The sequence below is a fragment of the Monodelphis domestica genome, chromosome 3 (genome assembly GCF_027887165.1).
Source record: "Monodelphis domestica isolate mMonDom1 chromosome 3, mMonDom1.pri, whole genome shotgun sequence".
Taxonomy (NCBI): domain Eukaryota; kingdom Metazoa; phylum Chordata; class Mammalia; order Didelphimorphia; family Didelphidae; genus Monodelphis; species Monodelphis domestica.
This window is the reverse complement of record NC_077229.1, coordinates 66,332,539-66,592,276: the sequence shown is the minus strand read 5'-3', so window position 1 is coordinate 66,592,276 and position 259,738 is coordinate 66,332,539. Positions and strand designations below refer to the sequence as shown.

General features: G+C 39.6%; 5 protein-coding genes, 1 long non-coding RNA gene and 1 pseudogene across 18 annotated transcripts; 6 read left to right on the top strand and 1 right to left on the bottom strand.

Moving 5' to 3' along the window:
• Positions 1–1,345: 1,345 nt before the first annotated feature.
• LOC103095134 (mucin-16-like) lies at positions 1,346–54,978 on the top strand. 5 transcript variants are annotated; one of them, XM_056820645.1, is made up of 16 exons: positions 1,346–2,148; positions 2,268–2,335; positions 3,444–3,613; positions 4,346–4,384; positions 20,317–20,424; positions 22,081–22,208; positions 22,328–22,395; positions 23,506–23,675; positions 24,431–24,469; positions 30,062–30,175; positions 48,202–48,374; positions 48,600–48,632; positions 49,822–49,988; positions 52,591–52,653; positions 54,164–54,275; positions 54,644–54,978. In XM_056820645.1, exons 1-11 carry the CDS (start codon positions 2,074–2,076, stop codon positions 48,207–48,209), a joined length of 987 nt encoding a protein of 328 aa, XP_056676623.1. In that variant the 5' UTR covers positions 1,346–2,073; the 3' UTR covers positions 48,210–48,374; positions 48,600–48,632; positions 49,822–49,988; positions 52,591–52,653; positions 54,164–54,275; positions 54,644–54,978. The 5 variants fall into 5 exon arrangements, with proteins under 5 accessions (XP_056676623.1, XP_056676624.1, XP_056676622.1 ...); XM_056820646.1 differs by lacking the exon at positions 48,600–48,632; XM_056820644.1 differs by having other exon boundaries at positions 48,600–49,988.
• Positions 54,979–60,005: 5,027 nt separating this feature from the next.
• LOC130457932 (uncharacterized) lies at positions 60,006–70,898 on the bottom strand. Its single transcript, XR_008917161.1, has 2 exons — positions 66,898–70,898; positions 60,006–60,644 (listed from the first exon to the last, which is right to left on the bottom strand). It is a non-coding gene; the product is annotated as an uncharacterized LOC130457932 (long non-coding RNA).
• Positions 70,899–89,788: 18,890 nt separating this feature from the next.
• LOC130457913 (mucin-16-like) lies at positions 89,789–111,860 on the top strand. 2 transcript variants are annotated; one of them, XM_056820660.1, is made up of 8 exons: positions 89,789–89,956; positions 101,664–101,791; positions 101,920–101,987; positions 103,090–103,259; positions 103,986–104,024; positions 104,590–104,667; positions 106,762–106,878; positions 111,430–111,860. In XM_056820660.1, the coding sequence occupies exons 1-8, from the start codon at positions 89,932–89,934 to the stop codon at positions 111,660–111,662; spliced, it is 858 nt and encodes a 285-aa protein (XP_056676638.1). In that variant the 5' UTR covers positions 89,789–89,931; the 3' UTR covers positions 111,663–111,860. The 2 variants fall into 2 exon arrangements, with proteins under 2 accessions (XP_056676638.1, XP_056676639.1); XM_056820661.1 differs by lacking the exon at positions 104,590–104,667.
• Positions 111,861–132,527: 20,667 nt separating this feature from the next.
• On the top strand, positions 132,528–185,468 carry LOC130458056 (mucin-16-like). The gene is made up of 13 exons (XM_056820963.1): positions 132,528–132,664; positions 159,303–159,430; positions 159,553–159,620; positions 160,711–160,883; positions 161,584–161,619; positions 168,863–168,976; positions 175,518–175,645; positions 175,760–175,806; positions 177,320–177,492; positions 178,232–178,264; positions 183,073–183,744; positions 184,743–184,781; positions 185,323–185,468. Exons 1-13 carry the CDS (start codon positions 132,622–132,624, stop codon positions 185,466–185,468), a joined length of 1,800 nt encoding a protein of 599 aa, XP_056676941.1. The 5' UTR covers positions 132,528–132,621.
• LOC130457910 (cathepsin B-like) lies at positions 135,320–137,646 on the top strand (annotated as a pseudogene).
• Positions 185,469–186,220: 752 nt separating the features above from the next.
• On the top strand, positions 186,221–207,472 carry LOC130457900 (mucin-16-like). 6 transcript variants are annotated; one of them, XM_056820628.1, is made up of 10 exons: positions 186,221–186,686; positions 187,795–187,964; positions 188,685–188,723; positions 197,106–197,213; positions 198,870–198,997; positions 199,117–199,184; positions 200,293–200,462; positions 201,183–201,221; positions 206,521–206,634; positions 207,334–207,472. In XM_056820628.1, exons 1-10 carry the CDS (start codon positions 186,538–186,540, stop codon positions 207,384–207,386), a joined length of 1,038 nt encoding a protein of 345 aa, XP_056676606.1. In that variant the 5' UTR covers positions 186,221–186,537; the 3' UTR covers positions 207,387–207,472. The 6 variants fall into 6 exon arrangements, with proteins under 6 accessions (XP_056676606.1, XP_056676603.1, XP_056676602.1 ...); XM_056820625.1 differs by lacking the exon at positions 207,334–207,472 and having other exon boundaries at positions 186,221–186,499; positions 186,619–186,686; positions 206,521–207,263; XM_056820624.1 differs by lacking the exon at positions 207,334–207,472 and having other exon boundaries at positions 198,873–198,997; positions 206,521–207,263.
• A 3,259-nt stretch (positions 207,473–210,731) lies between these two features.
• Positions 210,732–244,845, top strand: LOC103104463 (mucin-16-like). Of its 3 annotated transcripts, XM_056820617.1 has the most exons (19): positions 210,732–210,814; positions 224,828–224,955; positions 225,081–225,148; positions 226,621–226,793; positions 227,481–227,516; positions 230,920–231,044; positions 231,164–231,231; positions 234,267–234,439; positions 234,665–234,697; positions 234,993–235,058; positions 235,550–235,677; positions 235,773–235,840; positions 237,549–237,715; positions 238,633–238,671; positions 239,930–240,054; positions 240,154–240,221; positions 240,574–240,746; positions 241,698–244,181; positions 244,511–244,845. In XM_056820617.1, exons 2-18 carry the CDS (start codon positions 224,899–224,901, stop codon positions 241,808–241,810), a joined length of 1,680 nt encoding a protein of 559 aa, XP_056676595.1. In that variant the 5' UTR covers positions 210,732–210,814; positions 224,828–224,898; the 3' UTR covers positions 241,811–244,181; positions 244,511–244,845. The 3 variants fall into 3 exon arrangements, with proteins under 3 accessions (XP_056676595.1, XP_056676596.1, XP_056676597.1); XM_056820618.1 differs by lacking the exon at positions 234,665–234,697; XM_056820619.1 differs by lacking the exon at positions 238,633–238,671.
• Positions 244,846–259,738: the final 14,893 nt, after the last annotated feature.

Genomic DNA, 259,738 nt, shown 5'->3' with positions numbered 1-259,738 from the left:
TTTCTACTGGACTACAGTGAATACTCTTTAAGCAGACATGGTGTGGGAAGAGGAAGTTCTATGCCAGTGGAATGGTGGACTCAATAATGGGCCCAGAGTTGCAAAGTAGTAGATGGCTAGACGACCCAAGCTTTCATGATAAGTCTGCCTAGTGCAAGACTGAGGGGCTGACGATGCAAAAATGAACAGCTCCCCCCAGAGGTCAGGATGGATTTCCCTCCCCCTCTGACCAGATGATTCAGTGGCTGATCTGAAGAGATCATGTGACAACCACATCACCTCTATATCCCATAGACTGTACCCTTCCCTGTAGTATTCCTGTATGCATGTGGTCAAGAGTTTTCATTCATAGTTTGCTGTGGTTTTTCTGTCTGTTCCCCCATTTTTTTAGCACCATCTCTGACTCCATCACCTTCCTCTAGCACTACAGGTAGGAACTCCTCTGTGCCTCTGATGCCTTTCTATGCCCAGCCTTGAGAATAGGAATTGCAGAATGTGGAGTGAGTTTCCCAATGCTATGACCTTTCATATAATTAGTTGGAAGGAACCTTAGAAATGTCTGGGATTACGTATAGCCTCTTGTTTTACAGAGGTGGGAACTGAGGCCCAGAAAACTTAAAATGTTTGTGTCAGCATGATTGGATAGGACTGGAAGGGGCCCTAAAAGGCCACTTAGCTGAACCCCTTCATTTTGCATTTGGGAAAACTGAGGCCCAGAGAAGTTATATAAGATGTCCCAGGCCACAAATGTAGAAAGCATCAGAAGTGATATTTGAACCCAGGACCTCTGATTCCAGAGTCATTGTCTTTTCTAATCTGTTATGCTCTACTTCAGGGGCTAAAAGAGAGTTCAGCCCTAGTGCTTCACATTAAATGGCTAAGGCTCTTTCCACTTCAGAGGGTGCCTTCTGTGACCTCTCCAAGGGCAGCAAATGTTTTTTAAAACTTTTATCCGTATCCTCAGTATTTAGGACTACACTGGGCACATAATGAACACTTAATGATGGAGAAGGCTGCTAGCTTAATGGGACATGCCCTGGTGCATTGTTGTCTACTTCCACCTCGACCCCTGTACACATCATCTGTCCTGCTGATCTTCAAAGTGGGTTTCTGCTAGAAAATGACTTCTTTGTCATTTCTCTGTGTTATACTTCTCCAGAATTCATTTTGAAGGCATTATGTTGGGTTTTGGAGGGGAATTTGGTAGAGATTAGATGAGGAATCTCTATCTTCCTCACCAACTTTGGCTATGTCCTTTACCGTTACACTCATAAATCTGATTCATTGGATATTAGAAATGAGTCTCTCATCAAAAGAATTTGAAGCAGAGATTTTTCCCTCCAATTACCCGAATCCCTTCTCATTTTGCCTACATTGGTTTTGTTTTTGGGGAAAAACTATTTTGTCATAAGTTAACAACAGTGTCCATTTTTATCTTGCTCTCCTATCTTTCCCTCATGTGATCATAAACTGTCCCCTTGTCCATTACCATGAAAGATACAATTTTCCTCATCACTCTCATTTGTTTTATATCACCTTTTGTATCTAACTCATGTACCCATTTGGAGTTTACTTTGTCATGTCATACAAGACATTGGGCCATCCCTAATTTCTGCCAGACTAATTTGCATTATTCCCAGCAATTTTTGTCAAGTAATCAGTTCTTAACTTTGAAACTGGATTCAACCTCCTAATTTTACTTGTGAGAAAACTAAGGCAAAAACATAGGACGTGGCAGGGCCATGATTTCAACCCAGGTATTCTGACTACAAAGGCACAATTTTAATACTTCCAGAAATGGTGTGTATGGCTAGAGATGTGTTCAGGTTTTCATTAGTGGGTTCATTCTGCTGAGTTTCCAACTGAGGAAGGACTAGAACAGTGCCCCCTGGAGTCATGATGATGATAATGGTCATCATAACTGACATTTAGATAGAACTTGAAGGTTTACAAAGCATTTCCTCTCATTTGAATAACATTTGTAAGGCTCAGACAATGTGATATCTTTCCTTCTGTACAGCAGCAGGGAGCTCCTACTCCAAGACATTCACCCTCAACTTTACCATCACCAACATGTTTTATACACCAGACATGGGTGAAAGGGGCTCCAACACATTTAAGGCTGCTGAGAATGTCCTGCAAGTTCTGGTGAGACTCCATTCCCCTTCCCCTACCTTCTCTCCCCCATGCTGCCTTCCTTAGCCCTGATTATCCAGGCTTGGTCTAGTCAGGTTCTCAGAAGTTCCCTTCTCCCCTTTTGTTTTCAGCTGAAGTTCTTATTTGGAATGAGCAACCTTGGCTCTCACTATTCTGCATGCAGTGTGAACTTGCTGAGGTGAGAATCCTGCAAGATGTCCACTCAAATAGCAAAGACCACGCTTTCCCATTTGACTTAGATTTTGTCCAGGCTGCTGCTGCTTCTCCTTCCCAATAGCAATTCCTTCTTTCCCACGATGTAATGGATAAAATTCCCCAACCAGCAAGCCATTAGAAACATTCCAGGCATCCTTCTATCCTTTATGTGGTGAAGAAAAACTTCTTTCCACATAAGTCTTCCAAATTTAAAACTCCATGTGAGAAGGAATAACATGGCAGGCACCAAGTGAGTGGGTAGAAATTGATTGATTCAAACACATATCAGCATCGATTTTCTCTAGAATCGGAGGATTATATTTTAAAAGTTGGAAGGGGCAGTAGAGGTCATCTAGACCATTCCCTTCATTTACAGATGAAAAATGAAGAACCAAGGATAGTTCAATAACTTTTATAATGTCAAAGATAATTGTCCAATTCCAAATTTGAACACAGGCCCTTTGACTTTAAGTCCAAGTTCTTTCTACTACTCTAAGGAAACTACTGAAGATAATCAGACCCCATACATACTTGTAAACATAAATATAAGTAAATATACAGAGCACTGCCAACTCCAGTTTGGTGAATAAAGTGCTAAGCATGGATTCAGGAAGAACACAGTTCAAATTCTCTCTTAGACACATACCACTTTGTGACCTTGTGCAAATCACATAACCTGCCTTAGCCTCAATGCATTCCTCTATAAAAGGAAGGGGCTGAATTTTATGGCTTCTAATGTCCTTTTCAACTCTAAAATTACAATCCTCTGTAAACCTTTGTTCAAAGTTGTTGACTTCTCTCAAGAGTGTCCTCTGAATAACTAAATTTCAGAAACGAAACCAATGGTGTCAACCTCAAAAGGAGGCCATTAAATTATACATCAGGGTCCCTAAGGCCTGCATTTTTACTCTGAAAACCATACATATTTATATATTACCTTTTAAATTAGTAAACTAACACATTAAAATCAGATTGGAATTACACTTTAATCAGGACTGACACTTTAATCTGGTTCCTATGACCCTCAGGAAGGGCTATGTTTGACACCTCTTGTATTTTTGACACCTCTTGTCTGAAACATCAATTTCCAGGTCTCTGAAGAATGGGACAGCAACAGGAGTGGATGTCCTGTGTACTTTTCAGGAAGATTCCTCCAACCCTGTCCTGAACAAAGAGAAGGTTTACTGGGAGCTAACTGAACAGATTCAAAGAAGAAGGCTAAAACATGTGCTTATAGAGAGGGACAGCCTCTTTGTGGATGGTAAATATCTTGATTTGGGAAATGTACTTCTCTTTCTCTGGGTGGTGCCTGTTCCAGAAAACAAGCTAATCTGCCGCAAATTCTCTCCTTTTGAGCCTCCTTTGTTTACTTGGTTTCACTATGTCACTCCTGGGCACTGGCCCACAAAGTGGTGCCAAACTAGGAAGACCTAGGGAGCTCACTTTTAAAGATCAGAAGAGGCTGGTTTGTTCTTATGCTCCTTCAACCAAGAAGTATGCCATAAATCCCTTCTTCTTGAAAGTTGAAGCACCATTTCCCCATCCCTATGGTCCCCCAAACATCTCCTCTCCATTCCACCATTAACCTTTTTCCCACAGAGAGATACCGTACTCAAAGATTTATGTGTTCTCTCTCTGTCTCTGTCTCTCTGTCTCTCTCTCTGTCTCTCTCTCTCTCTCTGTGTGTCTATCTTTTTCTCTCTCTCCCTGTCCTACACTGTTTGTCTCCTCACCTATCACTTTCTATATTTCTTCTTTGTTCTCTCCCTCTATTTTCTCTTTCTTTTTTTGTTTTCTCTATTCTCTATTTTTCCCAAACTCTTATCTTTATAACTTTTCTGACCTATACTCTTTTTTTTCTATCTTCTTCTCCTTTCCTCTTCCCTCCTTTCACCTATTTTTTCTTGTCTTTTTCTTCCCTGCCCTTACCTTCTCTCCAACTCTTGTTCCCTCTGAATTTCTTTGTTCTTCTTTTTTCCCCTTGCCGCCACAGGGTATCATCATAAGCAACCAGGCATCATATCCACAAAGAGTGAGTTTTCAATTTCTTTATTTTCTGTTTTTTTGGGGACAATATCAGGAAAGATATTTTTCACCCTTTTCGATGGGAGCAGTGTAGGGCACAGGAATAAAAAAATAGTTTTAGGATTTCCGAATTTGATATCTTATTAAATATGGCCGATGTTGAGACATTATTTCCTCATTGGCCTATGTTTTTAATTGCAATTAAAACATATCTAAATTCTTCAGTGGAAAAAAAATCAGCCCATGGAATTTAGAAATCAGGCTGTCTATCTCCTTCTTGTCTTTGTAGCCTGGTATATAGAAGGTATCTCCCAGCATTCCAGTGTCTTGGGCTTCTCACCCATATCCTTCATTCATGAATGTTGGCCACTGGTTTTCATTAATAATGTTTTTATTCTCTGCTCCTTCAATAACTACACTCTTTCCAATCATGTCTCTTACTCAGTCATCATTTACCTCTGGCAGTACAGTTAGGAAATGCCTAATGCCTAACTTCTCTTCTGTTTTTTTCACCTAATTTCTCATCCAAGGACATGAAGTAGGAAATGGAGAGGGCAGGAGAGACCCAGTCCCAGGTGTCATATATGACAAAGAATGAAATGATTTCTCCTCACAATGTCCTGGTATTTTATCAATGGTGTCAATAACTACAGAGATGAATACATGTTGAATAAAAACTAAGAAGAAATTAGAATTAACAAGGTAGTTAGGGAGGAAGAGTATAGGGAATCATGAAAGGAGGTGCTAGTGCTGAATGTTGACAAAAGAGGGGGTTGGGGGTGGGGGTTAGGTCCTCTGAGTTGGAGGTGAGGAAGGATGGCATTTCTGGTTGAGAAGACAGCTAGTGCAAAGACATAGCTATGGGAGAGGAAGTTTCCCATACCAGGGAAAGGGAGAGGGCCATATTAGCAGAATTATATACTGTAGGAGGAAGAATAACATCCAATGACCCTGGAGAAGGGGTTTGAGACTGCAGTGTTAAATGTAAATGCTTTACATTAATAAGATAGAGAAAAGGCAGATCTAAATTTATGCATTGAACTAAAAAAAACTAGAAAAAGAACTAATCAGAAATCTCTAACTAAAGTCAAAATAGGAAATCCTAACTAAAAGTCAAAAGAGATAAAATTGAAAGTGAGATTGCTGCTAAACTAATGAACAAAAAGTTGGTTTCATGAAAAAAAAATCCACCTGTTCCATATAGCATAGAGCCTTGATTAATTTGATTGAAAAAGTAAGAAGAAAATCAGATGACCAGTATCAAAAGTATAAAGGATGACTTCTATCCTCAATGAAGATGAAATTAAAGCATCTTTAGCAGATCATTTATCCAATTATATAAGAATAAAAGTAATAATCTAGTGGAAATGGCTAAATATTTACAAAAATATAATTTTCCCAGATTAACAAAGGAGGAAATAGTATATTTATGTGATCCCATTTCAGAAAAAATAAATTGACCATGTTGTCAAAGAATTCCCCAAGAGAACCATTCAAGGTCATATGGGTTCACAAGGGAATTCTTTCAGAACTTTGAAGGGCAATTAGTCCCAATGGTATATAAAGTTTTTGGCAAAATTGTCCAAGAAGGAGTGTTACCAAATGCTTCTTATGACACAAATTTAGTGCCTGATACCTAATCCAGGAAGAGAAAATCAAAGAAAATTATAGATCCATTTCCTTAATGAATATTGATATAAAAATCTTAAATAAAATACTAACAAAGAGACTCCAGTAACATATCACTAAGATCATTCACCATGACCAGGTGGGATTAATACTAGGAATGCAAGCCTGGTTTAATATAAGGAAAACCATCAGCATAATTGACTAGATCAATAATGAAATCAATACAAAATATATGATTATCTCATTAGATGATGAAAAAGAAACCTTGAAAAGATTCAACACATATTCTTGTTAAATAAAAAAGAGAAACAATAAGAATGAATGGATAATTCCTTAAAATGCCAAGTTGTATCTTAAAACATTAGCCAAATGTCAACTGCAATGGGGATAACTTAGAAGCCTTCTACAATAAAATTAGGGGTGAAGGAAGGACGCCCTTTATCACTATTGTTTAATATCATATTAGAAATTACAGCTTTAAAAATAAAGGTAAGAAATAAATTGAAGGAATTAAACTAGGCAAACATTAAACAAAAAAACCTTTACCTCCCACCCCCATTGAGAAGTCAAAAGATATAATAGCCATTATCCATATGAAGTCATGCAAAACATTTCAACATTAACCATGTTTTGGGGAGAAAAAACAACCAAAATAAAGAAAATTAAAATATCTGCTCTAGTCTGTACTCAGAATTCATCAGTTCTCTGTCTCGAGGGAGATAGCATTAGTGGAGAGCTTAAAAGCTAAAGAGACTGGGGCAGCTGGCTGGTTCAGTGGAAGAGATCCAGACCTGGAGAATCGATGATCTTGGAGTGAAATCTGAGCTCAGACATTTGCAAGCTGTGTGACACTGGGAAAATCATTTAATCCCAATTGCCTAGCACTTTCCAGTCTTCTGCTTAAGAACTAATATTTAGTATCCATATTTAGGCTGAAGGTAAGGGATTTGACGTAAAAAATCTATAGAGAGGATTTTATAATGTAAACAGGTGAAGTCTGTGTTCTTTTCCTTTCCTAGGACAAATTTCCTTTTTTTTTTAAACTATATTTTATTTGATCATTTCCAAACATTATTCATTGGAGACAAAGATCATTTTCTTTTCTCCACCCTCCCCACCTCTCCCATATCTGATGGGCGATTCCACTGGGTATCACATGTGTTCTTGATTTGAACCCATTTCCATGTTGTTGGTAATTGCATTAGAGTGTTCATTTAGAGTCTCTCCTCAGACATGTCCCCTCAACCCCTGTGGTCAAGCAGTTGCTTTTCCTCCATGTTTTTACTCCCACAATTTGTCCTCTGCTTGTGGATAGTGTTTTTCTCCTAGAACCCTGCAGATTGTTCAGGGACATTGTATTGCCACTAATGGAGAAGTCCATTACGTTCAATTGTACCACAGTGTATCAGTCTCTGTTTACAATGTTTTCCTGTTGATGCTCCTCTCCATCTGCATCACTTCCTGGAGGTTACCTAGGACAGATTTCTAAGTCAATGAGGACTCAATGCATAAAGTCACCTGGTAGATTGTAAGCTTCTTGATGGCAGGGTATGTTTTATTATTGTCTCCAAGTTTTCAATACCAAGAACCATGACTGGCTTAGCATAGGTGATAATAAGTGTTTGTTGATGGATTTTTTACAAGAGATAAAATTTGTAAGGTACTTCACAAATCTGAAAGTGTTACATTTTATCATCATTATATGAAAAATATGCTTACCTTTCAACTTATGACTTGTTGTGGTATCTATCCTGTGTCCCCTTTTCTGGTTACTGAATTTTGGGATTTGATGCTTACCTTTCAACTTATGACTTGTTGTTGTATCTATCCTGTGTCCCCTTTTCTGGTTACTGAATTTTGGGATTTGAGTAGCGCAATGGTGGTACAAGGGGGAGTAAGAAGGGTGTAAGGATAATTTTTAGTGTTTTGACTTAAAATCCAAAATAAGTGGTCGCCATGGGAAATTCTCAAATATGAAAATACTCAAGTCAGCTGGGATTCATGAAGATTTTAATTAATGAAGAAAGAAGGAATTAAGGGGAGAGAGGGAGAGAGAGAGAATTATTTAATACTGTCCTAGCTCAGGCTGATCCAAGTAGTAGACAAAGGCCTAGGCCTGAGCCTAAGGGAGAGCGAGTCAGTCTTTATCACTCACAACAAGACCACCTCCAAGCTGGGTTCTTCCACTCCAAACTGAAATTACTCTCGAAACTGAATTAAATTGTTTTTTTATCCCTTCCTTTTAAAGAAATTTTCTCTTATGTCACCTCCCCTAAATTTTTAATCACAGTAGACACTTTTTCCCAGGATTGCCCATTCTTAGTTTTCACCTTCTTTGGTTTTCACCTTCTCTGGTTAGATTAAATGTTCTGAGTCCTTCACACCTCTTTGTTTAGCTTGCCTTTTGTAGGTTACTTGATCTTTTTAGGTACAAATTTAACCGTTACAGGTATTTAACACCTTTTTGTATTATTTCTAAAAGTAAACTTAGCTTAAGTTTTAGCTTCTCTGTAAGGAATGAGTTAGGGACTTTCATTGTTCAATCAGGAGTTTACAGCTTTATCTTCCTCTAAGGCACTGTCTGAGTAGGGTGGAGTAATTTTAAAAGTTCCCAATATATTCCTGATTCTTGTTAGACCAAATATCTCCATTGTTACAATAAGGCAACAGTTTCAATAAAATCTTCTAAGGTACAGTATGAGTAGTCTTTAAGATTCACAAGAGTTAGGAGGAGAGGAGAAGAAAGGGTAAATTTAAGCATCTACTAGGTACCAGGCTCTGGAGGGAGGTGCTATTATTATCCTCATTTTATAATGGAGAAAATGGAGGCATAATTTAAGTGATTTGAGAACTCAATGGGAGTACAGACCAGCTCAGGTACCATTGTTTCCAAATTGTTTTCTGAAGTCACTATTTGAGCACCAGGGACAGATGGCCAGGAGTCTGAAAATCAGAACACAGCTACCCTGGCAGCCAGCATTGCTCCAATAGTGAGGATCAGTCCTGTGGTGACCAGGATCATTCTGCTGTCAAACATCACTGCCTCTATAGCATGGATATGGATATTGAATCATGTTCACCTTCCTGGACTGCCAGACTCTCAGAAACAAGCCACTGCTATTGGTGAAAGACTCCTTGGTAAAAGGAACTCGATGTGGCCAAGCCTCATTTCTGCCTTTACCTTTTGTGCAGCCTCCACAAGCACAGGCTCACCTGGGGCTACGTCCTCATTGGAGAACTCCAGGTTAGCCAGTCTGACTGTTGTCTGAGAGGAATTCAGGAAAACATCAAGTCTCACTATCATTCTGTTGGTTCTCTCAGAGGTGAGAGAAGCCACAAGGTGGGAAGATAGAGACAGGATAGAAGTTTTGATACCACGAGGGAAGTGACAGAGTCCTAATAGAGATATGAGGTGGTCAGGATGAGTCTTTATTAATTATCAATGAGCCACAGCTAAGCTCTGATCAAAGGACCAATTCCGTAGGCTTTTCCAGTCCTGAGATCCATACCACGCAGGCCAGAGAGGTGAATAGAGAAAGATTAAAGATGGAGCTTGGCCAGAGGCCAAGCTCCTGCAAGGACAGCCATCAGGTAGCCTGAAAGAGAAGGAGAGCAGAGAGCAGAGAGAGCGAAGGCGGAGCTTGCTGGGCTAGATATAGTTTTTGATATGCAAATATACACAGTACATAGGGATGATTCTCATTGGTTAATGACAAGGCATAGGTGTGGTTTCTCTTAACCAGGTGAGAACAAAGAAACCTGTTTTCCCGCCTAACCTGGGAGAAGCTGGGGTCAAGGGTCAGAGGCCTTCCTAGCCATGAGCACTACTGAGCATGCCCAAGACTGAGCAATCTGCACATACTGTTTTCCCCTTGCCCATAGCCAGGGGGCGGACTGCTACATCTCCCCCTTTTTGTTTTACACACAAATGAATAGTGTAATATCAAAATGTAGCAACATTACAGCATTAACAAATACAAACACTCTGGTGCATAATCATATTCTGATACAGAGATGAAAAACCCATCCTGATTGTATGACTTAGATATCCCAATCAAGAATGAACATCAGCATAAATTGATTCAGTGATCAATCTTAAAAATTCCCAAACTGATCTTTCTATCTGTCTGTCTGCATTTCAAGATCAATGCAACAGTCTTAGTAGATATAAAAATGTTAAGAAAATAATTTCCATGCTACTGATCCTGGTCTAATGAGGTAGAACTCCATGGTTCACATGACAGGTGCAATAACCAAACATGCCACCATTCACAGTCTGGACTATCAGAAGTTGTCAGCCTTTTCAACAGTTAGCAAAATACTATCCCTGGAGATGAAGGATAAGTCCTTCCTTTCTCATCCTGATACTGCATCTTGGGGATCTTTCCGTGCTCACTGCCAGATGCCTGCCACATTAAGAAACTGGTTGGTAGCTCGATGCCAGGACATCCAGCGACTGAGGGTGTCAGTACGCCATGTCTCTGCATTTCCCAACCTCAAACATCCATTTCACATGGAAAGTATATAATCGTGGCTGAGGCTATCTGGTCCATAATGAAAGATTCATTATGATTCCCCTTACATGCAATCAGACATCACTTTCCAGTATGGTCATCTGAAAATTAACAATTGCTGTCATGTTCTCATGTTCACCGACTGTTAGGTGACTGTAATTCTAGAAATCTTTGCACCTTCATAATTCTGGATCAGAGCATTAACAGTACTTTCCTTGTACTTAAAAATTCTGGCCTTAATTGTGCTACAGAAAAATCAAAGTTGAATAATTGAAAATGAATCAAAAGTGTTCTCTCAAATGAACATACTGATCTCTATGAGATTCCTCTCCCTTTTCTTTTTGTTTGTGTGTTGGGAGAGATCCCTTCAAAGAAAAGCATCCTCTCTTAACAATTCTGGAGGATCATGTTATCACATGTCAAATGATCTCAGACAATTGATCCTGGGAACCTGATCCCAAAATTAATAAAAGATTCTCTTGGCTCACTGTCTATGTGGTATCTTTGAAACTGAGCCAATGTAAAATATCAGAACTTACATTCCCAATGATTTCTAATTCCTGATCTAAATAGATCAAAATTCGCCTTGTATATGAACATAATTTTGCACCATTACAGGCTTTGCAAAAACATTAATACATCAATCACAGTGCAATTTTTAACAAATACCAATATTCCCATCCATTTTACATTCTCAATGGTAGCTTAAATAACCATGATGGTGATAATGAAGTAATATTTCAAGTTCTGACTGCATATTCCTTATGTCTTCCTTATTTTAAATCTCTGCTTGTATAAATAAACCCATCAATATGATAACCAAGCCTATACCATTACCAATATTTGCAAAATTCTTTCCACCAAACCAATGTTTGGGTAAATAGAAGCTTAAGTTGTTTCCCATGTAGAAACAATTTCTACAGTTTCTTGCACCTACAGCATTTGACATAGCTTTTTCATTCCTAATTGTCAGTGAATAATATTCAATGTGCTTCTTCTACAAGCTTATCTGTGCCTATTGTGTCATGTTTTTAATCCATACTCCAAAACAGTAAAACTTAGATTATACTTTGCCCTTGCTCCATGTTTTTGTGCAATAATAATTTTTTCCACCTAGGAGAGACAATGACTGCGCGTCCACAGAAATTGTCAAACCTAGAGCCCTCAGTTTTTCATGAGGTCTTACTTCCATATACCAGAACGTCTTCCAGTACATGAAAGGGAAGCCAATAGATCCCGAATCCAGCGGCCATCTGAATTCTGGGATTGTTGGAGGAGAGCAAGACATTTTTCCTATCAAGATATTACCCATCAAGACAGGGTATCAGGAGTAATGGTTAACAATGGTATTAACACTTAACTACATCTCTGGTAGTCAGCCCTTAATGTCCATCCTGGTATTGTCAGGAACATAATCTTTGCCTGGATGTCAATGATCTCTTACAATAACTCAGGTTCCTGATTAAAGATTTCCTAGTGTCTTTTCCCTGATCTCTCATCCTTTCTTGAGAGTAACATTAGCGTCACCTGTCCATTAAACCTGTCTGTGCAGCATTTTCTGCTTAGCACCTCATTTTTGATGTCAGAAATATCAGATCTATCCTATGAATGAACGTTTTCTATCTCCTACTCTTTGGAGAGTCATACCAAGGTCTATACCCTTGTTGATAACAGCATTTCTTACAATACAAGTGGTAGCTTTATAATGCATACAATTCATAATGCATACAAAATTCCCTTTGACAGTATCATATACAAAATACAAGGTATACTTTAGTATCTAGACAATTTGTAGCTATTTCATCTCAATCCCATCGCAAAGTCTTTGGCATGTGGGATGTATCTGGTGTCTTGTACAGACACAAGTGTGATTTAGTCCTTCTGAATTAGCATACTTGATGTTGCTCTGGGTACCCCATCTCAATGGATGTCAGCATGACAAGTGTCCATCAGTGGCCTAATAGCCAATGTCTCTAATAGTGTAATGTCATTGTTCTAGAGTGATATTAGTCACCAGAGAAGTGTCCCTCCAGCGTGCCTGGATTGTGGCTGGCATGCAGGTAGCTGATGCCATCACCTTCCGTCTGCTTCTCTTCCTGGTCTGTATCAGCTGGCATGAAGCATGACGTGGGTGACCAGATGTTTTCATTATCTGTGAACATACAAACGAGACCTCGACCCAACATTATCATCCCCTTGGGTCCCTTACAGTCTCAATATCTTGATATATTTAACCCAATTCAGGTATCTCACACAATGTGATCTTTATCATTACATTCAATATTGATTACTACAAAGCTTTAACTTATCTTCCTTTTGGAGTGTAGAAAAGATAGATGATTAGTGATACCATATCCACCTCTTTCCTTAAGAAAGTGGAACAGTCACAGCTAGGCAAAATTGACTTCTAGATAAGTCTGATTCTAATAGAGACATGTTGTTTGCAAATATAATGTACCCTTTAAGATCATAATCATCATTACATTTTGGATAGTAATACCCATTTGTGCTGCAAGTGGACAGCATTCCTTATACTGTCATAATATTCCCAATTATACCCTTTTGATATTTGATCAAATTTGGCTAACATGGAACAATTCCAATAATATGATTTCAAGTTACACATTGTACCAGTACCATTCAAAATTGTCAGGCATGTAATAAAGTTAGATCTTTTACCAAATACCCATATATTCCTAGAACAGAATATCTGTTAGTGACTCAATGATACTCTTCTGCATGTACATTGTTTCTCATACAATTACATGTGTGTGTGCATAGTGTGTTAAACCTGCCTATAGGGCAGTCTTTACAGTCCATGTGCCGCTTTTCTGGTGTCCTGTGCCAGACACCTCTGCCTTCTGTCCTTCTTCCGGGCAGATTTTCTTGCCATCAGATGCTCTTAATCATCTTCCATGGACTCCATGTATCTGAGAAAGTAAACAGAAAACCTCGACCCCAAATGAAAGCCTCATTGGGTCTTAGAAAGTTAGAAAGTGACAGAACATATATACTTTCAGTTTTTGAACCTTGGGGCTCATGAATTCCTTTGAGCTCTTTTTACCATAGCTTGCATGTAAGCCATGAGCTATGCAATTTAGCCTTTGCATTGCTGTTAAAAGCCCTGCTATTCCAAGCTGTTTGGAATAGACAGTAGTGCACAGATATTTATAAAATCTGCAATCACTTTGCTCACTTCTTCATTTGAGCTTGAACCCATAAACCAGGAGAGTAAGTATCTCCCATCATTTTTCACAGTTCAACCTTTGTTCCAGGAGCAAACTGAAATGCACCTTTTGCTCCAAAATATGCATGGATATCCCTCAGGGGTGAAATTAATCCACAGCAGTTTGCATTGATAAGCGATATCACCTGCTTGTTCAGGATATAGATGTACCATAGATCTTGCAAAGCAGCATGTATAGATGCTTAAATATTTGCTTTTTCAAACCCATAATCATAAAAATATCATTCTATAAATCACTTATGAATTGACCCATGTGTGCTGGGATCTTAAGTCTTTGTCTGCCTGCACACAATTTTTGCTTTTTGAAAAATTTCACTGTGTGCAGTTATTGAAATTATAGCATTGTCTTATGCTGTACAAATATGCATAGAATTATCAAACAATTGCACAGAAGTTGTTATTTCTGAACTACTGCCCTTAGCTTCATACTGAAAAGATCTTAATACTGTGAATAAAATCATTACTTTCATCTGCTAATTCTGCAAATCTTCACTGCAGAAATAAATCAAATTATGCCAGTAACCTTTGAATTTGCATTATTATCATAGGTCTCTTTTCAATATCATGATCAGCTTCAATATCTGCAATTTCAATACATGATAGCAGTGCCTCTTTCAAATCCTTCATAAATTACTGTACTGAGTAACAGAGTTCCTGATAACCTTAATAATTAACCACTGGTAAACAGATTGAATCCTTCTAACCATGCTTTTACTCTGCTGAGCATGTGTCTTAATTTTCCATAGTAAAAGTTATTCTAGTTATAAATCATTTGCTTTCTGGATACAGGTATAGTAATATGTCCAGTAAAAAAGTTTCTGAACTGCATAAAGGCTGTTTGAATAAGCTCTGCTCAAGATTCATCCTGTTGCTTTATGTCCTGTTTAGAAAAGTGTTAATAATTCCTCCATAGTTAAAATTAGAAAGCTTTATAAATTCCTTTAAATCATATTCCAATTCATGCTTATTATATCTTAGTATTAAATTTTTTCTTCTAGCCAATTACAGCCTTAGTGATAAAACTTGCAACCTCAGTTGCTCTGATGCTATCTTCCACGTGGCTCAAGCCATGTGGCTGGTAGAGAGAAAAAAATTCAAGCTGCTTCAGATTTAAACCCAAACCTTAAAAGTTTTCTGTTTGCACTTTAATTACCTCGTGATTTATACCAAAATTTCTCTACAGATAAAACATTTCTAGTCCTGATATTCTGTGGCATATAACAAAAGTCAGAGAAAGATATTTAATTCTCCTTTTTTAACTTCCTTTATCAAAAAATATAAGCAGACATTCCTTTATAATTTTGCCTATATCCAACCCAAATTAAAACAATTCAAATTCCCAGATCTTACTTCACTGTGCTTTTTATCATTTGCAAGCACCCAGGTAAAGCCTGCCTTTACCTGGCCAGACCTCAAACAAAAGAGTTCCTAGGACCTTTTTCAAATGCTAAATGAGTTTGGAGGCTTGCTTTTTTAAAAAAAAATCTTCTGCCTTTGGTTACAGAATGGCAATATCTTTTTACAACTTAGGCTGTTCCGAATTTAACCTAATTCAGGATTATTGCCTTGATTCCTTAATTTTGCTGAGACCTAAGGTTTTATTAGAAAAATTTTTTGTTTTTTATCCGTTTTTTCCAAGTAATTCTGATCTTTTAAATGCCCTGCTTTGAGTTAAAGCAACCACTTCCTGATAGGCCTTTCAAATGCATCTGAGTCCGACCTCTTCTGAAAAGGTACAGGGATTTTCTTGTAAAGATTAGCTTGCTCCCTGCAAAACTTTTGAAATAAGAAATGCTTAAGAAAGAACTCCTTAGCATTCTGCAGCAGTTTCTGCCTTGCTTCTTCACTAGCCTTTCCTGCTTTTGCTAAACTGACTGTTTTGCCTATGAATAGCAGCCTGGCTCTTTCAGCTTTTTGTCTCAGGAGCCGGTAAATTTGACTTTGCTTTCCTGATGAAATTTTAACTCCTGCTTTGTCTTTTCCCAGTTGCTTCGTTTGAAATTCACTATGCTCTAGCAACTGTTTGTTTCAGACTGAGATTTTTCAAGTTTTCAATCGCCCCTAGTGAGGGTTTCCCTGGGTCAAATTTTCTTTTTCCTTCCCCTCCCCCTCAGACCACTCCTCAGGTGTTTCTTAACCTCCGGAGATCCAGGTCCGAGAGAGGAGGCCTCCGCATAGTATTGTACTAGCAGGCCCAGGTGGGGGAGGGAAACTGCACTTCCCCCCACAGAGATAGTTTAAGAATCCCGCTCTGACCGACCATGTGCTTCCCTCATCCTGATTCAGTCTCCGGCAGTTAAGCTCTTGAGACTTCCATTTCTCCCCCATCAAGCTACGACATTAAGAGTCGAGCAGGGTTCAGAGGGGAGACCCACCTCAAGCAGAGGAGGACTTACCGTCCTTGGCCAGAGGATCGGCAACCTTCCTGGACCTCCGGCACCTGCCTACGCTCTTTAGCCTCATGTCCTGGAACGCGTTCTCCCATTAGCTGTGTGAAATAAAAGGTTTGAATGCCACAAGAAAGTGCCAGGGGGCAGGTCCTGACACGCTGGGCGCCATTTGTTGGTTCTCTCAGAGGTGAGAGAAGCCACAAGGTGGGAAGATAGAGACAGGATAGAAGTTTTGATACCACGAGGGAAGTGACGGAGTCCTAATAGAGATATGAGGTGGTCAGGATGAGTCTTTATTAATTATCAATGAGCCACAGCTAAGCTCTGATCAAAGGACCAATTCTGTAGGCTTTTCCAGTCCTGAGATCCATACCACGCAGGTCAGAGAGGTGAATAGAGAAAGATTAAAGATGGAGCTTGGCCAGAGGCCAAGCTCCTGCAAGGACAGCCATCAGGTAGCCTGAAAGAGGAGAGCAGAGAGCAGAGAGAGCGAAGGCGGAGCTTGCTGGGCTAGATATAGTTTTTGATATGCAAATATACACAGTACATAGGGATGATTCGTTAATGCAAGGCATAGGTGTGGTTTCTCTTAACCAGGTGACAACAAAGAAACCTGTTTTCCCGCCTAACCTGGGAGAAGCTGGGGTCAAGGGTCAGAGGCCTTCCTAGCCATTAGCACTACTGAGCATGCCCAAGACTGAGCAATCTGCACATACTGTTTTCCCCTTGCCCATAGCCAGGGGGCGGACTGCTACACATTCTGACTTCAGCTAGCACAAAGGAAAGTTGGACATCAGTTTCTCTGAGCCCAGCTCCCACAGCTACAGAAGGCATCAGTGCTAGGGTGGGGACAACTTCACTTTTTGCTCATGTACCTGTTAGCTCTATCCTGTTACTAAGGAAGAATGTTTGAATCAGAATGGAGGTCAGATGTGTCCACGGAGGAGAACTTAACATCTCAAGGGAAATCACTTTTCCTCCCATTTCCCTATTAGAACTTCTTTTTTTGGTACACTTAAGACCATGTTGGGTCTGTTGGGTGAGTGAATGCCTTTCAGGATCCTTCATCTCTCTATAGTAGCACACTCCGCTGGTCCCTGAGCTACAAGGACCCTTCTGTGGTGATTAGTATTGAGTCTAACATATATGGAGCCTGTAGAATTATAGCAAGATAGGGAACATTTCCTTAGGCAATATCAGTCAGTCAGTGAGTTGATAACCATTCATTGTGTCTGCTCTGATTCCACACACTCCGCAGAGCACAGGGTATAGGAAGGAAGGCACCGTTGTGACAAGGAAATCACTTTAAAAGACTGATATATATTAATTTAAGGTCTCCAAGGAATTCAGCTATGTAATTCCTAAATGAAAACTCAAGTCAGCCATCAGCCTTTTATGGAGTTTTTAATTACAAACAGGAGGAAGAAAAGTATGAGAGAGAGAGAGAGAGAGAGAGAGAGAGAGAGAGAGAGAGAGAGAGAGAGAGAGAGAGAGAGAGAGAGAGAGAGAAAGGGTAGAGAAGGGAAGAGGGCTTAAATACCCCTTCTGTTTAGGCTGGGCCCAAAGGCCCAAGCCCTTAGATAGCTGGGGCAAAGAAAGGAGATCAGTCCCTATTACTCACATGACCAAAATGGAGAAACAGTCTCCGGGGCCTCCACCTGCAGCTTCCTTCAGAGCAAGCTTCTCAGAGCACCTCTCCAACCACTCAGAGCCAAAACTCTCCAACCACCCTCCAGTCCTCAGACCCCTCTATCTTTACGGAAACCATCCAAGTTCCCTCCCCTCAGTTCTCACATCTACCAATCACTGTCCATCAATTTCCCTGTGCCAATGGTGGCTCTAGCTTAACCCAGGACTGCCCAGAGGTCTGTGGCTTTGCACATGTCTGTTGGAGGTCATATTTTCAAATAATTAAATCTTGATCTTTTGCTGCAGCCCTTCCTAAATCCTGTTAGGACTGAGTAGGGTGGAGATTGATTCCAAGTATCTCCATTGTATCAATTCTAAAATCAATCATGACTCAAAGAAATTCCTGTTCTATGCTTAAGCATAGGTCAAAGCCCTTTCCATTGTTCAGCAAAAGGTTTCTGTCCTAAAGTAATCTTAAGAAGGGAGGAGGAGGAACCTCCCATGCCAATGGGGTTCACATTCCAATAGACTATCACTAAGAAATTTTCCAAGTATGAAATTTCCCAATGGTGAAATTTCCAACATTTATAAGTCCAAGAAATTTTAAGGTTTACACCATTAATCTTAAGAAGCTTATAGTCTAATTGGGGAGACAATATGCCAGGAACAACAATTTACACACAATCTAAAAACAAAATAAATCCGAACTAATCAAGAGAAGCTGGCATTAGAATTTAGAAGGATCACCTAAGAAGCAGAGGAGCTCTTATCAGGAACTTTAAGAAAGTTAGGGAAATGAGGAAAGTATTCCAGATTTTTCTTCCAAAGATCAAATATTACAACAAGACATTTGGATGTATTTATAAAAATTGCAGCAGTTGTGTTTATAGAGCAGAGCTTTACTTGAGAGTGGCTGCTCCCCATAGAGAGCTAATGTCTTGAAAAGACATTCTTGAGCCTTCCCCAAATCCCACTCCCACTTGAAGTTGCAGTATCAATATAATGTAACTGGGTGCAACCTAGTACGAATATTTTCTATTTGGTATAGCCAAAGTTGAATTGAGATAGCAAAGTGAGTGCAAGGAAGAGCAAGAAGGCAAATGTCTGAGGGGGAGAAGGAATAATGTATAAGAAGAATAGGAAAAAAGGAGGAGAAGATCATGGAAGGCTTTGATTGCTAAATGGGGTTTTGAATTTTATCCTTAAAGCAATAAGTAGTTACTGAATTTTATTGACTAGGACAATGACATGGTCAGACCTAGGTTTTAGGAAAAGCAATTTTGCAGTTGAATGGAAGATGGACTGGGGTTGGATGGGACTTAGGACAGGGAGACCAAATAGAAAACTACTGCAATAGTTAAGATATGAGGTGAGGAAGGCCTATACCAGAGTAGTTACAGGGTTATATGAGAGACAGAGAATATGGGAGAGATGTGATGAAAGCAAAATTTATAGATCTTGTGAACACATTGTATATGATGGGTGAGCAGTCAAGAATGACCTGGTTCCCTAACCTTTGCCTTTCTGTCTTAGAGTTTCTACTAGAGAATGAAATGAGGCTTTTTTTTTTTTAAAGAATGATGACGTGACTTGTGAGCCTGGGTGACTTGGGAGGACAGTGATACCCTGGTTAGCCAAAGGGAACTTAGAAAGAGTTGAAGGTTTTGAGGGGAAGGCAATGAATTAATTTTTGGACATGTTGAGGCTCAGATATCTACAAGACACCCAGTTCAAAATTTCCAACACGCAGTTGTTCATTGGCAGTTGTAAGACTGGAGGACACGGCAGAGGTTAAGGGATGGATGACCAGATTTGAGAATCATCGATATAGAGATGATGGTTAAATCTTGTGAGGTTGAGAATGCTGAGGGAAATCTTATAGAAAAAGAAGAGAGGGGCCCAGCTCAAAGCCTTGTTGGGCACCTACATTAAGCATTTATGACCTAGATAAGAATCCAGCAAATGAGACCAAAGACAGTGGTCATACAAGTTAGAGAACCAGGAGAGTTTTTTGTTATAAAAGTGAAAGAGAATAAAATAATGGTATCAAAAGCTGCAGAGAGATTACGAAGAATGAGGATGAAGAAAGGGCCATTAACAGATTTTTGCAATTAAGAGATTGTTAACAACATTGGAGAGAGCAATTTCACTTGAGTGATGAGGTTGAAAACTGGACTGTAGTTAAGAATAGAATAGGAAGAAGGGAAGTGGAAGCACTTTTTATATAGAGCTTCCTCATGGATTTCAGTCATAAAAGGGAAGAGAGACAGGAGATTATACCTCTTAGGGACAGGTGGATAAAAGAAAGGTTTTTTCCAGATGGGGAAGTAAAAAAGCTGTCATTAGATTTGGAGTTCGAAAAAAAATGAGAGAATGGGAATACTAGAGAGATTCTCTTTAGATGAAGGATGAAGTAAAGAAGGTACATATTTTGGAGTTTCCTTCAGAATATAAGGGGACAACAATATTGTTTTTTCTACCCCTACTGCTGAGGCTGAGATGAGATATATGTTCTCATTTATTCCTCTAGAGAGTGAGATTGCTGTAGGACCTGTCACCCATATCCCAGACCATGGAGCACCAGGAGACATGACATCAGTGACTAGCAGCCTCTATGAATCCACAGTAGGTGCCATTGGTAAGAAATTATTTTTTCTTTCTATTATACTGGTATTCATCCTTGCTCTGGGCCCTTGTTTTACAGCTTGGAGATATGATATGGACTCATCTTCATATTCTGAGTACAGGACACTCACTGATGGGGGAGTTTGTGATTAGGTTGTAAGACCTGGCAACTTCCTCTATTCCATTACTGTCTGCCCAGATGTATGCCATGATACCAGCCTTTGGATGAAGAGCTCATGGAGGATTTTGTCCATTTCTTGCGTTAGTTTGTGTGTATACATATAATTTACTATGCTAAAAGTCAGCTACTGAAGGACAGGCTTTTCTATGCCCAGAACCTAAAACCCTGAATGGGGTACCTGACCAGAGAAGTTAAATAAGATGTCCCAGGCCACAAATGTAGAAAGCATCAGAAGTTATATTTGAACCCAGGACCTCTGATTCCAGAGTCATTGTCTTTTCTAATCTGTTATGCTGTACTTCAAGGGCAAAAAGAGAGTTCAGCCCCAGTGCTTCACATTAAATGGCTAAGGCTCTTTCCACTTCAGCGGGTGCCTTCTGTGACCTCTCCAAGGGCAGTGAATGTTTTTTAAAATTTTATCCGTATCCTCAGTATTTAGGATTACACTGGGCAGAAAATGAACACTTAATGATGGAGAAGGCTGCTAGCTTAATGGGACATGCCCTGGTGCATTGTTGTCTACTTCCACCTCGACCCCTGTACACATCATCTGTCCTGCTGATCTTCAAAGTGGGTTTCTGCTAGAAAATGACTTCTTTGTCTTTTCTCTGTGTTATACTTCTCCAGAATTCATTTTGAAGGCATTATGTTGGGTTTTGGAGAGGAATTTGGTAGAGATTAGATGAGGAATCTCTATCTTCTCCACCAACTTTGGCTATGTCCTTTACCGTTACTCTCATAAATCTGATTCATTGGATATTGGAAATGAGTCTCTCATCAAAAGAATTTGAAGCAAAGATTTTTCCCTCCAATTACCCGAATCCCTCCTCATTTTGCCTACATTGGTTTTGTTTTTGGGGAAAAACTATTTTGTCATAAGTTAACAACAGTGTCCATTTTTATCTTGCTCTCCTATCTTTCCCTCATGTGATCATAAACTGTCCCCTTGTCCATTACCATGAAAGATACAATTTTCCTCATCACTCTCATTTGTTTTATATCACCTTTTGTATCTAACTCATGTACCCATTTGGAGTTTACTTTGTCATGTCATACAAGACATTGGGCCATCCCTAATTTCTGCCAGACTAATTTGCATTATTCCCAGCAATTTTTGTCATGTAATCAGTTCTTAACTTTGAAACTGGATTCAACCTCCTAATTTTACTTGTGAGAAAACTAAGGCAAAAACATAGGACGTGGCAGGACCATGATTTCAACCCAGGTATTCTGACTACAAAGGCACAATTTTAATACTTCCAGAAATGGTGTGTATGGCTAGAGATGTGTTCAGGTTTTCATCAGTGGGTTCATTCTGCTGAGTTTCCAACTGAGGAAGGACTAGAAGAGTGCCCCCTGGAGTCATGATGATGATAATGGTCATCATAACTGACATTTAGATAGAACTTGAAGGTTTACAAAGCATTTCCTCTCATTTGAATAACATTTGTAAGGCTCAGACAATGTGATATCTTTCCTTCTGTACAGCAGCAGGGAGCTCCTACTCCAAGACATTCACCCTCAACTTTACCATCACCAACATGTTTTATACACCAGACATGGGTGAAAGGGGCTCCAACACATTTAAGGCTGCTGAGAATGTCCTGCAAGTTCTGGTGAGACTCCATTCCCCTTCCCCTACCTTCTCTCCCCCATGCTGCCTTCCTTAGCCCTGATTATCCAGGCTTGGTCTAGTCAGGTTCTCAGAAGTTCCCTTCTCCCCTTTTGTTTTCAGCTGAAGTTCTTATTTGGAATGAGCAACCTTGGCTCTCACTATTCTGCATGCAGTGTGAACTTGCTGAGGTGAGAATCCTGCAAGATGTCCACTCAAATAGCAAAGACCACGCTTTCCCATTTGACTTAGATTTTGTCCAGGCTGCTGCTGCTTCTCCTTCCCAATAGCAATTCCTTCTTTCCCACGATGTAATGGATAAAATTCCCCAACCAGCAAGCCATTAGAAACATTCCAGGCATCCTCCTATCCTTTATGTGGTGAAGAAAAACTTCTTTCCACATAAGTCTTCCAAATTTAAAACTCCATGTGAGAAGGAATAACATGGCAGGCACCAAGTGAGTGGGTAGAAATTGATTGATTCAAACACATATCAGCATTGATTTTCTCTAGAATCGGAGGATTATATTTTAAAAGTTGGAAGGGGCAGTAGAGGTCATCTAGACCATTCCCTTCATTTACAGATGAAAAATGAAGAACCAAGGATAGTTCAATAACTTTTATAATGTCAAAGATAATTGTCCAATTCCAAATTTGAACACAGGCCCTTTGACTTTAAGTCCAAGTTCTTTCTACTACTCTAAGGAAACTACTGAAGATAATCAGACCCCATACATACTTGTAAACATAAAAATAAGTAAATAGACAGAGCACTGCCAACTCCAGTTTGGTGAATAAAGTGCTAAGCATGGATTCAGGAAGAACACAGTTCAAATTCTCTCTTAGACACATACCACTTTGTGACCTTGTGCAAATCACATAACCTGCCTTAGCCTCGATTTCATTCCTCTATAAAAGAAAGGGGCTGAATTTGGGGTTTCTAATGTCCTTTTCAACTCTAAATTTACAATCCTCTTTAAACATTTGTTCAAAGTTGTTGACTTCTCTCAAGAGTGTCCTCTGAATAACTAAATTTCAGAAACGAAACCAATGGTGTCAACCTCAAAAGGAGGCCATTAAATTATACATCAGGGTCCCTAAGGCCTGCATTTTGACTCTGAAAACCATACATATTTATATATTACCTTTTAAATTAGTAAACTAACACATTAAAATCAGATTGGAATTACACTTTAATCAGGACTGACACTTTAATCTGGTTCCTATGACCCTCAGGAAGGGCTATGTTTGACACCTCTTGTATGTTTTTGACACCTCCTGTCTGAAACATCAATTTCCAGGTCTCTGAAGAATGGGACAGCAACAGGAGTGGGTGTCCTGTGTACTTTTCAGGAAGATTCCTCCAACCCTGTCCTGAACAAAGAGAAGGTTTACTGGGAGCTAACTGAACAGATTCAAAGAAGAAGGCTAAAACATGTGCTTATAGAGAGGGACAGCCTCTTTTTGGATGGTAAATATCTTGATTTGGGAAATATACTTCTCTTACTCTGGGTGGTGCCTGTTCCAGAATACAACCCATCTGCCCCAAATTCTTCTCTCCTTTTGAGCCTCCTATTTTACTTGGTTTCACTATGACACTCCTGGGCACTGGCCCACAAAGTGGTGCCAAACTAGGAAGACCTAGGGAGCTCACTTCTAAAGATCAGAAGAGGCTGGTTTGTTCTTATGCTCCTTGAACCAAGAAGTATGCCATAAATCCCTTCTTCTTGAATGTTGAAGCACCATTTCCCCATCCCTATGGTCCCCCAAACATCTCCTCTCCATTCCACCATTAACCTTTTTCCCACAGAGAGATACCGTACTCAAAGGTTTATGTGTTCTCTCTCTGTCTCTGTTTCTGTCTCTGTGTCTCTCTGTGTCTCTCTGTCTCTGTCTCTGTCTCTGTCTCTGTCTCTGTCTCTCTCTCTCTCTCTCTCTCCCCTGTCCCACTCTGTGTCTCTCCTCACCTATCACTTTCTATATTTCTTCTTTGTTCTTTCCCTCTATATTCTCTTTCTTTTTTGTTTTCTCTATTCTCTATCTTTCCCACACTCTTATCTTTATAACTTTTCTGACGTATTATCTTTTTTCTATCCTGTTCTTCTTTCTTCTTCCCTTCTTTCAACTACTGTTCCTTGCATTTTTCTTCCCTGCCCTTACCTTCTCTCCAACACTTGTTCCCTCTGAATTTCTTTGTTCTTTTTTTATTACCATTCCCCACTACAGGGTATCACCATAAGCAACCAGGCATCAGATCCACAAAGAGTGAGTTTTCAATTTCTTTATTTTCTGGGTTTTTTTGGGGGACAATATCAGGAACGATATTTTTCACCCTTTTCGATGGGAGCAGTGCAGGGCACAGGAATAAAAATTAGTTTTAGGATTTCAGAATTTGATATCTTATTAAATATGGCTAATGTTGAGACATTATTTCCTCATTGGCCTATGTTTTTATTTGCAATTAAAACATATCTAAATTCTTCAGTGGAAAAAAAAATTCAGCCCATGGAATTTAAAAATCAGGCTGTCTATCTCCTTTATAGCCTGGTATATAGAGGGTATCTCCCAGCATTCCAGTGTCTTGGGCTTCTCACCCATATCCTTCATTCATGAATGTTGGCCACTGGTTTTCATTAATAATGTTTTTATCCTCTGCTCCTTCATTAACTACACTCTTTCCAATCATGTCTCTTACTCAGTCATCATTTACCTCTGGCAGTACAGTTAGGAAATGCCTAATGCCTAACTTCTCTTCTGTTTTTTTCACCTAATTTCTCATCCAAGGACATGAAGTAGGAAATGGAGAGGGCAGGAGAGACCCAGTCCCAGGTGTCATATATGACAAAGAATGAAATGATTTCTCCTCACAATGTCCTGGTATTTTATCAATGGTGTCAATAACTACAGAGATGAATACATGTTGAATAAAAACTAAGAAGAAATTAGAATTAACAAGGTAGTTAGGGAGGAAGAGTATAGGGAATCATGAAAGGAGGTGCTAGTGCTGAAAGTTGACAAAAGAGGGGGTTGGGGTGGGGGCTAGGTCCTCTGAGTTGGAGGTGAGGAAGGATGGCATTCCTGGTAGAGAAGATAGCTAGTGCAAAGAGTGCAAAGACATAGCCATGGGAGAGGAAGTTTCCCATACCAGGGAAAGGGAGAGGGCCATATTAGCAGAATTATATACTGTAGGAGGAAGAATAACATCCAATGACCCTGGAGAACGGGGTTGAGTGTTAAATGTGAATGCCTTACATTAACAAGATAGAGAAAAGGCAGATCTAAAATTGTGCATTGAACCAAAAAAATAGAAGAACAACTAATCAGAAATCTCTAACTAAAGTCAAAATAGGAAATCCTAACTAAAAGAGACAAAATTGAAAGTGTGAGTGCTACTAAACTAATGAACAAAGAGTTGGTTTCATGAAAAACAAAATCTGTCTGTTCTATATATCATCGAGAATTGGTTAGTTTGATTGAAAAAGTAAGAAGAAAATCAGATTACCAGTATCAAAAGTATAAAGGATGACTTCCATCCTCAATGAAGACGAAATTAAAGCATCATTAGCAGATGATTTACCCAATTATATAAGAAAAAAACTGATAATCTAGTGGAAATGTCTAAATATTTACAAAAATATAAATTTCCCAGATTAACAAAGGAAGAAATAGTATATTTATGTGATCCTATTTCAGAAAAAATAAATTGACCATGTTGTCAAAGAATTCCCCAAGAGAACTGCTCAAGGCCATATGGGTTCACAAGGGAATTCTCTCAGATCTTTGAAGGGCAATTAGTCCCAATGGTATATAAAGTTTTTGGCAAAATTGTCCAAGAAGGAGTGTTACCAAATGCTTCTTATGACACAAATTTAGTGCCTGATACCCAATGCAGGAAGGGAAAATCAAAGAAAATTATAGATCCATTTCCTTAATGAATATTGATATAAAATCTTAAATAAAATACTAACAAAGAGACTCCAGTAACATATCACTAAGATCATTCACCACGACCAGGTGGGATTAATACTAGGAATGCAAGCCTGGTTTAATATAAGGAAAACCATCAGCATAATTGACTAGATCAATAATGAAATCAATACAAAATATATGATTATCTCATTAGATGATGAAAAAGAAACCTTGAAAAGATTCAACACATATTCTTGTTAAATAAAAAAGAGAAACAATAGGAATGAATGATAATTCCTTAAAATGCCAAGTAGTATCTTAAAACATTAGCCAAGTGTCAACTGCAATGGGGATAACTTAGAAGCCTTTCCAATAAAATTCAGGGTGAAGCAAGGACTCCCTTTATCACTATTTTTAAATATTATATTAGAAATTACAGCTTTAAAAATAAAGGTAAGAAAAATAAATTGAAGGAATTAACCTAGGCAAACATTAAAAAAAAAACCTTTACCTCCCTCCCCCATTGAGAAGTCAAAAGATATAATAGCCATTATCCATATGAAGTCATGCAAAACATTTCAACATTAACCATGTTGTGGGGAGAAAAAACAACCAAAATAAAGAAAATTAAAATATCTGCTTTAGTCTGTACTCAGAATTCATCAGTTCTCTGTCTCGAGGGAGTTAGCATTAGTGGAGAGCTTAAAAGCTAAAGAGACTGAGTCAGCTGCCTGGTTCAGTGGAAGAGATCCAGCCCTGGAGAATCGATGATCTTAGATTGAAATCTGAGCTCAGACATTTGCAAGCTGTGTGACACTGGACAAATCATTTAATACCAATTGCCTAGCACTTTCCAGTCTTCTGCTTAAGAACTTATATTTAGTATCCAGGCTTAGGCTGAAGGTAAGGGATTTGATATAATAATCTAAAGAGACTATTTTATAATGTAAACAGGTGAAGTCTGTGTTCTTGTCCTTTCCTAAGACAAATTTCTAAGTCCATGAGGACTCATTGTATAAACTCTCTTGGTAGATTGTAAGCTTCTCGAAGGCAGGGTATGTTTTATTTTTGTCTCCAAGTTTTCAATACCAAGAACAATGCCTAGCTTAGCATAGCTTCTTAATAAGTGTCTGTTGATTGATTTTTTACAAGAGAAAAAAATTTGTAAAGTACTTTGCACATTTGAAAGTGTTCCATTTTATCATCATTATATAAAAAATATATTTACCTTTCAACTTATGACTTAATGTGTTATCTATCCTGGGTCTCCTTTTCTGGTTACTGAATTTTCAGATTTGAGAAGCATTGCTGGTAAGAGTAGGGGGAGAAGGTTATAAGGATAATTTTTAGTGTTTTGACTTAAAATCTAAAATAAGTGGTCGCCATGGGAAAATCCCAAATGTGAAAACCCCCATGTCAGCTGGGATTTATTGAGTTTTTAATTTGTAAAGGGAGAAGGAATTAAGGGGAGAAAGCGAGAGATAGAGATCTCTCTCCCCCCCCCCCCTCTCTCTCTCTCTCTCTCTCTCTCTCTCTCTCTCTCTCTCCCTCTCTCTCTCTCTCTCTCTCTCTCTCTCTCTCTCTCTCTCTCTCAGGAGAGAGAGGGAGGGAGAGAGAGAGAATGAATACTGCATTGGCTTAGGCTGAGCCAAGTAGTAGAAAAAGGCCTAGGGCTGAGCCTAAGGGAGAGCAAGTCAGTTTTATTACTCACCACAAGACCATCTCCAGGCTGGGTTCTTCCACTCCAAAAAGAAATTATTCTCCAAACTGAATTCAATTTTAACTGAATTCAATTGTATTTTTATCCCTTCCTTTTAAAGAAATTTTCTCTTTTGTCACCTCCCCTAAATTTTCATGTCTATGAATCACAGTAGACGTCTTTTCCCAGGATTGCCCATTCTTAGTTTTCCCCTTCTTTGTTTTTCACCTTCTCTGGTTAGATTAAATTTTCTGAGTCCTTCACACATCTTTGTTTAGATTGTCCTTTGTAAGGTACTTGACCTTTTTAGGTACCAATTTAACCGTTACAGGTACTTAAAACCTTTTTGTATTAGATCTAAAAATAATCTTAGCTTAAGTTTTAGCTTCACTATAAGGTATGAGTTAAGGAATTTCATTGTTCAATCAGGAGTTTACATTATCTTCCCCTAAGGCACTGTCTGAGTAGGGTGGAGTAAATTTAAAAGTACCCAATACATTCCTGATTCTTGTTAGACCAAATATCTCCATTGTTACAATAAGGCAACAGTTTCAATAAAATCTTCTAAGGTACAGTATGAGTAGTCTTTAAGATTCACAAGAGTTAGGAGTAGAGAAGAAATGATAAATTAAGCATCAACTATGTACCAGGCTCTGGAGGGAGATGCTATTATTATCCTCATTTTATAATTGAGAAAATGGAGGCATAATTTAAGTGACTTGAGAACTCAATGGGAGTACAGACCAGCTCAGGTACCATTGTTTCCAAAATGTTTTCTGAAGTCACTATTTGAGCACCAGGGACACAAGGCCAGGAGTCTGAAAATCAGAACGCAGGTACCCTGGCAGCCAGCATTGCTCCAATAGTGAGGATCAGTCCTGTGGTGACCAGGATCCTTCTGCTGTCAAACATCATTATCTCTATAGTGTAGATATGGAGACTGAATCAAGCTCACTTTCCTGGACTGCCAGGCCCTCATCACAGGGGGAAAGAAGCCACCTTATTGGTGAAACACTCCTTGGTAAAAGGAACTCAATGTGGCCAAGCCTCATTCCTCCCTTTACCTTTTGTGCAGCCTCCACAAGCACAGGCTCACCTGGGGCTACCTCCTCATTGGAGAACTCCAGGTTAGCCAGTCTGACTGTAGAGTCTCAGAGGAGTTCAGGAGAAACATCAACTCTCGCTATCATCCTGACTCCAGCTAGCACAAAGGAAAGTTGGAAATCAGTTTCTCTGAGCCCAGCTCCCACAGTACAGAAGGCAGCAGCGCTAGGGCAGAGACAACTTCTCTTTTTGCTCATGTACCTGTTAGCTCTATCCTGTTCCTAAGGAAGAATGTTTGAAGCAGGCTTCCTCTTTAGCCCTGGAGGATGGGGGCCAGATGTGTCCATGGAGGATACCTTAATATCTCAGGGGAAATCACTTTCCCTCCCATTTCCCTCTTAGAGCTTCTTTTTTTGGTACACTTAAGATCTTGTTGGGTCTGTTGGGTGAGTGAATGCCTTTCAGGATCCTTCATCTCTCTATAGTAGCACACTCTGCTGGTCCCTGAGCTACAAGGACCCTTCTGTGGTGATTAGTATTGAGTCTAACATATATGGAGCCTGTAGAATTATAGCAAGATAGGGAACATTTCCTTAGGCAATATCAGTCAGTCAGTGAGTTTATAACCATTCATTGTGTCTGCTCTTATTCCCCACACTCTGAAGAGCACAGGGGATAAGAAGAAAGGCACCCTTAACCTTAAGAAGCTTACAGTCTAATTGGGGAGACAATAAGCCAACAACAATGTATACACAATCTAAAATAAGATTAGTTGGAGATAATTAAGAGAATCAGGGCACTAAAATTTAGAAGGATCACGTACGAATCAGAGGAGCTCTTAGCAGGGACTTTATGAAAGTCATGGAAATGAGGAAAGAATACCAGATTTTTCTTCCAAAGATCAAAAATTACAACATGACATTTGGATATATTCATAAAAATTGCAGTAGTTATGTTTATAGAGTAGGGCTTTACTTGAGAGTGGCCCCTTCCCAGATGGGGAAGTAGGAAAACTGTCATTAGATTTGGAGAGTTTGAAAAAAAATGAGAGAAAGGGAATACTAGAGAGATTCTCTGCTAGATGAAGGATGAAATAAAGAAGGTACATATTTTGGAGTTTCCTTCAGAATATAAAGGGACAACATATTGTCTTTTGTACCCCCTACTCCTGCGGCTGAGATATATGCCCTCATTTATTCCTCTAGAGAGTGAGATTGCTGTAGGACCCGTCACCCTTATCCCAGACTATGGAGCACCAGGAGATATGACATCAGTGACTAGTGGCCTCCTGACCTATGAATCCACAGTAGGTGCCATTGGTAAGAAATTATTAATTTTCTTTCTATTATACTGGTATTCATCCTTGCTCTGGGCCCTTGTTTTACAGCTTGGAGATATGATATGGATTCATCTTCATATTCTGAGTACAGGATACTCACTGATGGGGGAGTTTTTGATTAGGTTGTAAGACCTGGCAATTTCCTCTGTCCCATTACTGTCTGCCCAGATGTATACCATGATACCAGCCTTTGGATGAAGAGCTCATGGAGGATTTTGTCCATTTCTTGTGTTAGTTAGTGTGTATACATATAATTTACTATGCTAAAAGTCCACTACTGAAGGACAGGCTTTCCTATGCCCAGCACGTAAAACCCTGAATGGGGTACCTGATTAGTAACAAATGATTACTGCTTCATTTTCCATTTAACCTGAGCAGGTATCTAACAGGCATTTTGTCTGAGCCAGGATCCCTATCTCATCTGAGGGCAAGATGACCAGAGAGATCCATGTAGATGATGATATGTAGATTTCAGTCTCTTCTTATTTAATACTTTCTCATGGTGGCCATGCACCCTAGAGCAGAAGTAGATCATAATCTCTGTCACAGACCTTTTTATTTTGAAAGTGCTTGTTAGGGAGAAGGTGCTCTTCTCAGGAAGGACAAACTCCTCACAGGCTCTGGGGATATCTATCCAAATAACCCCAAACTTCTTCCATCAACCCTTAGGCACACTTTAAGTAACTACTTTGGTCATAGAATTCTCTACTGAGACTTCAGGGACACTGAAGAAAGTGAGTGGATCTGACTAGGGAAGAGAACCAACAGATTCCACCAGTATCCCTGTGACTGGCTCTACTGGGAGAGATTCTATTTCAGACACTGAAACAGACATACATGTCATGGAGACAACTCCAAGAGCCACAGCCACTCAAGACCCACTTCTCACTGCACCCACTGGAACAGGTCACAGGAGAACTGTGTCCTCTCCCATCTCACCCTCAGCTCCAAGTGAGATATCCTCTAGAGTCACCATGGCAATTGCAAAGCCCTCACTCTCCATGACTCCAGTAGAACCCACATGGCTCCAGTGGTCCCTTAAACATCACCCTATCTGGAATAATTTTTTGTACACCCCTTGCAGACACACCTATGGCAGAAATAGCTCCTTGAGAGAGTTCCAGTACCGCCCTTTCTCCATGGCCCACTCCAGTTGATTCTTTCAATACTGCTAACTCAGCCCCAGGAACTGAAATCACCTCCATTGTGCCTCTATCTTCACTTCCAAGAGCCACAGGTGCCACAGAAACCATACCAAATCATGATTCATCAATGAGACATACCACACTAGAGCCAGGCTCAGCTGCCCTAACTTCCACTGCTACCAGCACCATTCCAACATTATCTGGAGAAGATGCAAACACCCCATTGTTGTCTATAGAAGGACCAACAGAAGATAAAACAGTGTCCAGGACCTTCCCAGAGAATTTAGACACTCCTGGTATCACTCACAGGGAGCACTACTTCACAGGTCCTGGAATAACTTTTCAACCTGACATGGCCTCTACTTCTCTGGCCAATTTAAGTGAAGGGATCAGTTACTCCAGAATTGTACCCTCATCCCCTTTAGAGAGGAGGAAAAGCACTGCCATGTTTGGAATCTGGATAAGCCCAGCTGAACCTCTCACTCTGGAGCCCAAGAAGCCCACCCCTCCTGAGGGTTCACCAGTGACTGAATTTAGCAGCAGGGAAAGTGGACATTTACAGAATAGTTTGGCCACAGGCAGCACTACAGAATCAGATATCAGTACACTCATCCCTGGCAATTTTCATCCTTCTGAGGGCACTGCTAACCTCATATCAAGCCCAGTGGAAGGCTCCAGCCCAAAGCCATCTGTCTATACCTCTCTACCCCACACCTCAGGTACTACAGGGACCAGGATTGGAGAAGAGACAGACTCATCCTTGGTGTTGACTACACCAGCACCTGCTGTCTCTATCAGCAGCATCTCTGGGGCTCTCCTTGGTACAAGAACAGTGGTTCCATGGTCTTCGAATTCAGCTGAAGCTACAGATCTTACCATGAATCGCCTTGATCCTATATCCATGTTGCCATCCAAATTCTCCACTTCATCTCCTGTAACATTTTCAGGGGTTACTTACAAGGCTGAAGACAAGAGCTCCAATGTTCCTGGGACTGACAGCATAAGTATCATCTTCAGCAGCAAGGTCACAGACAGGGTCTCTCTCCATCCTGAGATCACTCCTAACCAAAATCTACTGGGCACAATGGAAGAGAGCACAGGTGCTTTGCTGACCCCTTCTTTGCCTGGACCTCCTGGGTCTTCAGCTGCTAATATGGGAAGTGTATCAAACATGTCAGGTACCAATACTGGCTCAACTCCACAGGTGACTTTAGCTTAAGAAATCTTAACTAGAGACTTAGAGAAGACCTCAAACTTCCCACTGGCCATGGAAAATACAACTAAGACTGTCCCAGCCAAGATGATGGGAAATACCTCCATGGCTTCCATGAGCCCAGATGCTCAAGTGGGCTCAGCATTGCTTCTTACCACCACCAGCAGCCCTGTGGCTCTCCCTGGACAAAGCACAGTTCCTATTTTGTCAACCATAGCTGAAGCTGGGGCTCTCACTATCACTGAGACAGATAGCACTCCTACATGGCAAAGCACACACTCTTCTTCAACTACTATAACATCATCTAAGGATACCCCCATGACCAAGAACATGAGATCAGCTTCCCCCAGGACTCACTCCAAGCATCTAATTTCCAGCACAAAAATCACGGACATTGTTCCCTTTTCCCCTGTGGTCACTCTTAGCCATAAGTTTCCAAGTTCAGTGGTAGAGAATAACACAGATGCCCCACTGACCACTCCTAAATCCCCAGTGGTCTCAGACACTCATCCTGGAGGCTCATTGGTCACCTCTGCTGACTCAGCTGTCCTGGGGACAACAGCTCATGGTGAGCCACATGAAATCTTAGAAAAAGGCTCAACACTTTCTGTGAACACGTTTACCACAAAGATCAGAGAACATACTGTTACAGCAAAAGTGATAGAAGGTAGCACTTTAGCTCCTCCAAGGATTAACACAGGAGTTGAAGGAAGATCATCTATTCCTTTTACTACAAATCTAGGAGAGATTCCAAAAAGTTCTGAGGCTGTGACTCCCAGAGACACAAGTCCTTCTTACTTGTGGCTAACAGTGACTACAGTGAGTCCTTTTCATATTGGATTGGGTATAGGTCTGGATGCTGTTTTCCAGGCTGAGCTGTCTGAAATTCAAGGTCCACTAATCATCATTGAAATCCCACAGGAGAGTGATGCAGGATTCCCATTAACTTTTACTGCAACTGAGGCAACTAGAGCAAGGACCATAACATCTTCCACTCTCATCTCAGGATTGGGGGAGAGCCAGTCTTCCATAGGCAGCATTTCAGGAACAGAGGCCATCAGAGACTCTCCCACCTTGTTCTCTCCTTTAGAAAGCACCAGGACACATGCCACCAGACCTGAGTATGCATTGCGCACTGAACAAGCACTGTCCACTCTGCCAACTAAGAAATTACTTGAAATGGTCACCAGCACACTTTTGTTTCCAAAATGCCTTCTGAAGTCACTGCTTTGGCACCAAGGACAAATGCCCAAGGGTTTGAGTGTCACAGCATGTCTACCCTGGAGGCCAATGATGCCCTAGCAGTAGGCACTGGCCCTGCTGTGACCTTTAACTCTCCACTACCAAGCGTCACTGCTTCTAGCAGCATGGATGTCGATGTGGAAACTGTGTCAAGATTAGCACCCTGGACAGCCAGCTCCTCATCACAAGTAGAAGCCAGTTCTCCCAATCTGGTTGTCACCACAGGAGATGGACCCTCCCTGGGAACAGAACCTCACAATCCCATCCATGAATCTCTGAGCCCAGGGCCAGGCTCCTTTCCTGCCTTAAGTACCCCCAAGGCCTGGACAAGCACAGCTTCCCTTGAAACTGCTACCTCATTAGAGGACCCAGGGCCAGCCGGCCTGACTCTAGAGTCAGAGAGAAACCCACAGGCAACACCAACTCCAGCTATCACCCTGCCTCCAGCCAGCACACTAGAAGTTTGCACAACAGCATCTCCCAGTCCTCCTGACACAACCACAGAGGGCAGGAGTGTCAAGGCAGGGACAGCCTCTGTTTCTGATCAAGTGCCTTCCTCTTCCAGCCTCTTCCCAAGTAAGCATATTTTAAATAAGCTTCCCAGGGATGGAATTGGGGTGTGGCCTTGGAAGAAATGGGGAGTGTCTGTCCAGGGAGGGTCAGTTTGTGTCTTTCTTAGGAGAAGGGTCTTCCTCCCAGGTCCTTCCTGTCTATAGCCTTCCAATGGGCCACTGTAGGGACTTTTTCTTGGCTCCATATCTGTTGAATTAGTGTCATCTCTCCAGGCTTCCTCATCTCTATGCAAAGGATAGTTTCACAGTCCCTGTGCTAAAGTGATTCTCCTCTTCTTACTGATGGGATTCTGATTCCACTAAATCAAACATATATGGAGGTTGTCCATCAATGAGTCCATGCTTTGAAGGGGAAAAGTTGGTTATTTATCCTGTGGAGAAAAGTCAGAGAAGCCATGTATTTTTGGTCTCAGCAGATAGTAGCAACAATGTACTTTCCTTTGGGAGTCCTCTAATAATGACTTGACTGAGCTCTGGGTTCTCCCCTCCTGTCTTCCTGTGGGTGGTGATGCTGGTGTGGTGCCAGTCAAACATGCCCAAGGCCATGGAGCCAGGAAGCACAGAAGCACCAATAAGGAGCCCCCTGACCCCTGTGTCTACTATTATGCCCGCAGGTAACTAGGTACCTCCTCTCTGTCTCTGTGTTGGAGGTTTACCCTTTTTAGGGCCTTGTTTCCCCGTCTTACAGAGGAAACATGAAATTATTTTAGAGATCAATCCTCAAGAACTCTTCTGAACCTCTGATTGCTTTCTATGTACAGCCTGGAGATGAGGAGTTTTAGAGGTAGGAGTGAGGTTCCCACTGCTAAGGTCTTTTATACAATCAATAATAGGCACAAAGTTGGAAGGAAACTTTGAAGTGTCAGGTATTATGGATAGCCTCTCTTATTACAGATGTGGATACTGAGGTTTAGAGAAGTAAAGTAGTAATTAGCTCAGGGTAATTGGATATGACTGGAAGGGACCCTCAATGGTCACTTAACTGAACCCCATCATTTTACATATGGGAAAACTGAGGCCCAGAGAAGTTAAGTGGCATATGCCCAATGCACAAAATTAGAAAGCATCAGATGTGGAATTTGAACCCAGAACCTCTGATTCTAGAGTCATTGTTCTTTCCACTCTATTATGCTGTATGTTCAATGGCCAATAGAGAGTTCAGACTTAGCACCTCACATTAAATGGCTACGGCTCTTTCCACTTCGAGAAACTTTCCTTTTGGGAAACTTCTCCAAGGGCAGGAAATATGTTTTTAAATTTTTATTTACATTCTCATTATTTAGGGTAAGGCTGGGCACATAATAAAAACATTTATTTAATGGTGATTGATTGATTGATTGCTTTGATCTAATGGGTACATTGATAGAGTTCAGTTTATTAGGAAAATTTGTCCTCAAATACCTCTTACACCTACCAACTGCTTGCCTATGGAAAAGGGAAGGGGACGGGAATAAGCATGTATATAGCACCCACTATATGCCAGGCACTATAACAAAGCATTTCTTAGAAATATTATCTCATTTGGTCCTCATAATAACCCTAGGAGTTTGGTGCTATATTTAGCCCCATTTTGCAGAAGGGGAAACAGAGGCAAGCAAAGCTAAGTGACTTACCCAGGATCACACAGCTAATAAGGTTTGATTTGAACTCAAGTCTTCCTATCTCCAGGCACATCACTCTGACCACTCTCCCACTTAGTTACTTCTATGGTTAGAGCCACCAAGGTTAGAGGACCAGATGTCAGGGGAGACAAGGGTAAGGAATGGAGATAGACCCAAAGCCTCCACTCTTGAACAAAATACTTTAGGTAAGGTGAATGACATAGATGTGGGCAAGTCACTTTGTCTCTGTGAGACTCAACTTTCTCATCTGTAAAAGGGGATAATAATAGTTGTAGGACTTTCCATTCAAGGTAGGTTTCCATGACCTATGTATTCTCCTTGGCACAATAATTCACTTGGACCTTTGATGATTTATTGCATTTGGCCTACCCTCTGAGTACCAAATCCAGGGGTTTACCTCCAAGTCTGGCCCTTTCTGAGGTACTGTTCTCCTTCCAGGGAGGCCTGTTCATCCCTAGTTTATGCACTGGTTCCTACATTGTAGTTCTGTGACTCCTGCGACCTGGTCCTACAATGCTCTGGCCTCGAGGTTCCAAAAAACTCCCATAGCCAAGAGAACCTGGAACTGGTCAGAGGCCAGAATTAGAAAACTGGCCCTCTCTGATATCATTGTCCATACTTGTCTCCTGGCAGCCAATTGGCCTGGCAGATAAGATCAGATTTGGAGCTCTGGTGTGGTGGTGATGAGGATGAGGGGACAAATGCCTCTCCATGGTCTTAGGGAAGGAATGGAATCAAACCATCAAGCCATTTTCTGGACAAAAAACTTTAGGGAAGGGAAGTGACTCATGTAACATAAAATCTCCCAAAGGTCTGTTTATTCAGCTCTGACTGAATTTCCTCTCTTCATTTACTTATTGAGCCTGGTAGTAAGCCAGTCTGAACAAGGAGAATTCAGGTATCTATTCACAATAGAAAACTTCCTGTGTTATTAGAGAAAATCAGTATGTCATTCAGCACTGCTAAGAGGCCAGGCCACATCAGATGAGCATGCTGCTTAATAGTCTTTTATCTTTAAAAAAAATAAACTCTTAATTAAAAAATAATTTTATTCAAAGATATTTTATTTTCCTGGTTACATATAATTAAAAATTTAAATATCTATTTTCTGAAATTATAAGGTCCAAAATGACAGGAAGCCAGTGGGCTCCCAAGAAATGTAGTTCTTTTTTAGGGAAACAGATTTTTCAAATATACAGTTGGGAGACCCAGGAAATTAGCAGATCGATCCAGGGCTGCTCTGACCTCTGTTTCATCAATCAACTAACATTAATTAAGCACTTACTATATGCCAGACATTGTGCAAAATGCTGAATATTACAATGCCCTCTATTATAAAAATCAAAAAATACTAAAACAAACAAACAAACAAAAAAAAAACCTATCCCTGTATTCCATGACCTTACCAACCAGTGGAGGAGAAAACATGTAAACAAAAACATAGAAAACTAGTTTTGTAAGGGATAAATAAGAAGTTGTTTCCTTTATTTTTGTTGTCCCCTTCTGTGTGTACCTTGTTATTTTGTCTCTGTAAAAGGTCTCTAGAGTTAGGGGCTTTTTTGATTGTTTGCTCATTTTCTCTATCTAATTATAGGTAGGTTCTGTTTTCTGGGAAGTTGAAGTGCCCTCTTAAACTTCAGTCCTTTCTTGGTGCTAGTTTTGACTTATGTTCTGGGTTATTACTAGTTTATCAGATGGTCTGAGGGCTGAGAACTCTGAGGGCCCCCTCCCCCTCCTGATTCCATTGACCCTTGAGATGCTGATAGCTTAAAGACTTTCCTCAGGCTTAGATGTGAGCTTTTGATCTCAGTCTGAACTTGAACAGGTCAGGTGCAGATCAGATTCTAATGCCAGGCTTAGGCTCAGGGTTTTGGTCTCAAGGTGTTCTTGATTTAATCAGGCACACCCTTGATTGTTCTGTCCAGGAGCTCCAATTCCAATGTTAAATAATGGAGGTGACAATGGGCAAACTTGCTACCTTCCTGATCTTATTGGGAAGACTTCTGATTTATCCCCATTGCAGATGATGCTTGCTGATATTTTTAAATACATACTTTTTATTATATTGAGGAAAGTCGCCTGTATTCCTATACTTTCTGTTGTTTCTAATAGGAATGGATGTTGCATTTTGTCAAAGGCTTTTTCTGCATCTATTGAGATAATTGTGTGATTTCTGTTGGTTTGGTTGTTGATATGATCAATTTTATGAATGTTTGTCTGTACCCCCAAAGAGATAATGGACAAAAAGACTTGTACAAAAATATTCATAGCTGCGCTCTTTGTGGTGGCCAAAAATTGGAAAACGAGGGGATGCCCATCAATTGGGGAATGGCTGAACAAATTATGGTATATGTTGGTGATGGAATACTATTGTGCAAAAAGGAATAATAAAGTGGAGGAATTCCATGGAGACTGGAACAACCTCAAGGAAGTGATGCAGAGCGAGAGGAGCAGAACCAGGAGAACATTGTACACAGAGACAAACACACTGTGGTATAATCGAACGTAATGGATTTCTCCATTAGTGGCGGTGTAATGTCCCTGAACAATCTCTGCAGGGATCTAGGAGAAAAAACATTATCCATAAGCAGAGGACAAACTGTGGGAGTAGAAACACCGAGGAAAAGCAACTGCCTGACTACAGCGGTTGAGGGGACATGACAGAGGAGAGACTCTAAACGAACACTCTAATGCAAATATTAACAACATGGCAATGGGTTCGAATCAAGAACACATGTGATACCCATTGGAATCATGTGTCGGCTATGGGGGGTTGGGGGGAGGAAAAGAAAATGATCTTTGTCTTTAATGAATAATGTATGGAAATGATCAAATAAAATACTATGAAATTAAAAAAAAAACCATCCTTGTAGTCCTGGTATAAATCCTAACTGATCATAGTGAATAATCCTTGTGATAACTTGTTTGACTTTTTTTTTGCTAGTATTTTATTGAAGATTTTTGAATCTATATTCATTAAGGAGATTGGTCTGTAGTTTTCTATTTCCAGTTTTAGTCTTCCTGGTTTGGAAAATCAGTACAATATTTGTGTCATTAAAGGACTTTGGTAAAACTCCTTCTTTGCTTATTTTGTCAACTACTTTGTATAGCATTGGGATTACTTGTTCTTTCAATGTTTGATAGAATTCATTTGTGAATCCATCTGGCCCTGGAGATTTTTACTAAGGGAGTTCCCTGCTGACTTGTTCAATTTTGTTTTCTGAGATGGGATTGTTTAAGTATTCTATATCCTCTTGTTCATTTAGGCAATTTATATTTTTGTAGATATTCACCCTTTTCACCTAGATTGTCATGTTTATTGTCATATATTGGGAAAAATTGTTCTTAGTAATTGCCTAAATTTCCTCTTCATTGGAGATGAGGTCTCCCTTTTCACCTTTGATATTATTAATTTGATTTTCTTCTTTCTTTTTTATTAGATTAATCATTACTTTCATTACTTTATCTATTTAATGTGTTTTTTCAAAGTAAAAGCTCCTAGTCTTTTTATTAGTTCAATACTTCTTTTACTTTCAATATTATTAATTTCTTTTTTGATTTTTAGAATTTCCAATTTAGTTTTATCTGGGGATTTTAATTCATTCTATTTCTAGTTTTTTTTTTTTTGAGCTCTACCCTCTCTGATATATTGTTATATGCACTCAGGGATATAAATGTTCCTCTGAGCACTCCTTTGGTTGCATTCCACTGATTTTGATATGTTGTTACTCCATTGTCATTCTCTTCAATGAAGTCTGGACTTGTTTCCTTGATTTGTTCTTTGACCCACCACTTTTGAAGAATTAGATTATTTAGTTTCCAATTAATTTTAAATCTGCCTTTCAATAAGCCCTTATTATTTTTTTATTGAAATAGGGTCTGAAAATTGCATTCCTTCTGCTTTTCTACATTTGTTTGCAATGTTTTAATGCCTTAGTGTACATGGTCAGTGATTGTATATGTGCTATGTGCTATTGAAATGTTGCTATATTCCTTTTTCCCTATTTAATTTTCTCCAGATATCTATAAGCTCTAATTTTCAAACATTTCATTGATTTTCCTTACTTCCTTCTTATTTATTTTTTGGTTTGATTTATCTAGTTCTGAAAAGAGAAGGTCAAATTCCCCCACTTGTATGGTTTTTGCTTCTATTTCCTCCTTTATCTCCTTTAGAAATCTGAATGCTATACCATTTGGTGCATATATATTGAGAACTGATATTTCTTTATTTCTTCTGCATTTCATCAGAATGTAATTACTTTCCTTTCCTCTTTTAATGCAATCTATTTTTGATTTAGCTTTGTCTGAAATCATAATTGTTACTCTTGCCTTATTTGTCTCAGTTGTAGCCAAGTAAATTCTACTGTACCCTCTTACCTTTAACCTGTATATGTCTACCTGCTTCAAGTGTGTTTCTTATAGAGAACATAAGGTAGGATTATGGTTTTTAATCCATCGTGTTTTCTACTTCCATTTTATTGGTGAGTTCATCCCATTCACATTCATGGTTATGATTACTGTCTGTCTATATATTACCCTCCATTTTCATTTCCTCCATCGATTGTGCCTTTTCTCTTATCCTTCTTTCCCTCCCCTCCAACATATCTCTTTTAGTCAGTTTCCCCCCATTGGAACCTCCCTATTATTACTTCCCTTCCCACCCACTTCCCTCTTGTTATTCTCCTCTTTCTATAGTGCCTTTTAAATGACCCCAGAACCTCTCTCTCTCTTGTATTGCTCCCCTCCCCACCAGTGCATTTATTACCCTTCTACTTCTCTATAGGGAAGGAAACCATTCTCTTCCCCAGTGGATCTGATTGTTCTTCCCTCTCTGAGTCAATTCCAATGAGGGTAAATTTAACTATTAGCTGTCACCAAACTCTTCAGCCCTTCCATTATATTGATCTTCTCCCCTCCTCCCCCGTGTGCTTCTTCATGAACTTTGTGTTTACCAATTTTTTTCTCCATTCCCATTACTCTTAGTATTAACCTCTTTTTTACTAGTTTTTTAATATGTTTTGATATATAATCCTATACACTGTACCTTCTAAGTATACTTCTTTTTTCCCATTTATGTATTTATTTATTTAGTCAATTTAGAACATTATTCCTTGGTTACAAAAATCATATTCTTTCTTTCCCTTCCCTCTCCTCACCCTTACCGTAACTGACACACAGTTCCAATGGGTAGTACATTTGTCCTTGATCAAAACTTATTTCCATGTTGTTGATGTTTGCATTAGGATTTTCATTTAGAGTCTATATCCCAAATCATATCCCCTCAACCTATGTAATCAAGCAGTTGTTTTACTTCTGCATTTCTACTCCCACAGTTATTCCTTTGAATGTGGATAGTATTCATTCTTGTAAATCCCTCCAAGATGTTTAGGATCACTGCATTGCCACTAATGGAGAAGTCCATTACATTCGATTGTATTATACCACAGTGTATCAGTCTCTGTGTACAATGTTCTCCTGGTTCTGCTACTTTCACTTTGCATCAATTCCTGGAGATCATTCCAGTTCCCTTGGAATTCCTCCAGTTTATTATACCTTTGAGCACTATGCTACTCCATCACCAACATATACCAGAATTTGTTCAGCCATTCCCCAATTGAAGGGAAACACCTCATTTTCCAATTATTTGCCACCACAAAGAATGTAGCTAGGAATATTCCTGTAGAGGTCTTTTTCCTTACCATCTCTTTGGAGTACCAACCTAGCAGTGCAATGGCTGGCTCAAAGGGCAGACAGTCTTTTAGCACCCTTTGAGCATAGTTCCAAATTGCCCTCCAGAATGGTTGGATCAATTCACAACTCTACCAGCAGTTCATTTATGTTCTGACTTTGTCATATCCTCTCAAGCATTCATTACTTTCCATTGCTGTCATGTTAGCCAATATGCTAGTTTTGAGGTGATACCTCAGAGATGTTTTGATTTGCATCAATATGATTATAAGAGATTTAGAGCACTTTTTCATGTGTTTATTAATAGTTTTGATTCCTTTAACTGGAAATTACCTATTCATGTCCCTTGCCCATTTATCAATTGGAGAATGGATTGATTTTTTGTAAAATTGATTTAGCTAACTCTTTATGAATTTGAGTAATTAGACCTTTGCCAAAGGTTTTTGTTAGGAAGATTGTTTCCCAATTTGTTGCTTCTCTTCTAATTTTGGTTGCATTGGTTTTGTTTGTTCAAAACCTTTTTAATTTGATGTAATAAAATTATTTATTTTACATTTTGTGATTTTTTTCTAACTCTTGCTTGGTTTTAATATCTTTCCTTTCCTTCTTCCAAATGAACTTTGTTATGGTTTTTTCTAAATCAGTGAAGAAGTATTTTGGTAGTTCAATGGGTATGGCACTAAATAGATAAATAAGTTTGGGTAGGATGGTCATTTTTATTATATTGGCTCGTCCTATCCATGAGCAGTTAATGTTTTTCCATTTGTTCAAGTCTAGTTTTAGTTGTGTGGCGAGTGTTTTGTAGTTGTGTTCATATAGTTCCTGTGTTTGTCTTGGGAGGTAGATTCCTAGGTATTTTATTTTGTCTAAGGTGATTTTGAATGGGATTTCTCTTTCTAGTTCTTGCTGCTGAGCTGTGTTGGAGATATATAGAAAAGCTGATGATTTATGTGGGTTTATTTTGTATCCTGCAACTTTGCTAAAGTTGTTGATTATTTCAATTAGCTTTTTGGTTGAATCTCTAGGATTCTTTAAGTAGACCATCATGTCATCCGCAAAGAGTGATAACTTGGTCTCCTCCTTGCCTATTTTGATGCCTTCAATTCCTTTATCTTCTCTAATTGCTACTGCTAGTGTTTCTAGTACAATGTCAAAGAAGGTGTATTCCTTTTTATCCCTATTTATTTTTCTCCATATGTCTATTAATTCTAATTTTTCTAAGATTTCATTCACTTCTTTTACCTCTTTCTTATTTATTTTTTGATTTGATTTATCTAAATTTGATAATGGTTGGTTTAAATCTCCCACTAGTATGGTTTTATTGTCTATTTCTTCCTTCAATTCTCCTAGTTTCTCCATTAGAAATTTGGGTGCTATATTATTTGGTGCATACATGTTGATTAATGATATTTCCTCGTTGTCTAGAGTCCCTTTTAACAAAATATAATTACCTTCCCTATCCCTTTTGATCAGGTCTATTTTTGCATTGGCATTATCAGATATCATGATTACCACTCCTGCCTTCTTTCTATCAGTTGAGGCCCAGAAGGTCTTACTCCATCCTTTAATTCTGACCTTGTGGGTGTCAACCCGCCTCATGTGTGTTTCTTGAAGACAACATATGGTAGGGTTTTGGATTCTAATCCATTCTGCTATTCGTCTATGTTTTATGGGTGAGTTCATCCCATTCACCTTCAAAGTTATGATTGTCATTTGTGGACTCCCTGGCATTTTGATTGCCTTCCCTAATTCTAGCCTTTTCTTCTTCGGCTCTACCTTTTAGTCCAGTGATTTACTTTGAATCAGTGCCCCTTGTCCCCTCCCTTGATGTTTCCCTTTTTAGTCCCTCCCTTTTTCTTCCCTCCCCCTCTCCCCTCTCTTTCCCTCCCTTTTTGTTCTCCCTCTCCCCCTCCCCCCCTTGGTTTTCCCTTCTCTTTACCCTTGTTGGGTAAGATAGAATTCAAGATCCCAATGGATCTGGATGTTTTTCCCTCTCAGAGTTGATTTCCCTGAGATTGAGGTTTAAGTAACCCCCCCCCCTTCCTCTCCTTCTTATAGGAGTTTTCTTCCCCTCCCCTTCCCATGTGAATCTTTGTGTGAGAACCATTATTCTATTTGGTCTTTCTTTACCCCCTATTTATACATTACATTTTCCCCACATGTTAGTATACATAGATTGATATAAATGTAGTCCTTATAGAAGAGAGTTTGAGTAAAAGAAGAAGATAACATTTTTCCCCTTTCCTTAATATTTACCTTTTCAGGTATTCCTTGCTCTTTGATTTTCGGTATCAAACTTTCCACAGAGCTCTGGTCTTTTCTTTGCAAAAAGTTGGAAGTCTTCTATTTTGTTGAATGCCCATACTTTCCCCTGGAAGTATATAGTCAGTTTTGCTGGGTAGCTGATTCTTGGTTGGAGACCCAGCTCTCTTGCCTTTCTGAAGATCATGTTCCATGTCTTATGATCATTCAGAGTAGAACTTGCAAGGTCTTGTGTGACCCTGATTGGCATTCCTTTATATCTAAATTGTCTTTTTCTGGCTTCCTGTAGGATTTTTTCTTTTGTTTGATAGCTTTGGAATTTGGCAATTACATTCCTGGGAGTTGTCTTTTGGGGGTTTAGTGTAGAAGGTGTTCTGTGAGCTCTGTCAGTGGCTGTATTGCCCCCTTGTTCTAGAATCTCTGGGCAATTTTCTTTGATTATATCTTGTATCACCATGTCCAGTTTGGTGTTTATTTCTGGCTTTTCTGGGAGTCCAATTATTCTTAAATTTTCTCTTTTCCCTCTATTTTCCAGATCTATCACCTTGTTGGTGAGATATTTTATGTTCTCTTCTAATTTCTTGGTGTTTTGGCTTTGCTTTATTAGTTCTTGCTTTACAGCCTGGTTTTCTTTTACAGTTTGGTCAAACTGGTTTTGTAGATGCATGAATTTCTTTTGCATTATTTCCCACTTTTCCTCCCAGAGGGCTTCCATCTTTTTGGTCATTTCTGATTCAAATTCTTCATGGGTTTGTGGAGAGTTTCTATTTCCTTTGGAAGATTTTGGAGAATTTTCTTGTATATCTTCTTCTATCTGCTCTGTATTTTGTATTTTGGCTCCATAGAATGTGTCCAAAGTCGCCCCTTTCTTCTTATTTTTCTTGGTATTTTGGGGCTTCTGTGCTTCTGTGGAGTTTGTCATCTCTGAATGTGGAGGATTAGCTTTTCTTATCTCTGTCAGGTGATCAGAGGCTTTAGTCCTGGGCAGATGTTGGTTCTATGAGCTTTCCCTGGGTTAAACTGAATATGCCTCACTGGAACTGGAAAGGAAGGGTCAGACCACGAGGCCACACTCTCCCCCGGCTCGCTTTCAGGAAGTTGCCTTCAGAATCGCTGGCCGTGAGGCTGTTTCCTCGGCCTGCGGGGGGATGGGCTGCAGTTTTCCCAAGCTCTGAGGGCAAGGACTTTCACTGAGATTTGGATAGCAGGATCCAACCCGTGAGGCTGTCTTGCCCGCCCTGAGGGTTGCTGTTGTTTCGACCAGCTCTCTGCAGCGGAAGCCCCAGGCAGTAACTTTCACCGGGACTCGGGTAGAAGGCCCTGAGGGTTGTTGTTCAGGGACCCTGCTCTCTGAGCCGGGCAGGGCTGTGGCTTCCTGGAGCCTTGGACTCTGCGCTCCTACCCCTGAGGTCCTAGTGATCTCGGGTTCTGGCTTTTGAGGGGAGCCGTACCTTTTGAACCGGGTCCAGGTCCAGGAGGAGGGTTCCCAGAGTCTGTGCTGTTGATCGTTTTGAATTTCGGCGCCTTAGGAGCTTATATTTTGAGATCGGTTGGGAAGGGTTTTCCGGAGATCTGAACATTAGCTTTCTCTAAGCCGCCATCTTAACCGGAAGTCTCAAATTTAATTTTAACAGACCAAAAGGAGACACTTTCATGTGTTCATTTCAGTCATAGATCAGTAGGTGGAAGTGATAATAAAAATTATATTATCTAACATTTACATCGAGTTTGCTATTTGCTAAGGGCTATGCTTAGTTTCTTTATAATTAATATCTCATTTGGTTTCTCAGAACAGTCCTTGGATGTTGGTGCTACAAGAGGCATTCTTTTAGTGCTTTAGTAGGTTCTGACTATGTAAAATGAAAAAGAGTCCCTTTCCCTCCCAAGAAGCTTATATTCTATGGTAGGAATTCTACATTTATACTAGGTAAATTGCTGCATTTAGGATCAGTGGATCTGGGTTCAAATTCCAACCCTTGTCATTTGATGCCTGCGTGACTATGGGCAAGTCACTTCAACTCTGCTGGGCTTGGGATTCCTCCTCTGTAAAGGCAATGTATTGGATTAGGTTAGCTTGAAAGTTCCTTCCAGCTCTAGCTCTATGATAAATAAATAAAAACAATCTGATGTGAGAACATAGGTAACAACTGAGTGAGGAAATGAGGAAAGGCAAGCAAGTGTCAATGAGAGACCAAAGCTCTAGAAAGGCACTAGGTTTGGATTTATCTTTATAGGAATTAACTTTATACATCTAGGTTCCAAAAAGTGAATAATGAATGCTATGAAGCAGTTGTATCATTCAAGAATATGCTAGTGTACCAATTATCCTATTCATATATAGCTAGCTATTTATAAAATAGGGTAATTGGTGTCAGCCCAGCAGAAACATGAAATGAAAATTTACATCATACAAATGTTTGTTGTGGGATTCATTGTTTGAACTAACAAAGAGCTACCTGCAGAGAAAATAGGTAAAGTGATTGGAAATGTTGAAGTCACCATAGGGTGTTGAGATGACTAAGGGAAGGGGGAAATCAGAGTTTTTTAAAAAGACATGGATCTTGATGGCACAAAGTTAAGAATTAATGAACAAATTTTTTAAAAAAGCACCCAAGTACTTACTATGTGCCAAACAGAGCATGCTCGAAGCTCTAGAAGTATAGGGGAGGCAAAACATGAAAAAAAATTGGGTTTCATCTGAGAGAGAGACAGAGAGAGAGACAGAGAGATGCGACCGTGAAAAATTTGGGTTTCAAGACTGTGAATTGCCAAATCAGTAAAGATAATTTTGGTGTCTTGATTATAATCAAAAATAAGTGGTCACCATGGGAAAAATTCCCAAATTTGAAAATACCCAAGTTAGCTGGGTTTTATGGAGTTAAGGGAAGGGAGAGAGACAGAGTAAGAGGAAATAGTAGGAAGGGCCTAGGCCTAAGGGCCTAGGTCTGAGCCTCAACAGAGATGGGTCAGTCTTTAATCACTCACCACAAGATTTGTCCCAAGCAAAACTACAGTCCAGAGACCCAGCTCCTCCAACTAACTCCAAACTCCAACTACTGTGAACTCCAACTAAAAAGACTCCACCTTGAGCTCCTTCCTTTTAAAGAACTTTTTCTCTTGTGTCACCTCCCCTAAATTTTCACATCTACCAATCACAGTAGACATTTTCCCCAGGATTGACCATACTTAATTCATATCTTCTTTTATTATCACCTTCTCTGGGTAGACTAAAACTTCATACCTCTTTTGTTAAGCTTGCCTTTCTTGAGTTGCTTGACCTTTTAGTGATTAATTTAACCTTTATAGGTACTTAGCACCCTTTTGTATTAGATCTAAAAATAGACCTAGCTTAAGGTTTTAGCTTCACTCTAAGTATGAGTTGAGGACTTTTCATTGTTCAGTAAGGAATTTTACAACTTTATTTTCCCCTAAAGTATGCCTAAGTATGGGTGGAGTAATGTTAAAATTCCCAATACATTCCTGATCAAGTACCTCCATTTGTTTCAATAAGGGAATAGCCTTAACCAAATGTTCTAAGGTAGACTCTGAGCAGTTTTAAGATTCAGAGAGAAAGACAGACAGACAGAGACAGAGACAGAGACAGAGAGAAGAGGACTAAGAAAATGCCATTGATTTTAGTCTTGGAAACAGCAGTTTTCAGTGTTTCCATGTCAGATCATTTCAGAAGTATGACTACAAGGGACTGATGAATGAATGGGTTAAGGGGAACCAGAAGTTCTGAGTGTAGATAGGCAGATCCACTTAGATGACCTCATTCCAATGAAATAGGGAAGGGTTAACAAAAAGGGTTAGTGAGCCAAAACCAAAATTAGAACATGTCAGCTAGTACAAAATGAGCAGAAACACATATTTGCAAGCTTGAGTTTACAGAGCACCAGTCACCCACTCAATGAGTAACTAAAAATATGAATTGCCTAAAGGAGGGAGGGAATAAGCTTCTACATTCACATACAATGGTATACACTTTCATCAAGAGTTTTTCATTTGATCAAATTTGAACAAATTTCAACCACCCTGTAAGAAAGGTACTAATAGTATCCCCATTTTGCAGATGGGAAAACTGAGTTAATCAAATGTTAAGTGACTCACTAGATCTGCCTGGTTAGTAAGTGCTGTGTGCTGAATTTGAACTCAGGTTTTTGTGATTCTAATCCCAAAGCTTTATGCACTGGGCCATCAGTGGTCTCCTATGGAATCATTCTCCATCATTTTAATGATCCTATCAATGCATCTTTTTCCAGACCTCTGAAGAATCTGACAGTGACTGAAGTAGGTGTCATCTGCCTCTATCAGAGTGATTCCACTGGTCCCTTCCTGGATAGAGAGAGGGTTTACTGGGAATTCAGCAATCAGACTGGGGGCATCACTAGACTGGGGCCCTATACCCTCGACAGCAACAGTCTCTAACTCAATGGTGAGTAAGCCCACTCAGGACATGACTCTTGAATCTTCTCCTTGATTTTGTCCCTGTTTGGAAAATAGACATTCTGCCCAAATTCTTACTCCATTTTCCTCTGCCCACTGTAAGGTAAGCACAGCAGAGAAGCAGGGGACCCAAAGAAACCAGGTGAATCAATTAAATCAGAACCCTCTCTGTCTCTGACTGTCTGTTTGTCTTCTCATTTCTTGCTTTCTCTAGGTTATAACCATCACTTACAATCTTCCACCTCTAGTAAGTATTCATCAACTTCATGTCTCTATCTATCTTCCTGTGACCTGGAAGAAGAAACAATTGATAATCCTACCAATCCTATTTACTCTGTTTTTTTTTTGAAAGGGAAGGGATAGAAGGACCCAAGGGATGGCCTGTGGTCCCTCAGAATTTTAATCCTCACATTCCATGGACTACTTATTTACCAAGCCCAGCAAGAATCCTTTTCCCCATATTCCATATTCAAACATAATTTTTCTGTGACATTCAAATAGCTTTTCCAAGGTTTTCATTCAAAAACCAGTTTGGCAAGGGAAGCCAGCTCGTCATGGATTTTAAAGGTCAGGCTAAGGAATTTTCATTTATTACCAGAGGGGAGAGAAAGCTACTAACAACCAAAAATCCCCTTTCCTTTCTGTCTTGGAATGACTACTAAATATTGGTTGCAAATCAGAAGATTTTGGTAAGGACTCTGCAACTGGAGTTAAGTGACTTGCCCAGGGTCACATAGCTGACACAGAATCCTGGTGTAGGACTCTTTAGAAGAAGTGATTGAAAAGTTGTATTATGTGTTGAAAAGATAATTTAAAGGTAAATAGTTGCAGTGTAGATCTCATTCACTGTTAAGCTTTCAGAGGCAGCATGGTATAGTGGGTTAGAGAACAGGACTCAAGGGTCAAGAGACCATAGGTAGCTTTGGAAAGCCAGGTCCAGAGATGGGAGGTTCAAATCTGGCCCTCAACTTCCCAGCTGTATGACCCTGGGCAAGTCACTTCACCCCAGTTTCTTAGCCCTTGTCTCTATTCTACCTTGGAAGTAGTCCTTAGTAGCAATTCTAAGAGAGAAGAAAAGGGCTTTTGAAAAAAGAGACATGAAGAGCAGGGTTTGATTCCCACCTGGGTGACCTACTGGTTATATGATCCTGGGCAAATCATTTCATAATCCCCAGTAATGGTAGTGTGAGGCTATACGTTTCAAAGAAGATGCTGCTCTGTATTATTCAAGACAAATCTGCCCCCTCCTCTGCTCCAGCTCCTGAAATCAATAAAATGGCAGGTCTGGCCTCCCACTTTTTTGACAATAAGCTAGAACTCTACTAAGAAATGGATGACTTTGCAGAGCATTCATGGTGCCTTCTCACTGCAGCTGTCTTTGGCATGCCTACGTTTGCTAGATCCTTCACAGTTACCTCCAATGTGTCCTTTCCCAGGCCCATACAGAATGGGACAGCAACCAAATTCCTGTGTGGCCACTGGAAAACTCCCACCACCCCTAGCCTGGACAGGAAGAAGATTTATCGGGAGCTGAGCAATCAGACCCAAGGTATCACCAGGCTGGGTGCCTATACCCTGGACAATAAGAGCCTCTATCTCCATGGTGAGTAGCCAGCTCTGACCAGGACATACGCAGCTCCTTGACCTCCCTCGCTTGCTTCCTTCCATTCCTGTTAAGCCTTCACCTATTGAAAAAACTTTTTATGCCTTTGAGGGTGCAGCTTTGCCTCTATGGTTTTACCTGGTCTGATAGAAGGTGTTTTCCTATGAGGTGTTTAGAGTGTGAGGGGGAGCCGGTATCAGACCCCAGAAATAGGACCCTCGGTGGGTGGATAGCCTCCTGACCTAGAAACTCCTGGAATCCCTTTCACATTGCAGTGGTTAGAGGCACAACACGCTGCGATCTGAAAAATCTGTGCAAAATTTTTTGGTCCTCCGTTTGTACCAGAGAAGATGACCGATTTCCCCTTTTTCTTTTATATGGTGTTTACGTGGCCTTATCTGTATTCATGGAAAATTAATTAATGAAAATGAAAAGTAGTGAAAATATATCCCTACATTTTCAGTCTTTGTTTTCATCTACTGCCTTCCTCATACTTTTCACAAATTTTAACTTTTGATGTATTTTAACATTAAAATATAAATTGTGTATATTGAAAGCATTAAAAGATAAAATATTGATATTATACCATATATAATATATTTTATGTGTTTATGAGTTTCTTGACTTTTTCTGTGTCATCTGCTTACCTTCTTGTGCTATCTGCAGCTTCCACAATACTCCCCCAAATCCCCTCTTAATTTCTTATGCCAATCCTATAATATATTAGAACCACAATTGGAAAAATAAGGAGAGCATGCAGTTTCCTAAAGATCAGAGCAGAAAAAGAGTGGATTGTTTCATACACTTAGTGTCTCTTTGTCTCATTCTCTTTTTCCCATGCTGAAAGCTTCCTATTCTCTCATAGCATTTCAGAGAGGTCTCTCCTCCAAGGAACAGATCTGTCTCCCAAGTGACCAGGTCCAACAAATGGGATTCTGTTTCATTGGGTCATTCACCCCAAACTTTATTTTTCTCTTTTGCCATGTTGGGTTCACTCTCCCATGTTGTCCACTTTTTGGATTCCGGGTTATAATGAATGAAGTCCTACGCAGTGTTAATAAGTATGTTCATACTCATTTGAATCCTGGGTTCATTCCCCTATTTGACAACTGGAGTTAGGCCCCAATGTGACTGTGTGAGCTAGTCAAAGACCTTATTATCCAAGCCCCTGATCCTGAATGACATCCTTCAGAAGTGATGAGGAAGGAATCCAAGAAGTGGCCTTCGCAGCTTTGGGGAAGTAGTGAGAAAGACTTCGGACACAGCAGGAAGCCTTTGAATGGATGTTAAATGACCACTTTTCTAGGATGTTCTTCAGCCACATTTGTTTTGAGCAGCCTTACAGCTTTGAAATTGTACAATTTGGTGATTCTGTGAAGAAAAGACTCCAGTTAAGGAAAGGGGACTCCAGATCTTTCTAGACTCTCTTGCCTCAGAGCCATGGCCTTTTGCTCTAATATTTCCTCTTCTTTTACTATAAATTGGATGGAGATGACAAGATAAACTGTCTTCAAAGTCAGTAAATTACTCAACAAACATGTGTTAAGCTCCAACTATGTATCAGCTACTCTGTCAGGTGATGGGGGTGTAGAGTCAAAATGAAAGGAAGCAATCCTTTCTCTAAAAGCATTCACATTTTATTGTGAGGGATGACATCCATATGAGCATTGATGGGTGTGTATGATACACACACTTATGTAGCCCAAATTCAAAAGTCAATTCAAGTTTGATGGAAGAGTGTTAGCAGTTGGTAATAATCAGAAAGGAATCCCTTGCAAGGTGGTCTTGAAGGAATAAAGAGTGATTCTATTGAAGAGGTGAGGAGCAGTGCATTCTAGGCATGAGTTGGGTCAATGAAAAAGAATGGAGATGAGAAATATAGTACCCTATGTGAGGAACAGAGAGAGTCTTGTTTGGCCAGACCATAGGGTGTGGGAAGGAGAATAGGGCATCACAAGGCAAAAGGTGGTCGTTTAGGGCCAAGTTGCTAAGGGTGCAAAAATGATTCTGGAGTCAGCAAATCTGGGATCAAATCCTGCCTCTGACATTTATGACCACTGTGGCCTTAGGCAAGTCATGGGAACTCTCTAGGTCTCCATTTCCTCTTCTATCACATGAGGATGTTGGAGTTGATAGACTTTGAAAGCCCATCTTGCTCCAGAATGTCTTCTATTTGATTCTAGAGGTGATAGAGAACCACTGGAGCTAACTGAATAAGTACATGACATGGCTAGATCTTTACTTAAGGGAGCATGATAGAGAGCAAGGATACTGGCAAGTCACAAGCTCACCTCAGCGCTATGGAACAGAGGAGGAGGAGGAGGATAAGGATGAGGATGCACAGGTTGGAAGTATTTCTGTCAGTCAGACCAGGCACCTCAGCTCCTTTTCTTATGCCAACCTTCCTCACAGGAGCTTGGGCATCCAGCAAAGGCACTGGATCCCATGGATTAAATCATTTGGTGAACTAGTGCATATTGAATTCCTCTCCTATAGGGCCCTGAGGTTTTACAGAGCATCCACAACTGCTCTGAGTTCTCTGCTTTTAGGTACAAGAAATTTCTGCCCATCTTGAAACATTTTCCTTTTTTTCCGGTTTTAGCACCAGACCCAGCAGTAGCACCTGGTTGTCCCCTGTGGGCCACAGAGCCTGGAGGCTCCCAAGGTAAGGAAGAGAGGTTGATTCTGTGTTCTGGCAGTGGGGTCAAACTAGATACAGATTCCTGTGAATTTCATATTGGCTAAAAAACTACAGATTAGCATTACCTATGTTAGGTACTGTAATCCCTTTATCTTGTTAAATATTTCACAATTGTATTTTATTCTTATTCTGCCACACAGAGGACTTTGTGGGCCTCAATGTGGGCTATGAATGTGGCACCTCTGGGGGCCTAGTCCCAAATGGAAAGTGGGCAAAATATATGCTGTTTAAAAGAAGAATGGGCCCCAGGCCTTTCAGAGGTGATGTCTTTCTAAGAAATAGGCACTTTCCAAACAAGGAAAGGGCAGAGCTGAGGTTGCATATCATCTAGAAGCCCTAAGTCATAAAGACCAGAGATTTAAGTTTTGAAAAATTAGTTTCTACCATTGAAGGATGTTCTCTGTGGGAATTTGGAATAAATCCCTCTGTTCCTATTTGAACAATAAGGAAACTATAGCTGATTTAGGTAGGAATTCCCTGCCCTGATGGGTTTTTGCCACAAGGATCCTTCACCCCCAGGTCCCTGTAGTGTCAGGGGCGGGGGAGCACAGGACTGATCCTGCCCCCTTTGACTTAGGATTTCCAAATCATGTTCACCACCAAGGCAAAGGAGTCTGGTGAGGAACCTCATGGTCATATGATGTGAAGGAGCTAGTGTTGTCTAACTTATAGAAAAGACAAAAGGAAGATATGATAACTGCTTCCAAGCTTTTGTAGGAGTGTCACATGGAACAGAGATTAGGCTTCTCATTATGTCCCAGACAAGAAATCTAAATTGTAAATATGTACATTATGGCTTGAGATTAGGAAAAACATCCTAACAGTAAGTGCTGTCCCAAAGTGGAATAGGCTGCCTCGAGGAGTAGTGGCTGCTCCTTCACTGAGGACCATAAAGCATTGGTGAATGTTCATTTGTTGAGATCATTGTGGAGGGGTTTGTTTTCCTCAGATAGAGAACAGACAAGATGGCCTCTGACATTCCTTCCACTTTAATAACATCAAAGCCAAGAGATATCTTGTCTCCCTGTCTCATAGCTAGTTTTCCATCTTATAACATTCAGAGCTGATGCTATTAACTATCTTTCATTACAACTGTTTTTCCAATAGCTTCTGTGCTAACCACGTCCCCTTTAGTCACATCCCCTCCAGCTCCATCCCCAGCACCAACAGCTTTCTCAAGCACAACAGGTTCAAAGACACTGGATCTCTGGGTTATATCCTGGAAATTGTGCCATGCTTTACTCTGGGATTAGAGCTCAAGAGACATAGAGCAAGGGGGAAATTGGAAGACTGGGCAAGGCTGCTTTATGGGATGCATCAGCAGGTCTAGGATGTGAGGTTTTCATTCTAGGGCTGGGGTAGGTGGAGAGGGAATGGAATGCTGAAAGAACAATCAAACACAGGGTGTTAGTGGGTGTGCTGACTGGATATCCAGGATTGAAGTATTGGTATTCCTCTCCCTTTTTGGCCACAGCTGCCAGCTTAAGCTTCCAGTCTTTCACCACCATTCCCGAGGTGCTGTACACAGAAGATATACATCTTTCTGGATCTGACAAGTTCAACTTCACCAAAAGAACCCTGCAGCAGTGAGTCTGCCCAATCCCTTCCTCATACCCCAAAAAGTCTGCTTTATTGTGAATCTCCCCTTACCCTTGTATTCTCAGGAAATTCATTCCTGTTTTGGGGGTATGGTTTAGAACAAATTTTCTAAGATAAATATTCAATCCAGTGGGGATCTTGGTTTAAACTAAGCTCTCATTTATAGACATAATGGAAGCAATTCAGGCATACTTCAGGCAAACCAAAGGCCTTTCCCACAGCCTGAAGGCTATTCAGTTTCTTTGTCTTTGTATGAGGTTTGTCTTGTCTGGGGTTTGTATGTCTTGTCTGGGGTTCCTGTCATTATTCTTGCTATTTTTCTGTGTCACCATCAACATGTTTTTTTTTTTCCCAGACCTTTGAAGAATGGCTCAGCAAGTGGAGTGAGTTGCCTGTGCACACACAAAAGAAACCACAGAAGCTCATTCAGAGACCAAGAGAAGGTTTACTGGGAAGCGAAAAGATCATTTCACTAAGCTGGGCTTTTCCTCCTCCCTTGAAAGAGCCAGTCTACTCAATGATGAGGAGCACAACAGAGTCCCTAGCCTTTTCCTCTATCCCCATGCTACTTTCCCCTCCTCCTGCTAAATTTCCATTCTGATTCTGACCTTAATGTTCTCTCAAAGAATCATTATTTCTCAATACCCTTTTATTACACCAAACACAGAAAATAAACCCTGCCCCTATCTACTTTCCTGTATTTTCTTTCATTTGGGATTTTCTGGGTTATTGTATTTTAGGTGCAAAAACAGAGACATCTCAGTTTCCTATTCTTTTTTTTTAATATTTTATTTGATCATTTCCAAGCATTATTGATTAAAGACATAGATCATTTTCTTTTCCTCCCCCCCCCCCATAGCTGACAGGTAAATCCACTGGGCATTACATGTTTTCTTGATTTGAACCCATTGCTATGTTGATAATATTTGCATTAGAGTGTTCATTTAGAGTCTCTCCTCTGTCATGTACCCTCAACCGCTGTATTCAGGCAGTTCCTTTCCTCGGTGTTTCTACTCCCACAATTTATCCTCCGCTTATGGTGTTTTTTTTTCTCCTAGATCCATGCAAATTGTTCAGGGACATTACACCGCCACTAATGGAGAAGTCCATTACGTTCGATTATACCACAGTGTATTAGTCTCTGTGTACAATGTTCTCCTGGTTTTGCTCCTCTCGCTCTGCATCACTTCCTGGAGGTTGTTCCAGTCTCCATGGAACTCCTCCACTTTATTATTCCTTTAAGCACAATAGTATTTCATCACCAACATATACCACAATTTGCTCAGCCATTCCCCAATTGATGGGCATCTCCTCGTTTTCCCGTTTTTGGCCACCACAAAGAGCGCAGCTATGAATATTTTTGTACAAGTGTTTTTGTCCATTATCTCTTTGGGGTACAGACCCAGCAGTGCTATGGCTGGATCAAAGGGTAGATATTCTTTTGTCGCCCTTTGGGCATAGTTCCAAATTGCCCTCCAGAATGGTTGGATTTGTTCACAACTCCACCAGCAATGGATTAATGTCCCTACTTTGTCACATCCCCTCTAGCATTCATTACTTTCCTTTGCTGTTATGTTAGCCAATCTGCTAGGTGTGAGGTGATACCTCAGGGTTGTTTTGATTTGCATCTCTCTGATTATAAGAGATTTAGAACACTTCTTCATGTGCTTATTAATAGTTTTGATTTCTTTATCTGAGAACTGCCTATCCATGTCCCTTGCCCATTTATCAATTGGAGAATGGCTTGATTTTTTGTACATCAGTTTCCTATTCTATTCAATGCTTTTGCTTTTATTTTTTAAAGTCCCTTATATTTTGTCTTAAACTTGAATCTAAGTATCACCTCCAAGGAAAAAGAGCTGTAAGGGGGGGGGAGGAAGAGGCTAATCATTTGGGATTATATGATTTATGGGGAGTCACAGCAAGGATGTGTCTGAAGCTAGACCTGAGCCCAAGACTTTTACATCTCAAGACCTGGCTCTCTATCCACTGATTCATTTAGCTGCCTCTATTCAATGTTGTTAAAAATAATTTGCAATTTCTGGGTCCAGAGCCAAGATGGCAGAGTAGAAGCAGGAAAGCTCAAAGCTACCATGAGAATCCTCTCCAACCAATGTACATTAGAAGGGGGGATAAGGGTGATGATTTGCAATGCTTAAACTTTCCTCTCATAATAACTGGCTCAGAGAGGGAATAATTACCATACTCGTCAGGGTACAGAATCATATGTTACTGTACAGAAAAGTAGGAAGGGGGGACTCTGATAAGGGAAGAGGGATGGTAATAGGAGAGAGGGGAAAGTAAGGGGGAGATAAAAAGCAAGACTCTGGTGAAGTGAGAGGGAAAGGAAAAAGAACAGAAAGGGGTGTTATAATATTAAATAGGTGGTCACCAGGGATTTAATTCCAAAATCTCAAAATGAATTAGTAAAGTGTAATTTATGGTAGTTTATTTTTACAATAGAGGGAAGATATTAAGGAAGAGAGAAAAGGGGAGAGACAAAGAAAGAAAGAGAGTGAGAGAGAGAGAGAGTGATAGACAGAGACAGAGGGAGAGAGAGAGAGCTAGAGCTCCAGTTTCCTCTGAACCAGTTAGAAATTCTAAGGCAACAGTCAGGGGAAAGGTGTCTCAAGACAATAGGCCTTTCATGGAGGTTCATACCTCCAGAAAGGACAAGGAAGATGTCAGCCTAGACACTCACCACTGTGACTGTCTAAAAGGAAAGTAGTCTGAAATCTCCTGCACAAGCTCCTCCACGGGTCCAGTTCCACAGCCAAGTCTTCACTCCAAGTCTGACTGTCTATCTTCCAGTCTCTCCTCAAGTGTCTGTCTTCCCTCCAGCTCCACGTGACTGTCTTCACTCCAACTTCAAGGGACTGTCTCTGTGTGTCTCTTTTTCCACTATTTTAAAGACATTTTTCTGTTGTGTAGCTTCCCCTAATTTTTATGTCTACCAATCACAGCCAATGCTCCACACCAGAACTGCCCACTCTTTCACATGTGGGTCACAGACCTCCCACTCAATGTATGAAATGGGTGTTCACAGCTTTCGTGGTTAGTTCACACCTGTTTTGGTTAAAATGAAAAATGGGTAGATCTAATTTAAGAACTTAGTTTATACTTTGGGGATTAAAATCTAAAAATAAACAGGGGATTACAATGTAATCTTCACTATCAAGGAACAGCTAAGTACCTCCATTGTTGCAATTTGGGGAGAGCCAAATCCAATCTTCACAAGGGAAATCAAGATGGAAGGGAATATACAGTTAGTAATCATAACTGTGAATGTGAATTGCCTTGATTTTACCCATAAAACAGAAATGGATTTTAGAGTGGATTAAAAACCAGAATCCTACTATATGTTGTTTACAAGAAATGCATTAGAGACAGGATAACCCATATAGATTAAAGGAAGGGCCTGGAGCAGAATTTATTGTATATCTAAAGTAAAAAAAAAAGTAGCAATCATGGTTTTTAGACAAAAACTAAAGTAAAATAGATCTTATAAAAAGAGACAAGGAAGGAGATTACATCTTGTTAAAAGGTACTATAAACAATCAAGTAATATCAATACTAAATATATATGTGTATATATATATATATATACTGATTGGCAAGTTTTGTATGGGCCTTTATGATTGATTTGTGTGTTGGCTTCATGAGAATAAGTTTCTGTGAGTGGGAAAGTTCTTGACTTCGTTTGTAGCTGCAGTTTTGCCTGGAATTATGTACCTAAATAAAAGCTAACCCATGATAGTCTTTTGGCGTTGGATTTGAGGGTGATGATTTGCAATGCTTAAACTTTCCTCTCATCATAACTGGTTCAGAGAGGGAATAATTACCATACTCGTCAGGGTACAGAATCATATGTTACTGTACAGAAAAGTAGGAAGGGGGGACTCTGATAAGGGAAGAGGGATGGTAATAGGAGAGAGGGGAAAGTAAGGGGGAGATAAAAAGCAAGACTCTGGTGAAGTGAGAGGGAAAGGAAAAAGAACAGAAAGGGGTGTTATAATATTAAATAGGTGGTCACCAGGGATTTAATTCCAAAATCTCAAAATGAATTAGTAAAGTAAAGTGTAATTTATGGTAGTTTATTTTTACAATAGAGGGAAGATATTAAGGAAGAGAGAAAAGGGGAGAGACAAAGAAAGAAAGAGAGTGAGAGAGAGAGAGAGTGATAGACAGAGACAGAGGGAGAGAGAGAGAGCTAGAGCTCCAGTTTCCTCTGAACCAGTTAGAAATTCTAAGGCAACAGTCAGGGGAAAGGTGTCTCAAGACAATTGGCCTTTCATGGAGGTTCATACCTCCAGAAAGGACAAGGAAGATGTCAGCCTAGACACTCACCACTGTGACTGTCTAAAAGGAAAGTAGTCTGAAATCTCCTGCACAAGCTCCTCCACGGGTCCAGTTCCACAGCCAAGTCTTCACTCCAAGTCTGACTGTTTATCTTCCAGTCTCTCCTCAAGTGTCTGTCTTCCCTCCAGCTCCACGTGACTGTCTTCACTCCAACTTCAAGGGACTGTCTCTGTGTGTCTCTTTTTCCACTATTTTAAAGACATTTTTCTGTTGTGTAGCTTCCCCTAATTTTTATGTCTACCAATCACAGCCAATGCTCCACACCAGAACTGCCCACTCTTTCACATGTGGGTCACAGACCTCCCACTCAATGTATGAAATGGGTGTTCACAGCTTTCGTGGTTAGTTCACACCTGTTTTGGTTAAAATGAAAAATGGGTAGATCTAATTTAAGAACTTAGTTTACACTTTGGGGATTAAAATCTAAAAATAAACAGGGGATTACAATGTAATCTTCACTATCAAGGAACAGCTAAGTACCTCCATTGTTGCAATTTGGGGAGAGCCAAATCCAATCTTCACAAGGGAAATCAAGATGGAAGGGAATATACAGTTAGTAATCATAACTGTGAATGTGAATTGCCTTGATTTTACCCATAAAACAGAAATGGATTTTAGAGTGGATTAAAAACCAGAATCCTACTATATGTTGTTTACAAGAAATGCATTAGAGACAGGATAACCCATATAGATTAAAGGAAGGGCCTGGAGCAGAATTTATTGTATATCTAAAGTAAAAAAAAAAGTAGCAATCATGGTTTTTAGACAAAAACTAAAGTAAAATAGATCTTATAAAAAGAGACAAGGAAGGAGATTACATCTTGTTAAAAGGTACTATAAACAATCAAGTAATATCAATACTAAATATATATGTGTATATATATATATATACTGATTGGCAAGTTTTGTATGGGCCTTTATGATTGATTTGTGTGTTGGCTTCATGAGAATAAGTTTCTGTGAGTGGGAAAGTTCTTGACTTCGTTTGTAGCTGCAGTTTTGCCTGGAATTATGTACCTAAATAAAAGCTAACCCATGATAGTCTTTTGGCGTTGGATTTGAGGGTGATGATTTGCAATGCTTAAACTTTCCTCTCATCATAACTGGCTCAGAGAGGGAATAATTACCATACTCGTCAGGGTACAGAATCATATGTTACTGTACAGAAAAGTAGGAAGGGGGGACTCTGATAAGGGAAGAGGGATGGTAATAGGAGAGAGGGGAAAGTAAGGGGGAGATAAAAAGCAAGACTCTGGTGAAGTGAGAGGGAAAGGAAAAAGAACAGAAAGGGGTGTTATAATATTAAATAGGTGGTCACCAGGGATTTAATTCCAAAATCTCAAAATGAATTAGTAAAGTAAAGTGTAATTTATGGTAGTTTATTTTTACAATAGAGGGAAGATATTAAGGAAGAGAGAAAAGGGGAGAGACAAAGAAAGAAAGAGAGTGAGAGAGAGAGAGAGTGATAGACAGAGACAGAGGGAGAGAGAGAGAGCTAGAGCTCCAGTTTCCTCTGAACCAGTTAGAAATTCTAAGGCAACAGTCAGGGGAAAGGTGTCTCAAGACAATTGGCCTTTCATGGAGGTTCATACCTCCAGAAAGGACAAGGAAGATGTCAGCCTAGACACTCACCACTGTGACTGTCTAAAAGGAAAGTAGTCTGAAATCTCCTGCACAAGCTCCTCCACGGGTCCAGTTCCACAGCCAAGTCTTCACTCCAAGTCTGACTGTTTATCTTCCAGTCTCTCCTCAAGTGTCTGTCTTCCCTCCAGCTCCACGTGACTGTCTTCACTCCAACTTCAAGGGACTGTCTCTGTGTGTCTCTTTTTCCACTATTTTAAAGACATTTTTCTGTTGTGTAGCTTCCCCTAATTTTTATGTCTACCAATCACAGCCAATGCTCCACACCAGAACTGCCCACTCTTTCACATGTGGGTCACAGACCTCCCACTCAATGTATGAAATGGGTGTTCACAGCTTTCGTGGTTAGTTCACACCTGTTTTGGTTAAAATGAAAAATGGGTAGATCTAATTTAAGAACTTAGTTTACACTTTGGGGATTAAAATCTAAAAATAAACAGGGGATTACAATGTAATCTTCACTATCAAGGAACAGCTAAGTACCTCCATTGTTGCAATTTGGGGAGAGCCAAATCCAATCTTCACAAGGGAAATCAAGATGGAAGGGAATATACAGTTAGTAATCATAACTGTGAATGTGAATTGCCTTGATTTTACCCATAAAACAGAAATGGATTTTAGAGTGGATTAAAAACCAGAATCCTACTATATGTTGTTTACAAGAAATGCATTAGAGACAGGATAACCCATATAGATTAAAGGAAGGGCCTGGAGCAGAATTTATTGTATATCTAAAGTAAAAAAAAAAGTAGCAATCATGGTTTTTAGACAAAAACTAAAGTAAAATAGATCTTATAAAAAGAGACAAGGAAGGAGATTACATCTTGTTAAAAGGTACTATAAACAATCAAGTAATATCAATACTAAATATATATGTGTATATATATATATATATACTGATTGGCAAGTTTTGTATGGGCCTTTATGATTGATTTGTGTGTTGGCTTCATGAGAATAAGTTTCTGTGAGTGGGAAAGTTCTTGACTTCGTTTGTAGCTGCAGTTTTGCCTGGAATTATGTACCTAAATAAAAGCTAACCCATGATAGTCTTTTGGCGTTGGATTTGAGGGTGATGATTTGCAATGCTTAAACTTTCCTCTCATCATAACTGGCTCAGAGAGGGAATAACCACCATACTCGTCAGGGTACAGAATCATATGTTACTCTATAGAAAAGTATGGGGGGGGACTCTGATAAGGGAAGAGGGATGATAATAGGAGAGAGGGGAAAGTAAGGGGGAGATAAAAAGCAAGACTCCGGTGAAGTGAGAGGGAAAGGAAAAAGAACAGAAAGGGGTGTTATATTTAAACTGAATATTAAATTGGTGGTAACCAGGGATTTAATTTCAAAATCCCAAAATGAATTAGTAAAGTAAAATGTAATTTATGGTAGTATATTTTTACAATAGAAGTAACATATTAAGGAGGAGAGAAAAGGGGAGAGAGAAAGAGAGACAGAGGGAGAGAGACAGAGGGAGAGAGACAGAGGGAGAGGGAGAGAGAGACAGAGAGAGAGAGAGAGAGAGAGAGAGAGAGAGAGAGAGAGAGAGAGAGAGAGAGAGAGAGAGGAGAGAGTGAGAGACAGAGACAGAGACCAAAGGAGAGAGAGACAGCTAAAGCTCCAGTTTCCTCTGAACCAGTTAGAAATTCTAAGGCACCAGTCAGGGGCAAGGAGTCTTAAGACAATGGGCCTTTCATGGAGGTTCATACCTCCAGGAAGGACAAGGAAGGATGTCAGCCTAGACATTCACCACAGTGACTGTCTAAAAGGAAAGTAGTCTGAAGCCTCCTGCACAAGCTCCTCCATGGGTCCAGTTCCACAGCCAAGTGCCTTCACTCCAAGTCTGACTGCCTATCTTCCAGTCTCTCCTCAAGTGTCTGCCTTCACTCCAACTCCAAGGGACTGTTTCTGTGTGTCTCTTTTTCCACGATTTTTAAAAATTTTAAACATTATTTTATTTGGTCATTTCCAAACATTATTCACTGAAAACAAAGATCGTTTTCTTTTCCTCCCCGCCCCCGCTCCCACCACCATTCACTCTCCCATAGCCGACAAACGATTCCACTGGTTATCATATGTGTTCTTGCCTCGAACCCATTTCCCTGTTGTTGGTATTTGCATTAGAGTGTTCATTTAGAGTCTCTCCTCAGTCATATCCCCTCAACCCCAGTAGTCAAGCAGTTGCTGTTCATCGGTGTTTTTACTCCCACAGTTTATCCTCTGCTTGTGGGTAGTATTTTTTAGATCCCTTCAGATTGTTCAGGGACATTGCATTGACCCTAATGGAGAAGTCCATCACCTTCGATTGTACCAAAGTGTATCAGTCTCTGTGTACAATGTTTTCCTGATTCTGCTCCTTTTGCTCTGCATCACTTCCTGGAGATTGTTCCTGTCTCCATGGAATTCCTCTACTTTATTATTCCTTTTAGCACAATAGTATTCCATCACCAACATATACCACAATTTCAGCCATTCCCCAATTGATGATGGGCTTCCCCTCATTTTCCAATTTAGCCACCACAAAGAGTGCAGCTATGAATATTCTTGTACAAGTCTTTTTCCTTATTATCTCTTTGGGGTGCTATGGCTGGATCAAAGGGCAGACAGTCTTTTACTGCAATTTGAGTATAGTTCCAAATTGCCCTCCAGAATGGCTGGATCAATTCACAACTCCACCAGCAATGAATTAGTGTCCCCACTTTGCCACATCCCCTCCAGTATTCATTACTTTTCATAGCTGTCATGTTAGGCAATCTGCTAGGTGTGAGGTGATACCTCAGAGTTGTTTTGATTTGCATCTCTCCGATTATAAGAGATGTAGAGCACATTTTCATGTGCTTATTAATAGTTTTGATTTTCTTGGCTGACAACTTCCTGTTCATGTCCCTTGCCCATTTATCAAGTGGAGAATGGCTTGATTTTTTGTACAATTGGTTTAGGTCTTTGTAAATTTGAGTAATTAAACCTTTGTCAGAGGATTTTATGAAGATTGTTTCCCAATTTGTTGTTACCCTTCTGATTTTGGTTACATTGGTTTTGTTTGTACAAAAACTTTTTAACTTGATGTATTCCAGATTATTTATTTTGCATTTTGTAACTCTAAGTCTTGCTTGGTTTTGAAGTCTTTCCCTTCCCAAAGGTCTGACATGTATGCTTTTCTGTTTTCGCCTAATTTTCTTATAGTTTCCTTCTTTATGTTCAAGTCATTCACCCATTTTGAATTTATCTTGGTGTAGGGTGTGAGGTGTTGATCTAAACCTAATCTTTCCCACACTGTCCTCCAATTTCCCCAGCAGTTTTTATGACATAGTGGATTTTTGTCCCAAAAGCTGGGATCTTTGGGTTTGTCATATACTGTCTTGCTGAGGTCGCTTGCCCCCGGTCTATTCCAGTGATCCTCCTTTCTGTCTCTTAGCCAGTAACAGATTGTTTTGGTGACCCCTGCTTTATAATATAGTGTGAGATTTGGGACTGCAAGGCCCCCTTCCTTTGTATTTTTTTCATGATTTCCCTGGATATCCTTGATCTTTTGTTCTTCCAAATGAACTTTGTTATGGCTTTTTCTAAACCATTAAAATTTTTTTTCTAAGTTCTATGGGTATGGCATTAAATAGATAGATGAGTTTGGGTAGGATGGTCATTTTTATTATATTGGCTCATCCTACCCATGAGCAGTTAATGTTCTTCCAATTGTTCAAGTCTAGTTTTAGTTGTGTGGAAAGTGTTTTGTAGTTGTGTTCATATAGTTCCTATGTTTGTCTCCGGAGATACATTCCTAAGTATTTTATTTTATCTAAGGTAATTTTGAATGGGATTTCTTATTCTAGTTTTTGCTGCTGAGCTATGTTGGAATTATATAGAAATGCTGATGAGTTATGTGGGTTTATTTTGTATCCTGCAACTTTGCTAAAGTTGTTGATTATTTCGATTAGCTTTTTGGTTGAATCTCTAGGATTCTTTAACTAGACCATCATGTCATCTGCAAAGAGTGATAATTTGGTCTCCTCCTTGCCTATTTTGATGCCTTCAATTTCTTTTTCTTCTCTAATTGCTACTGCTAGTGTTTCTAATACAATGTCAAATAAGAGAGGTGATAATGGCTATCCTTGTTTCACTCCTGATCTTAATGGGAATGAATCTAGTTTATCCCCATTGCAGATGATATTTGTTGATGGTTTTAGATATATACTGTTTATTATTTTTAGAAATGACCCCTCTATTCCTATGCTTTCTAATGTTTTTAGTAGGAATAGATGTTGTATTTTATCAAAGGCTTTTTCTGCATCTATTGAGATAATCATGTGGTTCTTGTTGGTTTGCTTGTTGATGTGGTCAATTATGTGGATAGTTTTCCTAATATTGAACCAGCCCTGCATCCCTGGTATAAATCCTACTTGATCATGGTGGATGACCCTTCTGATCACTTGCTGGACACTTTTTGCTAGTATCCTTTTTAAGATTTTTGCATCTGTATTTATTAGGGAGATTGGTCTATAATTTTATTTCTCTGTTTTTGGCCTGCCTGGCTTTGGAATTAGTACTATGTTAGTGTCATGAAAGGAGTTTGGTAGAACTCCCTCTTTGCTTATTATGTCAAATAGTTTGTATAGTATTGGAGTTAGCTGTTCTTTGAATGTTTGATAGAATTCACTGGTGAATCCGCCAGGCCCTGGGGATTTTTTCTTAGGAAATTCTTTGATGACCTGTTGGATTTCTTTTTCTGATATGGGATTATTTAAGAAATCTATTTCTTCTTCTGTTAGTCTAGGCAATTTATATTTTTGTAATTATTCATCCATATCACCTAGGTTGGTATATTTATTGCCATATAGTTGGGCAAAGTAGTTTTTAATGATTGCCTTAATTTCCTCTTCATTGGAGGTGAGATCCCCCTTTTCATCCTTGATGCTGTTAATTTGCCTTTCTTTCCTTTTTAAAATTAGATTGACCAGTACTTTGTCTATTTTGTCTGTTTTTTCAAAGTACCAGCTTCTAGTCTTGCTTATTAGCTCAATAGTTTTGCCACTTTCTATTTTATTAATTTCTCCCTTAATTTTTATGATCTCTAGTTTGGTTTTCTGCTGGAGGTTTTTAATTTGTTCATTCTCAAGTTTTTTGATTTGCATTTCCAATTCCTTGATCTCTGTCCTCGATAATTTGTTAATATATGCAGTTAGTGATATGAATTTTCCTCTAAGTACTGTCTTGGCTGTATCCCATAAGGTTTGAAAGGATGTCTCACCGTTGTCATTTTCCCCAATGAAATTATTGTTTCTATGATTTCTTCTCTAACTAACAGATTTTAGAGTATCATATTATTTAATTTACAAATAATTTTTGATTTGGCTCTCCATGTACCCTTACTAATCAATATTTTTATTGCCTTGTGATCTGAAAAGCCTGCATTTATTGTTTTTCCTTTTCTGCATTTGAGTGCCATGTTTCTGTGACCTAGTGTATGATCTATTTTTGTGAATGTGCCATGTGGTGCTGAAAAGGTGTATTCCTTTTTGTCCCTATTTATTTTTCTCCATATGTCTATTAACTCTATTTTTTCTAAGATTTAATTCACATCTTTTACCTCTTTCTTGTTTATTTTTTGGTTTGATTTATCTAAATTTGATTGTGGTTGGTACAAGCCTCCCACTAATATGGTTTTACTGTCTATTTCCTCCTTCAATTCTCCTAGTTTTTCTATTAAAAATTTAGATGCTATACCATTTGGTGCCTACATGTTGATTAGTGATATTTCCTCATTGTCTATGCTCCCTTTTAACAGAATATATTTACCTTACCTATCCCTTTTGATCAGGTCTATTTTTGCTTTGGTTTTTTCAGATATCATGATTGCAACTCCTGCCTTCTTTCTGTCAGTTGAGGCCCAAAAGGTCTTACTCCAACCTTTAATTCTTACCTTGTGAGTGTCAACCCGCCTCATATGTGTTTCTTGAAGACAACAAATGGTAGGGTTTTGGGTTCTAATCCAATCTGCTATTTGTCTACATTTTCTGAGTGAGTTCATCCCATTCACGTTCAAAGTTATGATTGTCATTTGTGGATTCACTGGCATTTTGATATCTTCCCCTAGTTCTGACCTTTCTTCTTTAGCTATATACTTTTGAACCAGTGATTTACTTTAGGTCAGTCCACCTAGTCCCCTCCCTTGAGATGCTTCCCTTTCTAGCCCCTCCCTTTTCATGCTCCCTTCCCCTCCCCCCTCTCCTTCCCTCCCTTTTTATACTCCCTTCCCCCTTCCCCTCCTTAATTTTCCTTTCTTTCTTGCCCTGTTGGATAAGATAGAATTCAGGATCCCACTGGATCTAGATGTTCTTCCCTCTCTGATTTGATTTCATTGAGAGTAAGGTTTAAGTAATTCCACTTCACGCTATCTTCCTCTCCTTCTCATATGAGAATTCTTGCCCTCCCCTTCCCATGTGTATCTTTATATGGGAAAGATTATTCTATTAAGTCCCCCCCCCATTTCTTTAAGTAAATCTTAGTGTTATCGACGGTTCCCCCCTCCCTTTTCCTTTCTTTGACCCCACTTTCCCCAAATCTGTATAAGTCTAATGAAGATTAATTTAGATTTTTAAATAAAATTATTTATACCTTTACTTCCTTCATCTGAAAACTGCTAGTTTACATCCTTTGACCATTTGTCAATTGGGGAATGGCTTGTACTCTTATAAAGTTGACTTAGTTATCTACAAGTTTGAGAAAAAGATCTTTATTAGAGAAATTTTATACCCTCCCGCCTTTTTATTGTTTCCCTTCTAGTCTTGGTTATATGGGATTCATGTACACAAAAATTAATGAAATCAAAATTATTCATTTTCTATTTTGTAATGTTTTCTATCTCTTGTTTGGTCATAAATTATTTACTTTTGCACAGACCCATCAAGAAACCATTCCACCCTCCCTTGTTTATTATAGCATCACTCTTTAGTTCTAAATCATATACCCATTTTGACTTTATCTTGGCATAAGGTATGAGATATTGGTTTCTACCTGATTTGTGCCACACTGTTTTAACAGTTTACACAGTTTACACAGCAGTTTTTATTCAACATTGAGTTCTTATCCCCAAAGCTTGAATCTTGTCACTTTTTAGCCAGGACTATATTGTTTTGATGTTTCAGCTTTATAGGTCAGTTTGAGATTTGGAACTGCTAGGCCATATTCCTTCATTTTGCCATTTATTCCCTTCATTAAATTCTTACTCTATTGTTCTTCCGGGAGAATTTTGATATTTTTTCTACTTCTAGAAAATATATCTTTAATAGTTTGAATTGTGTGTCACTGAATAAGTACATTAATTTAGATACAATTGTCATTTTTATAATATTTATTAAAACAGGAACAAGTTTCAAGGGCTAACATGAGCTAGTTGCACTGTGAACTCTTTTGCACTGGGGCTTGGGGCTTCATTGCACTCTGCATCTATATAAGGCATATTCTTTGTGGACTACCTTACACTGGGGTTTGGTGCCTCACTGCAGTCTTTGCCAAGAGTTCTAGCCTCCTCTTAGAGTTGCACTGGCCAGCAACTCCATGGATTGCTTTGCATTAGGGTATGGGGCCTCATTACAGGCTTGAGCTAGGTCTTGGGATTTCGTGGTTTAGGCAAGGGGTGTACTGTTAATTGGCTTAGGCAGGGACTCAGGGTACCAAAATTGACTATGACTAGACCTAAAGCAGTAGGTGGGCAGTTGGCAAGGGTTGCTATTGCCTTGTGCCTTTACTCTTTGGTACAGCTTTGCTGCCAGCTGCATTCTCCTCTCACCACCGTGAAAGAGATCCCCTGTCTACCTTCCAAGTTATTTTCTGCAGGAAAGTTACTGTACTCTGTGCCCGTGTTGGTTCAATTACTCCAAAATTCATTTTGAAATGTTATTTTAGAGTGGTTGGAGAGGACTTTCAGAGCAATTGGAGCTTTCTCTGCTTGTATTCCATCTTAGCTCTACCTCAAATCATCTCTTTTAGACACAGGATTGTCCAGCAAGTACACAAAGATAGCAGTTCCCAGGGGTCTATCCCTGGATAACTCAGAGGACATGGCCAACCAGTCTTTTTGAGGTTGGATACTCAGATTTGGTACCTCCCAGTTTAAAGACACTAGGAGGGACCTCTTATGGCCTAGGCTCTGATCAGTCCTACCTGTGAATTCTGCTGCAGGGAAACAATGTCCAGAGACAACTCAGACAACTATTTCTTTTCTGGAACAACCCTCCCTCCTACTCCAACCAACGTTTCTTCTAGAGTATCTATGGGCACTAGCTCTCTCCCACATGGATCCACAACAGTTGAGTCCAAGGGCATGCTAGACTCTAATCCTTCCTTAGACACTAGCCCCAAAGGGACCTTTTTCCCTTTTCCCACATGGCAGCCATTAGAGAAGGCACAACAACCGGGTGGGAATCTAACACTACTAGACATTCTGAAACAAGTCCAAGTAAGTCTTTTCATACTAGGGTTATTTCCTTCAGAGGAAGTCATCAGCTCACCATTTGCTGTCTTCATCTGACTCCATCTCTACTAGCAAAGATTCCATTTCCATGACAACAGACACAGTGGATCCTGCCAATACAATGAAAGCCCATATAAAAGGAATGGACCTATCTCAGCTGGGCTATCTTGAAATAAGGTCCCATTTTCCCATAGCCCTCTTTTTCTCCTTTGTTCCCCCAACATGGATGCAAAGTATACCCATCTTCCTAAAAAAGGAAAAAAAAAACAGGTACTGTTTTTAGTTCAGTCCATGGTCCTTCATGAACTCTTTTTCTTCTCTGGAAGATCAGAGTCATGTTTGAGTCAGGGAGGTTGATTCATTTCTGCTTTAATATGGGAAGGAATTATATGTATTTAACATGAAGACATTCCATTCTCTAGCAATTGCCCATCATGGTCTCTGTTTCTATCTTCTGGAGAGTCTGATTTTCATAGTCACTTTAGTTTCCCACAATCTTCTTGAGAGTAGCCTTGTCATCCTTGGGACTGAAATGACCCTTCGTTTCCTTATCGTGGTCAGATGCTTTAGGTATGTAGTAAAATTGGACTGTGGCAAGTGGAAACCTTTGAGGCAGTTGAAAAAGGGAAGGGGATACCAAAGATTAACTTCTGGGAGACCTTACACCTTTACATGTTGCTTTTTATGTGAAAAGACTCTCTGCCTGATGTGCAATAAATGCTCAATAAATGTATGCTAAATAAGAGATCGACTGACTTTCCTTTTTGAGAGGCATCAGCAGGAACCTGAGTCTCAGCACCACCACTGTACACCTATCCTGGCATGATGGAACTATATCTCCAGGAGGGAGCCCCTCCTGCCCTCTACCAGTGTTAGTGCTTCTGGTCTGTAAGAATCTCCCCTCTGCTTCCTCTCCTGGACAAACCTACATGTGCACCCATTCCCTGTTTACTTTTTCTAGGAGTTCTTCATCTCATGAATATTTGTGGTATTATTCTTGGGTTTTGTGTCCTTCTTTCTCCCCAAAGCCACCCTTAGTGTAGCCAACAGAGCAGGTTGGGACCTTGACATAGTCAGGCATAAGTGAGTACTTCAGGTGACTTTTTCCACCCCCCTGGAGTCCTCCAGTTCCCTGTTGCCAGACCAGGACTGTGGGTTATCAGCTGTCAACAAAACTAGAGCCATGTGGTCACAACCTGGGGAAAACCAGAAGTTCAGAAATAGTCACCCTGACCAATAGTATGATGTTATTGCTTCAGCCCAGGCTGGATGACTCTGTCTACGACCTCAGGTGTGACTGTCATGGTTCCATCAAGAAGATGGTCATATTTAGTCGAGAAAAGTACCCATTCCCAGGTGCTAAGCCAGGTAATGGGCAAAGGAAGCTTTCCAAAGTTGTGTCCTATTTGGGGTTCTCCCAGGAGGCTGAAAGTACCTGAGATTAGTTTTCGACAAGTACCTGAGAGACTCCTCCCTGCTCTTTCAGGTGGAGCTCCTGTACTGGGAAGTCCTGCAGGTAGAGCTACCTCTTGAGCACTACTGGCTACCATGTCCCAGAATGGAGGGTGCCAGCCTTGCTGGAACATGATTATCCACAGCTGTGCCAATGAAGAGGCTGTCCAGGAAACCCTCTTCCATCCTGTGGATGAGGACTTCTGGCTTTTTCTTCACCACTTGACAAGATTCTTAATGAAACATTTGCCTAAAGGAGGGGCCAGGTGATGCTAGAGGAGGTGCATCGTGGTGGTACTCTGGACAGCTTGACTCAGACACTCTGGGGAGAAGCTGTATCCCAGGAAAGCAACAAGTAAGACAGTGTCACCATGTCCCGCAGTGTTCGGACAGTCTCAGCAGAAGCCATTTGCCTACCCACCTCTGAAAGATCCTGAAGGCATCTGCTGTATCCCTGCGAGCTGAGTGAGCGCAAATTTCTAAGTCTTAAAGAAAAAAAAGGGGAAGTGAAGGGATTGGAGAGAACAGCGGTCAGCTGCAGCCATGCTGGGGAACCACCTGCACATCTGAGGCGCTGAAGAGTCCCAGCCTTCCGGGCTGTTCATGCTCTGGCCAGAGCTGGACAGCAATGGCGATGATAAGGACGACAATGATGAGGCAGAGGGGACGGCAGGGGACCGGATACCCAGCATGCTTTTGAACAGATTCAACGGCTCAGCCCACTGGAAGCCTTCTTACCGGCAGCGAATTGTAGAGCTCGAGCCCGAATCACCAGCAGCCAAGATGGCTGGAGTGAGCGCGGCAGCAGGTGCTCCTGCTACCTTCCAGCCAGGCTCCTGCAGGACACTGATGCTGGAGGTGCCAAGCTGCTGCGGGAGCTGACAGAGGCCAGTGCTTGAGATGTACGTGCTTTAGGCCAGTAAGAGTCATCTTTGCTTGTTCTGCAGGACCAACCTTCATGCCTCCTCGGGTTCTGTGTGCTGCTTTCCGGAGCTCTCTGTCTCCTAGGTATTTGCAGTGTGATCCTTGCGTCTGGGACACTTCCCACAGGGCTTCCCATGTGGGCAACATTTTCACTTTGCCTTCATTGATTTCTCTTTGCAAGTCTTTCCCTCAGTTTCTAGATGATCAAAAACAAGCTCATTTCTTTTGGATGGGGTAAGGTCCACCAGGACTTGTATACTGGTTGTGTGGGGGTCTGTTATAAGCCCATCCACACTTCTGAGCAGATGACATCTCCAGGTCCACCAGGGGGTCCTCCAGAGGAAGCTGGTCTGTGGGTTTGAAAAGTGACTGAGAGCATATTGAGGAGGGCTCAGTAGGAGTCTCTTGATAGACTCCCAGGCTAACCCCTCTCTGACAGCACTGTCTTTCAGCATCAGAGGTGAACTCTGGCTCATAGTTTGTGACAAGGAACTTTGAGTGACAAAAGTGCTAGCTGCCCAGTTGGAACCTTTGACTACAGTGGGTTCTTCATCATTGCCTTTAGCCATCTGACAAGAATGATCCCAAAGTCCCTCCCTCTCCTTCATTCTGGTACCCACCAAGAATATTCCTGCTTCTGCATCACCTGTAGGAACCCCAAAACCCACAGAGAGTTGATGGCCACCATCAGTACTGGAGGTAAGCAGAAACTCCCTTTCCCCTTTCTCAGCTGAATGGGTATTCATCCTGCCTGAAACTTTTCTTCCTCTTTTCTAGGGCAAAAGCCATTTTTCAAAATTCTGGAAGATTGTCTCTTCAGTTACACATTTCTTACACCATAATTTCTAACACCTAAATTCTCACTTCTTGGACTGTTCTTTTTTACTTCTTGCCCATAGTTTCTATTCACTTGTGTTCTATCCTGCTTAAATGTAGCCTCAGCCTCCTTGATGTTAGGCACTGTCTTTTTGGCTTTATAACTCCAGTGCCTGGTATAGTGACTACTACATGGGAGTAGTCTCTTGGTAACCGAGGATGACGATTGTCTTTGTGCGTTTTCATCTATGGTGTATAGATGAGTGTGCACAAAGACACTTGTGTGTGAAGGAGATTTAAGTGGAAAAGTCGATGCACAGAGACAGTCCCACTCTCTCGGCATTGGAAGCCTAGGTCCATTGGCATGAAAAATCATTACACCTGAAGACTTCCTCAGCTGCATTGGATGGCCGTGTTGTCCTTTGTGCTCCAACAAGCCCTAAACACTCTACAGCGCTTTGCTGCGTTGCCATCTCAGCTGTTGAACCTTCTTATTGGTTTCTTCCGTCTGTTCAGCTGAAGCAGTCTTTACTTGCTGGGTGAGCAAAGCCTTAGTTCACCAGGGGTCAACGACCAGATGGCTACCCTCACAAGTTTTAGCTGGCCTGTGGAAGCCATTGTCCGGGGTGTGGCCTCTGCCACATGCTAGCACCTACTAGGAGCCACAAGTGAGAGCTGGCTGTCAGGTGAGGGTCAGAGGCTGGAGAGCTGCCCTAGGAGGACACAACAAGCCCTCCATACCAGAGATATTACCCCTCCCTGAGCACCCCATACACCCCACTACATAGTACTGCTACATAGTAATTAATAAATGTTAACCAATAGCCTATTTTTTTTCCCTCTGTGAAGATGTGCTTTGTCTATTGATTAGGTATGGGCACTGGACTTTGGGAGCATCCCAGGACCCCTCCTAAGATAGTTGGCAGCCTCTTTTATATCAGTATCTTTGGAAGTAATTCCTTCTGTTTAATCATGAAGGACAAGCAATTTGGACATGTTCTACCCAACTGACACCCAAAGTCCACCCATGAGGAGATATGGGAGAGGGATGAGGTAGAAGCAATCCTTCTGGAGAGTGGTCAGGGTTGTTGACCATTTCTAGCTCTGGCAAGGAGGGAGAACAGATGACTCTGTGGAGGGATAGAGGTTCAGGAGGAAAGAAATATGACAGAAATCCACTGATACTGATTCCCAAGGCAATACCCTGTCACTGTTCTGAATCAAAAGATTGAGTATGGTGTACCTCTGACTTGTTCCCCTCTTTCTGCTTCTGATATGACTGAGACACAGGTCTATCTTTTAACCTTCTTTTTAGGCATTGATGCTAGTGTGGTGACTGTCACCCATAATCTAGACCAGGTGGCATTAGAAGCTTCTGGGTATCCACAAGTAAGCACTATGGAGAAGCAGGAGCCTTCTTTATGATCATTCTCCTAGGTGGTTTGGAGATGTCTAGCTTATATAGGGCACATCGAAAATCTTATTGCACTAGGAAGTTAAATTAGGTTAAGAGACTCACCCAGCACGAACCTGGGAGAGATTTTTTTTTATTTTGTTAACTGTTAAACATTATTTTATTTGGTGATTTTCATACATTATTCATAGGAAACAGAAATAATTGTCTTTTCGTCCCCCAACCCCGCCACCTCTCCCCTAGCCGAAACGCGATTCCACTGGGTATCATGTGTCCTTGCTCTGAACCCATTTCCATGTTGTTGGTATTTGCATTAGGGTGTACATTTAGAGTCTCTCCTCAATCATATTCCCTCCACTCCTGTAGTCAAGTAGTTGCTTTTCCTCTGTGTTTTTACTCCCACAGTTTGTCCTCTGCTTGAGAATAGTGTTTTTTTTCTCATAGATCCGTGCAGATTATTCAGGGACATTGCATTGCCATTAATGGAGAAGTCCATTACGTTCGATTGTATCACAGTGCCTCAGTCTCTGTGTACAATGTTCTCCTGGTCTGCTCCTTTCATTCTGCATCACTTCCTGGAGGTTGTTCTAGTCTCCATGGAATTCCTCCACTTTATTATTCCATTCAGCACAATAGTATTCCATCACCAATATTTACCATAATTTGTTCAGCCATTCCCCAATTGAAGGGAATCCCCTCATTTTCCAATTTTTGACCACCACAAAGAGCGCAGTTATGAATATTCTTGTACAAGTCTTTTTCCTTATTATCTCTTTGGGGTACAAATCCAGCAGTGCTATGGCTGGATCAAAGGGCAGCCAGTCTTTTATTGCCATTTGAGTATAGTTCCAGATTGCCCTCCAGAATGCTTGGATCAATTCACAACTCCACCAGCAATGAATTAGTGTCTCCACTTTGCCACATCCCCTCCAGCATTCATTACTTTCCTTTGCTGTCATGTTGGCCAATCTGCTAGGGTGAGGTCATACCTCAGAGTTGTTTTGATTTGCATCTCTCTGATTATACGAGATTTAGAAGACTTTTTCATGTGCTTATTAATAGTTTTGATTTCTTTATCTGAAAACTGCCTATTCATGTCCCTTGCCTATTTTTCAATTGGGGAATGGCTTGATTTTTTGTACAAATGGTTTAGCTCTTTATAAATTTGAGTAATTAGACCTTTGTTAGAGGTTTCTGTTATGAAGATTGTATCCCAATTTGTTGCTTCCCTTCTAATTTTAGTTACATTGGTTTTGTTTGTAGAAAACCTTTTTAATTTGATATATATAAAGATTAAAATTTTGGGGAATCTGAGGCAGGGCAGAAATTAGTTTCTCTCTGCAAGGAGTATTATTTTTATGAGGTTTATTAAAGGTCAAGTGTTAAAGAAAATACAAGCAAGAGAAGCACATGCTAGGTTTGCCATGAGGCCCATCCAAATTTCACTCACATCATGAGACGTGTCTCTTTGACAGTGGGTGCCAGGAAGAGAAGAGACCCTTTAAATAATGATTTTGCTGTCTGCCCAGGTGAGAATTCAGTGAGATTACAAAGCATTCTGGGGAAGTGGAGGAAGGACTTCTGGGGATTGAAGTCCTGGATTCAAGTCCATTTTTACATACCCTCGTTTGATCCTCTTCGGAAGAAGGACTTCCCCAAAGGATCATAAAAACATAGTCAATTTGAGGATGAGGGGAAAAAACCACCCAAACCAATAATTGACAAAAATCCAGTTAGGGGGCAATCCCCCCCCCAAACTTCTCTCTCGTTTGTACTGCTTCCCTCCCCACAAGTCCATTTTTTACCCTTCTACTCCTCTATAGGGTGCAAATCTATTCTCTGCCCCAATGGATTGGATTGTTCTTTGCTCTTTGGGTCAGTTTCAAAGCACGTAAGAGTTGAGTATTTCCTATCTCCAACCTCTTTACCCTTCCAGTGTATCGATGTTCTCCCCCTCCCACCATGAGCTTCTTTGTGACATATAAATTTTCCTCCAATTATTTCTTTTCCCATTTCTTTTAGTATTAACCTCTTTTTTTTTCAGCTCTGGTTGTATATATATGCATATATATATATATATATATTCACAGACACATGTATATGTATTTATGCATGCATATATCTGTATACCTATTTATGTCTTGTCCTTTCATCCTATACAGTTTGTCACTGTTCCCTCTAAGTGTAATTCTTCTAGCTGCCCAGGTGATAGCAACAGTTTTTAAGAGTTACCAATGACCTTTTTTCTTATAGGGATACATACCATTTTTACTTATTGAGTCTCTTAAACATTTTTTGTTGTTGTTTTGTTTTTTTTCCCCTTTTATTACCTTTTTTAATTACGTAACTCAAGATGATTCTCTTGAGTTCTGTGCTTGGACATCAAATTTTCTGTTCAGGTCTGGTCTTTTCTTTACGAATGCTTGGAATTCTTCTATTGTGTTGAACTTTCCCCCATAAGAATATAGTCAGTTTTGATGGGTATTTGATTCTTGGTTGTAGACCTAGTTCCCTTTCTTTCCAGAATATCCTATTTCTTGCCTTTCGGTCCTTCTGTGTGTATGCAGCCATATCCTGTGTTATCCTCACTGTGTTTCCATGGTATCTGAATGGGATCTTCTTGGCAGCTTGTAATACTTTTTCTTTGGTCTGATAGTTTTTGAATTTGGCTATAATATTCCTGGGTGTTGTCAGTTGGGGATTAAATACAGGAGGTGATCTGTGCATCCTTTCAATCTCCACTTTCCCCTCTTGTTCTAGGATATCGGGGCTGTTTTCCTGAATAATTTCCTGTAGTATTATGTCCAGGCTTTTTCTTTTGTCATGGTCTTCTGATAGACCAATGATTCTTAAATTGTCTCTTCTCGAATGATTTTCTAAATCATCTGTTTTGTGAATGAGATGCTTCATGTTTTCCTCAATTTTTTAATTCTTTTCATTTTGTTTTATAGTGCCCTGCTGCCTTGTGAGGTCACATAATTCCAGTTTTTGTATTCTGGTTCTTAAAGACTGGATGCCATCCCTGTTTTTTTTGTCATCCTTTTCCTTCTGGTTTGATTTTCTTTGAAGGTTGTCTCTCATCCTCTTTACCTCATCTTTCATCTCCTTTGCCTCATTTTCCAGCTTGTTGATTTAGGCTTTCAAGACACTATTTTCTTGTTTTAGTTCAAGTGCCTCTGTTTCCCAATTACACATCTTAATTTTTAAGTTCTTTTCCCAATTGTATTCAGGCTCTCTTAATTGTGTTTTGAGTTCTTCATAGCCTGTATCCAATTTGCTGGGATTTCTGATTTATGGTTTGCTGATTTCTCCTCCTCTGTTCCGTTTGCTGAGTAGAAGCTGTCTATCATAGTTTCTTTCTTCCTTTTCTGTTTTTTGCTAAAATTCATCCCTTCTTTGCCCCCCCTATTTGTTTGTGCACTTGTTCCTTTAATATTTTTGGTTTTGGGGGCTTCTGTCTGTCTCCTCTCTTGGAGTTTTAACAGGAGATCTCTCGGTGTAGTCTCTGGTGGAAATTTGTTGGGATTTGAGCTTCCCTGTCCTCTGGAGGCTTTTGATTAGATTAAAGTACAGAAGTCAGTGAGGATGGGTGTGGATCCTGGGCTTCCCTGAGTTCTGGAGTCTTTTGATGGGATTAAGTTCAGCTTAGTTGGGCTGGGTGTGCTCTGAGTCCAAAATTTCCTGGAACGCTGGAGCAAATATGGAGGATCTCCACAGCTCGGGCCAGGCTGCCAGGTCTGTGCTCCCTCTCTAGCTCCTTCTCCTTTTTCTGTATTGGATGCTCTGAACTTGGTATATCCCTGCTCGCAAGGTAAGCCCTCCAGACCAACACCTTTGCCTGCCCAGAAGTTCCCCCTGAAGCTGGATTCTCAGTGCTCTGGGTGGGAGAGTCGATGGGTCCTGGAACGGTCCTTTTGTCTTCCCCTTAAACCTGAGTATTCTCAGATTCTGGTTTTTTGGGGGGTGTACCCTTTGAATTAAGTCCAGCAGGAGGGTTCCGTGGCTCTGTCTTGTTGTTAGGTTTGTTTTTCAGTCCTCTGGGAGCATTCAGTTTGTGATCGGTTAGGAAGGGTATTCAGAGGTCTGAACTTCTGCTCCTTCTAGGCCGCCATCTTGACCTCTTGTCTTCTTTAAAGACAGAATGCCCATAGGCATAAGCCCTGTATCCCAGAATCCATTCTTGACCACTTTTCAACTCATCAAAAATCTCTAATTTAGTTTGTTCAATTCCCATAACGATGTTCACTGCAGGGGAGGGGCTGTTATCTATATTTTACAGATGAAGAAAGTGAGAAAATTTAAGTATTTATCCCAGGGAAAGAGGATTTGAACACAGGTTTCCCTGACTACCAGTATAGTAGTCTTATCCTCTGCATCAGCTGACTGCAAAGGATCTACTGTTAGGAACTTTAGTGAAAGTTCTCTCTTTTGGAAATTCCTGGCCAAGTGGTAGTCTATAGTTATTTGAATTGGTAGGGACCTTCAGAAGGGACCTATTAAATTTCTCAGAGAACAAATTGAGATTCAAGTAGGGGAAGGACTTACTTTCAAGATCACTCAGCTAGCAAATGTCAGAAATAGATTATGGGGTCTCTAACTCCAAGTCCCAGTTCACAAAGAATAATAAAAATGAAAGGGAACTCAGAAGGCATCTAGTCCAACTTTTAAGTAATGGAGAATACTTCCTAGTTGCTGGAGAGGGGAGGAAGCTTCATTTAACCTACTTATTTGCTCAACAATCATTTGTTAAATACTTGTATTCACAATACTGGATATGAGAGGCTATTTCTACTCTTCACCTTTTTTGTGTTATAGACCCTTTTAGCAGTCTGGTGAAACAGAATAATGTTTTTAAATGCATAAAAGAAAAAATATACCATTACCAAAAGGATTCTCAAAAACCAAGAGGTTACATAGTAATAAAAATGTTTTTTATTTTTTCCCATTCAAGTTGATGATCGCGCCTCCCTGAAATCTATATAAGGGTCGATAGACCCCTTAAACCCAATGGACTGTGTTAAAAACCCTTATTTTAGATATAATTTCAGTTCTGCTGGACCATAGTCTAACAGATGGAATGAGACAGAGAGCCATATTTGTAGAACTAAAGAACTGTATTTAGTTACAAATTTGCACAAAGCAGAAATAGGAGAAAAGTAACCAGTTAGATATTATCTCCAACAAGGTCGCTCTCATAGGAAGCTGGGCATGGTGATAAGCGAACCAAGATGGGCACAGGACTCTTGTTATGGGATGGACTCAAGGATGACCTCATGAAACTGCTTCTGAACACTGTGACAGGAGAGTTGAGAAACTGGAATTACAAGGGGTGTGTAAGGAATGTTGGATTTAGAATCAGAGGAAATGGACTCATATCTTGACTCTGTTACTACCTAAGTGAACTTGGGAATGTTATTTACTCAGATCCTTAGTTTCTTATTCTATCAAATGAGAGAGTTTAACTAGATGAACCACAACACCCTTTCCAGCTCTAAACCCAAAGAGTTCATTTCCCACTACAGCAAAGGAAAGAATGGAACCTCTCACCACCTAACTTGACCTAACCTAACTACCTTCTCTGCTTGTGGATATAGATCTGGGCTCTCATTCTGAGATGGGAACTGAATGGGAAGAATTAGAAGGAGGTCCAATATGCTGCCTAGCCTGACCTTCCTCCAAGAGCAGGAATCCCCTCTGCTGCCTCCCCAAAGCTTTTCTCCCTTTTGAGTTCTGCCCTTGTAGCATAAGAGCTCCCTTAATGGAGCCTTGGGATTGTCTTGGCTCTCTCAGAAGTGACATTACTTTTGGAAAAATGTGACCATCCATCCTCTGAAGGAAGAATATGATCTCCCTGTCTCCTGTCTTCTTAGAACCAGCAGTAAACACGATTAGGACAATAGAGGAGATTTTGTTCAGTTCTTAGTATTGACCCTCTTCTTGGAGGGAATTTGGGTGAGTGAATGGCTGGTTGTCCTTTCCTGCCTTCTAGACAGGGTTTTATCCCAACCAAAGGTCAACAAGTCCTGGCTGAGTCAAACCCTGGAGTAATATTCAGATAGATAGGCTAAATGTCTTCTCTACCTTTCTGTATTTACTTTCACTCAACCTCTTTTGTAAATAAAAGCTATTAAAAGTCATTTCAACTTTGAGCAATACTACTTTAAATTGGTGACCACCAAATTATTTATAATTTTCATATGTTTTAGTCAAAGCATTAAAATTTAATTCCTACACTCAGAATAGGAGATGCCAGGTCAGATTCTACTCTTTCCCCAGGCATGGGGGTCAGCTCTTCTTTCATTTTCCCCATGTTTACATCTGAGAAGCAAAGTGGATCTTCTCACAAGACCACATCTCCATGCCCCATGAATCTCAGGACAGATGTCTCAATCTCTAGCCCCGCCACCAGTTCAGAGTGTTGTGTTCACATTGGCTCAGCTACTGGGGAAGAGGCCCCAAGGCTAGGGGACAACCATCAGGGACTGGCCTGCCCTTCAGCTCTCCCCTGACAAGAGACTCAAGTTTTCTTCCGCACACATACTGACTCATGAACAAGTTTATCTAGATTTATGCTCAGATATCTAATGACATCAGACAACAGCATTCTCATCCTGGTTACCACCTTGACTGAGGCAGCTAGCCTTTTCTTTGTTCACTCCCTAGAGGCAGGTACCTCTGGCAAGCTGCATTTGCTGTCCAACCTCACCTTAGACTCTTCTCCTATGTTCAACTACACCACATCCTAGAGTAGCACCTCTTCTCCTGGGATGACCCCATTCTCTGGGGCCCCAACAACATTTTTTACCCACACTGGCTCAGAGCAGAACAAAGGAAAGAAAGCAGAACAAGGGAGATAGGAGAACAAAGGAAATTAGTTATTTACATCATCCTCAATGGACAAGGAGACCCAGTGGACATCTGCCTCTTCCCCCTCAGGGTCCACATTCAGAAGCAGGCATCCCTCCCTCATCTCTGCTTCGGGCCTTGATGCTTCCATTTCTGTCTTATTCATGAGTATTTGTGACCTCCCCCCTCCTTTCTGGAGTGTCAGATTTGAGGTGGGGGAGGTTGATTCATTTGTGTCTTGAGGTTTGAAAAATCCCTGTGTCTTTAACAGGAAACCATGTCCTTCCTGGATAGTTCCCCCTCAGGCCCCCTATTTCCATCCACTCAAGGTCCCTGACCTCTGTTGAGCACTCTAGTTCCCCACACTGGCCATGAGGGTAGCCTTGTGGTCTTTGGGGTTAAAATGACCCTCGCCTTTGGGCAGAAATTGCAATTTTACATTCTGGTCAAATACTTTGGTGTGATGCAGAATTGGGCTGTGTAATGAGTGTAATTCTGGAGGTTCTTTAAGGAAGGGATGAAATAACCAAAGACACAGAGATTATGCATGAACCTGGGGAGATCATAGGTCTTTTTATGCTGCTTCATATCTGAGAGGACTCCCTGCCTGGCATACAGTAAATACTCAGAAAATATATACTGATGGAAGGAATGAGCAATTCCCTTTTTTGCGAGCATCAATTAGCATTTGGGTGCTGGCACCCCCATTACAGGCTTAACCTTACTTGAAGATACCAAAGTTAACAGCCAATCAGCCCTAGTGCCTACCACTACTGTCAGTGTTTCGAGTTAGGAAAAGTCTCTTCTGTCCCCCTTGTACTGGACAAATCTTCACGAATCCTTGGTTTCTCTTTCCTTCTTTGGAAGGTCTCGATTTCATGGATAATTCTTGGGCCCTAGGAAATATTATTCCTCGCAATATTTAATTCTATCTTCCTCGATTTCTCTATTTGAAACCTTTTCCAATTTCTTTTTTTTTAATTTCTTTTTTTCTTTTTTAATTTTTATTTGGTCATTTCCAAACACTATTCATTGGAAACAAAGATCATTTTCTTTTCTTCCCCACCCTCCCACCACCTCTCCCATAGCCCACATGCGATTCCATTGGGTATCACATGTCTTTTCCAATTTCTATTACTTTGAGATTGTGAATTTGGACTCTTCCTTTGGAAGATGTAGGAGAAGCAATATTTTGACCATTACTTTTCTTTTTAAAATTTTATTTCAATAGTTTAAAAAAGTCAATGAAACAAACATATCTATACACAAAGAACAAGATTGTACGTAAATGAAGTTACAAATCTCTGCTATGTTTAACTTACTTTTCTTCACATCTAAATAATAAGTTCTGAACACAAGTATCCCTGCTCTTCCCTACCCTATCTGTATCACAGAAAGTATTATATGGGAAATCAGTATGTTCATACAAAGAAATTCTTTAATGTTTTCACATTTCACTTTACACACTGGAGGTAACATTCACAATTTATTCCTCTAGTATTAATTCTGTCATTGTGTATAGTGTTCTCTTGGTTCTAATCACTTCACTGATCATTAGCCTGTGTAGTTCTTTCCCAGTTCCTTAGAAATTTGCCAGTTCATCACTACTTGCAGCATAGAAGTGTTCAATCATACTCATTTACCACAATTGGTATAGCCAATTCCCAATTAATGGGCATCGCTTCAGTTGCCAATTCTTTGACACCACAAAGTGAACTACTATAAATCTCTTAGAATATATGAACTCTTTTCCATTTCCTCTGATCTTCTTGGAAAACAGACAGAGATATGGGATTCCTAAGTCTATACAATTTTATAACTCTGTATGTGTCAGTCAGGAATAACTTCACAATGGATGGATTGGCTGGTTTACAGCTCCACCAACAGTGTATTTGTGTTCTTTTTTTCCACATCCTTTCCAATAATTGCCCTTTGGTCAGTTTAGCCAATCTGATAGATGTGAAATAATATCTCAGAAGTTGGCATTTCTCTAATCACTAGTGACTTGGAGCACTTTTTTCATATAACTATATATGGCTTTGATTTCTCCATCCAAAACTTGTCTATTTATCACTTTGGGCCATTTACCAATTTGGGGATGGCTGTGTTTCTTATAAACACACAGCAAAGATGTCTATATGTTTGACATTTGAGTGTATAAAAATGTCTACCCAATTTTCTGCTTTCCTTCTAATCTTGACAGAATTTATTTTATTTCTACAAAATCTTTTCAAATTAATGTACTCAAAATTATCCATCTCATATTTCACAATGGTCTCTGCTCAATCCACCAACTCCCACTATGAATTGTGCTACAGGGAAATAATGTCCAGAGGCTCCACAAACAATCATTTCTTTTCTTTAAGGACCACCCTATCCCCAGAACTACTGAAGCTTCTTCAAGAGAGTCTGTGGACACTAACTTTCTCCCACATCATTCCACATCAGTTGAGTCTAAAGGTATGCTAGACTCTGATCCTTCCTCAGACATCCGCCCAAAAGGGATCTCTTTTTCCTTTCCCCCCATGGGCACCCCTAGTGAAGCCACAACCACAGAGTGGGAACCTAACACTACCAGATATCCTGAAACTAGTCCATTCAACTCCTTCCACAAAAGGATCTCTTCTTCAAGGGAAGGCATCAGCCCAACATTTACTATTTTCATCTGACTCAGTCTCTATCAACAAAGTTCCCATTTCCATGGTAACATGGAATCAATATACAGTTGAAACTGACATCACAATAAAGGCCCCTATAAAAGGAATTAACTGAGCTCAGTTGGGTTACCTTGGACTAAGGTCCCCATCAACCCTTACCTCTATTCATTTTCTCCCCTGAACGATGGGTGCAAATTGTACGCACCATTATAGGAAACAGAGAAAAACAGGTAAAGTCTTTGGTTCAGTCCATGGTCCTTCATGAACTCTTTTTCTTCTTGGGAAGATCAGGATCATGTTTGAGTTGGGGAGGTTGATTACTTTCTGCTTTAAGGTAGGAAGAAACCATATATATTTAACATGAAGACATTCCATTTTCTGATAGAGCTTCCCCTGGGGAATTTTGGATTCTAATTGTCAATTTAGTTTCTCACACTCTTCTTCAGTGAAGTCTTGTCTTCCTTGGGCCTCAAATGACCCTTCCTTTCCTCATTTTGGTGAAAGGCTTTACATAGGAGCTAAAATTGGGCTGTGGTAAGTGCCTTGGGGCAGTTGAGAAAAGGGATAGACTGATCAAAGATACTCAGATTTTTTTGTATGGACTTCATTCATCCTTATCTAAATGGGCTCTGCCTGGTGTGCAGTAATTCTCAATAAGTGTGTGCTGGATGAGGGATTGACTGACTTCCCTTCTTTAAATGTATGAGCAACAGCCTAGGTCTCAACACTGCCACTGGCAGACCTAACCTGACAGGAAGATGCCATATCTCCAGCCAGTGAGTCCATGGTGCCCATTACCAGTGCTAGTACTTCAGATTTGTAAGAGTCAATCTCTGCTTCCTCTGCTGGACAAATGTACATGGGACCCAGTTTTGGTTTCTTCTTTCTGAGAGTTCTCCATCTCATGGATATTTACAGTGCTCTTCTTTGGTCTTGGTGATTTGCACTTGAATTTCCATTTCTGGGAACATTTTTGTTCTTTCTTCCTCAGTTTCTCTCTTTGGCGCTTTCTCCTAAGTATCTATTTTTTCTTGATTGAAAATAGATGGCCTTTTTTATCCTTTGGAAGATGTAGGAGAAGCAACAGTTTGCCCGCTGCTTGTCTAGGAGGCTATTTGAGGAGAGTGAACATTTGTCAGTAGTTGACATGTACTAGTCTGCCAAGGGGAGTCATCCAGAGGAAGAGGATTTGAGGAGGTGGACTGTGGAGCCCAGGAGGGAGTAAGAACATATTGCAGACAGGTCTTGTTCCCACCACCTCCAGTGGATTCACAAGGAAGCCTCAACTCCTGCTGGGGATCTTGTTAGTCCATGGGAATCACTCCTGACTGTCTTCTTTCATAATCTGTATTGGTGGGCCTGACTTCAGGGTTTTTAGAATATTCTGTCATGCTCACTCCAGTTCCCTTTCAGACTGTCTGGAAGGGAGTCATTTGGCACTCAAAATAAGTTCTTCCCCTCCTTACTTTTTTTGTCTTATCTTTTCTCCTTCTCCACTCCTCCCTTCCTATTGACTCAAATTGACTGTCATTATTTTGGGCAATGTATTTAAGTCATCCGACTGACTTTGAGAAAAAAGGGACCTGTGGAGGAAAGATAAGGAAGTAAAGGAGAGAGAGAAGAGACAGGCAGTATATTTTGAATTTTGAATCTTTCTAAACAATTTTTGTACTTTGCCTTCCTCATGAGGGTACTCAAGTCAATAAATGTTAATAAGTGTTATTTGATTGACTTTATGACTGACTTCCTTTTCCCACAGATTTAAACAGAAGACTGGCTTCTGGAAGAAAAAAATTTGACACCTCTTTGCCTGATGGTACCGTTGCCCCATCAGATGACTCCTCGGTGTCCACAATAACTGCCAACAATACTTCAGGTCAGTAAAAGCCTCCTTTTTGCTTTCTCTGTTTGACAGAAATTCTTCCCTCCCAGGTCATCCTTCCTCTTTTAAGGGCTTTCCATTTGACCATTATTTGTACTGCTTTTCCTTCATCTTATATTACTTACATGGTTGATACAGTTGAATATCTGAAGTTAGTAGGAGGAAAAATTTGTGGTCGGAAGTCTCTTTATTTTTCAAAATGTTAGAATGAAATAGATAGAAGAAGAATGTTGTTAAAAGTTTTAACCACAGGGACCAGAGTACACTGGAAAAAGATTACAGTTTGTTTTTCTCAGAAGCCTTCTTCAGTATATGCTCTGTATAGGCTTTGTAGTAAGACTCCTAATATTTGAATTGAACGTCGTAGCTCATCCATCACTAAGGGTTTTTTGATCATCGGAATAGATGATTACTTCTCCAACTGGTCTGTTGGATCTACCTGCTATTCCTTGAATGTCCATTTCTTTTCCATTACATCAAAGTTGAATATCTTTTCTATATTTTCCCCCGGGATAATAACTTGAGTCTTCAACCAGAATACCACCTGTTTATTGGCATCAGTTTGAGCACAAACACATTTACTTATAATAGGCAATGGTGAGCTTGGAGTTAGGAAAACTATTCCATTCAGCCTCAAACTCTTAATAGAGCTGCATGACCCTGATCAAATCAGAGTCCCTTAATTGCTGCCTGCCTCAGTTTCCTCATCTATGATATGGGGATAGCACATACCTCCCAGGGTTAATTTCTGAACAAATATGATGAAATAATCAAATAATAGTAGTCTTTAGCACAGTGGTTGTCATATTGTGTTATTGAAACATCATTATTAGCTCTGTAATGTCCTTCAGGAGATAATACATTGCAGAAGATCAGAGGGTTAGAAAATATATCAGTCTGGAGGGGAACATCAGGATTATTTAGTTCAAAGACCACCTTTTACAGATCAGGTTTGCCCAAAGTCACAGCAGGAGTAAGTATCTCGGTTAGGAATTTAGTCCAGGTATAATATACTACCTTCTATTTCTTGAGCTCCTTCCATTTTACTCTGTTGTCTCCTGGGTGAAATCTTTCCCCTGGCTTTTTCCTCTCTGGGTGCCTATTTTGGGCTTCTTAGGGGCTTGGATTTCCAAGTTATGTCTCTTAAATCAGTCTTGTCTCCCTCAGATCACTCTCCAGGAGGGTAGCCTGCCTAAGTGGTCTGTGTGGTTCCACTGCTTGTTGGTGAAAACTGAATAGTCCTATTGGTCCTGGGATATCCAAATCTGAGATACAGTTTTGTAACTTTCCCTGGAGGCAGAGTAAATATTAATAACAGAATGCATACAATCTTAGGCTGTGAAGTGAGTACCATGCATTTGCTACCTTGCACACTATGAGTTAATCATGACAGATCCCTGGACCCCTCCCTCATTCCTTCCTGCAGACAGAGTAGCTGATGTGATGTGCACCACACAAATGCTAAACCAAAGAGCAGCAGGAGGTCCTGTAGCAACCTAGAAACAGCTTTCTAGCACTCAGAGAACCTCAGTTCTAATCTGGCCTCAGATGTTTCCTGACTGTGTGACCCTGTACAAGGCATTTAATCCTCATTGCCTAGTCCTTACCCCTCTTTTGTATATATAGTATGTATTGTTTCCAAGGCAGAAGAATGTAAGGGTTAAAAACATGCCCTTAACCATACAGGTTAGTAGATGCCTCCTCTTTGCTTCCTCTCCTGGAGAGTGATTCCTTCCTACTCTTTGGAGAAAACCCAGTGAAATCACCTCCAGAGACTGCAGTGAAGATACCTTTGTGAAGGGCATTTGGCTTCAAGCCTTTGTGGCAATAATTGCTCTTTTGATCTCTCTTCCTGAGCATATTATATAGGGCTTCCTCTTTCCCCTGGGAGAAATATTTTGGGTTTGACCAACCAAAGTAGGCCAGGATAGGAGCCCTTAATTAAGCCTGATCATCTATTGCATTCCCTGTTCTCACCTGTGTATTCTTTAGTCTTCATTTGGGATGAAACAAGGATATTGGTAAGAATAAACCATATCCCTTCAGAATCTTTTCTATGATTGGTAAATTTCTAATGAGAATTGGAGGCTGGTAGCCATCTGCCAAAGATAATGGTCTGTTTTTCTATGGGACCTAGCAAGCCACCATCAGGAGTTTTGGGTAGAGTCTGTCCCAGCCTAGACAAATGGACTTCTACCTCCTGAGTCTACTGTCCATGTTGCATTAGAGGACTCCTCTATCCCTCCTCTGCTGGGGGTTTACCATTCTTGAGGTTTCATTTTCTGCTCTGTGGCAGTAATTCACTGGTTCATCTTTAGAATCTCAGAGGAATGGGCTTCTTGAGAATTGGTTTGGCCATAGCTTTCAAGTCCCCAAGGATTATGGAATGAAAAGCAGGTACTTGGAAGAGACTGGAGTGAGTCCCACCCACAACTGCAGAATCCCCACTCCAGACTAGCCAACAAGCATCCCCAGTGCAGCATTTCTAACTTTTTCAGTAAGATTTTACATATAGGAGAACCCACTACTTTCTGGGCAGCCTCTCATTTGGGGGCAGTGCTCAGTGGTAGAAAGTGATTTCCTGACACTCAACCTTAATTTCTCTTTGTTCTTTTGCATCTATTGCTTTTGTTCTTCCCCTGACAAACAAACCAAAAAAGGGTTTCCAAGAAAACACTTCCAAAGGAAAATCATTCAAATACTTAGAAAACAACCATCATGTTCCCTCTGAGCCATTACTTCTCTGAAATCAGTTCCTTCAACAGATACTTAGTGGATATGGTGTTGAGATGTTTCTTCATTCTGGTTACCCTCATGGGATCTGATATCTAGAACTTGAAGGGGCCCCTCGGATTTATCTAGTGCTAATGCCTTATTTCAAAGTAAAGGAAACTGAGTCTGAGGATGGCCCTTGCAAGGTAAACCACTCCAGAGAAGCAGGATGCCCAGACAGTAACAGAGTCAGGCTTATCTCAACATCTGCTGGTGGAGAAACAAGCCCTTTTCTGTCTAGAGAAGGACCAAGTGATGGTAGAAACAGTGTTCAGCATTTTTTTCAGAGAACACAGATGCTCCTGGAATCACTCAGAATGCATGTAGTCCACAGCCCCACAGTCAGAAAGGGGCTCCACTTTTTGCCTAGCCTAAGCAAAGGAACCAACTAGTCCAGGACTGTCCCTTCACCCTTTGTTAGGAGTATGATGAACACTGCCATGATTGGAGCTCAGATAAGCCCAATTGGACCTTTTTCAATGGAACCCCCTGAGTCCACACTTCCTAAGAGGGGTACTCCCTCTGTTGCACCAGTGACTGAATTCAGAACCAGGGACAATGGACAGCTCACTGGTGTTTCCTCCTTCTCCCCCAGTTCCCCAGGATGGGAGGCCATAGAGCTGGTAGTTTAACTGTTTCACAGCTCAGCACACTCACATCTGGACAGTCTCCCTCAGAGGAGCTTGACTGGCTGTCTTCATGGCAAGTCCTGTGAAAGGGTCCAACCCAGAGCCGGATGTTTACCCCACTTTAGTCCAAATCTCAGTTACTACAAGAAATAGGATCATAGCAGAGTCTTTCTCAAACTTGACATCAACCAGTGAAATACCAGCTCTCTACACCAGGAGCAGCTCCCCATCTTTTTCTGAAGGAAGAATGGGTGCTCTCTGGCCCTAAGGCTCCTAAGTCACAAGTCTCTCACAACTTCAGTCCTACTTGGCACATGACACTCTTTTCCCTCCAACTCCTGTAGCCTCTTCCAGTTATTCCCATGGCAAAAGAACATGAGATCTGCTGAAACTGCCACTAGTAACAAACAGACAACTCTGTCTCTTAGCAGCAAAGTCAGACATAATCCTTTCTCCTATGAGCCCTGTCACTCGAGCTCCAAGCACTGAGTCAGAAAGCAGCACAAGTCACCCCTTAACCAATTCTTTTTCTGAAGACCCCAAGGTGTCCTTAACCACTGTTTCTGCAGAAAAATCCCTATTAGTCACCTCTGTTAAATAGCATCCCTTGACAACCACAACTGATGGTGGCCAACATACAGAATCAGAGAAAATCTCTCTTAATTCCCTTACCCACAGAGGCCACAGCCAGAACTTTTACTGTCAAGGTGACAAACAGTACCTATCCTCAGCAATTTCATTGCTCAGCTCAACACCTGAAGTGAATTCAGTCCTGACTCCTAGTACAATTCCAGGGGATATCCCAAAGAGTTTAAGGCCACGACTCTGGAGAGACGGGCCCTTTGTCCATGTGGACTATGCTAAACACAGTGACCCCTGCCTATGCTGAATCAGGTTCAAATCCAGCTGCTGTGAACCAGGGTGGAACTATCTATAACTCAAATTCCATTAGTCACCAAAACTGACAGGGGAGGGACATAGAATCCCTATTCTTTTCTCATCATGTACTTGAGTGCAGGGAAACTAGTTCAAGGTCTGCTTCCACTCTGATGCCAGGACTATGGGACAGCCAATATTCTATGGGTAACATAGGCACAGAGGCCAGCCATTAATTGTGCAATCTCATACCCTCGTTTTTATGCAGCACAAACATATTAGTGTATTGTGCACACTGTCACCCTCCATGGAAAGCAGTCTTTGAGGCCAAGGATAGTGTCATTTTCCTCTTTGCATCTATAGATTAAAGCACTGAATATTTGTGGATTTGTTTGATAAGGAGACACGAGGCTCAGGAAAACAGGCCAAGGAAACAGAGGTTGGACCTCAGATATGTGTCCCATTAAGTGATCTCTCTTAGAACCTGACACCTAGCTTTCTAAGCTCTTAGACTTGGATTTAATCGTCTAGGAGGTCTCTTGCAGCTCTAATAATAATAACTAACGTCTATATAATGCTTACTTTGAATCAGTCTCTCTGCCAAGTGCTTGACAAACATCTCATTCAATCCCCGCAGCAACCTTTGGAGAGGTAGGTGCTCTTATAACTCCCGTTTTTATGATGAAGAACCTGAGGCAGTCAGGGTCAAGTGACTTGCCCAGAGTACCAGAACTAGTAATGTCTGAGGCTAATTTTGAACTCAGGTCTTTCTGACTCTAAGTCCAGTTCTCTGTCCACTGTACTACCTAACTATTGGATCATAGGTAGATTTATTTTCTTCTGTTCTCTCCTAACCATAGTCTCTCCACTCATGGCTGTTTTCTCTCCCTACAGGTTATAAACATCAAATGAGCTTCCCTTGCTTCAGAAACAGTGAGTATTCTTATCCTGGCACTAAACAGAGGATACAATTTGTACATTCTGATCTTGTTCCAATAGCATCTTAGGAAAGAGAAGCTGGGATAGGAGGGCCAAAGAGAGAGAAAGACACCAGAAAATCCTGGTTCCTTTCTCATATTTCAATCCCCACATGTCAGCCTGTGACCATGTGAAACAGAGATAGTTTCCCTTGTATTTTATAGCCTCTCCCTATAATCATACCATGCTTACCTGGTCCATAGTTTTCATTCATGATCTTTCTTCCTCAGTGCCTCAGAGAAAAACCATCACTTTAGCATTCCCTCTGACTTCGTCCTCAGTTCCTCTCACTGCAGGAAGCAGCCATTTGCACTTTTGATGACTGCTGGTAAATTTTGCTACATTTAATTATGAAGTTGAAAGCTAGCTACTGGTCCTAGACTCATAACATCACAGACTTAGATCTCGAAGTGAACTTCCAGGCTATCTAGTTTAATCTACTCCTCATGATAAAATTAAATAATAAATTTCCAATGTAAAAAGCTGTCTTTTCTACCTCCCCTTAAATTATTACTATAAGAAATACCTATAATCTATAAAAAATGTATTTCATTAGCTGTTTCCAAAATATATATCCTAGTCTGCCCCCTGAATCCAACACCAATCTGTTCAAACGTATGCTTCATCAATGATTCTCTGGTATTCTGATTAGTCATGGTAGTGATCAGAATTCTTAAATCTTTTAAAGTTATTTATTTTTACGATGTTGTTATTGTATACATTGTTCTTCTGGTGCTGCTCACAAGTCTCCCCAGGTTTTTCTGAAAATATCTCAAAATTTATTTTCAAGAAAGCCATGCTTTTTTTTGTCTGAAAACTGGTACTAAGTATCCATTCCAAGGCAGAAAGAATGTTACAAGCTAGGCAACTGGGGTCAAGTGACTTATCCAGAGTCACACAGCCAGGAAGAATTTCATGCCAGATTTGAACCCAAGACCTCATAACTCTAGAAGTGGAGCTCTCTGCTACTCTTCAATAATTTATTATAGCAAAATAATATTTCATCACACTCATGAACATGAGAACTTGTCCAGTCATTCCCTTACTGATGAGAGTATCTCCTCAACTTCCATTCTTTAGTATCCCCTCATTTCCATTCTTTGCCACATTAAAAAGGTTTGGTATTTTTTCCTTAGGATATCTGGTTCTTTTTTTTTTGTACTCTTTGGGATGTAAACCTAGTAATGATATTTTTCAGCCAAAGGCTATATGCATAGTTTCATGGCATAGTTCTAGTTTACTTTCTTAAAATTTGAGTCCAATGTGCAGATCTGCTCTACCAACAGTGTATCAGTAGCCCATTTTCTCTATTACCCATATTGGTCCTTTTCCTTTTTTCCAGCTTTTCCAATTGTATGGGCTTATGTGAAACACCAAAATTGTTTTAATTTTTATTTCTATAATTATCAGTGATTTGGGTAATTTGTTCACATAGATATTGTTTACTTGAGATTCATCATTGAGACCTCCCTATTCATAAACTTTGACTATTATTGGAGAATCATTTTGATTTTTTCAACATTAAATTTTTCTATTATATGTAACAACAGTTTCCAAAATTTTTAAGGATCATTGAGTCACAAATTCCCCCACCCACTCACCCATTTTGAAATGGTAAGCAAATATTATGTAGATCTAACATATGTAAACATATAAAAGTTTCCCATATTAGACCTTTTATGAAATGAAACTGAAATAAAAAAATTAGAAGGTGAAAACAATCTTGCTTTCTTCTGGATTTAGAATTCATCAATTCTTTTTCCCTGGAAGCAGATGGCATTTAAAAAAATCACGAGTCCTGAGGCATAGTTTAGGATCATTATATTCCTGAGAAAAAACTGTTATTCATAGGTCTGTTCATTGTACTGCATTCCTGTCCCTGTGTTCAATGTCCTCCTGGTTCTGTTTATTATACTATGCTTTAATTCCTGTAAATCTTTCCAGGTTTTTCTGAGTTCCTCCTTTTCATTTCTTATATCACAATAGTATTCCATAATAATCATATATTACAACTTTGTCATTCCCCAATTGATGGATATCCTTTCACTTGCCAATTATATACCCCCCCACATCCCCCTAAAGAGCTGCTTTAAATATTTTTGCACATATAACCCCTTGCTTCCCCCCCTTTTAATCTCTTTGGTAAACAAACCTAATAATGGTATTACTGGCTCAAAGAGTATGTACTGTTAGGCCTATGCCTTTGGGCATAAGTCCAAATTGCTCTCCAGAATGGATAAATAACTTCACAAATTCCACAAAAGGGCATTAGTGTCTCAACTTTTCCATTTGCCCTCCAAGTTTTACATTTTCCTTTTCTTCCATAATAGCCAATATCTTTTTTTTTTTTTGTAAATTATTTATTTAGTCAATTTAAAACATTATTCCTTGGTTACAAGAATCATATTCTTTCCCTGCTTTCCCTCAACCCAACCTTCCCATAGTCGACATGCAATTCCATTGAGTATTACATGTGTCCTTGATAAAAACCTATTTCCATGTTGTTGGTGTTTCCATTAGGATGTTCATTTAGAATCTTCATGCCCAATCATATCCCTTCAACCCATGTAATCAAGTAGTTGTTTTTCTTCTGTATTTCTATTCCCACAGATTTTACTCTGAATGTGGATAGTGTTCTTTCTCGTAGATCCCTCCAAGTTGTTCAGGATCACTATTTTGCCACTAATGGAGAAGTCCATTACATTCGATTGTAGCACAGTGTATGGGTCTCTGTGTACAATGTTCTCCTGGTTCTGCTCTTTTCACTCTACATCAATTCCTGGAGGTCATTCCAGTTCCCATGGAACTCCTCCAGTTCATTATTCCTTTGAACACAATAGTGTTCCATCAGCAACAGATACCACAATTGGTTCAGTCATTCCCTCAAATGAAGGGTATTTCCTCATTTTCCAATTTTTTTTTGCCACAATAAAAAGCCCAGCTATGAATATTCTTGTACAAGTATTTTTCCCTTTTATCTCTTTGGGGTACACACTCCAGCAGTGATCAAACGGCAGACAGTCTTTTAGTGCCCCTTGGTCATAGTTCCAAATTGCCCTCCAGAATGGTTGGATCAATTCATAACTCCACCAGCAATGCATTAGTGTCCCAACTTTGCCACATCCCCTCTAGCATTCAGAATGGATGAATAAGTTCACAAGTTCCACTACAGGGCATTAGTGTCTCAATTTTTCCATATCCCCTCCAAGTTTTGTCATTTTCCTTTTCTTTCATAATAGCCAATCTCTGATGAGCTGTAGAGTGACAACTTAGAGTTGTTTTAATATGCAATACTCTATATTATAGTGGTTTAGAGCATATTTTGCACATCTAAAGAGAACATTAATTACTTTAAGAATTCCCTCTTCATCTCCTTTGACCATTTATCATTTTGGGAAAGATTTGTATTCTTGTATATTCTACTCATTTCTCTACGTATTTGAGAAATGAGTCTCTTATTAGAGAGCTGTGTAAACTTTTTTTTTTGTTTGTTTCATTATGATTAGTGAATATAACACTCTCCATCTTATTTACTCCTGTTTAGGTTCTGGCCTCCACTTTCCCCAATTTGCCCTCTTTTTCTATCAGTTCTCTTAACCCCTTCTCTTACTCCCTTCACTTCCTTCTTTAATTCTGGGTAAATAGATTTTTAATACACAAGTGATTGTGGGTATTCTTCTCTCATGGAGCCAATGAAATGAGACCTCCCTCCCAATCTCTGCTCACTTCCCCTCCACTGCAAAAAGCTCTTTCTTGTCTCTTTTATGTGAAATAATTGAGCCCTTTTTATTTTACTCTTCTTCTTCCTCCCAATGCATTACCCTTGTCTCATATTTCTATTTTATATTTTATTTTGTAACATCCCATCATATTCAACCCATACCCTTGCCATCTGTCTATGTATGTTCCTTCTAAGTTCCCTAATAATGACCAGATACTTTATAAGAATCATCTTCTCATGCATGGTTGTATGCAGTTTAATCTTATTGAAAGTCTTTTGATTTCTTTTTCCTGTTTAGCCTTTTAGGCTTCTCTTGAATGTTGTGTTTGAGAGTCATTTCCCATTTAGTTCTGATCTTTTCATCAAGAATTTTTGAAAGACCTCTATTTCATGGACTATCGATTTCCCCCCTCTGAAGCATTATGCTAATTTTTACTGGTTAAGTGATCCTTGATTGAAGTCCTAGCTCTTTGCCCTTTGGAATTTCACATTCCATCCATTATGATCCTTTAATGTAGAAGCTGGAAAAATATTGATTATCCTGATCATGGTTCTATGGTATTTGAATTGTTTCTTCTTGCTTGATGGTATTTTCTCTTTGACCTGGGATTTCTGGAATGTGGCTATACTATCCTAGGGTCCTTTTGGACTTGCTTTCAGGAGGTAATTGATGAATTGTTTTGATTTCTCTTTTGCCCTCTGATTCTGCAATATTGGAGCAGTTTTCCTTGATAATTTCTTTAAAGATAATGCCTAACCTCTTTTTTTAACATGAAATTAACATAACTCCATAATCCTTAGATTATCTCTTCTTGATTTATTTCCCATATAAGAGTTTTTCAAATGAAGGAAACATTTCAAATATGCTTTTTTTTCATTTTTTGATTTTCTTTGATTATTTCTTGATATCTCATGGAGACATTATCTTCCACTTTCGTAATTCTCATTTTTAATGTCTGATTTTTTTCCATTTTTATTTTTAATTAATTAATTAAGACTATTTTTTCACTGTTGCATGATTCATGTTCTTCCCCTCTCCTTCTACTTCCCACCTCCCAGAGCTGAAGAGCAATTTCACTGCATTATACATTTTTTGTTGTTCAAAACCTATTCCCCAATTACTAATAAAGTGATTTTTTAAAGTCAAAAGCAGGACTTCTGGGTTAAGATGGCGGCTGTGTCTAAACAGGACTTTTACTCTCCAAACCACCAACCAATATAGAATACCTCAAAAAAACAAGTTCAGATGAAAGAAGGGACACCACAGTAGAACTTAGTATTGAAATGCCAGAGTCACAGCCAGCAAGCCATAATCAGAGACAACTCTAGCTCCTTGGTAGCTAAGTATGACCACCAGGGACTTCTAACCCCAGAGAGCAGCTAGACATTTTAGGACTCTAGAAGACTGAAGTTTGTGAACCTTGGGTGCAGAGATAGAGCAGGGAGATAACACCTCTAATGAAGAGGCAATTAAGGCAATCACTAAAATCTATTTTGCTCAAATGTATGGCAATATAGATATGGAAATCTAGGTGATATGGATGAATATTTACAAAAATATAAATTGCCTTGATTAACAGAAGAAAGCATAGAATGCTTAAATAATCCCATGTCAGAAAAAGAAATTGAATAAGCAAGCAATCAAAGAACTCCCTGAGAAAAAATCCACAGGACCAGATGGATTCACAGATGAATCCTATCAAACATTCATAGAACAACCAATCCCAATACTATTGAAAATATTTAACATAATAAGCAAGTAAAAGGAGTTCTACCAAATTCCTTTCATGACAAAAATATGGGACTGATTTCCAAAGTCAGGTAGATTAAAACCAGAGAAAGAAATCTACAGACCAGTCGCCCTAATGAATATAGATGCAAAAATCTTAAATAGAATATTGGGAAAAAGAATCTAGCAAGGCATGAGGGTTATTCATTATGATCAGGTGGGATTTATACCAGGAATGCAAGGATGTTTCAGTATTAGGAAAACTATTCATATAATTGACCATATCAACAAGCAAAGCAACAAAAGTAACATGATTATCTCAATAGATGCAGAAAAAGCTTTTGACAAAATACAACAGTTTTTCCTATTGAAAACACTAGAAAGTATAGGAATAGAAGGACTTTTCCTAAAAATAATAAACAATATATATATATATATATATGTGTGTGTGTGTGTGTGTGTGTGTGTGTTAAACACACACACACACACACACACACACACACACACACACATATATATATATATATCCAAAACCATTAGTAAGCATCATTTGCAATGAGGACAAATTAGAATCATTCCCAATAATAAAAATAGTGAAACAAGGATGTACCCTTTATAACCTCTATTATTTAACATTTTATTAGAAACACTAGCTATAGAAATTAAAGAAGAAAAAGAAATTTATTAAAATAGGCAGTGGGGAGAACAAGCTATCACTCTTTGCAGATGATATGATTGTCTACTTAAAGCATCCTAGAGAATCCACTAAAAAGCTGATGGAAAAATCAAGAATTTTAGAAAAGTTGCAGGATACAAAAGGAACCCACATAAATCATCAGCATTTCTACATATTTCCAACACACCCAGGCAGCAGATGATAGAAAGAGAAATTCCATTTAAAATCACCCTAGACAATATAAAATACTTAGGAATCTATTTGCAAAGATAAAGAGAGGAATTATACAAACACAACTACAAAATACTTTCCACCAAACTAAAACTAGATCTAAAAAATTGGAAAAATATTAATTGCTTATGGGTAGGATTAGCAAACAATAAAAATTATCATTCTACCCAAATTAATTTACTTATTTAGTGCCATACCTATCACACTACCAAGAAACCTTTTTACTGAATTAGGAAAAAACTATGACAAAGTTCATTTGGAAGAACAAAAGATCAAGAATATCAAGGGAAATAATGAAAAAAAATGTGAAGGAAGGTTGCCTAGCAGTACCAGATCTTCAACTTATACTATAAAGCAATGGTCATCAAAACAATATGGTACTGGCTAACAGACAGAAGGAGAGGATCAGTGGAATAGGCTTGGGGTAAGTGACCTCAGGAAGACAGTCTATGATGAACTCAAAGGTCCCAGCTTTTGGAACAAAAATGCACTATTTGACAAAACCTGCTGGGAAAATGGGAAAACAGTATGGGAGAGATTAGGTTTAGATCAGTGTCTCACACCCCACACCAAGATAACCACAGAATGGGTGAATGACTTGAATATAAAGAAGGAAACTATAAATAAATTAGTTGAACACAGAATAGTATACTTGCCAGTCTTTGGGAAAGGAAATAATTTAAGACCAGTCAAAAATCACAAAATGTAAAATAAATAACTTTGATTACATTAAATTAAAAAGGGTTTGTTCAAACAAACCAATGCAACCAAAATTAGATGGGAAGCAAAAAGTGGGAAAATTTTTTATAAGAAACCACTGACAAAAGTCTAATTACTCAAATATATAAAGAGCTAAATCAATTGTACAAAAAATCAAGCCATTCTGCAATTGATAAATGGGCAAGGGAAGGGACATGAATAGACAATTTTCAGATAAAGAAATCAAAACTGTCAATAAGCACATGAACAAATGTTCTAAATCTCTCATAATAAGAGAAATGCAAATCAAAACAAGTCTGAGGTATCACCTCACACCTAGCAGATTAGCTAACATTAGCAAAGGAAAATAACAAATGTTGGAGGGGATGTGGTAAAATTGGGACATTAATACATTACTGGTAGAGTTGTGAATTGATCCAACCATTTTGGACGGCAATTTGGAACTATGCCCAAAGGGTTTTAAAAGACTGTCTTCCCTTTGATCCAGCCATATCACCCTTGCGTTTATACTACCCCAAAGATATCAAAGGGAAAAAACTTGTACAAAAATAATTATAGCTGTGCTCATTGTGGTGGCAAAAAACTGGAAAATGAAAGGTGTGCCCTTCAAATGGGGAATGGTTTAAGAAATTGTGGTATCTGTTGTTGATGGAATACTATTGTGCTATAAAGAATTATGAACTGGAAGGATTCCATGTGACCTGAACAACCTCCAGGAACTAATGCAGAGTGAAAGGAGCAGAACCAGGAGAACATTATACAGAGAGACTGATACACTGTGGTACAATTGAATGCAATGGACTTCTCTATTTGCAATAATGCAATGATCCAAGACAATTCTGAGGAACTTTTGGGAAAGATAGCTATACACATTCAGAGGAGGAACTGTGGGAATAGAAACACAGAAGAAAAACATCTGCTTGATCACATGGGTCATTGGGGATATGACTGGGGATGTAGACTCCAAACAATCACCATAGTGCAATTAAAATTCGGAAACAGGTCTTCATCAATATATCTTTCCTTGATACGTGTTACTTAGAATCATTTTGCAGTCCTTATCTTTTCTTGATAAATCAATGACACAAGTAAAACCCAATGGTATTGTGTGTTGGCTATGGGGGAGGAGGAGGGGAGGGAAAGAACATGAACCATGTAACCATGGGAAAATCTTCTAAATTAATTAATTAAATGAATTTTTTTTCATTTCAACGAAAAAAAAATAAAGTGCAAAAGTCAAAATCCTCAATCATTTTGTCAATCAGACCATTTGATCAATCATAAGTTTTTCTTAAGCATTTCTGTAATCACTCCTCTTTCTCTGGATGTAGGTAGCATTCTCTTATAAGTTCCTATAGATTGTCCTAGAACATTGCATTGCTACTAGTAGAGAAGTCCATTACATTTGATTATGGCACAATGAATCAGTCTCTGATTACCATGTTCTCCTGCTTCTGCTCATTTCTCTCTGCATCAATTTCTGAAGGTGTCTTTCTGATTCACATGGAATTCCTTCAGTTCAACAATTTGTTTCAACACAATACCATCACCATCAGATGCCACAATTTGTTCAGCAATTTTCCCATTGATGGACAACAGAAGACAATTTTCTTGAGTGAGGTTTTGTAGTTCATATTCCCTTTGGCCCATTTTACTATCTAAAGTTGTTTTCCTCAGCAAATTTTCATACCTCTTTTTTTCCCCTAGTGCTAATTTTGCCTTTCAAGAAATTCTTCTTCAGTGTATTTTTGTGTATCTTGTTCCATATGGCCATTTCTACTTTTTGAAAGAGTTCATCTCTTCATTGAATTTTTATAAAATGTCTTTTACCACTTCATATATTCTGACTTGAAAGATGTTCATTTCTTCAATATTGTTTGTGCCTCCTTTTATAAGGTGTTGACTTTTTACATGAATTTCCTGTATCACTGTCATCACTTCTCCTGAATTTTCTTCTACCTCTCCTAATGGATCATTAAAGCTCTTTTTGAGCTTCTTCCATTAATTTGTTTTTTGGCTTGATCCTTATTTTTATTGAAAATCCTTATTTTTATTGGAAAGTTTGCATGCAGTGGCATTGATTTTTGTAGTCTTCTACTTTTCTGTTTTGGTTTTCTTTGTCACCAAAATAGCTCTCTGTGTTGAATTTCTTTTTCATCTTTTTGCTCATTTCCAGTTCTTTCCTTTCCATTTTTAAAATGACAGTTAAAATTGAATCTGTACCTGTGGTAGAGTTGAGTACTGCTCCAAGTTTAAGGTTCTTTGTACAGCTGCCCTCAGAGTTAACTCTAGGGATCAATCTGCTTTCAACCCTTCACATTTGGTATCATGAAAGCAATGGTTTGTTTAGTACCCTTCTGGTCTATATTCTGCTTTGTGAGTACCCTAAGCACTCTTTCCTCCCTTGGAACTGTGACCAGGGAGAGTCTGCTGCTCTCCTGTGGCTACAAGCACTGGTCTCTGCTAGCCCTTCTCCACCCAGAGAATCTCTCCCACAGACTGGGATCTGAATATGAGCAATGTAACAAGAATTGCCGTAAGAGTGAGTAAAGGGACCCATGTAATCTTCTAAGCAATTTTCTGATCCCCCCCACCCATTTATTATCTGGGACTTAATGCTCCAGAAGTCTTTCCTGTTACTTCAGTTGTGGTCAAGGCCTGCTGGCTTGGTGGGCCTGCCCTGGTGCAAAATGTGTTCCACTTCCACCTCTACCACAGTCCATTCCATCTGTCCTGCTAGCTTTTCTAAGTTGTTTTGTGCTGGAAAATCAGTCATCTTTTTTGTGTGTGTTATAATACTGCTCCAGAATTCATTGTAAGGCATTTTATCAGGATTTTAAAGGGTAATTTGATAGAGATCAGACGAGAGATCTCTATATCTTCAATCAACTTGGATTTGCTTCAAATTCTTCTGATCAGGGTCTCATTTCTAATCCAAATTTATAAAAATAAAAGCCAAGTGCAAAGACTTTTTCTCCTCAAATACCTGATTCCCTTCTAATTTTACTACATTGGTTTTGTTTTGAGGGGAAAGCAACTTAATTTCATGTAAGCAACATTGTCCATTTTATCTTTCTGTCCTATTTATCCCTCATGTGATCATGAACTCTCCCCGTCCATTAATATGTAAGTTGAAATTTTCCCCATTACTCTCATTTGTTTTATATCACCTTTTGTATCTAAGTCATGTACCCATTTGGAAGATATTTTGTTATGTGATGCAAGAATATTGGTTCATCCCTAGTTTCTGCAAAACTGATTTTCAGTATTTTCAGCAATTGTTTTAAGTAATCAGTTCTTAACCTTGAAAATGGATTAACCTCCTCATTTTACTTGTGAGGAAACTAAGGCAAAAACATAGCACATGGCAGGGCCACAATTTGAATCTAGGTCTTATTTTGAGATACGTCCAGCGGTCTTTCAGAGGGTGAGGTGTTACTCCTTCTTTGTGTAATGAATCAGTTGAGTTATAGAGATGAGACACGCTATGTGCTCAGTCGCACATGCCCAGGAGTCACATAGCATTCTGCTATAGCATGGAGGCTTGTTTATTATATAGGTTAGTGATTACATACTTCTTTGGCACACAATCCATTTTATACATATTTTTCCATGGAACTTAACAGCAAATGCCAAGCTTAAGTAAATACTCAATGAAACATTGTTGCTATAGATGAATGACATCAGAACAGGGTGATCCTAGATGTTAGTTCTCCCTGACCTAAGGATAATCACTGTTACTTTTGTTCAGCTTCCACAATCAATCACAATTACTTAGGAGATGGATAACAAAACATTTTGTAGCTAGGTACATGATTAGAAGGTTAATTTGAGACAGACCACTTTTGGGGTTTCCTTCAATTTACATGTTCAATTTTTTGTGTTAGTTTAAAGCACCTGGCAATGTTGCTTGGTTTCTATCTGCAGTGGAGTGTGTCTTGAAGGCTATTGATGTTCTTGGATTGCCTGGCTTGTAATAGAAGTGAATGTAACTCTGTGGAGAGGAAAAGGAAGGGGGGTAATGATCTTTAGGTTTTAATTCTGTGAATGTAAACTTTTAGGGTAATAATCTGGGGGATTATGTATGGGATATATGTGTGTTAATCCTATAGGTATTTGCTCTCATATTATTTCTCCTGTATTAGGGAGGAGACAGTAATCTTAACAAGACCATTGTAGTGAGGGAAGTTGCAGAGAGAGAGAAGTCACTGAGAGGGATCAGTGGGGGCCTCATTTTCAGGGAGCTGCCTTGCCAGCCCCCATCTCCCAAACTGTGACTTTGTCAGACAGTGAGGATTTGTCAGCTTCCCTCAGTCTTCTAACTCCAAGTCCACAATTTTAACACTGCTAGAAAAATTGTGTATGGCTGGAGGGATCCTCAAAATTTTATTAGTGGGTTCATTTTGCTGAGTTTTCCTCTGAGGAAGGACTTGAACAGTGTCACCTGGAATAATGATGATGATCATTGTAATGATCTTCACAATAACTAGCTTTTAGATAGAACTTGAAGATTTACAAAGCATTTTCTCTCATTTGAATAACATTTGCAAGGCTCAGCCAATGGGATACCTTTCCTTTTGTACAGTATCATGGAGCTCTTACTACAAGAACTTCACACTCAGCTTCACTATTACCAACATGTTTTACACAACAAAGATGAATCAAAAGGACTCCAGAACATTCAAGGCTGCTGAGCATATCCTGCAAATCTTGGTGAGATTCTACTGCCATTTCCTTCTACCTCCTCTGTCTTCTGTCCCATGCTACCTTCCTTAGCCCTGTGTATTTAGGCTTGCCCTAGCCAGGCACACAGAAGTTCCCTTCTCTTCTTTTGTTTCCAGCTCAAGGTATTGTTTGGAAGCAGCAGGATTGGCTCTCAGTATTCTGGATGCAGTGACCTTTCACTGAGGTGAGAATCCTTCAAGACATCATCAGCTCAGATATTAGGGACCAGCAATTTCCATTTCACTCAGATGATGCCCAGGCTGGTTTCTTCTTCTGCTTCTTAATAGAAATTCCTTCTTTCCCAAGCTGTAATGGATAAAATCTTCCAACCAAGAAGCCTTTAAAATATTTTACACTCCTTATACTCTTTCTCAGGTAGAAAAATATCCTTTCCCCATTACTCTTTCCATAGATAAGTTTGCAACTGTTTTCACTTTATAACGCCACATGAAAGGAATAACATAGGAGGCACCAATTGAGTGCTTAGAAAATGATTGATTAATACATATCAACATTACCTTTCTCTAGAATTATATAGGCACCAAGCTGGAAGGGACAGTAGAGGTTATCTGGACCATTCTCTTCATTTACAGATGAAAAAATGAAGACCCAAGGAGATCCCAATAACTTTCCCCAGGTCAAAAATAGTCAGAATTTGAACACTTGATCTTTGATTTTAAATTCATTGTTCTTTCCACTACTCTAAAGAAATACTGAAAATAATCGGACCCCACAGACACTTGTAAACATACAAATGAGTGATGTTACAGAGCACTGCCAATTTCCTTGTTGTGGATAAAGTGCTAAGTGTGGAATCAGAAAGAACAAGTTCAAATTTTCTCTCACTTACAAGATGTGTGATGCTATGCAAGTCACATAATCTGCCTTAGCCTCCATTTCTTTCCTCTATAAACTGAGAGGGCTATATTTGATGGCTTCCCATGTCCTTTTCAACTTTAAATCTACAATCATCTCTAAACCTTTATTCCAAGTCAGCCACTTCTCTCAAGAGTGTTCTCTGAATAACTAAATTTCAGAAACTAAACCAGTGGTGTCCAACTCAAAAGGAAATTTCTGAAGCCACTAAATTATACATCATCACGGTCCCTATTGCCTGCATTTTGGCTCAGAAAAACATATACATACATGCATACATACATACATATATAACTTTTTAAATTAATAAGCTAGCACATTAAAATCAATTTGGAACTACCCTTAATATAGCTCATGTGACTCCTAGGAAGTACTGTTTGAAACCACTTGTCTGAACCATTAATTTCCAGGTCTCTGAGGAACAGGATAGCAACCGGAGTGGATATACTCTGCAGTTTCAAGAAGGACTCCTCCAACCATGTCCTGGACAAAAAGGTGGTTTACTGGGAGCTGACTGAACAGCTCTGTACAAGAAAGCTAAAACACCTGGTTATAGACAATGATAGCCTCATTGTGAATGGTAAATAGCTTGACTTTTGGGATATATGCCTCTCTTTCTCTGGGTGGTTCCCTTTCCAGAAAACAACTCACCTGCCCCAAATTCTTCTTTCCTTTTGGGTCTCCTTTGTTTTCATGGTTTCTCTCTCACTCCTGGGAGCCCTGGCCCTCAAAGTGGTGACAAACTATGAAGACATGGGGAGCTCACTTCTCAAGATCAGAAGAGACTTGATTGTTTTTAGACTCCTTCAACAATGAAATATGCCATGAATCCCTTCTTGAATGCTGAATCACCATTTCCCCCCTATGGGCCCCAAACCAACTCCTTTCCATTACTCCTTTAACCCTTTGCCCACAAAGAGATACCCTACTCAAACTCTCTTCCTCCCTCTCCCACCTCTATCTTTCCTTCCCTCTCTCTCCTTCTCTCCCTCTCTCTCTCTCTCTCTCTCTCTCTCTCTCTCTCTCTCTCTCTCTCTTTCTCTCTGTCAACTTTATATATTTCTTCTATCTTTTCTCCCTTTCTTTTCTCTTTCTTTTTTGGCCTTTCTTTTCTGTATCTTTCCCAAAATCTTGTGTTTATGTCTCTTCTGTCCTATTCTCTTTTTTTCCTCTGCTATTCTCTTCTTGTCTTCCCTCCTTTCATCTGCTGTTCCTTGCCTTGTCCTTCCCTGCCCTCACCTTATCTCCAACACTTGTTCCCTCTGAATTTTTCTTTCTTCTTTTCTTTTCCATTCTCAAACTACAGGGTATCAACATAAGCTCCCAGGAATCAGATCCACAAAGAGTAAGTTTTAGATTTCTTTATTGTCTATTTATATCTATATTTATATCTCTCTCTCTTTAATGGGACACTACAATGAAATATTTTTTATCTTTTTGTAAGGGAGTAATATAAGGCAGAGGATTAAAAGTGTTGTAGGGATTCAGAATTAGATACACTATTAGATATGGCTAAAGTTTAGACTCCATTTACTCATTTTTCTATTTTCTTTTTGCTACTCAAAATATATATAAATAGTTCAAAAGGGAAAATTATCCCAGGGGCCTGGGAAAGCAGGCTGTCCCTATCTCTTTCTTGTTCAAAATTAAGAGTCAGACCTTGTGGTTTTTCTAATCTGAATCAATGAGGGGATCTCCCAACATTCCAGAGAGTCTTGTGGCTCTTCCTTATATTCTTCATTCACCAAAGTTGCCCAATAGTTTTCATTAATAATGTTTTTATCCTCTGCTTCTTCAATTATTACACTCTCTCAAACCTTAGTGTCTTGCTCAGTTGTCATGATCCTCTGGCATTACAGGTAGGAATAAACTATTCTTAACTTATCTTCTGGTTTTTCTTCCCTGGAAAGGTTCAATTAAATCTAAAACCCATAAAGACATGAAACAGGAATTGGAGAGGGCAGGAGAAACACATTCTCAGGTGTCAGGTATGACAAAGAATGAAATAATACCTTCTTCCAAGGTCCATGTATTCTAACAAGGCTAACAACTACAGAGATGAATCTATGTTGATTATAAACTGAGAACAAATACAATTAACAAGGCAGGTAGGGAGGAAGAATGTAGGAAATCATGAAAGGTTTCATGTAGAAGGTGGTGCTGGAGCTGAATCTTGACCTTTAAAGGGGGGGGTGTCTCTGAGTTGGAGGGGAGGAAGGGGAGAGCATTACAGGTATAGAAGATAGCTGGTGCAATGTCATAGCTATGGGAGATGAAGTCTCCCATAGCCAACAAATGGAGGACATATTAAAATTATACAATGTAAGAGGAGGAACAACATCCAATTACCTTGAAGAGAGAGATGGGTTGAGGCTGTGATATAAAATGTAAATGCCTTATATTAATAAGATAGAGAAAATCAGATCTTTGTTCATGCAACTAAAACAAGTATAAAAAGAACAAATCAGAAATCTCTTAATAAAGTTCAAATTGGAAATCCTAAAAATCAAAGGAGAAATTGATGAAATTGAAAATAAGAGAGCTACTGAACTAATAAACTAGGATTTGGTTTTATGAAACAAACAAACAAAACACCTGCTCCATATAGCATAGAACTTTGGTTAATTTGATTCAAAAGGTAAAGAAGAAAATCAAACTACCAGTATGAAAAGTTTATGAAACATGACTTCACCATACATGAAGAGGAAATTAAAGTATTCAATAGTAGCCATTTTACACAAGTATATGAAAATAAAAGTATTTTAGTGGACTATCTAGTGGAAATGGATGAATATTTACAGAAATGCAAATGGGATTTTGTATTTTATCCTTGAAGCAATTGGGACTTATTAGAGTTTCTTGAATAGGACAATGACATGATTAGATATGGGTTTTAGGAAAATCACTTTGGCCATTGAATGGAGGAGCAAGTGGAATGGGATGGGACTTGGGACAGGAACCAGAAAACTCCTGCAGTAGTTGAGGCATAAGGTGATGAAGGAAGTATAAGAGACAGGGAATTTAGGAGAAATGTGATGAAAGCAAAATCTATAGATCTTGTCAACAGATTGGATATGGTGGGTTGGAGGGTGAGCAGTCAGGAATGACCTAGCTGTCTAGTCCTTGCCCTTCTGTCTTAGATTTGCTAATAAAGCAGAAAGTAAGGGTTTTATTTGAAAAGAATGATGACCAGGCTTGTGAGCCTGGGTGATTTGGGAGGAGAGTGATACCCTGGATAGCCACTGGGAAGTTTAGAAAGAGTCAGAAAGTTTTGAGGGAGTTTTGGACATGTTGAGTTTAAGATTTCTTCAAGATGCCCCATTCAAAATTTCCAACAGGCATTTGTCCCATAGGAGTTGTAAATCTGGAGGTCACCACAAAGATTAAGGATGGATGACCTGATTTGAGACTTATCAGAAAAGAGATGATAGATAAATTTATGTGAGTTTATGAGCACTGAGTGAAACCCCATAGAAGAAGAGAAGAAGGGCCCAGTTCAAAACTTTATAGGGCACCTACACTAAGGACGTAATTAAGTAAGAATCCAGCAAATGAGACTAAAACAGGATAATCAGAGAAGTCCTAGGACAACCAGGAGAGTTTTGTTATCAAAATTAGATAATTAGATATCAAGGAGTGCAGAGAGCTTAAGAAGAATGAAGATTAAGAAGAAGGCCATTAAGAGATTTTTGCAATTTCATTTGAATGATGAAGTTGAAAACCAGACTGTAGTTAAAAAAAGAGAGTAAGATGAAGGGAAGTAGAAGCACCTTTTATAGGTAGCATTTTCAAAAATTTCAGTCACAAACGGGAAGAGAGATGGGAAATTATAGCTATCAGGGACAGGTGGATAAAATGAAGGCTGTTTTTCATTTGGGGTTGAAGGAAAGCTGCCAGTAGATGAGGAGAGTTTGAAAACAAAATGAAACAATGGGAATACTAGAGAGATTCTCTGCTGGGTGAAGGATGAAGGAAAGAGAGCACATATTTTGGCATTTCCTTCAGAATATATAGGGATAACATATTTTTCTTTCTACGCCCACTCCTGTGGCTGAGATATATGTTGTGATTTATTCTTCTAGGAAGTGAGGCTGGTGTAGGAGCTGTCACCCATATCGCCGACCATGGAGAACCAGGAAAAATCATGACATCACTGACTAGTGGCCTCCTGATCCGGGAATCCACTGTATATGCTATAGGTAAGAAAATGTATTTTCTTTCCATTATACTGGTATTCATCCTTGCTTTGGGTACTTGTTTTCAATTTTGAGATATGGAGTCATCTTCATAGTCTGAGAACAGGACAATCACTGATGGGGGAAGTTTGTCATTAGGTTGTAAGATTTGACAATTTCCTCTGGCCTATTACTTTCTGCCCTAACATAGGCTGTGATAGCAGCCTTTGGATGAAGATCTCATGGGGGATTTTGCCTTTTGTTTGTTTGGGTGTATACATATAATAGCCTATTCATTTTCTTTTATTATTTCTCAACTGGGGAATAGCTCTTCTAAAAATAATTTTGTTAATTTATAAAACATATAAATTCATAATATGTATCACATATTATATATGATACATAAATTTTATACCTGTCCCCTCCAATGTAATAAACAAATAAAAAAATAAGTGACAAATAGTACCTAAAACCATCAGCAAAGGTCATCTGTAATGGGGATAACTTAGAAGCTTTCCCAATAAAATTAGGGGTGAAGCAAGGATGTTCTCTATCATCACTAGGCAAAGGTTTAAAATAAAACAACTTTTACCTCCCTCCCCCATTGAGAAGGTGGGAGATATGATATCCATTATCCATGTGAAGTCATGCAAAACATTTCAACATTAACTATGTTGTGGGGAAAAAACCAACTAAAATAAAGAAATTAAAATATCTACTTTAGTCTGCACTCAGAATTCATCAGTTCTCTGTCTGGAGGGGGGGGATAGCATTAGTGGAGAGCTTAAAAGCTAAAGAGACTGGGGCAGCTGGCTGGTTCAGTGGAAGAGATCCAGACCTGGAGAATCGATGATCTTAGAGTGAAATCTGACCTCAGATATTTGCAAGCTGTGTGACACTGGGAAAATCATTTAATCCCAATTGCCTGAATCGGCTCGAATAAGGAGAAGGCAAGGGAGTTGATGTAAAAATCTAAAGAGAGGATTTTAAAATGTAAACAGGTAAAGTCTGTGTTCTTTTCCTTTCCTAGGACAAATTTCTAAGTCCATGAGGACTCATTGTTTAAACAAACGCTCCTGGTAGACTGTAAGCTTCTCCAGGGCAGGGGATGTTTTATTTTTGACTCCAAGTTTTCAATACTAAGAACCATGCCTGGCTTAGCATAGGTGCTTAATAAGTGTTTGTTGATTGACTTTATACAAATAAGATAAAATTTGTACTTTGATAAAAAATAAATGAAATAAAAATTTTTTATAAATATATATATTTATATATGTTATATATAAAAAATAAAATAAAATAAGTAAAAAGATAAAAAAGTACTTTGCAAATCTGAAAGTGTTACATTTTATTATCATCATTATATTCATGCTTACCTTTAATCTTATGCCTTGATGTGGTGTCTATCCTGGGCCCCCTTTATTGGTTACTGAGTTTTGAGATCTGAGAAGCAATGGTGGTACAGGGGGAGTGGGGAGTAAGAGGAGTTAGGAGTAGAGAAGAAAGGATAAATTAAGCATCAACTAAGTACCAAGTTCTGGAGGGAGGTGCTATTATTATCCTCATTTTATAATTGAGAAAATGAGGCAGAATTTAAGTGACTTGAGAACTCAATGGGAGTACAGACTAGCTTAGGTACCTTTGTTTCCAAAATGTTTTCTGAAGTCACTGTTTGAGCACCAGGGACAGCTGGCCAGGATTCTGAAAATCAGAACACAGCTACCCTGGAGGCCAGCATTGCTTCAGTAGTGAAGAACAGTGCTGTGGTGACCAGGATCTTCTGCTGTCAAACATCACTGCTTCTATAGCATGGATATGGAGACTGAATCAAGTTCACCTTCCTGGACTGCCAGGCACTCATCAAAGGGGGAAACAAGCCACCCTATTGGTGAAAGAGTCCTTGGTGAAAGGAACTCGACATGGCCAAGCCTCATTCTGCCTTTACCTATTGTGCAGCCTCCACAAGCTCAGGCTCACCTGGGGCTACCTCCTCATTGGAGAACTCCAGGTTAGCCAGCCTGACTGTAGAGTCTGAGAGGAGTTCAGGAGAAACATCAACTCTCGCTATCATCCTGACTCCAGCTAGCACAAAGGAAAGCTGGACATCAGCTTCTCTGAGCCAGCTCCCACAGTACAGAAGGCAGCAGCGCTAGGGCAGAGACAACTTCTCTTTTTGCTCATGTGCCTGTTAGCACTATCCTGTTCCTAAGGAAGAATGTTTGAAGCAGGCTTCCTCTTTAGCCCTGCAGGATGGGGGTCAGATGTGTCCAGGGAGGAGAGCTTAACATCTCAGGGGAAATCACTTTCCCTTCCATTTCCCTCTTAGAGCTTCTTCTTCTTCTTCTTCTTTTTTTTTTTGGTACACTTAAGACCTTGTTGTGTCAGTTGGGTGAGTAAATGCATTTCAGGATCCCTCATCTCTCTATAGTTGCACACTCTGCTGGTCCTTGAGCTACAAGGACCCTTCTGTGGTGATTAGTATTGAGTCTAACATATATGGAGCCTGTAGAATAATAGCTACACAGGGAAAATTTCCTTAGGCAATGTCAGTGTCAGTGAGTTGATAACCATTCATTGTTTCTGCTCTGTTTCCCCACACTCTGCAAAGCACAGGGGATAGGAAGAAAGGCACCCTTAGTCTTAAGAAGCTTACAGTCTAATTGGAGAGACAATATGCCAACAACAACAATGTGCACACAATCTAAAAACAAGATCAATTGGAAATAATCAAGAGAAGTAGGGCACTAGAATTTAGAAGGATCACCTAAGAAGCAGAGGAGCTCTTAGCAGGGACTTGAAGAAACTCAGGGAAATGAGGAAAGTATTCCAGATTTTTCTTCCAAAGATCAAATATTACAACATGACATTTGGATATATATATATATATATATTCATAAAAATTGCAGCAGTTGTGTTTACAGAGCAGAGCATTACTTGAGAGTGGCCCCTCTGTATAGTGAGCTAATGTATTGAAAAGACATTCTCTATCCTCCCCCAAACCCCACTCCCAAGTAACTGGGTGCAACCTAGTGGCCATATTTTCAATTTGGTATGGCCAAAGTTGAATTGAGATAGCAAAGTCAGTGCAAGGAAAGGTGAATGTTATAGGAGGAGGAGGAATAAAATCTAAGGAGAATAGTAAAAAAGGGGAAGGTTAAGAAGCACATTGATTGCTAAATGGGGTTTTTATTTTATCTTTAAAGCAATAGGGAGTTTTTGAAGTTTACTGAGTAGGACGATGACATGGTCAGACCTAGGTTTTAGGAAAAGCACTTTCGCAGTTGAATGGAAGATGGACTGGAGTTGGATGGCACTTAGGATAGGGAGACCAAATAGAAAACTACTACAATAGTTAAGGCATGAGGTAAGGGAGGCCTATACCAGTGTACTTACAGGGTTATATGAGAGACAGAGAATATGGGAGAGATGTGATGAAAGCATAACCTCTAGATCTTGTCAACATATTGGATATGGTGGGTGAGAGGTTGAACAGTCATGAATGACCTGGTTGCCTAGCCTTTGCCTTTCTGACTTAGAGTTTCTACTAAAGAAGAAAGTAAGACTTTTTAAAAATAATGATTACTTGGCTTGTGAGCTTGGATGGCTTGGGAGGACCGTGATACCCTAGACAGCCAAAGGGAACTTAGAAAGAGTTGAAGGTTTTGAGGGGAAGGCAATGAGTTAAGATTTGGACATGTTGAGGCTCAGATGTCTACAAGAAACCCAGTTCAAAATTTCCAAAAGGCAGTTTGTTCAATAGGAGTCATAAGACTGGAGGTCATGACAGAGATTAAGGGATGGATGACCAGATTTGAGAATCATCAATATATAGATGATGGTTAAATCTTCTGAGTTTAGTAGAATATTGAGTGAAATCTCATAGAAGAAGAGAGGGGCCCAGCTCAAAGTCTTGTAGGTCACCTACATTAAGCATTTATGAACTAGATAAGAATCCAGCAAATGAGACCAAAGAGAGTAGTCATACAAGTTAAAGGAGAACCACGAGAGTTGTGTTATGAAAATGAAAGAGAATGGGTTGATGATATCAAAGACTGCAGAAAGCTTCAGAAGAATGAGGATGAAGAAAGGGCCATTAAGAGATTTTTGCAATTAAGAGATTGTTAACAACATTGGAGAGAGCAATTTCACTTGAGCGATGAGGTTGAAAACCAGACTGTAGTTAAAACGAGAGTAGAAAGAAGGAAAGTGGAAGCACCTTTTATAGAGAGCTTCCTCAAGGATTTCAGTCACTAAAGGGAAGAGAGGCAGGAGATGATAGCTCTCAGGGACAGGTGGATAAAAGGAAGGTTTTTCCCAGATGGGGAAGTAGGAAATCTGTCATTAGATTAGAAGAGTTTTTAAAAAAAATGAGAGAATGGGAATACTAGAGAGATTCTCTGTTCGATGAACGATGAAGAAAAGAGAGCAGATATTTTGGAGTTTCCTTCAAAATATAAGGGATATAATATATAAAATATAAAATATATATAAATATAATATATATATAAAATATAATCTTGTCATTTCTACCCCCAGTCCTGTGTCTGAGATTTATGTTCTCATTTATTCTTCTAGCGAGTGAGATTGGTGTAGGGCCCTTCACCCATATCCGAGACCACGGATCAGCAAGAGACATGACATCAGTGACCAGTGAATCTACTGCAGGTGCCATGGGTAAGAAAATATTTCTTTTCTTTCTATTATACTGGTATTCATCCTTGCTCTGGGCCCTTGTTTTCCAGCTTTCAAATATGATATGGACTCATCTTCATAGTCCGAGAACAGGAAAGTTTGTGATTAGGTGGTAAGACCCGGCAACTTCCTCTGTCCCATTATTGTCTGCCCAGATGTCAGCCTTTGGATGAAGAGCTCATGGAGGATTTTGTCCATTTCTTGTGTTAGTTTGTGTGTATACATATAATTTACTATGATAAAAGTCAGCTACTGGAGGACAGGCTTTTCTATGCCCAGCACCTAAAACCCTGAATGGAGTAGCTGATTCTTAACAAATGATTACTGCTTCATTTTTCATTTAACCTGAGCAGGTATCCGTCAGGCAGTTTGTCTGAGCCTGGATCCCTATCTCATCTGAGGGCAAGATGACAGGACAGATCCATCTACATATCAGTCTCTTCTTATTTAATACTTTCTCATGGTGGCCATGCACCCTGGAGCAAAAGTAGATCCTAATTTCTGTCAGTCTTTTTGTTTTGCAAGTGCTTGTCAAGGACAAGGTGCTAACGTGAGGGGTTGGGGACTCGGGACGTTCAAAATCCTCACAGGCTCTGGGGAACTCTGTCCAAATGGCTCCAAACTCCCCCCCCCCATAATGTCACCACAGGAGATGGACCCTCCCTGGGAACAGAACCTCACACTCCTATCCACGAATCTCTGAGCCCAGGGCCAGGCTCCTTTCCTGCCTTAAGTACCCCCAAGGCCTGGACAAGCACAGCTTCCCTTGACACTGCTACTTCATTGGAGGACCCAGGGCCAGCCTGCCTGACTCCAGAGACTGAGAGAAACCCACAGGCAACACCAACTCCAGCTATCACCCTGCCTCCAGCCAGCACACAGGAAGTTTGCACAACAGCATCTCCCAGTCCTCCTGACACAACCACAGAGGGCAGCAGTGTCAAGGCAGGCACAGCCTCTGTTTCTGATCAAGTGCCTTCCACTTCCTGCCTCTTCCCAAATAAGCATATTTTAAATAAGCTTCCCAGGGAGGGAATTGGGGTGTGGCCTTGGAGGAAATGGGGAGTGTCTGTCCAGGGAGGGTCAGTTTGTGCCTTTCTAAGGAGAAGGGTCTTCCTCCCAGGTCCTTCCTGCCTATAGCCTTCCAATGGGCCACTGTAGGGACTTTTTCTTGGCTCCATATCTGTTGAATTAGTGTCATCTCTCCAGGCTTCCTCAACTCCATGCAAGGATAGTTTCACAATCCCTGTGCTAAAGTGATTCTCCTCTTCTTATTGATGGATTCTGATTCCACTAAATCAAACATATATGGAGGTTGTCCATCAGTGAGTCCGTGCTTTGAAGGGGGAAACTTGGTTATTCATCCTGTGGAGAAAAGTCAGAGAAGCCATGTATTTTTGGTCTCAGCAGATAGTAGCAACAATGTACTTTCCTTTGGGAGTCCTCTAATAATGACTTGACTGAGCTCTGGTCTCCCCTTCTCTCTTCCTGTAGGAGGTGATGCTGGTGTGGTGCCAGTCACACATGCCCAAGGCCATGAAGGACCAGGAAGCACAGGAGCACTGATGAGGAGCCCCCTGACCCCTGTGTCTACTGTTATTCCCACAGGTAAGTAGGTACCTCCTCTCTGTCTTTGTGTTGGAGGTTTATCCTTTTTAGGGCCTTGTTTCCCAGTCTTACAGAGGAAACATGAAATTATTTTAGAGATCAATCCTCAAGAACTCTTCTGAACCTCTGATTGCTTTCTTTGTACAGCCTGGAGAAGAGGAGTTTTAGAGGTAGGAGTGAGGTTCCCACTGCTAAGGTCTTTTATATAATCAACCATAGGTATAAAGTTGGAAGGAAACTTTGAAGTATCAGGTATTATGGATAGCCTCTCATTTTACTGATGTGGATACTGAGGCCTGGAGAAGTAAAGTAATTATCTCAGGGTGACCGGATATGCCTGGAAGGGACCCTCAATAGCCATCTAGCTGGACCCCATCATTTTACATATGGGAAAAGTGAGGTGCAGAGAAGTTAAGTGACATGCCTCATGACACAAAAGTAGAAAGCATCAGAGGTGAGATTTGAACCCAGGACTCTATTATGCTGTAATTCAAGGTCAACAGGAAAAGTCAGCCCTGACACCTCACATTGAATGGCTTCCACTTTGGGGAAGGTTCCTTCTATGAACTCTCCAAGGGTAGAGATGTGTTTTTAAATTTTTATTTACATCTCCAGTATTTAGGATAGGGCTGAACACATAATAAACACTTAGTTGATGGCAACTAATTGATTGCTTTGATCTAATTTATGAGTAGATTTGTGAGATTCAGTTTATTAAAAAAATTTGTCTTCAAAATGTATCTTATACACCTACCAACTGAACTTGCCTATGGAGAAGTGAAGGGGAATGGAATGAGCAATTATGTAATGCCTACTATGTGCCAGGCACTGTGACTATTTTTATAGAAATAGTATCTCATTTGATTCACATAACAACCCTAAGTGATGGGTTTTATAGTTAGCCCCATTTTTCAGATGAGAAAAACAGAGGCAAGCAATGACTGCTTGATTTTCCCAGGGTCATACAGCTAATGAGTTCTTAGGTCAAATTTGAACTCAGGTCTTCCTGACTCCAGGCTAAGCACTATCTCCACTATGCCACCTAATTACTTTTATGGTCCGAGCCACAGAGTTTCCGGTGTCAAGAGTCAGGAATGGAGACAGATCCAAAGGCTCTGCTCTTTAGCAGTGAACTTGGGGAAGGTGGATGATGCAGATATGGGCAGAACACTTTATTTCTATCAGCCTTGACTTGCCAAGAGGAAAAGAATGGTTCTAGGACCTTCCCTTTGAGGCATGATTTCATGACCACCTCCCTAATCTTAGCTTAATAATTCACTTGGACCTTTGGTGATTGATTGCACTTGGCCCACCCATTAAATGCTGAATCCAGTCATTTACCTCTAACTTTTGTCCTTTCTGAGACATTGTTCTTCAACCAGGGATGCTTCTTGGTCACGAGTTTATGGATTGATTCCTACACATTAGCTCTGTGATTCCTGTGAACTGGTCCTACTCTAGTATGGCCTCTGAGTGTTTCCACGAGCTTCTGTAGCCAGGAGATCCTAGAATTGGTCAGAGGTCAGAACTGAAAAACTGGACCTCTCTGATGTTATTGTCTCCACATGGCTCCTGGCAGCCCATCAGCCTGGTGGACAAGGTCATGTTTGGAGTTCTAGATATGATGGAGATGAAGATGAGGAGACAAGTGTCTCTAGATCAGCAGTTCTCAACTTCTCAATATGTAGCAATGAGAATACATAATGCATACCAGGTATTTGCATTCTGAATCATAACTGTAGCAAAATTATAGTTTTGAAGTAGCCACCAAAATAATTTTTGGATGACTGCAACATGAGGAATTGTATTACGGAGTCATGGCATTAGAAAGGTTGAGAACCACTGCTTTAGATAATCATAGGTGAGGATTGGAGGGAGACCATCAAGCCATTTCCTGGATAAGAAACTTCAAGGAAGGGGAAGTGTGTCCCATGTACCATAAAATCCCTAAAGCATCCTTTTATTAAATTGTGACTGATATTCCCCTCTTAATTTATATTGCTCTTGTTTAATAATCCTTGTTCAGACACCTATTTCCATTAGAAAATCACCTATGTTATTAGAGAAGCTGTATGTCATTCAGCATTGCTGATGAGAAATCAAGCCATATCTGATTGGCATGTTGCTTAATAGTCTATGATGCTTTTCATCTTTTAAAAATTAACTTTAAAATAATTTAATTTAAAGATATGATATTTTCCTAATTAAACCTAGTAACCATTTTCAATATATGTTTTCTGAAATTATTAGGTCCAAATTTTCTCCCCCCTTCCCTTCTGTCCCCCTCTTGGAGAGATGGTAAGTAATTTGAAATGGATTATACATGTATTATCATGTAAAACATAATTCCATATTCGTCATTTTTATAAGAGAACACTCATATAAAACCAGAGCCACATAAACTGTACATAAAATAATGTGAAAGGGAATATGCTTTGATCTGCAACTGACTCCCACATTTCTTTCTCTAGAGGTGTAAAACATTCTTGGTCAAAAGTCCTTCAGAGCTGTCCCAGATTGCTCTCTTTCTGAGAGTAGCTACAACTTTCACAGTTGATCAAAGGCAGATCAAAGCATCTCCCCTTTAAATTCCATTCAAAATTATTCATGTTATATCTTATAATAGTTTCTGTTTCTTGTTTCTTCTTGTTGTAAGGTGCTGTCCAGCAGCCCTTACAAGAAAGGAAAGATAGAAGATTGACCCTTGGGGGAAGGGCTGAAGCCGAGGGGATGGATCAGAATGGAGGCAGACACCAATGCAATATTACCAATGAGCAAGCTGCACAGATCAAGCTCCAGCTACCTAACTTCAAAGGACATGAGGCAGTTAGATAACCTTAAATCAACAACACGGGAGTTAGGAATGAGTATTGAGATCAGCTGAGAGAAAAGCCACTGATCCCTTAGAGCCCATGCTCTAAGTAGGGACCACTCTGGCTAGAGGATAGGAGATTAAGAAGGAAAGGTGTTTCACAGAGATAGAGGAAATTCCATGAGAAAGCTGTTCTTAGCCAGAGGCTAAGCTCCAGGAAGGAGAGGGACAGGTGAAGAAGATAATAAGGGCTGTTTCTCTGTCAGCTGCTTGTATTTATTACCATTGTGATGCAAAGGGACTTAATACATATTAATGAAGACACAGTGGATTGCCATTGGTTCAGTTGTAAATTACCACAAGGCAGAGGCATGGATTGTCTCAGTCAGGTGAGCACAAAGAATCCTGAGTCTGTGCCTAAACCTTAGGAATGCTGGGATCAAAGGTCAATGCCTTTCTTGCCATGGGCAGGTCTGAGCATGCTCTTTCCTAAGACAATCCTTACAGATTAATTATTTCCCTTGTGTATACACAAGTGTGGATTGTTACACTTGTCATGGTTATTGTTTGCCTAGTAATTATTGATCTGAAGAGAGCTGTTAAAGAGAGATGAGTGAGGAAAGGTAGTAGTCAAGGTGGAATGGCTCTTGTTGTACTCTCTCACTCTCTTCTCCTGGTCTATGATAGCTGAGGAAAATCTCTTGGAAATGGTGATCCTGGGTGATGTGCTGGTTGTAAATCTTGAAATCTCTCAGACTTGTCAATGTTAAAAATTTCCCCATCAGGGAATTCTTAATTGGAACAAATTCCCTACTGAGAAACATTCCCCATTTTGACGTGAGAACTCGCCAGGATCAGAAATGGGAGGACTTCTACTCCAACTGTACTTAAGGCTGCTTTAGGGGAGAAAACTCCTTGCTATGGGAGGACCCCTATTCTACCAATACTTAAGACTGCTTTAGGAGAGAAAACTCCTTGCTAAACAATGAAAGTACTTGGACCCATGCTTATAATAATGCAAGGAGTTCTTTGAGCCAGGCCTGTTTTTAGAATTGATACAATGGGATGCTAGGTACCTAAAAGGGTTGGGCAAGTTTTCTCTTGATGAGATTAGTTGACTCAGCTGTGTTTTCTCTGGTTCAGACTTACTGAGGAGATTAGTCGACACAGCAGCATTTTTTTCTGATTCAGACTTACTGAGGAGATTGGTCAACTTAGCAGGAATTTAGATGGGCAGTCCTTTGGAAAGCATCTACAGTGATTGGTAGATGTAGGGACTTAGGGGAGGTGACATGGGAGAAAAACCCCTATATAAGAAAAAGCAGAATCTCTTGAGCATATATCATTTTGGAGAAATCCTTTTGGAGGATCTCTGATGAGGATCGCTTGGGAAGAATCTCTTGAGAGAGGCTCTAGAGAAGGGAAGCTCTTGGAGGACCATCTCTAAGGAGATCTGGCTGGAGCTCCTCTTAGGGGACTCTGTCCCTCTGGAGGCTCTGGAGAGAGGCCCTTTGGAATTCTCTCTGGTGAAGTCAGCTGAGATGGAGCTGGCCTGGTGTCACTAGAATCCTTGCTTAGACAGACCTTGTGGTGAGTGTTAAAGGACTGACTGACTGATCTTTCTCTCTTAAGACTCAGGTCTAGGCCATGTTGGCTTAAGGCCCTTCATACTTATTTCCTTTTTCTACCTTTCTTTGATTACTCATTGTATTATTAATTAAAATCTCTGTAAACCCAGTTGACTCGGGTATTTGAATAATTGGGAATATATTCCCTGGTGACCACCTTATAGTTGATTTAAAACAGGACACTGTAGGAAAACATATTTTGAGCAGTCATAATGTTTTTCCTTGTCTCTCCACATTTTAAATGCCACAGTTTAAGTCTACAACTTATTTTAAATCTCACATGGTATAAGTAAGTTAGGGGAAGGTTTCCCATATTGAGTGATAAGAGGGTTACCCCAGAATTAATAAACACAGTCTTTTAGAATTGTAAGCCTCTCCTCAGTTCATGACTCAGTGGGTAGTCCTGATCAGAATTTTTTTTTTTTTGCAATGGCTGTTCACTAACCTCTGTGAATTAGCTTCCTCAAAGATCCTTGAATAAATCCCTTTCTTCCAATTTGACTGTGGCTTAAATTGGTTTAATAAATACAAGATATCTGGAAGTGGGCAGTTCAGGTGGAGATTAGTGGTGTCCCTATATCTAAAGCCTAAGTGTTCCTTCTTTCTGGATACCTTGGGCAAACCAGAAATTCACCTCCCCTTCCCAGTGTCTCCTTAAGATAAACTTCATCTTGGGATGAAGGCAAGATAAGGCAGGTGCTATTAGACCGTGGGGTACTGTTGAGTCTGAGGCCTCTACAGGTCCAATGGGATCTGAATCTCTCTTCTGCTGTCAGGCAGGTATAAATTTCTTCTTGAGAAGTCCCAAAGCTGATACTCCTGGCTATCTTTTAGCTGGCTGTTGGCTGATCACCAGCAAGGCAAGAAAACCTCTTCTCACCTCAAGATCAAGTCTCAAAACCTACCTTTTTTCACTGGCATTCTTCCCCATCCCTGTTCTACAGCCATGTTACTCTGCTTCCAACAGTCTTTACCCATCAATCATGTCCTCTTCAACATTCCATTTCTCATCCTCTTTGCACATTACTCTTACAGTCTTAAATTCTTCCCTTCTTCATAGATCTGGAAGATAAACTATTCTATGTTCCCCAAATTTAGTTATGGTATCACTCATTATATATAAATCACATACTCATTTTGATCTTATCTTGCTATAGGGTGTAAGATATTGGTCAATACCTAGTTCCTGCCATAAACTTTAATTTATAAAAATCATTTTTAGTTATAAGTAGAAAATTTTTTTCAATTTTTCATATTAATTTTATTTTAAAAATATTTCTCTGTTTACGTATTTCATTTTCTTTCCTTCCCCTCTTCCTTCCCCCATCCCAAATCTAATAAGCACTTCCACTGGGTTATATAAATGTTATCACTGATACCACTTCCATATTATTCATTTTTGGAATAGAATACTCTTTTAAAATACAAACCTCCAATTGTATATCTATATAAACAAATGATTGTCATTTGTTTTTCTTCTGGGTTTCTACTCCCACAGTTCTTTCTCTCGATGTAGAGGGGAATTGGGATTGTCTTGTAATAGCAAAGTCCATCATATTGGATTGTTTCACAATGTTTCATTTTCTGTGTATAATGTTCTTTTGGTTCTGTTCACTTCACTCTGCATCAGTTCCTGGAGTTCTTCTACAGTTCCTGGAGTTCTTCTTTGATATAGAATTCCTTTGGTTCATCATTCCTTACAGTCCAGTGTAGTATTCTATCACCATCATAAACCACAATTTGTTCAGCGATTCCCCAATTGAAGGTCACGTTACCCCCCTATTTTACAATTATTTGCCACCACAAAGAGCACAACTATGAATACTTTTGCACAAATATTTTTCATTATTATCTCTTTAGGGTACGATTCTAGTAGTGGTATTGCTGGATCACAGGGTATGCATTTTTTTGAAGCTCTTTGGGCATAGTTCCAAATTGCCTTCTAGAATGATTTGATCAATTCACAACTCTACCAGTAGTGCATTAATTTCCCAATTTTGCCACATCCCCTCCAACATTTATTATTTTCCTTTACTGTTATATTTGCCAATCTGTTAGGTATGATGTGGTACCTCATTTTTGATTTGCATTTCTCTAATTATGTGGAATTTTAAACACTATTCCGTGTATTTATTGATAGTTTTGACTTTTTTTTATCTTAAATCTATCTGTGTCACTTGACCATTTGTCAATTGGGGAATGACTTGTTTTTTTTTTCTTTTTTTACAATTGACTTAGCTCCTCATAACGTTAAGAAATTAGGCCTTTGTCAGAGAATTTTGTTGTAAAATTTCCCCCAAATTTATAGCTTCCCTTCCAATTTTGGTTGGATTGATTTTATTTGTACAAAATCTTTTAAATTTAAAGTAATCAAGATTATTCATTCTATATTTTGCCATGTTCTCTATCTTTTGCTTGGTCTTAAATTCAATTTCCCACAGATCTAACAGATATACTATTCTGTGTTCACCTAATTTACTTATAATTTCCTTCTTTATGGAAATTATCCTGGTATAGGGTATGAGATATTCATCTCACACTAATCTGTCTCATACTGTTTTCCAATTTCCCCAGCACTTTTAACAAATAGTGTATTATTGTCTCAAAAGCTGGGATCATTGGGTTCATCAAAAACTATCTTCCTGAGGCCATTTACCCCAAGACTATGCCATTGATCCCCCTTCTATCTCTTAAGCAGTATGTAATAATTAAAATAGTGGAAGACTTCAATTGTGGCAGATAAAAAAGTGTTTGGCTTAAATTGTGACCACAGAAATTATGGTTTCAAGAGTGTCTTGTTTTTAAATCAAATATAAGGTGGTCGCCAGGGAAAAATTCCCAATTATTAAATATACCCAAGTCAGCTGGGTTCTATAGAGATTTTAATTCATACAAATGAGGAATTAAAGAAAGGGGGAGAGAGAGAAAAAGGAAATAATGGGAAAAGATAGGTCAGCCCAGGCCAGCCCAGGCCCAAGCCCTAAGAGAGAGATCAGTCAGTCTTTTATCCACTCACCACAAGATTTGTCCATCCAAAGATTCTAGTGTTCAGAGAGACACCAGTTCAGTTTTGGCCAGCTGCCATCTCCAGAGAGAGAATCTCTGAGACTCTGAGACTCACCCAAGACTAAGAGAATTTTCTCTTATGTCACCTCCCCTAAGTTCTCACATCTACCAATCACAGTAGACATTTTCCAAAGGATAGACAATTCTTAATTCACACCTAAGAAGGTTTGAACTTTTGATTAAGTTCACACCTGAAAAACCTCCGAGTAAGTTTCTCACCTCTTTGCTCCTTGTAAATTCACAAGTTGCCTGACCTTTATAGGTACTTAGCACCCTTTTGTATTAGATCTAAAAATAGGCACAGATTAAGAACTTTTGCTTTACTATAAGTATGGGTTTAAGTATTTTTCATTTTTCAGCAAGGAGTTTCTTCCCCTAAAGCAGGCTTAAGTAGGGGTGGAGTAGAGGTTTCACATTCCTGATCTAAGTTCCTTCATTATTTAAAATGAGGAATGGTCTTAACCAAACCTTATGAAGTAGGGTCTGAGAATTTTTAAGGTTCACAAGTACTATACTTGATGATCACCACTTTATAATACAGTTTAAGATCTGATACTGCTAGGACTCCATCCTTCACATTTTTTTCATTCATTCCCTTAATATTGTTGATCTTTTGTTTTTACAAATGAACTTCGTTATCATTTTTTCTAATATTATATATTTTTGATAGATTGATAGCTATGGCACTGAATAAGTAAATTAGTTTTGATGGAATAGTCGTTTTATTATATTATCTTATCCTACCCTTGAACAATTAATATTTTTGCAATTGTTTAGATCTAGTTTTAATTGTATATAAAGTGTTTTTTAGTTGTTTTTGTTTAATTCTTGAGTTTGTCTTGGCATATAGATTCCCAAATATTTTACATTATCTAGAGTGATTTTTAATAGAATTTCTCTTTCTAATTCTTGCTGATGAATTTTTTTGGATATAAAAAGAAATGATGATGATTCATGTGCTTTATTTTGTTTCCTGAAACTTTGCTAAAATTATCATTTCCACCAGGTTTTTAATTGATTTTCTTGGGTTCTCTAAGTATACCATCATATCATTTTTTTTTTAGATTATCCTGAATAATTTCTGAATTTACAAAATCATCAGGATGTCACTACATAGCAATAGTAACTTGTTTTGATAATGCTTTATAAACCTTAGGACCTTCTAACAATACTGTGAGGTAGAAACTAAAAGTATTATATACTCTTTCCATTTTACAGATGAGACTGAAATTCAGAGAGATTAAAAGTGACTTTTTCATGGCCACACAACTATTAAGCATCAGAGCCAGGGTTCAAACTCAAAAGTGTTAATTCCAAATTTAGTATATCTTTCTGTTATGTCATTGTCCCTCATTAATATGATTTTTTCATCAAATTGAGTAACTATACAACTTGTATTAGCCATTTTATGAAGAACTAGCAAGCTTTATTTAGGTTACAAAAAAGGGAATAGGAAAAAAATTTGTAGCATTCATTACAAATATTAAGTAATTCTACAAATACTAGGTAGTGTTGGGTTAAATTATGCAATTTATTTAACTGTTATTTCATAAAACATAAAGAAGCAATGCTCAAGTAGATGAATTTTCTGTCTGGCCTTTGTAAAGGCAGAGAGTGACATAAAATCATCACATTTTGAGGACTGAAAAAGGTGAGGTCAAGATGTAAAGTGGACAGAATTTGAAGAATCTATATGAATATTCACTTAAATGTTAACAAAAGTACTGATTTCAAAATTGGAAGGGACCCCAACTACCATCTAGTCCAACTTGTACCCTAAAATTCTCACTATAGCATATTTGACATTAAAAACTTCACATCTTTTTCAGAGAAACTAACAATGCTTCCCTATATTGTCATTTTAAATTCATTTTTAAGGGTAAGATTTTGGTTTTTTCCCCCCTATTAAAATGTTGACTTTTTTCTCATAAAATCATCCTGGCCATAGGACTTATTCGACAAGACAAGGAATTGGATATATATCCTGCTGCTATATGTATTTTTATTCCCCAAATCAAATTCCCGTTAATTACCCTTTCTACTGTGAATGGTCTGATATCTACTATTCTGTTGTTCCTGTCAGAATACATCTGATTTCAAGTTGTAAGCTACCTTGGTTGGAGTTTCTTTCCCTTGCGACCTCTCTAATATCCATTTTATGTCTACTCTATCCCTCATGTGTCCTTCCTCTACAGTTTTCTACCTTTCCATTTTGCTCTTTAGGACTCCTGGCATATTTTTTTAAATATATTTTATTTGATCATTTCCAAGCATTATTCGTTAAAGACATAGATCATTTTCTTTTCCTCCCCCCCCCCACCCCCCATAGCCGACGCGTAAGTCCACTGGGCATTAGATGTTTTCTTGATTTGAACCCATTGCTTTGCTGATAGTATTTGCATTAGAGTGTTCATTTAGAGTCTATCCTCTGTCATGTCCCCTCAACCTCTGTATTCAGGCAGTTGCTTTTTCTCGGTGTTTCCACTCCCATAGTTTATCCTTTGCTTATGAATGGTGTTTTTTTCTCCTGGATCCCTGTAAGTTGTTCAGGGACATTACACCGCCACTAATGGAGAAGTCCATTACGTTCGATTATACCACAGTGTATTAGTCTCTGTGTACAATGTTCTCCTGGTTCTGCTCCTCTCGCTCTGCATCACTTCCTGGAGGTTGTTCCAGTCTCCATGGAACTCCTCCCCCCACTTTATTATTCCTTTTAGCACAATAGTACTCCATCACCAACATATACCACAGTTTGTTCAGCCATTCCCCAATTGATGGGCATCCCCTCGTTTTCCAGTTTTGGGCCACCACAAAGAGCGCAGCTATGAATATTTTTGTACAAGTCTTTGTGTCCATTATCTCTTTGGGGTACAGACCCAGCAGTGCTATGGCTGGGTCAAAGGGTAGATATTCTTTTGTCGCCCTTTGGGCATAGTTCCAAATTGCCCTCCAGAATGGTTGGATCAGTTCACAGCTCCACCAGCAATGAATTAATGTCCCTATTTTGCCACACCCCCTCCAGCATTCATTACTTTCCTTTGCTGTTATGTTAGCCAATCTGCCAGGTGTGAGGTGATACCTCAGAGTTGTTTTGATTTGCATCTCTCTGATTTAGCTCATTATAAATATGAGTATTTAAACCTTTGTCAGAGGTTTCTATGAAGATTTTTTCCCAATTTGTTGTTTCCCTTCTGATTTTAGTTATATTGGTTTTGTTTGTACAAAAGCTTTTTAGTTTGATGTAGTCAAAATTATTTATTTTACATTTTGTGATTCTTTCTATATCTTGCTTGCTTTTAAGGCCTTTCCCCTCCCAAAGGTCTGACATGTATACTATTCTGTGTTTACCCAATTTACTTATGGTTTCCTTCTTTATTGTTACAAGGGAATCACTTTAAAAGACTGACACATACCAATTTAAGGTCGCCAAGGAATCAGCCATGCAATTCCTAAATGAAAAACTCAAGTCAGCCGTCAGCCTTTTTTGGAGTTTAATTACAATAGGAGCAAGAAAGGAATTAGAGATATATATATAGAGAGAGAAAGGGGAGAGAAGGGAATAGGGCTTAAATACCCCTTCTGTTTAGGCTGGGCCAAAAGGCCCAAGCCCTTAGATAGCTGGGGCAAAGAAAAGAGATCAGTCCCTATTACTCACGTGTCCAAAATGGAGAAACAGTCTCAGAGGCCCCCACCTTCAGCTTCCTTCAGAGCAAGCTTCCTCAGAGCCCAGGAACAACCGACCAAAAACTCCACCCCCTTCAGTCTCCAGACCCTCCTATCTTTAAGGACACCATCCAAGTTGCCTCCCCTCAGTCCTCACATCTACCAATCACTCTTCATCAATTTGCCTGTCAATGGAGGCTCTCGCTTAACCCAGGACCGCCCAGAGGTTTCTGGCTTTTTGCACATGTCTGTTGAAGGTCATATTTTCAAATGATTAAATCTATACTCCTTTGTTACAGCCCTTTCTAAATCCTGTTAACTTGAGTATGGTAGAGATTGGAATAATTAAATTTTGATCTAGGCTGCAGCCCTTACTCAATCCTATTAGGACTGAATAGGGTGGAGTATCTCCATTGTATCAATTCTAAAATCAATCAAGACTCAAAGAAATTCCTGTTCTATGCTTAAGCATAGGTCAAAGTCCTTTCCATTGTTCAGCAAAAGGTTTTCTGTCCTAAAGTAATCTTAAGAAGGGAAGAGAAGGAACCTCCCATGCCAATGGAGTTCCCATTCCAATAGACTATCAGTAAGAAATTTTCCAAGTATGAAATATCCCAATGGTGAAATTTTCAACAATTATAAGTCTAAGGAAATTTGAGGTTTACATTATGTTTAAGTCACTCACCCATTTTGAATTTATCTTGGTGTAGGGTGTGAGGTTTTGATCTATTCCTAGTCTCTCCCACACTGTCTTCCAATTTTCCCAGCAGTTTTTATCGAATAGTGGATTTTTGTCCCAAAAGCTGGGATCTTTGGGTTTATCGTATACTGTCTTGCTGAGGTCGCTTTCCCCCAGTCTATTCCACTGATCTTCCTTTCTGTTTCTTAGCCAGTACCAAATTGTTTTGATGACTGCTGCTCTGTAATATAGTTTTAGGTCAGGGACTGCAAGGCCCCCATCATATGTGTTTTTTTTCATTATTTCCCTGGATATCCTTGATCTTTTGTTCTTCCAAATGAACTTTGTTATGGTTTTTTCTAAATCAGTGAAGAAGTATTTTGGTAGTTCAATGGGTATGGCACTAAATAGATAAATAAGTTTGGGTAGGATGGTCATTTTTATTATATTGGCTCGTCCTATTCATGAGCAGTTAATGTTTTTCCATTTGCTCAAGTCTAGTTTTAGTTGTGTGGTGAGTGTTTTGTAGTTGTGTTCATATAGTTCCTGTGTTTGTCTTGGGAGGTAGATTCCTAGGTATTTTATTTTTTCTAAGGTGATTTTGAATGGGATTTCTCTTTCTAGTTCTTGCTGCTGAGCTGTGTTGGAGATATATAGAAAAGCTGATGATTTGTGTGGGTTTATTTTGTATCCTGCAACTTTGCTAAAGTTGTTGATTATTTCAATTAGCTTTTTGGTTGAATCTCTAGGATTCTTTAAGTAGACCATCATGTCATCCGCAAAGAGTGATAACTTGGTCTCCTCTTTGCCTATTTTGATGCCTTCAATTCCTTTATCTTCTCTAATTGCTACTGCTAGTGTTTCTAGTACAATGTCAAATAGTAGAGGTGATAATGGGCATCCTTGTTTCACTCCTGATCTTATTGGGAATGCATCTAGTTTATCCCCATTGCAGATGATATTAGCTGTTGGTTTTAGATATATACTGTTTGTTATTTTTAGGAATGACCCTTCTATTCCTATGCTTTCTAGTGTTTTTAATAGGAATGGGTGTTGTATTTTATCAAAGGCTTTTTCTGCATCTATTGAGATAATCATGTGGTTCTTGCTAGTTTGCTTGTTGATGTGGTCAATTATGTGGATGGTTTTCCTAATGTTGAACCAGCCCTGCATCCCTGGTATGAATCCTACTTGATCATGGTGAATGATCCTTCTGATCACTTGCTGGACTCTTTTTGCTAGTATCCTATTTAAGATTTTTGCATCTATATTCATTAGGGTGATTGGCCTATAGTTTTCTCTCTCTGTTTTTGACCTGCCTGGTTTTGGATTCAGTACCATGTTTGTGTCGTAAAAGGAGTTTGGTAGAACTCCCTCTGTGCTTATTATGTCAAATAGTTTGTATAGTATTGGGATTAACTGTTCTCTGAATGTTTGATAGAATTCACAGGTGAATCCATCAGGCCCTGGGGATTTTTTCTTAGGAAGTTCTTTGATGGCTTGTTGGATTTCAATTTCTGATATGGGATTATTTAAGAATTCTATTTCCTCTTCTGTTAGTCTAGGCAGTTTGTACTTTTGTATATATTCATCCATTTCTCCTAAATTGGTGTATTTATTGCCATCTAATTGGGCAAAGTAATTTCTAATGATTGCCTTCATTTCATCTTCATCAGAGGTGCTGTCCCCCTTTTCATCTTTAATGCTGTGAATTTGTTTTCTTCCTTCCTTTTTTAATTAGATTGACCAGTACTTTGTCTATTTTGTTTGTTTTTTCAAAGTACCAGCTTCTTGTCTTATTTATTAAATCAATAGTTCTATCACTTTCGATTTTATTAATTTCTCCCTTAATTTTTAGGATTTCTAGTTTGGTTTTCTGCTGGGGGGTTTTAATTTGATTGCTTTCGAGTTTTTTCATTTGCATTTCCAATTGATTGATCTCTGCTCTCCCTTGTTTGTTAATATAAGCATTCAGGGATATGAATTTACCTCTGATTACCGCTTTGGCTGCATCCCAAAAGGTTTGAAAGGATGTTTCGCCATTGTCATTTTCCTCAATGAAATTATTGTTTCTATGATTTCTTCTTTAACTAAACGGTTTTGGAGTATCATATTGTTTAATTTCCAATTGGTTTTAGATTTGGTTTTCCATGTAGCATTACTAATCATTATTTTTATTGCCTTGTGATCTGAGAAGGCTGCATTCATTATTTCTGCTTGTCTGCATTTGTGTGCTATGTTTCTGTGACCTAATGTATGGTCAATCTTTGTGAATGTGCCATGTCATGCTGAGAAGAAGGTGTATTCCTTTTTATCCCTATTTATTTTTCTCCATATGTCTATTAATTCTAATTTTTCTAAGATTTCATTCACTTCTTTTACCTCTTTCTTATTTATTTTTTGATTTGATTTATCTAAATTTGATAATGGTTGGTTTAAGTCTCCCACTAGTATGGTTTTATTGTCTATTTCTTCCTTCAATTCTCCTAGTTTCTCCATTAGAAATTTGGGTGCTATATTATTTGGTGCATACATGTTGATTAATGATATTGCCTCATTGTCTAGAGTCCCTTTTAACAAAATATAATTACCTTCCCTATCCCTTTTGATCAGGTCTATTTTTGCATTGGCATTATCAGATATCATGATTACCACTCCTGCCTTCTTTCTATCAGTTGAGGCCCAGAAGGTCTTACTCCTTCCTTTAATTCTGACCTTGTGGGTGTAAACCCGCCTCATGTGTGTTTCTTGAAGACAACATATGGTAGGGTTTTGGATTCTAATCCATTCTGCTATTCGTCTACGTTTTATGGGTGAGTTCATCCCATTCACATTCAAAATTATGATTGTCATTTGTGGACTCCCTGGCATTTTGATAGCCTTCCCTAATTCTAACCTTTTCTTCTTTGGCTCTACCTTTTAGTCCAGTGATTTACTTTGAATAAGTCCCCCTTGTCCCCTCCCTTGGTGTTTCCCGTTTTAGTCCCTCCCTTTTCCCCCCTCCCCCTTTCTTTCCCTCCCTTTTTGTTCTCCCTCCCTCCCTCCCCCCTTTGGTTTTCCCTTCTCCCTACCCTTGTTGGGTAAGATAGAATTCAAGATCCCAATGGATCTGGATGTTTTTCCCTCTCAGAGTTGATTTCCCTGAGATTGAGGTTTAAGTAACCCCCCCCTCTTCCTCTCCTTCTTATAGGAGTTTTCTTCCCCTCCCCTTCCCATGTGAATCTTTGTGTGAGAATGATTATTCTATTTGGTCTTTCTTTACCCCCTATTTATATATTACATTTTCCCCACATATTAGTATACATAGGTTGATATAAATGTAGTCCTTATAGAAGAGAGTTTGAGTAAAAGAAGATAACATTTTTCCCCTTTCCTTAATATTTACCTTTTCAGGTATTCCTTGCTCTTTGATTTTCGGTATCAAACTTTCCACAGAGCTCTGGTCTTTTCTTTGCAAAAAGTTGGAAATCTTCTATTTTGTTGAATGCCCATACTTTCCCTTGGAAGTATATAGTCAGTTTTGCTGGGTAGTTGATTCTTGGTTGGAGACCCAGCTCTCTTGCCTTTCTGAAGATCATGTTCCATGCCTTACGATCATTCAGAGTAGAACTTGCAAGGTCTTGTGTGACCCTGATTGGCATTCCTTTATATCTAAATTGTCTTTTTCTGGCTTCCTGTAGGATTTTTTCTTTTGTTTGATAGCTTTGGAATTTTGCAATTACATTCCTGGGAGTTGTCTTTTGGGGGTTTAGTGTAGAAGGTGTTCTGTGAGGTCTGTCAGTGGCTGTATTGCCCCCTTGTTCTAGAATCTCTGGGCAATTTTCTTTGATTATATCTTGTATCACCATATCGAGTTTGGTGTTTATTTCTGGCTTTTCTGGGAGTCCAATTATTCTTAAATTATCTCTTCTCCCTCTATTTTCCAGATCTATCACCTTGTCGGTGAGATATTTTATGTTCTCTTCTAATTTCTTGGTGTTTTCGCATTGCTTTATTAGTTCTTGCTTTAAAGCCTGGTTTTCTTTTACAGTTTGGTCAAACTGGTTTTGTAGATGCGTGAATTTCTTTTGCATTATTTCCCACTTTTCCTCCCAGAAGGCTTCCATCTTTTTGGTCATTTCTGATTCAAATTCTTCATGGGTTTGTGGAGAGTTTCCATTTCCTTTGGAAGATTTTGGAGCATTTTCTTGTAGGTCTTCTTCTATCTGCTCTTTATTTTGTATTTTGGCTCCATAGAATGTGTCCAAAGTCGCCCCTTTCTTCTTATTTTTCTTGGTATTTTGGGGCTTCTGTGCTTCTTTGGAGTTTGCCATCTCTGAATTTGGAGGATTAGCTTTTCTTATCTCTGTCTGGTGTTCAGAGGCTTTAGTCCTGGGCAGATTGTCGGTTCTATGAGGTTTCCCTGGGTTAAATTGAGTATGCCTCACTGGAACTGGAGTGGAAGGGTCGGACCAGGAGGCCACACTCTCCCCCGGCTCTCTGGGTCGGGTTGCTTTCCGGAAGTTGCCTTCAGAATAGCTGGCCGTGAGGCTGTTTCGTCGGCCTGGGGGGGATTGGCTTCGGCTTCCCAGAGCTCCGAGGGCAGGGACTTTCGCTGAGACTTGGATAGCAGGATCCAGCCCATGAGGCTGTCTTGCCCACCCTGAGGGTTGCTATTGTTTCAGACAAGCCTGCTCTCTGCAGCGGGAGCTCCAAGGGCAGTGACTTTCACTGAGACTTGGATAGCAGGATCCAGCCCGTGAGGCTGTCTTGCCCACCCTGAGGGTTGCTGTTGTTTCAGACAAGCCTGCTCTCTGCGGTGGGGAGCTCCGAGGGCAGTGACTTTCACTGGGACTCGGATAGAAGGCCCTGAGGGTTGCTATTGTTTCGACCCTGCTCTCTGCCGGGGGAGCTCCGAGGGCAGTGACTTTCACTGGGACTCGGATAGAAAGCCCTGAGGTTTGTTGTTCCGAGGACCCTGCTCTCTGAGCCCAGCAGGGCTGCGGCTTCCGGGAGCCTTGGACTCTTAGAAAGAGTTGAAGGTTTTGAGGGGAAGGCAATGAGTTAAGATTTGGACATGTTGAGACTCAGATGTCTACAAGAAACCCAGTTCAAAATTTCCAAAAGGCAGTTTGTTCAATAGGAGTCATAAGACTGGAGGTCATGACAGAGATTAAGGGATGGATGACCAGATTTGAGAATCATCAATATATAGATGATGGTTAAACCTTCTGAGTTTAGTAGAATATTGAGTGAAATCTCATAGAAGAAGAGAGGGGCCCAGCTCAAAGTCTTGTAGGTCACCTACATTAAGCATTTATGAACTAGATAAGAATCCAGCAAATGAGACCAAAGAGAGTAGTCATACAAGTTAAAGAACCACGAGAGTTGTGTTATGAAAATGAAAGAGAATGGGTTGATGATATCAAAGACTGCAGAAAGCTTCAGAAGAATGAGGATGAAGAAAGGGCCATTAAGAGATTTTTGCAATTAAGAGATTGTTAACAACATTGGAGAGAGCAATTTCACTTGAGCGATGAGGTTGAAAACCAGACTGTAGTTAAAACGAGAGTAGAAAGAAGGAAAGTGGAAGCACCTTTTATAGAGAGCTTCCTCAAGGATTTCAGTCACTAAAGGGAAGAGAGACAGGAGATGATAGCTCTCAGGGACAGGTGGATAAAAGGAAGGTTTTTTCCAGATGGGGAAGTAGGAAATCTGTCATTAGATTAGAAGAGTTTTTAAAAAAAATGAGAGAATGGGAATACTAGAGAGATTCTCTGTTCGATGAACGATGAAGAAAAGAGAGCAGATATTTTGGAGTTTCCTTCAAAATATAAGGGATATAATATATAAAATATAAAATATATATAAATATAATATATATATAAAATATAATCTTGTCCTTTCTACCCCCAATCCTGTGTCTGAGATTTATGTTCTCATTTATTCTTCTAGCGAGTGAGATTGGTGTAGGGCCCTTCACCCATATCCGAGACCACGGATCAGCAAGAGACATGACATCAGTTACCAGTGAATCTACTGCAGGTGCCATGGGTAAGAAAATATTTCTTTTCTTTCTATTATACTGGTATTCATCCTTGCTCTGGGCCCTTGTTTTCCAGCTTTCAAATATGATATGGACTCATCTTCATAGTCCGAGAACAGGAAAGTTTGTGATTAGGTGGTAAGACCCGGCAACTTCCTCTGTCCCATTATTGTCTGCCCAGATGTCAGCCTTTGGATGAAGAGCTCATGGAGGATTTTGTCCATTTCTTGTGTTAGTTTGTGTGTATACATATAATTTACTATGATAAAAGTCAGCTACTGGAGGACAGGCTTTTCTATGCCCAGCACCTAAAACCCTGAATGGAGTAGCTGATTCTTAACAAATGATTACTGCTTCATTTTCCATTTAACCTGAGCAGGTATCCGTCAGGCAGTTTGTCTGAGCCTGGATCCCTATCTCATCTGAGGGCAAGATGACAGGACAGATCCATCTACATATCAGTCTCTTCTTATTTAATACTTTCTCATGGTGGCCATGCACCCTGGAGCAAAAGTAGATCCTAATTTCTGTCAGTCTTTTTGTTTTGCAAGTGCTTGTCAAGGACAAGGTGCTAACGTGAGGGGTTGGGGACTCGGGACGTTCAAAATCCTCACAGGCTCTGGGGAACTCTGTCCAAATGGCTCCAAACTCCCCCCCCCCATAATGTCACCACAGGAGATGGACCCTCCCTGGGAACAGAACCTCACACTCCTATCCACGAATCTCTGAGCCCAGGGCCAGGCTCCTTTCCTGCCTTAAGTACTCCCACGGCCTGCACAAGCACAGCTTCCCTTGAGGCTGCTACTTCATTGGAGGACCCAGGGCCAGCCGGCCTGACTCCAGAGACTGAGAGAAACCCACAGGCAACACCAACTCCAGCTATCACCCTGCCTCCAGCCAGCACACAGGAAGTTTGCACAACAGCATCTCCCAGTCCTCCTGACACAACCACAGAGGGCAGCAGTGTCAAGGCAGGCACAGCCTCTGTTTCTGATCAAGTGCCTTCCACTTCCTGCCTCTTCCCAAATAAGCATATTTTAAATAAGCTTCCCAGGGAGGGAATTGGGGTGTGGCCTTGGAGGAAATGGGGAGTGTCTGTCCAGGGAGGGTCAGTTTGTGCCTTTCTAAGGAGAAGGGTCTTCCTCCCAGGTCCTTCCTGCCTATAGCCTTCCAATGGGCCACTGTAGGGACTTTTTCTTGGCTCCATATCTGTTGAATTAGTGTCATCTCTCCAGGCTTCCTCAACTCCATGCAAGGATAGTTTCACAATCCCTGTGCTAAAGTGATTCTCCTCTTCTTATTGATGGATTCTGATTCCACTAAATCAAACATATATGGAGGTTGTCCATCAGTGAGTCCGTGCTTTGAAGGGGGAAACTTGGTTATTCATCCTGTGGAGAAAAGTCAGAGAAGCCATGTATTTTTGGTCTCAGCAGATAGTAGCAACAATGTACTTTCCTTTGGGAGTCCTCTAATAATGACTTGACTGAGCTCTGGTCTCCCCTTCTCTCTTCCTGTAGGAGGTGATGCTGGTGTGGTGCCAGTCACACATGCCCAAGGCCATGAAGGACCAGGAAGCACAGGAGCACTGATGAGGAGCCCCCTGACCCCTGTGTCTACTGTTATTCCCACAGGTAAGTAGGTACCTCCTCTCTGTCTTTGTGTTGGAGGTTTATCCTTTTTAGGGCCTTGTTTCCCAGTCTTACAGAGGAAACATGAAATTATTTTAGAGATCAATCCTCAAGAACTCTTCTGAACCTCTGATTGCTTTCTTTGTACAGCCTGGAGAAGAGGAGTTTTAGAGGTAGGAGTGAGGTTCCCACTGCTAAGGTCTTTTATATAATCAACCATAGGTATAAAGTTGGAAGGAAACTTTGAAGTATCAGGTATTATGGATAGCCTCTCATTTTACTGATGTGGATACTGAGGCCTGGAGAAGTAAAGTAATTATCTCAGGGTGACCGGATATGCCTGGAAGGGACCCTCAATAGCCATCTAGCTGGACCCCATCATTTTACATATGGGAAAAGTGAGGTGCAGAGAAGTTAAGTGACATGCCTCATGACACAAAAGTAGAAAGCATCAGAGGTGAGATTTGAACCCAGGACTCTATTATGCTGTAATTCAAGGTCAACAGGAAAAGTCAGCCCTGACACCTCACATTGAATGGCTTCCACTTTGGGGAAGGTTCCTTCTATGAACTCTCCAAGGGTAGAGATGTGTTTTTAAATTTTTATTTACATCTCCAGTATTTAGGATAGGGCTGAACACATAATAAACACTTAGTTGATGGCAACTAATTGATTGCTTTGATCTAATTTATGAGTAGATTTGTGAGATTCAGTTTATTAAAAAAATTTGTCTTCAAAATGTATCTTATACACCTACCAACTGAACTTGCCTATGGAGAAGTGAAGGGGAATGGAATGAGCAATTATGTAATGCCTACTATGTGCCAGGCACTGTGACTATTTTTATAGAAATAGTATCTCATTTGATTCACATAACAACCCTAAGTGATGGGTTTTATAGTTAGCCCCATTTTTCAGATGAGAAAAACAGAGGCAAGCAATGACTGCTTGATTTTCCCAGGGTCATACAGCTAATGAATTCTTAGGTCAAATTTGAACTCAGGTCTTCCTGACTCCAGGCTAAGCACTATCTCCACTATGCCACCTAATTACTTTTATGGTCCGAGCCACAGAGTTTCCGGTGTCAAGAGTCAGGAATGGAGACAGATCCAAAGGCTCTGCTCTTTAGCAGTGAACTTGGGGAAGGTGGATGATGCAGATATGGGCAGAACACTTTATTTCTATCAGCCTTGACTTGCCAAGAGGAAAAGAATGGTTCTAGGACCTTCCCTTTGAGGCATGATTTCATGACCACCTCCCTAATCTTAGCTTAATAATTCACTTGGACCTTTGGTGATTGATTGCACTTGGCCCACCCATTAAATGCTGAATCCAGTCATTTACCTCTAACTTTTGTCCTTTCTGAGACATTGTTCTTCAACCAGGGATGCTTCTTGGTCACGAGTTTATGGATTGATTCCTACACATTAGCTCTGTGATTCCTGTGAACTGGTCCTACTCTAGTATGGCCTCTGAGTGTTTCCACGAGCTTCTGTAGCCAGGAGATCCTAGAATTGGTCAGAGGTCAGAACTGAAAAACTGGACCTCTCTGATGTTATTGTCTCCACATGGCTCCTGGCAGCCCATCAGCCTGGTGGACAAGGTCATGTTTGGAGTTCTAGATATGATGGAGATGAAGATGAGGAGACAAGTGTCTCTAGATCAGCAGTTCTCAACTTCTCAATATGTAGCAATGAGAATACATAATGCATATCAGGTATTTGCATTCTGAATCATAACTGTAGCAAAATTATAGTTTTGAAGTAGCCACCAAAATAATTTTTGGATGACTGCAACATGAGGAATTGTATTACGGAGTCATGGCATTAGAAAGGTTGAGAACCACTGCTTTAGATAATCATAGGTGAGGATTGGAGGGAGACCATCAAGCCATTTCCTGGATAAGAAACTTCAAGGAAGGGGAAGTGTGTCCCATGTACCATAAAATCCCTAAAGCATCCTTTTATTAAATTGTGACTGATATTCCCCTCTTAATTTATATTGCTCTTGTTTAATAATCCTTGTTCAGACACCTATTTCCATTAGAAAATCACCTATGTTATTAGAGAAGCTGTATGTCATTCAGCATTGCTGATGAGAAATCAAGCCATATCTGATTGGCATGTTGCTTAATAGTCTATGATGCTTTTCATCTTTTAAAAATTAACTTTAAAATAATTTAATTTAAAGATATGATATTTTCCTAATTAAACCTAGTAACCATTTTCAATATATGTTTTCTGAAATTATTAGGTCCAAATTTTCTCCCCCCTTCCCTTCTGTCCCCCTCTTGGAGAGATGGTAAGTAATTTGAAATGGATTATACATGTATTATCATGTAAAACATAATTCCATATTCGTCATTTTTATAAGAGAACACTCATATAAAACCAGAGCCACATAAACTGTACATAAAATAATGTGAAAGGGAATATGCTTTGATCTGCAACTGACTCCCACATTTCTTTCTCTAGAGGTGTAAAACATTCTTGGTCAAAAGTCCTTCAGAGCTGTCCCAGATTGCTCTCTTTCTGAGAGTAGCTACAACTTTCACAGTTGATCAAAGGCAGATCAAAGCATCTCCCCTTTAAATTCCATTCAAAATTATTCATGTTATATCTTATAATAGTTTCTGTTTCTTGTTTCTTCTTGTTGTAAGGTGCTGTCCAGCAGCCCTTACAAGAAAGGAAAGATAGAAGATTGACCCTTGGGGGAAGGGCTGAAGCCGAGGGGATGGATCAGAATGGAGGCAGACACCAATGCAATATTACCAATGAGCAAGCTGCACAGATCAAGCTCCAGCTACCTAACTTCAAAGGACATGAGGCAGTTAGATAACCTTAAATCAACAACACGGGAGTTAGGAATGAGTATTGAGATCAGCTGAGAGAAAAGCCACTGATCCCTTAGAGCCCATGCTCTAAGTAGGGACCACTCTGGCTAGAGGATAGGAGATTAAGAAGGAAAGGTGTTTCACAGAGATAGAGGAAATTCCATGAGAAAGCTGTTCTTAGCCAGAGGCTAAGCTCCAGGAAGGAGAGGGACAGGTGAAGAAGATAATAAGGGCTGTTTCTCTGTCAGCTGCTTGTATTTATTACCATTGTGATGCAAAGGGACTTAATACATATTAATGAAGACACAGTGGATTGCCATTGGTTCAGTTGTAAATTACCACAAGGCAGAGGCATGGATTGTCTCAGTCAGGTGAGCACAAAGAATCCTGAGTCTGTGCCTAAACCTTAGGAATGCTGGGATCAAAGGTCAATGCCTTTCTTGCCATGGGCAGGTCTGAGCATGCTCTTTCCTAAGACAATCCTTACAGATTAATTATTTCCCTTGTGTATACACAGGTGTGGATTGTTACACTTGTCATGGTTATTGTTTGCCTAGTAATTATTGATCTGAAGAGAGCTGTTAAAGAGAGATGAGTGAGGAAAGGTAGTAGTCAAGGTGGAATGGCTCTTGTTGTACTCTCTCACTCTCTTCTCCTGGTCTATGATAGCTGAGGAATATCTCTTGGAAATGGTGACCCTGGGTGATGTGCTGGTTGTAAATCTTGAAATCTCTCAGACTTGTGAATGTTAAAAATTTCCCCATCAGGGAATTCTTTTTTTTTTTTTTAATATATTTTATTTGATCATTTCCAAGCATTATTCGTTAAAGACATAGATCATTTTCTTTTCCTCCCCCCCAACCCCCATAGCCGACGCGTAAGTCCACTGGGCATTAGATGTTTTCTTGATTTGAACCCATTGCTTTGTTGATAGTATTTGCATTAGAGTATTCATTTAGAGTCTATCCTCTGTCATGTCCCCTCCTTTTTATGAGGAAAGTAGAAACCCTCTTCAAATGGGTTTCAGAGGTCTCTTCCAGTGAGGTGCGGTGGTGTGGTCTAGTTGTTTTCTGAGAGCTTCTGAGCGGCATTGGAAGGAAGGGTAAATTAGGAGTCCGTTCCTCAAAATGTGGCGGTTCTTGGCCACCCTGTGTTGCCTGGTCGTACTGACCAGAGCCAAGAGCAGATTATCCTTTCCTCCTCTATCAGATGAAATGGTCAACCACATCAACAAGCTCAACACTGCATGGCAGGCTGCGCACAACTTCCTTAATGCAGACATGAGCTACATAAAGAAACTCTGTGGTACCTTCATGGGTGGAGCCAAGCTACTACCTTAGAGAATGATAATGGTTGATAATATGAAGCTACCAGAAAACTTTGATGCCTGGGAACAATGGCCAAACTGCCCTACTATCAAGGAAATAAGAGACCAGGGTTCCTGTGGATCTTGCTGGGCATTTGGAGCTGTGGAAGCTATTTCTGTCAGGATCTGTGTACACAGTAATGGAAATGCTAATGTAGAAGTGTCTGCTGAGGATCTGCTTAGCTGCTGTGGATCTGAATGTGGGGATGGCTGTAATGGCGGTTTTCCTGCTGGAGCTTGGAATTTCTGGACTAAGAAAGGCCTTGTATCTGGTGGTCTCTATGATTCCCATGTGGGCTGCTGACCTTATTCCATCCCTCCATGTGAGCACCATGTGAATGGCTCCCATTCTGCCTGTACTGGAGAAGAGGGCGACACCCCCACGTGCAGGAAGAAGTGTGAAGAGGGCTATTCTACTCAGTACAAGGATGACAAAAACTACAGATCAACCTCCTATAGGGTACCTTCAAGTGAGCAGGAGATCATGGCTGAGATCTACAAGAATGGCCCTGTGGAGGGAGCTTTTAGTGTGTATGAAGACTTCCTACACTACAAGTCTGGAGTATACCAGCACGTTGCTGGAGAGATGCTTGGAGGTCACGCCATTCAAATCCTGGCTGGGGTGTGGAAAATGGAATCCGTTACTGGCTGGCTGCCAATTCCTGGAATATTGACTGGGGTGATAATGGCTTCTTTAAATTCCTCCGTGGAAAGAATCACTGTGGGATAGAATCTGAAATTGTGGCTGGAATTCCCAGAACGGATCAATATTGAAAGAAGATGTAACCTGCTGCTATTTGTCTAACTATCAATAGCCCTTTGTGACTTTTAATCTTTCAAGAAAGAAAAAAATCTTGGGAATGGGAAGAAGGTGAATGTGGGCAAATGAATACTTTTAAAAGACAAGTTTGGAGAGATGCTCTTTTATTTATCTTTTGTTTAAAAGGGAAGTTTAAGGAGAGGATTTAGATAAATCATTGGGCTTTGAAAATTTGGTTGAGCCAAATTCTTGTGGGGTCAGCCAGCTCCATTGATAATAACATAGATGAATATTTCTTGATCTGACTCCAACTAATAATGCATGCCATTTCAGTTTAAGTAACTCTGTGAATAGCACATAGCACTGCTGGTAAACAGGCTGTGTAATACACTTGAGACCCAGGATGCTTTCTTTTAAAAAGGCCTTTTTTTCCAGGGGTGTCTCCCAATTCCTGTTATCTTGACTCCTACAATTCCCCTCAACATTCATCTTTTAGGAACCTGAAGTCCAGGAACCAACAATGATTGAAGGAGTGGGGGGAGGAGTGTTTTCTCCCACAGGAATAGGGATGGGTTTTTTGTTTTGTTTTTTTAATATTTTGACTTAGGAAGGAGGCAAAGAAATTCTCAGAAATTGACTTGGCTCCCACTTGTTAGGGGTAGAGGGAGGTAGAGTTGTGGGATGGGCCACAAAATGTTAGAATCCTATTTTGTCCCAGTTCTCACTGGTAAAAATCCTATACTATGCTTACTTCTCCTTAGTGCCACTCCACTTTTAGTGCCAGTTAGCCTGAAGCTATTAAAGCTTTGCAGTATTGCACATGCCCTTGGGTCTTTTCTGTGGTGATAAAAAAAAATAGATTTCTCTATTTTTGTTTAATGTACCTTGATTGATCATACAAAAGAGTAGCCAGGATCCCTTTTACTCAATAGAAACCTGTGCCTGTGGTTTTAAAAGAAAAGCAGTAATCCCTCTTCTGATGTTCTTGGGGGACAGTCGAGAAGGAGCAGGATTATGGTTCTGTCCACAGGAGAAACAAGATTTTGTTGTTCTTGGGAAATCACTGCTTTACCCTATCATGCAATTTAATCTCAGTGTTCATTTTAGTGACTAAATGGAATCCAGGACCCTTGTGCCAATAAAAGATTTCTCGTAAAAAAGCCAAAAAAAAAAAAGAAGTCTCTTCCCTTTCACCAGCCGAGAGTAAAGTCAGAGAGGCCTGTCTCCAACAGCAGTCAAAGAAAGCAAGCTCAGTAACTGAAACCCAGTGAGTGAGTGACCCAGTCAGAGACCCAGTGAGAGGACATCACCAACTGACAGAACTTTTCTTGTGTTCTTTCTTGTAAATTCTGGTCTCACAAACTGCTTGTCCCCTCAGAGATCTCTTTATCAAATATCTTATTTAATCAACATGTTCATCAATATTCTGTTTTCCTTAGTATATTTTTATTAATTAGTTCATCCCATTCACATTCAGCATCCTAATTACTGTATTTCCCACCATCTTATTATTCCCTTTAGATGCTGCTCTATTCCCTTTCACTCTGATCCTCTGCTTTATGTTATATAGTTTTCACATTCTCAATCCCTTCCCTTTCCTCTCAGTGTAATCATCTCTTTCACCCCCTAATTTTTTGTACATTTCCTATCATACATACATATCATTTCATATCACATTTACATATCATGATATCATCATAATCAGTTTGCTTCCTCATCCTCTTTTTGTTTTCTTTCTCTTTTTATTTAGTCAATTTAGAAATTATTCCTTGGTTACAAGAATCATATTCTTTCCCTCGATCTCCTTCCTCCCCACCCTTCCCTTAGCCGACGTGCAATTACACTGGTTATTACATGTGTCCTTGATCAAAACCTATTTCCATGTTGTTGATGTTTGCACTAGAATGTTCACTCAGAGTCTACATCCCCAGTCATATCCCCTTGACCCATGTATCAAGGAGTTGTTTTTCTTCTGTTTCTACTCCCACAGTTTTCCCTCTGAATGTGGATAGTGTTCTTTCTCATAGATCCCTCTAAGTTGTTCAGGATCACTGCCTTGCCACTAATGGAGAAGTCCATTACATTCACACAGTGGATCAGTCTCTGTGTACAATGTTCTCCTGGTTTTGCTCCTCTTACTCTGCTTCAATTCCTGGAAGTTGTTCCAGTTCACATGGAATCCCTCCAGTTTATTATTCCTTTTAGCACAATAGTATTCCATCACCAACATATACCACAATTTGTTCAGCCATTCCCCAATTGAAGGGCATCCCCTCATTTCCCAATTTTTTGCCACCAGAAAGAGCGCAGCTATGAATATTTTTGTACAAGTCTTTTTCCTCATTATCTCTTTGGGGTACAAACCCAGCAGTGCTATGGCTGGATCAAAGGGCAGACAGTCTTTTAGCACCCTTTGGGCATAGTTCCAGATTGCCCTCCAGAATGGTTGGATCAATTCACAACTCCACCAGCAGTGCATTAATATCCCAATTTTGTCTGCAGTTATTTTAAATGGAAGTGCTCTATCTCTACCTGTAGGATTTTGTCAATAAAATATAGAAATGCTGATAACTTAGGGTTTTTAATATCTTGCAACTTTGATAAAGCTTTTATTTTAACTAGTTTTTTAATGGAATCTTTAGGGCTCTCAAAGTATACCATCATATTGTCTGCATGGTATGATAGTTTTCTTTCCTTGTTGCCTATTCTTATTATTTTAATTTTAAAAAATCTTACTGATATAATATTTCTAACACAATATTGAATAATAGTGATGATAATGTACATTCTTGCTTCACCTTTTATATTTTTAGAAGTTTTCTAGCATAAGTTCTCCATAGCATAAGGTCTCTAGCATAAGAACATAAGTTCTCCAAAATTACAAGATCCAAATTGTCTCCCTCCCTCCCTAGCTACCCCATTCCTGAGATGGTAAAGCAATCTGATCTCCACATTAGTCACTCTTGTGAGAAGATACTATATAAAATTAAAACACAAATAAAATACAGTGATGAAGAGTACAATTGATCTGCATTCAGACTCCAGTGGATTCTCTCAAAGTGGCTAGTATTCTTTTTTTTTTTTAAACCCTTACCTTCCATCTTGGAGTCAATACAGTGTATTGGAATCTTTAGGGCTCTCGAAGTATACCATCATGTTGTCTGCATGGTGTGATAGTTTTGTTTCCTCGTTGCCTATTCTTATTCATTTAATTTAAAAAATCACTGATATAATATTTCTAACACAATATTGAATAATAGTGATGATAATGGACATTCTTGCTTCAACTTTTATATTTTTAGGAAGGTCAATACTGTGTATTGGCTGCTCGAAGGCAGAAGAGTGGTAAGGGGGGTAGGCAATGGGGGTCAAGTGACTTGCCCAGGGTTACATAGCTGGCAAGTGTTTTGAGGCCAGATTTGAACCTAGGACCTCCCATCTCTAGGCTTGGCTCTCAATCCACTGAGTTCCCCAGCTGCCCCCAGGGAGGTGGATAGTATTCTTAGAGAAAGTCGGTGCATCTTTCTTTCTCTCACTTTTTTTTATATCATTCCAACAAAAATAATCATACTTGTGGCTCGTCTATGTAGAATCCTTCTAAGTGTCCTAATAAAGATAAAATTCTTAGGAGTAACATGTATCATCTTTCCATATAGGAATATAAACAGTTTAACCATATTTAGTCCCTTATGATTTCTGTCATGCTTACCTTTTCATGCCTTGAAACGTCTCTATTTCATTAAATAGTCTTTTAAGCCTCCTTTTTCCCCCAAAAAGGTCGTACTCAATTTTTCTGTATAAGTCACTCTTGATTGTAATCCTAGCTCCTTTGCCTTCCAGAATGTCATTTCAAGCTCTCTTCTTTTATTATATGGCAGCTGCTAAATCTTGTGTGATCTTGGCTATGGCTCCAGAATATTGAATTAGTTTCTTTCTGGCTGCTTACTAAATTTTTCCTTGATCCCTGGGAATTCTGGAATTTGGTTTAATATCCTCAGGAATTTTCATTTCAGGATCTACTTTAAGACATGATGGGTAGATTTTTTCAATTTCTATTTTACCCTTTTGATTCTAAGATCTCAGGGTAGTTGTCTTTGAAAAAAAATTTGAAATATGATATTTAGGCTCTTTTTATGTCATGGCTTTCATTTCAGTTCATCCAAAAATTCCAAGATTATGTCTCCTCAGATCTTTTTTCAGGATCAGTTGTTTTTTCACTGACATATTCCAAATTTTATTTTTCCCCTTTCAATTTTGTTTTATTTTTTATTGATATCTCATAGAATCATCAGCTTCCATTTGCTCAATTCTAATTTTTAAGAAATTATTTTCTTCAGTGAGGTTTTGCATATCCTATTCCAGTTTGTCAATACTGTGTTTTAAGTAGTTTTTTCTTCAATAAATTCTGATGACTTTTTTTTTTTACTATTTGGCAGATTCTGGTTTTTAATATATTCTTCTCTTCAATATTTTTTGTGCCTCTCTTACCAAATTGTTAATTTTCTTTTCTTACTTTACCTGTGTCACTCTTTTTTTTTTGCCCAAAATTTTCTTCTACATTTATCTTTCTCTTTTTTTGGGGGGGGGGGTTGACTAGTTTACATTTTTCTTTGAGACTTTGCTTGTATCTATTTTCACATTGCTGAATTCTTCAGTTTATAGCTTGATCTTCCCTGTTATCGGAGTAGCTTTTTATGACCAAGTTCTTTTGTTGTTAATTCATTTTTGCAGCCTATTTTTCGACTTTAAATTTTATGGTAAAGTTGGGTTCTTCTCACCTGTAGGTGGGGGAGGCAGCATCCCAAACTTCAGGGTTTTTTGTGCTACTATTTTCAGAAGCAGTCTTGTGGTCCATAAGTTTTGGGAGCTTCCCAGGTGGGGTGGTCTTTCATCAGTCATCTCTCACTTGGTATATGCTATGGTTTTTACCTAGGAATAGCTCTATTCTCCTGTAGCCACAAGCATTAGAATTCTTTTTGCCCTAGAATAGGGCCCCTGCTCCCCTTCAGCTTTAGCTCCTTCTTTAATCCTTCTCTCTTTTTTCTTGTCCCCACCTGTTTCCTGCTTGAGTTTAATTTACTTCTATACAAAGCTCTGGATGTGTGTGTGTGCTTGACACTTCTTTTTCTGGGTCAGACCAGAGGCTTTCCCCACTTTTTTATGCTTTTTGTATCTCTTCTTCTCCTGTATCCTAGCTATGAGAAACAGCAGGTTCTTCCCCATTTCTTCTCTATGGCAATCCTTCATTCTGCTTTTTCTTTCCTCTTAAAACCAATCAAACACAACAGAATCCTCCCCATGTACTGTCTGTCTTGATTGCTCAGTGGAATTCTTACAGGAGAGTTGTTCCATCTTTTTTATTTCTGTTATGATATAAATCCATCCTTGCCATCTATCTAGTATGAGAGACAGAGCAGTAGGGAGCTAGTAGGCTGAACCATTGCTCTGCTTTGGTCACTGCATCTCTCCCACGTGGGCTAGACCTTCCTCCCAAGAACCCTGAGAAGAGGAGCACTCCTCTGCAAGCTCCCCTGCTTCATCCTGATCTGTGTGGACATCCCTGAGGGTAAGCCTCTCCGAGGAGAAGGAACGGGACATCCTGACCACTATGGACACTGATGGCCGACGTAATAACTGACCAATAGCTGGGTCTGGGTAGTCCAAAAGCCCTAGGTATAGCGGCAAAGCTGCCCAGACCACTGGCTCAGGCCCACTCAGTCCTCTTGAGGGAGCAATCCCAATGGAGGCAGAACCTGAACACTGTCTCTGCCAGCCTGTAGACTTTGCCTCCTCAGCAGCCACAGTTCCTTATAGCCCGGCCTCGCAGAGGATGAGTCCAGCTGACACCAAGAGCTGAGCCAAGCGCAGGAAGAACAAGCCGGGCGGTGGGAGCGGCGGTGGCTGCGGAGGCGGCAAGGCTGGCCGGGCCGTGGCCCAGGCAGAGGTGGAGGCGGCCTTGAAGGGTCCCCAACCCCTGGCATGGCTTCCCTCCAGAGCACTGCAGTAGGCCTGCTCTTGGCCCAGGCCACGATGCCCAACGGGCCCCTGGACAATCCCTCACCCTCTTTCTAAATTAGTTTCTTCCATATTCTCTACTACAAAGAATACTTTTTGACAATTACAGATATCCTCTTTCCATTTAGACATATAAACATTTTGACCTTAATGAGTCCATTCAATTTTCTCTTTTTTATTTACCATTTTGGGCTTCTCTTCTGCCTCATGTTTGGGCATAAATTTTTTTATTTTGGTCTGACTTATTCCTCAGGAATGCTTGGAAATCTGCTATATTATTGAATTTCCATTCTCCCCCTGAAAGAATATACTTAGTTTTGCTGTATAGGTGACTCTGGGTTATAAACACAGATCTTTTGCCTTCCTGAATATCCTATTCCATAACACTCTATCCTTCAGTGTAGAAGCTGCTAGATCCTGTGTAATCCCGATTTCAGTTTCATGGTATTTGAATTTTTTTATGGCTGCTTACAGTATTTTCTTTTTAGCTTGGTGGCTCTTGAATTTATTACATTCTTGGAAATTGTCATTTGAGCATTTCTTTCTAGAAGTGATCTGTGAATTTTTTCAATTTCAATTTTATTTTTGTGTCTGAGGATATCTCACGAGTTTTCTTTGGTAATTTCTGGTAGTGTGACACCCTACACCAAAATAAACTCAGAATGGATGAATGAACTGAATATAAAGAAGGAAACTATAAGCAAATTAGGCAAACACAGAATAGTATACTTGTCAGATCTTTGGGAAAGGAAAGATGTTAAAACAAAGCAAAAGCTAGAAAAAAATCACAAAATGTAAAATCAATCATTTTGATTACATCAAATTAAAAAGCTTTTCTACAAACAAAACTAATGCATCCAAAATTAGAAGTGTAAAGATTAAAATTTGGGGAAGCTGAGGCAGGTAGAAATTAGTTTCTCTCTGCAAGGAGTATTATATTTTTAGAGTTTTATTGAAGATTAAGGATTAAAGAAAATACAGGATAAGAAAGTACGTGTCTAGGCCCGGCCTAGACACCCTCACCTACATTATGAAAAGAGCTGTGTCTGCTTGCAAGCAGAAACAGGAAAGGGCCACAAAAGCCTTTCCAATCAGGTTAAATACTCCTTCTCCATCTCTGCCCAGGTGAGAATTCAGTGACATTACAAAGCATCGTGGGGAAGTGGACCAAGGACCAATTCTTTGGATTGAAGTTCTGTATTCAAGTCCATTTTTACATTTCACCATTTGATTCTAATTGGGAAAGGTTTCCCCAAAAAGGATCATGAAAACATAATCAACTTAAAGATTACAATAATTTGAGAATGAGGAGAGGAACAAAACCAATAACTGCTGGACACATTGACAAAGAGCCAGTTAGGGGGCAGTCCCCTTTCTGGCATGAAAGTATACATAAAAATAAATGTTCAATCAACTACACCCAAAGTTCATTTTTGTGCAGCTTGTGATCTGGAGGCTTCTTCTTTTTTTTTTTTTTAAATATATTTTATTTGATCATTTCCAAGCATTATTCGTTAAAGACATAGATCATTTTCTTTTCCTCCCCCCCACCCCCCATAGCCGACGCGTAAATCCACTGGGCATTAGATGTTTTCTTGATTTGAACCCATTGCTTTGTTGATAGTATTTGCATTAGAGTGTTCATTTAGAGTCTCTCCTCTGTCATGTCCCCTCAACCTCTGTATTCAGGCAGTTGCTTTTCCTCGGTGTTTCCACTCCCATAGTTTATATCCTTTCCTTATGAATGGTGTTTTTTTCTCCTGGATCCCTGCAAGTTGTTCAGGGATATTACACCACCATTTATGGAGAAATCCATTACGTTCGATTATACCACAGTGTATTAGTCTCTGTGTACAATGTTCTCCTGGTTCTGCTCCTCTCGCTCTGCATCACTTCCTGGAGGTTGTTCCAGTCTCCATGGAACTCCTCCACTTTATTATTCCTTTTAGCACAATAGTATTCCATCACCAACATATACCACAGTTTGTTCAGCCATTCCCCAATTGATGGGCATCTCCTCGTTTTCCAGTTTTGGGCCACCACAAAGAGCGCAGCTATGAATATTTTTGTACAAGTCTTTGTGTCCATTATCTCTTTGGGGTACAGACCCAGCAGTGCTATGGCTGGGTCAAAGGGTAGATATTCTTTTGTCGCCCTTTGGGCATAGTTCCAAATTACCCTCCAGAATGGTTGGATCAGTTCACAACTCCACCAGCAATGAATTAATGTCCCTACTTTGCCACACCCCCTCCAGCATTCATTACTTTACTTTGCTATCATGTTAGCCAATCTGCTAGGTGTGAGGTGATACCTCAGAGTTGTTTTGATTTGCATCTCTCTGATTATAAGAGATGTAGAACGCTTCTTCATATGCTTGTTAATAGTTTTGATTTCTTTATCTGAGAACTGCCTATCCATTTCCCTTGCCCATTTGTCAATTGGAGAATGGCTTGATTTTTTGTACAATTGATTTAGCTCATTATAAATATGAGTAATTAAACCTTTGTCAGAGGTTTCTATGAAGATTTTTCCCCAATTTGTTGTTTCCCTTCTGATTTTAGTTACATTGGTTTTGTTTGTACAAAAGCTTTTTAGTTTGATGTAGTCAAAATTATATATTTTACATTTTGTGATTCTTTCTATGTCTTGCTTGGTTTTAAAGCCTTTCCCCTCCCAAAGGTCTGACATGTATACTATTCTGTGTTTACCCAGTTTACTTATGGTTTCCTTCTTTATGTTTAAATCACTCACCCATTTTGAATTTATCTTGGTGTAGTGTGTGAGGTGTCGATCTATTCCTAGTCTCTCCCACACTGTCTTCCAATTTTCCCAGCAGTTTTTATCGAATAGTGGATTTTTGTCCCAAAAGCTGGGATCTTTGGGTTTATCGTATACTGTCTTGCTGAGGTCGCTTTCCCCCAGTCTATTCCACTGATCTTCCTTTCTGTTTCTTAGCCAGTACCAAATTGTTTTGATGACTGCTGCTCTGTAATATAGTTTTAGGTCAGGGACTGCAAGGCCCCCATCATATGTGCTTTTTTTCATTATTTCCCTGGATATCCTTGATCTTTTGTTCTTCCAAATGAACTTTGTTATGTTTTTTTCTAAATCAGTGAAGAAGTATTTTGGTAGTTCAATGGGTATGGCACTAAATAGATAAATAAGTTTGGGTAGGATGGTCATTTTTATTATATTGGCTCGTCCTATCCATGAGCAGTTAATGTTTTTCCATTTGCTCAAGTCTAGTTTTAGTTGTGTGGTGAGTGTTTTGTAGTTGTGTTCATATAGTTCCTGTGTTTGTCTTGGGAGGTAGATTCCTAGGGATTTTATTTTTTCTAAGGTGATTTTGAATGGGATTTCTCTTTCTAGTTCTTGCTGCTGAGCTGTGTTGGAGATATATAGAAAAGCTGATGATTTGTGTGGGTTTATTTTGTATCCTGCAACTTTGCTAAAGTTGTTGATTATTTCAATTAGCTTTTTGGTTGAATCTCTAGGATTCTTTAAGTAGACCATCATGTCATCCGCAAAGAGTGATAACTTGGTCTCCTCTTTGCCTATTTTGATGCCTTCAATTCCTTTATCTTCTCTAATTGCTACTGCTAGTGTTTCTAGTACAATGTCAAATAGTAGAGGTGATAATGGGCATCCTTGTTTCACTCCTGATCTTATTGGGAATGCATCTAGTTTATCCCCATTGCAGATGATATTAGCTGTTGGTTTTAGATATATACTGTTTGTTATTTTTAGGAATGACCCTTCTATTCCTATGCTTTCTAGTGTTTTTAATAGGAATGGGTGTTGTATTTTATCAAAGGCTTTTTCTGCATCTATTGAGATAATCATGTGGTTCTTGCTAGTTTGCTTGTTGATGTGGTCAATTATGTGGATGGTTTTCCTAATGTTGAACCAGCCCTGCATCCCTGGTATGAATCCTACTTGATCATGGTGAATGATCCTTCTGATCACTTGCTGGACTCTTTTTGCTAGTATCCTATTTAAGATTTTTGCATCTATATTCATTAGGGAGATTGGCCTATAGTTTTCTTTCTCTGTTTTTGACCTGCCTGGTTTTGGAATCAGTACCATGTTTGTGTCGTAAAAGGAGTTTGGTAGAACTCCCTCTTTGCTTATTATGTCAAATAGTTTGTATAGTATTGGGATTAACTGTTCTCTGAATGTTTGATAGAATTCACAGGTGAATCCATCAGGCCCTGGGGATTTTTTCTTAGGAAAGGCTCTACCTTTCAGTCCAGTGATTTACTTTGAATCAGTCCCCCTTGTCCCCTCCCTTGATGTTTCCCTTTTTAGTCCCTCCCTTTTCCCCCCTACCCCTTTCTTTCCCTCCCTTTTTGTTCTCCCTCTCCCCCTCCCCTCCTTGGTTTTCCCTTCTCCCTACCCTTGTTGGGTAAGATAGAATTCAAGATCCCAATGGATCTGGATGCTTTTCCCTCTCAGAGTTGATTTCCCTGAGATTGAGGTTTAAGTAAACCCCCCCCCTCTTCCTCTCCTTCTTATAGGAGTTTTCTTCCCCTCCCCTTCCCATGTGAATCTTTGTGTGAGAACGATTATTCTATTTGGTCTTTCTTTACCCCCTATTTATACATTACCTTTTCCCCACATGTTGTTCTACATAGATTGATATAAATGTAGTCCTTATAGAAGAGAGTTTGAGTAAAAGAAGAAGATAACATTTTTCCCCTTTCCTTAATATTTACCTTTTCAGGTATTCCTTGCTCTTTGATTTTCGGTATCAAACTTTCCACAGAGCTCTGGTCTTTTCTTTGCAAAAAAGTTGGAAATCTTCTATTTTGTTGAATGCCCATACTTTCCCTTGGAAGTATATAGTCAGTTTTGCTGGGTAGCTGATTCTTGGTTGGAGACCCAGCTCTCTTGCCTTTCTGAAGATCATGTTCCACGCCTTACGATCATTCAGAGTAGAACTTGCAAGGTCTTGTGTGACCCTGATTGGCATTCCTTTATATCTAAATTGTCTTTTTCTGGCTTCCTGTAGGATTTTTTTCTTTAGTTTGATAGCTTTGGAATTTGGCAATTACATTCCTGGGAGTTGTCTTTTGGGGTTTTAGTGTAGAAGGTGTTCTGTGAGCTCTGTCAGTGGCTGTATTGCCCCCTTGTTCTAGAATCTCTGGGCAATTTTATTTGATTATATCTTGTATCACCATGTCCAGTTTGGTGTTTATTTCTGGCTTTTCTGGGAGTCCAATTATTCTTAAATTTTCTCTTCTCCCTCTATTTTCCAGATCTATCACCTTGTCGGTGAGATATTTTATGTTCTCTTCTAATTTCTTGGTGTTTTGGCTTTGCTTTATTAGTTCTTGCTTTAAAGCCTGGTTTTCTTTTACAGTTTGGTCAAACTGGTTTTGTAGATGCGTGAATTTCTTTTGCATTATTTCCCACTTTTCCTCCCAGAAGGCTTCCATCTTTTTGGTCATTTCTGATTCAAATTCTTCATGGGTTTGTGGAGAGTTTCCATTTCCTTTGGAAGATTTTGGAGCATTTTCTTGTATATCTTCTATCTCCTCTGTATTTTGTATTTTGGCTCCATAGAATGTGTCCAAAGTCACCCCTTTCTTCTTATTTTTCTTGGTATTTTGGGGCTTCTGTGCTTCTGTGGAGTTTGCCATCTCTGAATGTGGAGGATTAGCTTTTCTTATCTCTGTCTGGTGTTCAGAGGCTTTATTCCTGGGCAGATTGTCGGTTCTATGAGGTTTCCCTGGGTTAAATTGAGTATGCCTCACTGGAACTGGAGTGGAAGGGTCGGACGAGGAGGCCACACTCTCCCCCGGCTCTCTGGGTCGGGTTGCTTTCCGGAAGTTGCCTTCAGAATAGCTGGCCATGAGGCTGTTTCATTGGCCTGTGGGGGAATGGGCTTCGGCTTCCCAGAGCTCCGAGGGCAGGGACTTTCGCTGAGACTTGGATAGCAGGATCCAGCCCGTGAGGCTGTCTTGCCCGCCCTGAGGGTTGCTGTTGTTTCAGACAAGCCTGCTCTCTGCGGTGGGGAGCTCCGAGGGCAGTGACTTTCACTGGGACTCGGATGGAAGGCCCTGAGGGTTGCTGTTGTTTCGACCCTGCTCTCTGCCGGGGGAGCTCCGAGGGCAGGGACTTTCACTGAGACTTGGATAGCAGGATCCAGCCAGTGAGGCTGTCTTGCCCGCCCTGAGGGTTGCTGTTGTTTCGACCCTGCTCTCTGCCGGGGGGGGCTCCGAGGGCAGTGACTTTCACTGGGACTCGGATAGAAGGCCCTGAGGGTTGTTGTTCCGAGGACCCTGCTCTCTGAGCCCGGCAGGGCTGTGGCTTCCGGGAGCCTTGGACTCTGCGCTCCTACCCCTTAGGTCCATGTGATCTCGGGTTCTGGCTTTTGAGGGGGGCCGTACATTTTGATCTGGGTCCAGGTCCAGGAGGGTTCCCAGGGTCTATGCTGTTAATCGTTTTGAATTTCGGCGCCTTAGGAGCTTATAGTTTGAGATCGGTCGGGAATGGTTTTCCGGAGATCTGAACTTTAGCTTTCTCTAAGCCGCCATCTTAACCGGAAGTTGGAGGCTTCTTCATGGTGTGTTCTCCAATAGTTCAGTTTCTGGATTCAGAGAGGTAGCATCTTCCTTTACCTAAACTTTTTCTCAAGAGGAATTTAAACTTTGTAAATTAAATAATCATATTTTTTACATTCCCCCGTTAAGAGGGTTATTGAAAAATACATGATCACTTAGGGATGCATGGCTGAGGTATGAGGTATATGAATCAATTGGCAAGAGAAATTAAAAAAGATATCAGAAAAATCCAAATAAAAGAAAATACTGTATGAAAATATAGACTATCAAAGTATCTTATATGTGTAAAATTCCAAGTAAAAAGAAAAATAAATCTATAACAGATCCTTGAATAAGGGCGCAATTAAAATGATCTAAGTAATGATACATTTACCCAGTCAGTAGCCAGGACTACAGAAAGTTACCACACTATGAAAGACAGAAAAGGGACCAGATTATAGGAGCCAAGGTTGAGATACTTGGTAGAATGGGGAACAAGGAAGACCAGCCTTTAGCACATGTTAAACAGCCACAACCTCAAACCCCAAACACATTCAAGTCTTCTTTGTCTAGGCTCAAAATTACATCAATCCCACCAGGATTGGTTGGTCTCTTTGACCTTGTGCTTGATTGGCACATGAAGGGAAGCAATAAATTGGGAAACAATCTTCATTACAAAAACCTCTGACAAAGGTTGAATTACCCAAATTTATAAAGAGCTAAACCAATTGTACAGAAAATCAAGCCATTTTCCAATCGATAAACAGGCAAGGGACATGAATAGGCAATTTTCAGTTAAAGAAATCAAAACTATTAATAAGCAAATGAAAAAGTGTTCTAAATCTCTTATAATCAGAGAAATGCAAATCAAAACAACTCTGAGGTATCACCTCACACCTAGCAGATTGGCTAACATGACAGCTATGGAAAGTAATGAATGCTGAAGGGGATGTGGCAAAGTCAGGACATTAATTCATTGCTGATGGAGTTGTGAATTGATCCAACCATTCTGGAGGGCAATTTGGAACTATGCCCAAAGGGTGCTAAAAGACTTTCTGCCCTTTGATCCAGTCAAAGCACTCCTGGGTTTGTACCCCAAAGAGATAAGAGAAAAGACATGTACAAAAATATTTATAGCTGCTCTCTTTGTGGTAGAAAAAATTGGGAAATGAGGGGACTCCCTTCAATTGGGGAATGGCTGAGGAAATTGTGGTATATGTTGGTGATGGGATACTATTGTGCAAAAAGGAATAATAAAGTGGAGGAATTCCATGGAGACTGGAACAACCTCCAGGAAGTGATGCAGAGTGAGAGGAGCAGAACCAGTAGAACATATATCTTTTTCTGATATGGGATTATTTAAGAATTCTATTTCTTCTTCTGTTAGTCTAGGCAATTTATATTTTTGTAAATATTTATCCATACCACCTAGGTTGGTTTATTTATTGCCATATAGTTGGGCAAAGTAGTTTTTAATGATTGCCTTATTTTCCTCTTCATTGGAGGTGAGGTCCCCGTTTTCATCTTTGATGCTGTTAATTTGCCTTTCTTCTATCCTTTTTTAAATTAGATTGACCAGCACTTTGTCAAATTTGTCTATTTTTTTCATAGTACCAGCTTCTAGTCTTGTTTATTAGTTTAATAGTTCTATCACTTTTGATTTTATTAATTTCTCCCTTAATTTTTAGCATCTCTAGTTTGGTTTTCTTCTGGGGGTTTTTAATTAGTTCGCTTTCAAGTTTTTTTATTTGCATTTCCAATTGATTGATCTCTGCTCTCCCTAATTTGTTAATATATGCACTCAAGGATATGAATTTTCCTCTGAGTACTGCTTTGGCTGCATCCCATAAGGTTTGAAAGGATGTCTCACCATTGTCATTTTCCTCAATGAAATTATTGTTTCTATGATTTCTTCTCTAAACCAATTTTGGAGTATCATATTATTTAATTTCCAATTAATTTTTGATTTGGGTCTCCATGTACCCTAACTGATCATTATTTTTATTGCCTTATGATCTGAAAAGGTTGCATTTATTATTTCTGCTTTTCTGCATTTGTATACCATGTTTCTGTGACCTAGTGTATGATCTATCTTTGTGAATGTGCCATGTGGTGCTGAGTGGAAGGTGTATTCCTTTTTGTCCCTATTTATTTTTCTCCATATGTCTATTAACTCTAATTTTTCTAATATTTTATTCACATCTTTTACCTCTTTCTTATTTATTTTTTGGTTTGATTTACTACATTTGATAGTGGTTGTTTCAAGTCTCCCACTAATATGGTTTTACTGTCTATTTCCTCCTTCAATTCTTCTAGTTTTTCCATTAAAAATTTGGGTGCTTTGCTATTTGGTGCATACATGTTGATTAGTGATAATTCCTCATTGTCTAGACTCCCTTTTAACAGAATATATTTACTTTCCCTATGCCTTTTGATCAGGTCTATTTTTGCTTTGGCTTTATCAGATATCATGATTGCAACTCCTGTCTTCTTTCTATCAGTTGAGGCCCAGAAGGTCTTACTCCATCCTTCAATTCTAACCTTGCAAGTATCAACCTGCTTCATATGTGTTTCCTAAAGTCAACATATGATAGGGTTTTGGATTCTAATCCATTCTGCTATTTGTCTATGTTTTATGGGTGAGTTCATCCCATTCACATTCAAAATTATGATTGTCACTTGTGGATTCCCTGGCATTTTGATATCCTCCCTTAATTCTGACCTTTGTTGTTTAGCTATAACCTTTTATACCAGTGATTTACTTTAGATTAGTCCCCCTAGTCCCTTCCCTTGATATGCTTCCCTTTCTAGACCCTCCCTTTTTCTTCCCTTCCCCTCCCATCTCTCCTTCCCTACCTTTTTATTCTCATTCCCCCACCCCTTCTTAATTTCCCCTTCTATCTTACCTTGTTGGATAAGATAAAGTTCAAGATGCCAATGGATCTAAATATTCTAAGCTCTCAGAGATGATTTCACTGAGAGTAAGGTTTAAGTAATACCAGTTAGCACTTTCTTCCTCTCCTCCCTATAGGAAATCCCTTCCCCTCCCCTTTCCATGTGTATCTTTGTGTGAGAAAGATTATTCTATTTAGTTTTTTTCTATTTCTTGAAGTATATCTTAGTACCATCAATGATTCACACCCTCCCTTTTTATTTCTTTCACCCCCTTTTCTCCATATTGTCTTAATGCCCCAATCATTCCCTATGTGTAATTCTTCTAACTACTCTAATGATGCATACAATTTTTGAGTTACACATTACATTTCCCCCACATATTAATATATATAATTTGATATAAATGTAGTTCTTATAGAAGAGAGTTTGAATAAAAGAAAAAGATAACATTTTTCTCCTTTTCCCTTTCCTTCATATTTACCTTCTCAAGTTTTCCTTGCTCTTTGTGTTTGAATGTCGAACTTTCCACAGAGCTCTGGTCTTTTCTTTACAAAAACTTGGAAATCTTCCATTTTGTTGAATGCCCATACTTTCCCCTGGAAGTATATAGTCAGTTTTTATGGATAGCTGATTTTTGGTTGAAGACCCAGCTTTCTTTCCTTTCTGAAATCATGTTCCATGCTTTACGGTCATTCTGAATGGAAATTGCAAGGTCTTGTGTGTCCCTGATTGGCATTCCTTTTTATCTAAGTTGTCTTTTTCTGGCTTCTTGTAAGATTTTTTCTTTTGATTGAAAGCTTTGGAATTTGGCTAACTTTCTAGGAGTTGTCTTTTGGGGATTTAGTGTAGAGGGTGTTCTATGAACTCTTTCAATGCCTGTATTGCCCCCTTATTCTAGAATCTCTGGGCAGTTTTCTTTGATGATATCTTGTATTATGATGTCAAGATTACTATTTATTTATGGCTTTTCTGGTAGGCCAATTATTCTCAGATTGTCTCTCTTTCCTCTATATTCCAGGTCTGTCACCTTGTCAGTGAGATATTTTATGTTCTCTTCTAATTTTTTAGTCTTTTGGTTTTGATTTATTAATTCTTGCTCTTTTGCAAGATCATTGTCTTCCAGTTGCCTGATTCTGATCTTTAAAGCCTGGTTTTCCTTTTCAGTTTGTTCTATCCTGCTATTTGAGGCCTCAAGCCCAAGGACTCCCCTTTCCAGCCTTCTAGTGTTTTGGGAGTTAGTGCTCTCAGGTGAAAGGCTTTGGTGGTTTTAGCTAATTCCCAAGACCTGTAGGTGCCCCTTGCTCACCTCAGGGGATCCCTTCGTGGACTCGGTGACTACAGCACGCTAGTTCTGGGTGCCTGAGATCTGTATTCCCCTTGCCTGCCTGCCGGGGTTTCAGGTGTTAGTACTCTCAGGAGAAGGACCTTATCTTTTTCAGGTCCCCACACCTGGGGCTGCCCATTCATTCCTGGGGTGCCCCTCCCTCTCTTGTTGATTCTGGACACTGCTGACTTTAACTCTGTCTCCAGCTGTTTGGTGGGTGAGGGGAGAGTGTGTGAGCTTTTTGTTCCCTTATATTGTGGAGGTGACAGAATCCCTCCTACCTTCAGAGTTTCGCCTTGTTGTGGGGTCTTTCCATTCTTATGAGGATGGTTGTTTTTTTTTGGGAGGGTTTTTTGCAGTTGTGTTTGTCATTGGGTCTGAGGAGAGGAAGCAAGCTGCATCTACTCTGCAGCCATGCTTACCTGGAAGTCCCTATTGTGATTTAAAGGTATTAATTTCTTCAATATTTTTTTGCCTCCTTTGCCAATGTGTTGACTTTTTTAAAAATAATTTTTATTTGATCATTTCCAAGTATTATTCATTAGAGATAAGATCATTTTCTTTTCCTCCCCCACACCCCATAGCCGAAGCGTGATTCCACTGGGTTTCACATGTGTTCTTGATTCGAACCCATTTCCACGTTGTTGGTATTTGCACTAGGGTGTTCATTTAGAGTCTCTCCTCAGTCATTTCCACTCAGCCCCTGTAGTCAAGCAGTTGCTTTTCATCAGTGTTTTTACTCCCACAATTTATTCTCTGCTTGTGGATAGTGTTTTCTAGATTCCTGCAAGTTGTTCTGGGACATTGCATTGACTCTAATGGAGAAGTCCATTACCTTCGATTGTACCACAGTGTATTAGTCTATGTGTACAATGTTCTCCTGGTATGCTCCTTTTGCTCTGCATCACTTCCTGGAGGTTGTTCCAGTCTCCATGGAATTCCTCCACTTTATTATTCCTTTTAGCACAATAGTATTCCATCACCAACATATACCACAATTTGTTCAGCCATTCCCCAATTGAAGGGCATCCCCTCATTTCCCAATTTTTGGCCACCACAAAGAGTGCAGCTATGAATATTCTTGTACAAGTCTTTTTCCTCATTATCTCTTTGGGGTACAAACCCAGTAGTGCTATGGCTAGATCAGAGGGCAGACAGTCTTCAATCTCCCTTTGGACATAGTTCCACATTGCCCTCCAGAATGGTTGGATCAACTCACAACTCCACCAGCAATGAATTAGTGTCCCTACTTTGCCGCTTCCCCTCCAGCATTCATTACTTTCCATAGCTGTCATGTTAGCCAATCTGCTAGGTGTGAGGTGATACCTCAGAGTTGTTTTGATTTGCATCTCTCTGATTATAAGAGATGTAGAGCACTTTTTCATGTGCTTATTAATAGTTTTGATTTCTTTGGCTGACAACTGCCTGCTCATGTCCCTTGCCCATTTATCAATTGGAGAATGGCTTGATTTTTTGTACAATTGATTTAGCTCTTTGTAAATTTGAGTAATTAAACCTTTGTTAGAGGTTTTTATGAATATTGCTTCCCAATTTGTTGCTTTCCTTCTGATTTTAGTTATATTGGTTTTGTTTGTACAAAAGCTTTTTGGTTTGATGTAGTCAAAATTATTTATTTTACATTTTGTGGCTCTTTCTATGTCTTGCGTGGTTTTAAAGTCTTTTACTTCCCAAAGGTCTGACATGTATACTATTCTGTGTTTGCCTAATTTACTTATAGTTTCCTTTTTAAGTTCAAGTCATTCACCCATTTTGCATTCATCATGGTGTAGGGTGTGAGGTGTTGATCCAAATCTAATCTTTCCCATACTGTCTTCCAATTTTCCCAGCAGTTTTTATCGAATTGTGGATTTTTGACCCCAAAGCCGGGATTTTTGGGTTTATCATATATTGTCTTGCTGAGGTCACTTGCCCCAAGTCTATTCCACTGATCCTCCTGTCTCTTAGCCAGTACCAAATTGTTTTGATGACTGCTGCTTTGTAATATAGTTTGAGATCTGGGACTGCAAGGCCCCCTTCCTTTGTATTTTTTTTTCATTATTTCCTTAGATATCGTTGATCCTCTGTTATTCCAAATGAACTTTGTTATGTTTTTTTCTAAATCAGTAAAGACATTTTTTGGAAGTTCTATGGGTATGGCACTAAATAGATAAAAAGTTTGAGTAAGATGGTCATTTTTACTATATTGGCTCGTCCTACCCATGAGCAGTTAATGCTTTTCCAATTGCTCAAGTCTAGTTTTATTTGTGTGGAGAGTGTTTTGTAGTTGTGTTCATATAGTTCCTGTATTTGTCTCGGGAGATAGATTTCTAGGTATTTTATTTTGTCTAAGGTGATTTTGAATGGGATTTCTCTTTCTAGTTTTTGCTGCTGAGCTGTGTTGAAGATGTATAGAAATGCTGATGACTTATGCGGGTTTATTTTGTATCCTGCAACTTGCTTAGCTTTTTGGTTGATTCTCTAGGATGTGTTGACTTTATTTTTCATGATTTCCTGTATCACTCTCATTACTGCTCCCAAATTTTCTTGGAGCTTCTCTTATTTGATTTCTAAACCTCTTATTGAGCTTCCTCCATTAATTCATTTTTTGGGATTGAGAGCAATCCCTGTTTTTATTGCGAATTTTGGGTTCACCAGCATTGGCTTTGTTTTTTCTGTTACCAAAGTAGCTTTCTCTATTGTGTTTCTTTTTTTTCTGTTATTTGCTCATTTCCACCCCTTTCCTTTTCATTTCAAAAGAGGTAGTTAGCCCTTTGATCCAGCTATAGCACTGCTGGGTTTATACCCCAAAGAGATAAGGAAAAAGACTTGAACAAGAATATTCATAGCTGAGCTCTTTGTGGTGGCAAAAAAAATTGGTAAATGAAGGGATGCCCTCCATTTGGGAATAGTTGAACAAATTGTGGTATATGTTGGAGATGGAATGCTATTGTGCTCAAAGGAATAGTGAACTGGAGGAATTCCCTGTGAACTGGTATGACCTCCAGGATTGATGTAAGAGTGAGGAGAACAGAACCAGGAGAACATTGTACACAGAGACTGATACACTGTGGTACGATCAAATATTATGGACTTCTCTATTACCAGCAATGCAATGATTGAAAACAATTCGGTAGGATTTATGAAAAAAAAACATTATCTATATTCAGAGGAAAAACTGTGGGAGCAGAAGCACAGAAGAAAAACAATTGCTTGACCATATGGGTCAATGGGGATATGATTGGTGATGTAGACTCTAAATTATCACCCTAGTGTAAACATCAATAATATGGAAATAGGTTTTGATCAAGGACACCTGTAAAACCCAGTGGAATTTCACGCTGACTACAGGAGGGAGGGTGTGAGGGATGTGAGGGAAAGAACGTGATTTATGTAACCAGGGAAAAATATTCTAAATTAACTAATTAAATAAAATTTAAAAAAATAAAGAGACTGTTAAACTTGGAATCTGTACCTGTGGTGAATGGAGCGCTGTTCTCAGTTTCAGGTTCTTTGTACAGCTGCCTTCAGAGTATACTCTCTGGGGATCTATCTTCTTTCAGTTCTTCAGATGTGGTATCTTGCAAACAAAGGTGTTTTTGATAGCCTTCTGATCTAAATTCTGGCTTCTGAGTAACCCCAGTCATTTTCCTCCACTTTGAAATGTGACCAGGGAGAGTCTGCTGCTCCCCTGTGGATACAAGCACTCCTGTCTGCTAGCACTCCTCCACCTTGAGATCTCCCCCACAGACTGGGATCTGTTTCTGAATATGAGCAATGCAACAAGAAAATCGCCTGCATTGTAAGCAAAGGGATTCCTGTAATCTCCTTCTGAGCAACTGTCTGATCTCTCACCCCCTTATTGACTGGGGATGAATGCTCCAGAAGCCTTTCCTGTTGCTTCAGTTGTGGGTGAATCCTTTTGGCTTGATGGGGACTGCCCTGGTGCACTGTGCTCTACTTCCACCTCCACCTCTGTACACATCATCTGTCCTGCAGGTCTTTAAAGTCGTTTTGTGCTGGAAAATCATTTGTTTGTCTTTTTTTTGTGACATACTCTTCCAGAATTCATTTTAGGACATTGTATCAGGTTTTTGGGTGCAATTTGATAGAGATCAGATGAGGGATGTGTATCTTCTCCACCATCTTGGCTCTGCCCTTGGCTTCTATTCTTATAAATTTCAATTATTGGAAATAGGAAATAAGACCCTTATCAGAAGAATATGAAGCAAAGATTTTTTCTCTCCAGTTACTCATTTCCCTTCTCATTTTACCTACATTGGTTTTGTTTTGGAGGAAAAACTAAATTTAAGTTGGCAACACGTGGTCCATTTAAACTTGCTGTCCTATCTATCCCTCATGTGAACATGAACTGTCCCTCTAGACGTCCATTAAAATGAAAGAATCAATTTTCCTGATAACTCTCATTTCTTTATATCACCTTTTAGGTAGCTAACTCATATACCCAATTTGGAGTTTACTTTGTTATGTCAAGCAAGATATCAGTCTATCCCTAGTTTCTCCTGGACTAATTTTCAGTATTACAAGCAATTTTTGTCAAGTAATGAGTTCTTGCTCTTGAAACTGGATTAACCTCCTCATTTTACATGTGAAGAAACTAAGGCAAAAACATAGGATATGGCAGGGCCATGATTTGAATACAAGTCTTCTGACTCCCAAGTCCACAATTTTTAATACTGCCAGAAAAAAGGACAGTAGAGGTATCCTCAGTTTTCCTCTGAGGAAGGACTAGAACAGTGACACCTGGAATAATGGTCATGATCATGATAATTTTCACCACAATAACTAGCATTTAGATAGATCTTTAAGGTTTACAAAACATTTTTTCTCATTTGAATAACATTTGTAAGGCTCAGACAATTGGGTATCTTTCCCTTCTGTACAGCAGCAGGGAGCTTCAACTCGAAGACCTTCACCATCAACTTCACCATCACCAACATGTTTTACAAAACCAAGATGGGTCAAAGGGGTTCCAGCACATTCCGTGTTGCTGAATTTGTCCTGCAGCACCTGGTGAGACCCACCCTCCCCTCCCCCTCTTCCTCCTTGCTTCCATGCTGCCTTCCTCATCCCTGGGTATACAGACTTCCTCTAGCCAAGTACTCAGAAGTTCCCTTCTCTCTTTTTGTTTCCAGTTCAAGGTATTGTTTGAAAGAAGCAGCCTTGGCTCTCAGTATTCTGGATGCAGTGTGACCTTGCTGAGGTGAGAATCTTGAAAGCTCAAATAGCAGGGACCATAACATTCCCATTTGACAAAGATCACACACAGGCTGCTTCTTCTTCCCAATAACAATTCCTTCTTTTCCAAGCTGTAAAGGATTAACCCCTCCCCCAACCAACAAGCCATTAGAAATATTGTGGGCACCTTCTACCCTTTCCCTGGTGGAGAAAAACTTCTTTTCCCATAAGTCTTCCAAAGACAAGGTTGTAAATTTAATCGCTTTAACTTTATAACTCCACGTGAAAGAAATAACAAAGGAGGCACAAACAGAGTGCTTAGAAAATAATTGATTAGATCATATCAACATTCACTGTCTCTATAATCATAGGATTATAGAATGGAAGCTTAAAGAGATAGTAAGGCCATAAGGACCACTCTCTTCATTTACAGATGAAATAACGAAGACCCAAGGAGATTCCAGTGACTTTTCCAAGATCATAGATACTGTCAGATCCAGAATTTGAACACACAGTCCCTTTGATTTTAAATCCAGTGGTCTTTCTACTACTCTAAAGAAATTACTGAAAGTAATATGATCCCATACACACTTGTAAACATAGATGTGAGTGAATTTACACAGCACTGCCAATTTCATTGCAGCAGATCAGAGTGCTGAGCTTTCGATCAGGAAGACCTTAGTTCAAATTCTCTCTGAGACTCTTAGCAGCTGTGTGACCCTCAGCAAGTCACATAACTTGTCTTAGTCTCAATTTCTTCATCTTTAAAATGAGAAGGTTGGTTTTGATGTCTTCCAGTGCCCTTTTCAACTCTCAAACTACAATTCTCTCCAAACCATTGTTCAAAGTGGGTCACTTCTTTCAAGTGTGTTTTCTGAATAACTAAATTTCATTAATTAAACCACTGGTGTCAAACTCAAAAGGAAACAGAGGCCACTAAATTGTACATCAACATCCCTGGCTCCTGCATATTGACTCATAAAACTATCCATATTTATATATTTCATCATCAACACTTTAAAATTAGAGAGGAACTACTACACTTTAGTCTTGTTCAGGTGATTTTTCAGGAAGGGCCATGTTTGATATCTCTTGTCTAAATCATCAATTTCTAGGTCTATGAATAATGGGAAAGCAACAGGAGTGGAGGTTATATGTTCTTATCAGGAATTTTTCTCCATCCCTGTCTTGGACAAGAAGAAGATTTACCAAGAGCTGAGTCAACAGACTAATGGAATAACAAGGCTCGGAGGTTATATTCTAGATGAGGAAAGCCTCTATGTGGATGGTGAGTAGCCTAAATTGGGACATATATCTTTATTTCTCTAGGTGGTTCCATTTCCAGAAAACAACCCACCTGCCCCAAAATATTCTTACCTTTTAGACCACCTTCATCTTCATGATTTTTTTCTATCCCTCCTGGTAGGCTGGCCTTCAAAGTGGCGACAAAATATAGAGATATGGGGGTTTACTTCTAAAGATCATAAGTGGCTGGATTTTTCTTAGGCTCCTTAAACAAAGATGTATGCCATCAATCTCCCTCTTGATTGAGGAAGTTCCTTGAATGATAAAGTGCCATTTTACCAACCCTGTGGGCCCCAGAACATCTCTCCAATGCTTCCTTCAATGTTTGCCCAGATACCCTACTGAAAGATTTATGTGTATTCTCTCTCTCTTCCTCCCTCCCTGCTCATCTCTCTCCTCTTCCCTCAACCATTACTTTTCCTTCTCATTTCATTTCTCCTTCATATTTTCTCTCTTTTTTATTCTTCTCTTTTCTCTATTTCCCCTCTCCCCTTGTCTTCACTTCTCTTCTGTCCAATTCTCTTCCATTCTGTTCTCTTCTCCTCTCCTCTCTCCTCCTTTCATATCTGTTTCACTGACTTCTTCCTTCCCTTCTTTTTCTCTTCCCTCCCCTTAATCTCTCCTCTCCTTCCCTCTGAATTTCTTTCTTCCTTCTCTTTTTCTTCTCTCCTCCCCAACTATAGGGTATAACCCCCAGATGCCAACTCCCTCCACAAACAGTGAGTTTTCCATTTCTTAATTTCTCTATTTTCTGGGAGATTACAATGAAAAGTATATTTTGAACTTTTTTTGGAAGGAGGGGAATAGGACAGAGGGGAAAAATGGGTTTGGGAGTTCAGAATGAGGTATACTTTTAGAAATGGCCAACATAAAGAGACCTTCTTTACTCATCTAGGCATGTGGGTTATTTTGCTACTCTAAACATATCTAAATTGTTCAAAAAATTAAAAAATTAACCCAACAGGACTTGGAAAGCAGGTTACCTCTATCCCCTTCTTATTCAATATTTAGAGTCAAACCTTGTGGTCTTTATAACCTTGGTACACAGAAGGCATCTCCAAGCATTTCAGGGATACTTGTGCCCATCCTCCATGATCTTCATTCAGTAATGTTGGCCAATGTTTTTCTTTTTTTTTAAATTCAATTAAAAATTTTTTTTTTGTTACAATACTCACTTTATTTCCCTTCCTCCCCTCCACTCACCCTTTTCCTGCAGGCAACTTGCAATTTCATTCAGTATTACTTGTGTCCTTGATCAGAACCTATTTCCATGTTGTTGTTTGCACTAGGATTTGCAGGTGTTTGCAGAACCTATTTCCATGTTTTTGTTTGCACTAGGATGTTCATTTAGATTCTATATCCCCAACCATATCCCTTTGACCCATGTATTCAAGCAATTGTTTTTCTTTGGTGTTTTTACACCCACAGTGTTTCCTCTGAATGTGGATACTGGTTTTCCTCAAAGGTTCCTCTGAGTTGTTCAGGGTCATTGCATTGCCACTAATGGAGAAGTCCATTACATTTGATTGTACCACAGTGTACATTGTACACGGTGTCTCTATGTATAATGTTTTCCTGGTTCTACTCCTCTCACTTTGCATCAATTCCTGGAGGTTTATCCAGTCCCCATGGACATGCTATTCCTTTCAGCATTTTATGGGTGAGTTCATTCCATTCTTATTCAGAGTTATGAGTACCAGCTGTGTATTTCGCAGCATTTTGATTTCTACTCCTAGTCCTGCCTTTTCTTCTTTCACTATTTCCTTCTACACCAATGATTTTTTTAATCAGTCCCATTAGTTCCCACCCTCATTTTAGTTCCCTTTCTACCCTCTCCCTCTTTATTCCCCCCTTATTTTTTACTGTCTTTTTAAAAATACCCCTCACCATCTCTCTCCCTTATACTGCTTCCCTCACCACCAGTCTGTTTGTTGCCCTTCTACTCCCCTATAGGGCACGAATCTATTCTCTGGCCCAATGCATTGGATAACAATCCCTCTTTAGGTCAATTTCAATGCACGTAAGATTAGAGTATTTCCTATCTCCAACCTTTTTACCCTTCCAGTGTATTGATGTTTTCCCTCCTCCCACCATGAGCTTCTTTGTGACATGTAAGTTTATTATTCCCTTTTGTTTCTTTTCCCATTTTTTAATATTAACCTCTTTTTAGCTGTATTTGTATATATATACACACATGTGTATGTATTTATGCATACATGTATCTATATACCTATTTATGTCTTGCTGTTTCATCCTATACAGTTTGTCACTGTTCCCTCTAAGTGTCGTTCTTCTAGCTTCCAGGGAGATAACAACAGTTTTTTAAGATTTACCAATGACCTCTTTTCTTATAGGGATATATCATTTTAACTTATTGAGTCTCTTAAAAAAAGGTTTGTTGTTGTTGTTCTTTTTCCCTCTTTTTTAATTACATTTTGATGATTCTCTTGAGTTCTGTGCTTGGACACCAAATTTTCTGATGAGGTCTGATCTTTTCTTTACAAATTCTTGGAATTCTTCTACTTTGTTGTATAACCATACTTTCCCCTGTAAGAATATAGTCAATTTTGCTGGGTAGTTGATTCTTGGTTGTAGACCTAGTTCTCTTGCTGTCCAGAATATCATATTCCATGCCTTTCAGTCCTTCAGTGTAGATGCAGCCATATCCTGTGTTATCCTCACTGTGGTTCCATGGTATCTGAATGACTTCTTCTTGGCAACTTGTAATATCTTTTCTTTGGTCTGATAGTTCTTGAATTTGGCTATAACATTCTTGGGTGTTGTCAGTTGGGGATTAAGTAGAGGAGGTGATCTGTGTATTCTTTCAATCTCTACTTTTCCCTCTTGTTCTTCAATAATTTCCTGTAGTATTACGTTCAGTCTTTTTCTTTTGTCATGGTCTTCTGGTAGACCAATGATTCATAAATTTTCTCTCCCTGAAGGATAATGATTCATAAATTTTCTCTCCCTGAAGGATTTTCTCAATCTTCTGTTTTGTGAATGAGATGCTTCACATTTTCCTCAATTTTTTCATACTTTTGGTTTGGTTTTATAGTGTCCTGCTGCCTTGTGAGGTCACTTAATTCTAGTTGTTGTATTTGTTCTTAAAGACTGAAATTCATCCCTGGCTTTTTACTCATCCTTCTCCTTCTGGTCTGATTTTCTTTGGAGGTCATCTTCCATCCTCTGTGCCTCATCTCTCATCTTCTTTGCCTCATCTCTCATCTTCTTTGCCTCATATTTCATCTCTTTTGCCTCATTTTCAAGCTGGTTGATTTTGGCTTTCAGGACACTATTTTCTGTTTCCAGATGACTTATCTTAGTTTTTAAGTTCTTTTCCTAATTGTCTTCAGCCTCTCTTAATTGTGTTTTGAATTTCATTTTGAGTTTTTCCAAAGCCTATATCTAATTCACTTGGATTTCTGATTTATCATTTTCTGATCGCTCCTCCTCTGTTCCCATTTGCTCTTTGTTTGTTGCCTATATAGAAGCTGTCTATTGTAATTTATTTCTTCCTTTTCTGTTTGCTCATATTTACCCCTTCTTTACTCCCAGTATTTGTCTGTGCTCTTGATCCTCTGATTTTTTGGTTTTGGGGTTTTCTGTCAGTCTCCCCTCTTGGAACTTTGATAGATGATCTCTCCATGCAGTCTGTGGGGGAAGGGTGTTGGAGCTTGGGCTTCTCTGAAGACTGAAGAATTTTGATGGGATTAAGTTTAGCTGGGTTGGCCTGGATGTGCTCTGAGGCCAAAACTTCCTGGAAGTTTGGAGCAATATGGAAGGTCTCCACCTCTGTGACCAGGCTGCCAGCTCTGAAATCCCTCTCCAGCTCCTTCTCCACTGCCTGTGTTCCATGCTCTGAACCTGGCATAGCCCTGCCCGCAAAGTCCACTCTCCAGACAAGTGCCTTTGCCCGCCCAGAGGTTCCTGCTGCTGCTGGAGGCTTAGTGCTCTAGGTTGTGGGGAGGTGTCCTGGGACCTTCCTTCTGCCTTCCCCTTAAACCCAAGTGTTCTTGAATTCTGGCTTTTGGGGGGCATACTTTTTGTATTGAATCCAGCTTGAGGATTTCTTGGCTCTGTCTTGTTTTTAGGTTTGATTTTCGGTCCCTTAGGAGCAATCAATTTGTGATCTGTAAAGGAAGGGTTTTCAGAGGTCTGACCTTTTGCTGCTTCTAAGCCACCATCTTGACTCTGCCCCCAGAAATGGCCAATGTTTTCAATAAAAATGTTTTCATTCTTCCCTACTTCAATAATTACACTCTTGAACCCTGTCTCTTGTTCAATCATTATTATCCTCTGGGGCTGAAGATAGGACATAAGTATAAATATAAATGTAAATATAAAAAAAATATAAAGCAGAAAATGGGAGAGGATGGGAGAAATGCACATGTAGGTGTCTGGTATGACAAAGAATGTAATAATCCTTTCTCACAGGGACCCTGTATTCTAACAAGGGTGACAACAACTCCAGAGATAAATCTAGGTAGAATAAAAACAAAGAATGTCTGACCCCTTTAGCAATAGCTGACACTGTCTTTGTGTTACAGACAGATCTGTCCCACTCCCACTGAGTCACATTTTTCTTCTGCTAAATTCTTAAATTTTCTAAGGAAAGAAAGATGCTTCACTTTGACCTTTTGCTGGCTCTGCCACTGCCAAATTTGATCTGAGGTGTTATTTTATATTGTTAGGATGGAAACATTAGGAGGCTTCAGCTGGGTAGCTGTTGCTAATCTACCATCTTGCCTCCAGCTTATTCACATAATTCTACTTTGTAATGTATGGATTCACACTATTTTATAATTCTATAGTTATTTTGAATGGGTTTTGTTTTTCTATATCTTCCTGCTTGATATTTGTTGGTAAAACACAAACAATTGTGGATTATTCTGTTTTTTAAAATATCTCAAGACTTAGTTGAATATTTTAATTGTTTAAATTAATTTTAGTTGATTCTGTAGGGTTCTTTAAGCAGGCCATCATATCATCTGCAAATACTGATCACCCCCCCCCAAATACATATTTCTTCAAAGTATTACTGTAGCTTCCATTTCTAGAATTATTTCTAACATTAATGGTGTTATTAGATTTCCTAATTTTACTCCTCAGAATTTCATTGGACAGACCCTTAAAATTTCTCTGCTATATATATTGCTGACTCTTCATCTTAGCTAAATGCTATTTACCTCCCATCTTTATGCTTGACCTTCAGTTCACTGAGCTACCCAGCTGCCCCTGAGTGGAACATCTTTTAAACATGTGACTGTAATTATTTTGCTAATTCTTTATTTAGCATTTTTTTGTATCAGAAGGGATAGTATGCATAGTCTTGAATTTTCTTTCCTTTCCTTTGTCTTTCCCTTTTGTAGGTATCAAGACTTTGTAATAATAATAGTTTCAATAGAATTGCATATTTCTGATAATAGTTTATGTAATATTGGGATTTATTTTTTCTTTGAAAGTTTGATAGAATTTACTTGCAATTTTATCACTAGAAATTAAAGAAAATTATTGAGAGAATAGCAGGAATGGCTTCACAGAAAGATGACATTAAAACTCCAATTTTAACAAAATTGGATAAATTTAATCATTTCATAGTGGAGTACATGAATGGCTCATTCCACTCGTAGAAAAAAAGTGTGAGGATTCTTTTTGGCACCATAAGAATTTAACAACTTTATAACCATTTAACCCCTTTCAATTTCCTGTTGGGTGAGAAAAGGGAAGGAAAAATATTGGTTATTAAATAAGTAATAAGTAGGTAGAACCCATTTCTCATCATTGGAGTATTCTAGAAGAAGAATATACAAATATGGAAGGAGTTGGGGGAGCAGGCATCACTTGAACTTCACTCTCCTCTGAATAGACAAAGGAGGGTTGAATACTTATTCCCATCTCCTGAAACCCCAACACAGAATTGTGCCTTTGCATTCAACTCAGCAGGGAAAGAGGGAGAGACAGAAAAAAGAGATAGAGTTCTCCTGGTTCTGCTCCCTTCGCTCTGCATCAATTCCTGGAGGTTGTTCCAGTTCCCATGGAATTCTTCCACGTTATTATTATTCCTTTGAGCACAATAGTATTCCATCACCAACATATACCACAATTTGTTCAGCCGTTCCCCAATTGAAGGGCTTCCCCTCATTTTCTAATTGTTGGCTACCACATAAAGCGCAGCTATAAATATTTTTGTACATGTCTTTTTCCTTATTATCTCTTTGGGGTACAACCCCAGCAGTGCTATGGCTAGATCAAAGGATAGACAGTCTTTTAGCACCCTTTGGGCATAGTTCCAAATTGCCCTCTGGAATGTTTGGATCAATTCACAACTCCACCAGCAATGCATTAATGTCCCAATTTTGCAACACCCCCTCCTGCATTCATTACTTTCCTTTGCTTAGCCAATCTGCTAGGTGTGAGGTAGAAGGTGGCACTGTAGCTACTTCAAGGATCAATAAAGGAGCTGAAAAAAGCTCATCCATTCCCTTTCCTACAAATCGAGAAGATATTCCAAATGCTTCTGAGGCTATGACTCCCAGAGGAACAAGCCCTTCCTCTCTGTGGCCAACAGTGATCACAGAGACTTCTTTTCATTACTGGATTGGGTTTAGGTCTGGATGCTGTTAACCAGCCTGAGCTGTCTGAAGTACAAAGTCCACTAATCATCACTGAAGTCTCCCAGAAGAGTGATGCAGGATTCCCATTTTCTTCTACTGCAATTGAGGTGACTAGAGCAAGGACCATAACAGCTTCCACTCTGAGCTCAGGATTGGGTGAGAGCCAGTCTTCCATAGGCACCATTTCAGGAACAGAGGCCATCAGAGACTCTCCCACCTTGTTCTCTCATTTGGAAGGCACTGGAACACATGCCACTAGTCCTGAGATTCCATTGATCAATGGACAAGCACTGTCCACTCTGCCAACAGAGACATTATTTGAAATGGGCACCAGCTCACTTACTTTTGTTTCCAAAATGACTTCTGAAGTCACTGCTTCAGCAGCAAGGATGAGTCTTCAAGTGTTTGGCAGTCAAAGCATGTTTATCCTGGAGGCGAATGATGCCCTAGCAGTAGGCACTGGCCCTGCTGTGACCTTTCATTCTCCAATGTCAAGGGGCACAGCTTTTAACAGTATGGATGTAGATGTGGAAACTGTGTCAAGATTAGCTCCATGGTCAGTCAGCTCCTCATCACAAGTAGAAGCCAGTTTTCCAAATTTGGTTTCGACCACAGGAGATGGACCCTCCTTGGGAAGAGAACCTCACAATTGCATCCATGAATCTCTGAGCCCAGGGCCAGGCTCCTTTCCTGCTTTAAGACCCCCCATGACCTGGACAAGCACAGCTTCCCTTGACACTGCTACTTCATTGGAGGACCCAGGGCCAACCTGCCTGACTCCAGAGACTGAGAGAAACCCACAGGCAACACCAACTCCAGCTATCACCCTGCCTCCAGCCAGCACACTGGAAGTTTGCACAACTAAATAAACTTCCCAGGGAGGGAATTGGGGTGTGGCTAGGAGGAAATGGGGAGTGTCTGTCCAGGGAGAGTCAGTTTGTGCCTTTCTAAGGAGAAGGGTCTTCCTCCTAGGTCCTTCCTCTTTTTAGCCTTCCAATGGGCCACTGTAGGGACTTTTTCTTGGCTCTATATCTGTTGAATTAGTGTCATCTCTCCAGGCTCCTTTATCTCCCTGCAAGGGCAGATTCACAATCCTTGTGCTAAAGTGGTTCTCCTCTTCTTATTGATGGGTATTCTGATTCCACTCAGTCTAACTTATGTAGGGATTGTCCATCACTGAGTCAGTGCTTTGAAGGGGAAATTTTTTTTTATTCATTCTATGACAGAAAGTCAGAGAAGCCATGTATTTTTGGTCTCAGCAGTTAGTAGCAACAATGTACTTTCCTTTGGGAGTCCACTAATAAGGATTTGACTGAGCTCTGTGTTCTCCCCTCCTCTCTTCCTGTAGCTGGTGATGCTGTGGTGGGGCCAGTCACACCAGCCCAAGGTCATGGAGCGCCAAGACTCACAGTAGCACTGATAAGGAGTCCCCTGACTCCTGTGTCTACTATTATTCCCACAGGTAAGGTACCTCCTCTCTGTCTCTGTGTTGGAAGTTTACCCTTTTTAGGGCCTTGTTTCCCAGTCTTACAGAGGAAACATGAAATTATTTTAGAGATCAATCCTCAAGAACTCTTCTGAACCTCTGATTCTTTTCTATGTACAGCCTGGAGAAGAGGAGTTTTAGAGGTAGGAGTGAGGTTCTCACTGCTAAGGTCTTTAAATAATAAATCTTAGGCATGAAGTTGGAAAGAACCTTAAGAAGTATCAGGTATTGTGTATAGCCTCTCATTTTACAGATATGGAGACTGAGGCCTAGAGAAGTAAAGTAATTAGCTCAGGGTAATTGGATATGACTGGAAGGGATGCTCAATGGCCATCTAGCTGTACCCATCCTCTTATATAGGGGAAAACTGAGGCCCAGATAGGTTAAGTGGCATGCTCCAGGACACAAAAGTAGAAAGAATCAGAGGTGAGATTTGAATCTAGGATGTCTTCTTCCAGAGTCATTGTTCTTTCCACTCTATTATGTAGTACTTCAAGGTCAAGAAGAGAGTTCAGGCCTAGCACCTCCCACTGAATGGCTAAGGCTCTTTCCACTTCAGGGAAGGTTCCTTCTATGAACTCTCCAAGGGTAGAGAATCTGTTTTTAAATTTTTATATTTATATCCTCAGTATTTAGGACAGGGCTGAAAACACAATAATCACTTAATCAATGGTGATTGATTGATTGCTTTGATCTAATGGGTACATTGGTGAAATCTAGTTTATTAGAAAAAATTGTCTTCAAAACTTATCTCTTAGACCTACCAAGTGTTTTGTTTTCCTATGGAAAAGAGAAGGGGAAGGGATTAAGCATAATGTAGCACCTACTATATGACAGGCATCATGACTAAGCATTTTTTAGAAATATTTCATTTAAATCATATAACAAACCTAAGAGTTTGGTGTTATAGTTAGCCCCATTTTTCAGATGAGGAAAACAGTGGCAAGCAATGACTGACTGATTGACCTTCCCAGGATCATACGGCTAATAAGGTCTTAGATTAGACTTGAACTGGGGTCTTCCTGACTCCAGACTCAGCACTCTCTCCACTTTGTCATTTAGTTACTTCTATGGTCCAAGCCACAGAGGTCCTAGTGTCAATTGACAGGAATGGAGACAGACCCAAAGGCTCTGCTCTAGAGCAATGAACTTTGGGTATGGTGAATGATGCAGATATGGGCAAGTCACTTCTCACATCTCTGTGAGCCTTGACTTCCTCATCTGCAAAAGAGGATAATAGTTGTAGGAACTTCCCTTTCTCATAAGTTTCCATGACCTTCTTCCTTACCTTTGCATAATAATTCACTTGGACCTTTGATGATGAATCACACTTGGGCCCACTCTTTTAGTGCCAAATCCCAGGGATTTACCTCTAAGTCTTATCCTTTCTGAGGCATTGTTTTCCATCCAGGGATGCTTCATGGTCCCTAGATTATGGATTGGTTCCTACACATTAGCTCTGTGATTCCTTTGACATGGTCCTGCTATGCTATGTCCTCTGAGTTTTTCCAAGAACTCCTGTAGCCAGGAGATCCTGGAATTATTCAGTGGTCAGAACTGGAAAACTGGACCTTTCTGATGTCATTGTCTCCACATAGCTCCTGGAAGCCCATCAACTTGGTGGAGGAGGTCAAGTTTGGAGCTGTAGGTGTGGTTAGAGATGAGGATGAGGAGACAAATACCTCTAGATGATCTTATGTGAGGAATGGGGGCAGACCATCAAGCCATTTTCTGGACAAGAAACTTCAAGGAAGGGAAATGTGTCCCATGTACCATAACATCCCATGAGCATCCTTTTATTCATCTGTGACTGCTTTTCCTCTTTGAATTAACTTATTGGTAGTAAGCCAATCTGAACAAGGCGTGTTCAGGTATCTATTTCCAATAGAAAATCACCTATGCTATTAGAGAAGCTGTATGTCATTCAGCATTGCTAAGAAATCAGGTCATGTAGCTTAATAGCCTCTGATTGTTGCTTTTTGTCTTTTAAAACTTTGACTTTAATAAAATACTAATTTAAGTCAAAGATATTATATTTTCCCAATTACATCTAGTAACAATTTTCAATATACAATTTCTGAAATTATAATTTCAAAATTGTCTCTCCCCTTCCCTTCTGTTGTCCTGCCTCTTGGAGGAGATGTAAGTAATTTGAAATAGATTATACATGTATTATCATATAAAACATATGTCTGTATTGTTCATTATACTAAAAGAACATTCATATAAAACCAGAACCGTAAAATATAACTGTTCATAAACAAATGTGAAAATGAGTATTCTTTGATTTGCAACTGAATCCCATATTGCTTTCTGTAGAGGTGGAAAATAATCCTTATCCAAAGTCCTTCAAACCTGTCCCAGATTGCTGTCTTTCTGAGAGTAGCTTAGTCTTTCACAGTTGATCACCTTAGAATATTTCTGTTACTGTGTACAATATTCTCCTTGTTCTGCTGATTTCACTCTGCATCAGTTCATAAAGATCTTCCATTATTTTTCTGAAATTATGCTATATATCATTTCTTATAGCATAATAATACGCCATTACCACCATATACCCATTTAGCCACTTCACAATTGAAAGATATTTCCTCAATTTCCAATTCTTTAACACCATACAAAGAGCAACTATAAATATCTTTTTTTGTACAAATTTTTTTTTGTACTTTTTATTATCTTGTTTAGATACAGACCCAGTAGTGGTATTATGGGATTAAGGACTATGCACCAATTTTATAGCTCTTAGGGCCTCCTTCCAAATTGCTCTCCAGAATGGTTGACTCACTTCAGAAACCCCAACAACAATGCATTAGTGTCCTAATTTTGCCATATACTCTCCAAAATTTATCACTGTCTTTTAATGTCACCTGGACCAATTTGATAGGTGTGACGTGGTACCTTGGGATTGTTTTAACTTGCATTTCTGAAATCTAAAGTAATTTAGAACATTTTCCCAGATGATTAGTGATCGCTTTGATTTCTACACCTGAAAATTGCTTTTTCACATCCTTTGACCATTTGCCAAATTGGGGAATTACTTGTTTTCTTATAAATTTGAGAAATGAGACCTTTATCACAGAAATGTGTTATAAAAAATTTCCCCCAGTTTGTAGTTCCCCTTTAATCTTGGTTCCATTAGTTTTGTTTGTACAAAAGCTTTTAAAAATTCAATTGAAAATTATTTATTTTATATCCGATTATGCTCTCTGTTTATTGTTTAGTCATAAATTCTACCCTTTTCCTTTGGAGAGCTTGAAGGTAAACTATTTGATTTCCCTAATTTAGTTATGGTATCACTCATATCTAAATTATATACCCATTTTGACTATATCTTGATATAGGGTGTGAGATACTAGTCAATACCTAGTTCTTGCCATAAACTTTAATTTTTAAAAAAATATCTTTTTTACTTATAGGTAGAAAAAAATTTCAATTTTCAAATTTATTTTATTTAAACAATGTTTCCCATGTTTAGATATTTCATTTTCTTTCCTCCCCTCTTCCTTCCCCATCCCAGATCCAATAAGCACTTCCACTAGGTTATATAGATGTTATCATTGATAAACACTTCCATATTATTCATTTTTGCAATAGAGTAATAGAATAAAACCCCAAACCACAATCACATATCCATATAAACAAATAATTAGTCATTTGTTTTTCTTCTGTGTTTCTATTGCCACACTTCTTTCTCTTGATGCAGAGGGCATTGGGATTGTCTTGTATTAGCAAAATCCATTACATTGGATTGTTCCATAATGTTTCACTTTCTGTGTATAATGTTCTCTTGGTTCTGCTCATTTCACTCTTCATAAGTTCCTGGAGGTTCTTCCAGTTGATATAGAAATCCTCCAGTTCATCATTCCTTACAGCATAAGTAGTATTCTATCACAATAATATACCACAGTTTGTTCAGCCATTCCCCAATTGAAGGATGACCCACTACATTTTCCAATTTTTGTCACAAAGAACACAACAATGAATACTTTTGCACAAACATTTTTAATTTTTATCTCTTTAGGGTACCAACCCAGTAGTGGTATTTCTATATCACAGGGTATGCATTTTTTTAAAGCTCTTTGGGCATAGTTTCAAATTACCTTCCAGAATGGTTGGATCAATTCACAACTCCATCAGCAGTGCATTACCATCCCAATCTTGCCACACCCCCTCCAACACTTATTATTTTCCTTTACTGTCATATTGGCCAGCCTGTTCAGTGCAATGTGTTACTTCAGTGTTGTTTTGTGCATTTCTTTAATTGTGAGGGTTTTAGAACACTTTTAATATACTTATTGATAGTTTTGATTTATTTATCTGAAATCTGTCTATTCATATCTCTTGAACATTTGTCAATTGAAGAATGGCTTGACTTTTTGTATAATTGATTTAGCTCCTCATAAATTTTCTAAATCATTTGATTTTTCAATAAGAAGCTTCATGTTTTCCTGTTTCTTTTTTTTTATTCCTTTGATTCTGCTTTATTTTTTCTTGATTTCTCATGAAATCATTCATTTCTAGTTTCTGAATTCTAACTTTATGGCCTGATTTTCCTTCAGCAACTTTTGGGTCTCCTTTTTAAATATTTTCTTGCATTGCTTTCGTTTCTCTTTACCACATTTCCTTTGCTTTTTAAAGTTTTTGGGAAATCTTTTTTGAGCTCTTCCAGAATGTGCTCAATCCATTGTTTTCCTTTGGATGTTAGGTATGTTTGCTTTACTTTCACTGTCCCCTTCTGTGTCTGTACCTTGCTCTTTGTCTCTATAAAAACTCTTTAGAGTTGGGTGCTTTTTTGCTGATTTTCTCATTTTCCCTATCTATAAATAGGCTCTATTTTTTGGGAAGTTGAGGTGCCCTCTTAAACTTCAGTCCTTCCTTCATGATATTCTCAGTTTATTTTCTGGGTTTTGGACAATTTCATTTCTTGGAGGATGGTGTGATAGCTCATGTGCTGAGAGCTCTGAGAGCCCCCTCCACCCTGCTGATCCAATTGACCCTTGAGATGATGATAGGTTGCCTTAGGCTTAGGTGTAAGCTTTTGCAGTCTGATCAAATTCTAGCCCTAGGTTTAGTCTCAAGTGTTTGGTCTCATTTTGTACTTGATCCAATCAGGCACACCCTTGATTGCCCTGTCATGGAGCATTTCCCTGAGTTTTAGGCAAAAAGATCAGCCACCTCAAAACTGTGAACTATGCCCTAAACTGAAGCCTATACTTGTACTCCTGGCTTCATTCTGGGTCAACACAATTTTGAGCCCATTTCAGCCCATATTTCCCTGGGATGAGACTCCAGACTAATTAGGTTTGAAATTTCAAGGGCATGAGTTGGCTAGGACCACTGTTTGCCCCACGCAGGATATCAGGGTCTGAATGTTGGCTTGATCTTAGGTTCTGAACCTGGGACAACAGATGTGAGGTGGAGATGTGTAGCTTGCCTCTGAATTGCTCTTCACTCCTTGCTATAATCTTGCCAAATGAGGTATCCTCTCACCCCAGGGTCCCAGATATTCTCTGCCTACCTTTGAGGTTTTGCTTTTCTTGGAAGTTTTTTGGTCCTGTCTCCTTATTGGTTCTTTGGCTCCTGTATTCATTTTGTGGTGATATTTTGATATCAGTTGGAGATGATTCTCATGGTGGATTGGAGCTTCTCTGTTCTACTCTGCTTTATTGGACCCACCTGTATAGAAACAATTTTTGACAATTGTTTTCTGATATTTTAGCATTCAGACTTTCTTTCTCTTTCCTTTTCCCCACCTCCAGGAGGCACTAAATAGTCTCATAGAGGTTCTACAACTGTTTTCATGTAATACGTATTTCCATATTGCTCATGCTATGACAGAAGAAACTTGTCAGATAAAGAATAAAAAACACTTGAAGGAAATGAAGATGGCATTATTTGCTCTGCAACCAGACTCCAGTAATTTCTTTTTTGTTGTGCATAGCATTTTTCATCAAGGGCTCCAAATGCCTTTTAGAAAATGTGGCCCTAGAATGTTTTCTCCAAACTCTTTATTCACAGTTTGGCAGTCCTTGTTTTTTTTTTTGTTTTCCATTTCAAATGATTAGCTTCTGACTGTATTAGACACTGATCTGGGAAAGAGGATTAGGGTGGGGTACTTAGGTAGCATGGTAGCTAAATAGTTAAGATCAATAAAATGTGGTCCAGCACCAATTTAATCTCAGTAGCTGGGTGGAAGGTGGATGGGAAATGGTGGTGAGTGTGGAAGCTGGTAGATCAGTTAGGTTGTAACAAGAGTCCAAGCAACAGTAGGTATTGGTTGTTGGATTAGAGTGGTAGCCACATAAAGTGGGGAGAAGGGGACAGATGAGAGAGATGATATGAGTATAGAATCACTGAGTCAAGGCAAGCAATTGACAGAGAGGGGTGAGAGAAAGGGAAGAGTCAAGGACAGTAGTTAAAGTTTGGGTCCAGGACATGGACGGGATAGTGGTGTTTACTTTGTTAAGGTGTGTGCCCAGAGATCAGATGTGTGGATTTTTTCATCCTTCCCTTATAGCAAGTGGGAGACCAAGACTGGAAACTTTTACTATGAATTTCACCATAAACAACACTCTGTACACAGAAGATATGGAACAGCCATACTCAGAGAAATTCAGCTCTACAGAGAGAATCCTCCATCACCTAGTGAGTCTCTCCCTCTATCTAGTCAGAGGTTGCCTTTCTCAGCCCTTAGGGATGGGGATCCTGTTCTGTTCTATGCATTTATTTACTCACCCCTTTCCCTCTTCTGTCTTCCAGCTCAGAGGCTTGTTCAAGAACAGTAGCCTGGCTTCTAGCTATACTAGGTGAGTGCTGACCTCACTGAGGTGAGAGCCCCTGGAAAGACTGGACCCCAAAGGTCCAGAGTCCCTGCTTATCTCCACTGGGGCTAGCTTGGTTCTGCCCTTTTTTGCTTCCTCACCTCCTAAGCTGGATTCCCAAGGAATTGATCCATGCATGTTACTACATATCTTGGAAGGGAAGAGGAAAGGAATGAGCATTTACCATGTATCAGGAATTGTGCTAAGCACTTTACAAACATGATCTCATTTGATCCTGACAACCCTGTGGAACAGATCATACCCTTTTATCAACATGCTCATTTGACAGTTGAAGAAAATGAGTCAAACAGAACTTAAGGGGTTGGTCCAGGGTCACAAAGTTGTAAATGTCTAAGACCAGATTTGAACCTGGGTCTTTTTGACTCCAGGCTTGGTGCTCTATCCACTACACTATCAGATCCTTGAGGAGCATTAGATGCCCCTGCTTGACCTTAAGGTGGAGATGATTATTGGAAGAGAACCGAGAGCCCAACAAGGCCAACCCCTCCCCCACTTTCTTTTATAGATGAAAGATACAATAGAGCTGGACAGAAACTCAAGTTCAACTTCTTCATCTTAAGGGAAACAAAACTGAAGGCCCAAAGATATGACAGAAACAAGAATTAAAGCCCTGATTTTAGAAATTCAAATTCATTTCCTCTTCTGGTATTTTTGGTAAACATTCTTATAAAGTGGAGTAAGGTCTTGACTTGGAGTCAGGGGAGTTTGGGTTGAAATCCCACCCTAATAGTAGCTATTAATTCTATTGGGCAGGCCATTTACTTCTCTGAGCTTATTTCCTCATCTATAAAAATAGACACTTTGATTCCTTACTTCATTAGGTGACCGGGTAAGTCCCAAATCAATTAATAAGGCATTCATGCAAGGCATCCCCAAAGTCTTAGTGTGATTTGAAGGTATTAAAGCTTTTGGGAGATCATATAAAATGCTTTAAAGTCTGCAAAGCATGCACATATGATCTCATTTCTTCCTAAATAACCACCCTGTGAGGCAGATTCTAATTTTATCCCTGTTTTAAAGACTAGAGATTAAATATTTGTGGAACCATCACTAATGAATCTAGTGAGATGGATTTAAACACCAACCTCTTGATTCCAAGTCCAACTCTGCCCACTAAACCATACAAGAAGAACCTCAGTATTCCAGATTCCAGCATACCATCTACTGTGCCATTTCCTTTATTATCTTTAAAGTATTATAAAACACTGCCTAATTCTCTCCACTTCCCCAACACCTACTTGGTCTTTTCCCAGACATGAAGAATCTCTTTTCCTCTTACTCTGTTCCAAAACAATGTTGGAACATTACAATACTGACTCTCCCAAGGAAACAGCATTAGTACATAGAACATACAGTTATGGAAAGAAAAGAGTTTACTGGAAGCACTGATAACTCATTCTTGGGGTAACTAACTCGATCTTGTCTAAAAGCATCCTTCCCAGGAGTTTTCAGGCTCCCTATCAATGTCTTCCCCTAGGCCTGTGAAGGATGGGGAAGCCACTGGAGTGGATGTTGTGTGTGCCCATTATAAAGACCCCAGCAGGCCTGTCCTGTACCACGTGAAGGTTTACTTGGAGCTGAGCAACCAGACCTATGGCATCATCAGGCTCGGCCCCTACACCCTGAACAGCGACAGCCTCTTCCTCATTGGTGAGCAGCCTCATTTTAGACATGCATTTCTATTTCCCTGACTCCTTCCCTTCTCAAGAAATGGTCAATTGGCCAAATTTACACTTTCTGTGATGTAGAAATTCACAACCTGGGTTCCAGGGACTCATTTAAACAATTACCTTCTGTCTTGGATTTCATTTTAAAGCAGAAGAGCACTAAGTGCTAGGCAACTGGGGTTATGTGATTTGCCTAAAGTCACACCACTGGGAAGTATCAAACCAGGTTTGAACCTAAGACCTCTCATCTCCAGTCTTGGCTTTCTATCCATTGCACCTCATCCCTGCCAGTCCATGAAGTTATTTAAAAACAATTAGATAATCTTAATATAGAATGGGTTTCCTTTGTATCATTTTTGTTTTATATATTTGGAATGTGATTCTGAGAAAGGATCCATAGTCTTTGCCAGACTTCCCAAGGAGTATGTGACACAAAATAGGGTAAAGACCATCACCCCTCTACAGAGCCAATTTGATTTCTGTAGTTTCTACTCTTCCTGTCAGTTTTAATGACTTGAAATGTAGGATAAGACTAAACTAAAATAGAGAGACCATGAAGTGAGACCTGGTGCTGAGTCTAGGCACCGTCTACTCCTAGTGATGCCCCAGTGCTCCCCCAAACTCCTCATCAATTGCTTCTCCTATTTCTTTCTCTGTCTCTGTCTGTCTGTCTGTCTGTCTGTCTGTCTGTCTGTCTGTCTGTCTGTCTCTTTTCTCCACAGGTTATAATGATAAACATTCTGGGACCATAAGCAGTAAGTATTCATTTTTTTATTTCTCCCTAAATAGAAGGAAAACAATCACCCATTTCACCTTGGACTTTGGGAAGGAGGGAAAAAGCACAAGGGAATGAAATTAGTCAGGGAAGAAACTTTCTCTCTTCCTTCTATATTCATGGCTCAGGACTGAGTACAAAATTCAGGCTAACAAGCAAAAGAGATTTATTTCTACAGTACCTCAGAGAACCTAGCAGTTTTCCCTACCCTTCAATTTCCTTCATGATGGATGACTTTAATTCATGATGATTTTATTCTCAGTTACTTCAGTAACCACATTTTCTCCAATCACCTCTCTTGTTCCATCATCATTCTCCAAACCAACAGTAGGAACCATCTGGGTCTCTACTTCTATTCCTCAAATATTTCATTTCCATTAGATAAGAGCACTGGATAGGTAGAGAGAGGAAAGGGAGGGGTAGTAGTCTACTGACTGGCAGAGCAGGAAGGCCAGGCAGGCTGCTGCTGAGAGTGAATTCTTGGGCTAGAGTATCTAAAAACCACCTCTGGGTATTCCCTTTTCCACCATTGCATGGGGTAATTGCTTTTTCTTGCATATTTCTACAAAGCCAGAATACAGATACATCATCCTCCTTGTTTTCCCTAAATTTGACATTCTATCTTCTAAGTTGGTGTCTTTGCATGGCATTTCCAAAATTCCTGAAAAACATTCCCACTTCCCCTCCTCCTCTGCCTTGTAGAATCCTCAGCTTCCTTCAAGACCCAGTTCATGTGGCACCTCTTACAGTGAGCTTTCCCTGGTCCTTCTTAGATGTTAGAATAACCATGTATATATTTTTCCTCTTAGGTGCTCTGTCTTCTCATAGAATGTAAGATCCTTGAGGGCAAGACCTCATTTTCATTTCTTTTATTTTTTTTGTATGTTGAGGGCCCAGTACACTGTCTAGCACAGAACCAAAAGCTACTAAATATTTGTCAATTGAAATTAGAATTTTTCAAGTTCTTCAAAGTCTGTCAGAAGGACTGTATCCCATGTTAGCCCAGCCTGGACAAATGGCAGATTTAATAATTACCTTAGTGTTCATTTGCTGTTTCTTGATTATAAGTGTCCTGGAAACTCAAGCGTACATTCCCAGTCATGACTCCTGTACCCCAAATGTTCTGTAGGGAGACCCATGAAATTAGCAGATTGATCCAGGGCTGCTCTTGAAGTACCCAGTTATGATTCCAAAGATTAATGTGAGATTTGAAATGGTTGAGGTCTTAAACTATAGTGATTAAAATAGTGGAAGATATAAATTGTGATAGATATAAGAGAGGGTGAGTAAATTTGACCACAGAAATATGTTTCACTACAGTGTCTTGGGTTTAAAACCAAATATAAGGTGGTCGCCACGGAAATATTCCCAATTATTCAAATACCCAAGTCAATTGGGTTTTATAGAGATTTTAATTAACAATAGAATGAGTAATCAAAGAAAGAGAGAGAGAGAGTAAGAAAGGAATAAGTATGAAGAGCCTCAAGCCAATATGGCCTAGACCTGAGTCTTAAAAGAGAAATGAGTCAGTTTTTTATAACTCACCATAAGATCTGTCTAAGTAAGGAATTCTAATGACACCAGGCCAGCGTCCTTCCTCAAAGAGTCTTCCAGCCAGAGATTGTTTCAAAGGGCCTCTCCCAAGAGCCTCCAGAGCTCCTACCGCAGAGGGACAGAGCCCCTCAGAGGAGCTCCTCAAGGAGCTCTCCTTCAGAATGAGAGTCAGAAATCGAGGTCCTCAGAATGAGTCTTCTCAAAATGAGCTCCCTCAGAATCAGATCCAGCTCTTCTCTGAGCTGTTATTTTTACGGGCAAAATCTCCTATGCCACCTCCCCTAAGTCCTTACATCTACCAATCACTGTAGATGTTTCTAAAGGACCGCCCATTTTGAATTCACAGCTGAGTAGTTTTAATCTCTTTAGTAAGTCAGGAAAAAAATGCTGCTGTGTCGACAAATTTCATTAGAAAAAACCTCTGAATAAGTTATCACCCTTTTAGGTTTAAGTAGTTTACAAGTTGCCCCACCTTTATAGGTACTTAGTATCCCATTGTATCAATTCTAAAACAGTCATGACTCAAAGAACTTCCTGTCCCTTCCATAAGCATGGATCAAAGTAGTTTTCATTGTTCTCAAGGAGCTCTCTGTCCTAAAGCAGTCCTAAGTAGGGTGGAGTAGGGATATTCCCAAAGCAAGGAGCCCTCACATTCAAGTAGAATTCTCACTATCTGCTAGGGAATTTTTTAAAGTAGAAGATTCCCCAATGGGGGAAACCCCTAACATTCATAAGTCTGAGAAATTTTGAGGTTTACATTAAATGATAACCAACAACATAACACACAGAAGGCAGTTTTATTAACCAAACTGCAGCTTGGGGCTCAACACTAAAAATGGCTGGCCCCGAGTCTGGGACTTGCAGGCTTATTATACACTTTTGTGGTAGAGAGAGTGCAGAGGAATTCCTGGGCTAGGGGGAGTGAACAGGAACTCCTGGGGCTGGGGTCCTTATCAGTTCCTAGCACATTCCAGGGTATAGTCACTGGTTCTTCAGTAACTTGACTACAGGGGCTCTAGGGGGTCAGGGAAGGGGAATACAGGTTTTGGTGACTTGCCTGAAGGGAGTCTAGGGGCCAGGGTGTCAGGGAAGGGCATAGGAGCTGGTTCTTCCCTCTGACCTTGGTTTCATCAATCAAAAAATAAATCAACAAACATTAATTAAGTACCTACTATATGCCAGACATGGTGTGAACTGTGTCTTACAAGCATTTCTGGAATTATTTCTAACATTAATGGTGGTAATAGATGTCCTTATTTTACCCCTAATTTCATTGGACAGACCTTTAAAGTTTCTCCTCTCTCTATATATTGTTGGTTCTTGGTCTTAGCTAAATACTCTTTACCATATCAAGGAAACATCTATTCCTCCTTAGGATATTACATGTTTGTTAAATATATGCCATTTTCTGTGAAAGTGATTAGTGCATATATTGTTATAAGATTTTTATTTTTGTTGTTAATCTGTGGTATTATTTTTATAGTTTTATAGTTTTCTTGAACCAACCTCCCATTCCTAGACTTAATATATTCCAGTATCAGTGGAAACTTTTTTTTAAATTTTTTATTTTTTTAAAACCCTCACCTTCTGCCTTGGAGTCAATACTGTGTTGACTCCAAGGCAGAAGAGTGGTAAGGGCTAGGCAATGGGGGTCAAGTGACTTGCCTAGGGTCACACAGCTGGGAAGTGTCTGAGGCCAGATTTGAATGTAGGACCTCCTATCTCTAGGTCTGACTCTGAATTCACTGAGCCACCCAGCTGCCCCCTGGAAACTCTTTGAAACATTTGAATATATGTTGTTTTCTTTTGGTAATGTTTCACTCAATAATGTTGCATTTGTATTCATTAGGGATAGGGTAGTCTTAAATTTTCTTTTCATTCCTTTGTCTTTCCCTGGTGTAGGTATGAAGACTATGTAATAGCAATAATTTTAATAGGATTACTTATTTTTGATATTGCTCATGTAATATTGGCATTGTTTTTTCTTTGAGTATCTGATAGAATTTGCATTTAAATTAATCTCTGGAATCAATTCCAAATTGTTGAGAAAACAGCAAGAATGACTTCACAGAGGAGATGGCATTAAAACAGAGATTTTAAAAAATGGGTTGAACATAATCATTTCATAGTGGAGGGTGGAAATGAGTCATTCCATGAATAGAAAATAGTGTGAGCAAAGACACAGAGACAAGAAAAATCTGGATAGTTATGAAGTGTAAATAGGAATCCAGTTATCAGAAAGTATATGGAAGAGAGTTATATGAGATAAGGTAGATTAGATTCAGACTTTCTGAAGTTTAGCACAATGTCTTAATTAATGTGTATTGAACTAAATTGAATTACATTGGGCCTTGAATGCTAAATCCAGTTTCTTTGTATTCCTTTTGCATACAATATGCATTAAACTTCATTGAGCCTTGAAAGAATTAGGGTTTTGAAGGATTCTTTTCTCCCCCATGAAAATTTAACAACTTTATAACAGTTTAAACCCTTCCACTTTCCTGTTGCTTGAGAAAAGGGAGGGGGGAAAAGGAATATGTTGGTGATTAAATAGGGAATAAGTAGGTAGAACTTAGAATTTCTCATAATTGGAGTACTCTTGGGGGCAGCTGGGTGGCTCAGAGAGTCAGGCCTAGAGAAGGGAGGTACTAGTTTCCAATCTGGCCTCAGTCACTTCCCAGCTGTGTGACCCTGGGCAAGTCACTTAACCCCCATTGCCTAGCCCTTACCACTCTTCTGCTTTGGAGGCAATAAGCAGTATTGACTCCTAGATGGAATGTAAGGGTTTAAAAAACTAATAGTTGGAGTACTCTTGAAGAAGAATATACAAATATGGAGGAAGGAGCTGGAGGAGCAGACCTCACATGAAAGTCATTCTTATATGAATGGACAAAGGACAGTTAAATACATAGTCACATATATAACTTCTTTTGCTCCTCCTGCACAGAATTTTGCACTTGCATTCAACACAGCAGGGAAATGGGGGGAGATAGACAAAAGAGATGGAGAGACTTCAAAATGATAGAAGGGAGGGTCTAGTTGGGGAGGAAAGTCACAAGCAAAATAAGACTTCTTCCTTAGAAGAATATATCAATTAAGAGTAAATTGGACTGATTCCGCCCTCATTCCTGAAGTACAGAAGGCAAGGATGAAACCTTTCATTGCGAGGCTAATGGAAAATGGGCCATAGTCCAAAACATGCTGTAACTCACTTATCCACCCTTCTGATCACAGGGCCCAGTAGAGCAAGCGAGGGCAGAATGATGACCACAGCTGGAGAATCACAGACCATAATCATTACAATTTCCAGCCCTGCAGTAAGAACACACTCTGTCCTGGCAACAACAGCAGCCCCGACCACTGCCTGTGCTATTGACTTGGAAAAAATCACTGTGCCAGCTTACTCTGCCTTGCCAGAGCTCATGGTAGCACCATTTGCCTGGTCTGGAGTGGCGACCAGCCCATCTGAAACTACGCTCATTGCCGAAATCTGTACCCCACTTGGGGCTGGGACAGGAGGAGGGAGCCCCATAGGTGTCCCTTCACACCTCACTAGTCTTGACACGACAACATCAACCACAGTCTTTCCCTGCACCAATGTGCCCCCAGCACAGTCTACAATGTGCTCTACAATCAGCCTACAATCAGCCACAACTCTTTGCCGTGTCAGTAGAGAAGAACGAAAGCCAAAGACCTCTCTGGACACATCTGCTTCAGAGACCACAGCCATGGCTACTGCAAGGGTATGGCTGGCCCTGACCAAGACTCCAACCACAATGGACATCAGCAGAGGAGCTGAGGCTGTGGTTCTGTCCACAAGTGATTTGCCCACCAGCTCAGCTGTCCCACTCATTCCCACAGATAAAGTATCCACCCAGACCACCATGACCACTATTGCAGACACTGGTAAGAATAGTTCCTTCATTATCTTCCCTGCTGGAACATGGGGTTATATTTTAGTGAAAAATAGAGAGTAAAACAGTCACCACAGTTATGGTTTCTGAGTCTGACATGTCCAAGGAGGAGGTCAACCTTGTCCTTTTTCCCTTAATGACTCATGAAGGGTGTGTGATGCAGTAGTAAGAGCAGGCATTCATGTCAGAGGACCTGGGTTCAAATCTTAGATCTGATATTTTCTACCCATATGGGGAAGATTGATCAGGAAAGACAGATAATAAGGATGGAGCTTTTGCAGGATGGAGAAGATAAGCCTTTGTTTGGAATTGTGACTACACACCCATTTGGCAGTTGTGGACAAAACACCTCCTGGTACTTTGTAGATAGGATTGAGAACATGCCCAGGGCTAGAGTTATCAACTCATTCATACCTGCCCTGGGCAGATGAATAATAGCTAACATTTAGCATGCCTAGTATACAGCTAACAAATATAAGTCCTACAAGATTAGTAGGGTAGTACTAAGAGAGACCCATTTGGAGGTCCTACCAAAAAGACTCAGAAGGTGTTCAAGCCAGGATTCAAGTTGTAGGTCTTCTGACTTTTGTCTAAAATTCTTTCTACTGGACTACAGTGAATACTCTTTAAGCAGACATGGTGTGGGAAGAGGAAGTTCTATGCCAGTGGAATGGTGGACTCAATAATGAGCCCAGAGTTGCAAAGTAGTAGATGGCTAGACGACCCAAGCTTTCATGATAAGTCTGCCTAGTGCAAGACTGAGGGGCTGACGATGCAAAAATGAACAGCTCCCCCCAGAGGTCAGGATGGATTTCCCTCCCCCTCTGACCAGATGATTCAGTGGCTGATCTGAAGAGATCATGTGACAACCACATCACCTCTATATCCCATAGACTGTACCCTTCCCTGTAGTATTCCTGTATGCATGTGGTCAAGAGTTTTCATTCATAGTTTGCTGTGGTTTTTCTGTCTGTTCCCCCATTTTTTTAGCACCATCTCTGACTCCATCACCTTCCTCTAGCACTACAGGTAGGAACTCCTCTGTGCCTCTGATGCCTTTCTATGCCTAGCCTTGAGAATAGGAATTGCAGAATGTGGAGTGAGTTTCCCAATGCTATGACCTTTCATATAATTAGTTGGAAGGAACCTTAGAAGTGTCTGGGATTACGTATAGCCTCTTGTTTTACAGAGGTGGGAACTGAGGCCCAGAAAACTTAAAATGTTTGTGTCAGCATGATTGGATAGGACTGGAAGGGGCCCTAAAAGGCCACTTAGCTGAACCCCTTCAGTTTGCATTTGGGAAAACTGAGGCCCAGAGAAGTTATATAAGATGTCCCAGGCCACAAATGTAGAAAGCATCAGAAGTGATATTTGAACCCAGGACCTCTGATTCCAGAGTCATTGTCTTTTCTAATTTGTTATGCTCTACTTCAGGGGCTAAAAGAGAGTTCAGCCCTAGTGCTTCACATTAAATGGCTAAGGCTCTTTCCACTTCAGAGGGTGCCTTCTGTGACCTCTCCAAGGGCAGCAAATGTTTTTTAAAACTTTTATCCGTATCCTCAGTATTTAGGATTACACTGGGCAGAAAATGAACACTTAATGATGGAGAAGGCTGCTAGCTTAATGGGACATGCCCTGGTGCATTGTTGTCTACTTCCACCTCGACCCCTGTACACATCATCTGTCCTGCTGATCTTCAAAGTGGGTTTCTGCTAGAAAATGACTTCTTTGTCTTTTCTCTGTGTTATACTTCTCCAGAATTCATTTTGAAGGCATTATGTTGGGTTTTGGAGAGGAATTTGGTAGAGATTAGATGAGGAATCTCTATCTTCTCCACCAACTTTGGCTATGTCCTTTACTTTTACTCTCATAAATCTGATTCATTGGATATTGGAAATGAGTCTCTCATCAAAAGAATTTGAAGCAAAGATTTTTCCCTCCAATTACCCGAATCCCTTCTCATTTTGCCTACATTGGTTTTGTTTTTGGGGAAAAACTATTTTGTCATAAGTTATCAACAGTGTCCATTTTTATCTTGCTCTCCTATCTTTCCCTCATGTGATCATAAACTGTCCCCTTGTCCATTACCATGAAAGATACAATTTTCCTCATCACTCTCATTTGTTTTATATCACCTTTTGTATCTAACTCATGTACCCATTTGGAGTTTACTTTGTCATGTCATACAAGACATTGGGCCATCCCTAATTTCTGCCAGACTAATTTGCATTATTCCCAGCAATTTTTGTCAAGTAATCAGTTCTTAACTTTGAAACTGGATTCAACCTCCTAATTTTACTTGTGAGAAAACTAAGGCAAAAACATAGGACATGGCAGGGCCATGATTTCAACCCAGGTATTCTGACTACAAAGGCACAATTTTAATACTTCCAGAAATGGTGTGTATGGCTAGAGATGTGTTCAAGTTTTCATTAGTGGGTTCATTCTGTTGAGTTTCCAACTGAGGAAGGACTAGAAGAGTGCCCCCTGGAGTCATGATGATGATAATGGTCATCATAACTGACATTTAGATAGAACTTGAAGGTTTACAAAGCATTTCCTCTCATTTGAATAACATTTGTAAGGCTCAGACAATGTGATATCTTTCCTTCTGTACAGCAGCAGGGAGCTCCTACTCCAAGACATTCACCCTCAACTTTACCATCACCAACATGTTTTATACACCAGACATGGGTGAAAGGGGCTCCAACACATTTAAGGCTGCTGAGAATGTCCTGCAAGTTCTGGTGAGACTCCATTCCCCTTCCCCTACCTTCTCTCCCCCATGCTGCCTTCCTTAGCCCTGATTATCCAGGCTTGGTCTAGTCAGGTTCTCAGAAGTTCCTTTCTCCCCTTTTGTTTTCAGCTGAAGTTCTTATTTGGAATGAGCAACCTTGGCTCTCACTATTCTGCATGCAGTGTGAACTTGCTGAGGTGAGAATCCTGCAAGATGTCCACTCAAATAGCAAAGACCACGCTTTCCCATTTGACTTAGATTTTGTCCAGGCTGCTGCTGCTTCTCCTTCCCAATAGCAATTCCTTCTTTCCCACGATGTAATGGATAAAATTCCCCAACCAGCAAGCCATTAGAAACATTCCAGGCATCCTCCTATCCTTTATGTGGTGAAGAAAAACTTCTTTCCACATAAGTCTTCCAAATTTAAAACTCCATGTGAGAAGGAATAACATGGCAGGCACCAAGTGAGTGGGTAGAAATTGATTGATTCAAACACATATCAGCATTGATTTTCTCTAGAATCGGAGGATTATATTTTAAAAGTTGGAAGGGGCAGTAGAGGTCATCTAGACCATTCCCTTCATTTACAGATGAAAAATGAAGAACCAAGGATAGTTCAATAACTTTTATAATGTCAAAGATAATTGTCCAATTCCAAATTTGAACACAGGCCCTTTGACTTTAAGTCCAAGTTCTTTCTACTACTCTAAGGAAACTACTGAAGATAATCAGACCCCATACATACTTGTAAACATAAAAATAAGTAAATAGACAGAGCACTGCCAACTCCAGTTTGGTGAATAAAGTGCTAAGCATGGATTCAGGAAGAACACAGTTCAAATTCTCTCTTAGACACATACCACTTTGTGACCTTGTGCAAATCACATAACCTGCCTTAGCCTCAATGCATTCCTCTATAAAAGGAAGGGGCTGAATTTTATGGCTTCTAATGTCCTTTTCAACTCTAAAATTACAATCCTCTGTAAACCTTTGTTCAAAGTTGTTGACTTCTCTCAAGAGTGTCCTCTGAATAACTAAATTTCAGAAACGAAACCAATGGTGTCAACCTCAAAAGGAGGCCATTAAATTATACATCAGGGTCCCTAAGGCCTGCATTTTGACTCTGAAAACCATACATATTTATATATTACCTTTTAAATTAGTAAACTAACACATTAAAATCAGATTGGAATTACACTTTAATCAGGACTGACACTTTAATCTGGTTCATATGACGCTCAGGAAGGGCTATGTTTGACACCTCTTGTATGTTTGACACCTCCTGTCTGAAACATCAATTTCCAGGTCTCTGAAGAATGGGACAGCAACAGGAGTGGGTGTCCTGTGTACTTTTCAGGAAGATTCCTCCAACCCTGTCCTGAACAAAGAGAAGGTTTACTGGGAGCTAACTGAACAGATTCAAAGAAGAAGGCTAAAACATGTGCTTATAGAGAGGGACAGCCTCTTTGTGGATGGTAAATATCTTGATTTGGGAAATGTACTTCTCTTTCTCTGGGTGGTGCCTGTTCCAGAAAACAAGCTAATCTGCCCCAAATTCTCTCCTTTTGAGCCTCCTTTGTTTACATGGTTTCACTATTTCACTCCTGGGCACTGGCCCACAAAGTGGTGCCAAACTAGGAAGACATAGGGAGCTCACTTCTAAAGATCAGAAGAGGCTGGTTTGTTCTTATGCTCCTTCAACCAAGAAATATGCCATAAATCCCTTCTTCTTGAAAGTTGAAGCACCATTTCCCCATCCCTATGGTCCCCCAAACATCTCCTCTCCATTCCGTCATTAACCTTTTTCCCACAGAGAGATACCGTACTCAAAGATTTATGTGTTCTCTCTCTGTCTCTGTCTCTCTCTCTCTGTCTCTCTCTCTCTGTGTCTATCTTTTTCTCTCTCTCCCCGTCCTACACTGTTTCTCTCCTCACCTATCACTTTCTATATTTCTTCTTTGTTCTCTCACTCTATTTTCTCTTTCTTTTTTTGTTTTCTCTATTCTCTATTTTTCCCAAACTCTTATCTTTATAACTTTTCTGACCTATTCTCTTTTTTTTCTATCTTCTTCTCCTTTCCTCTTCCCTCCTTTCACCTACTTTTCCTTGTCTTTTTCTTCCCTGCCCTTACCTTCTCTCCAACTCTTGTTCCCTCTGAATTTCTTTGTTCTTCTTTTTTCCCCTTGCCACCACAGGGTATCATCATAAGCAACCAGGCATCATATCCACAAAGAGTGAGTTTTCAATTTCTTTATTTTCTGTTTTTTTGGGGACAATATCAGGAAAGATATTTTTCACCCTTTTCGATGGGAGCAGTGTAGGGCACAGGAATAAAAAAATAGTTTTAGGATATCCGAATTTGATATCTTATTAAATATAGCCGATGTTGAGACATTATTTCCTCATTGGCCTATGTTTTTAATTGCAATTAAAACATATCTAAATTCTTCAGTGGAAAAAAAATCAGCCCATGGAATTTAGAAATCAGGCTGTCTATCTCCTTCTTGTCTTTGTAGCCTGGTATATAGAAGGTATCTCCCAGCATTCCAGTGTCTTGGGCTTCTCACCCATATCCTTCATTCATGAATGTTGGCCACTGGTTTTCATTAATAATGTTTTTATTCTCTGCTCCTTCAATAACTACACTCTTTCCAATCATGTCTCTTACTCAGTCATCATTTACCTCTGGCAGTACAGTTAGGAAATGCCTAATGCCTAACTTCTCTTCTGTTTTTTCACCTAATTTCTCATCCAAGGACATGAAGTAGGAAATGGAGAGGGCAGGAGAGACCCAGTCCCAGGTGTCATATATGACAAAGAATGAAATGATTTCTCCTCACAATGTCCTGGTATTTTATCAATGGTGTCAATAACTACAGAGATGAATATATGTTGAATAAAAACTAAGAAGAAATTAGAATTAACAAGGTAGTTAGGGAGGAAGAGTATAGGGAATCATGAAAGGAGGTGCTAGTGCTGAATGTTGACAAAAGAGGGGGTTGGGGGTGGGGGTTAGGTCCTCTGAGTTGGAGGTGAGGAAGGATGGCATTTCTGGTTGAGAAGACAGCTAGTGCAAAGACATAGCTATGGGAGAGGAAGTTTCCCATACCAGGGAAAGGGAGAGGGCCATATTAGCAGAATTATATACTGTAGGAGGAAGAATAACATCCAATGACCCTGGAGAAGGGGTTTGAGACTGCAGTGTTAAATGTAAATGCTTTACATTAATAAGATAGAGAAAAGGCAGATCTAAATTTATGCATTGAACTAAAAAAACTAGAAAAAGAACTAATCAGAAATCTCTAACTAAAGTCAAAATAGGAAATCCTAACTAAAAGTCAAAAGAGATAAAATTGAAAGTGAGATTGCTGCTAAACTAATGAACAAAAAGTTGGTTTCATGAAAAAAATCCACCTGTTCCATATAGCATAGAGCCTTGATTAATTTGATTGAAAAAGTAAGAAGAAAATCAGATGACCAGTATCAAAAGTATAAAGGATGACTTCTATCCTCAATGAAGATGAAATTAAAGCATCTTTAGCAGATCATTTATCCAATTATATAAGAATAAAAGTAATAATCTAGTGGAAATGGCTAAATATTTACAAAAATATAATTTCCCCAGATTAACAAAGGAGGAAATAGTATATTTATGTGATCCCATTTCAGAAAACATAAATTGACCATGTTGTCAAAGAATTCCCCAAGAGAACCATTCAAGGTCATATGGGTTCACAAGGGAATTCTTTCAGATCTTTGAAGGTCAATTAGTCCCAATGGTATATAAAGTTTTTGGCAAAATTGTCCAAGAAGGAGTGTTACCAAATGCTTCTTATGACACAAATTTAGTGCCTGATACCTAATCCAGGAAGAGAAAATCAATGAAAATTATAGATCCATTTCCTTAATGAATATTGATATAAAAATCTTAAATAAAATACTAACTAAGAGACTCCAGTAACATATCACTAAGATCATTCACCATGACCAGGTGGGATTAATACTAGGAATGCAAGCCTGGTTTAATATAAGGAAAACCATCAGCATAATTGACTAGATCAATAATGAAATCAATACAAAATATATGATTATCTCATTAGATGATGAAAAAGAAACCTTGAAAAGATTCAACACATATTCTTGTTAAATAAAAAAGAGAAACAATAAGAATGAATGGATAATTCCTTAAAATGCCAAGTTGTATCTTAAAACATTAGCCAAATGTCAACTGCAATGGGGATAACTTAGAAGCCTTCTACAATAAAATTAGGGGTGAAGGAAGGACGCCCTTTATCACTATTGTTTAATATCATATTAGAAATTACAGCTTTAAAAATAAAGGTAAGAAATAAATTGAAGGAATTAAACTAGGCAAACATTAAACAAAAAAACCTTTACCTCCCACCCCCATTGAGAAGTCAAAAGATATAATAGCCATTATCCATATGAAGTCATGCAAAACATTTCAACATTAACCATGTTGTGGGGAGAAAAAACAACCAAAATAAAGAAAATTAAAATATCTGCTTTAGTCTGTACTCAGAATTCATCAGTTCTCTGTCTCGAGGGAGATAGCATTAGTGGAGAGCTCAAAAACTAAAGAGACTGGGGCAGCTGGCTGGTTCAGTGGAAGAGATCCAGACCTGGAGAATCGATGATCTTAGAGTGAAATCTGAGCTCAGACATTTGCAAGCTGTGTGACACTGGGAAAATCATTTAATCCCAATTGCCTAGCACTTTCCAGTCTTCTGCTTAAGAACTAATATTTAGTATCCATATTTAGGCTGAAGGTAAGGGATTTGACGTAAAAAATCTATAGAGAGGATTTTATAATGTAAACAGGTGAAGTCTGTGTTCTTTTCCTTTCCTAGGACAAATTTCTTTTTTTTTTAAACTATATTTTATTTGATCATTTCCAAATATTATTCATTGGAGACAAAGATCATTTTCTTTTCTCCACCCTCCCCACCTCTCCCATATTTGATGGGCGATTCCACTGGGTATCACATGTGTTCTTGATTTGAACCCATTTCCATGTTGTTGGTAATTGCATTAGAGTGTTCATTTAGAGTCTCTCCTCAGACATGTCCCCTCAACCCCTGTGGTCAAGCAGTTGCTTTTCCTCCATGTTTTTACTCCCACAATTTGTCCTCTGCTTGTGGATAGTGTTTTTCTCCTAGAACCCTGCAGATTGTTCAGGGACATTGTATTGCCACTAATGGAGAAGTCCATTACGTTCAATTGTACCACAGTGTATCAGTCTCTGTTTACAATGTTTTCCTGGTGATGCTCCTCTCCATCTGCATCACTTCCTGGAGGTTACCTAGGACAGATTTCTAAGTCAATGAGGACTCAATGCATAAAGTCACCTGGTAGATTGTAAGCTTCTTGACGGCAGGGTATGTTTTATTATTGTCTCCAAGTTTTCAATACCAAGAACCATGACTGGCTTAGCATAGGTGATTTATAAGTGTTTGTTGATGGATTTTTTACAAGAGATAAAATTTGTAAGGTACTTCACAAATCTGAAAGTGTTACATTTTATCATCATTATATGAAAAATATGCTTACCTTTCAACTTATGACTTGTTGTGGTATCTATCCTGTGTCCCCTTTTCTGGTTACTGAATTTTGGGATTTGATGCTTACCTTTCAACTTATGACTTGTTGTGGTATCTATCCTGTGTCCCCTTTTCTGGTTACTGAATTTTGGGATTTGAGAAGCGCAATGGTGGTACAAGGGGGACTAAGAAGGGTGTAAGGATAATTTTTAGTGTTTTGACTTAAAATCCAAAATAAGTGGTCCCCATGGGAAATTCTCAAATATGAAAATACTCAAGTCAGCTGGGATTCATGAAGATTTTAATTAATGAAGAAAGAAGGAATTAAGGGGAGAGAGGGAGAGAGAGAGAATTATTTAATACTGTCCTAGCTCAGGCTGATCCAAGTAGTAGACAAAGGCCTAGGCCTGAGCCTAAGGGAGAGCAAGTCAGTCTTTATCACTCACAACAAGACCACCTCCAAGCTGGGTTCTTCCACTCCAAACTGAAATTACTCTCGAAACTGAATTAAATTGTTTTTTTATCCCTTCCTTTTAAAGAAATTTTCTCTTATGTCACCTCCCCTAAATTTTTAATCACAGTAGACACTTTTTCCCAGGATTGCCCATTCTTAGTTTTCACCTTCTTTGGTTTTCACCTTCTCTGGTTAGATTAAATGTTCTGAGTCCTTCACACCTCTTTGTTTAGCTTGCCTTTTGTAGGTTACTTGATCTTTTTAGGTACAAATTTAACCGTTACAGGTACTTAACACCTTTTTGTATTATTTCTAAAAGTAAACTTAGCTTAAGTTTTAGCTTCTCTGTAAGGAATGAGTTAGGGACTTTCATTGTTCAATCAGGAGTTTACAGCTTTATCTTCCTCTAAGGCACTGTCTGAGTAGGGTGGAGTAATTTTAAAAGTTCCCAATACATTCCTGATTCTTGTTAGACCAAATATCTCCATTGTTACAATAAGGCAACAGTTTCAATAAAATCTTCTAAGGTACAGTATGAGTAGTCTTTAAGATTCACAAGAGTTAGGAGGAGAGGAGAAGAAAGGGTAAATTTAAGCATCTACTAGGTACCAGGCTCTGGAGGGAGGTGCTATTATTATCCTCATTTTATAATGGAGAAAATGGAGGCATAATTTAAGTGACTTGAGAACTCAATGGGAGTACAGACCAGCTCAGGTACCATTGTTTCCAAATTGTTTTCTGAAGTCACTATTTGAGCACCAGGGACAGATGGCCAGGAGTCTGAAAATCAGAACACAGCTACCCTGGCAGCCAGTATTGCTCCAATAGTGAGGATCAGTCCTGTGGTGACCAGGATCATTCTGCTGTCAAACATCACTGCCTCTATAGCATGGATATGGATATTGAATCATATTCACCTTCCTGGACTGCCAGACTCTCAGAAACAAGCCACTGCTATTGGTGAAAGACTCCTTGGTAAAAGGAACTCGATGTGGCCAAGCCTCATTTCTGCCTTTACCTTCTGTGCAGCCTCCACAAGCACAGGCTCACCTGGGGCTACGTCCTCATTGGAGAACTCCAGGTTAGCCAGTCTGACTGTTGTCTGAGAGGAATTCAGGAAAACATCAAGTCTCACTATCATTCTGACTTCAGCTAGCACAAAGGAAAGTTGGACATCAGTTTCTCTGAGCCCAGCTCCCACAGTACAGAAGGCAGCAGCGCTAGGGCAGAGACAACTTCTCTTTTTGCTCATGTACCTGTTAGCTCTATCCTGTTACTAAGGAAGAATGTTTGAATCAGAATGGAGGTCAGATGTGTCCACGGAGGAGAACTTAACATCTCAGGGGAAATCACTTTCCCTCCCATTTCCCTATTAGAACTTCTTTTTTTGGTACACTTAAGACCGTGTTGGGTCTGTTGGGTGAGTGAATGCCTTTCAGGATCCTTCATTTCTCTATAGTAGCACACTCTGCTGGTCCCTGAGCTACAATAACCCTTCTGTGGTGATTAGTATTGAGTCTAACATATATGGAGCCTGTAGAATTATAGCAAGATAGGGAACATTTCCTTAGGCAATATCAGTCAGTCAGTGAGTTGATAACCATTCATTGTGTCTGCTCTGATTCCACACACTCCACAGAGCACAGGGTATAGGAAGGAAGGCACCGTTGTGACAAGGAAATCACTTTAAAAGACTGATATATATTAATTTAAGTTCTCCAAGGAATTCAGCTATGTAATTCCTAAATGAAAACTCAAGTCAGCCATCAGCCTTTTATGGAGTTTTTAATTACAAACAGGAGGAAGAAAAGTATGAGAGAGAGAGAGAGAGAGAGAGAGAGAGAGAGAGAGAGAGAGAGAGAGAGAGAGAGAGAGAGAAAGAGAGAGAGAGAGAGAGAGAGAGAGAGAGAGAGAGAGAGAGAGAGAGAGAGAGAGAGAGAGAGAAAGAAAGAAAGGGTAGAGAAGGGAAGAGGGCTTAAATACCCCTTCTGTTTAGGCTGGGCCCAAAGGCCCAAGCCCTTAGATAGATGAGGCAAAGAAAGGAGATCAGTCCCTATTACTCACATGACCAAAATGGAGAAACAGTCTCCGGTGCCTCCACCTGCAGCTTCCTTCAGAGCAAGCTTCTCAGAGCACCTCTCCAACCACTCAGAGCCAAAACTCTCCAACCACCCTCCAGTCCTCAGACCCCTCTATCTTTAAGGAAACCATCCAAGTTCCCTCCCCTCAGTTCTCACATCTACCAATCACTGTCCATCAATTTCCCTGTGCCAATGGTGGCTCTAGCTTAACCCAGGACTGCCCAGAGGTCTGTGGCTTTGCACATGTCTGTTGGAGGTCATATTTTCAAATAATTAAATCTTGATCTTTTGCTGCAGCCCTTCCTAAATCCTGTTAGGACTGAGTAGGGTGGAGATTGATTGCAAGTATCTCCATTGTATCAATTCTAAAATCAATCATGACTCAAAGAAATTCCTGTTCTATGCTTAAGCATAGGTCAAAGCCCTTTCCATTGTTCAGCAAAAGGTTTCTGTCCTAAAGTAATTTTAAGAAGGGAGGAGGAGGAACCTCCCATGCCAATGGGGTTCACATTCCAATAGACTATCACTAAGAAATTTTCCAAGTATGAAATTTCCCAATGGTGAAATTTCCAACATTTATAAGTCCAAGAAATTTTAAGGTTTACACCATTAATCTTAAGAAGCTTATAGTCTAATTGGGGAGACAATATGCCAGGAACAACAATTTACACACAATCTAAAAACAAAATAAATCCGAACTAATCAAGAGAAGCTGGCATTAGAATTTAGAAGGATCACCTAAGAAGCAGAGGAGCTCTTATCAGGAACTTTAAGAAAGTTAGGGAAATGAGGAAAGTATTCCAGATTTTTCTTCCAAAGATCAAATATTACAACAAGACATTTGGATGTATTTATAAAAATTGCAGCAGTTGTGTTTATAGAGCAGAGCTTTACTTGAGAGTGGCTGCTCCCCATAGAGAGCTAATGTCTTGAAAAGACATTCTTGAGCCTTCCCCAAATCCCACTCCCACTTGAAGTTGCAGTATCAATATAATGTAACTGGGTGCAACCTAGTACGAATATTTTCTATTTGGTATAGCCAAAGTTGAATTGAGATAGCAAAGTGAGTGCAAGGAAGAGCAAGAAGGCAAATGTCTCAGGGGGAGAAGGAATAATGTATAAGAAGAATAGGAAAAAAGGAGGAGAAGATCATGGAAGGCTTTGATTGCTAAATGGGGTTTTGTATTTTATCCTTAAAGCAATAAGTAGTTACTGAATTTTATTGACTAGGACAATGACATGGTCAGACCTAGGTTTTAGGAAAAGCAATTTTGCAGTTGAATGGAAGATGGACTGGGGTTGGATGGGACTTAGGACAGGGAGACCAAATAGAAAACTACTGCAATAGTTAAGATATGAGGTGAGGAAGGCCTATACCAGAGTAGTTACAGGGTTATATGAGAGACAGAGAATATGGGAGAGATGTGATGAAAGCAAAATTTATAGATCTTGTGAACACATTGGATATGATGGGTGAGCAGTCAAGAATATCCTGGTTGCCTAACCTTTGCCTTTCTGTCTTAGAGTTTCTACTAGAGAATGAAATGAGGCTTTTTTTTTTTAAAGAATGATGACGTGACTTGTGAGCCTGGGTGACTTGGGAGGACAGTGATACCCTGGTTAGCCAAAGGGAACTTAGAAAGAGTTGAAGGTTTTGAGGGGAAGGCAATGAATTAATTTTTGGACATGTTGAGGCTCAGATATCTACAAGACACCCAGTTCAAAATTTCCAACACGCAGTTGTTCATTGGCAGTTGTAATACTGGAGGACACGGCAGAGGTTAAGGGATGGATGACCAGATTTGAGAATCATCGATATAGAGATGATGGTTAAATCTTGTGAGGTTGAGAATGCTGAGGGAAATCTTATAGAAAAAGAAGAGAGGGGCCCAGCTCAAAGCCTTGTTGGGCACCTACATTAAGCATTTATGACCTAGATAAGAATCCAGCAAATGAGACCAAAGACAGTGTTCATACAAGTTAGAGAACCAGGAGAGTTTTTTGTTATAAAAGTGAAAGAGAATAAAATAATGGTATCAAAAGCTGCAGAGAGATTACGAAGAATGAGGATGAAGAAAGGGCCATTAAGAGATTTTTGCAATTAAGAGATTGTTAACAACATTGGAGAGAGCAATTTCACTTGAGTGATGAGGTTGAAAACCGGACTGTAGTTAAGAAGAGAATAGGAAGAAGGGAAGTGGAAGCACTTTTTATATAGAGCTTCCTCATGGATTTCAGTCATAAAAGGGAAGAGAGACAGGAGATTATACCTCTTAGGGACAGGTGGATAAAAGAAAGTTTTTTTCCAGATGGGGAAGTAAAAAAGCTGTCATTAGATTTAGAGTTCGAAAAAAAATGAGAGAATGGGAATACTAGAGAGATTCTCTTTAGATGAAGGATGAAGTAAAGAAGGTACATATTTTGGAGTTTCCTTCAGAATATAAGGGGACAACAATATTGTTTTTTCTACCCCTACTGCTGAGGCTGAGATGAGATATATGTTCTCATTTATTCCTCTAGAGAGTGAGATTGCTGTAGGACCTGTCACCCATATCCCAGACCATGGAGCACCAGGAGACATGACATCAGTGACTAGCAGCCTCTATGAATCCACAGTAGGTGCCATTGGTAAGAAATTATTTTTTCTTTCTATTATACTGGTATTCATCCTTGCTCTGGGCCCTTGTTTTACAGCTTGGAGATATGATATGGACTCATCTTCATATTCTGAGTACAGGACACTCACTGATGGGGGAGTTTGTGATTAGGTTGTAAGACCTGGCAACTTCCTCTATTCCATTACTGTCTGCCCAGATGTATGCCATGATACCAGCCTTTGGATGAAGAGCTCATGGAGGATTTTGTCCATTTCTTGCGTTAGTTTGTGTGTATACATATAATTTACTATGCTAAAAGTCAGCTACTGAAGGACAGGCTTTTCAATGCCCAGAACCTAAAACCCTGAATGGGGTACCTGACCAGAGAAGTTAAATAAGATGTCCCAGGCCACAAATGTAGAAAGCATCAGAAGTGATATTTGAACCCAGGACCTCTGATTCCAGAGTCATTGTCTTTTCTAATCTGTTATGCTGTACTTCAAGGGCAAAAAGAGAGTTCAGCCCCAGTGCTTCACATTAAATGGCTAAGGCTCTTTCCACTTCAGAGGGTGCCTTCTGTGACCTCTCCAAGGGCAGTGAATGTTTTTTAAAATTTTATCCGTATCCTCAGTATTTAGGATTACACTGGGCAGAAAATGAACACTTAATGATGGAGAAGGCTGCTAGCTTAATGGGACATGCCCTGGTGCATTGTTGTCTACTTCCACCTCGACCCCTGTACACATCATCTGTCCTGCTGATCTTCAAAGTGGGTTTCTGCTAGAAAATGACTTCTTTGTCTTTTCTCTGTGTTATACTTCTCCAGAATTCATTTTGAAGGCATTATGTTGGGTTTTGGAGAGGAATTTGGTAGAGATTAGATGAGGAATCTCTATCTTCTCCACCAACTTTGGCTATGTCCTTTACTTTTACTCTCATAAATCTGATTCATTGGATATTGGAAATGAGTCTCTCATCAAAAGAATTTGAAGCAAAGATTTTTCCCTCCAATTACCCGAATCCCTCCTCATTTTGCCTACATTGGTTTTGTTTTTGGGGAAAAACTATTTTGTCATAAGTTAACAACAGTGTCCATTTTTATCTTGCTCTCCTATCTTTCCCTCATGTGATCATAAACTGTCCCCTTGTCCATTACCATGAAAGATACAATTTTCCTCATCACTCTCATTTGTTTTATATCACCTTTTGTATCTAACTCATGTACCCATTTGGAGTTTACTTTGTCATGTCATACAAGACATTGGGCCATCCCTAATTTCTGCCAGACTAATTTGCATTATTCCCAGCAATTTTTGTCAAGTAATCAGTTCTTAACTTTGAAACTGGATTCAACCTCCTAATTTTACTTGTGAGAAAACTAAGGCAAAAACATAGGACATGGCAGGGCCATGATTTCAACCCAGGTATTCTGACTACAAAGGCACAATTTTAATACTTCCAGAAATGGTGTGTATGGCTAGAGATGTGTTCAAGTTTTCATTAGTGGGTTCATTCTGCTGAGTTTCCAACTGAGGAAGGACTAGAAGAGTGCCCCCTGGAGTCATGATGATGATAATGGTCATCATAACTGACATTTAGATAGAACTTGAAGGTTTACAAAGCATTTCCTCTCATTTGAATAACATTTGTAAGGCTCAGACAATGTGATATCTTTCCTTCTGTACAGCAGCAGGGAGCTCCTACTCCAAGACATTCACCCTCAACTTTACCATCACCAACATGTTTTATACACCAGACATGGGTGAAAGGGGCTCCAACACATTTAAGGCTGCTGAGAATGTCCTGCAAGTTCTGGTGAGACTCCATTCCCCTTCCCCTACCTTCTCTCCCCCATGCTGCCTTTCTTAGCCCTGATTATCCAGGCTTGGTCTAGTCAGGTTCTCAGAAGTTCCTTTCTCCCCTTTTGTTTTCAGCTGAAGTTCTTATTTGGAATGAGCAACCTTGGCTCTCACTATTCTGCATGCAGTGTGAACTTGCTGAGGTGAGAATCCTGCAAGATGTCCACTCAAATAGCAAAGACCACGCTTTCCCATTTGACTTAGATTTTGTCCAGGCTGCTGCTGCTTCTCCTTCCCAATAGCAATTCCTTCTTTCCCACGATGTAATGGATAAAATTCCCCAACCAGCAAGCCATTAGAAACATTCCAGGCATCCTCCTATCCTTTATGTGGTGAAGAAAAACTTCTTTCCACATAAGTCTTCCAAATTTAAAACTCCATGTGAGAAGGAATAACATGGCAGGCACCAAGTGAGTGGGTAGAAATTGATTGATTCAAACACATATCAGCATTGATTTTCTCTAGAATCGGAGGATTATATTTTAAAAGTTGGAAGGGGCAGTAGAGGTCATCTAGACCATTCCCTTCATTTACAGATGAAAAATGAAGAACCAAGGATAGTTCAATAACTTTTATAATGTCAAAGATAATTGTCCAATTCCAAATTTGAACACAGGCCCTTTGACTTTAAGTCCAAGTTCTTTCTACTACTCTAAGGAAACTACTGAAGATAATCAGACCCCATACATACTTGTAAACATAAAAATAAGTAAATAGACAGAGCACTGCCAACTCCAGTTTGGTGAATAAAGTGCTAAGCATGGATTCAGGAAGAACACAATTCAAATTCTCTCTTAGACACATACCACTTTGTGACCTTGTGCAAATCACATAACCTGCCTTAGCCTCAATGCATTCCTCTATAAAAGGAAGGGGCTGAATTTTATGGCTTCTAATGTCCTTTTCAACTCTAAAATTACAATCCCCTGTAAACCTTTGTTCAAAGTTGTTGACTTCTCTCAAGAGTGTCCTCTGAATAGCTAAATTTCAGAAACGAAACCAATGGTGTCAACCTCAAAAGGAGGCCATTAAATTATACATCAGGGTCCCTAAGGCCTGCATTTTGACTCTGAAAACCATACATATTTATATATTACCTTTTAAATTAGTAAACTAACACATTAAAATCAGATTGGAATTACACTTTAATCAGGACTGACACTTTAATCTGGTTCATATGACGCTCAGGAAGGGCTATGTTTGACACCTCTTGTATGTTTGACACCTCCTGTCTGAAACATCAATTTCCAGGTCTCTGAAGAATGGGACAGCAACAGGAGTGGGTGTCCTGTGTACTTTTCAGGAAGATTCCTCCAACCCTGTCCTGAACAAAGAGAAGGTTTACTGGGAGCTAACTGAACAGATTCAAAGAAGAAGGCTAAAACATGTGCTTATAGAGAGGGACAGCCTCTTTGTGGATGGTAAATATCTTGATTTGGGAAATGTACTTCTCTTTCTCTGGGTGGTGCCTGTTCCAGAAAACAAGCTAATCTGCCCCAAATTCTCTCCTTTTGAGCCTCCTTTGTTTACATGGTTTCACTATGTCACTCCTGGGCACTGGCCCACAAAGTGGTGCCAAACTAGGAAGACATAGGGAGCTCACTTCTAAAGATCAGAAGAGGCTGGTTTGTTCTTATGCTCCTTCAACCAAGAAATATGCCATAAATCCCTTCTTCTTGAAAGTTGAAGCACCATTTCCCCATCCCTATGGTCCCCCAAACATCTCCTCACCATTCCACCATTAACCTTTTTCCCACAGAGAGATACCGTACTCAAAGATTTATGTGTTCTCTCTCTGTCTCTGTCTCTCTGTCTCTGTCTCTCTCTCTCTGTGTCTATCTTTTTCTCTCTCTCCCCGTCCTACACTGTTTCTCTCCTCACCTATCACTTTCTATATTTCTTCTTTGTTCTCTCCCTCTATTTTCTCATTCTTTTATTGTTTTCTCTATTCTCTATTTTTCCCAAACTCTTATCTTTATAACTTTTCTGACCTATTCTCTTTTTTTTCTATCTTCTTCTCCTTTCCTCTTCCCTCCTTTCACCTACTTTTCCTTGTCTTTTTCTTCCCTGCCCTTACCTTCTCTCCAACTCTTGTTCCCTCTGAATTTCTTTGTTCTTCTTTTTTCCCCTTGCCACCACAGGGTATCATCATAAGCAACCAGGCATCATATCCACAAAGAGTGAGTTTTCAATTTCTTTATTTTCTGTTTTTTTGGGGACAATATCAGGAAAGATATTTTTCACCCTTTTCGATGGGAGCAGTGCAGGGCACAGGAATAAAAATTAGTTTTAGGATTTCAGAATTTGATATCTTATTAAATATGGCTAATGTTGAGACATTATTTCCTCATTGGCCTATGTTTTTATTTGCAATTAAAACATATCTAAATTCTTCAGTGGAAAAAAAATCAGCCCATGGAATTTAGAAATCAGGCTGTCTATCTCCTTCTTGTCTTTGTAGCCTGGTATATAGAAGGTATCTCCCAGCATTCCAGTGTCTTGGGCTTCTCACCCATATCCTTCATTCATGAATGTTGGCCACTGGTTTTCATTAATAATGTTTTTATCCTCTGCTCCTTCATTATCTACACTCTTTCCAATCATGTCTCTTACTCAGTCATCATTTACCTCTGGCAGTACAGTTAGGAAATGCCTAATGCCTAACTTCTCTTCTGTTTTTTCACCTAATTTCTCATCCAAGGACATGAAGTAGGAAATGGAGAGGGCAGGAGAGACCCAGTCCCAGGTGTCATTTTTGACAAAGAATGAAATGATTTCTCCTCACAATGTCCTGGTATTTTATCAATGGTGTCAATAACTACAGAGATGAATACATGTTGAATAAAAACTAAGAATAAATTAGAATTAACAAGATAGTTAGGGAGGAAGAGTATAGGGAATCATGAAAGGAGGTGTTAGTGCTGAATGTTGACAAAAGAGGGGGTTGGGGGTGGGGGCTAGGTCCTCTGAGTTGGAGGTGAGGAAGGATGGCATTCCTGGTAGAGAAGATAGCTAGTGCAAAGAGTGCAAAGACATAGCCATGGGAGAGGAAGTTTCCCATACCAGGGAAAGGGAGAGGGCCATATTAGCAGAATTATATACTGTAGGAGGAAGAATAACATCCAATGACCCTGGAGAACAGGGTTGAGTGTTAAATGTGAATGCCTTACATTAACAAGATAGAGAAAAGGCAGATCTAAAATTGTGCATTGAACCAAAAAAAATAGAAGAACAACTAATCAGAAATCTCTAACTAAAGTCAAAATAGGAAATCCTAACTAAAAGAGACAAAATTGAAAGTGTGAGTGCTACTAAACTAATGAACAAAGAGTTGGTTTCATGAAAAAAAAATCTATCTGTTCTATATATCATCGAGCATTGGTTAGTTTGATTGAAAAAGTAAGAAGAAAATCAGATTACCAGTATCAAAAGTATAAAGGATGACTTCCATCCTCAATGAAGACGAAATTAAAGCATCATTAGCAGATGATTTACCCAATTATATAAGAAAAAAACTGATAATCTAGTGGAAATGTCTAAATATTTACAAAAATATAAATTTCCCAGATTAACAAAGGAAGAAATAGTATATTTATGTGATCCTATTTCAGAAAAAATAAATTGACCATGTTGTCAAAGAATTCCCCAAGAGAACTGCTCAAGGCCATATGGGTTCACAAGGGAATTCTCTCAGATCTTTGAAGGGCAATTAGTCCCAATGGTATATAAAGTTTTTGGCAAAATTGTCCAAGAAGGAGTGTTACCAAATGCTTCTTATGACACAAATTTAGTGCCTGATACCCAATGCAGGAAGGGAAAATCAAAGAAAATTATAGATCCATTTCCTTAATGAATATTGATATAAAATCTTAAATAAAATACTAACAAAGAGACTCCAGTAACATATCACTAAGATCATTCACCACGACCAGGTGGGATTAATACTAGGAATGCAAGCCTGGTTTAATATAAGGAAAACCATCAGCATAATTGACTAGATCAATAATGAAATCAATACAAAATATATGATTATCTCATTAGATGATGAAAAAGAAACCTTGAAAAGATTCAACACATATTCTTGTTAAATAAAAAAGAGAAACAATAGGAATGAATGATAATTCCTTAAAATGCCAAGTAGTATCTTAAAACATTAGCCAAGTGTCAACTGCAATGGGGATAACTTAGAAGCCTTTCCAATAAAATTCGGGGTGAAGCAAGGACTCCCTTTATCACTATTTTTAAATATTATATTAGAAATTACAGCTTTAAAAATAAAGGTAAGAAAAATAAATTGAAGGAATTAACCTAGGCAAACATTAAAAAAAATAAAACCTTTACCTCCCTCCCCCATTGAGAAGTCAAAAGATATAATAGCCATTATCCATATGAAGTCATGCAAAACATTTCAACATTAACCATGTTGTGGGGAGAAAAAACAACCAAAATAAAGAAAATTAAAATATCTGCTTTAGTCTGTACTCAGAATTCATCAGTTCTCTGTCTCGAGGGAGTTAGCATTAGTGGAGAGCTTAAAAGCTAAAGAGACTGGGTCAGCTGCCTGGTTCAGTAGAAGAGATCCAGACCTGGAGAATCGATGATCTTAGATTGAAATCTGAGCTCAGACATTTGCAAGCTGTGTGACACTGGACAAATCATTTATTACCAATTGCCTAGCACTTTCCAGTCTTCTGCTTAAGAACTTATATTTAGTATCCAGGCTTAGGCTGAAGGTAAGGGATTTGATATAATAATCTAAACAGACGATTTTATAATGTAAACAGGTGAAGTCTGTGTTCTTGTCCTTTCCTAAGACAAATTTCTAAGTCCATGAGGACTCATTGTATAAACTCTCTTGGTAGATTGTAAGCTTCTCGAAGGCAGGGTATGTTTTATTTTTGTCTCCAAGTTTTCAATACCAAGAACCATGCCTAGCTTAGCATAGCTTCTTAATAAGTGTCTGTTGATTGATTTTTTACAAGACAAAAAATTTGTAAAGTACTTTGCACATTTGAAAGTGTTCCATTTTATCATCATTATATGAAAAATATATTTACCTTTCAAATTATGACTTAATGTGTTATCTATCCTGGGTCTCCTTTTCTGGTTACTGAATTTTCAGATTTGAGAAGCATGGAGGGAGAGAGAGAGAATGAATACTGCATTGGCTTAGGCTGAGCCAAGTAGTAGAAAAAGGCCTAGGGCTGAGCCTAAGGGAGAGCAAGTCAGTTTTATTACTCACCACAAGACCATCTCCAGGCTGGGTTCTTCCACTCCAAAAAGAAATTATTCTCCAAACTGAATTCAATTTTAACTGAATTCAATTGTCTTTTTATCCCTTCCTTTTAAAGAAATTTTCTCTTTTGTCACCTCCCCTAAATTTTCATGTCTGTGAATCACAGTAGACATCTTTTCCCAGGATTGCCCATTCTTAGTTTTCCCCTTCTTTGTTTTTCACCTTCTCTGGTTAGATTAAATTTTCTGAGTCCTTCACACATCTTTGTTTAGATTGTCCTTTGTAAGGTACTTGACCTTTTTAGGTACCAATTTAACCGTTACAGGTACTTAAAACCTTTTTGTATTAGATCTAAAAATAATCTTAGCTTAAGTTTTAGCTTCACTATAAGGTATGAGTTAAGGAATTTCATTGTTCAATCAGGAGTTTACATTATCTTCCCCTAAGGCACTGTCTGAGTAGGGTGGAGTAAATTTAAAAGTACCCAATACATTCCTGATTCTTGTTAGACCAAATATCTCCATTGTTACAATAAGGCAACAGTTTCAATAAAATCTTCTAAGGTACAGTATGAGTAGTCTTTAAGATTCACAAGAGTTAGGAGTAGAGAAGAAATGATAAATTAAGCATCTACTAGGTACCAGGCTCTGGAGGGAGATGCTATTATTATCCTCATTTTATAATTGAGAAAATGGAGGCATAATTTAAGTGACTTGAGAACTCAATGGGAGTACAGACCAGCTCAGGTACCATTGTTTCCAAAATGTTTTCTGAAGTCACTATTTGAGCACCAGGGACAGATGGCCAGGAGTCTGAAAATCAGAACACAGCTACCCTGGCAGCCAGCATTGCTCCAATAGTGAGGATCAGTCCTGTGGTGACCAGGATCCTTCTGCTGTCAAACATCATTATCTCTATAGCGTGGATATGGAGACTGAATCAAGCTCACTTTCCTGGACTGCCAGGCCCTCATCACAGGGGGAAACAAGCCACCTTATTGGTGAAACACTCCTTGGTAAAATGAACTCAATGTGGCCAAGCCTCATTCCTCCCTTTACCTTTTGTGCAGCCTCCACAAGCACAGGCTCACCTGGGGCTACCTCCTCATTGGAGAACTCCAGGTTAGCCAGTCTGACTGTAGAGTCTCAGAGGAGTTCAGGAGAAACATTAACTCTCGCTATCATCCTGACTCCAGCTAGCACAAAGGAAAGTTGGAAATCAGTTTCTCTGAGCCCAGCTCCCACAGTACAGAAGGCAGCAGCGCTAGGGCAGAGACAACTTCTCTTTTTGCTCATGTACCTGTTAGCTCTATCCTGTTCCTAAGGAAGAATGTTTGAAGCAGGCTTCCTCTTTAGCCCTGGAGGATGGGGGCCAGATGTGTCCATGGAGGATACCTTAATATCTCAGGGGAAATCACTTTCCCTCCCATTTCCCTCTTAGAGCTTCTTTTTTTGGTACACTTAAGATCTTGTTGGGTCTGTTGGGTGAGTGAATGCCTTTCAGGATCCTTCATCTCTCTATAGTAGCACACTCTGCTGGTCCCTGAGCTACAAGGACCCTTCTGTGGTGATTAGTATTGAGTCTAACATATATGGAGCCTGTAGAATTATAGCAAGATAGGGAACATTTCCTTAGGCAATATCAGTCAGTCAGTGAGTTTATAACCATTCATTGTGTCTGCTCTGATTCCCCACACTCTGAAGAGCACAGGGGATAAGAAGAAAGGCACCCTTAATCTTAAGAAGCTTACAGTCTAATTGGGGAGACAATAAGCCAACAACAATGTATACACAATCTAAAATAAGATTAGTTGGAGATAATTAAGAGAATCAGGGCACTAAAATTTAGAAGGATCACGTACGAATCAGAGGAGCTCTTAGCAGGGACTTTATGAAAGTCATGGAAATGAGGAAAGAATACCAGATTTTTCTTCCAAAGATCAAAAATTACAACATGACATTTGGATATATTCATAAAAATTGCAGTAGTTATGTTTATAGAGTAGGGCTTTACTTGAGAGTGGCCCCTTCCCAGATGGGGAAGTAGGAAAACTGTCATTAGATTTGGAGAGTTTGAAAAAAAATGAGAGAAAGGGAATACTAGAGAGATTCTCTGCTAGATGAAGGATGAAATAAAGAAGGTACATATTTTGGAGTTTCCTTCAGAATATAAAGGGACAACATATTGTCCTTTGTACCCCCTACTCCTGCGGCTGAGATATATGCCCTCATTTATTCCTCTAGAGAGTGAGATTGCTGTAGGACCCGTCACCCTTATCCCAGACTATGGAGCACCAGGAGATATGACATCAGTGACTAGTGGCCTCCTGACCTATGAATCCACAGTAGGTGCCATTGGTAAGAAATTATTAATTTTCTTTCTATTATACTGGTATTCATCCTTGCTCTGGGCCCTTGTTTTACAGCTTGGAGATATGATATGGATTCATCTTCATATTCTGAGTACAGGATACTCACTGATGGGGGAGTTTGTGATTAGGTTGTAAGACCTGGCAATTTCCTCTGTCCCATTACTGTCTGCCCAGATGTATACCATGATACCAGCCTTTGGATGAAGAGCTCATGGAGGATTTTGTCCATTTCTTGTGTTAGTTAGTGTGTATACATATAATTTACTATGCTAAAAGTCCACTACTGAAGGACAGGCTTTCCTATGCCCAGCACGTAAAACCCTGAATGGGGTACCTGATTAGTAACAAATGATTACTGCTTCATTTTCCATTTAACCTGAGCAGGTATCTAACAGGCATTTTGTCTGAGCCAGGATCCCTATCTCATCTGAGGGCAAGATGACCGGAGAGATCCATGTAGATGATGATATGTAGATTTCAGTCTCTTCTTATTTAATACTTTCTCATGGTGGCCATGCACCCTAGAGCAGAAGTAGATCATAATCTCTGTCACAGACCTTTTTATTTTGAAAGTGCTTGTTAGGGAGAAGGTGCTCTTCTCAGGAAGGACAAACTCCTCACAGGCTCTGGGGAAACTTCTTCCATCAACCCTTAGGCACACTTTAACTAACTACTTTGGTCATAGAATTCTCTACTGAGACTTCAGGGACACTGAAGAAAGTGAGTGGATCTGACTAGGGAAGAGAACCAACAGATTCCACCAGTATCCCTGTGACTGGCTCTACTGGGAGAGATTCTATTTCAGACACTGAAACAGACATACATGTCATGGAGACAACTCCAAGAGCCACAGCCACTCAAGACCCACTTCTCACTGCACCCACTGGAACAGGTCACAGGAGAACTGTGTCCTCTCCCATCTCACCCTCAGCTCCAAGTGAGATATCCTCTAGAGTCACCATGGCAATTGCAAAGCCCTCACTCTCCATGACTCCAGTAGAACCCACATGGCTCCAGTGGTCCCTTAAACATCACCCTATCTGGAATAATTTTTTGTACACCCCTTGCAGACACACCTATGGCAGAAATAGCTCCTCGAGAGAGTTCCAGTACCCCCCTTTCTCCATGGCCCACTCCAGTTGATTCTTTCAATACTGCTAACTCAGCCCCAGGAACTGAAATCACCTCCATTGTGCCTCTATCTTCACTTCCAAGAGCCACAGGTGCCACAGAAACCATACCAAATCATGATTCATCAATGAGACATACCACACTAGAGCCAGGCTCAGCTGCCCTAACTTCCACTGCTACCAGCACCATTCCAACATTATCTGGAGAAGATGCAAACACCCCATTGTTGTCTATAGAAGGACCAACAGAAGATAAAACAGTGTCCAGGACCTTCCCAGAGAATTTAGACACTCCTGGTATCACTCACAGGGAGCACTACTTCACAGGTCCTGGAATAACTTTTCAACCTGACATGGCCTCTACTTCTCTGGCCAATTTAAGTGAAGGGATCAGTTACTCCAGAATTGTACCCTCATCCCCTTTAGAGAGGAGGAAAAGCACTGCCATGTTTGGAATCTGGATAAGCCCAGCTGAACCTCTCACTCTGGAGCCCAAGAAGCCCAACCCTCCTGAGGGTTCACCAGTGACTGAATTTAGCAGCAGGGAAAGTGGACATTTACAGAATAGTTTGGCCACAGGCAGCACTACAGAATCAGATATCAGTACACTCATCCCTGGCAATTTTCATCCTTCTGAGGGCACTGCTCACCTCATATCAAGCCCAGTGGAAGGCTCCAGCCCAAAGCCATCTGTCTATACCTCTCTACCCCACACCTCAGGTACTACAGGGACCAGGATTGGAGAAGAGACAGACTCATCCTTGGTGTTGACTACACCAGCACCTGCTGTCTCTATCAGCAGCATCTCTGGGGCTCTCCTTGGTACAAGAACAGTGGTTCCATGGTCTTCGAATTCAGCTGAAGCTACAGATCTTACCATGAATCGCCTTGATCCTATATCCATGTTGCCATCCAAATTCTCCACTTCATCTCCTGTAACATTTTCAGGGGTTACTTACAAGGCTGAAGACAAGAGCTCCAATGTTCCTGGGACTGACAGCATAAGTATCATCTTCAGCAGCAAGGTCACAGACAGGGTCTCTCTCCATCCTGAGATCACTCCTAACCAAAATCTACTGGGCACAATGGAAGAGAGCACAGGTGCTTTGCTGACCCCTTCTTTGCCTGGACCTCCTGGGTCTTCAGCTGCTAATATGGGAAGTGTATCAAACATGTCAGGTACCAATACTGGCTCAACTCCACAGGTGACTTTAGCTTATGAAATCTTAACTAGAGACTTAGAGAAGACCTCAAACTTCCCACTGGCCATGGAAAATACAACTAAGACTGTCCCAGCCAAGATGATGGGAAATACCTCCATGGCTTCCATGAGCCCAGATGCTCAAGTGGGCTCAGCATTGCTTCTTACCACCACCAGCAGCCCTGTGGCTCTCCCTGGACAAAGCACAGTTCCTATTTTGTCAACCATAGCTGAAGCTGGGGCTCTCACTATCACTGGGACAGATAGCACTCCTACATGGCAAAGCACACACTCTTCTTCAACTACTATAACATCATCTAAGGATACCCCCATGACCAAGAACATGAGATCAGCTTCCCCCAGGACTCACTCCAAGCATCTAATTTCCAGCACAAAAATCACGGACATTATTCCCTTTTCCCCTGTGGTCACTCTTAGCCATAAGTTTCCAAGTTCAGTGGTAGAGAATAACACAGATGCCCCACTGACCACTCCTAAATCCCCAGTGGTCTCAGACACTCATCCTGGAGGCTCATTGGTCACCTCTGCTGACTCAGCTGTCCTGGGGACGACAGCTCATGGTGAGCCACATGAAATCTTAGAAAAAGGCTCAACACTTTCTGTGAACACTTTTACCACAAAGATCAGAGAACATACTGTTACAGCAAAAGTGATAGAAGGTAGCACTTTAGCTCCTCCAAGGATTAACACAGGAGTTGAAGGAAGATCATCTATTCCTTTTACTACAAATCTAGGAGAGATTCCAAAAAGTTCTGAGGCTGTGACTCCCAGAGACACAAGTCCTTCTTACTTGTGGCTAACAGTGACTACAGTGAGTCCTTTTCATATTGGATTGGGTATAGGTCTGGATGCTGTTTTCCAGGCTGAGCTGTCTGAAATTCAAGGTCCACTAATCATCATTGAAATCCCACAGGAGAGTGATGCAGGATTCCCATTAACTTTTACTGCAACTGAGGCAACTAGAGCAAGGACCATAACATCTTCCACTCTCATCTCAGGATTGGGGGAGAGCCAGTCTTCCATAGGCAGCATTTCAGGAACAGAGGCCATCAGAGACTCTCCCACCTTGTTCTCTCCTTTAGAAAGCACCAGGACACATGCCACCAGATCTGAGTATGCATTGAGCTCTGAACAAGCACTGTCCACTCTGCCAACTAAGAAATTACTTGAAATGGTCACCAGCACACTTACTTTTGTTTCCAAAATGCCTTCTGAAGTCACTGCTTTGGCACCAAGGACAAATGCCCAAGGGTTTGAAAGTCACAGCATGTCTACCCTGGAGGCCAATGATGCCCTAGCAGTAGGCACTGGCCCTGCTGTGACCTTTAACTCTCCACTACCAAGCATCACTGCTTCTAGCAGCATGGATGTCGATGTGGAAACTGTGTCAAGATTAGCACCCTGGACAGCCAGCTCCTCATCACAAGTAGAAGCCAGTTCTCCCAATCTGGTTGTCACCACAGGAGATGGACCCTCCCTGGGAACAGAACCTCACAATCCCATCCATGAATCTCTGAGCCCAGGGCCAGGCTCCTTTCCTGCCTTAAGTACCCCAAGGCCTGGACAAGCACAGCTTCCCTTGAAACTGCTACCTCATTAGAGGACCCAGGGCCAGCCGGCCTGACTCTAGAGTCAGAGAGAAACCCACAGGCAACACCAACTCCAGCTATCACCCTGCCTCCAGCCAGCACACTAGAAGTTTGCACAACAGCATCTCCCAGTCCTCCTGACACAACCACAGAGGGCAGGAGTGTCAAGGCAGGGAACAGCCTCTGTTTCTGATCAAGTGCCTTCCTCTTCCAGCCTCTTCCCAAGTAAGCATATTTTAAATAAGCTTCCCAGGGATGGAATTGGGGTGTGGCCTTGGAAGAAATGGGGAGTGTCTGTCCAGGGAGGGTCAGTTTGTGTCTTTCTAAGGAGAAGGGTCTTCCTCCCAGGTCCTTCCTGTCTATAGCCTTCCAATGGGCCACTGTAGGGACTTTTTCTTGGCTCCATATCTGTTGAATTAGTGTCATCTCTCCAGGCTTCCTCAACTCCATGCAAGGATAGTTTCACAATCCCTGTGCTAAAGTGATTCTCCTCTTCTTATTGATGGGATTCTGATTCCACTAAATCAAACATATATGGAGGTTGTCCATCAATGAGTCCATGCTTTGAAGGGGAAAAGTTGGTTATTTATCCTGTGGAGAAAAGTCAGAGAAGCCATGTATTTTTGGTCTCAGCAGATAGTAGCAACAATGTACTTTCCTTTGGGAGTCCTCTAATAATGACTTGACTGAGCTCTGGGTTCTCCCCTCCTGTCTTCCTGTGGGTGGTGATGCTGGTGTGGTGCCAGTCACACATGCCCAAGGCCATGGAGCCAGGAAGCACAGTAGCACCAATAAGGAGCCCCCTGACCCCTGTGTCTACTATTATGCCCACAGGTAAGTAGGTACCTCCTCTCTGTCTCTGTGTTGGAAGTTTACCCTTTTTAGGGCCTTGTTTCCCAATCTTACAGAGGAAACATGAAATTATTTTAGAGATCAATCCTCAAGAGCTCTTCTGAACCTCTGATTGCTTTCTATGTACAGCCTGGAGATGAGGAGTTTTAGAGGTAGGAGTGAGGTTCCCACTGCTAAGGTCTTTTATACAATCAATAATAGGCACAAAGTTGGAAGGAAACTTTGAAGTGTCAGGTATTATGGATAGCCTCTCTTATTACAGATGTGGATACTGAGGTTTAGAGAAGTAAAGTAGTAATTAGCTATGACAGGAAGGGACCCTCAATGGTCACCTAACTGAACCCCATCATTTTACATATGGGAAAACTGAGGCCCAGAGAAGTTAAGTGGCATATGCCCAATGCACAAAATTAGAAAGAATCAGATGTGGAATTTGAACCCAGAACCTCTGATTCTAGAGTCATTGTTCTTTCCACTCTATTATGCTGTATGTTCAATGGCCAATAGAGAGTTCAGACTTAGCACCTCACATTAAATGGCTACGGCTCTTTCCACTTCGAGAAACTTTCCTTTTGGGAAACTTCTCCAAGGGCAGGAAATATGTTTTTAAATTTTTATTTACATTCTCATTATTTAGGGTAAGGCTGGGCACATAATAAAAACATTTATTTAATGGTGATTGATTGATTGATTGCTTTGATCTAATGGGTACATTGATAGAGTTCAGTTTATTAGGAAAATTTTTCCTCAAATACCTCTTACACCTACCAACTGCTTGCCTATGGAAAAGGGAAGGGGACGGGAATAAGCATGTATATAGCACCCACTATATGCCAGGCACTATAACAAAGCATTTCTTAGAAATATTATCTCATTTGGTCCTCATAATAACCCTAGGAGTTTGGTGCTATATTTAGCCCCATTTTGCAGAAGGGGAAACAGAGGCAAGCAAAGCTAAGTGACTTACCCAGGATCACACAGCTAATAAGGTTTGATTTGAACTCAAATCTTCCTGTCTCCAGGCACATCACTCTGACCACTCTCCCACTTAGTTACTTCTATGGTTAGAGCCACCAAGGTTAGAGGACCAGATGTCAGGGGAGACAAGGGTAAGGAATGGAGATAGACCCAAAGCCTCCACTCTTGAACAAAGAACTTTAGGTAAGGTGAATGACATAGATGTGGGCAAGTCACTTTGTCTCTGTGAGACTCAACTTTCTCATCTGTAAAAGGGGATAATAATAGTTGTAGGACTTTCCATTCAAGGTAGGTTTCCATGACCTATGTATTCTCCTTGGCACAATAATTCACTTGGACCTTTGATGATTTCTTGCATTTGGCCTACCCTCTGAGTACCAAATCCAGGGGTTTACCTCCAAGTCTGGCCCTTTCTGAGGTACTGTTCTCCTTCCAGGGAGGCCAGTTCATCCCTAGTTTATGCACTGGTTCCTACATTGTAGTTCTGTGACTCCTGTGACCTGGTCCTACAATGCTCTGGCCTCGAGGTTCCAAAAAACTCCCATAGCCAAGAGAACCTGGAACTGGTCAGAGGCCAGAATTAGAAAACTGGCCCTCTCTGATATCATTGTCCATACTTGTCTCCTGGCAGCCAATTGGCCTGGCAGATAAGATCAGATTTGGAGCTCTGGTGTGGTGGTGATGAGGATGAGGGGACAAATGCCTCTCCATGGTCTTAGGGAAGGAATGGAATCAAACCATCAAGCCATTTTCTGGACAAAAAACTTCAGGGAAGGGAAGTGACTCATGTAACATAAAATCTCCCAAAGGTCTGTTTATTCAGCTCTGACTGAATTTCCTCTCTTCATTTACTTATTGAGCCTGGTAGTAAGCCAGTCTGAACAAGGAGAATTCAGGTATCTATTCACAATAGAAAACTTCCTGTGTTATTAGAGAAAATCAGTATGTCATTCAGCACTGCTAAGAGGCCAGGCCACATCAGATGAGCATGCTGCTTAATAGCCTTTTATCTTTAAAAAAAATAAACTCTTAATTAAAAATAATTTTATTCAAAGATATTTTATTTTCCTGGTTACATATAATTAAAAATTTCAATGTATATTTTCTGAAATTATAAGGTCCAAAATGACAGGAAGCCAGTGGGCTCCCAAGAAATGTAGTTCTTTTTTAGGGAAACAGATTTTTCAAATATACAGTTGGGAGACCCATGAAATTAGCAGATCGATCCAGGGCTGCTCTGACCTCTGTTTCATCAATCAACTAACATTAATTAAGCACTTACTATATGCCAGACATTGTGCAAAATGCTGAATATTACAATGCCCTCTATTATAAAAATCAAAAAATACTAAAACAAACAAACAAACAAAAAAAAAAAAAACCTATCCCTGTACTCCATGACCTTACCAACCAGTGGAGGAGAAAACATGTAAACAAAAACATAGAAAACTAGTTTTGTAAGGGATAAATAAGAAGTTGTTTCCTTTATTTTTGTTGTTCCCTTCTGTGTGTACCTTGTTATTTTGTCTCTGTAAAAGGTCTCTAGATTTAGGGGCTTTTTTGATTGTTTGCTCATTTTCCCTATCTAATTATAGGTAGGTTCTGTTTTCTGGGAAGTTGAAGTGCCCTCTTAAACTTCAGTCCTTTCTTGGTGCTAGTTTTGACTTATGTTCTGGGTTATTACTAGTTTATCAGATGGTCTGAGGGCTGAGAACTCTGAGGGTCCCCTCCCCCTCCTGATTCCATTGACCCTTGAGAGGCTGATAGCTTAAAGACTTTCCTCAGGCTTAGATGTGAGCTTTTGATCTCAGTCTGAACTTGATCAGGTCAGGTGCAGATCAGATTCTAATGCCAGGCTTAGGCTCAGGATTTTGGTCTCAAGGTGTTCTTGATTTAATCAGGCACACCCTTGATTGTTCTGTCCAGGAGCTCCAATTCCAATGTTAAATAATGGAGGTGACAATGGGCAAACTTGCTACCTTCCTGATCTTATTGGGAAGACTTCTGATTTATCCCCATTGCAGATGATGCTTGCTGATATTTTTAAATACATACTTTTTATTATATTGAGGAAAGTCGCCTGTATTCCTATACTTTCTGTTGTTTCTAATAGGAATGGATGTTGCATTTTGTCAAAGGCTTTTTCTGCATCTATTGAGATAATTGTGTGATTTCTGTTGGTTTGGTTGTTGATATGATCAATTTTATGAATGTTTGTCTGTACCCCCAAAGAGATAATGGACAAAAAGACTTGTACAAAAATATTCATAGCTGCGCTCTTTGTGGTGGCCAAAAATTGGAAAACGAGGGGATGCCCATCAATTGGGGAATGGCTGAACAAATTATGGTATATGTTGGTGATGTAATACTATTGTTCCAAAAGGAATAATGAAGTGGAGGAATTCCATGGAGACTGGAACGACCTCCAGGAAGTGATGCAGAGCGAGAGGAGCAGAACCAGGAGAACATTGTACACAGAGACAAACACACTGTGGTATAATCGAACGTAATGGACTTCTCCATTAGTGGTGGTGTAATGTCCCTGAACAATCTCTGCAGGGATCTAGGAGAAAAAACATTATCCATAAGCAGAGGACAAACTGTGGGAGTAGAAACACCGAGGAAAAGCAACTGCCTGACTACAGCGGTTGAGGGGACATGACAGAGGAGAGACTCTAAACGAACACTCTAATGCAAATATTAACAACATGGCAATGGGTTCGAATCAAGAACACATGTGATACCCATTGGAATCATGTGTCGGCTATGGGGGGTAGGGGGGAGGAAAAGAAAATGATCTTTGTCTTTAATGAATAATGTATGGAAATGATCAAATAAAATACTATGAAATTAAAAAAAAAAACCATCCTTGTAGTCCTGGTATAAATCCTAACTGATCATAGTGAATAATCCTTGTGATAACTTGTTTGACTTTTTTTTTGCTAGTATTTTATTGAAGATTTTTGAATCTATATTCATTAAGGAGATTGGTCTGTAGTTTTCTATTTCCAGTTTTAGTCTTCCTGGTTTGGAAAATCAGTACAATATTTGTGTCATTAAAGGACTTTGGTAAAACTCCTTCTTTGCTTATTTTGTCAACTACTTTGTATAGCATTGGGATTACTTGTTCTTTCAATGTTTGATAGAATTCATTTGTGAATCCATCTGGCCCTGGAGATTTTTACTAAGGGAGTTCCCTGCTGACTTGTTCAATTTTGTTTTCTGAGATGGGATTGTTTAAGTATTCTATATCCTCTTGTTCATCTAGGCAATTTATATTTTTGTAGATATTCACCCTTTTCACCTAGATTGTCATGTTTATTGTCATATATTGGGAAAAATTGTTCTTAGTAATTGCCTAAATTTCCTCTTCATTGGAGATGAGGTCTCCCTTTTCACCTTTGATATTATTAATTTGATTTTCTTCTTTTTTATTAATCATTACTTTCATTACTTTATCTATTTAATGTGTTTTTTCAAAGTAAAAGCTCCTAGTCTTTTTATTAGTTCAATACTTCTTTTACTTTCAATATTATTAATTTCTTTTTTGATTTTTAGAATTTCCAATTTAGTTTTATCTGGGGATTTTAATTCATTCTATTTCTAGTTTTTTTTTTTTTTGAGCTCTACCCTCTCTGATATATTGTTATATGCACTCAGGGATATAAATGTTCCTCTGAGCACTCCTTTGGTTGCATTCCACTGATTTTGATATGTTGTTACTCCATTGTCATTCTCTTCAATGAAGTCTGGACTTGTTTCTTTGATTTGTTCTTTGACCCACCACTTTTGAAGAATTAGATTATTTAGTTTCCAATTAATTTTAAATCTGCCTTTCAATAAGCCCTTATTATTTTTTATTGAAATAGGGTCTGAAAATTGCATTCCTTCTGCTTTTCTACATTTGTTTGCAATGTTTTTATGCCTTAGTGTACATGGTCAGTGATTGTATATGTGCTATGTGCTATTGAAATGTTGCTATATTCCTTTTTCCCTATTTAATTTTCTCCAGATATCTATAAGCTCTAATTTTCAAACATTTCATTGATTTTCCTTACTTCCTTCTTATTTATTTTTTGGTTTGATTTATCTAGTTCTGAAAAGAGAAGGTCAAATTCCCCCACTTGTATGGTTTTTGCTTCTATTTCCTCCTTTATCTCCTTTAGAAATCTGAATGCTATACCATTTGGTGCATATATGTTGAGAACTGATATTTCTTTATTTCTTCTGCATTTCATCAGAATGTAATTACCTTCCTTTCCTCTTTTAATGCAATCTATTTTTGATTTAGCTTTGTCTGAAATCATAATTGTTACTCTTGCCTTATTTGTCTCAGTTGTAGCCAAGTAAATTCTACTGTACCCTCTTACCTTTAACCTGTATATGTCTACCTGCTTCAAGTGTGTTTCTTATAGAGAACATAAGGTAGGATTATGGTTTTTAATCCATCGTGTTTTCTACTTCCATTTTATTGGTGAGTTCATCCCATTCACATTCATGGTTATGATTACTGTCTGTCTATATATTCCCCTCCATTTTCATTTCCTCCATCGATTGTGCCTTTTCTCTTATCCTTCTTTCCCTCCCCTCCAACATATCTCTTTTAGTCAGTTTCCCCCCATTGGAACCTCCCTATTATTACTTCCCTTCCCACCCACTTCCCTCTTGCTATTCTCCTCTTCCTATAGTGCCTTTTAAATGACCCCAGAACCTCTCTCTCTCTTGTATTGCTCCCCTCCCCACCAGTGCATTTATTACCCTTCTACTTCTCTATAGGGAAGGAAACCATTCTCTTCCCCAGTGGATCTGATTGTTCTTCCCTCTCTGAGTCAATTCCAATGAGGGTAAATTTAACTATTAGCTGTCACCAAACTCTTCAGCCCTTCCATTATATTGATCTTCTCCCCTCCTCCCCCGTGTGCTTCTTCATGAACTTTGTGTTTACCAATTTTTTTCTCCATTCCCATTACTCTTAGTATTAACCTCTTTTTTACTAGTTTTTTTAATATGTTTTGATATATAATCCTATACACTATACCTTCTAAGTATACTTCTTTTTTCCCATTTATGTATTTATTTATTTAGTCAATTTAGAACATTATTCCTTGGTTACAAAAATCATATTCTTTCTTTCCCTTCCCTCCCCTCACCCTTACCGTAACTGACACACAGTTCCAATGGGTAGTACATTTGTTCTTGATCAAAACTTATTTCCATGTTGTTGATGTTTGCATTAGGATTTTCATTTAGAGTCTATATCCCAAATCATATCCCCTCAACCCATGTAATCAAGCAGTTGTTTTACTTCTGCATTTCTACTCCCACAGTTATTCCTTTGAATGTGGATAGTGTTCATTCTTGTAAATCCCTCCAAGATGTTTAGGATCACTGCATTGCCACTAATGGAGAAGTCCATTACATTTGATTGTATTATACCACAGTGTATCAGTCTCTGTGTACAACGTTCTCCTGGTTCTGCTACTTTCACTTTGCATCAATTCCTGGAGATCATTCCAGTTCCCTTGGAATTCCTCCAGTTTATTATACCTTTGAGCACTATGCTACTCCATCACCAACATATACCAGAATTTGTTCAGCCATTCCCCAATTGAAGGGAAACACCTCATTTTCCAATTATTTGCCACCACAAAGAATGTAGCTAGGAATATTCCTGTAGAGGTCTTTTTCCTTACCATCTCTTTGGAGTACCAACCTAGCAGTGCAATGGCTGGCTCAAAGGGCAGACAGTCTTTTAGCACCCTTTGAGCATAGTTCCAAATTGCCCTCCAGAATGTTTGGATCAATTCGCAACTCTACCAGCAGTTCATTTATGTTCTGACTTTGTCATATCCTCTCAAGCATTCATTACTTTCCATTGCTGTCATGTTAGCCAATATGCTAGTTGTGAGGTGATACCTCAGAGATGTTTTGATTTGCATCAATATGATTATAAGAGATTTAGAGCACTTTTTCATGTGTTTATTAATAGTTTTGATTCCTTTAACTGGAAATTACCTATTCATGTCCCTTGCCCATTTATCAATTGGAGAATGGATTGATTTTTTGTAAAATTGATTTAGCTAACTCTTTATGAATTTGAGTAATTAGACCTTTGCCAAAGGTTTTTGTTAGGAAGATCGTTTCCCAATTTGTTGCTTCTCTTCTAATTTTGGTTGCATTGGTTTTGTTTGTTCAAAACCTTTTTAATTTGATGTAATAAAAATTATTTATTTTACATTTTGTGATTTTTTTCTAACTCTTGCTTGGTTTTAATATCTTTCCTTTCCAATAGATCTGAAATGTATGCTATTCTGTATTCACCTAAATTACTTATAGTTGCCTTCTTTAAATTCAAGTTATTCACCGATTCTGAGTTTATCTTGGTGGAGGGTGTGAGATGTTGATCCAAACATAATCTCTCCCATACTGTCTTCCAATTTTCCTGTAGTTTTTATCAAGTAGTGGGTTTTAGTCCCCAAAGCTGGGATCTTTGGGTTTATCATAGACTCTTTTTCTGAGGTTACTTACCCCATGATTTTTCTGGATATCCTTAATCTTTTGTTCTTCCAAATGAACTTTGTTATGGTTTTTTATAATTAAGTAAAAAAAAAAGTTTTTTTGTTAGTTCAATGGGTATGGCACTAAATAAGTAAATTAATTTGGTTAGGATGGTCATTTTCATTATGTTAGCTCATCCTACCCATGAGCAATCCGTGTTTTTTAATCATTTAGATCTAGTTTTAATTATGTGGAGAGTGTTTTGTAATTGTGTTCATATAGTTCCTGTTTTTGTCTAGGAAGATAGATTCCTAAATATTTTATATTGACTAGGATGATTTTAAATGGAATTTCTCTTTCTAATTCTTGCTGTGGAGACATGTTGGAAATATATAGAAATGCTGATGACTTATGTGGGTTTATTTTGTGTCCTGTAACTTTGCTAAAGTTGTTGATTATTTCAACTAGCTTTTTATTTGATTCTTTAGGATTTTTTAAATAGACCATCATATCAACGGCAAATAGTGACAGCTTGGTCTCCTCGTTGCCTATTTTAATACCTTCAGTTTCTTTTAATTTAATTGCTACTGTTATTTTTTCTAGTACAATGTTAAATAATTGAGGTGATAAAGGGCATCCTTGTTTAACTCCTGGTCTTATTGGGAAGGTTTTTGGTTTATCCCCATTACAGATTATGTTTATTTGTTGATGGTTTAAGATATATACTGTTTATTATTTTAGGAAAGGCCCTTCTATTCCTATGTTTTCTAGTATTTTCAATAGGAATGAGTGTTGTATTTTGACAAAGCCTTTTTCTCCATCCATTGAAATAATCATGTGATTTTTGTTGGTTTTCTTGTTAATATGGTCAATTATGTGGATGGTTTTCCTAATATTGAACCATCCTTGCATTCCAGGTATAAATCTTAACTGGTTATAGTGAATAACTCGTGATCAATTGCTGGAGTCTTTTTGCTTGTATCCTATTTAAGATTTTTGCATCTATATTCATTAAGGAGATTTTAGTCTGTAGTTTTCCTTCTCTGTTTTTGATCTGCCTGGCTTTGGAATCAGTACCATATTTCTGTCATAAAAAGAATTTGGTAGAATTCCTTCTTTGTTTATTCTGTGAAATAGTTTGTCTAATATTGGGATTAGTTGTTCTTTGAATGTTTGATAGAATTCGTTTGGGAATCCATCTGCTCCTGGGGATTTTTTCTTAGGGAATTCTTTGATAGCTTGTTCAATTGCTTTTTTTGATATGGGTTTTTTTTTTAGGTAGTCTATTCATCTGTTAGTCTAGGCAATTTATATTTTTGTAAATATTAATCCATGTCACCTAGATTGCCATATAATTGGGCATAATAAATTTTAATGATTGCCTTAATATCCTTTTTATTAGAGGTGATGTCTCCCTTTTCCTCTTGTCAATTTTGTTTTAGTCTTTAGTTTTTAAAATTAGATTGACCAGTACTTTGTTTATTTTATTTCTTTTTTCAAAGTACCAGCTTCTAGTTTTATTTATTAAATCAATAGTTCTTTTACTTTCAATTTTATTAATTTCTCCTTTGATTTTTAGGCTCTCTAAGTTAGTCTTCATCTGAGGATTTTTAATTTGTTCCCTTTCTAGTTTTTTAATTTGTATGCCCAATTCATTGACCTCTGTCCTCCTGAATTTGTTAATATATAAACTCAAGGATATATATTTCCCCCTGAGTAATTCTTCGGCAGCATCCCGTAGATATTGAAAGGACGTGTCTTCATTGTCATTTTCTTCAGTGAATTTATTAATTGTTTCTATGATTTGTTCTTTAACTAACAGTTTTTTGAGAATTATATTGTTTAATTTCCATTTAATTTTTGATTTGCCTCTCCATGTACCTTTTACTAATTATTATTTTTATTGAATTGTGGCCTGAGAAAGTTGCATTCATTATTTCTGCTCTTTTACACTTCTTTGCAATATTTTTATGCCCTAGTACATGGTCAATCTTTAGGAATGTACCACGTGCTGCTGAAAAGAAGGTGTATTCCTTTTTGTCCCTATTTATTTTTCTCCACATGTCTACTAACTCTAATTTTTCTAAGATTTCATTCAGTTCTCTTACCTCTTCTTAATTATTTTTTGGTTTGATTTATCTAGTTCTGATAGAGGAAGTTTCAGGTCTCCCACTAATATAGTTTTTCTATTTTTTATCTTTGAGCTCCACTAGTTTTTCCTTTAGAAATTTGAATGCTCTGCCATTTGGTACATACATTTTGAGTACTGATATTTCCTCATTATCTATACTGCCTTTTATCAGGGTGTAATTAACTTCCTTATCTCTTTTAACTAGATATATTTTTTATTTGGCTTTGTCAGAGATTATGTTTGTAATTCCTGCCTTCTTTTTAACAGTTGATGGCCAATAGATTTGGCTCCATCCTCTTACTTTTATCCTATGTGTGTCTACCTTCGTCATCTGTGTTTCTTGTAGACAGCATATGGTAGGGTTTGGGATTCTAATTCACTGTGCTATTCACCTGCATTTCATGGGTGATTTCATTCCATTCACATTCAGAGTTATGATTACCAGCTGTGTATTTACCAGCATTTTGATTTCCACTCCTAGTCCTGCCTTTTATTACCTTTATACCAATATTTTGTTTTTAATCAGTCCCCCTAATTTCTTGGTTACCTGCTCTGCGCTTCTTTTCCAACTGCTTCCCCACCACCTGTGTTCAACTCTCTGAGCCTAGCACAGCTTTGCCTGCAAGGAATTCCCTCCAGACTAGCACCCTTGCCCACCCAGAGCTTCCAGCAACTGCTGGAGGCTCAGTGTTCTCCTGGGGTCCTGGGATCTTCCTTTTTCCTTCCCCTTATACACAAGTGTTCTTGAATTCAGGCTTTTGGGGGGTGTACCTTTTAAGTTGAGTCCAGCAGAAGGGTTCCTTGGCCCTGTCCTTTTGTTAGGTTTGGTTTTCAGTCCCCTAGGCGCATTTAGTTTTTATTCTGTGAGGAAGGGTTTTCAGAGGTCTAAAGTTTTGCTACCTCCTGTGTATTCCTGACTGCAGATCCATGAAATCTGATTTTTTATTTTTAGTAGTTGGTAGTATATTTTTGTTGGCAGTATATTTTCTGGTCTAAAAGTTCTTGAACCTGACTATACCATTCCTGGGTATTGTCATTTGGGGATTTAATGCAGGCGAAGATCTGTGGATTTTTTCAATCTCTAATTTACCCTCTTGCTTAAGAATATCAGGGAAGTTTTCTTGGATCATTTTCCTTTTGTCTTGATTTTTCTTAAATTGGGTCTCCTGGATCTGTTTCCTTGTCTGTTGTTTTATCAATGAGGTATGGTATCATATTTTCCTCAATTTTTTCCATTCTTTTGATTTTGTTTTATAGACTCTTGCTGCCTTGTGAAGTATTTTTTTCTAGTTTTTCAATGCTTATTTTTAAAGACTAAATTTAATCCCTAGTTTTTTTTATCATACTTTTCATTTTCATCTATTTTTCTTTATAGGTCATCTTTCACTTTCTTTGCCTTGTTTTCAAGCTGATTAATTCTGGCTTTTAAGATTATTATTTTCTTGTTTCAGTTCATGTACCTGTTTCCAGATGATCTATTTTGCTTTTTAAAATTTTCCCCAAATTTTCTTCAGCCTCTCTTAATTACTTTTTGAGTTCTTTGAAAGTGTGAGTCCAATTTGCTGGAGTTCCTGAGGTTTTGCTTGATGTTCTTTTGTCCTCCTCTGTTCCATTTGTTCTTTCTTCTTTACCTGAATAGAAACTGTTGTTTGTAATTTCTTTTTTCTTTTTCACTTCTATTTTTTCCTTCTTTCTGACTCCTCATTGGCTATATTCTTGCTGCTCTGTTCATTTCCTGGGTCTGTGATTTGGGCTTCTCTGATCTTCTGATTAACTGGATGAGGCTGATGGAATTAACCTGTTGTATTAATGTTCCCAGAGAGCAGATCTTCCCCAGCTGCTAGCATAATCTGAAGGTGAAAGTGAAGCTGTGGAGGCTGAAGATAGTTATCCTTGTCCTTCTCACTTCCTTTCTGCCAGCTGCCTGGTCAGAATCCTGAGCTTCCTGTAGTGGTACCAAGTTACTCTGTCATAGTTGCAGCCTTCTCCTTGGGATCCCCAGCAGCAGGATTCTTACTGCTGGTCTAACATAATAGGTGCTGAGTGGTGGAGGAGTGGTGTTGGAGGTTGAGCTTTTCTGTCTCCCTGGAGTTTTTCTTTACTATCTATAGATTGGATTGATCCAGTTTAGATGATCTACAGAGCTCAATGAGCTCTGAGGTCAAGCAGGGACCCCAGATGGAGGAGTGGAAACTGAAGGCTATGACCAGGCTTCCCTCCTCTCTGCCCTTCTCCTCTAGTGCTGCCTCTCCACCAGCTGTGGTAATAACCCTGAACCTTGGGTAGCAGTGGTAGCTGGAGCCCTTGCTCTGAGATCCCAGCAACCACCTACGTCTCAGCAGAGTAGGTGGGGTAAGGGACCTGGAAATTTCCTTTTTCTATTCCTTAAACTGAGAATTCAACCTTCTCTGAGTACCTTTTATGTTGAATCAAGTAGGAGGGTACCCCAACTCTGTCCTGTTGTTGTATTTAGTTTTCTGACCTCCTCAAAGAGCTTTTTTTTCATTGCTATGGATGGGTTTTCATAGAGGATTTGACTTTTGATGCTTCTAAGCCACCATCTTTATTCTTCCCCATCCCCTCACTTCCTAATTCTTTTCCTTCCCCCACAAAAGATCTATTTTCAATATTTTTGTATATGCAAATCCTTCCCCTTTTTATTTTTTATCTCCTTGAGATAGAAACCAAATAATTGCATTACTGGCTCAAAGAGTATGTACTGTTATAGGCCTTTGGACATAGACCAAGCTACTCTCTGGAATGGTCGAATCAGTTCACAGCTCCCTCAATGAGGCATCAATGTCTCAACTTTTCCATATCCCCTCCATGTTTTGTAATTTTACTTTTCTATCATAAGAGCTAATCTCATAGGTTGTAAGGTGGTACTTCAGATTTGTTGTACTTTGCATTTCTCTAAATAATAATGATTTAGAGTATTTTTGCATGTCTAGAGTTGCATGTCTAAAGAGAGCTTCAATTACTTTGCCTGATAATTCCCTTTACATATCCTTTGACCATTCATCAATTGGGAAATGACTTGTATTATATCAGTTTTGTGAAGGGTAATTTGATAGAGATCACATGATGATTTGTATCTTCTCCACCACCTTGTCTCCACCCTCAGCTTTTACTCTTACAAATTTGAATTAGTGGAAACTGGAAAGGAGACCCTTTTCAGAAGAATTGGAAGCAAAGGTCCACCCTATTACCTCATTCCTTCTAATTCTTTTACCTAAGCTATTTTGTTTGGGAGAGGGGGGACTTTTAAATTTCATCTTTAAAACATAGTTCATTTTATCTTGCTATCTATACTCTATCCCTCAAGTGATCATAAACTGTCTACCTGTTGATAAATTTGAAAGTTAAAATTTTCCTCATAACTCTCAGTTTTTTAGCATTTCACCCTTTATATCTTACTAATTTGAAGTTCATTTCTCTAAGTCAGGCAAGATGTTGGTTCATCCCTAGTTTTTGTCAGATTAATTTTCAGATTTCTTTGAAATTTTTTTTCAAATAATGAGTTCTTACCCTTGAAGGTGGACAAACCTCTTCATTTTACATGTGAGGAAACTAAGGCCCAAAGGTAGGACATGGGAGGGTAAGGATTTGAAGCCAGGTTTTCTGACTTCAAATTCACAAGTTCTTTATAGTGCCAGAGTAATGATAATGATTGTAACAATCAACATTTGAATCAAATTTAAAGATTAACAAAGCATTTTATCTCATTCATGTAACATTTCTGAGGCTCAGACATGGGACTCTCTTTCTCTCCTGTACAGCATCAGAGAGCTCCTACTTGAAGGTTTTCAACCTCAAATTCACCATCCTCAACCTGTTCTACACAACAGACATGGGTCAAAGGGGCTCCAGCAAATTCAACTCCATTGAGGATGTCCTGCAACCTCTGGTGAGACTCTACCTCCACTCCTCTACCTCCTCTCTCCCAAGCTTTCTTCCTCAGCCCTGGGTATCCAGGCATGCTATTTATTTAGCCAGGCACTCAGCAGTTTCTTCCTTTCCTTTTGTTTCTAGATCAACAACTTGTTTAGAAAAAGCAGCTTTGGCCCTCACTATTTTGGATGCAGGCTGACTTTGTTAAGGTGAGAGTCATGGGAGCTGACGGTTCAAATAGTAGGAACTAGCACATTCCCATCTGACTTAGGTCGTGTCCAGATTGGTTCTTCCTCCACTTCGCTGTTGTAATTCCTTCTTTCCCAAGCTGAGGTGGGTAAAATATCCCAACCAACAAGCCATTAGAAAAATTCTGGGCTCCTTCTAGCCTTTTTCATGTGGAGAAAAGCTCCTTTCCCCACAACTTTTCTAAAGACAATGTTGCAACTGTTTTTACTTTTTCTTTATAGTTCCACATACAAGGAATAACTTAGGAAGTACCAAGTGGTGCTTAGTAAAGGACTGCTTAGAAATTACAAACATTACCTTTCTCTAGAATTAGAGAATTGTAGATTATAAGCTAGAAGGGACTTTCAAGTTCATCTGGATTACTTTCATTTACAGATGAAAAGTGAAGACCCAAGGAGACATTTCTAGAGTCAAAGATACTGTCAAATCCAGAATTTTAACACAGGCCCTTTAACTTTAAATCCAATGATCTTTCCACTACTCTAAAGAAATTACTAAAAATAATCAGACCCCATACACACTTGTAAACATAGATATGAGTGAATTCACACATCCCTGCCAATTCCACTGTGTCCAATGAGAGTGCTAGGCTTGCAAATAGGAAGACCTGAGTGCAAATTCTCTCTCAAACTCAATGAACTGATGCAGAGTGAAATGAGCAGAGCCAAGAGAACATTGTATACAGAAAGTAAACCATTGTGGAACAATTCAGTGTAATAGATTTTGCTACTAGTAGCAATTCAAGAATCCAGGACACTCTTGAAGGACTTATGGGAAAGAATGCTAACCACATTGAGAAAAAGAACTATGGAAGTAGAAATGCCAAAGAAAAACATGGAAATTGGTATCAAGTGATAACAATTTGTACATCAAGTGACAACAATTTGTACAAAGCAGTGGAATGGCTTGTTGGCTCTGGGAGGGGAGATTGAAGAAGGGAGGGAAATAAAATGAAGCATGGAAACAGTGAAAAATATTTTAAAATAAAAATTAATTTAAGAATTCTCTCTCAGACAATTACCAGTGGTATGATTCTCAGCAAGTCACATAACTTCCTTTAGCCTCAATTTCTTCATCTTTAAAATGGGAAGGTTAGTTGTGATCTCTTCCATGTCCTTTTCAACTCTAAATCTATAATTCTTTCCAAACCTTTTTTTCAAAGTAGGCCACTTCTCTCATGAAATATTCTCTGAATAACTAAATTTCACTAACTAAACTATTGGTGTCAAACTCAAAAGGAAACAGAGGTCACTAAATTGTACATCAAAGTCCTTGTGCCCCACATATTGACTCAGAAAACCATGCAAATTTATATATTTCATCATCAACAGTTTAAGATTAGAGAGGAACTATGAACTACATTTTAGTCTGGTTCAAGTCACTATCGGGAGGGCCATGTTTAATACTTCTTGTTTAAATCCTCAATTTCCAGGTCTATGAAGAATAGGATAGCAACAGCAGTGGATGTCGAATGTGCTTATCAGGAAGATTCCTCCGCCCCTGTCCTGGACCGAGAGAAGATTTACTGGGAGCTGAGTGAACAGACCCATGGAAAAACAAGGCTGGGACCCTACATTCTACATAAGGAAAGCCTTTATGTGGATGGTGAGTGAATTGGAACATGCACCTTTGTTTCTCTGAGTGGCTCTATTTCTAGAAATTGACCAACCTGCTCCAAATTCTCCTTTCCTTTTAGACCACCTTTGTCTCCATGGGTTTTTTTTTCTACCCCTCCTGGGAGCACTGGCTCTCAAAGTTATGGCAAACTATAAAGACATGGCGGGGGGTGGTTACTTCTAAAGATTAGAAGTGGCTTAGGCTTAGGCTAAGGCTTAGGCTCCTTAAACTAAATTTACTCCATGTATCCCTTCCTATTGAATAAGGAAGTGCCTTGAATGATGAAACATATTTCATTTTACCAACCCTATGGGTCCCAGAACCTCTCTCCATTCCTTCTTTCAGCTTTTTCCCAGATAGAGCTACCATATCAAATATTTATGTCTCTCCCTCACCCCACTTTCTCTCTCTCCCCACACCAATCACTATTTTTTCTCCTTCCTCTTTTGTCTCATTCTGCTCACTCTTCTCTTTTCTCTATCTACCCTCTTCTCTTATAATCACTTTTCTTCTGTCCTATTCTCTTCCATTATGCTCTATTCTCCTTTCACCTCATTTCATCTGTTTCCCTGAGTTCTTCTTTGCTTCCCTCCCCATTCATCTCTCCTTCTCTCCTTCCCTCTAAATTTCTTTTTTTTCCTTCTCTTATTTTTCTTATCCCTTTCCCAACTACAGGGTATACCCATCAGATACCAACCACCACCACAAACAGTAAGTTTTTAATTTCTTAATTACTTTATTTAATGGGAGATTGCAATGAAAATTTTCTTTACTTTTTGGAGAAGGGGGGGTATGGTAGGGCAGAGGAGAAAAAGTGGGTTGGGGGTTCAGAATGAGGTATTCTGTAAGATATGGCCAATGTATAGATTTTCTTTACTTATTTGCCTATGTTTTTTTCTTTTTAATTAAAAGCGTATTTAAATTGATCAAAAAGGGGAAAATACCCAATGGGACTTGGAAAACCCCTATCACCTTCTTGATCTGTATTTAGAGTCAAACCTTGTGGTCTTTGTAACCCTGGTACACAGAAGTGATCTCTCAACATTACAGGGAGACTTGTGCCCACTCCTCTATAGCCTTCATTCAGCAATGTTGGTGAATGGTTTTCATTAAAAATTTTTTTCTTTTTCCCTCCTTCAATAATTGCACTCTATCCAAACCTATATCTTGCTTAGGCATCATTATCCTCTGGCATTATAGGTAGGAAATGAGTGATGGTTTACTTCCTCTCCTGGCAAGGTTTAATTAAGACTAAAGGACCCAAGAAGATAAAGCAGGAAATGGGAGAAGTCAGGAAAGATGCACTCCTAGGTGTTAGGTCTAACAATGAATGTAATGATCTCTTCTCACATGGACCCTGCATTCCAACAAGAGTGACAGCTATTCCAGAGATAAATCTAGGTAGAATAAAAACAAAGAATAAATATAACTACCATGTAGTTAGTGACAAAGAGTTTATATACTGAGAGGGCAGTCAGGAATGGTTTAATGTAGGGGGTAGTAGGTGGAGCTGCATCTTGAGAGAAGAATAGGGGTCCTCTGAAGTGAAAGGGAGAAATGAGGGCTTTCCAAGTATAGATATACTGGTTTTATGAGAAACTGAATAAAATAGAGCATTGGCTAATTTTATTTAAAAAGCAAAAGTACTAAATTAAATGATCAGTATCAAATCTAAAATGAGTGAATCTACCACTAATACAGAGGGAATTAAGGCAATTATAGGAGTTGTTTTACCCAATTATATGAGAAAAGTTACAATCTAGTTGGATTAATGAATATTTACAAAAATGTAAATTGCTGAGATTAACAAATGAATGAAATAGAATATTTAAATGACACCATCTTGGAAAAAATAAATTGAACAAACCATCAAAGAAGTCTTTTAGGAAAAAAAAACCCAGGGTTAGATGAATTGACAAGGGAATTCTCTTAAAACATTTAAAGAGTAATAAATCCCAATATTGTGTAAAGTATTTGGCAAATTAGGCAAAGAAGGAATCTTAATGAATACTTTTTATGACAAAAATATGGTGCTCATTCCTAAGTCCGGAAGATGAAATATAGAGAATGTAAAGTACAAATTAATTTCCTTAATATGAATATTGAGGTAAAATTTTAAATCAAATATATACTAGCAAAGAGACTACACCAATATAACACAAGGATCATTCACTATGGCCAGATAGAATTTATGCCAGGAATGCAAGGTTGCTTAAAAATTAGGAAAACTATCAGTATAATTGACTATATCAATAACAAAAGTAACAAAAGTCACAGGATTATCTCAATAGATAATGAGACAAAATGCAAAACTCGATCCTATTAAAAAACACTGGAAAGCATAGGAATTAATGGGCATTTCCCCAAAATTAAAAGTAATATCTACCTAAAGCCATCAGCAAGGATCATCTATGATGGAGATAAGTTAGAAGGCTTTCCAAGAAGATTAAGACTGAAGCAAGGATGCCCATTATCATCATTACTATTCAACGTAGTACTAGAAATGTTAGCTTTTTATTAAGAGAAGAAAAGAAATTGAAGAACGGAAAGTAGGCAGAGGTTTCTTTTAAAAAATTATATTCTACTCTAAATTCTCTATTTGCCCATTGAAAAGATAAAAAATGTGATACCCATTATCCATATGAAGTCATGCAAAATATATTTCAACATTATATTATTATATTCAGCATTCAAGCATAAAAAAGAAACATAAAATATCTGCTTCAGTCTGCACTCAGAATTCAACAGGCCTCTCTCTGGAGTGGGATAGTACTTGTGGAGGGCTTTAAAAGCTAGAGAAGGGGGACAGCTATGTGACTCCATGGATAGAGGGCCAGATTGGAGATAGGTGATCCTGTGTTCAAATTTGACTGCAGATACTTTCTAGTTGTGTGACTCTGGGCTTCACTGGGCAAATTACTTAACCCCAGTTGGCTAGCCTTTGCCACTCTTCTGCGACCAATATTTTCTACTGATTCTAAGTCAGAAGGTAGGGGGTTCAGAAAAATCAAACAAACTAAAGAGAAGGTTTTAAAATTTAAACATGTGAAGTATGTTCTTTCCTTTTCTAAGGCAAATTTCTAAGTCCATGAGGACTCAATGTATAAAGTCTTCTGATAGAATGTAAACTCTTTGAGGTCAAGTAATGTTTTATTTTTGTCTCCCTGTCTTCAATACCTAGAGCAATGCCTGGCTTAGTGTAGGCGTTTAATAAATGTTTGTTGATTGATTTAAAAATGAGATAAAATTTGTAAAGTACTTTGTAAATCTGAAAGTGCTAGATACTGTCATTGATATGAAAAAAGTGCTTATCATTCAACTTCTGATTTGATCTGGTATCTATCTTGGGACCACTTTTCTAGTTTCCAAGTCTAGAGTAATCTATTCTTCTTGACCTTGAGAAGCAATGTTGGTACTGGGGGAATAAGGGGTTGGAAGTGGAGAATAAGAGCTTTCCCCCCTGGTAGGAAGGTGCGATTATTATGCTCATTTTACAATTGAGCAAATGGAGGCAGAGGTGAAGTGCCTTGCCCCAGGGTCAAACAGCTAGTAATTGTTTGAGATATAGGAGAGACTCAGAGTCAGATCAGCATTAGATAACCAATGTTCCTTTGTTAGTTCTGATATTTCCCTCCTGTGTGGCCTAGATCATAGGTGTCACACAAACACCCAGAGCCTCAGTTTGCCCCTACTTCCACAGATCATTTCCAGGAAAGTATTTCCCAAACTTCTGAAGTTCTTTGTATGCATTAAATCAATCAGCCAGAATCTGTCTCCAGGTTTGTGCCAGGAGCTGTCCACGGTGCTGGAACTCTAGAGGCAAAAATCACCTAGATTCTGCCCTTGAATTTTTCTATTCTCTTGAGGGAAAGGAACAAAGTATCCATTTGCTAATATATAGAAAATACGTTCAAAGCAATTGGGTAAGGACACTAAAAAGTAAGGGAAGTGGCCTGGCATTTGAAATGAAGGAAGCCAAAAGTTCTAGGAAGCAGAAATGAGGAAGGCATACATTCTATCTAGCCTCTGTTGAACTATGGATACATGACCCAGGCTTTTGAGTTTTTGTGCTTTGTGTTCCACCCCCACCTTCAACCCTCCTGCCTCCCTCCAGCCTGGAGACCCAGTCTAGAGGCTTTCACCCTGAACTTCACCATCACCAACCTGCTGTACACAGAAGACATGGGGCAGAAGGATTCCATCAAATTCAAGTCCACTGAAAAGATTCTTCAGAATATGGTAAGGGTTGCCACTGCTTTGATTTGCAGTGTTTATTCTATTCAAGAAGCTTCCATTGCTCCTCATGCCTTTACCTCTAGACAATACTTAGCTCACTTCCCTTTTCTTCTCTTATCTAGCTTGGCCCTTTGTTTGAGAACAGCAGCCTTGGTTCCAGTTATTCCAGGTGCAAACTGACTTTCCTAAGGTGAGGCCCAGCATCCTTAATGGACTCCAATTATGTAGACTTACTTAAATAAAGCCACCCCTTTCTGCCTCTTCTTATTCTTCTTCCAAGTCAGGATATCCACTGTTCCACTCATAGCTGACCCATTCAGTCACACTCATCTCATTTCCTATTCTCAGACCATTGGATTTAAGAGTCAGAGTGAGCTTGAGTAAAAAATCTTGTCTCACAACATGAGAAAATTGGGTCCAGAAAGGCTGGGACTATATCAAGGTCACAAAGGGATTCCGTGGCAGATTTTTAATCTCATGTAAGATTTTAGGCCATACATCTGATTCTTGTCCTTTCATCTTCTTGTTCAATTCATTCAGCCAACAGTCATTTATTTATTTGTAGTTTTAAATTTTTATATCAAATTTAATTTTAACAGACCAAAAGGAGACACTTTCATGTGTTCATTTCAGTCATAGATCAGTAGGTGGAAGTGATAATAAAAAATTATATTATCTAACATTTACATCGAGTTTGCTATTTGCTAAGGGCTATGCTTAGTTTCTTTATAATTAATATCTCATTTGGTTTCTCAGAACAGTTCTTGGATGTTGGTGCTACAAGAGGCATTCTTTTAGTGCTTTAGTAGGTTCTGACTATGTAAAATGAAAAAGAGTCCCTTTCCCTCCCAAGAAGCTTATATTCTATGGTAGGAATACTACATTTATACTAGGTAAATTGCTGCATTTAGGATCAGTGGATCTGGGTTCAAATTCCAACCCTTGTCATCTGATGCCTGCGTGACTATGGGCAAGTCACTTCATCTCTGCTGGGCTTGGGATTCCTCCTCTGTAAAGTCAATGTATTGGATTAGGTTAGCTTGAAAGTTCCTTCCAGCTCTAGCTCTATGATAAATAAATAAAAACAATCTGATGTCAGAACATAGGTAACAACTGAGTGAGGAAATGAGGAAAGGCAAGCAAGTGTCAATGAGAGACCAAAGCTCTAGAAAGGCACTAGGTTTGGATTTATCTTTATAGGAATTAACTTTATACATCTAGGTTCCAAAAAGTGAATAATGAATGCTATGAAGCAGTTGTATCATTCAAGAATATGCTAGTGTACCAATTATCCTATTTCATATATAGCTAGCTATTTATAAAATAGGGTAATTGGTGTCAGCCCAGCAGAAACATGAAATGAAAATTTACATCATACAAATGTTTGTTGTGGGATTCATTGTTTGAACTAACAAAGAGCTACCTGCAGAGAAAATAGGTAAAGTGATTGGAAATTTTGAAGTCACCATAGGGTGTTGAGATGACTAAGGGAAGGGGGAAATCAGAGTTTTTTAAAAAGACATGGATCTTGATGGCACAAAGTTAAGAATTAATGAACAATTTTTTTTTAAAAAAGCACCCAAGTACTTACTATGTGCCAAACAGAGCATGCTCGAAGCTCTAGAAGTATAGGGGAGGCAAAACATGAAAAAAAATTGGGTTTCATCTGAGAGAGAGACACAGAGAGAGACAGAGAGATGCGACCGTGAAAAAGTTGGGTTTCAAGACTGTGAATTGCCAAATCAGTAAAGATAATTTTGGTGTCTTGATTATAATCAAAAATAAGTGGTCACCATGGGAAAAATTCCCAAATTTGAAAATACCCAAGTCAGCTGGGTTTTATGGAGTTAAGGGAAGGGAGAGAGACAGAGTAAGAGGAAATAGTAGGAAGGGCCTAGGCCGAAGGGCCTAGGTCTGAGCCTTAACAGAGATGAGTCAGTCTTTAATCACTCACCACAAGATTTGTCCCAAGCAAAACTACAGTCCAGAGACCCAGCTCCTCCAACTAACTCCAAACTCCAACTACTGTGAACTCCAACTAAAAAGACTCCACCTTGAGCTCCTTCCTTTTAAAGAACGTTTTCTCTTGTGTCACCTCCCCTAAATTTTCACATCTACCAATCACAGTAGACATTTTCCCCAGGATTGACCATACTTAATTCATATCTTATTTTATTATCACCTTCTCTGGGTAGACTAAAACTTCATACCTCTTTTGTTAAGCTTGCCTTTCTTGAGTTGCTTGACCTTTTAGTGATTAATTTAACCTTTATAGGTACTTAGCACCCTTTTGTATTAGATCTAAAAATAGACCTAGCTTAAGGTTTTAGCTTCACTCTAAGTATGAGTTGAGGACTTTTCATTGTTCAGTAAGGAATTTTACAACTTTATTTTCCCCTAAAGTATGCCTAAGTATGGGTGGAGTAATGTTAAAATTCCCAATACATTCCTGATCAAGTACCTCCATTTGTTTCAATAAGGGAATAGCCTTAACCAAATGTTCTAAGGTAGACTCTGAGCAGTTTTAAGATTCAGAGAGAAAGACAGAGAGACAGAGACAGAGACAGAGAGAAGAGGACTAAGAAAATGCCATTGATTTTAGTCTTGGAAACAGCAGTTTTCAGTGTTTCCATGTCAGATCATTTCAGAAGTATGACTACAAGGGACTGATGAATGAATGGGTTAAGGGGAACCAGAAGTTCTGAGTGTAGATAGGCAGATCCAGCTAGATGACCTCATTCCAAAGAAATAGGGCAGGGTTAACAAAAAGGGTTAGTGAGCCAAAACCAAAATTAGAACATGTCAGCTAGTACAAAATGAGCAGAAACACATATTTGCAAGCTTGAGTTTACAGAGCACCAGTCACCCACTCAATGAGTAACTAAAAATATGAATTGCCTAAAGGAGGGAGGGAATAAGCATCTACATTCACATACAATGCTATACACTTTCATCAAAAGTTTTTCATTTGATCAAATTTGAACAAATTTCAACCACCCTGTAAGAAAGGTACTAATAGTATCCCCATTTTGCAGATGGGAAAACTGAGTTAATCAAATGTTAAGTGACTCACTAGATCTGCCTGGTTATTAAGTGCTGTGTGCTGAATTTGAACTCAGGTTTTTGTGATTCTAATCCCAAAGCTTTATGCACTGGGCCATCAGTGGTCTCCTATGGAATCATTCTCCATCATTTTAAGGATCCTATCAATGCATCTTTTTCCAGACCTCTGAAGAATCTGACAGTGACTGAAGTAGGTGTCATCTGCCTCTATCAGAGTGATTCCACTGGTCCCTTCCTGGATAGAGAGAGGGTTTACTGGGAATTCAGCAATCAGACTGGGGGCATCACTAGACTGGGGCCCTATACACTCGACAGGGACAGTCTCTACCTCAATGGTGAGTAAGCCCACTCAGGACATGACTCTTGAATCTTCTCCTTGATTTTGTCCCTGTTTGGAAAATAGACATTCTGCCCAAATTCTTGCTCCATTTTCCTCTGCCCACTGTAAGGTAAGCACAGCAGAGAAACAGGGGACCCAAAGAAACCAGGTGAATCAATTAAATCAGAACCCTCTCTGTCTCTGACTGTCTGTTTGTCTTCTCATTTCTTGCTTTCTCTAGGTTATAACCATCACTTACAATCTTCCACCTCTAGTAAGTATTCATCAACTTCATGTCTCTATCTATCTTCCTGTGACCTGGAAGAAGAAACAATTGATACTCCTACCAATCCTATTTACTCTGTTTTTTTTTTTTGAAAGGGAAGGGATAGAAGGACCCAAGGGATGGCCTGTGGTCCCTCAGAATTTTAATCCTCACATTCCATGGACTACTTATTTACCAAGCCCAGCAAGAATCCTTTCCCCCATATTCCATATTCAAACATAATTTTTCTGTGACATTCAAATAGCTTTTCCAAGGTTTTCATTCTTGATTCTCTACCCTTCAGCTCCTATCCAGACCACAATCCCTTCAAGAATTTCCTCAGCTCCTTCACTACTGACCAATTCCTCAGGTACCATCACATATTTCTGACCTGTTTCTTGGGTAGTCTTAATTGAATTGGTCCCTTGGGAAGCTGACTCTAAGATGAGGAGGTGGGAGTTGTAGAGCAAAATTGTGGTGGAGGTGGGAGTGGGGAAGTGAAAGAGCTCTTCTTATAGATGCATCATTGGGAGTCAGTTTGGTGTTTTCCTTCCAGTAAAGAATAAGCCAACCTTCATTGGGTGTCCCTGGGTAAGCTGATGGATGTCAGAATGTTTCAGTGAATAGGGCATCCATCTAAAAGTCAAAAAGAAAAAATAACCATCTGTAAGATCTAGTTTGAAATTTCTCCTTTGACACTAGCTATGGGACCTTGGGCACATCCCTGAATCCTCCCTGGACTTCAGTTTCCTCACCTGTAAGATCAAGGGGTTAGATGTGCCATTCCAGATCTAAGCTGACAATCCCATGATCCTCTATACCCAACTCTCAACCATGAAGGTTTCTCTCCTTCCCATACAGCATCTGGCAGGTTTAGCCTGGAGTCTTTTACCCTGAACTTCACAATCACCAACTTGCTCTGCACAGCAGACATGGGACAGCCAGGTTCCCAAAAGTTCAACGCCACTGAAAGAGTCCTAGAGCACCTGGTGAGATTTCCCATTTCCTCTCCTACCTTGCTCCTCCCTGGGACTGAAACCCCTGTCTGTCCAGGTGCTCACTCATTCTCTCTTTTCCTTTATAGCTCAGCCCCTTGCTTGAAAACAGTAGCCTTGGCTCTGACTATTCTGGATGCAGGCTGACCATGCTGAGGTGAGATGGGGCCAGGTGGGCAGGGACTCAGAAGATGTGTGGAGCAGTCCTTTCGCCTGCACTGGCCCCATGGCCACTTCTTCCCCACAAAGCCAAGAAGGCTACAGTGCTTACATAGCTGATCATAAGGGGGCGATCTGACCTCTCTTTAGTTCAAGAAGCATTTAGCAGCTACACATCAGGTGCTAAGTAGACTGCTAGGTACTGGAAATAGAAAAAGAAAACACTCTCTGACATCGAGGAGTTTATGTTCTGTTGGGATAAAGGAGGTACAATGTGTACACATGGGAGTCTGAGGAGGGAGAGAACACTGATGACTGGGAGATCTGGTAAAGGTTTTCCCTTGGTGGCATTTGAATTCACTTACTTGAAGGAAACAAAGTATTTCAAGAGGCAGCTAGTTGGTACAGTGGTGGATGGAATGCCAGACCAGGCATCAGGTAGATGACAAGTTCAAATCTGTCCTCAGACCTTTCAAGGTATGTGACCTTGGACAAGTCACTTAACTCCTGTGTCTCAATCTCCCCATATATAAATATATAAAATGAGCTGGAAAAGGAAATGGCAAACCATTCCAGCATCTTTTACAAGAAGGACTCAGATGGCATCATGAAGAGTCAGACATGACTGAAACAACTGAACAACAACAGCAAAAATATCCCATGAGGAATGGTCATTGTAAGCAAAATCCTGAAGAAAGGGGAATGAATTCTGAGATGCAAGAACAGTTAATTGCCTAATTTGATTAGAATGTCAAGTGTATAATATGAACACCAGTTTGGCAAGGGAAGCCAGCTCGTCATGGATTTTAAAGGTCAGGCTAAGGAATTTTCATTTATTACCAGAGAGGAGAGAAAGCTACTAACAACCAAAAATCCCCTTTCCTTTCTGTCTTGGAATGACTACTAAATATTGGTTGCAAATCAGAAGATTTTGGTAAGGACTCTGCAACTGGAGTTAAGTGACTTGCCCAGGGTCACAAAGCTGACACAGAATCCTGGTGTAGGACTCTTTAGAAGAAGTGATTGAAAAGTTGTATAATGTGTTGAAAAGATAATTTAAATGTAAATAGTTGCAGTGTAGATCTCATTCACTGTTAAGCTTTCAGAGGCAGCATGGTATAGTGGGTTAGAGAACAGGCCTCAAGGGTCAAGAGACCATGGGTAGCTTTGGAAAGCCAGGTCCAGAGATGGGAGGTTCAAATCTGGCCCTCAACTTCCCAGCTGTATGACCCTGGGCAAGTCACTTCACCCCAGTTTCTTAGCCCTTGTCTCTATTCTGCCTTGGAAGTGGCACTTTATTTAAGTACCACTTCTAATTCTAAGTAGCAATTCTAAGAGAGAAGAAAAGGGCTTTTGAAAAAAGAGACATGAAGAGCAGGGTTTGATTCCCACCTGGGTGACCTACTGGTTATATGATCCTGGGCAAATCATTTTATAGTCCACAGTAATGGTAGTGTGAGGCTATACGTTTCAGAGAAGATGCTGCTCTGTATTAGTCAAGACAAATCTGCCCCCTCCTCTGCTCCAGCTCCTGAGATCAATAAAATGGCATGTCTGGCCTCCCACTTTTTTGACAATAAGCTAGAACTCTACAAAGAAATGGATGACTTTGCAGAGCATTCATGGTGCCTTCTCACTGCAGCTGTCTTTGGCATGCCTACGTTTGCTAGATCCTTCACAGTTACCTCCAATGTGTCCTTTCCCAGGCCCGTACAGAATGGGACAGCAACCGAATTCCTGTGTGGCCACTGGAAAACTCCCGCCACCCCTAGCCTGGACAGGAAGAAAATTTACTGGGAGCTGAGCAATCAGACCCAAGGTATCACCAGGCTGGGTGCCTATACCCTGGACAATAAGAGCCTCTATCTCGATGGTGAGTAGCCAGCTCTGACCAGGACATACGCAGCTCCTTGACCTCCCTCGCTTGCTTCCTTCCATTCCTGTTAAGCCCTCACCTATTGAAAAAACTTTCTATGCCTCTGAGGGTGCAGCTTTGCCTCTATGGTTTTACCTGGTCTGATAGAAAGTGTTTTCCTATGAGGTGTTTAGAGTGTGAGGGGGAGCCGGTATCAGACCCCAGAAATAGGACCCTCGGTGGGTGGATAGCCTCCTGACCTAGAAACTCCAGGAATCCCTTTCACATTGCAGTGGTTAGAGGCACAACACGCTGTGATCTGAAAAATCTGTGCAAAATTTTTGGTCCTCTGTTTGTACCAGAGAAGATGTCCGATTTCCCCTTTTTCTTTTATATGGTGTTTACGTGGCCTTATCTGTATTCATGGAAAATTAATTAATGAAAATGAAAAGTAGTGAAAATATATCCCTACATTTTCAGCCTTTGTGTTTCATCTACTGCCTTCCTCATACTTTTCACAAATTTTTAACTTTTGATGTATTTTAACATTAAAATATAAATTGTGTATATTGAAACATTAAAAGATAAAATATTGATATTATACAATATATAATATATTTTATGTGTTTATGAGTTTCTTGACTTTTTCTGTGTCATCTGCTTACCTTCTTGTGCTATCTGCAGCTTCCACAATACTCCCCCAAATCCCCTCTTAATTTCTTATGCCAATCCTATAATATATTGGAACCACAATTGGAAAAATAAGGAATATCAGTACTTTGTGAATCATCTCTCTTAGCCAGTGACCCATATTTTTCCAAATTATTGGGCTTCAGATGGTCTCTCTTATTCTCTTTGATCCTTTCTTGAAATCTCAGTTCCTTGCATTCAAGGCTGTTCTCTCCCTCCCTCCCTCTCTCTCTCTCTCTCTGCAGGATACAGCTATCAGATGAATCTTTCCTCCTCCACAAGTGGTGAGTATTTTCATTCTGGGAACAAACAAAGAACACCACTTGTCTGTCCTGACCCTGTTCTGATAGCATTCTAGGAAGAAGAGGATGAACCAGCAGTGTAAAAGAGAGAGGAAGACATCATGTCTTCTGACTCCTATACTTCAGTCTTTCCCAGTTGACTCAGTGGCCAAGCCCCAATGGGGTGTCAGTTTTACCTGTGTCTTATACACTCAAACCTTCCATGTCACATGGGTATTTGGTCCACAATTGTTAAATATCCGATTTCTCTTGAGCTGTGGCACTAACAACTCTGACTCCAACTCCACTGTCAATTTCTTTTTCCTTTTTTTTTTAACTTTTAGCTTCTGTCTTAGAACCAATACTATGTATTATCACTAAGTAGTAAAGGCTAGGCAATGAAGGTTAAGTGATTAGCCCAAGGTCACAATGCTAGGAAGTGTCCGAGACCTGATTTGAACCTAGGACCTCTTGTCTTTAGACGGGGCTCTCAATTTACTGAGCCACCCAGCTGCCCCCCTCCACTGCCAATTTCCACAGGTATGGTCTGCCTCTGTTTTCATTCATTCTTTGGAAACTCTTGCTGCCCTTAACTGTCAGACAGAGATAAGAGATGTTCATATCACAGATTTAGAGCTGGTAGGAGACTTTCAGATCATCTAGTCCAATTCCTGGTCTCATTTGACAGTTGAGGACACTAATGTCCAGAAAGGAACAGAGACTCAAGGTCATATAGGTAGGAAGCAGGATGGCTGGGTTTGGAACCCAGATCTCCTTTCTCCAAATCCAATATTCTTTCTTCTGCATTGCATTGCAAGAGATATTCCTCTGATTTATGGCTAGAGATTTCATGAAGGATTCATTAGTGAACAGATTCTGCTCAGTTTTCCTTTGAAGAAGAAATTGGAGTTTCAGCTAGGTGTCCTTAATGATGGTGATGCTCATCATCATCATCATTGTCTATCTAGGATTTTAAGGTTCTCAAAGTACTTTACAGATATTATCCTTTTGGATTACACATCTGAAGCTCAGGCATGGGAGATAATTGTCCTTCCTATACAGTAGTCTGTGTTTGGTCATGATGCTGGGAGACTAGAAAGGGTGTGCAAAGTCTTGGAGATTTGTGGTTCCCTCATGGATGTGTTAAGAGGGCCCGAAAACTTCATTTTCTCCCGAAGGACAACACCTAATGGTGGTTGCTGAATGTGTTGAATGATGCACAGGCAACATCTCAGACAGAGCTCTCTCCTCTTTTTTGCAGCTGGAGGTCCCAACTTTGAGCCTTTCACACTGAAGTTCACCATCACCAACATGAGGTACACAGCAGACATGGGGGAAAGGGGCTCCAGCATATTCATCTCCACTGAGAGAGTGCTGCAGCGCCTGGTAAGACATGATCCTCTCCCATCCTTTTACTCAGCTGCCTTCTTTAGCCTGGGTATTGGGAGTTGATCTACAAGTCCCATTTCCTTCTCTCCTTTCTAGCTCAGTTCCTTGTTTGAAAAGAGCAGCCTTGGCTCTCAGGATTTTGCAAGCAAATTGACCTTACTGAGGTGAGAGCTCTGGGAGTCACTGGCCTTGCCCTCAAGCATGTATACATTGGTGGCCTCTAGAAAGATGACCTCAGCCTTTAGTGGACAGGCAGACTTTCCAGGCCTTAAATGAATTTATCCACATCCCCTTATCGATATAATGAATTCAGACTTGAAATTTTGGCAGTTCCCCCCAAATTCTCTAAAGTAGATCCAGTGAGACCTATGGCTGTTGCCCCATTTCACCATCATTACCATTTCAGTGTTTGCTACTGGCTTCATGGGGGTGGCTGTCCATATTTCAGAAGTTGTTACCAAGCTTCTCAGACCCTCTTTCAAAAGGTTTCCAGTGACCCTTTTTCTCCTTTCCCAGGCCTATGAAGGAGGGAAGAGCAACCCTAGTTCATTTCACTTGCATCCATCGGAGAGATCCTTCCAGCCCTGTCCTAGATAGAGAAAAAATTTACTGCGAGTTGAGCTATCTGACCTGGAGCATCACCAGGCTGGGCCCCTACACATTAGAGAAGGATAGCCTCTACCTCAATGGTAAGTATCCCCATTCAGGATATGCGTCTTGAGACATCTCCTTCATTTTCAGGAAATAGCCATCCTGCCCAAAATTTTCTCTGTCTCTTCCTCTCCCCACTATAATATAAACCCACTACAGAAGCAGGGTACCTAATGAAATAAGAGGAACAACCCTGACTCAGCAAGTGTATTCTCTCCCTCCCCCTCCCTCCCTCCCTCCCTCTCTCTCCCTCTTTTTCCTTCTCTCTCTCTCTCTCTCTCTCTCTCTCTCTCTCTCTCTCTCTCTCTCTCTCTCTCTCTCTCTCTCTCTCGGCAACTTGACTTCTCTATCTTCCCCTGCCCTGGCAGAGGAAATAGTTTATCTTTCTCCCAATATGATTCATATCATTCTCTGAAAAAGGGAAGGGAGAGACTGACCTAAGGGACGGCCTGTTGTCCACCCCGTAGTTCAGTATTTTAAGCATCAATTTCCATTGGAGTACTTAGTGACCTAGCCCAACACCATTGCATATAGTAATAGTTCCATAAATGTTCCTTCACTGGTAAGTAGACCACGCCTACAAATTAACTTCTTTGTTTTATTTCCTAATTTCATTTGGCTCAGCCATCTTTCCCCTATCCACTCTCTGTTCTTAGACCCATATTTCTTTGTTTTTGCTTACCTAGTTTTCAATGATGTTATGATCCAGACTTTTCCATGCTTCTTCCTGGGAAGAAGTTATCTTTTCCCTGAGATATAATGAGCCATCCCATATCTGGAAATGAAGCAATCAAGGAGACCTTTGCTGGAGTAGAAATTTATGTTCTGCTTGAAGTGCAACAGACTCCTGATCTGGACCCTTTCTTCTTCCTTCTAGCACCAGCCCTGATAGTTTTACTACCTGATTGCCTAATCCTAATGGCCCCAGATTTCTCTCCTCAGATTTTTGTCTTTCCTCACATGGTGCATCTCTTTCTCTTTCTCTGTAGATTACAATCATTTGGCCATGGCCCCCACCAAAATGCGTGAGTGTCTCTATTGGAAAGGGAATAGTTACTTCATTTTACCTTTCACCTTCAAGACTGATTGGATTTCCTGGTGATAATGACAATAATACCATTCATATATTATTTAATATGTTATTTCATTTGATTCTCAATAAAACCCTGGGAGGTGGGTGTTATTGATTTCTGAATTTTCCATATGAGGAAACTGAGACCGAGAGACATTAATTTCAGCTAGCAAGTACAGGAGGCAAAGTTCATACTCAGGTCTTCCAAACTCCCAAATCCAGCACCCAATTTACTCTGCTGTCCTTAATTTCAAGCCTCTCATTCTCTTTGAGCCCCAGTTTTCCTCATCTGGAGAAGGAAGGAATTGTATTAAACAGCCACTGAGGTCTATCTCAGCTCTATATTTATGACCCTAACCTTCCTATTAAGCCAGGAGAATAAGGAGAGCATGTAGTTTCCTAAAGATCGGAGCAGAAAGAGTGGATTGTTTCATACACTTAGTGTCTCTTTGTCTCATTCTCTTTTTCCCATGCTGAAAGCTTCCTATTCTCTCATAGCATTTCAGAGAGGTCTCTCCTCCACAGAACAGATCTGTCTCCCAAGTGACCAGGTCCAACAAATGGGATTCTGCTTCATTGGGTCATTCACCCCGAACTTTATTTTTCTCTTTTGCCATGTTGGGCTCACTCTCCCATGTTGTCCACTTTTTGGATTCCGGGTTATAATGAATGAAGTCCAGTCCTACGCAGTGTTAATAAGTATGTTCATACTCATTTGAATCCTGGGTTCATTCCCCTATTTGACAACTGGAGTTAGGCCCCAATGTGACTGTGTGAGCTAGTCAAAGACCTTATTATCCAAGCCCCTGATCCTGAATGACATCCTTCAGAAGTGATGAGGAAGGAATCCAAGAAGTGGCCTTCGCAGCTTTGGGGAAGCAGTGAGAAAGCCTTCGGACACAGCAGGAAGCCTTTTAATGGATGTTAAATGACCACTTTTCTAGGATGTTCTTCAGCCACATGTGTTTTGAGCAGCCTTACAGCTTTGAAATTGTACATTTTGGTGATTCTGTGAAGAAAAGACTCCAGTTAAGGAAAGGGGACTCTAGATCTTTCTAGACCCTCTTGCCTCAGAGCCATGGCCTTTTGCTCTAATATTTCCTCTTCTTTTACTATAAATTGGATGGAGATGACAAGATAAACTGTCTTCAAAGTCAGTAAATTACTCAACAAACATGTGTTAAGCTCCAACTATGTATCAGCTACTCTGTCAGGTGATGGGGGTGTAGAGTCAAAATGAAAGGAAGCAATCCTTTCTCTAAAAGCATTCACATTTTATTGTGAGGGATGACATCTATATGAGCATTGATGGGTGTGTATGATACACACACTTATGTAGTCCAAATTCAAAAGTCAATTCAAGTTTGATGGAAGAGTGTTAGCAGTTGGTAATAATCAGAAAGGAATCCCTTGCAAGGTGGTCTTGAAGGAAGAAAGAGTGATTCTATTGAAGAGGTGAGGAGCAGTGCATTCTAGGCATGAGTTGGGGTCAATGAAAAAGAATGGAGATGAGAAATATAGTACCCTATGTGAGGAACAGAGAGAGTCTTGTTTGGCCAGACCATAGGGTGTGGGAAGGAGAATAGGGCATCACAAGGCAAAAGGTGGTAGTTTAGGGCCAAGTTGCTAAGGGTGCAAAAATGATTCTGGAGTCAGCAAATCTGTGATCAAATCCTGCCTCTGACATTTATGACCACTGTGGCCTTAGGCAAGTCATGGGAACTCTCTAGGTCTTCATTTCCTCTTCTATAACATGAGGGTGTTGGACTTGATAGACTTTGAGAGCCCATCTTGCTCCAGAATGTCTTCTATTTGATTCTAGAGGTGATAGAGAACCACTGGAGCTAACTGAATAAGTGCATGACATGGCTAGATCTTTACTTAAGGGAGCATGATAGAGATCAAGGATACTGGCAAGTCACAAGCTCACCTCAGCGCTATGGAACAGAGGAGGAGGAGGAGGATAAAGATGAGGATTCACAGGTTGGAAGTATTTCTGTCAGTCATAGACTGACTGGATCTCTGGGTTATATCCTGGAAATTGTGCCATGCTTTACTCTGGGATTAGAGCTCAAGAGACATAGAGCAAGGGGGAAATTGGAAGACTGGGCAAGGCTGCTTTATGGGATGCATCAGCAGGTCTAGGATGTGAGGTTTTCATTCTAGGGCTGGGGTAGGTGGAGAGGGAATGGAATGCTGAAAGAACAATCAAACACAGGGTGTTAGTGGGTGTGCTGACTGGATATCCAGGATTGAAGTATTGGTATTCCTCTCCCTTTTTGGCCACAGCTGCCAGCTTAAGCTTCCAGTCTTTCACCACCATTCCCGAGGTGCTGTACACAGAAGATATACATCTTTCTGGATCTGACAAGTTCAACTTCACCAAAAGAACCCTGCAGCAGTGAGTCTGCCCAATCCCTTCCTCATACCCCAAAAAGTCTGCTTTGTTGTGAATCTCCCCTTACCCTTGTATTCTCAGGAAATTCATTCCTGTTTTGGGGGTATGGTTTAGAAGAAATTTTCTAAGATAAATATTCAATCCAATGGGGATCTTGGTTTAAACTAAGCTCTCATTTATAGACATGATGGAAGCAATTCAGGCATACTTCAGGCAAACCAAAGGCCTTTCCCACAGCCTGAAGGCTATTCAGTTTCTATGTCTTTGTATCTGGGGTTCCTGTCATTATTCTTGCTATGTTTCTGTGTCACCATCAACATTTTTTTTTCCAGACCTTTGAAGAATGGCTCAGAAACTGGAGTGAGTTGCCTGTACACACACAAGAGAAATGTTAGAAGCTCATTCAGAGACCAAGAGAAGGTTTACTGGGATGCAAAAAGAGCATTTCACTAAGCTGGGCTTTTCCTCCTCCCTTGAAAGAGACAGTCTACTCAATGATGAGGAGCACAACAGAATCCCAAGCTCTTTCCTCTATCCTCATGCTACTTTCCCCTCCTCCTGCTAAATTTCCATTCTGATTCTGACCTTAATGTTCTCTCAAAGAATCATTATTTCTCAATACCCTTTTATTACACCAAACACAGAAAATAAACCATGCCCCTATCTACTTTCCTGTATTTTCTTTCATTTGGGATTTTCTGGGTTATTGTATTTTAGGTGCAAAAACAGAGACATCTGTTTCCTATTCTTTTTTTTTAAATATTTTATTTGATCATTTCCAAGCATTATTCATTAAAGACATAGATCATTTTCTTTTCCTCCACCCCACCCCCCATAGCCGACGCATAAATCCACTGGGCATTACATGTTTTCTTGATTTGAACCCATTGCTATGTTGATAATATTTGCATTAGAGTGTTCATTTAGAGTCTCTCCTCTGTCATGTCCCCTCAACCTCTGTATTCAGGCAGTTGCTTTTCCTCGGTGTTTCTACTCCCACAATTTATCCTCTGCTTATGGTGTTTTTTTTTTTCTCCTAGATCCATGCAAATTGTTCAGGGACATTACACCACCACTAATGGAGAAGTCCATTACGTTCGATTATACCACAGTGTATTAGTCTCTGTGTACAATGTTCTCCTGGTTCTGCTCCTCTTGCTCTGCATCACTTCCTGGAGGTTGTTCCAGTCTCCATGGAACTCCTCCACTTTATTATTCCTTTTAGCACAATAGTATTTCATCACCAACATATACCACAATTTGCTCAGCCATTCCCCAATTGATGGGAATCTCCTCGTTTTCCCGTTTTTGGCCACCACAAAGAGTGCAGCTTTGAATATTTTTGTACAAGTGTTTTTGTCCATTATCTCTTTGGGGTACAGACCCAGCAGTGCTATGGCTGGATGAAAGGGTAGATATTCTTTTGTCGCCCTTTGGGCATAGTTCCAAATTGCCCTCCAGAATGGTTGGATCTGTTCACAACTCCACCAGCAATGGATTAATGTCCCTACTTTGTCACATCCCCTCTAGCATTCATTACGTTCCTTTGCTGTCATGTTAGCCAATCTGCTAGGTGTGAGGTGATACCTCAGAGTTGTTTTAATTTGCATCTCTCTGATTATAAGAGATTTAGAATACTTCTTCATGTGCTTGTTAATAGTTTTGATTTCTTTATCTGAGAACTGCCTATCCATGTCCCTTGCCCATTTATCAATTGGAGAATGGCTTGATTTTTTGTACATCAGTTTCCTATTCTATTCAATGCTTTTGCTTTTATTTTTTAAAGTCACTTATCTTTTGTCTTAAACTTGAATCTAAGTATCACCTCCAAGGAAAAAGAGCTGTAAGGTGGGGGAGGAAGAGGCTAATCATTTGGGATTATATGATTTATGGGGAGTCACAGCAAGGATGTGTCTGAAGCCAGACCTGAGCCCAAGACTTTTACATCTCAAGACCTGGCTCTCTATCCACTGATTCATTTAGCTGCCTCTATTCAATGTTGTTAAAAATAATTTGCAATTTCTGGGTCCAGAGCCAAGATGGCTGAGTAGAAGCAGGAAAGCTCAAAGCTACCATGAGAATCCTCTCCAACCAATGTACATTAGAAGGGAGGATAAGGGTGATGATTTGCAATGCTTAAACTTTCCTCTCATCATAAATGGCTCAGAGAGGGAATAATTACCATACTCATCAGGGTACAGAATCATATGTTACTGTATAGAAAAGTAGGAGGGGGGGACTCTGATAAGGGAAGAGGGATGGTAATAGGAGAGAGGGGAAAGTAAGGGGGAGATAAAAAGCAAGACTCTGGTGAAGTGAGAGGGAAAGGAAAAAGAACAGAAAGGGGTGTTATAATATTAAATAGGTGGTCACCAGGGATTTAATTCCAAAATCTCAAAATGAATTAGTAAAGTAAAGTGTAATTTATGGTAGTTTATTTTTACAATAGAGGGAAGATATTAAGGAAGAGAGAAAAGGGGAGAGACAAAGAAAGAAAGAGAGAGAGTGATAGACAGAGACAGAGACAGAGGGAGAGAGAGAGAGCTAGAGCTCCAGTTTCCTCTGAACCAGTTAGAAATTCTAAGGCACCAGTCAGGGGAAAGGTGTCTCAAGACAATAGGCCTTTCATGGAGGTTCATACATCCAGGTAGGACAAGGAAGATGTCAGCCTAGACACTCACCACTGTGACTGTCTAAAAGGAAAGTAGTCTGAAGTCTCCTGCACAAGCTCCTCCATGGTTCCAGTTCCACAGCCAAGTGTCTTCACTCCAAGTCTGACTGTCTATCTTCCAGTCTCTCCTCAAGTGTCTGTCTTCCCTCCAGCTCCACGTGACTGTCTTCACTCCAACTTCAAGGGACTGTCTCTGTGTGTCTCTTTTTCCACTCTTTTAAAGACATTTTTCTGTTGTGTAGCTTCCCCTAATTTTTATGTCTACCAATCACAGCCAATGCTCCACACCAGAACTGCCCACTCTTTCACATGTGGGTCACAGACCTCCCACTCAATGTATGAAATGGGTGTTCAGTTTTCGTGGTTAGTTCACACCTTTTTTGGTTAAAATAAAAAATGGGTAGATCTAATTTAAGAATTTAGTTTACACTTTGGGGATTAAAATCTAAAAATAAACAGGGGAATACAATGTAATCTTCACTATCAAGGAACAGCTAAGTACCTCCATTGTTCCAATTTGGGGAGAGCCAAATCCAATCTTCACAAGGGAAATCAAGATGGAAGGGAATATACAGTTGGTAATCATAACTGTGAATGTGAATTGCCTTGATTTTACCCATAAAACAGAAATGGATTTTAGAGTGGATTAAAAACCAGAATCCTACTATATGTTGTTTACAAGAAATGCATTAGAGACAGGATAACCCATATAGATTAAAGGAAGGGCCTGGAGCAGAATTTATTGTATATCTAAAGTAAAAAAAAAAAGTAGCAATCATGGTTTTTTAGACAAAAACTAAAGTAAAATAGATCTTATAAAAAGAGACAAGGAAGGAGATTACATCTTGTTAAAAGGTACTATAAACAATCAAGTAATATCAATACTAAATATATATGTGTATATATATATACTGATTGGTAAGTTTTGTATGGGCCTTTATGATTGATTTGTGTGTTGGCTTCATGAGAATAAGTTTCTGTGAGTGGGAAAGTTCTTGACTTCGTTTGTAGCTGCAGTTTTGCCTGGAATTATGTACCTAAATAAAAGCTAACCCATGATAGTCTTTTGGCGTTGGATTTGAGGGTCTGATCTTTTGGTGATGTTTTAGAGAATTAAGGTACAGGTGTTTTACTCTTGCATTATTCCTTCTGAGACCAGGGAATTCCATAGGTAAGGGATATTGATGAGAGGTTATGCAACGAGTGGGCAATCACATCTTGCCAAGGGCTACTCTGAGGCCTCCTTATCTACCACTCCTGACTCTGTCAAGGTGTCCTGGCCCTGATGGCTCCCAGCAAGTAGACTTTCATGCCCAGATTGTAAATTCAGCCCCCAGAGCATGAGGTCTTGGTCAGAGCTGGGTGAGGGTCTTTGCATTAGGAATCCATAAAATACTTTTATCTGTACTCATGCAGTGGACATTGCCATTAGGGAGATGTCCCCTTCCTCAATGGGAAAGAATAAAGACTGCAAATTCTACTATGTACTCTTTGACTCCAGATTTGTAATTAAAATTTGTGTGTGGTCATTTTATTTCATCCTACACACTGAAAGAGAACAAATTTAAAAGTCCTTATTTAAAGACTAAATTGGAAATTCTAAAAAAAGGAGAAATGAATAAAAGCAAAAGTAGGAGAAATATTGAACCAATAAATAAAAGTAGAAGGTGGTTTTATGAAAAAAAAAACAGTGTTGGTTAATTTGATTTAAAAAAAGGAAAGAAGAATATCAAATAATCAGTATCAAAATTGAAAAGGGTAAAATCATAACCAATGAAGAGGAAATTAAAGCTATCATTAGGAGCTATAGTAGTAGTAGTCTCTCGGTAACCGAGGATGACGATTGTCTTTGTGTGTTTTCATCTATGATAGATGAGTGTGCACAAAGACACTTGTGCGTGAAAAGTCCATGCACAGAGACAGTCCCACTCTCTTGGCATTGGAAGCCTGGGTCTAGTGGCAAGAAAAGTTGTTACACCTAGAGACTTCCTCAGCTGAATTGGATGGCCGTGTTGTCTTTTGTGCTCCAACACACCCTAAGCACTCCACAGTGCTTTGCTGCGTCGCCCTCTCAGCCATTGAAACTTCTTATTGGTTTCTTCCGTCTGTTCAGCCGAAGCATTCTTCACATGCTGGGTGAGCAAGGCCCTGGTTCACCAGGGGCCTATGACCCGATGGCTACACCAACAAGGTTTAGTCGGCCTGTCGAAGCCATTGCCCGGGGTGTGGCCACTGCCGCATGTTAGCAGCTACTAGGAGCCACAAGTGAGAGCTGGGTGTCAGGTGGGAGTCAGAGGCTGGAGAGCTGCCCTAGAAGGGCACAACAAGCCCTCCATACCAGAGATACTACCCCTCTCTGAGCACCCCATACACCCCATTAGGAGCTATAATGCCCAATTATATGCCAAGAAATCTGACAAAGTGTAATGGATGAATATTTACAAAAAGAGAACTTACCCAGATTAGCAAAAGAGGAAGTAAAATCCTTAAACAATGATACGGAATAGGGGAAATGGAGTGTTAATTTGGAAATAACATAGAACTATCAAATAGTCAGAAAAACCAAGTCTTTAATCAGGATAGGGATAAGTCCAGTATTTAATTCTTTACAGGTGCCACAACTTTTACAGGGTATAAACCCTGGACTCTGGGGATGTGGCACCACACTAGATGACCACTCCAAGGAACAAAAGACTTGGGGGAACCCATATGCCATTTGGGGGGAAACCAGGGTCAAGGAAAGGTGATTGACAATACAATAGCTACAAGAAAATGAGACTGTTCAAACTACATGGATAGGATACAATCAAGCCTGGGAAAGAATCATAGCTAGAGGCTAGGATGTAAGAGAAGGGGGCTGCTTGTGAGGGAGGCCAAAATGACCAACCTTGAAAATACAGGAAGAACTTAACAAGCTGGCTAGCCTTAGAAGTTAGTCAAACCATAAATATGGCAAACCCCAGCTGCAAGGGGTACCAGATAAAGGCCAAGAAGACCCCAAAAACATAAGAACCATAAACATGCCAAACCCCAGCTGCAGTGGGTACCAGATAAAGGCCAAGGAGACCCCAATAACATAAAATTGTCAAAGTTCCAAGGATGGTATGTCGCAGATAAGGTGCTGGAATGGGGGGGGCATACATGCTGAAAAGTATTTAAAGCCCAGCTTCTCAGAAGCAACTTGTAACTCTGATGGCAGAGGTTCCCACTGGTGCGTACTAGTTCTATAATAAATGGCCTTTTTCCTTGCCTGATTGCATTGTCCGCGGTCTTCCTTGGTGGTGGGTGAAATCCTAGACCTTAACATTTGGGAGCTTGCCCGTACCCCTCCACCTTGGAACCCCCCAGACAGGAGGGGCTAAGGCACTGCCTTGGACCAGATCTTCAGGTGAGCTGAGTGTGTTGTGGCTGTGTGTGTGAATGGTGACTGAATGTGTATGGGGGAGATGAGGACCCCTGATGGGCATAAGGCTTAGTGGAACATTCGTCCTTGCGGTTTGTACAAGGGTTCCTATGCCAAGCCCCAGGGCCTGCCTTTTTCTAAGGCAAGAGGCTTAGCCACGCGGCGTTGGTCCGACCCTCTCACCTGTTTCTGAGTGTGGACTCCCGATTTCTGCAGTTCTGTGTCTTTCTCGAGAAAGCCAGTCAGAAAATGGAGAAAGCATCTGTGTTCAGGGGTGGGGAAGGAATATGGTCCTGGGCACATCCCTAAATCGGAACTTTCAGGGTGTTTGAGGCCCCTGAGTATGGAATTCAAATCTCCATCTGGCTGTCAGGGCCCTGAGCATGAGATTTCACGTCTCTATCAGGTACCCTGGCACTTTTCGGAATTCCGGTTCCCCCAGAACAGAGTTCAAGTTTCTGTCTAGTTTGGGAAAGGGGTTGTTGTTGAGGCACCTTTTTGGGAAGATATTGCACCCCTAAGAGAGACTGGGGGTCGCCCCATGATCTCTAGGTGATTTTTAGACACACTGAGGTTTTTTTGCCATGTGGAGGGATCGGGTGGCCAGCCGCTTGCTGCCAGCCCCTGACAGGTAACCGGAGACAGTTGGAGACAGCCGAAGGGACCTGGCCACTGATGAGTAATTGCTGGTATCAGGTTTCTTTCTTTACTGTGGCTGGCCTGACAGGCAGCCAAAGGAAGCTGAAGGCAGTTGCTGGTGTCAGGTTTTTTCCTGATTAAAATCTAGCTGCTTTGGACAGTTGTTAACCCTTTCCTTGCAACTTCTTGGTCTCAACAATAGAAAATCAGCCTGTTTGTCAAACAGCTTGCTTAAGGTTTTACGGTCCTTACAAGTACATGCCAAGAAATTAGATCTTAAGATAACCTCCTAGGATCGGGGTAGTTTACGTGTCCGTGTCTCTGTTGTTTGTCTTCTGGCTTTTGCTGTTTGTCTTGTGTGTCTTTCTGTATTTGGATGCAGATATGTGGATGTATGGGAGAGGGTGTCCTATAGGATTCGTTGAGTCTTTGTTGTGTCTGGATTAACGGGAAAAAAAACGGGGGATTTTTGGATGCAGGGTCACAAAGGAGAATAGATTTTGCACCCCTGCTCCCTCTGCCTGCGTTCCAACCAGGCAGGCTATGATGAAGTAACACTGTGCTTGCTCCTGCAGCAGGCTTCAGGGTGGGAGAGAGAGTACAATTACCTGTTCAATGATTTTTCCCTCCTTCTTCCTTTGGATGGGCCCCCAAAGGAGCGGAAGAGAGAAAATTCTGAACAGAAAAGGGAGATTCTTACTCCACAGTTAGAACTTTTCACTTAAAATTAATTCTCAACTTCGGTGGATAGCTAATGATTTTGATATAGTACAAATGTAATGTATTACAACAAAACTCCTGATTAATGTTTTCTTTGTTAAACCTTGCAATGCATAATGATTTCAGTGAATTTGAGAATTGTGTAAATGTAATTGATAGCAAGTCTGATGCAGAGAGGAAAGTTTATTCTGTATGGACAGAAATTGTACTGACTACTTTATAGATGTAAAAGTCTTTCAGAAAAACTTATGTTGTTGAAAAGAACTTATTCTAGAATTTGAACTTGGGAATCCTTCAAATCACATTTATTTTAATGTATGTGTTGTCAGAAATAGCAGCAAGAAATTATATTACACACAAGAGTTTTTTTTGTTTTTTTAATAGTTAATCTGCATCGGATTAATGAGATAAGTGCTAAAATTGATATCTTACAAAAGGGGAAATTTTTAAATGATCAATGTCATATGAATTGTTTTTAAACGTGCAAAATGCATAGGAAGGAATTTGTCATCTAGAAATTCATGTATGTATTCAGATGCCAAATGTTGGAAATTAGTAATGCTGAATGAATGCTAAATATGTATGCATTATAATATGAAGAGGATTAAGTTTTCCACCTAAATAGGTTAAGGGTATATGACATACATCCTGTATGCCTTTAACAAGACAAATTCAACCAGCCCTGTAATCGAGAGGGCTTGTCATGAGGATTAAATACAGTCTAGTTCCAGATATATCAGAGAGGTCAGGCTGGAATGCCAGGTAACATGTCGCTAACTAGGGAAAGGTGATTAAGTACATGTGAGAGGAAATAACTTCATATCTTATAACCTAACTACATAAGTTAATAATTGGATTTTGGGGTGTCTGGATTCATTTTATGAAGTGCTCCATTTCAATGAGAGTAATGAATAGAGATAGTAGTTGATATTATGATACAACAAATTATAAATTGGAATTTAATCAAGTATGTAGCAATATTTTGAGCTAAAAGACAACTAAAATGGAGGATCTAAATGCTTTGTACTTCAGTTTGGTTACACATTGAAAGATTGCTAAAGAACTTAATCAAAGTTATTTGGAAGTTGTGGAGTTCAAACTAAAATTTGCTAAGAGTAAATTATTATGAAAGAGGTTTGATAAATTCAAAATTTTAAATTGCAGTAAGCTAGTCACTGGTTAAAGACGGAAGAGCCAGGGTTGCTAAGTAATAAAATCTAAGTCAAGGCCAGCAGCCTTACAATAAAATTGCTCAGAAGCTATTAACCGGAACTTCCAGGTAATCATGGCTGCAATCTAGACGCCACACGCTTCCTCTCCCCAGCACCGAATGAAATAGACTACATCAGAGGAGCATAAAATCACCTTTGGAGGAACAAAAGGACTCCCCAGTACCCCCACAGAGGCAAAGGTACGTGGGGCTTCAACCTTTCCACACTAAAATAAGAAGGAAAAGCTTGCACAGAAAAGTGAATTGAGCCGCCCTTCCCCCACCCAACCTCTCCCACTAAACCAGTGTGAGCTACCTGAGCGCTCACCGGGACAGCGAGTGAGTGGGGAGCGTCTCTGTCTGGGGGGGGGCACTCCAGGGTCCTTGGGACCTGGGGACTGCCAGGAAAAAACGTCTCAGGGCGCTTTCACTGGAGAATCCAGCAGAGCTGTACTTGGGCTGGGCTGCGCTGAACACCTGGGTGGGCTGTGCTGAACACCAGGGCAGACCACGCCCTGATTATCTGGGCGGAGCTGAACACCTGGGCAGTGTGCTGTAATCAGGGACCCAGCCCTCTAACAAACCTTGGAGGCTGGGAAGAACTAGTCTGAAGCAACCTAAATTCACAGAAAAACCACATATATAACCCAGATCCCAGACCAAAAAGGAAAGGGGAATAAAACCACCAAAGGGATGGCTCACATGGCCCAAAATCAAGCCTCCAGGAAGAAAGGGAAAAAAGTGACTATTGAAAACTTTTATGGTGGAAATACCCAAGTAAAAGAGGAGAATGAGGAAGAAATCCAAAAAAATTCAGAACACGCCTCCCAAAATGGAAACTATCAACAAGCTCTGGAAGATCTCAAACTGGAACTTATCCAAAAGATGGAAACCTGGAAAGAAAAATGGGAGAAAGAGATCAGCTGTCTGACAGATAAGAATGCTCAATTGGAAAAAGAACTCGAAGCATCCAATAGAAGGGCAGACAAGGCTGAAAAGAAAAACCAGTCCCTAATGACCAAAATTAAGCACCTCGAAGAAAGTGAGATGATAAAACAGCAAGAATCAATAAAGCAAACCCAAAAAATTAATGAATTAGAAGAAAACCTAAAATATCTCACTGAGAAGGTCACAGACCTGGAAAACAGGGGGAGACGAGAAAATCTCCGAATTATCGGTCTCCCAGAAAAACCAGAGGTAAAAAAATTGGATATTATTCTACAGGAGATTATAAAAGAAAATTGCCCTCACGTTCTGGAGCAAGGGGGCAAAATAGAAATAGAAAGGATTCATAGAACACCTTCTATACTAAATCCCCAAAAGACAACCCCTAGGAATGTAATTGCCAAATTCAAGAGCTTCCAAGTAAAGGAGAAAATCCTACAAGAAGCCAAGAAGAAGAGCTTCAGATATAAGGAGGCTCCCATAAGTTTGACACATGACTTAGCGGCTAACACACTAAGAGACCGCAAAGCATGGAACATGATATTTAGAAAGGCAAGAGGGCTGGGTCTCCAACCAAGAATCAACTACCCAGCAAAATTGACTATATACTTCCAGGGGAAAGTATGGGCATTCAACAAAATAGAAGATTTCCAAGCATTTGCTAAGAGAAGACCAGAGCTCTGTGGAAAGTTCGATATCCAAGCACAGAAAGCAAGAGAAACATGAAAAGGTAAATATGAAAGAAAGGGAAAAGGAGATAAATCTTAGCTTTTTCTTTAAGTCAAACTCTCTTCTATAAGGACTACATTTACATCAAATTATATATATTAATATGTGGGGAAAATGTTTTGTGTAACTCATAAATTGTATCATCATAAGAGTAGTTAGAAGAAACATGCATAGGGAAAGATTGGGGCATTAAGAAGATTTGGGGAAAGTTGGGGCAAAGAAAGGAAAAGGGAGGGGGGGAATCGCGATAATACTAAGATTAACTTCAAGAAATAGGGGGGGAATCAATAGAATAAACTTTCCCATATAAAGATACACATGGGAAGGGGAGGGGAAGAACTCTCATATGAGAAGGAGAGCAAGAGAGCGTGAAGTGGAATTACTTAAACCTTACTCTCAGTGAAATCAAATCTGAGAGGGAAGAACATCTAGATCCAGTGGGATCCTGAATTCTATCTTATCCATTAGGGCAAGAAAGAAAGGAAAATCAAGGAGGGGGAGGGGGGAGGGAGTACAAAAATGGAGGGAAGGAGAGGGGGGAGGGGAAGGGAGCATAAAAAGGGAGGGGATAGAAAGGGAAGCATCTCAAGGGAGGGGACTAGGGGGACTGACCTAAAGTAAATCACTGGTTCAAAAGGATAAAGCTAAAGAAGAAAGGTCAGAACTAGGGGAAGATATGAAAATGCCAGCGAATCCACAAATAACAATCATAACTTTGAACGTGAATGGGATGAACTCACCCATAAAACGTAGACAAATAGCAGATTAGATTAGAACCCAAAACCCTACCATATGCTGTCTTCAAGAAACACATATGAGACGGGTTGACACTCACAAGGTTAGAATTAAAGGTTGGAGTAAGACCTTTTGGGCCTCAACCGATAGAAAGAAGGCAGGAGTTGCAATCATGATATCTGACAAAGCCAAAGTACAAATAGACCTGATCAAAAGGGAGAGGGAAGGTAAATATATTCTGCTAAAAGGAAGTATAGACAATGAGGAAATATCACTAATCAACATGTATGCACTAAATGGTATAGCATCCAAATTTTTAATAGAGAAACTAGGAGAATTGAAGGAGGAAATAGACAGTAAAACCATATTAGTGGGAGACCTGAACCAACCACTATCAAATTTAGATAAATCAAACCAAAAAATAAACAAGAAAGAGGTAAAAGAGGTGAATGAAATCTTAGAAAAATTAGAGTTAATAGACATATGGAGAAAAATAAAAAGGGACAAAAAAGAATACAGCTTCTTTTCAGCACCACATGGCACATTCACAAAAATAGATCATACACTAGGTCATAGAAACATGGCACTCAAATGCAGAAAAGCAGAAATATTAACTGCAGCCTTTTCAGACCACAAGGCAATTAAAATATTGATCGGCAAGGGTACATGGAGACCCAAATCAAAAATTAATTGGAAATTAAATAACATGATACTCTAAAATCGGATAGTTAGAGAAGAAATCATAGAAATAATTAACAATTTTGTTGAAGAAAATGACAAAGGCGAAACATCCTTTCAAACCTTATGGGATGCAGCCAAGGCAGTACTTAGAGGAAAATTCATATCCCTGAGTGCATATATTAACAAATTAGGGAGGACAGAGACCAAGGAATTGGAAATGCAAATCAAAAAACTTGAGAATGAACAAATTAAAAACCCCCAGAAGAAAACCATACTAGAGATCCTAAAAATTAAGGGAGAAATTAATAAAATAGAAAGTGACAGAACTATTGAGCTAATAAACAAGACTAGAAGTTGGTACTTTGAAAAAACAGACAAAATAGACAAAGTACTGGTCAATCTAATTTAAAAAAGGAAAGAAGAAAGGCAAATTAACAGCATCAAGGATGAAAAGGGGGATCTCACCTCCAATGAAGAGGAAATTAAGGCAATCATTAAAAACTACTTTGCCCAACTATATGGCAATAAATATACCAACCTAGGTGATATGGATGAATATTTACAAAAATATAAATTGCCTAGACTAACAGAAGAAGAAATAGATTTCTTAAATAATCCCATATCAGAAAAAGAAATCCAACAGGTCATCAAAGAACTTCCTAAGAAAAAATCCCCAGGGCCTGATGGATTCACCAGCGAATTCTATCAAACATTCAGAGAACAGTTAATCCGAATACTATACAAACTATTTGACATAATAAGCAAAGAGGGAGTTCTACCAAACTCCTTTTATGACACAAGCATGGTACTGATTCCAAAACCAGGCAGGCCAAAAACAGAGAAAGAAAATTATAGACCAATCTCCCTAATGAATATAGATGCAAAAATCGTAAATAGGATACTAGCAAAAAGACTCCAGCAAGTGATTAGAAGGGTCATCCACCACGATCAAGTAGGATTTATACCAGGGATGCAGGGCTGGTTCAACATTAGGAAAACTATCCACATAATTGACCACATCAACAAGCAAACCAACAAGAACCACATGATTATCTCAATAGATGCAGAAAAAGCCTTTGATAAAATACAACACGCATTCCTACTAAAAACATTAGAAAGCATAGGAATAGAAGGGTCAATCCTAAAAATAATAAACAGTATATATCTAAAACCATCAGCTAATATCATCTGCAATGGGGATGAACTAAATCCATTCCCATTAAGATCAGGAGTGAAACAAGGATGCCCATTATCACCTCTATTATTTGACATTGTATTAGAAACACTAGCAGTAGCAATTAGAGAAAAAAAAAGAAATTGAAGGCATCAAAATAGGCAAGGAGGAGACCAAAATATCGCTCTTTGCAGATGACATGATGATCTACTTAAAGAATCCTAGAGATTCAACCAAAAAGCTAATCGAAATAATCAATAACTTCAGTAAAGTTGCAGGATACAAAATAAACCCACATAAGTCATCAGTATTTCTATATAATTCCAACACAACTCAGGAGCAGGAACTAGAAAGAGAAATCCCATTCAAAATTACCCTAGACAAAATAAAATACTTAGGAATCTATCTCCTGAGACAAACACAGGATCTATATGAACACAACTACAAAACACTTTCCACACAACTAAAACTAGACTTGAACAACTGGAAGAATATTAACTGCTCATGGGTAGGACGAGCCAATATAATAAAAATGACCATCCTACCCAAACTCATCTATCTATTTAGTGCCATACCCATGGAACTTCCAAAAATTTTTTTTACTGGTTTACAAAAAACCATAACAAAGTTCATTTGGAAGAACAAAAGATCAAGGATATCCAGGGAAATAATGAAAAAAAATACAAAGGAAGGGGGTCTTGCAGTCCCAGATCTCAGACTTTATTACAAAGCAGCGGTCATCAAAACAATTTGGTACTGGCTAAGAGACAGAAAGGAGGATCAGTGGAATAGACTGGGGGCAAGCAACCTCAGCAAGACAGTATATGACAAACCCAAAGATCCCAGCTTTTGGGACAAAAATCCACTATTTCATAAAAACTGCTGGGGAACAGTGTGGGAAAGATTAGGCTTAGATCAACACCTCACACCCTACACCAAGATAAATTCAAAATGGGTGAATGACTTGAACATAAAGAAGGAAAGTATAAGAAAATTAGGTGAACACAGAATAGTATACATGTCAGACCTTTGGGAAGGGAAATACTTCAAAACCAAGCAAGAATTAGAGTTACAAAATGCAAAATAAATAATCTGGATTACATCAAATTGAAAAGTTTTTGTACAAACAAAACCAATGTAATTAAATCAGAAGGGTAGCAACAAATTGGGAAACAATCTTCATAAAAACCTCTGACAAAGGTTTAATTACTCAAATTTATAAAGAACTAAATCAATTGTACAAAAAATCAAACCATTCTCCAATTGACAAATGGGCAAGGGACATGAACAGGCAGTTTTCAGATAAAGAAATCAAAACTATTAATAAGCACATGAAAAAGTGCTCTACATCTCTTATAATCAGAGAGATGCAAATCAAAAAAACTCTGAGGTATCACCTCACACCTAGCAGATTGGCTAACATGACAGCTATGCAAAGTAATGAATGCTGGAGGGGATGTGGCAAAGTGGGGACATTAATTCATTGCTGGTGGAGTTGTGAATTGATCCAACCATTCTGGAGGGCAATTTGGAACTATGTCCAAAGGGCGATAAAAGATTGTTTGCCCTTTGATCCAGCCATAGCACTGCTGGGCTTGTACCCCAAAGAGATAATGGACAAAAAGACTTGTAGAAGAATATTCATAGCTGTGCTCTTTGTGGTGTCCAAAAATTGGAAAATGAGGGGATGCCCATCAATTGGGAAATGGCTGAACAAATTGTGGTATATGTTGGTGATGGAATACTATTGTGCTAAAAGGAATAATAAAGTGGAGGAATTCCATGGAAAATGGAACAACCTCCACGAAGTGATGTAGAGCGAAAGGAGCAGAACCAGGAAAACATTGTACACAGAGACTGATACATTGTGGTACAATCGAAGGTGATGGACTTCTCCAGTAGTATCAATGCAATGTCCCTGAACAATCTGCAGGGATCTAAAAAAAAATACTACCCACAAGCAGAGGATAAACAGTGGGAGTAAAAACACCGATGAAAAACAACTGCTTGACTACAGGGTTGGAGGAGATAAGACTGAGGAGAGTCTCTAAATGAACACTATAATGCAATTTCCAACAACAGGGAAATGGGTTCGAGTCAAGAACACATGTGATAACCAGTGGAATCATGCATCTGCTATGGGAGAGGGAAAGGCGGGGGAGGGGAGGAAAAGAAAACGATCTTTGTTTCCAATGAACAATGTATGAAAACGACCAAATAAAATAATGTTTAAATAAAAAAAAAGAAAAAAGAAAAAAATAATCGGTAAAAAAAAAGAAGTTATTAACCCCTTCCTTGCACCCAGGAAGGAGAAAGAAGTGCTTATAAAATTATGGACTGACATAGGGGCTTCAAAGAGTTAACAACCGCTGTGTGATAGAACTTAAAGATGAGTATATATTAATTGTAGGAACGGAGGATTTAAGGTGCTCAAGCAAGCAAATATTGCCAGCCCTGTCTGACCAAAAAAAGGTTGTTTGCAGCTGTGGAATCTTACTACAAACATTCCAGGTCCAGAATGATTAAATGAGTAGTGTAATATTTAATTGATAAAGTTACCTCATATGTGTTCTGGGATTGTTGGTTGATATTATAATTACATTTTTGATCTGTATAAGGATATATGTGGCAAACAAGAGCCAAAGAATGGGTA

Bases quoted from the DNA above. Each gene is read 5' to 3' on its own strand.
- LOC130457900 (XM_056820622.1), top strand. From the start codon at position 186,538: ATGCTGCCTTCCTTAGCCCTGATTATCCAGGCTTGGTCTAGTCAGGTT. The intron at 197,214-198,869 runs GTAAGAAATTAT...CCTTCTGTACAG, and splicing joins ATCCACAGTAGGTGCCATTG to CAGCAGGGAGCTCCTACTCC. The intron at 199,185-200,292 runs GTGAGAATCCTG...ATCAATTTCCAG, and splicing joins TGCAGTGTGAACTTGCTGAG to GTCTCTGAAGAATGGGACAG.
- LOC103104463 (XM_056820617.1), top strand. From the start codon at position 224,899: ATGGGTCAAAGGGGCTCCAGCAAATTCAACTCCATTGAGGATGTCCTG. The intron at 235,678-235,772 runs GTGAGATTTCCC...TTTCCTTTATAG, and splicing joins AAAGAGTCCTAGAGCACCTG to CTCAGCCCCTTGCTTGAAAA. The intron at 240,747-241,697 runs GTAAGTATCCCC...CTTTCTCTGTAG, and splicing joins GGATAGCCTCTACCTCAATG to ATTACAATCATTTGGCCATG.
- LOC103095134 (XM_056820641.1), top strand. From the start codon at position 2,074: ATGTTTTATACACCAGACATGGGTGAAAGGGGCTCCAACACATTTAAG. The intron at 22,396-23,505 runs GTGAGAATCCTG...ATCAATTTCCAG, and splicing joins TGCAGTGTGAACTTGCTGAG to GTCTCTGAAGAATGGGACAG. The intron at 23,676-24,430 runs GTAAATATCTTG...TCCCCACTACAG, and splicing joins GGACAGCCTCTTTTTGGATG to GGTATCACCATAAGCAACCA.
- LOC130458056 (XM_056820963.1), top strand. From the start codon at position 132,622: ATGAGGAGCCCCCTGACCCCTGTGTCTACTGTTATTCCCACAG. The intron at 175,646-175,759 runs GTGAGTCTCTCC...TCTGTCTTCCAG, and splicing joins AGAGAATCCTCCATCACCTA to CTCAGAGGCTTGTTCAAGAA. The intron at 178,265-183,072 runs GTAAGTATTCAT...TTCTGATCACAG, and splicing joins ACATTCTGGGACCATAAGCA to GGCCCAGTAGAGCAAGCGAG.
- LOC130457913 (XM_056820660.1), top strand. From the start codon at position 89,932: ATGAGCTTCCCTTGCTTCAGAAACA. The intron at 101,792-101,919 runs GTGAGATTCTAC...TTTTGTTTCCAG, and splicing joins AGCATATCCTGCAAATCTTG to CTCAAGGTATTGTTTGGAAG. The intron at 103,260-103,985 runs GTAAATAGCTTG...CTCAAACTACAG, and splicing joins TGATAGCCTCATTGTGAATG to GGTATCAACATAAGCTCCCA.